Source organism: Esox lucius, chromosome 14, assembly GCF_011004845.1.
Source record: "Esox lucius isolate fEsoLuc1 chromosome 14, fEsoLuc1.pri, whole genome shotgun sequence".
Lineage (NCBI taxonomy): Eukaryota > Metazoa > Chordata > Actinopteri > Esociformes > Esocidae > Esox > Esox lucius.
Genome location: NC_047582.1, coordinates 2203254 through 2491611, shown reverse-complemented (window position 1 = coordinate 2491611; position 288358 = coordinate 2203254). Strand labels below are relative to the sequence as shown.

The 288358-nt window shown below is 41.4% G+C and overlaps 1 protein-coding gene across 5 annotated transcripts; it reads right to left on the bottom strand.

The window, feature by feature from the left end:
- Positions 1 to 80363: 80363 nt before the first annotated feature.
- On the bottom strand, positions 80364 to 266399 carry LOC105029281 (probable E3 ubiquitin-protein ligase HERC1). 5 transcript variants are annotated; one of them, XM_020044405.2, is made up of 82 exons: positions 266054 to 266399; positions 251729 to 251914; positions 250690 to 251502; positions 249302 to 249397; positions 248910 to 249095; positions 248102 to 248257; positions 247751 to 247906; positions 244221 to 244317; positions 243923 to 244066; positions 242694 to 242821; positions 241289 to 241433; positions 240863 to 241034; positions 240156 to 240290; positions 233441 to 233606; positions 233197 to 233322; positions 232499 to 232732; positions 223295 to 223447; positions 222947 to 223079; positions 212335 to 212535; positions 211823 to 212035; positions 203182 to 203355; positions 202792 to 202909; positions 190980 to 191106; positions 189888 to 190086; positions 189391 to 189688; positions 189207 to 189285; positions 188935 to 188974; positions 188541 to 188797; positions 184418 to 184621; positions 183204 to 183324; positions 182615 to 182855; positions 182169 to 182329; positions 181728 to 181889; positions 178390 to 178487; positions 178180 to 178278; positions 176648 to 176815; positions 175833 to 176072; positions 172174 to 172257; positions 171638 to 171866; positions 170543 to 170846; positions 169457 to 170167; positions 164215 to 164375; positions 161249 to 161462; positions 160485 to 160663; positions 158996 to 159079; positions 158126 to 158312; positions 156055 to 156182; positions 155637 to 155845; positions 155075 to 155343; positions 151754 to 151806; positions 151282 to 151479; positions 150847 to 151027; positions 149185 to 149449; positions 148400 to 148625; positions 140634 to 140893; positions 140408 to 140535; positions 139747 to 139871; positions 139262 to 139486; positions 133178 to 133305; positions 128821 to 129020; positions 128482 to 128596; positions 127917 to 128048; positions 127635 to 127736; positions 126801 to 126974; positions 126182 to 126475; positions 125952 to 126017; positions 125152 to 125277; positions 124896 to 125034; positions 124475 to 124656; positions 123426 to 123581; positions 121394 to 121516; positions 121185 to 121287; positions 120688 to 120857; positions 119076 to 119211; positions 87598 to 87767; positions 87085 to 87254; positions 86457 to 86622; positions 86246 to 86322; positions 85260 to 85512; positions 84811 to 84963; positions 83951 to 84256; positions 80364 to 83707 (listed from the first exon to the last, which is right to left on the bottom strand). In XM_020044405.2, the coding sequence occupies exons 2-82, from the start codon at positions 251891 to 251893 to the stop codon at positions 83522 to 83524; spliced, it is 14652 nt and encodes a 4883-aa protein (XP_019899964.2). In that variant the 5' UTR covers positions 251894 to 251914; positions 266054 to 266399; the 3' UTR covers positions 80364 to 83521. The 5 variants fall into 5 exon arrangements, with proteins under 5 accessions (XP_019899964.2, XP_019899967.2, XP_019899966.2 ...); XM_020044408.2 differs by having other exon boundaries at positions 169457 to 170143; XM_020044407.2 differs by having other exon boundaries at positions 202792 to 202906.
- Positions 266400 to 288358: the final 21959 nt, after the last annotated feature.

The following is a 288358-nucleotide window of genomic DNA, read 5'->3' as shown; positions in this document are numbered from 1 at the left end:
CTGATTTTCTCTGGGAAGCCATGTCTGGGAATGTACTGGTTCACTAAACACTGAACACATCCACGCACACTAACATGTAACGGCACCCCCGTACAGTTTCCCCCATGTCCGTGTAGTCTATCACTATTTCTTGTCCAGGTCTCGTCGTCATGGGGAATGCCTCCATCTCAGGTTTAATCGTTAATTTTGGATTGTGGTCAGTGCAGATGGTGCATGTCCTAGTGTAGTTGCGTACCATGTCTACCATAAACGGGTGCCACCAGTGGCACAAGTTTCTTAACATTTGAGCTGGCCCTACATGGCCCAGCCCATGGGCTTCTGCAAATTTATCTCCTTGCATGACTGGTGGAAGTATTACTCTACCGTCTGGCCCCCTCTAGAGCCCTCTCGTCTCTGTTGCTCTTCTCTGTCGCCAAATTGTTTTCTCTTGTGGGGATGCCCCCTTTTGATGCCTCACTAGCTCGTCTCTCTCAGGGCTTTCTCCCCACCACACTTCCTCTTCTGCTCTTACCACCATCACTCGCGGAGTGTACCCTGCTGCCTGTTTTGCTGCTGTATCTGCCGCTTGATTTCCCTGGGCCACTGCACTATTTGAGTTATCGTGTCCATTGCATTTTATGATTGCTACCTTTTCGAGCAGGTCCAGGGCCTTGGCTAGTTCTCTCATCTCTGCCTCGTGTTTAATCGGTTTGTCTCCTACTGTTCTAAACGCAGCTTTTAACCACTGTTCTAGCTCCACGTGCGCTGCGCCTACCGCATATGCCGAATCTATGTATATGTTTACTCTCTTCCCCTTGGCCTGCCTGAGTGTCTCTATCACTGCTCTCACTTCTGCTCTCTGGGCTGACTGCAGCCCCTGGAGCCTCTCTGCTTTCACTGTGACTAAACCCTCTGGTGTTAGTTTCACTACTGCAAACGCCGCCCTCAGCCCATCTTGTTCGTGTCTGAAACAGCACCCATCTGTGAAGAAGTCCTCTGCCCCTTGGAGGGGTTCTGCCTCCAGATCAGTTTGTGTCTTACTCTCCCTCACTACCTCTTGCGCGCACTCATGTGGCAGCCCCGTCCCCATCCGGTCTGCCATATTTATCCCCTCGTGGGTGAAAGTCAAATTTGGAGCCCCGAGAATTTTACTTAGGTGTTGTTGCCTGAGGGAAGTCATGGTGAACATCTGTGAGTTTACATACGCCACTACACTGTGTGTTGTGAGTATCTGAAGTTGATATCCCATCACTATGTGTGCGCATTTTTGAATGAGTCTCGCTACCCCCGCGGCGTGCTGTGTACAGGTGGGGTGCCTTTTTTCAGTTTTGTCAAATCCTACGCTTATGTACATGAGGATGTTCCTATCTCCCCCTTTTTTCTGAAACAGGACCCCGTTCATGACTTGTCCTGTTTCAGAAACATCTAGAAAAAAGGGTTTTGTGTAGTCGGGACTTGCCAGATCAGCTGCGGTGGCTAGTTGTGGTTTCAGCAAAATGAAGGCCTGGTCGGCCGGGCAAGTCCAATTGAGTGTGGCTTTAAGTTCACGCATTCCCTGCTCTATAACTAGCGCTCTAAGTGGCTCTGTGAGCCCTGAATAGTTAGGGATGTAATTGCGTCTGTACCCCGTGAGCCCCAGGAATGATAGCATTTCCTGAACTGTAGCGGGTTTGGGATGGTGGAGAATGGTTGTGCGGTCCATCCATCCATCATTTTCCGCTTATCCGGGGCCGGGTCCCGGGGGCAGCAGTCTAAGCAGGGATGCCCAGACTTCCCTCTCCCCAGACACTTCCTCTAGCTCTTCCGGGGGGACACCGAGGCGTTCCCAGGCCAGCCGGGAGACATAGTCCCTCCAGCGTGTCCTAGGTCTTCCCCGGGGTCTCCTCCCGGTGGGACGGGACCGGAACACCTTCCCAGGAGCTTCCCAAAGCTCATGACCATAAGTGAGAGTAGGAACGTAGATTGACCGGTAAATTGAGAGCTTCGCCTTGCGGCTCAGCTCTTTCTTCACCACGACAGACCGATACATCGACTGCATTACTGCAGAAGCTGCACGCTAGCTCCTCTTGTATAAAACAACTGTCCACGGATTACATTTACAAGAAAAGGATAATCTTGGCAGTTATGATAGCGACAATGAAACGCATAGATTATTGGAGTATTGAACGTCTTGAGTGTGAACCGGAGTCAAAAGACGCGCTGTAAACAACGTCAACAGATTAAACACAAATAATAAAGGACTTTGTATCAGAGGGTAGATCATTGTTTCTGTCTGCCGTGAAACACTCCTGCATGTACAGTGGGGAGAACAAGTATTTGATACACTGACGATTTTGCAGGTTTTCCTACTTACAAAGCATGTATAGGTCTGTAATTTCTATCATAGGTATAAAAATACAGAAAATCACATTGTATGATTTTTAAATAATTAATTAGCATTTTATTGCATGACATAAGTATTCGCTCACCAACTAACCAGTAAGAATTCCGGCTCTCACAGACCTGTTAGCTTTTCTTTAAGAAGCCCTCCTGTTCTCCACTCATTACCTGTATTAACTGCACCTGTTTGAACTCGTTACCTGTATAAAAGACACCTGTCCACACAATCAAACAGCTGTGTAAGGACATCAGGGATAAAAATGTAGACCTGCACAAGGCTGGGATGGGCTACAGGACAATAGGCAAGCAGCTTGGTGAGAAGGCAAAAATTGTTGGCGCATTTATTAGAAAATGGAAGAGGTTCAAGATGACGGTCAATCTCCCTCGGTCTGGGGCTCCATGCAAGATCTCACCTCGTGGGGCATCAATGATCATGAGGAAGGTGAGGGATCAGCCCAGAACTACACGGCAGGACCTGAAGAGAGCTGGGACCACGGTCTCAAAGAAAACCATTAGTAACACACTACGCCGTCATGGATTAAAATCCTGCAGCGCACGCAAGGTCCCCCTGCTCAAGCATGTATCGCGAGATCTTGGCCAACAACCTCCTTCCCTCAGTAAGAGCATTGTTGCTGGGTTTTACAGCATGACAACGACCCGAAACACACAGCCAGGGCAACTAAGGAGTGGCTCCGTAAGATGCATCTCAAGGTCCTGGAGTGGCTTGGCCAGTCTCCAGACCTGAACCCAATAGAAAATCTGTGGAGGGAGCTGAAAGTCTGTATTGCCCAGCGACAGCCCTGGAGAAGGTCTGTATGGAGGAGTGCGCCAAAATCCCTGCTGCAGTGTGTGCAAACCTGGTCAAGAACTACAGGAAACATATGATCTCTGTAATTGCAAACAAAGGTTTCTGTACCAAATATTAAGTTCTGTTTTCTGATGCATCAAATACTTATGTAATGCAATAAAATGCAAAATAATTACTTAAAAATCATACAAAGTGATTTTCAGGATTTTTGTTTTAGATTCCGTCACTCACAGTTGAAGAGTTCCTATGATAAAAATTACAGACTTTTAAATGCTTTGTAAGTATCAAAACTGTTTAAACTGTTTGACCATGGGTGCGGTGCCCCATAAAGGATAGACCTTTTTGAGCGGCAACCTGGACTTTAGGGAGCAACTAAATGTTTTGCACTGTATGGTCATTTTTTGCATATATTACATTCTACTGTATGCACAATATGCACTCATTCAGGCCTATTTATCTATGAGAATAAATTTGACCGCTGATTCATAACAAACGCGTCAGTGAAAATGTGTCAGTGAGTGAACTTGTTCTTTCTTCCATTATTTTCGACAGTGTGTAACTGGTTATGGAAGCATTTTGCCCAGCTGCTATAGATAAGTGCCCAACAGCCTGTACAAATGATGCCTGTGGTTGTAGGTGTTCTTTTCCGGAAACTAATGAATTCTAATTCATGTTATTGAAGACTGATATCAGCCTGCATGGTCGGGCCTTAATACTTTTAAACTACAACAACTTTGCCTGTTTTTTGCCAAATGTCACTTTTGTTTTGCTGTTTTGAACACCCCTTGATTACCTGCTAGAAATTAACATTTAATTCAATGGATTTGTTTATTTTCTGTGAAGTTTCTCCCGTCTCTCTCTAAGTTGTGCATTAAATGCATTACGCATTGTGAATATGAAAGAGCATTGTAGGTCCATGACATCATGTCACATTGCCATACCTTGGCTTTTGCTGGAAAAATGGCCCTGACTGTATGTACGAATCGTAATTCTCGTAAACATTTTATATATATGGGTGCATATAATAATCGGGTTTGTATACATATAAAGCTATAAAATGAATGGTGCGGTTTACACAGTGAGATACTTTTTTCTTGATCCCCTGCTGATTTTGTACGTTTTTCCACTGACAAAGAAATTATCAGTCTATCATTTTAATGGTAGGTTTATTTGAACAGTGAGATGCAGAATAACAACAAAAAAATCCAGAAAAACACATGTCAAAAATATATAAATTGATTTGTATTGAGTGTATTTGCTTTGACTACATTTTGAAAAAGCACTTTAGTATTTTCCAATACCATTTAATTGTATTTTGTTTCAGGATTTAAATTTATAACATACAACTGAAATATATTAATTTGAAGACTGAAGTGCCTCTAAAAATAGTTTTAAATGTTTTGGTTACAGTCACTGAGACACTGGTGGTTTAGAACACTGCTGAGTGCAGTTATAATACAGACACACGCACAGTCATATTCACTATGCCTGCCATGGTCAGTTTTTCTTTGAGTAGCCATTGCTTGGTTATATGTGATAGTAGAGGGCCATCTTTAGGAGGTTGATTGTTGAGAATGCGGCTTATTGCAGTTACAATATATTTTATCTGAGCTCTTCATGTTACAAAGTGAAACAGGCCTCCCTTTTGCACAAGTTTATACAGGATTACCATTTATGCATTTTCCATAGATTCAACATATTACACAAATGTGAACATGCTATGTAAGTTACATTGTGCGGTGGACCTGTGAGCAACAATTTCAGTGTCAGCTAAACTGTTGTGAAGGTCCTTTGCTGAGATCTGTGGGTTCTGCTGTGTAGATCTCACCAGTTTTCATACAAATCATTGTAATGGTTTCTACTTCCTTTCACTTGCACTGTTCAATTTAACAGCATTTTTCTAGAAAGTTGAAATTGGCAACTGGAAATGCTGAATTTTCTATAGCCTCTTGCAGAATGGTGGCACGTTTCAATTTGCATCATGTAGAGGTCAGGTCAACATCTGTTTACAGAACAAGCACATTTTTAATTCTATAGTAATGATGGGGTTATGGACTTAAAACATTGTGGGGAGGAATATAAGTGTTACATTTATTTATCTGAGTTCTAATTTAACCCTTATCCTAAAGGTTGATTCAATAACATCAATTACAAGTAGAACAGGTCCAAAAGAGAACAACAGACATTACTGAAAGTCAATTAATGTAGTCCAAAAGCCTGAAGTTAATGGCATAACCTAAAAATACAAAATGTTATGATATGCCAGTTAGACAATTAAACATTTAGTCACCCGATTAAATATTCAAAACAATACATTCCAACACTGACAAAACTAAACTGTTTCTTTATGTACTGTGTATTCAGCTTTGCCCAGATTCTGTAGACTTTGGTTTCATCCTATCATGTTGTATGGCCAGGTGAACACTTCCAAAATACTGAAGCAGTTTACTCTTGCCAAAGAACTGATGTTTCGTGTCTCTGCCTCATCAAACTATTTTGTGTATTCTGGATCTTGTAATTTTTGTTGTGTGGAAGACAGCTAATAGGTATCCTCATCAACAAAATTAATTAACAGACAAGCTCAAAATTATCACTAAGTTCTCTTTTGTCTATTTCATCCATGAATGTTTCAGTGTCTTCAAAAAAATTAAACAAAAACATGAATGGGGAGAGAGCTTCTTGTTCTTCCTCTAGGGTTGAGGCCTCTCTGAGCATCTGTACAGCACCCTGTATTTCCTCATCATTCAGGGGTGAGGACCCAGTCTCAGAAGAGGCCTGTGTTGGCATTTACCCAGGCAACAGCATCCCCCAGGTCAACAACGCATCTTGGCAACTGAAAATAAAGATTACAACAAATCACATAGAAGTAGTGGTGTACAAAATATCAAGTAAAAGTACTCAACTGGGTTCGGCTGTGTTCACCATTTTAGGGAAGTATCTAATTAACATCCAAGTAACCAAGTTAAGGGAGTTCAAAACTAACCAGTGATCAATAAAATAAAAAGGAAGAGTGTAAATGATCAATTAAGGTCATTGGTTAGTCATTTTACACCACTGCATAGAAGGCCATGACAAATTATTATTATTATTATTTCTAAATAATGACAACATAGAGTAAATAAAGCTAAAAAATACATGGATCTTGCCTGCTTGCATATAGTGACAGGTGCATTGTGCATCTTTAGCTAGTTATAACATATACTAATTGACTAGAGCTGGCTTACAAGTAGCCTACCTCATCGCATAGCTAGCTATCTTTAAACTTAGATATAAGGGTTATCAAGTTTTCTGTGTTCCGTCATTGGCAAGCTATTCGAATCTCAGATTCAAAGAATTTAGTAGATAAGGGATCTTAGTGAACACGTTAACTGTCCCTAAATATATAGCTAGAGGTTGTCATATGGAAGCACTTACCGAAATCTTTGTCATTGACCCTGTAATTCTTCCTTCATAAACGCATGCACTAAATCAAAACACTACACCAATGGAAAACATCAATGGGCTTTAACTTCATATAAAGTGTAGATGTAGTGATTGTATGAGTTAGTGAACTGTTGTAAGCTGTTGTAACCAATGTAGATGTAGTGATTGTATGAGTTAGTGAACTTTTATAAGCTGTTGTAACTAATGAAACAAAATATTAAACGTTTGTAGTATGTGCTGAAACTGAAGGAGCAAGCAGGAGAATAGGAAACCCTGTTCAAGCGGTTGCCGGGAAGAGAAAGATTTAGTATGTCTGTCTTTTGAGAAACAGGACACAGGTTAGAGACACACACACATAGTCTGACAGGCCAGACAGAAATCAGGAGGGGACAAGAAGAGGTTTGCGTTTATCCTTATAAGGAATAGAACTGGAACTGGACCAATAGCACACTTGTTTTGTGAATTTAACGACTCTATCTTTTGGGCGTAGTAGAAGTATAAAATGATCTGTTGAATGTTGATCCTTAGACATTGTGCGGCGACACGTGTCTCCAGAAGCTTTTGTAATAAATGGACATATGATACGGTAATTGACCTGACTCCTGGTGTTTTATTCTCCTTTCCAACAAACCAACTCGGGGAAGTGTTAGACTTCAACAATTTTGGGGGCTCGTCCGGGATTGGAAGAAGGAGAAGGAATTCGACCTGGTCCAGACAACCTACGCGAGATTCACAGGTTCAGAGCCGGCTCATGATAAAGGTAAGCAGAGCCTGTTATATCTAAATCTGCATATTGGCTATGAACTAAATTTTGAACCTGTGGAAAACGTATTGGTATACTGGTTTAAATTCAGGAGGGCGAGGCAATTGGTATTGGTTCTGGGGTTGACTACCCTACGCCACTTCCCAACGGGGACGGTGGAGAGTTGCGAGTTAGAGTCTTGGCAACCAGTCGGGTTAGAGGCCCGAGGACTTAGGGGCACATCGAAATACTTATTGTGTGTAAAGGTTCAGCTGGGTTAGAGGCCCAGGGAGTTTGGAACTCCCCAAATTTTTTATAAGAGAACTGGGTTCAAGTCCCAAAAGTGTTGGGTCAGGGACCCGTTCAGCTGGGTTAGAGGCCCAGGGAGTTTGGAACTCCCCAAATTTTTTATAAGAGAACTGGGTTCAAGTCCCAAAAGTGTTGGGTCAGGGACCCGTTCAGCTGGGTTAAAGGCCCAGGGAGTTTGGAACTCCCCGAATTTTTTATAAGAGAACTGGGTTTAAGTCCCAAAAAGTGTTGGGTCAGGGACCCGTCAATCATTTGTTAATCATTCTGAGTCTGGGACTCACAGTAACGTAAGTCAGGTTGAAATGGACGGGGAGTTTGAGAGAGAAGTTGATGACGATGGGTGGGGTCCAGGCACGGGAAAGTGGAAACAATTGGGGATACAGGTGGCAAATGTAATGACTGTTATAGGCAGGATGGACCCAATTCAGAAAGAAAAAGAGAAATTTCAGAAAGAAAAAGAGAAATTGCGACAAGTGGTGAGTGAGGCAGGATTAAGGATGGAGGAAAGGAGACCATTACATGTTTTTTTTGTGGAATAAGGAGAAGGAGTGTTCCAAAAATCGAGATAGAGTTAGAGACAAGAAGGAAACAGCAAATTTGGTCAAGAGAGGGAGATATAGAGAAAAGGAGAAGGAATGGGAAAAGCACAGAAAAGAATGGTGTAAATTAGCAGTGTGGTGTCAGGGCGTAGACCATTTGAACAAAGAGAAAAAGGGACAGAAAATTAAGGAGGAGAAAAAGGGAGGAGAGATAGAACCCCCAGCATATGAAGATGACCCGGCGGTGCTTGGTACAGACCGGGCACCATTATATCCAGTGTTACGTTTACAGAGCGGTATATTGTCTTTGGACACACAAAACAGCAAGCCCATAACTCAAGTCACAGGAAAGCAAGATAAGAGAAAGTTGAGTAGGAAGGCGGAGTCAGAGAGCGAGACAGACACTGAGGGGGAGGTGAAACCGTTCAAGGCAAGGGCAGTAAGAGAGTACGGGATATACGATGAGAGGAGACGACTAGGAAAGAATAAGCAGGATGGGATTACAGGGGCCATAAAGAGAAGGTCAGGCCGTATTAAAGGCAGGTTAGGTGTGGACTCAAAGTCGGGGTCGGACGATAGTGACACAGTGAGAAGGACCAGAACTAGGCAGAACAAAGGAAATTCATATAGAGGACGGGTGGTACTCACGGACAATGCAGTAGGGAGATGGACTGACTCAGACGAAGACCCCGACGCAGACAGTATTGGAGAGGGGAGTAAGGGAGACGTAGACGTATACCCTCTGCCGCGTACGCCCCCACCAGAACATAAACTACAACATGACGCAGTAGAATCAATTCAAAAGACTCAAAATAAAATGTATACGCGGTCACAAGCAGGGGAAGCTGGGTGAGCTGGGTTTCAGCTGCCTCTCTTTAGAGTGGGAGGCGGCGAACCGCGATATAAACCATTGGGGCTGGGAGACGTACAGGCATTGGTAGATAAATTACCCCTGATGGGAGAGGGAGGTGGACTGTGGTTGTCACAATTTGATAAACTCACAGCTGGTCAAATGTTGGCACTGGGGGGCAGTAGCCGCCCTGATAACACCCCTTTCAGTCAGGTGGTCGGGCGCATAGCCACGGCCCTCAGGGAACGATTTCCCTTGCCCGCTGGGGCCCCGATGCCCAAGTTACCTTGGGAAAAAGAGCAACACCCTAGACAGTATCTAGAAGCATGTAAAGACACATGGGCCAAACACACAGGGCACCACCCGGGGAAGGGGGGTCTGCAGCAGGAGTGGTTTAGAAGGGCTGTCTTAGAGGGACTTCCAGAGAAAATAAAAGAGGCAATGATGGCAAATCCTGACTTGCCGGGCAGTGAATCACACGTATGGGAAAGACACATAGTGCATCTTTTACAGGGGGCTAAAGATGAGGAGACAGAGAAAGACAAACAGATACAGGAACTGAAAGAGAACCTGTTGCGCTTACAGCTGGGAGAGGCCAAAGTGAGGTTCAATGAAGGGAAAAAGAAACACAGACAGATGGCAGCCCTAGGCTCAGGAGAACCTGACACACCCGATTTATACCCTGTTCCCACATGGGCACCCCAACCTCACAGTGGCCGGGGGACATTCACCGCACCCTATCAATCAGGGAGGGGAGGTTATGGTAGGGGGAGGGGGCGGGGTAGAGGCAGAGGGGCTCCAGGAGCCCAAGTCCCATACGGAGCCTGCTTTACGTGTGGTGACCCGAACCACTGGTCCAGAGACTGCCCACAGAACACTGCAAGGGGCAGAGGATACCCAAACCAGGGGGCAGCTCCAGTTCCCAACCCACACGCCGTCCCACCACCTAGTGCACCTGTACAATACCCACTCTCTTATGAGGGAGGGTGGGACCAGGCCTGGTGGTCTACAGGGAGGGGAGGGGACAGCGGGGGAAGGGCAGACCCTATGCTGTCCCTGAATGTCGACGGGAAGGACTTCCACTTTCTGGTTGACACAGGTGCCAATTTTTCCACCATCACCGCCCCTCCCGTCACAGGACTACTATCCTCCAAGACAGTGGAAGTTGTGGGGTTTGAAGGAGTGGGACAGACTTTGCCAGTGACATTTCCTCTTAAAACGATACTGGGTAAACAGGCCCTCAGCCATCCGTATGTGGTGTCAACAAACACACCAGTGAACTTATTGGGGAGAGACTTGTTGATAAAACTGGGGGCTAATATCTTATGTTCTCCAGATGGACCAACTGTCACGTTACCAGATGGGACATCGGCGGTGTGCGGACCTGAAACCACACGCAAAGGGCAGTACCTGATACAACCGGTGAAGGGTGAAATAGCAGAGATATACTGGGGACTATTGACACCGGAAAAGCCGGACAAACAGGGTATTTTGTCCCAGTACTTCAAATGGAGGCCGTGGATCTCCCTCCTTGAGCCGTACTTTCCTCCGCCAGACCCCCCACATGAAACCCTATTTTATGATCGGCAGGGCGATGAGGTGTATAGAGAGGGGTTTGGGGATGTAGTGTGTGGGGACACGTGGCAGGTCGGATCTAAATTCATATATGTAGACCCTGAAGGGGTAGTGGCAGATGTACAGTTGACAGAGGAGCAGGATCAGTGGTACATGATGGCGGAGGAGTCGGTCCCGCATGTGTCACTGGCCCTGCATCCTAAACACCAAGCAAAAGACCTGGGGCCCATGGTTAAAAGGGCGGTCGAATGCACTGATTGGACTCTCACTCAGGCGCCAAACGTATGGTACTCACCCAGCTGTAAGACGTATCGGTTAGAAACATCAGGGACGGATTGGGTATATTTACAGCGAAGGGAGATAACTCGGGATCATGGGAGGGAAAAGATGGATCACCCTGTAGCCACAGCCAGACTTAATGAGTTACCTGACTCACTGTGGTCCAAGGGCCCCACAGACGTGGAGCTCACCGATTGCCCACCAGTCACCTTTAAAATCAGCCCGGGAGAACCCATATGGCTGCCCCAATACCCACACAAACCAGAGGCAGAGGAAGGGTTGGATGTGACATTGAATGGTTTGTGGCCCACAGGGGTGTTAGAGGAGTCAGGTTCCGCGTGGAACACGCCTATCCTCCCGGTAGAAAAGAAAGGGACAGGGAAATACCGTATGGCCCATGATCTCAGAGCTATTAACAACATTTTACTCACACCCACTATACCGGTACCTAACCCGTATGTAGCACTCACTAATTTGACCCCGGATCAAAAATGGTTCGCCTGCATTGACCTGGCTAACGCTTTTTTCTGTCTCCCACTAGCAGAGGAACTTTGTGATATTTTTTCATTCACACATAGGGGGCAGCAATGGCGATACACGAGACTACCACAGGGGTTCGCGCTTTCCCCTGGTATATTCAACCAGGTACTGAGAGAAGTGCTGCAGGGATGCTGCCTGCCGACAAGGGTAACTTTGGTCCAGTACGTAGATGACCTGCTGCTGGCGGCCCCGACGGTGGCCGCCTGCATCCAAGCTACAATGACGGTCCTCACCAGACTGGCAGAGAAAGGGTTCAAGGTATCAAAAGAAAAGCTACAGCTGGTAAGGACGCAGGTCTCCTTTCTGGGCAGAGTAATCTCGCAGAAGGGAGCGGGGCTTTCCCCAGCTCACCGCACAACCATCCTCCACCATCCTAAACCCACTACTGTTCAGGAAATGCTATCATTCCTGGGGCTCACGGGGTACAGCCGCAATTACATCCCTAACTATTCAGGGCTCACAGAGCCACTTAGAGCGCTAGTTAGGGAGCAGGGAATGCGTAAACTTAAAGCCACTCTCAGTTGGACTTGCCCGGCCGACCAGGCCTTCATTTTGCTGAAACAACAACTAGCCACCGTAGCTGATCTGGCAATTCCCGACTACACAAAACCCTTTTTTCTAGATGTTTCTGAAACAGGACAAGTCATGAACGGGGTCCTGTTTCAGAAAAAAGGGGGAGATAGGAACATCCTTATGTACATAAGCGTAGGATTTGACAAAACCGAAAAAAGGCACCCCACCTGCACACAGCATGCAGCGGGGGTAGCGAGACTCATTCAAAAATGCGCACACATAGTGATGGGGCATCACCTTCAGATACTCACAACACACAGTGTAGTGGCGTATGTAAATTCACAGATGTTCACTATGACTTCCCTCAGGCAACAACACCTAAGCAAAATTCTCGGGGCTCCAAATTTGATTTTCACACATGAAGGGATAAATATTGCAGAACGAATGGGGACGGGGCTACCACATGAGTGCGCACAAGAGGTAGTGAGGGAGAGTAAGACCCGAACCGATCTGGAGGCAGAACCCCTCCCAGGGGTAGAGGACCTCTTCACTGATGGGTGCTGTTTCAGACACGAACAAGACGGGCTGAGGGCGGCCTTTGCGGTAGTGAAACTAACACCAGAGGGTTTAGTCACGCTGAAAGCAGAGAGGCTCCAGGGGATGCAATCAGCCCAGAGAGCAGAAGTGAGAGCACTAATAGAGGCCTTCAGACTGGCCCAGGGAACGAGAGTAAACATTTACACAGATTCGGCATACGCAGTAGGCGCAGCGCACGTGGAGCTAGGACAGTGGTTAAAAGCGGGGTTTAGAACAGCAGGAGACAAACCGATTAAACACGAGGCAGAGATGAGAGAACTAGCTGAGGCCCTAGACCTGCCCGAAAAGGTAGCCATCATAAAATGCAAAGGACACGATAATTCAAATAGTGTAGTAGCTCAGGGAAACCAAGCGGCAGACACAGCAGCAAAACAGGCAGCAGGGTACACTCCGCGAGTGATGGTGGTAAGAGCAGAAGAGGAAGTGGGGTGGGGAGAAGGCCCTGAGAGAGACGGGCTAGTGAGACATCAAAAGGGGGCGTCCCCACAAGAGAAAACAATTTGGCAACAGAGAGGAGCAACAGAGACGAGCGGGCTCTGGAGAGGGCCAGACGGTAGAGTAATACTTCCACCATCAATCAATCAATCAATCAAAATTTATTTATAAAGCGCTTTTTACAACAGCAGTTGTCACAAAGTGCTTTACAGAGACACCCGGCCTTAAACCCCAAGGAGTAAACAACAGTAGTGTTGAATTTCACCAGCCATGCGGGGAGATAAATTTGCTGAAGCCCATGGGTTGGGCCATGTAGGGCCAGCACAGATGTTGAGGAACTTGTGCCATTGGTGGGACCCGTTTATGGTAGACATGGTACGTAACTACACTAGGACATGCACCATCTGCGCACACCACAATCCAAAACCGACGATCAAACCTGAGATGGGGGCGTTCCCCATGCTGACGAGACCTGGACAAGAGATAGTGATAGACTATACGGACATGGGGGAAACTGTACGGGGGTGCCGCTACATGTTTCTGTGTGTGGACATGTTCACAGGGTGGCCAGAAGCCTGGCCGGCAAGAAGGGAGGACAGTCAGACAGTGATCAAGTGTTTAGTGAACCAGTACATTCCCAGACACGGCTTCCCAGAGAAAATCAGGTCAGACAATGGGACTCACTTTAAGAACGGTGATTTACAGAAAGTAGAGAGCTTATTGGGCCTAAAACATGCTTTTGGCACTGTGTACCATCCACAGTCCCAGGGAAAGGTAGAAAGGATTAACCAAAACGTAAAAAACAAGTTGGCTAAGATATGTGCACAGTCTAAATTGAACTGGGTAGATGCACTGCCACTGGCACTCATGAGGATTCGATGCTCGTTAAATCAGACCACTGGGTTCAGTTTCCAGGACCAGCCGCGGGGCCTGCGGTCCCGGAAGGGGAAAAGTGGCCCAAAGACCATAAAGTGTATTTTGATGAATTGCGAGCTCTTGTTTCAAGCTGTTGTAACCAATGTAGATGTATTGATTGTATAAGTTAGTGAACTGTTATAAGCTGTTTTAACCAATGAAACAAAATATTAAACGTTTGTAGTATGTGCTGAAACTGAAGGAGCAAGTAGGAGAATAGGAAACCCTGTTCAAGCGGTTGCCGGGAAGAGAAAGATTTAGTATGTCTGTCTTTTGAGAAACAGGACACAGGTTAGAGACACACACACATAGTCTGACAGGCCAGACAGAAACCAGGAGGGGACAAGAAGAGGTTTGCGTTTATCCTTATAAGGAATAGAACTGGAACTGGACCAATAGCACACTTGTTTTGTGAATTTAACGACTCTATCTTTTGGGCGTAGTAGAAGTATAAAATGATCTGTTGAATGTTGATCCTAAGACATTGTGCGGCGACACGTGTCTCCAGAAGCTTCTGTAATAAATGGACATATGATACGGTAATTGACCTGACTCCTGGTGTTTTATTCTCCTTTCCAACAAACCAACTCGGGGAAGTGTTAGACTTCAACAAAAGGAACCCCCATATTAAGTTATGCCCCCGACCAGTGTTGCCAACTTAGCGACTTTGTCGCTAGATTTAGCGACTTTTCAGACCCCCTTAGCAACTTTTTTTCAAAAAAGCGACTAGTGACAAATCTAGTGACTTTTTGTGGTGTTATTGGAGACTTGTTCTTACTCTCCTCAACGAGCAGCGTGAGTGCCGCCGTGGGCCCCTCCCCCATCTGAAAGCACTCACAGGCAGCCCAGTCCTCGCACAGCAGTTCCTCAGAGCTACAGTCAGAGCAGGAGATGTTAACTCCTCCGCGTCCAGACTGAAAATGAATCGCGCATGCGGGAAGCCCCTGCTGGCTTTTCCCGGCGGTAATGTATAGTGTAAATGTTCTTTGTCTAAAATAAATCACTGCACAAAAATAAATCACTGTCTGCATGATTCGACTCACACAGCCTCAGTCACTTACTCACCTCGGCTCATCCACTGTGTGTGTGCCTCTCTGTGATAAACCTCTAGCTGGCTAGCTCATGATTGATGAATAGACTCACTCTTTGTCTCTCCTACAACGTTTTTAGGACAGCCAATAGTGACTTTCCTTACTGAGGAGTTGGCAACACTGCCGCCGACTTACGGTCTGCAGATATACGCTCCTCAGACGGTCAGAATGAATGTGTGTGTGCTTGAGCCTTCAGGCCTATATTATATTATTATTATTTTTTTTCTATTAATTTAAATATCTTGTTTTTTTGGGGGTTTTTTGTTATAGATTTGGCTCTTCTGATATGTGAGTCAGCTCCCAACGTTTAACTACAAGAGCCAGCTCATAGAGCCAACTCGTTCACGAATGACCCATCATTAGCATATGTCACGATCCGAGGAGGTTGCAGGACACAGGAGGCACAGAGGTGGTGGAACCATAGATAATAGAACAGTAGTTGGGCTGATGTCATAGAGCCCCTATGAATCAGAATGGAGCGATTTAGGATGTAGGAAGACACAGGATAGTATTTTAAATACAGTACAAACGCATTTTTCTTTCTTTCTTTCTTTAAGATAATTTTGAGCGTGGCATGGTTGTTGGTGCCAGACGGGCCGGTCTGAGTGTTTCACAATCTGCTCAGTTACTGGGATTTTCACGCACATGGTGTGGTGTGAAAAGGGAAAAACATCCAGTATGCGGCAGTCCTGTGGGCGAAAATGCCTTGTTGATGCTAGAGGTCAGAGGAGAATGGGCCGACTGATTCAAGCCATAGACTGTAAAAATAATGGACGACGCCCTTTCGCTCTTTTCCATTGGTGAAAAATGAAGCCACCAGTGTCCTGATACGGCGCTGACATCTTGGACTTGCGTCTGCGCAGATAGCGATCTTGGGACCAGTTCTGCGCAGTAGTTATGCGCAGTAGCGAGAAGGAAGTAAAGCCGTAAAGCCGCGAAATCAACGGCCCCACCCCTGTGCCCCGCCCTCACTCTCCCTCGCAGAATGCGCATACCGTAATCAATCGCAAGTCCAAGTACAGTACAACCTTTGCTTGTTAAACCTAGACGATATGTTATAGCCTAACTTACATCATGTTTAACCTTAATTTAGAATAGGCCTAATACAAAAATAATTGGTAATTTCTAGCTAACGATCACCTGCTAGCTATTAACAAGGCTATTAACGAGGCTTGTTGTCTTTTAGCTAACGTTAGCTAGCCCATTACATTTATTTACTAATTAAATAGCTTATAAATTTAACTTACCGAAAAAAATTCAAAGATCGATTGGAAATGCCAGATCGGTTAGCACAATGTACAGCAGAACAACCCATTATGTCCGTGTGAATTTATATCAATTATAGAAATTTAGAGATTAAATGTAAAGTTCCAATCTCCTCAGTCCTCCGAAGATTCAGTGGCTCCTCGGCTCAGATAGCTGTCAATGACAGCTGTGAATCACGACGTCACACCACCGTTTTTAGAGCATTAAATAACTTACTAAAAACAAACTTATTTTAAAAACAAACTCTTGAATTTACATTAGCGTGATACAAACTACAGTAAATGACAGAAACCAGCTTCGGAAAAAACATATTTGAAGGGTAATTTAATTGTTTAGTTGGTCTCGCGTCCCATTGAATAACATGGGGAGGGCGGGGTTTATGACCTATACTGGGACCACTCACCAGGGGGCGATCGAGACGTTTTGGCTTCACTTTTCAGGGCTTGTGCGGCTCGCTTGATTCAAGCTGATAGAAGAACAACTTTGACTGAAATAACCACTCGTTACAGCCGAGGTATGCAGCAAAGCATTTGTGAAGCCACAACACGCCCAACCTTGAGGCGGATGGGCTACAACAGCAGAAGACTGGAAGAATGTTGCCTGGTCTGATGAGTCTCGATTTCTGTTGAGACATTCAGATGGTAGAGTCAGAATTTGGCGTAAACAGAATGAGAACATGGATCCATCATGCCTTGTTACCACTGTGCAGGCTGGTGGTGGTGGTGTAATGGTGTGGGGGATGTTTTCTTGGCACACTTTAGGCCCCTGAGTGCCAATTGTGCATCGTTTAAATGCTACGGCCTACCTGAGCATTGTTTCTGACCATGTCCATCCCTTTATGACCACCATGTACACATCCTCTGATGGCTACTTCCAGCAGGATAATGCGCCATGTCACAAAGCTCGAATCATTTCAAAGTGGTTTCTTGAACATGACAATGAGTTCACTGTACAGAAATGGCCCCCACAGTCACCAGATCTCAACCCAATCGAGCATCTTTGGGATGTGGTGGAACGGGAGCTTCGTGCCCTGGATGTGCATCCCACAAATCTCCATCAACTGCAAGATGCTAACCTATCAATATGGGATAGCATCTTGCCAACATTTCTGAAGAATACTTTCAGCACCTTGTTGAATCAATGCCACGTAGAATTAAGGCAGTTCTGAAGGCAAAAGGGGGTCAAACACAGTATTAGTATAGTGTTCCTAATAATCCTTTAGGTGAGTGTATATGTCCCATCTATGCTTTATATCTATGGGTGGTATTATTCTTTTTTTAAACATGACACAACAATGACTGACAAAACACACTAGGAACTAAAATAGGGAAATAACGAGGGTGCAAACAATACAGGTGAAACTGATAAGGACAAGGACAGGCTGCATTTAAGAACAAAAGCAACATCCAAACCGAACAAAACATAAACTCACAGCATACTTTGCATGCCTTGAGCAATGCTGGAAACGCAGTAATAAGTAGGTAAACGATAATGAATTAAATGAAAATGTGAGTAAACACTAGTTCACAAATAAAAAGGTGTGTAAATAGTGCTTATGTGCGTTTATCCTCCACTACAACCCTTGTTCTAACCCAGGAAATTGCAAACAGGAGTATGTGGTAATTATTCAGAGATCATAAGTTTGCATAAAACAGCCATGTCATCATGTTAGTCATATAATTTGAAATAAAATCTAAAGATAATCATATTTGCAACTAGCTTATGTCAGTAGGGGACAACATGGTCGATGTAGTCAACATGGGCAGGCACTCCAACCTACAACACTACAACACAATGCAGAACCAAATCTAATAGCACAAAAGCACAGTAGCCTATATAAATCTTGAGAAAGGGAATGGTAGTTTGATCCATTCCTTGCCAAAACCGAAGTACTCTAGGCTGCCTTTCCTGCAATGACAGGTGTGCAACACAACTGTCCTGGCATCATTACATACGTACCAATTCAATCACTGTGACGTATGCATTACGGATGATAGTGGAATCCCTACGTGTAAATAAGAATGTACACAAAAATAATTACTCATGATAATTCATATTCACGTGCTAATTGGTCAATAGGCTGTGTGTTAAATAATGTTGGTTTTGGGACACAAAGACCCAATGGCATTCTGTAATGGTGAATTTGAGCTTTTTCTGCATTTTAAAGGCATATAAACAGGACCACAGTTGTTGTGAAGTTTATGCCTCTGCTGACAGTTCATCCGATGGAGCTTTGTTTTCCATTTGGCTTGGGTTACTGTAGCTACTTGATGCTCACACATTCCGGCAAAAACAATGAACCGGTGTCAAAACACTCTTTTCTTTCCATAGCACTTCAGTGGGCCGTCTCTGTATCTCTCTAAGAAAGATTTTCTTGACCCTCACCAGAAATACTTCAGGTCATCAGGTCAACAAACTGAAAAAAAGTTTCCTTTTATGTGTATAGCAAGTAACTTGGTTATGTCATATCCTCACAGTCTCTCCTATCAACCCCCCCATCCCCGAATTTCGAGACATACAATTCATAATTAAGGCCCTGCTTAACTGCAGGAACTACCAATGACCAGTCATTGTTGAGATTTGTGTCTTCTGAAACACATCTAATGTCATTCTGGTTCTTATTACACTGCTCGTTCAACCAAGAAGTTTAGACTGGAATCCTTATATGCCGGAAAAAACCCTCTCCATACCTCTACCTTGATTGAACTTGATTGAACAGGTGCCCAAGCTGACCATCTGGAGTTCTACCTTTCAAAGTTTTACAATATTTCCAGCTCCATACTACACTGGCTTCCTGTCTTAAATCATATCCACTACTGCCCCTGCCTACCTTCAGGCTATGGTAAAACCTTACGTACCAACCCAAGCGATCGGCTCAGATAAACACACCTTTGGCTAGTTAAAGGGGTCTTGAAGGAACCTTTGATTGTTCAATGTAGCGTAGGTTTCCTGGACAATCCCTGGTGTGGAAGTGTGGCTTAGTAGGTGCAATGCTTAAAGATGGATATGTTTTGCTACAGGTTATAAAACACGTTAATATAGTAGAATATATCATGCAGAAGTATGGAAGAAAACTTTTAAGTTGCAAGAAACAAACACAGCATACTTAACATAAATGAGATTAATGCTAACAAGTGGTTAAGAAGTTCTTTCATTCTTCCAGACACCTTTACTTCTAAGAATTGAGTAAATATATTCCCCATCATGGCCCCCAAATGTTGAACAGCCTTCCATTGACGATAGGACAATAAAATCATCATCAACATCTGAGGCAGACTGATCATTTTATAAGCAAAATGGGGCTAATGGAAATACAGTTAAAGTTATTTTGATTAAATTATTAAAATAATAAATTACACATTTCTTAAGAAATATTTGTATATTTTCCCTGGATGAAAATTCTTAGTTACTAGTTACTGGTCAGTTCAGGACAAAGTAATCATAATGTCTCCTCTTTCCTCTGACATCAGGCTCTGTCCGAGTCCAGCCATGTCTGTACATGTGACACCTAACCTAACCCCTACTGACTGCATAACAGTTCATAATCCAGACGAGATTGACAAACCCAGATTAAACAAATCCCATGAAGATCAGCCAGCCAGCCAGGGCTTCGTTTGGTTTCCATAACCATATTATTAATGATCATCACCCCCTACTCTCCCTCAAAGCAAATAACACGAATGCCATTTCTGTTCTTTCCATCAGTTAAAAGATGAGGGGAGATTATCCAGTTGTGCTTACCGATAGACAGATTGTTAATAATGGGCCGCTCAATTATGAATGAAAATGAACAATATCCGGTTCTAACCAGAACCGTTGTGGTATTCAAAATATCTTTACACATTACCATTGTTTATTATTATTGTAGGTTAAAAAGAACAGACAGTAGTCAGTTTTTGATTCAACATAATAAATAATTCCATAATTAATTATGCTGGCTGACAATACATGCCACCTTATTTTCTCAATGTGGCACATTTGTCAGACTCAATGTAGTAATAATAATAATAATACTAATGTATTACTTTTCATCATGCAATAATTATCTTACAGGGCATAATCTGATAATTGGTGCACTGTGGAAGGGAATCTTGTGGCTATTAAATTACTTCATAAACACTATATGATGCAAATAGTTTCATACTGCATGAATCTGATACTCCATTATCTAAAAGATGCAAATAAATAAGACAGAACAGGCTCTGCATTTCCGATAAACCTGAACTCTGACTCCCTAGTTATTGAAACAGATGGATTTTTTTTGCTAGCAGACATGGTTCCCAAAACGCCAGATGTCTGATGCAAAAATAATCTGGTATTAAGAATGACTGTGCAGGGAACTAGTGAATTCCTTTGCTCAAATGGCAAAATTAATGATACAGTCTGCAATATGTATTGCTTGTTATTCATGGTAAATCATATTATTTAATTACTATTTCATTGTATCATATGTCAAAAGAAAAAAAGATATGATGTTTAAAAAATATTATTATTATTCAGAGAATATGTAAAGGAGACAAAACAATGTACGGGGTAATGTTAAATCTTGCTTTTATCTTATGAAAGTGGGAAACATATACATCATAAACAGTCAGGTGAAAATGTATTGGCTACTTTTGTCCCAAGATCATCCTTCTGAAATCTCATTCCAGCGGAAAAGTAAAAAAATATATTTAGCAATGAGCTCTAAATAGCCAAACTAGTTATCAAAAATACTCTGTCAAAATTATTGATACCCCTATTTTCAATATTCCAGCTTCCCCTTAGAGGATAACCTTTTTAAAATGTTTTATATGATTGGGAAACATTTTGAGATCTTATCTTAAACCATTCCTCCATGGCAAATCTTTTCAGATACTTAATATCCTTCATCTGCCCTCTTCAGTTTAACCATAGGTTTTCAGTGGGATTTACTGAAAATCCATGGACTGATGGTTCTTATTGAGTCTGTTTTGCTGAAGTGTTACCAATTGCATGGTCACCATTTAAAGATAAGTTCAGATGCAACAAGAGAATAAATTCAGAAATTGTAAATATTGATTCTGTGGTCAATTACCCATTTCATGTAATTTTTTATGTTTACTTGTGCTTATTGTCCTGCTGAATGCACATTTTATTTGATACATAAGAACCTTTACAGGGGCTAATCCTTATAACTCAATATTTCTATTATTTGTATTAAACTAGGGTGTCAAAAAATAAATATGTGGGCATACATTCTAGGATTTTGGATTTGAGATCAAATGTTTTATCATTCCAGTTATGCAATTGTAAGTATCCCAATGAGAACTAAGTCTGGGTTCATCCAGTAGGACTAAAAGGCTAAAGTTGCTCATCACGAACAGGCATTTAGAAGAAAAGGATTAGGAGATTAGGAGGAATAATGAATTGCTGCCAGCTCCAATTTGAGCCAGAAGGTTGGCCGCATCTCTCTGTTCAGAACAGCAAAATACATATGATATGATTAACGAATTCCTCTCTCAACATAGAGAAAATATTGTTACATCATCATTTGTTCAGGGAAGGGTTTGACTTTAATCAGCTAGTTAACTGCTAGCACCAATGTGCAACAAAAACAATGTGAATAGTAAAGGCACAACTAATACACATGTGGAAATTATATGTTCAAATCCTCGGACACTGCATCTGGGTCTTATTTTACAGGTACTGAATGCATTGAACTAATTCAGATTTTCAATCTGATTGGTCAAGAAATGTACACAAACAAAACAATCCTGTTACTCTACATACAGGTTATTGTATGTTATTATTATTATGTTTTTTTGTGTTTTTCCCCCTCAAAGATTTCAGTTTGTTTTTCAATTGAATTGTTCACATTATAGGTCATATTAAAGGTGGAAAAAGTTCTGACATGATTTATCTTTGTCTCATTCTTTTACATCACAAGAACCTGGCATTTTAACAGGGGTATGTAGACTTTTTATATCCACTGTATTAAATAATGGATTTATTTACTTTAGACATTTTATTTTATTTTACCCTAAGGAGGGCGGGGCAGTTGGTCAGGGGTTGAGGGGTGGGTTGGTTTGCCTTGCGTGGCAATCTAGCGATGCCTTGTGGCATCACATGTACTGTTTGAGACTGGAGCCCACTGGGGGAGGCTGCAATGAAGCAGCAGCTTAATTAGGAATTGGAAATCATAAAATCTGTGAGAAAAGTAAAAAACATATATAATTTATGCAATAATAATATAATGTATTTCAAGTATTTTCATTGAAGAAAATCCCAACTGAATACCCACATTAATTAATATGATGTTATATAATACTATACGTGCAGATGAGTGTGAGACCAATACTTTGACCGAGTCCTGATGCCAAGAACTCAGCTTGTATGTGATTGCAACATGCAATTATAAAGTAACCAGGATCTAGAGTTGGCCACAATTATATAGAGAAAAAAAAAATCTATTGCATCCAATGGCAGTACAATTGTTAAATCTACATCCATGCAATTTCATTAAGCAACCTTACATCATATTGGAGCTGGTTGACTTGCAATTAATTACTAATTGAACTTCAATGCTCACTAGCAAAGTGATGTGCAAAAGAATCGAAAAGGAAGGTTTTGAGTGAGGAACAGAAGTGTTCAATTTGCAGTGGTCTCTTAATTTCAACCCTTCTGTTCCTCACTCAAAACCTTCCTTTTCACATTTTTTGGAAAGGAAAGAAGAAGGGGCAGTGGTTTCAATTCTTTCTGGAGCTGTATGTCTGTATTCATGTCAATATTGTGCCAGGTTCAGTAACCAATGTACATGCAAAAACACAGGTATTGAAAAATCCACCATACACGATGGGCTTGTCTTAAGCATACATAAGGTACAGTAGGGCAAAAAAGTATCTAGTCAACCACCAATTGTGCAAGTTCTCCCACTTTTGGATTTGTAATGAATTTATTGGTAAATTATGGTGGAAAATATATATTTGGTCAATAACAAAAGTTCATCTCAATACTGTGTTATATATCCTTTGTTGGCAATGACAGAGGTCAAATGTTTTCTGTAAGTCTTCACAAGGTTTTCACTCCCTGTTGCTGGTATTTTGGCCCATTCCTTGTTGTGGAAATTCTGAAACCTGATGCATTCTTACTGTTTAAAGGACTGAGTCTCATTGTTTGTATGTGAGAATGAATGAGTTACTAGTTAAAGATGCCGAGAGGGATCTGTATTTGTCCTAGGGGGACATCCTTGACCGGCACCAGTGGATTAGATGGTTACTCGTAAATCAGTAAATCTGTATAACCCTTTAGTGTCTCTGTTGATTATCCAGACATTGTGTCTCCTCAGGAGTTGAGAAGGATTAGGTGGGGGGACAGCCGCCCTTTGGGTAAATGTTACACAAGACAGATGGGCAACAACTTACCACACCCCTTTTCTATGTGTTATATACTGTTGAATGAGCTATATTGAGTTAGAGACTTCTCGGACGATTATGTTGGTAAGCGTTTGACGCGTCTCTCTTATTTGCAAATAATAAATAAACTGTTAATTTGTGCCAAGAGTATTTCGTCTCTGTACTTCCTTCTTAAAGAGTTCTGATCGATAAAATTACCACCACATCCTCCATGCAGATCTCCTCTAGAGCAGGGATGTTTTGGGGCTGTCACTGGGCAACACAGACTTTCAACTCCCTCCAAAGATTTTCTATGGGGTTGAGATCTGGTGACTGGCTAAGCCACTCCAGGACCTTAAAATGCTTCTTACGAAGCCACTCCTTCGTTGCCCGGGTGGTGTGTTTGGGATCATTGTCATGCTGAAAGACCCAGCCATGTTTCATCTTCAATGCCCTTGCTGAAGTTCAGGAGGTTTTCACTCTAAATATAACAATACATGGCCCCATTCATTCTTTCCTTTACACGGATCAGTCGTCCTGGTCCCTTTGCAGAAAAACAGCCCCAAAGCATGATGTTTCCACCCCCATGTTTCACAGTAGGTATGGTGTTCTTTGGATGCAACTCACCATTCTTTCTCCTCCAAACACGACGAGTTGAGTTTTTACCAAAAAGTTACATTTTGGTTTCATCTGACCATATGACATTCTCCCAATCCACTTCTGGACCATCCAAATGCTCTCTAGCAAACCTCAGATGGGCCTGGACATGTACTGGCTTAAGCAGGGGGACACGTCTGGCACTGCAGGATTTGAGTCCCTGGCGGCGTAGTGTGTTACTGATGGTAGCCTTTGTTACTTTGGTCCCAGCTCTCTGCAGGTCATTCATTAGGTCCCCCTGTGTGGTTCTGGGATTTTTGCTCACCGTTCTTGTGATCATTTTGACCCCACGGGCTGAGATCTTGCATGGAGCCCCAGATCGAGGGAGATTATCAGTGGTCTTGTATGTCTTAAATTTTCTTATAATTGCTATTGCAGATTCAGTCTTCCCAGCCTGGTGCAGGTCTATAATTTTGTTTCTGGTGTCCTTTGACAGCTCTTTGGTCTTGGCCATAGTGGAGTTTGGAGTGTGACTGTTTGAGGTTGTGGACAGGTGTCTTTTATACTGATAACAAGTTCAAACAGGTGCCATTAATACAGGTAACGAGTGGAGGACAGAGAAGCTTCTTAAAGAAGATGTTACAGGTCTGTGAGAGCCAGAAATCTTGCTTGACCAAATACTTATTTTACAGAGGAATTTACCAATAAATTCATTAAAAATCCTACAATGTGATTTTTAAGTAATTAATTTGCATTAACTGCATGACATAAGTATTTGATACATCAGAAAAGCAGAACTTAATATTTGGTACAGAAACCTTTGTTTGCAATTACAGAGATCATACGTTTCCTGTAGTTCTTGACCAGGTTTGCACACACTGCAGCAGGGATTTTGGCCCACTCCTCTCCAGATCCTTCAGGTTTCAGGGCTGTCGCTGGGCAATACGGACTTTCAGCTCCCTCCAAAGATTTTCTATTGGGTTCAGGTCTGGAGACTGTCTAGGCCACTCCAGGACCTTGAGATGCTTCTTACGGAGCCACTCCTTAGTTTGCCTGGCTTTGTGTTTCGGGTCGTTGTTATGCTGGAAGACCCAGCCACGACCCATCTTCAATCCTCTTACTGAGGGAAGGAGGTTGTTAGTGTGTTACTAATGGTTTTCTTTGAGACTGTGGTCCCAGCTCTCTTCAGGTCATTGACCAGGTCCTGCTGTGTAGTTCTGGGCTGCTCCCTCACCTTCCTCATGATCATTGATGCCCCACGAGGTGAGATCTTGCATGGAGCCCCAGACTGAGGGAGATTGACCGTCATCTTGAACTTCCATTTTGTTATAATTGCACAAACAGCTGTTGCCTTCTCACCAAGCTGCTTGGCTATTGTCCTGTAGCCCATCCCAGCCTTGTGCAGGACTACAATTTTATCCCTGATGTCCTTACACAGCTCTCTGGTCTTGGCCATTGTGGACAGGTATCTTTTGTTACAGATAACAAGTTCAAACAGGTGCAGTTAATACAGGTAATGAGTGGAGAATGTGGATACACTGAATGTATAAGCTGTCGATCTGTTGTGAGCTTTAAAGCAAGATATTGAATGTATGTGGCATAAGCTGAAACTGAAAGTTGCAAGTAGAAAACAGGAAATCTTATTTTGGTTGTTGCTGGGGTCGAAGAGCAGACTAAGCCTGTGTGTCAGACTAACAGGAAACAGAGGGGGACAGATTAATAACACATACACATAGTATGGGCATGGTTGGATTTAGAATAGACACAAGACAGAAACAACAAAGGGCAAGATGATGGTTGGGCTGCACATACACACAGGAGACACAGAACCTAACAGGTCGAAGGACGCACATGCTTGGCTGCTCCGCCCTCCGCTTTCTAGGTGTATTCGTAGTATAAATAGTACTTGTGTTACGGCTGATATTCAGACATTGTGGGGCGACACTCTGTCTCCAAAAGCTTTTGTAATAAACGGATGATACGGAATTGGTAATTGACCAGACTCCTGGTGTGTTTGTTCTCCTTTCCATCAAACCAACTCGGGGAAGTGTTAGACTTCAACAATTTTGGGGGCTCATCTAGGATGGAAGAAGAAGGAATTCGACTCGGTCCTGTTGACCTATACGGGACTCACAGGTTCCAGCACCGGTGCATCATAAAGGTAAGCAGAGCCTGTTATATTTAAATCTGCGTATTGGCTGTGAACTAAATTGGGAATCTGTGGAGAACATAGTGGGGTACTGGTTTAAATTCAGGAAGTCAAGCCAGCGGGTTGTGAGTTAGACTCACACTGTTAGTCGGGTTAAAGGCCCGGGAATTGTTCTGGGGTTGACGTCCCCCACCACTTCTCGACGGGGAGGTGGAGATTGTGAGTTAGAGTCTCGACAATCAGTCGGGTGAAAGGCCCGAGGGGATAGGGACACCTCGAATATAAGGAGTGAGTTAGAGTCTCACATGACAGATAAACACTATTATGGAAATGGACGGCGAGTTTGGGAGAGAATTAGATGACGATGGGTGGGGTCCAGGTACGGGAGGATGGAAGAAATTGGAGATACAGGTGGCAAATGTACTAACAGCCGTAGGCTTACCACCTGCGACAGGTGGTAAGCGAGGCAGGGTAAAGGATGGATGAAAGGAGACCATTGCATGTAATTTTGTGGGATGAAGAAAATGAGTGTGCCAAGAATCGAGACAGGGTAAGGGAGAAGAAGGAAACAGCAAATTTGGTCAAGAGAGGGAAATATAGCGATGAGGAGAAGGCATGGGAAAAGGACAGAAAAGAGTGGTGTAAGTTAGCAGTGAGAAGGAGGGGAAGCTTAGAGCACAGGATGCGGAGGATAGGAAGGAGGGAGAGAGAGACCCCCCGCCGTATGAGAACAACTCGGTGTCACCTAGTGCACTGCCAGTACCTCTGTATCCAGTGCTGCGCTTAGAAGAGGGAACGTTGTGCCTAGATGCAGAGAACAGCGAGCCTGTAGCCTAGTTGACAGGAAAGAAAGAAAAGAGGAAGTTAAGTAGAAAGGCAAAGTCAGAGAGCGAGACAGACACTGAGGAGGAAGTGAGGCCATTTAAGGCAAGAGCAGAGAGAGAGTACGGGAGGTATGAGGAGAGAAGTAAGAAAGCGAAGAACACGGGTCGGGGTCTGATGGGGGTGACACAGCGAGAAAGACCAAAAACAAGGGAAAAGGGAAATTCACACAAGGGACGGGTGGTACTCACGGGGAAAGCAGTAGGGAGATGGACTGACTCAGATGAAGACACAGACTCAGACAGTAGTAGAGACTGGGGGGAGGGAGACGTAGATGTAGAACGCCCCCACCAGAACAAAAACTACACCACGACGCAGTAGAAAAAACTAAAATGTACACGCGATCACAAGCAGAAAAAGGGGAAGTTAGCAGCGCTGGGTTACAGCTGCCTATCTTTAGAGTGGGAGGCAGCGAGGCACATTATAAACCACTGGGGCTGGGAGACGTACAGGCGCTGGTAGATAAATTACCCCCGATGGGAGAGGGAGGTGGACTATGGTTGGCACAATTTGACAAACTCAGAGCCGGTCAAACATTGGCATTGGGGGACTGGAGGGCAGTAGCCGCCCGAGCCATGTCCGCCCAGGCTATGACTGAGATAGAAAAAGGGGCCGCCACTAAGCGGAACCCTGACGACACCCCTTTCGGTCAGGTGGTCGACCAGGGATGCCATGGGGGGGTTATGGTAGGGGGAGAGGGCGGGGTAGAGGCAGAGGGGCTCCCATACGGAGCCTGCTTTACGTGTGGGGACCCGAACCACTGGTCCAGGGAGTGCCCACAGAATGCCGGAAGAGGCAGAGGATACCCAAACCAAGGGGCAGCGCCAGTCCCCAACCCACACGCCGTCCCACCACCTGGTGCGACTGGCCAGTACACACTCTCCTATGAGGGAGCCAGGGGAATAGACTTTTAGGGGAAGGAACTGAAGAATACTGTAACAAAAGGGGGTATAGGACACTGAGTGGATCCTACCACTCGTACTAAGATGACAAGGTTACAGAGAAGGTCTGGGGAGATGATGATAGAATGAAGTGGTACATGGGCATTGGTGGAATAATGATATGTGTGTTGTATGTTGCTACAGGTTTCCCAGATTGGGATCGGGTCTCCATTCCCCCAGCGAAGAGATTCGCGACCCCACCTGAGGACACCTGCTTGAGGAAATTTGGGGGCATTGAATTGGACTATGTCAAGGAGTCGCATACAGCATTCTGGGGTAAACAACCCGCTGCAAGAATGCATGACCTGTTCGGCCAGTGGAAAGGTTTGATAATGTCTGTTCTTTTATCTCTTGCTACATTTTGTGCTATACTGGTGACTTGTGGTTGTTGTTGTATCCCATGCATAAGAGGGCTCGCCATGAGAGTGATCTCTCCAGCCAACGAGAAGGCTCCAGGACCGCCACCAGGGATGCTGATGCCTCTACTGGAACAGCACGACCCGGGGGAACTGGAGCTAGGAGAATTGGGGTGATCTCTCTGGGGAGAATTGGGGTGATCATTCTGGGGATTGAAAATAAAATGGTTATTAAAATCAGTTTTATGAAAACGTCATTTTAACTCAAATGTTACTTCCGTTTTCAGATTCTCTGAGGCTTCAAAAACACATCCTGTCAAATAACTCTCAAAAATGAAACTTTTTCAGAGAATAGCTATTTTCTCATACAAGCACAAGGTAACAATTTGCTTACCATGACATACAGTAATATACCAACATCATACAAAAACATATTTGTTACACTGTAAGAAAGACTGGCAGAAAGGAGGGGGGGGCATCCAAAAAGGCATTAAACATTGAAACATTAAACAGGAACTTTGACCCCTGTGGAAAATCATAGGAAACCAACTTTATATTTTGGTTTCATGTTACCTAAAGTTAACTTAGCTGTAAAAAAATGTATATGCTCACATGCCCGGCATACTTTCAAAAAAAATGTTTTCATTAGCAGTACTACATAAAGCACTTTCAAAGTGAGAAAACAAAAAGACACATATGCTGCTTCTTTGTGCTCAGCATTTAATCCCAACCAAGGAAGAGGAGATAGGGATGGAGGAATGTATTGGATGTACAGTTAAGAGATTAGAAGAGAACATTTTGAATTTTCCCTTTCCTTCCTTACATTGGTCTGATTAATTTATACAGACCTACCAAACAACGTAAAAAGGTGGAGCCTGTAACAAAGAAAGAAATGCAAATTAATTATTTAAAAATCATACAATGTGATTTTCTGGCACTCACATTTGAAGTGTACCTATGATAAACAATGACAGACCTCTACATGCTTTGTAAGTCGGAAAACCTCAAAAATCGGCAGTGTATCAAATACTTGTTCTCCCCACTGTATATCAGAGTTTATGTTAGCCTTTTTTCACTGCCTATATGGCCATTTAATTTCCAGATATCCGGCCATATAGAACAGCTCAATAAATCAATCAAATGTATTTATAAAGCCTTTTTACATCGGCAGATGTACAAAACACCTGGCCTTAAACCCCAAGGAGCAAACAACAGTAGTGTTTAATTTCAGTGGCTAGGTAAAACTCCCTAAGAATGTCAACATTTAGGAAGAAATCTAGAAAGGACCCAGCTTCAGAGGGGTGACCAGTCCTCTTCAGCTACCGGACATCATTTTAAATAGCCATATAAAGCTTACATTTAAACAGCGATAAAACACAAAGGCTATGACCCAACAAATGCTTATTTATTTAAATTAGTCAGCAGAATAAACTTTTCAAATTTTTTGTGAATTGTGCATATAGGCTCCAACTAGAGCTGCCGCAAATGTTATGTAATTGCTTGATCACAATAATTTGACCAAGAGCGCAATTATTTTATAGACAACTATCTTTTTGCACAATACTTGGATTACAAAATCATGTTTCTAATCTGAATAAGGGATTTTGAAGTCAATATTAGAAACCTCTGAACAAATACCATGCGAATTAGGTCAGTTTCCATAGGATGTCTACGCCATGGGTGCAGAAGAGCATTTGACATTTATAGGCATAGATCAATTACTGAAACTCTTTTGTTTGTACATTTCAGTATGTTTAAACCTAGTTTAGAATTATTTTGCAAAGCGCTTAATTTCTCAACATTATTATTTCATAGAAAACGCATGTCAGTCGCTTATTTGTCAGATCAGCTCTGATTGACTAAAGAAAAAAAAAATTAAGCATGTGTCCAAAACACGCAGTTTCCTCACTTTGTTGATGATCCCACTGCAATCCACCACAGAGAAATGTAAAGGTACAATCAACAATCCTTTAATATCACAATATAAACATACAAATATTTTTGTTAAAAAACAACACATGTATATGCACAAAAACACGGAACAAGACTAATTATACTCATCAAACACAAATTGTAAAACAATTAAACGTTCCTCTTTTGATAGTTACGCCAATAATTCCCCCAAAACCCATTATAGGACCATACCCACATAACGCACAATGTCCTGAAATAAATCCATAAAAAAGAGTAGGAGCCGCTGAATCATAGCCCTTACGTTACCACATGGGGTTGGGTACAACAGTACATGAACTTGTGCCAGTCCCTTCTTGTTGGCTCTGTGCGGACTAAAGTCCTCTCCGGTCACGGTCCTTCCAAATACTGACACCACAGCGCAGGCCCGGCACCAGGACGAAGTGACTGAGGAGGCAGAAAATAATGCTGATTTTTCTATAGAGTATTTATCGTGCCCCCTCGTGGCGGCCTGCCGGCCGCAGTGTCGTCCATATGGCCAAGGGCGTAGGAACCGGGGTGGGGGGACACATGTCCCTCCCAATATTAGAAACCGATGGATAAAAGTGCCCCCCACAATAATGTTGTTTTGTGTAATTCTTTATGCTTTGGAACTTGTCACATCTCTGTTGAGGCCGAATCCAAAATTCTCCCACAACAGCTGGCTTTTTCCCCCTTCAGTTTAGATGTTTTGAATCATCTAAATATAGCTAGTGTGTCCATATTTAAAACATTTGGTTTATGCTATCATGGCAGTAAAGTGATACACATGAATAAACAGGCACTAACCAACAGGTAAGTAATTGATAAGTGCCTCGGCAAGATAGACAGTTGATCTGTTATCATGTAAATCAATCATTGAATAGGATCTCTGATAAATGGAGAGCAGCGAAATTTAGGATTGTACGGTGTGTTTATGCAGAAGAGAGGCTGTCATTACAATAATACTGGTCAGAAAGGTAGGCAGAGCATGGGAGAGAGAGAGAGACCACAAACCAACCAGTAATATAGTGAGAAGTATTAATTCAAGCCGGTCTATAGGAGCGGATTGGAAAACTTAAAGCTGTACTAACATGCCTGACTGTGATGTTACCAACATCAATGTAGTATTAGTCATTTAAAAAGATGTGCTATGTTTACATTATCATCTATCTGCATGGGTGTAGGTTTCATTATACATGAGTGGGACATACACACCCCCCCCCCCCCCCCCCCCCCCACACACACACTTTTTGAAAATGGCATTTTGTCCCCACCCACTTTTTGTCAATACAACTCTTATTATAAGAAAATCGCAAGCTCTACAATGTTGCAGTGGCAGTACAGTAAGCAATTGCATAATTCGAATCAGACTGGCTTTAGGACCACACACAGGCACTTTGCTTGAGGTACAGTAATTGCTGGATTGGTCTGGTTACACAGTAGTAGAGTAGAGGCTACGGTTGCAACTAGCAAATGTGATCTCTGACTCATGAAAGTTTGGTAACCTAGCTGCCATTACCTCTAGCTAATTACCTCAAGTAACTTATGAATGAGGTAGATATTTATCTTATCAGAGTGTTTTTCTCAAACCGGTAAGGTGTAGCTACGCTAACGTCATTTATGAATGATATTGATATTTGCAAAATATATATTAGCTTGCCAGCTAACATTATTTTGCTAGTTAGCAGACAGTCTACATTACAGTAGGTTCACCTCACTCACAGCTAGCACCGCATTACACCAGCCAAGAAAAGACTGAAGCTAGACAAACGGGCGTTTTTTTATGCAAAGACAGAGTGGTACAGCTAGCTAGCTTTTAGACATTAGAAGATATAGCTAACTACTTTAGGGTGACCAGACGTCGGATTGTCCCGGTTTCAGGCTGGGTGTCCCGGGTCCCGAGAAATATAAAAAATATACTCTAAAATGTCCCGGTATCCAAAATTCACTAACAAATTGTCCTGGTATTCACTACAAAAACGTCACCAAAATACTGTAATGTTTCCACGTACGCGTCCCAGCCAAACCAACAAATGTGTAGAACTGCATAGCAAAGCAACAGGTCTCATCAAAGCTCAAAGTGTCTCCCCGCTCCACCAACATGCGTGAGTAAGTGTGTTACACAAAGGTCCCGGTTTGGGGGTTTGAAAATGAGGTCATCCTAAACTAACTAGCTTAATAGTTGATCTCTTAAAAAGTTGGCTAACGTTGTAGTTCCCTACATAAGTAGCTGCATTTGACATTTCAACCTAATGTGGGTCTTATAGATCAAATATTGCCATCTGGTTCTGCAGGTGTCAATGTAGCTGAAGTTGTTCATGTCATATTATGTCCTGCATTTTAGCCGGATCAGATGGTGACAGTGAGAAGGTCCTTGTCATAGCAGGATCAGACAGCCAGGGATGAAAGGTCAACTGTGGAGCTGAAGTGAAATGTTGTCTATAAAGGTGGATAACTTAAATAAAATTAGTTATGTTATGCATAGCCCATATGTTGAATGTTCATATTTATTAGCAGAACCAGAAGGATTTTGAGTCAATTAGCGTAGTCATGCAAGAGAGTGGTGGAGCTTGGGAGGTGAGGTTGTGAAATTCAAGTAAAAGAAAATATGTTAACTAAGTAATATTAAATTAAATGGCTGATGGCTGTATTTTGCGTGTTTGTTGAAGCAGAATCAATGAGATGCACATACAGCATATGGCTAAAAGTATGTGGACACCCAAACATTTTTGTTGCAGCTATTCTCCACAAAGCATGCATCGAAAGTGAGGTGGACCATGCGAGCCAGAGAAGACATTCTTGTCTCAATCCACCTGATTCTTTTTTTGGACCCATTATGATAACATTGTGGAGACAGTTTTAACACTGCGGCTGAAACATGTGTTGGTCAAGGCGTTGAACGCATCAGGGTTTCATGCATCGCTGACCGATGTTCACGTGGACGCTGAGAACTTTCTGCATGAGCTCAAGTTGGAGCCGAACATCACACAGATACTGATTGAGATGAATTTAATGAAGAAGCTGTATGCGACACCGTTGCGTCTTGGTGTGACGAAAGCAAAGAGTCTGTTGTCTAAGGATGGGTAACTTCAGTTGTCGTGTTTACATGTATATTAACAAATCCTATGTGTGTTTAGTGATTATAAACAGTTGATGCACAAAGCTATCAAGAGCAGTGTTGATGGTTGTAGACCTTTTAATAACCGAGACCATGTCAGTATAATAATATAATAACATTTAATAATCTGAACAAGCATATGGAAACGGTCAGGAACACACCTGATGATTGGCAGCAATTTTTGTCAAATGGTGATGAATCAACGGCTCTAAACAACTTCATGTATAACATTTTCAAATATTGACAACAAAGACTTTAAAATTGGTCACCTGTAATGTTTGTTTACGTATGTAACAGATATTTGTGTGATAAAATTGTTGAGAAATGATGCTGTGGATTGTATTTCTAAATTGTTTACAGATTTTCTAATCAGCAGAAATCTGAATGTTTGTGTAACTTTTCTTGAATTTCTTGGATGATGTGTAATTTCAAAAACTCAAATAAAACGATGTTAAACATGTATTACTTCTCATTATTGCCCAAATGTCTGAATAGGTTTTGAAAAGTATTTACTACGACCCAGCAAACCCAGGTGCTTATATGGGTAGAGAGGGATTGAAAAGAGCTTACTTGGAGAAAACCATGGAGATCCTCAAAAATGGCGAGGCAGATGACTAGCTACTTGCCCAGGATATAAACACACTACACAGGCCTGTAGCTATACGTTTTCAAAGAAATAGAGTCATTGTTCATGATATAAATTCACAATTTCAGCTGGATTTGGTTGACATGAGTCCTTATAGTGTGGAAAATGATAACATTAAATAAATGTTAACATGCATAGATGTATTAAGCAAATACATGGATTCGTGTGCTTACAAATAAAGGCGCTATCGAGGTAAAGCGAGCATTTGAAGACATTAAAAGGTAGAACACCACAAAAAGTCCAAACAGACTTGGGGATACTGTGAGAGTGTCAGAATTGAGAGGAGCGTTTACAAAAGGCTATGAAAAAGGGTACACAGATGAATATTTTACAATAACATAATGCATTTCTTGGGTACCTTCTGTATACAGAATAAAAGATTACTATGGTGATGTGATAGTTGGGACCTTTTATGAACAGGAATTGCTGAAAATATTCGTGGCTAAAGATAAAACTTTTAAAGTGGAAGCAGTTCTGGATGAGAAAGTACAGAAAGGGAAGAAAATTAGTCTGGTGAAATGGCTTGGTTGGCCTGAGAAATTCAACAGCTGGATACCATCGGAAAAAGTGCTTGACCTAGAAACTGGATAAAACGTCATTTACATTGACTGCGATCAGCATGGGTGATGGTGGTTTCTACATAACGCTGCCCAGTAACCCGTCAAGACATGTCTATCCAAACAATTCAAATTTCGAGCTATACCACAAAATTTGCCAAAGGTATAGATTTGAAAGGTGATTGGGAAGTATCTTTCATAGAATTACAATACCCGCATATGTGGAAGACTTTTACATGGGGTGAAAACCCATTTGAACAACATGACTCGAAACACGACAAAACTTGGAAGTATGAACTCAACACCGGTTATTACAACGGCATAGGAAAACTAGTGGCAGAGCTCAACATTTATATAAAACCACATGGTGTATGGGCGGGGTATGATGAATTTAAAAATAGAATGTTTCTAAAAGGCGTGCCCCATTTTAGTTTGAAATTTTGTGCAAAACTGGAACAGATATTAAGCTTAAAACCAGGCAATCTGTGTTACGCCCCATGGTATGGACCATTCCCCACAGATATTCTGGCAGGGTTTAAGACCCTATACATCTACAAAGATATAATTGATTATCAATGAGAACTGTACATATTGCAGGGAAAAAGAACAAAGTTGTCAAAGTGACGTACGACAAGCCACACTACGTACCTCTTAGTAAGAGTCAGTTTGATGAGATCTGTATTGAAATAAAATTTGATCAGAATCAGCTGGTTTCATTCATAGTGGGGAAGGTGATTGCAAAATTACACTTCAGACCCATCAAACAATCTTTTAGACTATAAGATGCAGCCTCAGAAACTCAACAATGATCCTCAAAGGTATGTTAAACACTACACAACACCGGTAACAGGCCGGTAACGGTTTACCGGGGTATTATGGTAGCGCTGCACTGTATGGGGCTGGTCTAGGGGACCTTTTCCGGATGGCAATACCTTTGTTGAAGCGTGAGTTCTCAATAGCAAAACCACATCTGAAAAATGCAGCAAGGAATATAGTTGGTGAAGTTGTCAGCAGTGTTATGTCACGACAAACAAAACAGCATGACGGACCTCGTTATGACTCGAGGTGTTAGAAAGAGACCACCTGAGCCTACCAAAGAGTAAAAAACACTAGATTGAAACAAAACAAGAGCCACGGTTAAAAGAAGACATACAGCTCGGAGGACACTCAAAGGGAACACCGCAAAGATTGATTAAGAATATATTTTAGCAAGATGGCACTCCTACTCCATATGTCTGGTGAATGTATAAAAACAGAGTTGGATTTATTCACAGTTCCCTTCACACAGACGTCTATTGAGAAAAATACATATATTGAAATACCAACCCTATCAGCAATATCAGACGCAGCTCCTCTGGAGTTCTTTATTGCAGGAAATGCCAAAGACTACGTTAATCTAAACAATAATTTGTTGTACCTATGTGTAAAAGTCACTAAACCGGACAGAACTAATATTGATGCCGGAGCATGTGTTGGCGTTATCAACTACCCGATAGCTACCCTATTTTCACAAATGGATGTCTCCATGGGTGAACGTTTAATTAGCCAGAGTAGCAAAACATACCCCTACAGAGCCGTTATAGAGAGCATTCTGAATTACGTATGTTATATATTAAAGACACAGTTTTCGGCTGGTTTGTTTAACAAGGACGCCGCAGGTCACATGGATGTTACGGACCCTGCAGGCGAGAACGATGGACTCACGAAAAGGGCTGCCTATTGAGTAGATAGAACAACATTTCAAATGATGGCCCTGTTCAAAGCGATATCTTCTTTCAAGAGAAACTCATGTTAAACGGTGTTGACATAAAGGTTAGGATGGTGTGCAGTAAAGACGAGTTCTGTCTTATGGGGGCAGGGGATGTGTGTTATCGTTTGCATATATTATCTCACTATTTGTCAAGAAAGCGTCTGTTTCACCAGCCGTGAATCTTGGACACGCTCAAGCGCTACTCTCAACCAATGCCAAGTACACAATTGAAAGAGTGTATACGAAGACATTTAGTTTACTGGTGGGGGGGTCGCGTTTGCAATCAGGAAAACCTATTTTTAGGACCTCTGCCAAAATGTAGTGTTACTGGATTGGTGGACAATGACAGTTTTACAGGAAGTTACACAAAGAACCCATTCAATTTCAAACATTATAATTTGGAGTTCATGGCTATGTATGTAGATGCAATTTCCTAGCATACTATTCCAACAAAATTACACAACGGGGTCAGCAGTGCGTGAATTTTACCAATTGGCCTTAGCTTCAGGAAATCACCTAAAGGACAAAGCCTTGGCTATTGACAGGTCTGACTTCTTACATGGTTATGCCCTTTATGCATTCCACTGCGTGCCGGATGAGGAATGTGGTCAGCCCCTATCCTTGATCAAGTCAGGGAATGTATGACTTGAGATGAGGTTCAGACAACCACTACCCCACACAATTAATTTGGTTGTTTATTCAAACTTTGACTCCATTATCGAAGTGTCAAACTAGCAACAAGTCCTGGTTGACTACTATTAGGAAAACCGTGAGGAAATGAATACCGTAAAGTTGACCGGTGTGGTGAACCAATTTTCATCTAGGACTCATTTCTATGGTGTGCTGGCATGCGACCAACTACCTAGTTGACCAGTCCGAGATGTTGCCTCAATGATGATTTTTAATACACACCCAAGCAATCACCCCGGGGAGCACTGTCTGGCTATTTACATAACAGACGATGGCATTGGAAGGTTTTATAACAGTTTTGGAAACCCCCCAGATTTTACATATTTTCCCAAGTCATTGCCTTTCTGCAAACCTGAGAGTATGTGGAATACAGTTCAAAACAAGTACAGGACATTATTTCAACCACGTGTGGACAACATTGGGTGTTCTTTCTCTATCTAATGACAAGAGGTATGAGTTATAAAGATGGTATCTCTTTTTATATTGATGATTTATGAGAAAATGATGCGCTAATCTCAAAGTTTGGAGCTAAGATGTACCAGAGTAAGCGATAGTGATAAGCAAATGTTTAATTGCATACAACATGCTCAATCATTTAATTTGCGTAATGATTGTGGAAGAAAAAGAAAAGTAAAACATAAGACTTTGACAATGGAAACCATTTTGGGGTGTAAAAAGAAAGCTTTGGTTGGTTGATAAGTTGCTGGGGCAGTGGCTAAATCATCCGTTGTGTCGCCAGAGATTTCTTTATACAAATTGATTTTACGCCTTACTAGCACATTTGGAATAGTTGTAAAAGGCATGTTGGGACATGCCATGGCCTCTAAAAACACCCCCCATTGGTTGCTGTCACACTGTTAACCAGATCCAACAGGTGCGAACCCTTGATTATCTTTCCTTTGAAAATGAATTCACCATTTGAAGTCCAGGAAGTCAAATCTTTAGACCTGTGCATTCTATTAAGAATATATTCAACATTCTTCCTACACCTCGCAAGCACACTACCCAAAATTTCATCAACAAGGTTAATCAATCAAATTTCAATCAAATGTATTTATAAAGCCCTTTTTACAACAGCAGTTGTCACAAAGTGCTTTACAGAGACACCCGGCCTTAAACCCCAAGGAGCAAACAACAGTAGTGTTGAATTTCAGTGACTAGGAAAAACTCCCTAAGAAGGCCGAATTTTAGGAAGAAACCTAGAGAGGACCCAGGCTCAGAGAGGTGACCAGTCCTCTTCTGGCTGTGCCGGGTGAGATATTAAGAGTCCAATTGGAATAATTAATACATTTCTCTGGGCTAAATCCAGAGGCTATTTGATTTTTTGACTAGGTCAGAAGTATGACCAGGTGGACAAGGACAGGGACAGCAACGGGCCCCCCAAACCAGGTAATCCGTATCATTATTTCTATGCACATTTTCGAACTCCAAACCATATAAACTTGAATGCTCATTGGATTGAATAATTTTCAGGTCACATTTATTGGCGGAATGAGGGAGGGTGTGGCAACAGTGAATAACATCTAATAACAAGGTGTGCATAATTATTAGGCAGCTTCATGACCTCAGGTAAAATGGGCCAAAAAAAGAGATTTAACTGACACTGAAAAGTTAAACATTTTAAAATGTTTTTTCAGACAGATGCAACACTCTTGAAATAGCTAAACTATTGAGGCGTGACAACCAGACAATCAATGGTTTTTTTGCGAAAAGTCGACTGGAGGGCAAAAATCGCATTGAGAAGAAAAGACGCAAATTAACTGCAAGAGACTTGAGAATAATTAAACTTGAAGCTACCAGGAACCCATTATCAAGTGCCATCATATTCCAGAACTGCAACCTACCTGGAGTGTCTGGAATTACATGGTGTCAAGTGCTCAGAGACATGGCCAAGGTCAAGAAAGCTGAAACACGACCACCAATAAATTATATTTGAAATGTACTGTATAGATTGGGCAAAGAAATACCTGAAGGCTGATTTTTCAAAGGTTTTATGGACATATGAAATGAGAGTGACTCTTGATGGACCAGATGAATGGGCCCGTGGCTGGATCACTAATGGACACACGGCACCACTTCAATCAAGCGCCAGCCAGGTGAAGGAGGGGTACTGGTATGGGCTGCTATCATTAACGATTAGGTAGTTGGACCTTTTCGGCTTGAAGATAGACTGAAACTCAACTCCCAAACCTCCTAAGCATTCCAGACGGCCATGATCTTCATGCTGGTAGATAGCAGGAACCACGTTATAAGAAAATATGGCGTTTGAAAGAAACATTTGCCAAAACAATGGGAGTAGTGGTGTGGTTGAATTTATTCCACCACACCACTACTCACATTGTTTTAAGACCACGGACAGTATATGCTGTCAAAGAGAAGAAAGTTGTGCTGTATTCGATGTCCAGCATTCAACAATAAAAAACTGCATCACAACAACATTTTTAACTAATTAACAAGCCCTTACCTGTTGAATCAGGTGAGCTATTTCAGAGTAAATCTAAACAATGAGATGGCTGGGGGGTCCCCAGGAGAGGGTTTAAGACCTATGTGTTATGGAGTTTCTATGTTGAATCTCACTGGTCTCAAATTGCAAGTGTAATTTGTTCAGTGTTGTCAAAAAATAATCAAATATTTAAGAAGAAGACAGTAGTTTTCAGTGAAGATGAGGCTCTATGGGCATAGAATACAGTGGAAATTGAGTACCAGCTATAACTAATAATTGCCTTTGGAAAGACATCTTAGTTATCCAGTTTTCTCCCCTATTAATTTTGTGAAGTCCATTTTGCACTATGTGAGGCAAAACCTGGCTGGCTGGGAAGAGTCAAAGTTTGTGAAGTGTTTTTATATTAAATACATCCATGTTCTTTATTGCATAATTTGTAACATAATCAAACACAATCATAATTCTGAAGAAACCTCTCTACACACATTTTAAAATGCCTGCCCACCATTGCCAGCCCTAATCTTTTGGAGGCTGTAAGAAATTTTTATTTCCCCTAGTGGTCCGGGGCTCACTAGCGGTCAGGGGCCCTAAGCGACCACCTATGTTGCTTGAGACTAGGGCCAGCCCTGCTGCCCACATCTGATATCAACCCTTTCAGGTATCGAGCCAATTTTAACCACCTCATGGAAAACCTCGGTCTAGGTCAGTAGGCCACAACAAGATTTGAAGTCCTTTGTCACGTTTTAGCAATTGGCTTTGTCTTGAGATGGAAAGGGTCCTCAACCATGTTGTGTGCATCACCAGTGTGGCTCCCAAGGTTTACTTGCCTGCAGTCCTTCAGATAAATAAATAAACACGCACTGTCTGCCATCACGCCCAGTCCAGATCTGGAAACCCCACCTAGATTGGTGCCCTGCCCTCCCTTCCCTTTGGACTTTTGCTGTGCGTCCAGGTGCCTGTGTACTGTGAGGTTTGATTTTGCTTAGTTTTTGCCTTTGTCCTTGAATGTAGCTTGTCCTGTCATTATTGTTTACACCTGTAGCTCCTTAGCTCCCAATTTTGTCCAGTTCTGTTCAGCCATTGACAAGTCATTGTGTGTGTCTTGCCTACAGTTGTGTGTGTTTCTGCCTGCCTGCCTTTTTCCTGACGTTTGTTGTTTTTTGCCTGTCAAAGTATAGTTATTAAACCCGTCATTGAGGGAGGGCACTTATGCCACTTCCTCTGTCAGTTTTTATAAGCTGAACAAAATTGTAAATGCAACACTTTTGTTTTTGCCCCCATTTATCATGAGCTGAACTCAAAGATCTAAGACTTTATCTATGTACACAAAAGGCCTATTTCTCTCAAATATTGTTCACAAATCTGTCTAAATCTGTGTTAGTGAGCACTGTTCCTTTGCCAAGATAATCCATCTCACAGGTGTGGCATATCTAGATGCTGATTAGACAGCATGATTATTGCACAGGTGTGCCTTAGGCTGGCCACAATAAAAGGCCACTCTAAAATGTGCAGTTCTATCACACAGCATTTGCAACATCAATAAAAACTAAACATAATGCAATAGAAACAAAATAGTAAAGTAGACGATAATTGGGAATGAGGTTGTATTTTTTTAAACTATGTCGGACATTTCAGAAATTATAATGACATGCTTTTTATGTCTCTAATAATTACAAAACATTGACGACCTGATAGAGTTATTATTTGGTAAACAAGAAGATATTTTTCTGAACTGCTGCTGACCCAAGGCGTTTTTTGCTGGCCTAGTGATATCAGAATAAGAAAATTATATTTTTATAATTTAATATATATTTTCATTAAAGCTAGATGTATTTTACAAAGTTTGTTCCCAACAGTCTACTGACGTAGTTTCATTGCTTTTCTCTCCCTCGGTTGCGCTGTTTCCGGTGCAGCTCAGATAAATCCAAGCTTTTATCCAATCAGATTATTCACTTGTGCTGTCTCCGGGTGAAAATCTATCCTGAGGCTTATAGAATTTCGTGTGAATCCCATCTTCTGTTGAAGGTTAAAAGGTTATAAAAATTATAAATGAAACAAAATTACAATTTCAATAAAACTTTACATAGGTTAAAGAATATTATAAGGTGGAGATCCGAAGAAATGGTTAGAGCTTATGTTAGCTAATTAAGAGAACATCTATTTTGATGTTATTGTGTTTTATTTGCTTTTGCTCATTTGCTTTGGAGATGGATTGTGCAATACATCCAACCACACTAGATGTGTTTACACTGCACCTTAGCCTAGGGGCTCCTAAGCCCAGGGCTAAGCAGGTGTTCACACTTGCATATTTTGAATAGGGAAAGCACCACCCTTAGCCTAGGGCTAGCTGGCAATGCTCTGGAGCAGTGTTAGCACCGACTTTTCAGGGCTAGCTCCAGAAAAATTGTGACAAAAGGGTCAAGAACAAACCATAGAACGTTTATTGTCGAATCACAAAAGCTGCCCTTTCACTTAATTTACAAACGCTTGTGACGCGCACCGTTACCAACAGCTTAGTCTGTTTTGGTCCTTTAACTCTGCAAAGATTTGTTGTTTCATTATACCTGCTCTATCTTTGTGCTGTAGTTATTGCAGCTTGCTTTGGATGTAAATCCAGCAAATATGTCGAAATAATTAAGGTCGACTAACGTTTTTCACTTTCTTTGTGTGGTTATGACAAATTTATTCAAGCAAATACCAACATGGTGGGCATCTTGATCAGTTGATGTCATGAAGTCGTCAATTGAATCGTGGTAGTGTAACATTGATCATGTGTCAGTGATGTAGGCTACTGTAACATTACTTGCATGTCAGAGAGAACGCAACATTTGCAGCTTCTCATAGAATGTAAAATGGTATTGTGTTGTATTTGTCCGTTAGCCCAGGGCTTAGGAACACAATTGTGAATCCTTAGGCCAGGGTTGACAAACTCTTGTGTGAACACAAGCTGAGCTAACCCGAAAAGCTATATATTTTTGTCCCTCTTTATCCCCAAATGCCAAACACTATACCATAAATGGAATTCATATTGCCTCATTAGTTAGCACCTAGTAGTCACCCCTCTGAGCCTGGGTCCTCTTTTGGTTTCTTCCTAAATTTCAGCCTTCTTAGGGAGTTTTTCTTACCCACTGAAATTCAACACTACTGTTGTTAGCTCCCTGGGGTTTAAGGCTGGCTGTTGTAAAAAGGGCTTTATAAATACATTTGATTGATTGATAGTGACTTTCATTAGGACTTTGGCTTGTTACTGCATCTAAAATTATTCTGATGATGTTAACATTTTAACAGACAGTTTAGCTATTAATAATTTGTCTTTTAGATAATCGCCATTACACAATATCTGTTGTTCTTTGTCATTCAGTGAGATTACATTTGGTATACATGATCAGGGTTATTATTTTACAAACCCGAAATAGTTGGGACACTGTACAAATTGTGAGTAAAAAAGGAATGGAATAATTTACAAATCTCATAAACTTATATTTAATTCACAATAGAATATAGATAACATATTGAATGTTGAAAGTGAGACATTTTGTAATGTCATGCCAAATATTGGCTCATTTTGGATTTCATGAGAACTACATATTCCAAAAAAATTTGGGACAGGTAGCAATAAGAGGCCGGAAAAGTTAAATGTACAGATAAGGAACAGCTGGAGGACCAATTTGCAGCTTATTATGTCAATTGGCATCATGATTGGGTATAAAAACAGCCTCTCAGAGTGGCAGTGTCTCTCAGAAGTCAAGATGGGCAGAGGATCACCAATTCCCCCAATGCTGCAGCGAAAAATAGTGGCGCAATATCAGAATGGAGTTTCTCAGAGAAAAATAGCAAAGAGTTTGAAGTTATCATCATCTACAGTGCATAATATCATCCAAAGATTCAGAGAATCTGGAACAATCTCTGTGCGTAAGGGTCAAGGCCGGGAAACCATACTGGATGCCCGTGATCTTCGGGCCCTCAGACGGCACCGCATCACATACAGGAATGATACTGTAATGGAAATCACAACATGGGCTCAGGAATACTTCCAGAAAACTTTGTCGGTGAACACAATCTACCCTGCCATTCGCAGTTACCGGCTAAAACTCTATAGGTCAAAAAAGAAGCCGTATCTAAACAGGATTCAAAAGCGCAGGCGTTTTCTCTGGGCCAAGGATCATTTAAAATGGACTGTGGCAAAGTGGAAAAGTGTTTTGTGGTCAGACAAATCTAAATTTGAAGTTCTTTTTGAAAAACTGGGACGCCATGTCATCCGGACTAAAGAGGACAAGGACAACCCAAGTTGTTATCAGCGCTCAGTTCAGAAGCCTGCATCTCTGATGGTATGGGGTTGCATGAGTGCGTGTGGCATGGGCAGCCTACACATCTGGAAAGGCACTATCAATGCTGACAGTCATATCCAAGTTCTAGAACAATATATGCTCCCATCCAGACGTTGTCTCTTTCAGGGAAGACCTTGCATTTTCCAACATGACAATGCCAGACCACATACTGCATCAATTACCATGTCATGGCTGCATAGAAGAAGGATCCGGGTACTGAAATGGCCAGCCTGCAATCCAGATCTTTCACCCATAGAAAACATTTGGCGCATCATAAAGAGGAAGGTGCGACAAAGAAGACCTAAGACAGTTGAGCAACTAGAAGCCTGTATTAGACAACATTCCCATTCATAAACTTGAGCAACTTGTCTCCTCAGTCCCCAGACGTTTGCAGTCTTTTATAAAAAGAAGAGGAGATGCCACACAGTGGTAAACATGGCCTTGTCCCAACTTTTTTGAGATGTGTTGATGCCATGAAATATAAAATCACCTTATTTTTCCCTTAAAGTGATACATTTTCTCAGTTTAAACATTTGATATGTCATCTATGTTGTATTCTGAATAAAATATTGAAATTTAAAACTTCCACATCATTGCATTCTGTTTTTATTCACAATTGTACAGTGTCCCAACTTTTTTGGAATCGGGTTTGTACTTTGTGTGACTGATGTTTCAAGTTGGCCACATTGGGGCACTATAGGAAAGGAAAAACCATAGATGTCGTATTGCTTGCAACTATAGATGTAAGTTGCAGCTTCAATTATTATTATACTTCTGGCAAAAAAGGGTGTGTTTTGCTAATTCCCGTGAGATAAAATGTCTTAAAGATGCCCACATTTTTATAGTCGTAAAGGGCCAAGGGCCGCAACTTGCACTGTCACAAGCCTCCAAAGTCGCACTTTTTGCAAGCTCACCACGCCCACCCATTGTAACCTAGAGTACGTAGGTGTAGCTCCTCATGATGAACATTTTTACCTCTGGGACCCATAAAGTCCGCCATGATGTATTTTCCGGCATTTTAGATTTTTTTTTAAACACACAAAATATACTTCTCTGCCTCCAAATGTCCAATCTTCACATACTTTGATATTTGGCATTTAGGGACCAAGTTCCTCAAAAGTTATATCTGCCAGGCCAGTATTCCAAAAAACATGGATGCTATTGACCAAAGAAAATGTGAGGGGGTGTGGTTTTGCACATATATAGACATCTCCAACAAGGATAATGGTAAAGTAATTATATTTGGTACGTATGTTGACAAGGACCCATACAGAAAAAATTATTGCAATACATTTTTTATCAACCACACTGTGGTGCTATTGATTTTTCACATTAGCATGGTCACTATACTCACTTCGTTTGAGATACAGCCATGAAAAGAGGTACATAAGTCCACCTTCTCACAAGGAACATATTTGCCCTTGGGACTGATTAACTTCGCTTTAATGGTTTGACAGCCATTTAGAATTTGTGAAAAACACTAAGAAATGTACTCCTCTGGCACCAAATGTCCAATCTTCACGTAATTTGACATTTGGCATCTAGGGACCATGGTCTTCAAAAGTTATATCAATGAGGCCAGTATGTTGAAAAACATGCCTGCCATTGACAGAAGAACATGTGCAGGGGCGTGGTTTTGCGCATACATAGACATCTCCTATAAGGATAATGATATAATAATTATACTTAAAATTACCTTAGCAAGGTCACTATACTCACTTCGTTTGAGATACAGCCTTGAAAAGAGATAGATAAGTCCATCTCCTCATAAGGAACATAATTGCAATTGGGACCCACTAAATCGGGGCATTATATTTTTTCATTTTGAATCTGTGAAAAATGCTTTAAACACTACATCTATTGCATCAAACGACCAATGTTAAGTGTGAGTACATTTGGTACACATGATCAGGGTTTTGAGTTTAGTTTTTATATATGAAAGATGTTTCCATTTGGCCACATGGGGATACGAGTGATAAGGAACCACTGGACCATTGTCTTTAAAAGTTATATAAGAAAACTTGATATCTCAAACAAATGGCCTCCATTTTACTTTTGTGAAGAACTCGTTAACGACATCTCCTCGGAAACAGCTGAACGGATTTGCATGCCGTTTGGTGTGAAGGACCTTCGAACCATTATCGTTAAAAGTTTTATAAGGAAAGTTGATATCTCAAATAGTTTGGCCGAAATCGGCGAATGAAATTGAGCAGGGTGGGTCTGACTTTAGAAGTCCATTAATCCCAAATGGATTATCAAACAGCTACGAAACGAAACATACTCGTAAATATGTCTGTCAAGAATGGAAAGAAAAAGTCCCATACAGAAATACCTCTTGGGGGCACTATAAACAACACAGATGTTTCTCATGATTTTGTCATTAATAAAAACGTAATAGGCAAATTACTTTTACATGGGTGTGGCACTTTGTCAGGCTATATATCCTGTCAGGAATATCAGAGACTTACGCCCTTTAACATAGCACTAAGTCTATGTATCCAGTGAAGTTAGTTTCTTGTTAAATGTTACACAAATCATATATTATTGTACACATAGATATATGTTTTTAGCAGATCTTTTTTCTAATTTCCCTTGGTAAGACTTTACTTTTGCAGCTGGTCAGGTTTCTTGCCATGTGACTTCCTGTCAATTAATAATCAATGACCTTGTCACGTCCAATCCCATCGACAGTTTAAATTATTCGTTAGGTCACACCTGCTCTCTTTTACAAGGTGGTAGTGTTTCGGAAGATTATGAGCTTTCCGAGAGTACCCAACAGTGTATTCAATCGTAAGTAGGCCTGTTGGATTTGTGGGTAAGTTTCAAATGAAGCTATAGGTATTGTAATGGGGATATTAGCCTATTTGATAAATTGTTGTGTTATATTTTGGAAACGTTGATAGATATAATAGGCCTAACTGTTGCAAAATTTCCTGTCAAAAGTGATCTAATGTAGCCTGTACACTGGAAATGGAAACTGTTAAACAAGCTATTGGAAAGTGTAGATGTATTGATTGTATAAGTTAGTGAACTGTTGTAAGAAATTTAAACAAAATATTAATTGTTTGTAACTGTTGAAACTGAAGGTGCAAGTAGGAGAATAGGAAACCCTGTTCAACGGTTGCCGGGGAGAGAAAGATTTAGTATGTCTGTCTTTTGAGAAACAGGACACAGGTTAGAGACACACACATAGTCTGACAGACAAGACAGAAACCAGAAGGGGGGCAAGGGGATACTTGCAGTTATCCTTATAAGGAATAGAACTGGAACTGGACCAATAGCACACTTGCTTTGTGAACTTAACGACTCTATCTTTTGGGCGTAGTTGAAGTATAAAATGTATGTGTTTTGACTGTTGATCCTTAGACATTGTGCGGCGACCCTTGTTGACCTGACTCCTGGTGTTTTATTCTCCTTTCCAACAAACCAACTCGGGGAAGTGTTGACTTCAACAAAAGCCACATTTTTTAAAATGGTATCTTACAGGGACAATTGGTCCCTTGTGATCAAATTTCACTTGGGACTCGAAATTGCATTACTGTCCGCCTCTTCCAAATTAGGACGACGTGCTTCAGTACCTGGCAGTAATTTCAGAGTGGCAGGCAGGCCAATTAAGGCAACAAAAAAATACTCCAGACGGTATCAAACTCTGACATCTTGCCTCTTTGTTTTTATACTCGTTTCTGGTACTGGTATGTGCAGCTAGACTTCTTTGAAACAAACGCTGCTTGCGCGTGTGTTTTCCTGAAGCGAAGCATTATATCGCATAATAAGATGAGTTTGATTGAGCTAGTTAGCAACCTGATTTCTCACAATGTTGTGCACAAGCAGGTAAAGCGTACATTGCCCGCTCTCTCATTGATATAGTGAGCTAGTTCCTGTTTCAAACAAGGTTGATGGCAGATAACGACCAAATATCTTACTACTATTTTGTATGCGTTATTGTAGCTAGCTAATTTACTAATTGAGCTACATGAAGTTTGCTAGCTAGTTGATTAGTGCTGTGCAAATTATATTAACAAACTTCTACAGGTAGTAACTGTTAAAAATGTATATTGAATAATTATGAACCAATCTTAAAAATGCTGTCCTATTTCTAAAGATCGCGGCGAGAAAGATACTGAAACGCTTCACTTGTTGTATCAATAAAACATACGCAATCTATCAGGCAATAGGTGGTGTGTAAATAGTTTTACGTAATTATTCAGAAGCTCTCAAAATTATAGATTCCGATTCTTGCATTTAGTAATGGACAAATGCGATCAGTGAAAAGGTAGATTTTTTGAAGATTACGAGCTTTTTTCTCAACAAAAGTAGTGCTGTAATACGGTTTTAGTTTGCGCCATCGGTTTGCTACTAGATCTGCCAATTGAACTATTGTGCGTGAACCTTACCAAAACAAACTGACTGGATTAACCCCACGTTAGCTACATGCATTGAGTGGCGTTCAGACGGTTGACATGAAGTCACTTTGCCAGGTAAGGAACACTAAATACACTGCATTGCAAGCTTCTCTTTTTGACTCAAATTCAAAGAGCTGCAAAGAGCTGGTTTGTGTAACTGTAGCTAGCTAGCAAACATCAGCTAACCGCTAGCAAACGTCAGCTAACCGCTAGCTAACAAAGTTTGACCTGTAATGCAGTGCAGCTAAAATGAAGATCATAGTTTTCCCAGGATGGCAAATGTAAATGACCATCAGGTCTTAGAGTTACTCACCTTTCTTTATCTTTGATTGATAAAAAGCATAGCAGCACCCTCAACAGGTAACGTAACTTGAAAGTTTTTACACAATGATTTTGACAGGTTGTCAGCTCTTTCAGGAAATGGTTAGATGCTCTATAGTAGTCGCTAATATAATTCGTTTTTGCGTATTATGTTTATTGTAGAAAATCTAACTTCTAGTGTTGGCTACCTGTTGGTACGTAAGTAACACTTTTTTTATGCTTGCTACCTGGTTAATAACATGGTGTGGTCTTGAAACAATTACAATCAGGAAATGGTGTGATCGTACGCGTCAAAGGGTTAATATAGTAAAGCGTCAAGAAACACAACTTCTGGTGCAGTGGACATGCCAATCAGATGAAGTTGGACTTTTTGAAAGGTCACCACACTCATCCCTTTTGACCTGGTCTTGGAAATCAGTCCATAGGTGTATCTCCTCACTATGAAAATGTTTGCCGTTAAGACCCAGAAAATCGCCATCATGTATTTTCAGCCATCTTAGTTGTTTTGAAAAACACCTAAAACACTACTCATTTGGCAGCAAATGACCAATCTTGATGTAGTTTTACATTTGGCATCTATTTATGAAGATCTTCAAGTGTTGTATGAACCAGACCAGTATGTAAAAAACTGCATGGGGTAACCATTGGACAGGAAAAAACATCCTTACAACATTGGGTTTGTACATGTGTACAGCTTGTCTTTTACCCTACATACCATATTGCATAATTTTCATGCAAACTAAATGCTGAAACCCACTAAATGCTGCTTGTAGCTTTAATTGAAGTTGGAAATGTAAAGACCGTTGCTTAGTTACAGTAACATATACATTCCAAGGGGCTTCAAAATTGTATTTTGGTCCCCTTAATGGCTGCTTACAGCAATATTTTTGGGCATTGTTTTTTTTTGACAGATACCGAGGGGAAAAATAGATGAGAGTAGGGACGGGTACAGAATTTTGTCCAGGTCATGTTGAGACCTATTACTATTGAAATGCTTTTAAAAATATGGTTCCATTTCTGTTACAAGAGGAATGGATGATGTTAAATATTAAACAGAAATTGAGTGCTTTCGTATAAGCTATTTAACTTTTAATTTGATGGTGAAAAATGTAATCATTAGAATTTGGTAACCAAAACAAGGAACTGGTACCAAAACCAAAACATTTCAAATGGTACTCATCCCTAGGTGGGAGTGACATGAGGCCATCATAAAATAAATTCTACACTTAAAAGTTAGCCAATATTGGTCCGTGACATAAGGTCAAATGCTCACCTGATAGTTGTTTATTCCGAGTTTATTGTTATATGAATAACAGAGTGCGCAGGGATGGAAAAAAAGCACCCTGTACCCTTGCTCAGTTTTGGCACATTGGCCTACCATCTGTCATCAGTGCTATAGAACATATGCTGAACCAGGCCTAGGCCTATGGAGAGGAGTAGACCTAGATTCATATACTGTTTGAAATCTTTCTAACATTTTACATTTTCTCTTGTAACAGAGAATGGCTTATCCAGTGATGTCTTCGGTGTGTGGAGGCACCAATCAGAAGGAGATTCTGATGTATAAGATGGTTGGTTTTGAGTGTTGCGTAGATGCTTACATACATTTTCAAAATTTATTTTAGTCAATTGAAGAATTAGAAAAATGTGAAAACCAAGTCTCTTTGTAACAAAACTAAAATGAAAAACTATTAGGAAGATAAGCTACAAGCAGAAAAAAGCATGAAAAGAAAGGCTATGTAAATTGTCCTTTGTATTAGAATTTGATACCATGTCTGAGTGCTGAACTTGCTCTTATCAAGGAGCTGCATATGCACAGTCTCTTACTAACTGGAATTATGGCCTTTTATATTCTGTAGGAACTAATCATACCAAGCTTGGTCTCTGTCAGAGTGCTGATCAGGGCCACACACACGAATATACACACGTATACATACACAAAGACCAATGTTTTCCCTGCCCACACACCCTGTGGCTGACTGTACTTGGTACTAGGGGACACAGACCAATGGATGACCATGGCACAGAGACACTACAGTCTAATTGGAGGAGGGAAGAAGTGGCCAGCGACAGAGGAGAAGCCGGCTGTCTTCAGGAAAAGAGGGAGGGCAGAGAGGAATTGGAGCGTCAAGTATGGGAGCTTTTTTGTCGGTCTGACTGTTTGTCTGTCTGTGCCTGTATTTCGTTCAACGGCCTTGTGTGTGTTTGTAAGTAGCTAACTTTTATTTATCCTACCCCAGTGAGAGACACATGCTTAGTGATAATAGCAGTTGAGGGATTCCAATCTGTTCTTCATTTTTCTTTCTGTATTGGAGTATAGAGGAACATTTGAGTTTAATATTACTTTCTGGTCCATGCTTACAATTAAATTGAACTCCATGCCCAAGAGGGTTAAGGCAGTGCTGGAAAATAATGGTGGCCACACAAAATATTGACACTTTGGGCCCAGTTTAGACATTAATGGCTTTGTGTTGAGTTATTTTGAAGGGACAGCAAATGTACACTGTTATACAAGCTGTACACTCACTACTTCACATTGTAGCATAGTGTCATTTCTTCAGTGTTGTCACATAAAAAGACATAATCAAATATTAGCAAAAATGTGATGTATTGTGGGTAAATGTGGGTATTGTGATGGCAATTCTATCGATGAGAACTCTTTAATGAGGAAGTACAGAGACGAAATTCTCTTGGCACAATGTAACAGTTTTATTATTATTTGCAAATTAGAGAGACACTTCAAACGATAACAAACATAATCGTCCGAGGAGTCTCTAACTTAATACATCAACAGTGTGGGGTGTGGTAAGTTGTTGCCCATCTGTCCTATGTCAATTAAACACATTCCCTTTTTTATGTTACTACCTAGTCTTCACAAAAGGGGAAAACTGTCCTCCCCCCACATGGGTAACCTATAGAACTCTAAAGAGCTCTTACAGCATCTGGACAGACAATAGATGCCCTGATGAGTTATACAGATGCGCAGATAAAGAGTAACCATTTCATCTGCTGATACCAGTCAATGATGCCCCCTAGGCAAATACCAGATCACCCATATTCCTTTTCTAATTTGAACAAGGGTACTCAGTCCTTCAATCAGTGAGAATACATTGGTTAGAGAAATGTCAGTATATTTACTTTTGTGAGATACTGTAACCCTAACAATTAGAGAACGGAACGGACGTTTTTAAATATTTGGATCCTTATTTACATGCTTCTGGACCATAGTTTTCTTTATCAGCCAGCCAGGTCAACAGTTTACACTAAGCAAGCAACCTAAAGTTAAAAAGCAGTATACTTACAGTGTTGTACTTTAGGACAAAACGTAGTACAGAAACAGTTCATTGAGTGACAATGGACCCAGTTATTAAAAAATTTTGTATACTTGTGTCATGGTGCGGTGAGCAGCAGCGCCACCGTGCCATAGTTTCTCAGTTTCCATTTCTCACGAACACATCCCAGACTGTCACATGTTTTCAATCCTCCACACCAGGTCCCAATTTGAATCGTTTGTATGTGTATATATGTTTCCCCTCTGCTCCCCACATTGTGGCTCATTGTGCTTGTAATGTTTGGATGTTGTGTGTGTTGCCGTTTATTGTAAGTACTTGTACCATTTCTTATAGTCGTTTTTGCTGCTTTAGTCAGCCCTTTGCTTTTGTGTGTTTTGTGCTCGGTGTTTGTTTATTTCTTATAAATTAAAGACTCAACACCGACTACACCTGCCTGCACCTGGTTCCTTGCTCTTGCAACACTGCACTACACCACCTGTTGTGACAACTTGGATATAATTTAAATCCAATTACTGTATACATTTTAACATACTGAAATATATTTAGTACTTTATATGGTTTTAAACAAAACTCATTATCATGCTACTCATTAATTATATGGTAAATATAACTGAATGGAAGTTTGTCAGTCGTCGTCAGCGCAGAGCATGTTAATGAATTCAACTATCAGCTTGTTGTATGATATTAATGGGGTCAGAAGGGAAAAATTATCATTTTCAAAAAGTATTTTTACTTAAGTAGGTCTATTAAAATGAATGATTAAGCGAACTATTGCTCTTAGAATTGTTTAATTTTGATGATCAAAAGACTACTACAGATGGCAACAATAATACCAATACCTTTCCAGATTTTCATTTATTTGGAAATGCCCTCCCTATTCTTACTGTAAAAATATGTTGACTTTGGAAGGGTATGGGCATATAGTCAATGTACCCATGTGTTGTTGTTAAATTACAACTCAGATTTCATATTAATTGAACTGCCATATCTACAATTTATAGGTACAATTGATAAGTTTAGCCCTCAGAAGTGGAGCTGTAGAAACCAACGAAAACAGAGAAATTACTTTAGTGAGAATGGATTATCTACTGAGGTTTAAACACAACACCCTCTCTACCAAAGGCACATTTTTAATAGCTAAATCATTGGTTATAATGTTTGTCACCAGAAGGATACAAAGTGAACTAATGCTAGTTTAGACAGACTCTTAGCATTTATTTTTGATGAAATAAACATGGCAGCATTGCATTCCACTAAACATCTGCTTATATTAGCAAGTCATTGTACAAATGAAAACAGAGAATTAGCTTAGCTACATGAGCATAGATTAGCTAGTAAGGCTTGAAAGCATGACACCATCTCTAAATGGTCAAATTATTATTAGCTAAACCGTATGATATATTGTTCATGTCACCAGAATGATTTTTGAAGGACAAAAGTTATATTTAACTAAACTCAGTTTAATCTATTTCCGTTAGCTAATGTCACTAGGTTTTTTTTTTATGAAATCATCATGGCCACGTTGCATTCCACTAAATATTTGCCTATAGTAGCAAGTCATTATACAAATGAAAGCTGTGGATTAATTAGCTACTGAGGCTGGAATTCATAACACCATATCTAAAATGCAAATTATTAATAGCTAAACTGTCTGTTATAATGTTCATGTCATCAGAATAATTATAGATGGAGTAACTAGCCAGACTCCTAAAAAAAGCCACTAGCTGCTAACTAATGAGGCAATATGAATTCCATGTACAGTATAGTGTGTGGCATTGGGGGTTAAAGAGGGACAACAATATATATTTTTGCTGGATGTAGCACATTGTCCCATGATTTCATATTATATTTATAATTTTACAAAGTCTCCTGAGTATTTCGTACAATACATTCACAGCGGTACTGAAGAGTTTTTCAGCAAAAAGGATCCCTTGTACATTACAGTGGGGGAATGGTAAATAAGGCCTTTACACAATGCATTGTTCCAGGCTAAGACTGGCCCCGGGATAACTTAGCCTGTGTTCACACAAGAGTTTATTAACCCTAGGCTAATGCTTAACCCGAGGCTAAGGATTGACACTTGTGTCCCTAAGCCCTGGGTAAACAGACAAAGATGACACAATACCATTTTACATTCTATAACAAGCTGCAAATGTTACGTTCTCTCTGGCATGCGAATAATGTTACAGTAGCCTACATCACTGACACATGATCATTGTTACACTACCACGATTCAATTGACGACTTCATGACATCGACTGATCAAAATGCCCACCCTGTCGGTATTTGCTCGAACAACTTTGTCAAAACTACGCTAAGAAAGCGAAAAACATTAGTCAACCTTAATTATTTCGACATATTTGCTGGATTTACTTACAAAGCACGCTGCAATAACTACTTTTCTAAGATTTAGAAGGTATAATGAAATGACAAAATTTTGCAGAATGAAAGGACCAAAACAGTTGTAACGGTGCATGTCACAAGTGTATGTAAATTAAGTGAAAAGGGGCAGCTTTTTTGATTGGACCATAAACATTCTATGGTTTTGTTCTTAACCCTGTTTCACACTTGTTATCTTTTCACTGTTTTTCTGGGGCTAGCCCTGAAAAGTCGGTGCTAACCCTGCTCCAGGCATGGCCAGCTATCCCTAGGCTAAGGGTGGTGCTTTCCCACTTCAAAATATGCAAGTGTGAACACTTGCTTAGCCCTGGGCTTAGAAGGGCCCTTAGGCCAGGGCTTATGATGGTCTTAGCCCTAGGCTAAGGTGCAGTGTAAACACATCTAGTGTGGTTGGATGTATTACACAATCAACCTCCAAAGCAAATAAAAAAACAATAACAATAACAGGATTCTTTTATATTAGATCATGTTCTCTACATTAGCTTACATAAGCGCTAACCATTTCTGTGTGCTCCACCTTAAAATGTTCTTTAACCTATGTAAAATTTGAGTGAAATCGTAATTTGGTTCCATTCATCATTTTCCCCAAATAGTTTTTCCTTTGAAAATGTCGCCTACACAACAAAATTACAGACACACCACAGACCTTTATTTTGATGGCAACATATGAAAATCGTAAGTCTTATTGTTGCTGACTAATCTCTAATGTAGAGTCTTACTGTTGCTACCAAAGTTAAATAATAGCCTTGCATGTATAGAGTGGTATAGTTGTTTTTAATGGTTTAATGAGTGCAATATGTTTAATGCCAACTCCTTTACATGAACCATACACAATCAGTTGCATGGATATCGTGGAGGTAGTAACCGCTGGCCACGATCAATGACATGCAGTTACGTTATCACAGATCTCCTCTTCAACTTCGCAGTTCAAAATCAAATGTAGAATCCAAATTGGTACACCACTATATCTGCATGTCAATGTATTTTCTAAGCCCATATAGCGTAATTTAAATGACAAAGTAATCATACCCTCTTGAAAGTCATTAGCCCCTGGACAACTTTTGTACAAGGCAGCTACATTTATCTACTACCTTGCTGATTAAAATGAACTATTAGCTGGTCCTAACCTGCTTACCAGTCAAGTAGATATAGGTCAGTAACCAAAACAAACGTGTTGGACGGGCATTTGATTTACAAAGTAGGGCACTTTATCCTTACCAATTACGATGAGTAACTTCAGCACGATGGACGCAAAGCTAATATTCCTAGCAAGTATGGCGGCCTAATCCTATGGGCTATTAGGCTATTGTCATGCAATTTAACCATCCCATATTCACAGTGACAGTGGAATGAAGCGATTTAACAAGAGTATTACAACAGAAGTACAGAAACATGAATACATGGCAAATGAAACCATCAAGGATGTACAGTACCATTATGCAGTACGACAGGACGCAGCAACACAAATAGACATCGCAAAGCCCAAATCAATGACATTACAGGTACCAAAGAAATAAGAACGAACTCACAACAACAATGTTCCTTCAACGCAATAAGCCGGGTGTACTTTTCATAGTTGATTTATTGAAAGTGCAACACAAATCATTTCCCTTTCTGGGACAGGGCTGTAAGGTTCATCACAATTTCAATGCTTTCTTGAAAAAGACTTTGCCAATAAATCTGCCCCCAAATTCTTCTCCTCCATTCTGCATTAAGAAACAACAGGGCACAATACAAATCTTAATTTTTTTTTAACAGAAAGCACCGCATCTAGTACATCCTTACCATGAATGGTTGCTAGCTGGGGGTTGACAACACTTTCTCACAGTTTTTTAGATGTAACGCAAAACACTACATCTAAAAATCTAAACCTCACTAAAGAAAGTTAAATTACATCTTAAACTTGTTTTATCTCAGTTAGGTAGTTGGTTTTTTGATCCCAAACCTGAAAAATGCGCACATAGGCAAGCTAGAAGACTGCTAAAGAACACGCTCATTATGCTCATTATCTGATTGGTTGAGGAATATGACAATCAACAACCTCCTCCCCATTTGCTTCAACAGAAGATGAGATTAACTCAAAATTCTATAGGTCTCAGGATAGATTTTCACCCGGAGACAGCAAATGTGAATAATCTGATTGGATAAAAGCTCTGATTTATCTGAGCTGCACTGGAAACAGCACAACCGAATGAGAGAAAGCAATGCAACTCCACTAGTAAACTGATGGGAACGAACTTTGTAAAATACATCTAGCGTTAATGAAAATATATATTACATTTTATATATAAATATCTGATTCTGACATTACTAGGCCAGCAAAAAAGGCCTCTGGTCAGCAGCAGTTTCGAAAAGTATCTTCTTGTGTACCAAATAATAATTTTATCAATTTGTCAATGTTATGTAATTATTAGTGACATAAAATGTTAACTAGCGTGTCATTAATTATCATTTCTGAAATTTTCGATGTAGTTAAAAAATACAACTCCATTCCCAATTATTGTGTACCTTACTATTTTTTTCAAATTCATTATATTTCATTTTTATTGATGTTGCAAATGACAGAGCGTTTTATCTACCTTATTTGCCTTCCGGTAAAGAAGAAAGACTGATCAAATTAACATTATATGATGTCTGGTCTATCGCACATGTGGTATTTCACAATTTGCAACTTGTATGCTAAAGATTGTTCATCAAACAAAGACAGATACAGGTGACTCAAAGACCAGAGCAAGTTTTGAACTTCCGGTCAGATTGGTGAATCGTCTTGATCAACCATCTTTGATCGCAGACATTTGATCCCAGAATTAAGTAGAATGAAAACAAAAATGGCTGCGCACATAACAGTAATTAGCCAAACAAGCTCAACATAACCTTCATAAAGGTGTTTTTCTCTGATGGTATTTGTCCATTACTAAGTATGCAAGAATCAGAATTCATTATCTTTAGTGAAATAGTGAATAATCACGTAAATAAAGGCATTATTAACACAACCATTGTTTGCTGGTCAGCATATGTTTTATTGATAAGTGGAGTGATCCTGAAGAAAATAACATCTAAGAAGGTCGCTCAATAAATATTCAGTATACTCTTTAACAGTATTACTCCCCTAAATAGTTTAAAAATATAATTTTAAACCAGTTGAAATCAGAATACTGCTCCATATCTAATAAGCAACATGGTGTTTATGGGCTGCTGTGGTGGCAATTTTTGCTGTCATAATATAAAATTCTGGAATTGTCAGTGCATACTGAAAAAATATGCATTAAGAAATGATGCCGAGGGGCCTTCAGTGATATTTTAAAATGTACATGTGAAAAGGTTTAAATCTGTCATTTGATGCTACAGAAGTAGCGTTTGAAGCATTTTTCTCATTCAGAATTGCTGAAAAACCATTACGCCTGACTTAATGGGTCCCATTTGCAAATATGCTCCTTGGGAGGAGATGGACTTATATACCCATTTTCAAGATTTTATTTTAAACATGGTGAGCTTGCAAATGTGGGGAACCCCAATAGCGCCTCCACGTGGTTGAGTAATTTTTTCCGTATGGTCCTTGATAACACATGTACCAAGTATAATTATTATATCATTATCCTTATATGAGATGTGTCTAGATATGTGCAAAACCACGACCCTGCACATGTTAATCTGTTAATGGCGGCCATGTTTTTCAACATAATGGCCTGATTGATAACTTTTGAAGACCATTGTCCATAGATGCCAAATAGCAAAGTGCGTAAAGATCGGACATTTGGTGCCAGAGGAGTAATTCAAAATGGCCGTCAAACCATTAAAGCAATGTTAATGAGTCCCAATTGCAAATATGTTCCTTGTCAGATGGACTTACCTACCTGCTTTTTGCCGCTGCTGCCGCCAAGCGTTTCTGCAAAGCGTCCGGACAGACGATTTTTGTTATAGCGCGCGTCGTAGTCGGGTCGCCGGTGGCTAGCCACTTTTATGCAATAAACCCAGCGGGATGCCTCACGCCCCAATATTAGGTTTTATTTATAATAATCCTTTATAATAATTTTTGTCATATCACAAATGACAATGAACTGAATAAAATCTCAACAATTTATTTCAAATAGTACAAGATGCATACAAAAAAAAACATGCATTATACAGCAAGCATACAAAATAAACATGTGCAAATGAATTGAAATAAAAATGTTACAAAATCAAATAGTGCAAGAAAATGTGTCCAGCAACAGATAGTAAAATTACAGTATGTGAAAGTACAAAATAAACATAATACAATACAAAATAAACAAGGGCTAGAATGGCAGTAATATACATATGTCCTAGCAGCAATCGATAGTTATTGAATATCATAGAATATCATAGAATATCATAGATCATAGAATCAGTGCAATAAGCTTATGAATGGTGGCATAACACTACAACTACAGTCAGAATTAAGAACATTCACACAGAGCTATAAATATATTAAGAGGATAATGCAATCATATCCTAAAGGATTATTAGGAACACCATACTAATACTGTGTTTGACCCCCTTTCGCCTTCAGAACTGCGTGGCATTGATTCAACAAGGTGCTGAAAGCATTCATATTGATAGGATAGCATCTTGCAGTTGATGGAGATTTGTGGGATGCACATCCAGGGCACAAAGCTCCCGTTCCACCACATCCCAAAGATGCTCTATTGGGTTGAGATCTGGTGACTGTGGGGGCCATTTCAGTACAGTGAACTCATTGTCATGTTCAAGAAACCAATTTGAAATGATTCAAGCTTTGTGACATGGTGCATTATCCTGCTGGAAGTAGCCATCAGAGGATGGGGACATGGTGGTCATAAAAGGATGGACGTGGTCAGAAACAATGCTCAGGTAGGCCGTGGCATTTAAATGATGCCCAATTGGCACTAAGGGGCCTAAAGTGTGCCATGAGAACATCCCGCACACCATTACACCACCACCACCAGCCTGCACAGTGGTAACAAGGCATGATGGATCCATGTTCTCATTCTGTTTACGCCAAATTCTGACTCTACCATCTGAATGTCTCAACAGAAATCGAGACTCATCAGACCAGGCAACATTCTTCCAGTCTTCAACTGTCCAATTTTGGTGAGCTTGTGTAAATTGTAGCCAATTTTTCCTATTTGTAGTGGAGATGAGTGATACCCAGTGGGGTCTTCTGCTGTTGTAGCCCATCCGCCTCAAGGTTGGGCGTGTTGTGGCTTCACAAATGCTTTGCTGCATACCTCGGTTGTAACGAGTGGTTATTTCAGTCAAAGTTGCTCTTCTATCAGCTTGAATCAGTCGGCCCATTCTCCTCTGACCTCTAGCATCAACAAGGCCACAGGACTGCCGCATACTGGAGGTTTTTCCCTTTTATATATATATAAAACACTGTACATAGCAGCAGTTAAAAAAAAATACAGTACTGCAGCTTAACAGCAATATTGGTTGTGCTGGAGATTCATATTCACTGCAGGTCCCTTGTACCGCCACGACATCTTCTCCCACTTGCACAGTCAGCTGCCCCTTTCTGGTACATGGGGACCTGGTTCTGGACAGCCTCATCAGTGGAAGGATTCTTCCTTATGGCTCCTGAAATACAGTAATCAGTTATTGTACTTAAATGGTCTGACATGATTTTGAGAACTGCATGACATTCAAGACAAATGAAATGTTTCATCAGAAGCTAAAAAGCACTATGAAATGTCAATAGCTTTATAGTGAAATAAACAAAACTGCCATATACATGTAATTTCAGAAAGGCTGTACAGTATTGCATTTTAGTAAAGGGCACACATTCAGACAAATGCAGTTTCATTAAGAAAAGATGCTAGTGTAACTATAGTCTTGTTTATATACCGAAAATCCCTCACGTCTGCTCGATAATCTTATTTCTCCAACCTGATTGAGGTGAACAAAAACAATCAAAAATGTCTCTTTGATACAGTTGCAAAGTTAACAAAAAAGCTAAGCTTAGCAAGTGAAGTGGGTCTTCACTTTAGTTGTAATGAATACATGAACTACTTTGATGAAAAGATCATCACCATTAGAAAACAAATAACTGATTCCTCCTTAAATAGTTATGGTCCTCAAAATCTCAGTTGTCCTAAAAATGTCCTGAACCTCCCTGACCAGGTGTCAATGGGGAAACTTGAATTTTTTGATACCATATCGCTCGACACAATTACTACATTTACTAGAGTTCTAAACCCACAAACTCTCAACTAAATTGCAAGATGCAGGCCTTTTAATTGTACCTAAAATTTCTAAACAAACAGCTGGCGGCAGGGCCTTTTCTCATAGTGCTCCACTACTGTGGAATGATCTGCCAATTAAGGTTAGAAATGCAAACTCTGTGCAAACTTTCAAGTGTCTACTAAAACCTCATCTCTACAGCACGGTTTATAATTAGGTGTAGCCTGGCCCGGGGGCGTGAAAGTGACCAGTAGGCGTGATACTGTCGACCATTGCTGTCTTGCCAGGTGGGCTATCATCGCCACTGGGATGCCCTCCCTCCAATTCCTTTCGGGGGAAGAGTCACTGGCTTGTTGTTGACTCTGTTTGCGCACTTGTGCAATTTGGCTGTACGCTGCTGCCAATACTCTGCCCTCATTCAGGGGGGTTGCTACCACAGTTTAAAATTTTAGGAGGAGATGAGGTCCTGGTCGACACCTGTGGAGTACCTGGTTTGGGGGGCCCGTTGCTGTCCCTGTCCTTGTCCACCTGGTCATACTTTTGACCTAGTCTAGAATCAAATAGACTCTGGATTTAGCCCAGAGAAATTTATTTATTATTCCAATCGGACTCTTAATTTCTCACCCGGCACAGCCAGAAGAGGACTGGTCACCCCTCTGAGCCTGGGTCCTCTCTAGGTTTCTTCCTAAAATTCGGCCTTCTTAGGGAGTTTTTCCTAGCCACTGAAATTCAACACTACTGTTGTTTTCTCCTTGGGGTTTAAGGCCGTTTGTCTCTGTAAAGCACTTTGTGACAACTGCTGTTGTAAAAAGGGCTTTATAAATAAATTGGTTTGATTGATGATTGTTTTTACCTGATTGTAGACCTCAGCTCGACCTTCTCTTCAGTCAGCCACTTTATCTTCTCCAAATGTTCTGAAAGTAAAGACAGACAGTCCTAAATATCTGGTTATTTTACAATCAGAACTCAAATCGCAGTGTCCGCCAAAATGTTCATTCTTAACTTCATGTGCAGAGCTAAAACTTCCCCCTACCTCTGCCTTCTTGCCCTTAAAAATAAATTGAAATTGACAAATAAAATTGGAAGTAACATGCTTTAATAACAAGTTAAGCATTTGGGTTAAGTGAATGAACCCACACTTACCCATGTAGCCATCTTCTACATGGTGGAGTGGAGTACCTCTCTAGTGCCTTGAAGTACTGAGCTTGCTCACTCCTAAAAAAAAGTTGGTGAACAGGTAAATATGGTGAAACCAAATAAACATTGCAGCAATTACAAGATCAACATGTAATTCACATACCTCCAGGGCTGCAATCCACAGGGTGTTGTGGTGTAGATGTACGTCCTTGGGGTGGTAGGGGCCCACGCTGGAATGATTTTCACTCCTCTGGCGATACACACGTCCAGTCTCTCACATGTCTAGGAAGAGTAAAGGTTTTGTAAGCATTTACTCTGCGAAACATATTTTCATTCCAAGTTTCAAATTGTTATGTTTTCAAATTCACCTGCATGCTTGATGAGCTAATAAGGGACAGCCTCCCAGGTGTCTTCAGGTGGTGAACAAGTTCTGGCAAACTTGTCTTGGCTGAAAGAGTTCCTGCTGGTGATGCTGTTTGGTGGCCAGTAGCAAAGTCCTCCTTTGAGCCACAGGTGTGGAACTGCTGCCACACAGTCATCCTCTTCCGGGAAGAAAACTACAGAAAACGTTATCACTTGAAAACCGGCATCAAAAGACACACACAGGCTAGCTGAGAACAATGTGGATACACAGACACCTCAGTAACGGAATTGCAACAAGTCTAGGTTTAGCTAGTCTATCTAAATTGACTGCAAAGAGTAACGTTATCCACATGATGCAAAACGTTACACAAAAAACACAATTTAGCTAATTTTACGTATCAGTTGATAAAAGTTACAAGGAGTAAGCACATATTATAAAATTCTAACTTGGTGATACCCTAAGAAACACGATTTAGACAAGTTAGCTAACAATGTTACCATACCGGTTCAACTGTTGATATGCGAAGAAGCACAAAACATCCGAACTTGAGGATAAACAAAGAAAGAAAATACGGTAAGCAACCAAACTTGTTGGCATATGAATAAACAAGGGTTACATTAGGTATTTCATCTCAGGCCAACCCTGTTTTTTTTCAAGCTCAGTTTCTATAACTTGTTTTCCCGCCAATGGTTTAGAACTTGCGTTCAGCTACCAGTAACTTGACTAAAGAATTCGAATGTAAATAGAATATTGCAAACAGTCATTGTTTAATACAAAACAGTCATTAAGTTCTTACTCAGTAACCTAACAACACTTAATGCTAGTTATTTATAATAGCCCAGAACAGAACTCATCATAGCTATGTAGGTGACTCTGTGTTCAACAATTTTCGGTCTGATTACCAAAGAAATCCTTGATCTTTGTTTGTTTCGGGGGTTCATCAAATTGTAATAAAACAATGTGATAATCCACATGTTGTATTATCCAATTCAGAGCATATAGCTTATACCTCATACACTTTGAACAAGAGTTGACAAGAGAACCAAGTGGCTAAAAGGAATGTTCCTTCTAGTTTTCACGGTACAACACCGTGGGATCCAAATGGCGATTTTCTTGCCTTACACATGTGCAATTCGCTATAGCGCCATCTATGGACACGGCATTGTTTAAACCCAGTAAAGAACTGTCCCCCATGAAGCATTAAAGTTTAGGCTATACACGAGTAGTGGAGCTGGTACCATGCAGTGGAAAATGGCCATTAGTTCGGGAAAATATAATGGTAAGCAATGGCGAGGGTGTGTTTACTGTACATGTCTATACATAGGTCCTTTACACAAGCAATAGTCAAAGTCTATTTTATTTATAAACTACCAATGTTGACCAAAATTCTTCACACTAAGATTTAACAATATTTAAATAAATCAAATAATCAGTATAAGAATAAAAGGGTTACAATAGCATCTCTGCTGGAAGAAAATGGCAACATAAGCAGATTGAAGTGCACGCCCTCTTTTCGGCGGCTAGCCGCCAGCGTAACGGAGTCAGGCCGCTGGTGGAAAGCTGCCTGAGATGCAAATTAGCTAATGCAAATTGAGATCAGGAGAACAGCGGCAAAAGCTGGTGGCCCGCTGGCTGTACGACATTATAGCCGCCGGCGGCCCGCAAGCAGCAAAACGCCAGCCACTCGCCAGCGATTGCTCACTGGGTATCTACCAGTGAACTGCTGAAACCCAAATAATGAACGGAACAAACACTATAGGGTTTCATACATATTTTACAAATAAAAAACATACATTGCTGTTTTACCGTCATAATTATATTTGAATTGATCATAACACCTTTAGCTTCGTAAAATGTGAAGCATAATGACTTGCTGTAAAGTTTGGACTGCTCTAAATTTTTACAGTTTGACATTGTACCATTTTGACTTTGTCAATTTATTGTCTACTGTACTTTCAGCGAAGGTCACTTGAACTGGATTGATTTACACACACAAGTCTCAATTGCTGCTACCAGACACTTTACTTTATAGTTTTTAGTATCTTTATTAAGGTGTAGTTATTTTGTTGTCCGTTACTTAAAATATTTTGCCATTTGTTTTTAGTAACACTTTTTTTGGATAGTCAATCTATAGATGCTCTACAAACTATCAACAGAATATCAATATAATTTCTCAACTACATTGCTACCGCACATTTGTAGCTTATCAGTAGCATCAATATATATTTTCATTATGGTCATCTGTATTAGATCTATGGCTGCTCAACTGCATTGCTAGAGAACATTTGTAGCTTATCAGTAGCATCTTCAATATCATCAATGTTCCTTTTCATTATGGTAATCCATAATATATCTACAGATGGTCAACTGCATTGCTACAGCACATTTGTAGCTTATCAGTACCATCTCAGAAAGTATTTTCCATTTTGGGTCATCTATATTACATCTACAGTAAAGATTAAGGAGTCTATTAGCAGCATCTAATGTATCTGTAACAGTTTCACAAGACGTGATGTCATTCTGTAGATACAATATGCTTTGTGACTATCCAAATAAAGTGAAACACAAGTGAAGCTTAGTTGACTGTTTATGGCTTATCTACTTTAAATTAAAAAAAAATATCAACTGATAAACATGTTCAGTGCATTTACAAACTCTAGTAATAATCTATGGATATTCCTTGTGACTATCCAAATAAAGTGAAACACAAGTGAAGCTTAGATGACTGTGTACTGCTTGTGTCCAATTAAAAACAGTAACAGCAACTGGATCAGGGTAAATACATTAAAATCAAAGCTTTAACATCTTTTGTGGTTGTAATGGGGGGAAAAAAGCATCAGAGGTGCAGTGTTAGATAAGGACATTTTAATTAAATGAAAAACCACAGTATTGCCTGGTATATAGCATTGTTTACATTATACCAAAATGTAAACATCTTATAGAAAAAACAGCCTCTTATACAAATTATTATAACAGTCAGAAATCTGCCGTAACACTGATGGAACATAATAAAAAAGAATTACAGAGCCTAAATCAGAACATCATGTCAAATTATGTAAATATTATGTAACACAACCCTTCTGAACTTCCAGTATAAAATGCAACACTAGTATGTACAGTATATGTGCCCCTAAATGGCGTTCACCTCTACCACTCACATTTGGAGGTCACGTATAATGTAGTTTTGCATGGCAAACTCTAACATCTGTAGTGTCTCAATATCATAATTCTATTGTGTTCTATTAACTTTACAATGTCTCCATTCATGAATATATTGAAGTAATTTTGTACTGTCTGTACAAAAATGAAGTCAAGCTATTTATGAATTCACAAATCCTAGACATTCCCTTTAAGAGGTTTGTTTGTCCTGCAATTAGAAGGCTTATTTTACAAAACCCGATTCCAAAAAAGTTGGGACACTGTACAAATTGTGAGTAAAAAAGGAATGGAATCATTTACAAATCTCAAACTTATATTTAATTCACAATAGTATATAGACAACATATTGAATGTTGAAAGTGAGACATTTTGTATTGTCATGCCAAATATTGGCTCATTTTGGATTTCATGAGAGCTACACATTCCAAAAAAGTTGGGACAGGTAGCAATAAGAGGCCGGAAAAGTTAAATGTACAGATAAGGAACAGCTGGAGGACCAATTTGCAACTTATTATGTCAATTGGCAACATGATGGGGTATAAAAAGAGCCTCTCAGAGTGGCAGTGTCTCTCAGAAGTCAAGATGGGCAGAGGATCACCAATTCCCCCAATGCTGCAGTGAAAAATAGTGGAGCAATATCAGAAAGGAGTTTCTCAGAGAAAAATAGCAAAGAGTTTGAAGTTATCATCATCTACAGTGCATAATATCATCTAAAGATTCAGAGAATCTGGAACAATCTCTGTGCGTAAGGGTCAAGGCCGGGAAACCATACTAGATGCCCGTGATCTTCGGGCCCTCAGACGACACCGCATCACATACAGGAATGATACTGTAATGGAAATCACAACATGGGCTCAGGAATACTTCCAGAAAACTTTGTCGGTGAACACAATCCACCCTGCCATTCACCGTTACCGGCTAAAAAAAAAGCTGTATCTAAACAGGATCCAGAAGCGCAGGCGTTTTCTCTGGGCCAAGGAATGCAGAAGACCATGCATTTTCCAACACGACAATGCCAGACCACATACTGCATCAATTACAATGTCATTGCTGCATAGAAGAAGGATCCGGGTACTGAAATGCCCAGCCTGCAGTCCAGATCTTTCATCCATAGAAAACATTTGGCGCATCATAAAGAGGAAGGTGCGACAAAGAAGACTGAATACAGTTGAGTAACTAGAAGCCTATATTAGACAAGAATGGGACAACATTCTTATTCATAAACTTGAGCAACTTGTCTCCTCAGTCCCCAGACGTTTGCAGTCTGTTATAAAAAGAGGGGATGCCACACAGTGGTAAACATGGCCTTGTCCCAACTTTTTTGAGATGTGTTGATGCCATGAAATTTAAAATCAACTTATTTTTCCCTTAAAGTGATACATTTTCTCAGTTTAAACATTTGATATATCATCTATGTTGTATTCTGAATAAAATATTGAAATTTGAAACTTCCACATCATTGCATTCTGTTTTTATTCACAATTGTACAGTGTCCCAACTTTTTTGGAATCGGGTTTGTAGTTGAAAAGGAAGTAACTCTCGTTTTCTTTTCATCTCAAATACTTTTCCTTGAATTTCTCCCACTATATTTTCTGTGCATAACTTTGCTAGATCTGACAGTTTTCTGCAGAAAGGTAATTGCTCCAACACTTGTCTTTCTGCAATGAAGAGCTCAGCATTCCTGGACACGCCTGCTTTTCGAAAAGCCATGGACATACTGTACCCCTTCTTTGTCAAGTTTAGAAGACGAAGTTATCTGGTGACAACATCTTTGATGTTACCTGCTAAACACATTCAACAGCAGAATATAAATACTGTCAATATACATTCTTAATAAATGTTGTCGTTGCTTATGTACATTGAAGAGAATTCTAAAAGCCTCTACAGAAGGAGAAATCATTAAGACCTACAGCATGATTCATTGGCATGTGAAGTTTAGTGTGTTGAAACGCCAGGTATCTTGTGGCCAAGCAATGTCTTTTTTTGGCTGGTAAAAAAACTGTCTGGCTGGTAATTATTTTTCTTCTACCAGCTGCCTTGGCTGGTAAGACAAAAAGTAAATGTTGTACCCTGGGCCTAGAACATGCACAAGTGCCCAAGACAATATGGTGAATTAAAATCATTAATTTCTTCTACACTTGTTTTTAAACATTTATCTTCTACTATTTAATGGCAATTTTTTATCTAACCTCGACGTCTATTGTAAGGGTCAGAAGACGTCTATTGTAAGGGTCAGAAGAGTCAGGGTCAGAAGACTGCTGGGGTGTCGGCTGGGGCCTCTCTTCACTTTTCTTAGGCTGCCCAGTATCAGTCACTATATAATATATAAAAAAAAAACTAAAATACATTTTATGCAGGACACATCACAGGACATACCCTAAAAGGATCCTGCCTGTCCCCCACCTTAATCTGCCTGTCTGTGTACGAACTGTGCCTGTGCTTGACCTAAGTGGTCCCGTTCCCTTTTCATTAAATACTACTAGTGATTTTAGCGCTGCCTTCTGTCTGCATTTGGGTCTCAAGTGTGATACATTATTATGCAATAAAACAGACATACTGTTTAGAAGCAGAAGAAAAAGGTTTGGCTTTCAATCACAGCGTGAAAAGAAACGTATTATATTCAATCGAATCCCCCAGAGAGACTAATCCTGTGACTGACATTTATCACATAAAGTCATGGTGGTTCCACAATTTTGTGTTTTTTTATTTCAGAAAGTTTTATCCAGCGCATTAGTGGGAAAGAAAAGCCTATGATGTTGCACTTCTGCTAGCTCAACACTGCTCTCCCTGAGTAAGCGAGCTGCCTGATTAAAGAGGCAGTTCATCATGGCTTTGCTATGTATGAACCAAGACAAGAATAGATATACTGTATGCCTATATAAATGTACAGCATTACTATAGACTAGAACAAATATAGGCCTATTTACACCAGACTGTAATTACCTCAAATGCCCAATAATTAACCAGTTGACTAAGCGTGCTTGAGTAAAAAAAAAAAAAAAAGTTCCATTGTTAATTTTTTTGGAAAAATACCACTTGATTTATATATTTCTCCTTTTATGATAATTTGAGTGTGTGGACAATTACATTGTATAATGCTTTACTGAACACTGTGTTCCAGAGCAAATCTGGTCACCTCGCGCTTATGTTTACTTTTAGTTGTGCGACCTCCCACTAAAGGAAACAGTGGTCAGGTTACCTCAATCAATCAATCACATTTATTTATAAAGCCATTTTTACAACAGCAGTTGTCACAAAGTGCTTTACAGAGACACCCGGCCTTAAAATTCAAGGAGCAAACAACAGTAGTGTAGTGGCTAGGACTTCCAATAGGACTTCAAGTGTAGTGGCTAGGACTCCCTAAGAAGGTTGAATTTTAGGAAGAAACCTAGAGAGGACCCAGGCTCAGAGGTGTGACCAGTCCTATTCTGGCTGTGCCGGGTGAGATATTAAGAGTCCAATTGGAATAATACATTTCTCTGGGCTAAATCCAGAGTCTATTTGATTTTAGACTAGGTCAGAAGTATGACCAGGTGGACAAGGACAGGGACAGCAACGGGCCCCCCAAACCAGGTAATCCGCAGGTGTGGACCAGGACCTCATCTCCTCCTAAAATTTAAAACTGGAGGAGACTGAGAAAAGTTAGTAGTGCATTCCTCATATCCCCCAGCACAATACCTACCATCATTTTTAGCAGTCATCTCAGCCAGTTGCTACTCCAGAATTCTACACAGCTCTCTGGTCTTGGCCATTGTGGAGACATTGGAGTCTGTTTGATTGAGTGTGTGGACAGGTGTCTTTTATACAGGTAATGAGTTCAAACAGGTGCAGTTAATACAGGTAATGAGTGGAGAACAGGATGGCTTCTTAAAGAAAAACGAACAGGTCTGTGAGAGCCGGAATTCTTACTGGTTGGTAGGTGATCAAATACTTATGTCATGCAAATTAATTATAAAAAAATCATACAATGTGATTTTCTGGATTTTTGTTTAAAAATTCCATCTCTCACAGTTGAAATGTACCTATGATAAAGATTACAGACCTCTACATGCTTTGTAAGTAGGAAAACCTGCAAAATAAATCGGCAGTGTATCAAATACTTGTTCTCCCCACTGTATTAAACTGTGTGGAAAATTTGAAACCGCACAGCGGGGGCACGACGAGTCGGTGGACTCCCTGAATCCTGGAATATTCAGATGCATTTTTGAGACTGTGTTAGGGCGATTTGAAACTTGAGAGGCACTATGACACTCAGCCCATCTTCAAAGGGACATCTAGCACTGTATAAAACAAACTGTTAGACTGTATGTATGAAGTGTACAGGGAGGAGATAGTCAAGCAAGTGGACGAGACATCATTTGTTTCCATACAGGCAGATGAGACAACTGATGTCTCCTGTAAATCACAAATGGTGGTTGTGTTGCGATACATGTTGCCTGACAATACAATGACAGAGATGTTTTTGGAGTTTGTGGAAGTCAAAGATAAAACTGGACTGGGCCTCTTTAATAGCATCAAGGGTGTTCTGGAACCACTGAAGCTGGGAGAAAAGCTGATCGCTCATTTAACTGCTTTTGCCACCTTTTTCTCTGGTGCTCCAAAACATGTTGTGGCAACACAGAGACGCATTTCAAGGCCACCCACTGTATGATGGAACTTTAAAAGTAGAACAGTCTATTTAGTTTGGGAAAACCGTGCTGCGCTGCTTCTGTGTATGGAGGACATACACACACACACACACACACAACCTGGATGGGATGAGGCCACCATAATTGAGGCGTACGGTCTGTCAAAAGAACTCCGGGACCGAGCCTTTCTGCAGCTGCTGGATTTTTTATAATTCCATATGCCAGAAGTTGATGTTTTATACAACACTCTGCAAAACTGAGCATTGATGCATCTGGGATTAGCAGTGCGCTCACCCGTTTCAAGGAGAATGTCCAGAATATGCGGAGGCAAACTGATGAATGGGCTGCCACCGTTCACGATTTAACAGACGAGCCAGGCCGATGAATAACCAACACAGCGCTGGTGATGAAGGAGGCATGCGACACAGTCATCTCCCAGGTGGAGCAGAGGTTTTCACAAAGTGACCATCTGATCGCTGCCAAGCTGGTTGACAGCTCGCTCTTCCCACAATTTGTCCTATTATTCCTTAAGTCTGAGTTTGACTGTGCAGTGAAACTATGACCTCTAGGAAACAATGAAAAACTGAAGTCTGAGCAGACTACTCTGTACCACCACACTGAGCTTCACACTAGTTAGATGGCCCTGTCTCTGTTAAGATCCATCCATGAGAATAACCTGGATCGATTGATATAGATGGTGACGAGTGTCAGTGTGTCCATGCTTATCTATTAAGGTTGTTGTCATAGAATGTATCTGTATCACTAAAAAGTTGTATTTCTGCTTCGTTATGGCCTTCAGTGATGTTGAGCTCATTGCTGTTCGAGTATGGCCCTGTAGGCACATTGGCTCTGGTTGGTTGCATTCCTAATTTAGGTTTGTAAATGTGACAGTGGTAATTTTACATCTATGTGAGAAAGAAAGTGGGCAATTACACAAGAAGGTACTACAACACCTGGTAGAAGCAAGCCGCTCTGTCGTTTAAAGTGTTTTGTGGAGCCACGCTGTTTGTTGATGTGTTAAATAAACACATCAGTAGCAAGAGGGAGTTTTGTAGCTTTACTGGTATGTATTCTATATTTTGAAATGTTTTGTGCCCCATCAGTTTTTTACATATAAAAATGCCACTGCTAACACGTATAACCAGAACAATCTTTAACCGCAATATGCCCTTACCTCTGTTTCAAGTCTAGCCCTCTCAGGGAGAGGCTGGAGCACCAGGGACCCACTCCTGGCTATGCACGGTTAACTGAGCCGGTAGTGGATGCAAAAACGATTAGTAAGGCTAACCAGATGAGCACACCAAATGTTATGGTAATTCCATTAATAGGAACTTCCATTAAATGGAAGTAAGTATAGAGAAACAAATAATCTTGGCACAATAAGCAGTTTATTATATTAGCAAAAAAAAATATGCATCAAAAGCTTATAATAAGCCTGTGAGGATCTCTCAGGAAACACAGTACAGTCAGAGTATTTATTACAATTGCAAAGGGGTGTGGTATGATACTGCCCAGATGTCTTAAGTCAACAATACATAGGTTTCACCCACAGGGCGGGCTGTGCCCCCACCTTATCCTTCCTGCCCTAGGTGTTTAATGTCAAGATGAATAGTGACCTCTACCCTAACGGCTCATGGTTTACCATAAGGAACTTCTACGCAGATGTCGAGGTCACAAGTGTGGACAGCACAGAAGATGCTATTCAGCTCGCTAAAGAAGCTTGAGAACTTTGCACCATGGGTGGTCTCTGACTGCACAAGTTTGTGTCCAACACAAGCCTTAGAGAGTATATCACCATCTGAATGTGCAGCTGATGTGAAGAATCTCAAACTCACATTTGATTACCAGCCACTAGAGACCTCTAGGGATTCAATGGATGTAGATTCTGACTGGTTCAAGTTCAACATCAGCCTAAAGGAACAGCCGGCGACACGTCGTGGCATTCTGTCCACAGTGGCCTCCTTGTATGATCCTCTCGGGTTTCGAGCGCCATACTTGCTCAAAGGAAAAATTATATTTCAGGAGATGTGTAGGCATGGCACACACTGGGACAACCCACTGACAAATGAGTTTAATCCAAAATGGGAACAATGGAGAAGTGATCGAGCTCATTTGGGCAAGGTCACCATATTACGTGATATAGCTCAATAATACAATGCATCACAAAAATATCTTGCCCTCAATGTATATCTGACACAGTCTCATTCTGTTACCTTTTACTCAAAAAACCATTCCCTCGCATACATACACTTGCAACAATAACCCAAAGACGTAGCACTGCCTTACCACTGCCTCTTTCACTCTCAGTGCTTGTCTGTCTATTGTCTTAGGCAGTAATCTGTTGTCTCAGAGGTCTATATGACCACACACACATGGAAACATGTCCCTTACCTTAATATGTTCTTATAAATATAATTGACACTCTATGGCAGTACTTTGTATATACTCAATATACTTCTATTCTTTCTTTCTTTTTTGCCGATAGGTGTTTACCGTCTGCCAAATATATCTATAAGACTATGGGCCCATTGGAACCCTAGGTGGTGCTGTAATAAGCAATCTAATTCGCTCCAAAAGCTACACTGGCATATCCACCCTATATGAACTAGAGGTCTGAAGTTCGGTCCACAGGTCCCTCTTCACATAAGGAACACCTTTGCCTCAAGAACGCCAAAAGACATCTTGGATTTTCCACCATTTTAAATGTAGTCTAAAACACAGCACATAGCAACAAACCTTAGTATCATTCCCTTAAACATCCTTATGATTTATGCAGGGATGGGAACCTATCCTCAATAACCAGCACAAAATGTAACAGCTTGAGCTAAGTGTGGGTACAGATAGCCTCAATCTCCTGAAGAATTCTAATGATCTTGGAAGGAGTGAAAAATCATTATAAAGGAAATGAGAGTAGGAAGAAAAACCTGGATGTGGTGGCGAGTGTAAGAGAAAGAAAGAAGTATAGGGAGGCAGTGAACAAGAGAGAGGTGAGGAGAAATTAATGTTGATCTGTGTGTGTGTGTTCTCTCCCCAAGCAATAGAACTCCCACCATCTGTTCCACTAACAGGAAGGGTGAAACCAGAAGAAACTGAAATAAAAGAGATTTACTTACTTACTGTTCTTTCAAGTATGTAGACCCCTTCACCTCTTTCAAGATATTGTAATGTTTCATCCTTATTCTAAAATGTAATACTTTTTATTCATCAATATATACACATACTCCATAATGACTAAGGACAAACAAATTCATAAATATCAGAGTATAAGTAATATAATTAGTTTGACCCCATCACTGAATGCTTTAACGTTGCAGTTGAAAGACAGGACACAGCAGGCCTACTGTGCCAGAATGTCTCGATTTGCTCTGAGAAAGTATTCATTAGTTTTAATGTGCTTAGCACCTTTGACTAGTTTTTTCTATATTTGTTCATTAAATCGTTCAAGTCAAGAGCTCATCTTATTTTTTAAACTGTGAAGAAGGGGTGAAAGCTGAAGAAGAAAAGTGAATAAAACAGTTATTTTATCAAATTTAGTTGCCGTAGGATCCACTATATTTTCTTATCCAGCATCTTAATAGAGACCCTACGTAATAATATTCTACTATTGCATCCATGCTTGGATTGCACGGAGGATGCCAGCGGCCTCCAACATTTAGGCTACTTAAGTCAAGTAATTTGTCCTGTGGTTAGAAACATGCATGTACCTTATTTTCCTTTACCAACTCATGTATTGCTGTGTAGGTTCTGGCATAGAACCTGCACTGTGTGTCACCTTTTAGAGAAGTCTTTCGATACAATTGATGATGCTATTCTGAAGCAGAGATTGTCAAGCATACTGTTCATTCTGAGCATACTGTTGCATGGTTTGCCAATAATCTGTTTGACAGAACTCAGTGCCCTCAATTTGATGAACTTGCATGTAATAAATCGTCTGTTTTGAATGTGCCCCTGGCCTTGGTACTTGGTTCCCTCTTATTTACTAGTTATATAAATAATGTAGACAAAAAAAAACCCATTTATACAGAAGACACGTATTTATTGTTTGTGAGTCCTCTCACAAAAGGACTCACAAACTGATTTTAATGTTGTTCAACACACCCTGTGTCAATTGAATCTTGTTCTCAATGCAGGCAAAACCAAACTAATGGTGTTCTTCAAAGCAAGAAATAGACCTATGAACATTCCTCTTATCAGCCTATTATTCAGAGCTATGAGACTGAGGCTGTGACTTCATATAAATATGTTGGAATTTTAACTCATGACAAACCTCCCTTTTACATTTTTTATTCATCAACTTTAAAAACGGTTATCCAAGTCTAGATAATTAGCAGCCAGTACACACATGTTGTGGGTAATTACCATGACTTTATAACACAAGAACGGACAATAATTTTATGATATTACTTTGCTACCACATTCTAGCCATGTGTCATAAAACTTGATTCAGTGGGGGACAACATGGACGATGCAGTCAACATGGGCATGGACATCTTCCTGCAAACCCTTGATCATGCAGAATTTATTTTAATTAATAGCATAACAGCATAGTATATAAAAGAAAATCTCAATATAATTGAATGTGCAAGCTATGTTTGTTCTGGCTTAGTTTATTGTGGTAGGTGGTTATAGACAGCAAGCAGTGGAAGGGGCGGCTCATTCGTTTCCAATGGAACCTTGTCAGATAGCGGAATTCTAGATAGGCAGACATCAGCAGTGCCCACTCGGGGAGCTGGGAAAATATAAAAATGTTCTGGAGGAGAATATGCTAGAGAAGCTAATCCCTGTTTCAGGTAAATATATTGAAAAATGTTTTTCAGGGAGGTGGCTTCACTGGCTACTGCGACCGCCCCCACAGAACACAACTATCTATTTAACAACATATTGCAACTAATTACACACAATATCTACACAAGCTAATTTACACAAACAAATGCAAATAGTTTGAATCAATGTAATTCAAATATGTATTACATATGTATTACACTTTTGCCTTACTAGTTATTTGGTGCAAAAATACATAAATATAATGTTATAGGATCCAACAAAGATGCATTTATTTATTGCCTGGATGGTAGACAATTCATAGCCAATTTAGCAAGAAGTATGCAATTTGAGGTTCTGCTCAGGTATTCAAACTGGCATGATGTTATTGTGCGAGACTACATTTTATGATGAGGTAGTATGTCTCAATCGGTCCCAAATACTGGCATACTACCACTATATACTAAACATTACATACTTCAACATCACCCGTGAAGTACTTGTAGTACACAGTACGCAATTTGAGATTCAGCCCTTAACTCTCTTTTGTTCACCCTAAAAAACAAGAAACCAGGCAAGTCTAGATCAGCCGGCCTGCAATAGAAAGTGTTGATCATGGCAGCCCTCACAAGATTCAAACCCAGGTCGCCCACATGAAACGCTTTCTCTTTAACCGTTACACCACAGAGCCAGGAGTCCAATATGCTATACTGCTGGGTGTCAGTATAGGATATTCACATTAATATTGTCATGCATTAACATCACGTCAAGTTGGAATATTTCGTTGGACGTGCAATGGCAATTTCTAGTCCAAAGTATTTACGAAAATCGTAGGTAAGACAGAGGAAAACTCAATTGCACAATAAACAGTTTTATTCTTGCAAGGAGAGAGTACACAGGTTACCAAGTAATAGTGAATAGTCTCTAAATTAATACAGGACAATCAACAGTAGTTAAAGGGGGAAAAGGGGTGTGGTCAGATGCTGCCCATCTGTCTTATCTCACATAGGTTTTACCCAAAGGGAGGGCTGTCCCCCCACCTTATCCTTCCTGCCATAATGTTTATTGTTGTGTTAACCTAAAGAAGCCAATTGCTCCTACTTCCCCGCAAGGACCACATTCCTGAGGAACAAAAGGACTGATACCCTTCTTGGTCTAGGCAGAAGAACAGATGGTCAATTTTTTTTTCATCCCATCAAATTAGTTCTTTCTTCGCTAAACGAAATCAAATTTGGGAGGTTGTATTCTACTCAACCATAACCATGTTAGATTTTACATCAAACAATCTTTTTAGACTATTTTTAAACAATCCAAATTTAGACTAATACTGTGAATGGACACTAAAGGATGCCAATTTTAACAAATGCCAATTTTCTGTTATAACAATGGAAACAGAAAAATCTAATTCTTCATGTAACTCTTTAAGTACCAATTTCATTTGCTTTGAACTCTAAGTTCAACTCTTTTTCATCATAGATAATCATTTAATACCTTCCCCCCATGCTTTCACGACAGAGTCAACTGAAAATTACTCCATGCGCGAAAGCAGAACCATTACAGGACGGACATGAAAAAGAAAACCAATAGTTGGGATTAATCTAACATACATTCAGGAAAGAGTCGCAAACTGAATATCCATCAAAAACAAAATTTTAAATGATAAAAACTAAAATGATAAAAACAAATTGCATCGTCACAGGCAATGGCCAAACTACATTGTGACAACACAAACAACATGACTCAAAGAACCTCCTGAAGTTTAGGGAATTTTGTCCAACTTTGATGCATGTCTATGTTATTCCAAACAGTGTCAGTCAGACAAAACGCACATTTTCATGCAGATTTCATGCATTGACAGCAAGATTGATTTAGTTATTAACAATGGGGGATGGATGACTTCAGGTCTCTAACCTCACCACAAGTATGTTTCAAAACCATATATTTTGACATGAAAGTGATTGAGAGGAACATAGTTAGCTTGCACTTAACGTTTGATTAACCCAAACCTGAATATACTCATGTTGGGGAAATTACCACAGGTGAAACCAATCAGAACACTTGAATTTAACCCGTAGTACTAAACTACTGTGATTTAATGGGAAAGGTTGGTAGAGGCCAACCCAGGGGGTCTGCCCCCCTTCCTGGAGCCCAGGAGTGTTCCCACTTCTGGTAGGCCATAAAGGCCCAAAGGATTGTTTAAAATGTTAATGAAACGTACATGAAAGAGTCCACACAAAAACATGACATGGTCTTCAGACTGTCTGTAGTAAAATAATTAATGCTGTCAACTTACCCGATATCCTACCTTAACTGAAGGTTCAGAGTTATTAGCCCACTCACCTAATATTGTTGCTGTTTGTAAAAAAATGCTTATATTATCAACACAGCAACAGCAGGGAGAAGAAAACTCCCAAGAAAAGCCAAGTTAACAGAAAACAGATGCATGAAGTCACGAAAATCAAGGAACAATCAGAAAGTGATCCCCAGGATACTCCAACTTCGAACTCTAAACACTGTCACATCAAACAACCCCATTTGTCTATTTGTCAATTTACCAGGTTAGAATTTACACTCCAATAACGAGTATCAGGCACTGGGTTTAAAACACAAGCATTATCCCAGTTATCACTGTATATACAAACAAAGTGAAACGATATCATTTAACCAAACCCAATTCAACATGTAAAATAGGACATCTAATTTTACGGGCTTCGACTATTTGGGGAACAAACGGGCCATGGCTATTTTACCCTCTGTTGCAGGCTATCAAGTTGCAATGATGGGATGTTTATATCTCCTTATTTCTATGCTTGTGGATTTCAAAATGAAATACTGCCGCATACTCTGTAGTTACAGGAGAAATTCGGAATCAGCGTGGAAGACTGCAATACGCAATAACCAAGTCGGTGTGCAACTCAACCTCCACCCCTGAATGTTTGTGTTTTCATTGGGTTCCAGGAGCAGATGGAGCAAGATGTTGAGGAGGAGGGCACAGATGAAGAACCAGCACCTGAATAAATGTTATCCTATGTTATCCTACAAACTTTAGTGTGGTAGGATAAGGTGTTTTAGGTATTGTTTAAATAAAACTGCTCAAACAGTACCAACAAGTTCAATGATTCAAGTCTTTATTCACTGAGGTCAAGGGAGGTTCCAATACATTGTATACCAAACGATACATGCATAGTACTCCAAAGCAGTAGCAATAGTTTAACATCCATTCTCATACGATTTCAAAATGTTTTGTATACTATGATGATTCTGACACCAAAAGAGAAAAAGATTAGGAATAGAATTTCCATCATCGCAGTACTAACTTTTAGCATTTTAAACATTTAGCATTTTTTCTCTGCTTATTTCTAAGATTTGTTTTAGGTCTACAGTAAAAGTATATTTTAACATGTAAAGATGTATTCCATGTAAAGACAGATGTGGCAGGTAATATAAACACTGAGTTTGAGATGTTTGATGCTTCTTTTGTTTAACTTTCAAACCAATCTTCAGGTAATAATTTTCTATGGCTGATATATATTTATTTTTTTTGCAGCAGAAGTACCAGTAACATTTCTAATCCTGAACAGGCTGTTGACCTTCAGTACCTTTGTAAAACCTTAAAGGAATGTTAAAAATGTCTCAGTAACGTTTCAGGTACTTCATGAAAACGTCGTTTTAGGTCATCCTCATAACGTTACTTACAGTACCAATTGCGGACGTTATCGTGTGTATGTTCAGGCAACTATTATAACGTTACTAAATAACGTCATTAGGCCTTTCAGAGGCCCCCACATTTCTACGTCCTGAATAGACTTGGGACGTAACTTTTGTCAGCTGACTCCACAAGTACATACAGACGACTTTTCACAAGTACATAACCATGACTTCATGGAGACTTAAATAACGTTGAGGTCACATCCTGGAACATAATTTTGTTAGCTGGGTAATTACGGAAACATGAATAAATGGCGAATGAAACCATCAAGGATGTACAATACTATGCAGGACAGGACGCAGTAACACAAATAGACAACGCAACGCACAAATCAACTACATTACAGGTACCAAAGAAATAAGAACATACTCACAACAACAATGTTCCTTTCGACGTTGCAAGCCAGGTGTACTTTTCGTAGTTGATCGATTGAAAGTGCCAACAGAAATCCTTTCCCTGACTGGGACAGGCCTGTAAGGTGATGGGGTTGGTTCCTCACAATTTCCATGTTTTCTTGAAAAAGAATTTGCCAGTAAATCTGGCAACAAATCAATTTCTTCTTTATTGTGCCTTAAAAAACAACAGAGCTCAGTACAAATCTGAACAAGAAATCTAACGTAAAGCACTACATCTAAAAATCTAAACCTCACTAAAGAAAGTTAAAAATACATCTTAGATGTTCCTTCATTATGTCCTAACTAGTTTTATCTCAGGTAGGTAGCTGGCTCTCCGATCACACCACCTGAAAGATTTGCACGTAGGCAACTAGGCAAGCTAGAAGGCTGCTATGTGCCAAAGAATAGGCTCACTATGACGAACTCGAAATCTGATTGGTTGAAGAATATGACAATCAACAACCTCCTCCCCATTTGCTTCAACAGAAGATGGGATTCACTCGAAATTCTTTAGGTCTCAGGATAGATTTTCACCCGGAGACAGCACATGTGGAAAATCTGAATGGATAAAAGCTCTGATTTATCTGAGCTGCACTGGAAACAGCACAACTAAGGGAGAGAAAAGCAATGAAACTACATCAGTAGACTGATGGGAACAAACAATTCAGTTTGCTTGTTAATAGCGATCCCCAAAAAACGTCATACAAAGACGACAGCAATATATAGAGAATCAGGTGAAGGTAGAGAGCAAGGTACACCCTTTGGTTTGTTGGTTTCGTTTCGTTGTCAAAAATATTTTACATTACATCCAATGGAGGGATAATACGCGGATAAGGCTAAGGGACGTTTAAAAAGTGCATGTTCTTTCTTGTGCCTACTATTTTTTGCCAGACTGTGTAAGCGGAGCGAGCTAAGAAGAGCAAATGTCTCTTATTGAGTCAGTGAGTGAGTGAGTGCATGAGTAAGTGACTGACCCTTGTTAAATGGCGTAGTGGTTAGAGAACCAGACTTGTGAACTATAGGTCCCGAGTTCGTATTTCCCTGCAGGCAAAGCGAAGTACGCGTTATGAATTATTTTGTATAGACGAAAACGTCGCTGTCTAAAACCGTACGTTTCTGCATTATAGTAAGCCAGAAATAAAACAGTTTACGGTTATACTGCGACTGTTTTTGGTGGATTTTCCAAGTATGCATCCGTGCATGTGTTTTGGGTCAGGATAGACAAACATATTTGCTGGCTTAACAACGCTGTTACGTTATAGTAAGCCCTAACTGAAACTGTATACGGTTATACTGTGACTGTTTCTGGCATGGAATAGTTCATCTTCAGTCTTGCTAGCAATTGCTCAATTCTTATGATTATTTCTAGGAAGTTAGTAGATACTAGTAAGCCTATTACTGGCTAATAAGCTGTTAAAACGGCCAGTGGCAAAAGCAAAAGTTCATAGACGCTGTGGTGAAGGTAAACTTAATAAGAAACGTTAGTCAGTTTAACACAATCCTCAATGGAGTCTAGCGACTGCTGAAACTTGTAATGCAGTAGTGTAGTGGTTAACGACAGTGTCTCTCATATGGAAGACCTACGTTCGAATCTATTAAGAGCAATGACATTTATTAATTATTTCTGGTAGATTCCACGATTCTCTCGTCCTTTCACTTGATGATAAAGTTACTTATCGTCGCCTTTATTGATAGTTATTGTATAAATGTAATTCACAAATGAAAGAAAAAAGTATGTTGTTTTGCCATGAAAGGATAGAGACAAGAGGCTATACTGACACCAGGCAAATGTATAGCACCATGGTGCAATGGTTAATTACACAGCCTTTCACGTGCGTTTATTGCGGGCCGGCTGAACTAGGCTTGCCTGGTGTCTTGTTTTCTCACAGGAGTCTCACAGTCATGAAATAATTGAAACTGAAAGTAACTGATACCAAAGTCCTCATTTAAACACAAGGTTTAATTTACATAATACTGCCGTTTCATAAATGGGACAGTCCAACAGAAAATATATTTGTATACCATTCCTCCCCAACTTTAATATTCAGGACAACAAAATGCTGTATTTATTTAATCAAAATAAACTACATCACTGCACATCAAAAATATTTTTTTATTTTTATTTGAGCACATCTTTTTAATGGAAGATTGTTATTGCAAACATGTTACTGTAAGTATTAATTAGAATACTTGTTTTTATTGTACAGTACATAATCATCCCTGAAAGAAGGGTATTTAAGTTTCTTATCTACATTTGGGCTGAAAGACTTGATGTGGCATGACAAAAGGATATTAATCGGAGTGAGGAACAGAATAGCAAACTAATTTCTGCCAGAAATCCCTTTTAATACATTTTTTTCCCCCTTTGCTTAAGCAACACTGTATACAGGTCTACAAAGTGTGAACACATCACAACAACCAACCATGACACCATTTCATTCTAAGTTTAAATCCTGTTATAATTCTCCAGAAGCTCTTCTTATTGTAGTAATTCGCTTCACAAACAAAAGTTGCTCCTTGAGTAAAAAAAAAGGGCAAAAACACTTGATAACACTTCATTTAAAAAGTAAAATAATGTAGCTATATGCTACTAACATTTCAGCACAGAGTCAGTAGACGACGCAAAGTCAACAAGGTCTTCTTGTCTCCTAAGAATCCATGCTGTAGTGTTTTGTGCCAAGCAAAATAAATAAAAAGTAATTGCATACAAAAGCATGAAATTCAGAAATCTACTACCAGTGGTCTATAGCTTATTGTGATCTATAGCGTGATCTATAGCTTGACCTATGCATTCCAAGCAGCCTCCTTTCGCTTGGGTCCAGGGGAAAAAAGCACTGCATGTTAAACACTACACTTTTCACAAACTGCAAAACCACAAGCCCACTGATCAATATGCAGCAACATAGAGTACAGTACGGTTTTGGCAACAAAAATCTGTCGAGTGCATCATATGTGCATGGCATTAATGGACATACATTCATCCAAAAAGATACTGTATATTGTAATGTAAAGGTACTCTCTAATTTACTATTAACTATATTAATGGTTTGGGGCAAGGTGAACTCCGATAATCCGGAAAAAAAAGTTTTACTGTAATGTTTGAGCCCTGTCCATCTCCTGGTAAAATTACACATTTTGTCATAAAGAAAATATTGTACTTAACGCATGAATTACAATAAATGTATTTGAAGAAAACAAACTGTCATCATGTTAAAAATAAACTTGATTGGCGGAATGCAGTGGACGTTTCTGTCAATAAACACAACTACATTGTGTTGTCTTAAATACTTATTCCAGAAATCCCTTGGCCAAAATTTGTGAAAACATTTGTTGTGGTTAGTAATAACACAACATTTCAAAGGTTTTTAAATGTTCTAGTCACAAACACACTGCCGTAGCCCATTTGAGAATTACCGGTCTAGTGACAAATTCAGCAACCTTAAGGCTGCTCCAAAGACTGCTGGTAGACTTCCCTGTTTGTGTGTGTGGCTCCTAAATGAGAAATGTAAACAATTCAAATGAAGAATAATTTTCAGGAAAGCTCAAGAACCACAGCTTCACACATATGGAGACAGATTGAGGCTTGTTATAGCACTTCACCATTGTTTCTGTTCCCTACACAGCTCTGCCAGTAACATTATGGTTGCATTGGTTGCCTACTCCTTGTAGTGCACAACTTTTGACCAGCTGTATATGGGCCCGGTATAAAGTGGCACACCATAAGGGAATAGACTGCATTGGACACATACTACGACTGCACATTAACTGACCCATAGAGCATAAGCTAGCTTACATCTTTAAATATACTGCCAAAAAACTAAAAGCGCTCTTCGGCTGTCCCAGCAGGGGAATCCCTTTGAAAAAAAATGTTGGATTTCCATTTGGCAGCTATGTTGAACTGTTTTGGGTTTCATGTAAAACCCATTTTAATGAAGATTCTACAGAGTTTACATAGAACACAGTTTTACATGGAACCTCCAAAAAGGTTCTTTAAGCAATAGTATAGAATAACTTCAGAAATTTAAACCAGCTACCACTTCGAATTTTGTCCAACATGCCTTTATTTAAGTGGTATGCTAGTAAGAGCATTTGAACAGAGCGGTAATAGCTAGGCATACCACTTCTGGAGTAATAAAGGCCAAAGGGTAAAAATCCCTGCTAGCGCACCAATGGTATTTTTAGAGCAAACCAGAAAAGCAAAGTAAAGCCAGTTAGATGGTACAGTACCAGGCCTTAATTATGGTGGAAAGCCAGAATGCCAATAAAGGACCTGGTATTTAATAATATTATTCACAGCGTTTTTCTTTGTAGGAAGTAGTCTTATTGACAATCATATTTCCTTTAGGAAGGATATTCAGCCTTCTGAAGACACTGGGTTATTCCACATTATTAAGTATCAGTAGTGTATGCACTGTTTCATAAAAAATAAAACCCTGACAATAAATACTCTGTACTTTGCAGTAACTGAATATTAATATAAATGCTTACAAACTAAAATAATGTACCTCAGAGAGAGACAGAGAGAGAGAGCCTCTCTTGCAAACAGTGCACGCTGACTGAGCAAGTCGTTTATTCAGCCCCGGGGTAACCTCTCAATGAGCACCACATAAAGCCCAGGGCCAGAAGCTAGCACTCGAATATTGCACATAAAATAAAATTGTAAAAATATGAAGCAAAAGAGGAGATACGACAAATGCTTTGTGCTTTCAAGTATTGTCGAGCCATTGTTGTTGAGCAGCAAATTATCAGTCTCTTTAGGGCTTCATTACTATGCATTCTTTTCTCCAGGATTAGTACTCCGTGTCGGATTCGTCAGCAGCATCTGTGTTTCGAGACAGCATGTAGTTGTCCATGTCGATGGAGGGACAGTTATGGATTGAGTACCGTAGACGCTCGGCCAGGATGGCCTGGCTGGTGTAGGGAGGCAGGCGCAGCTGGAAAAAACAGGTCTGGGCTGTGGGAAGTCCATTCACAGGCTATGGGGTGAGGGGAAGGGGTGGGTTATTGTTTTGTGAACTTGGCATTGAGAGTGCAGGTGCTGGAGCTGAATACATTGTTAGGTTCATGCATTTAAATTGTGTTAAATTGCTTATAGCTAGCCTGGTTAACCTGGTTAACCTGGTTCCAGAGCCGTCTTAATGCTAAATGGCACAAATGGAAGTTGGACAAGGTTCAGGGGATCAATGTTGTTCATTGAAATAATACAGCACCCAGCTTACCCGGTCAACCTTGATGATCTGGAATTTCTGGGTGATATCTGCTGGGTTGGAGGGAAGCCTTGACCGCCCAGACACGAAGCGCAGGAATAGAACCCTCTCCTCGTTGGCAAACTCCTCCAGGCTCTGCCAGAGCCAGCTAATCAGTTGATGGCTGTCTGTAATGTCACGGTATCGGACTACTTTTTTGAGCATATCCACAGAGACTTCAGGCAGACCGCAGACCAGTTGCTCAAGCTGCCGTGCCGTGAGGAGGGAGAGGAGGGGCACCGGGATGATGGAGGACATGCCCTCACGCACTGCCGCTACCTGGTTAACAGTAACAACAAACAACAGTGTAACAAGCACAGGAATGGTGGAAATGTCCTCCCATTACATTACTATCTGGTAGACAGCAACACTGACTACTAAACAGTAAAAATATAAGTTAACCCAGAACTGAAGAACTGCATAATTGATCTGATGCTGCATTCATTTCCAGGGCCATGTGTGTTACGAGATGAGATAACCAGAACAAAAAACACAAGTCTATGGGCTGAATCTCCCAAAAAGTGAAAGCATGCTAATTCTGGACTTGTCAAAGGCACCAGAGCAAACCTGCTTGCTGACTCACACAAACCGTTTATTTAAGATCTAGGGTGCAATATTGGTTTACATAGTCCGTCCACTGTGATTAGTTGAACAACAATAGGTAAACAACTACCAAGAAAAACAGAAAGATGGCCACTGACAATGCCGCCGCCGGTTAAACAAAGAAACAACAGGTAAACTATGAGGATAACCAGTCTATAAACAGCAACAATAATAATATAATCTAACCACACTTAAAAAAACAGACCTTTACAAGAACTTTACAACAGTACCTGCCGATCCATTTCGTGCAGCCGGTAGTCCAGAGCCCTCTCCACATAGTCATTCCTGTTGGAGAAGGTAAGGGAAATGTTGTGTCCGCCAGGGACAACTGGCACCAGCTTCCCATCTGCACTGTGGGCCACAAACGAGTCCAGAGGAATCATCTAGAGACAGCCCAGAGAAGAAGGGGGTCGATTAAGGGGTGGTTCAGTAATTCCAGCAAGAGCTTCAGTGGAAATCATGAACATCTTTGTGTTGTTACATTAGAGTGCCTCACAGGTACAACTGGCAGCTTCATTAAATAGTACCTGAAAAAAACCCGAAACACCTGATACAAAACACCAGTTTCAGCATCAACAGTGAGCTGGCAACTCCAGGATGCTGACCTAGGCCTCCACCTGTCCCAGCGCCGCATCCTGCTCCTTCCCCGGCCCTAAACTCAACATCTGCCGCCACTCACCACGTGGAAGTTGTCCTCGTTGATGCCGCTGTTGTCCAGATGCAGGATCCCGTGCAGGGAGCGGTAAGTGAGTAGGTCCACCTCCTCCAAATCAGGCCCTCCTAGGGGGATGCAGCACAGCTGCTTCCACACCCAGGGGGCCAGGTGAAGGTCCAGTGGCTTCTTGGTACGGATGGCCACCGCCATTAGGATGCCCAGGAAACGGAACTGGACCATGTGGTCTTCAGAGGCAGCCGCTGGGTTCAGCAGGAACCTGACGGGAAGAGGGGGTGTTTGGATGCAGCCATTCAATCCAACACTGGAACTCAATAGCAGCAGGCAAAGTTGGTTAAAGTCCTGTCAGTACAAACAACTTTGCCTGCTGGCACTGGCTCACTATACCCAAGCTAGGAGTATAGTGAGCCAATCACATATTCAAAGTTTGAATTACATGATTTGGAAAAAAACACTGGTATACGAGACCAAAACTGTTTAAAAGGAAATCAGAACAAATATCTCGAATAGTGTGTTATACACATTTATTTGTGTCAAACGTATCAACTTAGGCCAGGGGTGGGCAAACTAAAGCCTAATCTGGCCCGTGAGGCAATTCCATCCGGCACGCGGTAGGTAATAAAATCATTTTGAGGGAAAGTAAAACATAACTCACTTATACATAAGAATCTGAATAAAAATTATTTAGACATTATAATGGACCTACTGTATAAATGGTTTAATTATTGTCCCTTTCTGGCTTGTAAATCATTTATAATTAACAAATTACAAATGTGTCCCTCCATATAATTTCAAATCCTGATGTGACCTCTGAGCTAATAAGTTTGCCCTACCCTGACATAGTCCCACATGTGTTCTTTGTCAAATTATTATAATGTGACTTTTTTTTTGTCATAATAAAAAAAAGTCAACATAAGGCTTAAAATCAATAACATTACCATCAAAAAGAAAATTAAAACCAAGAACATAAGTGTGGAGAGTGAATGACGCACCTGTCAGTGTTACTGCCCACATCTGTGGAGCTGTTTGGGGTGTGAATGAGTAGGTCAACCACGCCTGACTGCAACTCCTGAAAAGTGAGAGGAGGAGCATGTCATAGGAAGACATGCTTAATTATGTAGAATTTACATTTTGAACATTCAATTAGACTTCAGGAGTTGAACATTTTTTTTACGACTTATCCAGACCTAAGTGAAGGCCTACCTGGCACATCTCAGTGATCGTGTCATCAAACACCCCACCAGCGTCGTCTGCCCCTTCTCCCACTAGCTTGACCTTCCAGGCCCTGGAGGGCAGCCTCAGCTCCAGGGGGTTCAGAGAGACCACCTGCTTGGCGATTTGCACAAAGATGGGCTTGCTTGAGCGTCCCCTGTGGTGCCCAGGACAAAATGAAATGTTAATTTCAATCATCGCAGAAAACTACTAATATACCAGTAAGTGTGGTGGGGAAGAATCCTAAGAGTAATACCAATCAACATAAACAAAAATGCAGCTGGCCATCCATGACGGGCAAACTCAAGCTAAACATTAAGGGCAAATAAAAAAGCTGTTCCCTAGAAAAGGTTAGGGATTCCCGACTAATATGTGTTAGGACAAAGCAAGGTGATTGTTTATCATCTAATGCGGTAGGCCATTGCATAGGGTGAACTGCAAGGGTTTTGCAAATCAAACTGCTAGCTGCTCCTGCGGTACTCCATTGTTTGCCAACCCCTGCTGGGGGCTTCTTTGGGGGGAGGGGGAGGTTCGGTTCAAAGGCAAAAAGACAAATGACTGGGTCGCACAAAAAAGAGAAACATAGTATATTTCTAAACACAATTAGCAGCTCTATAACCTGGTGGAGATCCTTTTGACAGTTATCTGGGGGCCATATGTCTTGCCCTGGGTCATGGTCCTTCCGATGGATCTAACCAGGGGCAAGGTGTTGACCTTGGGGGAAAGGAGGCCCCTTAGCTGGCCTTGCACAATGGCCGCAGTCCCTGAGCTATAGCGAGACGCAGACACCTGTAAGAAAATATGACAGTAGAAAGATCAATTCAACATTTTCATTCGGTTTACAACAAAATGGTACCATACTTCACAAAAGACATCAATCAAACGAGATATAGACATGGATTGTGGATTTGGGAATTCTTTATAGCCCATAAACAGGAGAAAGTGCAGATGACATCTTTAGAAATACTGGCATCTGAACAGAGAACCTAGAGCTATGGCATGCGTATTTGTGAGGGTGTGTGAATGCGTGTGACGGCAAGGCAACAGGTACAAAATGGGATTTGAGTCCCTGACCAACCATCAATTAGGGATTTACATGATAAACTGAGTGCTGGGGGAAGGATTTTGTTACCTGATTTCTTGGGTCGAGGTTCAGTAGCCTCCAGGACTTGTACATGAGGTCAGAGAAGTGGTAGAGCACCCGGAGGCGGAAATTTAGGACATCAGGACTGCAATCTTTCAGAGCATTATACTGTGGGGGAACTGACTGGGGTAGACCTAGCTGGAGGCTAACAGATGATCCTGGAGAAAAGAAGAGGAGATCAAGGAGATGAAAGGAGATTTGCACTGGTTAACAGTTTTGTAGGTGGATTAACAGTTTGCCCACTTTTTTGATCTGGAACACAGGCTCCAACTGCAAGTGATGGTATGTAATTTGTGTGTGTATCTGATGCTTTGATGTAAGGTGAGGGTGTGGTATAGGCTTAGTGGTGTGTGTTTTTGTACTGGTTTAACTATATAACCTGTAACAAACATGTCCTCAAACTGTGGCTAAACAGTGATAGATATTGAGCATGAAAGTAATTGAATTAAGCTTGACACAATGTATGAGATTACTATCTCTGTATGGAGGACACTAGGTAGGAAATGTGATGTCCCATTACTGATGGGTCCCAAACAACCTGTCCATACCACCTGTTAGGAACTGTGTATGTGACTGTCATAGGACTCTCTGAATAGACCCTTGGGTCATAGGTTGGAATACACCATACAAAGGTATTTTGTAGGACAAACTATTTCTTATAATAGTCTGTGTAATGGTTGGCTATGAACACTGACCACCTCCTATGTGTCCTGGTATAAATCACTGTGTTTAAGTTGTAAGCATTTGGAGAGAAAAATTAAAGAACTGTGGAAGGTTATCATCGTAAACCTCATGCTGAATAAAGGCTCTCCCCTGACTTCCGGTTGTATTCATTTTGTTCATGGATCACAAATGGACAGAATCTAACAACTGTAAACATTTGATTAATGAGGACAACTTGGCTTAAGCTTTATTGTTGGCTAGTTTCTCTTAACAAAATGTTCTAGGTTCAGGAACAGTATAATTTCCCATCTCAAAATATGTATGCTATCTCTGACATGAGACTGTCCTCTACCCAGTACAGACTGCCCAACCAGTAGCAGAATATATTGAATAATTTGCATAATAATGGTGGATCTCACAATCTGTCTTAGTTACTAGTACTTATTATAGTTTTGGAAATCAACAGAGTAGTGAAAACTGAGCATTTGTAGAAAACAACAAAATTCCCCCCAAAAAATGTTTTACTCTGTAATTATCAAATGTTCCATTATTTGGATCAAATTGAATATATCATAATGTTGGCCGCGCTTGGTAAATTATAAACTTTTATCACAGTGTAACTGGTGCTAAATCACTACCTACTTCGCCAGGTAGCCAGGTTAAAGCAAGGTTTTTCTACAACAAGTTATTTCCTCTGAACCAAGATATGGAATTGGTAACTTATAAACCAATAATGTCTGACTGAAAAAGCTGGGTTCTCATTAAATAAAGATTTCAACACAAAAATGAATCTATAATTGCACAAGAGGTTCATATATTCTCAAGCGGCACCATACATTTTATATGGGATTTTCTTTTTAACCTCACTAATCAATACATCCAATTTAAATTGCAGTGCTCAGCCTTTTTCTGGACCTCCAAGGAGGTGTTACAGGATTTGCAGGTATGGCCTCATAACTCTTAGGAAAACAATGAGGGAAGCTGAATAATGGTTAAAATTAGGGGGTATGATTTGGAGTGTTAGTTAGGTTAAGATTAGTAAAAATAATGTTTTCACAGGAATTAAATCATAGGGACATTTATGTAGCAAGTGTTATTGTGTATGTGTGTGCAGTGGATATCAAAAGTTTTCACACTTGTACTGAAACAAGAAACCAGGCAAGCCTAGTTCAGCCGGCCCGCAAGAGAAAGATATTCGAACCTGGGTCGCCCACGTGAAAGATGCCCAAGCCACTGACCCCTCTCGATGTGGAGGAGCAGCGGCTCTACTCTGAGCTCCTCCCGGGTGACCGAGCTTCTCACCCTATCTCTAAGGGATCGCCCGGCCACCCTGCGGAGAAAGCTCATTTCGGCCGCCTGTATCCGGGATCTTGTCCTTTCGGTCATGACCCAAAGCTCATGACCATAGGTGAGAGTAGGAACGTAGATTGACTGGTAAATCGAGAGCTTCGCCTTGCGGCTCAGCTCTTTCTTCACCACGACAGACCGATACATCGACTGCATTACTGCAGAAGCTGCACCGATCCGTCTGCTGTACTTTCATACAATAACTATCAATAAAGGCGACAATAACCAACTTCTTCATCAAGTGAAAAGACGAGAGAATCATGGAATCTACCAGAAATAAATGTTGTTGCTCTCAATAGATTGGAACGTAGGTCTTCCATATGAGAGACACTGTCGTTTACAACTACGCCAAGGCATTACAAGTTTCAGCAGTCGCTAGACTCCATTGAGGATTGTGTTAAATAGGCTTACTAGTATCTACTAACTTCCTAAGAATAATCATAAGAATTGAGCAATTTCTAGCGAGACTGAAGATGAACTATTCCATGCCAGAAACAGTTGAAATATAACCGTATACAGTTTCAGTTAAGGCTTAAGATGTCATAACTACATTGTTAAGCCAGCAAATGTGTTTGTCTGTTCTGATCCAAAAAGCATGTACGGATGCATACTTCAAAATTCCACCAGAAAAGGTAGCAAAATAACCAACTGTTTTATTTCAGGCTTACAAAAATGTAGATACAAATGGTTTTAGCCAGCAAAGTACTTTTCTATACTGAATAATTCATAATGCATACTATGCATCACCTGCGAGAAGATATGAACTCGGGACCTATAGTTCACAAGTCCATTTCTCTAACAACTACGCTATTTAACAAGGGGTTAGTCAGTCACTCATTCACTCACTAAGTAAGAGACATTCACTCTTCTTAGCTGGCTCTGCTTATGGTTGATATGGCTATGTGCTTCAGATTGCTGTCTTGTTAAAAGGTGATATTCTTCATTAACTTCAGCATTCTTGCAGAGAAAGGGTTTTGCACCAAAATACAGTTCTGTTTCAAATGTACCATTTGTAAAGAAAACACAAGTGAGCAGGCAAAACACGTCTTTTATTTCTTATGGGATTCACATTCAACTGATGGCACAATCATAAAATGAGTTGATGATCTTCTCGGTCAGTGAAGAATCGTTTCCGCCATCTGCCAGTCTGGTGCTTTGTGGTCCCCAATGTCTGTTGCGTGACCTTGTTCTTATAAACCGGCAATTTTCAGGATGGAAGCAACCTGACGCCCACTGTATCCCTCTGCCAGTAAAGCCAGAATTGAACCCTTCTTTTCCTCACTCAAAGCATTTGTTTTCAACTCTTTTGTCATGCAGAATAGTTATTTTTTTCATTCAAATTACCTTTGAGGTACTACTTGCACTGTTTTAGCCATCCAGCTAGTCCTATTGCAAGAGGATAGAGATGACCACAGCAATGGTTTTTATACTTTTACTCATTAAATTAGATTTGGTTCAATCACCTAATCAGTACCTCATTAAGTAAAATGAGGTGTGCCTGTGTTGGTATTCAAAAGACAATGGAAGGGATGCCAAACATGTAGAGATGCAAATTTTAGATAATTTACAGAGCTATATATACCTTGAATAAAAGTAGCCCACATTTATGAATACCTGTTTCTGTTACACTAATTACAGTGGACAGCATACAGACAATTATAGCACACTTATTATAGCAAACATACAGTGGGGAGAACAAGTATTTGATACACTGCCAATTTTGCAGGTTTTCCCACTTATAAAGCATGTAGAAGTCTATCATTTTTATCATAGGTACTCTTCAACTGTGAGTGACAGAATCTAAAACAAAAATCCAGAAAATCACATTGTATGATTTAAGTAATTAATTAGCATTTTATTGCATGACATAACTATTTGATACATCAGAAAAGCAGAACTTAATAATTGGTACATAAACCATTGTTTCAAATTACAGAGATCATACGTTTCCTCTAGTTCTTGACCAGATTTGCACACACTGCAGCAGGAATTGTGGCCCACTCCTCCATACAGACCTTCTCCAGATCCTTCAGGTTTCGGGTCTGTTGCTGGGCAATACGGACTTTCAGCTCCCTCCAAAGATTTGCGATTGGGTTCAGGTCTGGAGACTGGCTAGGCCACTCCAGGTCCTTGAGTTGCTTGTTACGGAGCTACTCCTTAGTTGCCCTGGCTGTTTGTTTTGGGTCGTTGTCATGCTGGAAGACCCAGCCAAGACCAATCTTCACTGTCCTTACAGAGGGAAGGAGGTTGTAGGCCAAGATCTGGCCTGGACGTGATCTTGGCCTACAACCTTGACGTGCGCTAGCTTGAGCAGGGGGACCTGCCGTGCGCTGCAGAATTTTAATCCACGACGGCGTAGTGTGTTATTAATGGTTTTCTTTGAGACTGTGGTCCCAGCTCTCTTCAGGTCATTGACCAGGTCCTGTTGTGTAGTTCTGGGCTGATCCCTCACCTTCCTCATGATCATTGATGCCTCACGAGGTGAGATCTTGCATGGAGCCCAGACCGAGGGAGATTGACTGTCATTTTGAATTTGTTGTTGCCTTCTCACCAAGCTGCTTGCCTATTGTCCTGTAGCCCATCCCAGCCTTGTGCAGGTCTACAATTGTATCCCTGATGTCCTTACACAGCTCTCTGGTCTTGGCCATTGTGGAGAGGTTGGAGTCTGTTTGATTGAGTGTGTGGACAGGTGTCTTTTATACAGGTAACGAGTTCAAACAGGTGCATTTAATACAGGTAATGAGTGGAGCACAGGAGGGCTTCTTTAAAAAAACAGGTCTATGAGAGCCAGAATTCTTACTGGTTGTCAGGTGATCAAATACTTATGTCATGCAATACAATGCAAATTAATTATTTTAAAATCATACAATGTGATTTTCTGGATTTAGATTCCGTCTCTCAATTGAAGTGTACCTATGATAAAAATTACAGACCTCTACATGCTTTGTAAGTAGGAAACCTGCAAAATCGGCAGTGTATGAAATACTTGTTCTCCCCACTGTACATGTAGAGATAGTGATTTAAGAAAAATTGTGTGGTCTCTTAATTTTTTCCAGTGCTGCATGTATGCAGGGCTCGAAATTAACAGCATCCCATCGTCCAAAGGATGATTAAAATATGTCTGGAACGGTTCTACACAGACTTTGAGACAATTGCAGATCAATAAGTCAGAAAAATAAACAATGCATTCATCAGGGGTTCCATACTAACATATTTAAACAAAAGATCATCGTCATATTTAGCTTAACAGTTCATTAACTATGAATAACTAATTCACATTACAAGCACTGCAATGTGTTCATTAGGTAGATGGCGGGACATCGAGAGAACACCATTCTCAAATGCGCACTTGATGCTCGCCGTTTTTGTAATGTGACAGATGGATATATTGACTAGCTAATGGGGGGAAAAAATTAAAGGAGGTTGCAACTATAGGATTGTGCCTTACTGACTTTGGACAGTGCAATTAACATTTTCTAAACCAACTAGGAAAGAAATGTAAATCATAAAGTATTCAAAATAATCAGTTTTTTGCCAGACCGTGTAAGTGAAGCCGGCTAAGAAGAGCAAATGTCTCTTACTGAGTGAGTGGGTGACTGACGCTTGTTAAATAGCATATTGGTTCAAGAAGTGGACTTGTGAACTATTGGTCCCAAGTTCCTATCTTTTCGCAGGCAAAGCGATATATGCATTATGAATAATTACATATTGATGAAAACTTTGCTGGCTAAAACCATTAATATCTACATTATAGTAAGCCTGAAATAAAACAGTTTACGGTTATATTGTGACTGTTTCTGATGGATTTTCGAAGTAAGCATCAGTGCATGTGTTTGAGCTAAATGTGAGTAAATAACAGCGCGGTCTGACTTGCCATTGTTACGTTACTTGTAGCTAGGCATGCTAATGGTGCGTTCTAAACATGACGTTCTAATCACACCGGTGTGATCGTACGCTCCAGGGACCACTCTAGATTGATCACACCGGTGTGATCGTACGCGCCAAAGGGTTAAAAACATAGTTACGTTATAGTAAGCCTTAACTGAAACTGTATATGGTTATAATGCAACTGTTTCTGGCATTGAATGGTTCATCTTCAGTCTCGCTAGCAAGTGCTCAATTCTTATAACCATTCCAGTAAATTAATAGATACTGGTAAAGTATATTACTGGCTAATACGCTTTTAAAACGGCCAGTGGCAAACACCATTGATAGACGCAATTTTTGGTGGAGATAAACTTAGTAAGAAACCTTAGTCAGTTTAACTGTATCACTTTCACGAATGCCCAATTAACTATTAAAACAGCCAGTGGCAAAAGAGGATTTGTTCAGGATATACAGAAGCCTCATCTATACTGACAGCTGGCAAATGTACAGCTCTGTAGTGTAGTGGTTAATGACAGGTTCAAATACCCAGATGGCAACTCTTTCTATTGCGGGACGGTTGAACTAGGCTTGCCTGGTTTTTTGTTTTCTATAGTGGCTATGGGCTATTAAAAGCAAGCTAACATAGGTAAAACATCAAACATTGATGACTGGCTAGGCATCGTTATGTAATGATTTAGGTTATGTAAATACAGAATCATTATAAAAAAGAAAATCATTATAATGTTGGGCATATAGGCATATTAGAATGCAATTTTCGTCTGCCGACTGAAGCCTCGTTCACACCTGGCATAGCAAAATGTATGCGATCCAACGGAAGTCCATTCATTTCAATAGTAAGTAAACCGCACCGCTCCGGCTAATCTATACCACTCTCGGACAGATTTGGATTCGTACGGCAGGTGTGCCCCATGAGTTGACATTTTCCCTATGGTATCAGAAACTGAAGTATATTTACCCTACATCAAAGTTTGAGACTCATGCTAAATATTTAACCGATTGGTTAAAAATTTGAGGGACATTTTAGTCAAAAATGGTGTTGTTCTCATGTAATATCGGCTTATTGACCGTTCGTGTGGTTGACACGCAAAACTACAGAACTAGTAGACAATATTAATCAACACACAACTTTGAGATTATTGGATGGAAGAGTCGAAAGAAGCTAGTAAACTAAGCTAGCCAGTTATATGCAATTTGCTTAACTCTCAACCACCTTTCGATTTCACAGCTGAACGTTACATTGCGTTTTTTGGCCAAATATTTTTTCCGGAGGTAACATTAATTCAGTAAATATATTCCATGTTCCCTTGAATTAGTTGCCTTTCATCCTCTTGCTAGCAGTAGGCCAATAAGTATATATTGCGTCATTCTGACTGACTGGGCCCGAGCACACTACTACCGCTTTTATTGAGGAATGTAAACAACAAACACATGTGAAGGAGCGCATGTTAAAAAAAATTATATTGCCATTGCTTTGCAGTAACGTTTTGTGAAGAGCAGTCATTAGCAACATTGATTTAGCAGAGGTGGGGGACTCGAATCACATGACTTGACAATTTTCAGGACTTGTGACTTGCTTGATTAAAGTATGAAAATGACTTGACTTTACTTTGACTTGAGAACAAGTTACTTGAGACTTGACTTGACTTGAAGTGGAAGACTCGACCATGACTTGAACTTATAATAAACAAACAGCAATACAATTATTTTATATGCTGTGACATCAGCACCACTAATCAGCCTATGTGCCTTTAACGCTGCACAATTCAAACCGCGCCAAACATGGCAGACAATAACGTTAGTTGAGCTCCATAAATAGTATCGTTTGGATACAAGCACTTTGAACTGGACCGTGTGAATAAAAAAAAGATTTGCCAGATGCAAAATATGCAACACAAGAGTATCTGGCACAACAACTACAACGTCAAATGTCATTCGTCATTTTAAGAACCACAAGGAAAGGTAAGAAAGTAATCTCTTATATTCAGTTTCACTAAGATCTATAACGATAAAGTTACAAATGTAATGAATTAATCTTTTTTGTTTGTCATAATTTAGCCTTGGTTGCATATTATGTTTTTTTTTCTTTCTTGTTAGAAATGTGACCATCATCATTACTGAATACGTCTGGTAAATTGATGTAAGGGAATTTGACTATAACAGTGGCATAGCCTGAATTTTAATGTTGATGGGCATCTTAAAATGAGCGGGCATGTATATTATTACACGTAGAATGTCTGTATTAAATGTGCGCATTTTCAAGTATTTGTGGACTGCGTGTGGAAACTAAAAAGCATTGTGCTTACACCATAACAGTTAACTTTACTGCATGAACGGCTAACATGGAGGCGCCGATGTGATTACTAGCACCTAAAAAATTTTTTTACTCATACAGACAAGAATAATTACAGCGTAATTACATATTAGGCAGTTTTTCAGTCACAATAATTAGTTTATAAGGTTATTATTAGCCCTTATTACATCGATTGGCTGAATTCCAGTACAGAATGCGTGTTATTTCTTGATAACAGACCGTTGCCATGAAAAACAGCGCGTTGCTATGGACGCAGCAGGATTCTAACCAGAGACGGAACGGACTATTTTCTTTAGAGGAAGCAATACAATCGTTTTTAAATCAATAAATTATTTTTGAAATCAATATTTTTCTGTCAAATTAATGATTTATTTGGTCGGTAGCCATGTAATAAGCGGGAGGTATAGCGAGGCGGTTGTTATAGCGAATACAACCCCTTCAGGCTGATTCAAGATCCCTCCGCTTCGTCCCCCCAAAAAATTGTACCACGGGGGAGAAAAATATTTGATTTTGAAATCGAGCTTAGCACCAAGCCCACGTCAGAAACAGAGGACAGTGTGTGTGTGTGTTCATCTATTTAGTACTGTGACTTAGGGTGAACCCTTGACTTGACTTGACTTGCTTGATTTATCTGAACTGTGACTTGAGACTTGACTCGAGACTTGATGGTTAAGACTTGAGACTTGCTTGGACTTGACCATGTGTGACTTGTCCCCATCTCTGTGATTTAGTGGTAGTTCGCCAAACTACCACTTAAACTGAACACAACAGCAGTGCCCTGGGCGCATTTTGGTTTTAAGCTAAATGAAAGAGGTTTTGGTTTTAAACCAATAATTTCAAGGGGGCGAATTGACAGATTTGCATCAGAAAGGTGGCACCCAAAAGCAAAACACCACAAATCTGAAGAACCATTTCCGGATCCATCACGTTTGATTTTAGGCCTACAATATTATTTGGCTCACAATATAATAGTGGCATACAATTTACAATATGAACAATTAAATCGTTATGTCCACTTTATTTATACAAATCCAGCTACAGAAAAGAGAAAGTGTAATGTATTGCTAAAAAATATCATACAAGTTCTTTATTTGATGCTTGTGTTCAAATTTTGTCTTTCCAGCGTGAAAAATCTCTATGAGTGTTGGGAGTTCCCTAAGTATTGCAACTTTAGCATTGAAGGAAAAGAAGTAGCATTTTACTTTGAGACATTGTTTATATTATTCTGCCTAGTGTTTCAAGTTTCAAGGTTTATTTGTCAAATGCACCGAATAACACAGGGCCATCCTGTACAAAGAAATTCTTATGACATGGCACCCGACAAACTACGTAGTTAGAGTATAAGCAAAAACATATCTACATCTATTTAAAAGATTATTGTTAACTACCTGCAATCTGGGTAGTATTTTGATAGAGCAGCAATCTGGGTTGTATTATTGAACTTTTAGATATGGCAAGTATAGCAGTAATATACATAAGTTTGACCTAGCAGCAATTCATAGAGTTATTTACATTTTAAAAACATGAGTGCAATGAGCTTATGAATGGTGGCATAGCACACAACAACTACATACTGAGAATTAAGAAGAACATTTACACACAGCTTTAAATATATCAAGAGGATAATGCCATCATATACATTACACTGTACATAGCAGCAGTTTAAAAAGAGTACTGTAGATTAGCAGCAATATTGGTAGTAGCATTGAATATTGTAGAAATGCATGGCATATGCTGAAAAAGAAAATGTAAACTAGCATCGATTTTAAATATTCTAATGTCCATTGAAGTACCTGAAAAGGCATCAGAGCATCTGGAATGTTCGAGTGTGATCATTATGATCATGGAGCCTTATGGCCTGACGGAAAAAAACTTTTTTGATCTGGATGTGCATGGGCCGATGCTCTGGTAGCATCTACCAGACGAAGCAGCAGTGTGAAGAGACCATAGCTTTGATGATAATCCGTGCTTTCCTGAGGCAATGTGAATGGTAGATGCCTTGCACGGAGGAGAGATGGCAGAAGCTGATGCGCTCCACAGACTTTATCATCCTCTGAAGGGACTACAGCGGAGTAGCTGCTGTACCAGGCAGTAATGCAGGCTGAGAGGATGCTGTTGTGGAAATTTCTTATACAATGTATTCTGACTGTATAAAGGATGGAGTCCCACTGTTAAGATAGGTACAGGAATGTGTGGGATCTGGTATTTGCATAGGGGACATCTATTGTCTGTCCAGATGGAGATCAATGGGTTTTAGGACAGGATAGGAGAAGATACAACAGGGGGCAGTAAGGTCAGTTGGCCCCTTTGGGTAAACATTATGGCAGGAAGGATAAGGTGGGGGAAGATAGCATTTGACGTGTGTGATAGAACAAAGGGAAAGGTGTTTGATTGACATGAAACAGATGGCAGCATCTTACCACACCCCTTTTTCCTATGTAATAAATACTGTCGAAATGATGTTTTTATTTAGAAACTATCCACCGTTACTTTGTAACCTGTATACTTTCTCCTTGCAAGCAAGATTAAAACCGTTTATTGCGTAATTGATTTCTCTTGTCTTACCTACCATTTTCATAGAACTTTGGATTTTAGAAATTGCCATCACAATTTGGGGGCACGTCCGGGATCCTAATCCTGATCGGTTTGAGTCCCTTTCCTAACAGGTTAACCGTGCACGGCCAGAGAAAGCTCTGGAATTCTAGTATCGTCCAGAAAAGGCTTATCCTTTGACGGGCTGAGAAAGAGTGCCTGACGGGAGCTGTGACTCGTGCTTGATCAGTACAGGTTTCCTGCGGAAATTGAATTTGGACTTTATAGTTTAAAATCTGCAGTAAAAGGTTGGACCTTTTAAAATCTCATTTGTGGGCTGACGAGCTTGACTTCGCTTTCTGGTTGGTTGAGTATAAATTAGATTTACTGGGTAAATCTGAAACATGGGGACGTGCGACAGTAAATCTTTGCCGGTCTCTCGTGTTTACGCTGGACCGGCAAAAATTATCACTGACGTATATGGTGTTTGGACATGTGAACAATGTTTCTTGGAGTGTTATTAGGTTTCCCGGCGACTGGCGTTTTCATTCGGTGATGGATGCGCGGCCTGTCGGGCTGATTGGAGGTAGATGGCCGTGGTAACGTATGAAAAGGTGTTTGGAAAGCGTAGGCTACGGTGTGTAGACAGTGTGGAGTATATTGATCTGTGTTGTAGTTTTTTTTTTTTTTGCTCAGGTTAGATGGCTCGTTCTCCTCTGATCGCCCGTCACCCCACCCCGCGGAGTTCAGCTGGACCGATAGGTGGGTCTCCTTGGAGGCCCGCTCGGGACACTGCATCGTTGGAGTCATACAGTTCACGTGACCTAGCTCTGTGGACATTTTCGTTGTGAACGTGGAAATGCTGTGGGCAACTGGAGGCCGTTTTCTGCTCCGCTTTGGAAGTGTTGAGCATGTCTACGAGTTTCAAGAAAAGTTCCAAAAGTGGGGAGTTGTACACACCAGGTGTACACACCCGTAATCTCTTTGGCCTTGCCACGAGTGATTCAACGGGAACACGCAGGAACGCTGAACCGCCTGAGGGAGGGGTGCGGACGGTCAGACAGGGGACCAGAGGGAGCATCAACCGGTGAGATTGTTCCTTAATACAGTTTTCATATGCTTTAGTAAACAATGTGGTTGATGATTTGATGGTTTTGTAGAAATTGATAGATGGATTTGAGTAAGTATGGTGACTAGAAGTTTTTTTGAGTATTGCAGTCAGGGCGGCTGTAGTTAGAAACATGTCGTTTTTGTTCCATGTCCTGACACCAATTCCCGTGCAGCAGTTGGACTGCGTGATGGAGTATAGCGTGCTCCTGTATGTTTGGATGTTGAAGTGTGGTGTTTTGGTTAATAGCGACTGTAGTTAGGCCTGACAACCATTCCTATGCTGCTAACCTATTGCGTTGCGATTAGTGCTGGATTATAAGCGGTTGGACTGCTTGAACATCTGCAATTTAGGTTGGACTTAAATATGCAATTGAGATTGGATCTCATACTTTCAGTGCCTGTAGAAGGCTCCTGTAAAATTGCCGCAATTGTTAGTCAGCTTATGGTTTGGATCAGTATGCTACAGAAGTTGTATATGCACGCGCCACTTGTGTTTGTTATGGCCCGAGTCACGGGCATTTGTCTTTGTCTGGTTGTGGTCGGTCTAGTAAATGCTTTTGTCCATTTTGGTATTCCCTGTGCACGAGGGATCCGATTGGCTGCATTGAGTATTCCTTGATAGAATATTGGATCTCGTTTACCGAGGTTGGTGTTAACTTGGAAGTATTTGTAATCGCAATGTTTCTTCTTGTTTGGTGTGCGTTTGGGCGAACGCTTACATTGCGTTGTTAACATGGTTATTATGCGAGGCCTACTCTTTTGGCTTTTGCCTTTGTGTTGAAATTGAATTTGCCTGATGGCTGGCACACGTGGGAGTGTTAGCCTGCTAACTTAGGAGTCTAAGAAAATAATGGCATAAATATAATTAGAGGGATAGCTTAGAAATTGGTATAATGATGATTCTGTGATTTGGTAAAATGTGGTTTCGTAATGAGGGGTTAAAATAGTGTTTTCTCTCTCCTTGTATGGAGTGGGAAGCAGACGATAGCGAAAGTTTTAGTATTAAGATAACATGCTGTTTCCATTGAAGACTGGATTCAGCAAATATAGTCATAGCCTGCAAAAGAGGGTGAAATGACTACGGCCCGTTTATTCCCCAAATAGCCAAAGCCAGTTTATTCCCCGTTTAAATAAAACCGTAAAATTAGACGTCCTATTTTAAATGCTAAATTGAGTTTGGTTAAATAATGGGTTCTCTTGAGTGTTTTCTAACGATAACTGGGATAATACTTGTGTTTTTAAAACCAGCGCCTGCTACTTGTTCATGGAATGTATATTCTGGAATGGTACATTAGTGAACAAATAGGGTATTGATGTAACGGTGTTTAAGGCCTACATTGAGTTTTCCTTTGGATTACTTATTGTACCTTGATTATAGTGACGTCATAAATCTGTTTTCTGCCTGGAGTGCCATTCTTAAGAGTTTCTTAATTTCCACCATAATGTTGAGTTGTTGTATAGATACTGATAAGCACATTTTTACAAACTGCGAAAATATTAGATAGGTTGGACACTAAATCTAGAATCTTCAGTTAACGAACGATGTAGGTTAAATTGAGAGGATGGTCTGGGGACCATAAACGAACATTTGGCCTTGCTAATGGCTCACCATATATGTGTGGAGCTCAGAGCTTCAGGAAGGGTGGGCAGGTCCACTGGGATGGCTTCCGCCACCCTTAACATTATATCAAGGTAGCATATTACTAAGGGTTAAATTCGAGTGTTCAGCCTGTTCTCACACGTGGTAATTTTACCAACACATGTTCAGTTTTGGGATGATAAAACATTAAGTGAAAGCTGAATAAGTTTTCCTTTTGGTTGCTTTAATGTTTACATTTATGATTTCGAATCAAATTGTAGTAAGGGTGGAGACCTTGAGTCATCCAACATTGTTAATTGCTAGAACAAATTCGATGTCTTTGCATGAGATATACATGGAAGTAGCGATTTTGGCTGACCGCCACTATTTTGAATGACGTAGACTTACATCTAAAATTGAGAAAATTCACTAGAGTTTAGGAGGTAAATTGAGTCATGATGTTTGTTGGTCTCAAATTAGTTTGGCCGTTGCCTGTGTAAATGCAAATTTTGATATGCTAATTCCTTCACACGAGCGACCGTGTGTGGTACAGTTTTTATTTCCTTTGTTTTTCTTATTTTCGGTTGGTTTGGTTGGATATTCAGTTTGCGACGTTTACTGGATGTATGTTAGATTCCTCCCAACTATCGATTTTCTTTTTAATTTCGGTCCTGTAATGGTTCTGCTTTCAAGCTTGAAGTCATTTTCTGTCTTGAAAGCAGGGGGGGTATTGTATGAAATGATTATCTATAGTGGAAAAGAGTTGAACTTAGAGTTCAAATGAAAAAGAGTTGAACTTAGAGTTCAAAGCAAATGAAATAGGTACTTAAAGAAGTTACATGAATAATCTAGTTTGTCAAATTGGGTCTTTGAAATATATGTTTTATGTGAAATCTAACATGGTTAGGGTTGAGTAGAATACATTTTGCCATTTTGAAATGGTTTAGCTAAGCAATAACTAATTTGATGGGTGTGTTACTTTTCAGTTAGTTTAATATTTGATTAGAAGTAATCATATTAATCTCATGCATTATGGAATAAGTGGGTAGAAACGTGCAGGGAGCACATTTAGTTATTTCTTACATGTTTACAAAATGTTGCCATGTTTTAATTGATATTGAGAAAATAATTCTGCATGAAGTTATATTTCTGGAAAACCAAGTTGAGAAGTCTTACATAGTCTAAATTGCATAAAGAGAGGTACAGACCCACTGGAGCACTCCACTCACTGACACAAGAAACCAGTTGAGATGGATTTTAACTTGTTTGGACTCTTTAGAAGAGAAACAGACATTATCAAAATTGGGTATTCTAATTCTAATTTAAGTTCTGTCCTAGCAAGCAATCATTGGAAAGTTAATGGTTAACAGAGGTTTCTTTGAGGTGAATGAAGAGAAAAAAGTTTGTTTTACTATTGTCAATGCCTGGGGTGTTTCAAGATAACAACAGTGTCCCTTAGTGATAAGGTGACAATCCTCCAAGACCAGGGTCTGTTATCCTTAGGTTAGTAGACCACCCCCCACTCCAGGGAGAGCCCTGTGGTGATAAAGGAGTAAAAAGGGGGGGGTCATGATTTATGACAGGATTTCAGAGTGTGTTTGATGTGCTAGGATAATAAGAAGAGATTGAGAAGTTCACACTAAGTTTCATCTTGTAGAGAAATTAGGCTAAATAACAGTTATGTTAGCTGGCCTTCAAGATGGTGTGAAATGTTTGATTTGAAATGAGGTATTTGATCCTATATGTGAAACAATGGGTGAATTTGATTGTAGTTCCGATACAACACAATCAGATGTAAATTATATAGTTGAACTGAGAATTGTTCATGAACTGCTCTTAGAGAGTGGTACTTCAATGCAAGCAAATTATCTTAACTGATGAGTTTTTGGAACAGTAATAAGAAATGTTGAAATTGTGTTCTTCTGTGTCTTTGTGTTGGTTGTTACACCAACTATGGAAAAGAGTGGAATTGTTATTTTGCTACACTAGCAGAACAGAAGCACCAGAGATGTTAATGTTTTAACGATACTGTTATTGATTTCAACCGTTCTAATCTATTTGGAGAAAAGAAGTAGAGAGACATTGGAAATATAGGGTTTGAGTGTTTGGTAGTGTGTGGTTATAATGTATCAGCGAGATGCAACAAGCTAACGTGATGGACATATGTGATGATGTACTGTGCAGTTGGAACTAATCTTCTTGAGGATAATTCACACATTCAGATACAGAACACTTGAAAGCGATTCAACAATAGAGGACTTGCTGGAGCCCAGAGAGAGACTGAGCTTGGCTTAAAAGGACAACTGTGAGGTGGCTGAGGTGAGATGGATCTCACAGACACACAGACAGACTGTCCTACAGCTGAGAGAGGAGTCTACTCTGGCCCGCTGCACGTCTAGGTGCCGCACGTCTACATGATGCTGGTTTCCTGTGAGCTGGACTGATTCGAGTCCTGATGATTCTGCAATGTGATGGAGAAGGCAACCTCCGACCGAGAGGATGGAGGCATAGGAAAGATCTACTGCACAACATCATGCAACGCTGATTGGGTCCATACCAGGTACATCTCATCTGCTGTCCAGGTAGCTGAGAGAGGAACCTGGGGTCGACGACACGCTACACGAGGATTGCAGTGTTTGAAGGTTAGACACAGTGAATTGAAGTCACTGAGGGAAAGTGAATTTTCTGGTGCTCGTAACCAGTCACTTTCTACATGGCCTTTAGCTCTAGAACCTTTAGCTAAAACTGGTCATCTTGGAGTTCACAAGGGAGAACACACAGATTCTCCTGGCCTGGCTGATAAAGCAGCTAGAATGGAGACAACAAGAGCTGTGTCTGCATTTGAGCTGTGAAGGACAACACCTTGGAATACACATCTGACTTTTTCGTTCTGTTACACCGACCTGCCAAAGAAATGGAAGGACATCCAAATGGAACCATGGAGAGGACTTTTCAGTGAATTGAGCAATTGGCATGAGAGAACTTTGTAACAGTGATGAATTGAAGGATGCATTCAGTGATAGGTGTTTATGATGATTTTAACATAAAAGTTTTGCTGTACTATGTTATGATTCTGTATGATGACAATGTGTGATCTTGGAGTTTATACGGAAGGTAATGATCTAGAAGAATGTAAGGGAGGATCCAGACATTTCAGTTTGCTCAGTTCTCTAATCACTAAGGATAATAATATTGACTGGGTCATGTTGTTAAAGAGTACTGTGTTGTTGCAGTCTACATCCTAATGAGTGAACTGTTTAAGGTTTGATACCAAGGTTTGACATGGTATCAAGAGGATGGATTGTTGTGGAAATTTCTTATACAATGTATTCTGACTGTATAAAGGATGGAGTCCCACTGTTAAGATAGGTACAGGAATGTGTGGGATCTGGTATTTGCATAGGGGACATCTATTGTCTGTCCAGATGGAGATCAATGGGTTTTAGGACAGGATAGGAGAAGATACAACAGGGGGCAGTAAGGTCAGTTGGCCCCTTTGGGTAAACATTATGGCAGGAAGGATAAGGTGGGGGAAGATAGCATTTGACGTGTGTGATAGAACAAAGGGAAAGGTGTTTGATTGACATGAAACAGATGGCAGCATCTTACCACACCCCTTTTTCCTATGTAATAAATACTGTCGAAATGATGTTTTTATTTAGAAACTATCCACCGTTACTTTGTAACCTGTATACTTTCTCCTTGCAAGCAAGATTAAAACCGTTTATTGCGTAATTGATTTCTCTTGTCTTACCTACCATTTTCATAGAACTTTGGATTTTAGAAATTGCCATCACAATGCTTTCAATGGTGCACCTGTAGAAGCTGGTGAGAGTTTTTGCAGACAAGCCAAATTTCTTGAGTCTCCTCAGTAAGTATTGTAGTTTTTGGGCAGTTTTCACTGCCAAGTTCGCTTGTCTAGACCAGGTGAGGTCATCCTTGATGAACACACAGAGAAACTTGAATTTGGAGACTCTCTCCACTTCAGCTCCATCGATGTGTATTGGGACATGAACACCCCTCTGCCAATTCCTGAAGTCCACGTTCATCTCTTTAGTCTTGCAGACGTTGAGAGAGGTTGTTGTCCTGGCACATGTAGCCAGGTTCCTTACCTCCTCTCTATAAGCGGTCTCGTCGTCGTTGGAGATGAGACCCAGGATGGTAGTGTCGTATGGAGTTATATCAACATTCGTAAATATATCTAGAAAATCTGTTCCGTATATTCATCACAACTCACAAATAAAAATAGGATTTGTAAATGTGAAAAAATATCTGTAAATGAGTTTCACAAATATAAATAATTTTTTTAATATGTAAAAACATATTTCACAAATAAAAAAAATCTGTAAAACATTTTCATCTGTTGCTTAACATTTACACATGTTGACTTACATTTACAAATCTTAAGTTTATTTACTGGTCTAAATTTTATATTTACACATTTTTGAGACATTTTCCTTCGGTTGACAAGTTCTCGTGTGCGTGGTTTCAGTCAAAGGGCTCGCTTGGTGGGACTTATGGAATATCCGGACTGGATAGGGATGCATGATGATATCGGTATCTGCCGATAAAAGCTTAAAATGAGCATCATCGGCATCGGCAGATATTAATATTTCTGCCGATGAGCCTTGCCGATAATGTGGCGTGTTTACTATGCGCATTGACGATCGTGAACGTAGCATGAGCGCCAGCAACTTAAACTTCCAACATGTCGGCTGTGTTGAATTATTATCTGTAAAACGGATAACAAACTTGCTATTTCCAATACTTGTAAAGCACAAGTGATGCGAGGAGGCGTAAAACAACACTCAACACTACAAATATGATTACACATCTTAAGAGCCATCAACCTGAGCAGCACCAAGACTTTTTGAAAAGTAAGAAGGAAAAAACACAGGCAAAAACCCATCAGCAGCCTCTACTTCAGTCCTTTGACAAAGCTAGAAAATACAGCAGCGACCACCCAAAGGTAAAAGAGCTTAAAGACAAAATAATTGAATTTATTACTCTTGATAACCAGCCGTTCAGCGTGGTGGAAGACGTTGGGTTCAGCAGGATAATGACGTACCTGGAGCCGTGGTGGGTCATTCTATGAAAATGGTGGCTTTTTGAACAGACAGACTTTTTTTTATACCAAAACCTATAGTCAGATAATAGTCAACCTCTTAACATTATAAATCAACTTAAATGACAGCTTAATGTATTTTTATATTTTTACTACATTACATTCAAAAATGCTTGTGCTGCTTTTTTGTCACTGGTGTTACCTATATTTTAGATGACAATTCAGGCTTCCCGGAATCTAATTTGACTATTTAATTTGCATACATAATCAAATAAAGAAAGAGTTAATGTAATATTAAGAAATTGTCTTAATTAGTAATAATTTACTTTAATCAGGCATGTGTAAAGTTCTATTGTGTGACATTTTTCTATTTCTACCATTGTGTTTTTTGTTGTAACATAAAAAATAATTGAGGTTGAGTGATCAAAATTGAATGATCATATGCTTAAAATGCTTACTAATGAATGCAGCAACAGTTAGGTAGATACAAAAAACATATTCTATGAAACTGGGCAACTCTGACGCCAGAAAACCAATATGCCATGCGGTAACACCAGTGACGCAATGTAACACCAGTGACGCAAAGTGAAACCAATGACAAAACATAAGATTATTTCAAACAATTTGATACGTTTATTAGTAATATTTTACATTACAAATAATTTCGTATTCCATAAAATGTGTAAATTTAATATGAACAATAAAATAAAGGTTATTGGTCAGATTAAGACCGAAAGATGAAGCCTTTTGACAAAAATGTGTCTTTCATAACACAACATTGTCATAAACAAAACATGTCCACTAGAACATTAGAAACACTAACATTGAACGCAAAACTAAAACTGTTTTCCCAACAGCACTGATACGAACATTTTGTATGCAGTAAAACATGTTGATGAAGTATTTCCTATACTAACTGTTCTTCACTTTTACTTGAGATATGTTTGCCTTTCCATGTTATTGTGCTGCATCCATCTGTTATCATTTCTGAGTCAGTCTCCATTGAAGCCACTGATGGCTTCTTCTCTAGTAGCCAGTTCACATCTGACACTTTCATACATTCAGGTGCTCCTTCAAGTACTTCCAGATACTGTGGTCAATCTGAACCGATCTTTTGTTCACTGGCAGCGGCTCTGGCATCAGACAAACAATCTGGTCATCTCCATAACAATTGATATCATCTCTTGGGCTTGGCCAGTAGAACTTGTTTACTCCATTCCTGTGCATGCACTTAACTTTCACATTATGTTCTTCGACATCCAGTATAATGCCAGGGTATGGTTGTTCGTCATAGTTCACGATGCACCACTGTCCACTGTGGTGAGACTCGATGAAACCTGACCTTGCAGTACTGGGTTGACTATCTGGAATGGATGGGGGGGTCAACACTGTTTTTCCTGCTCTCAATCTCTCTCTGTGTTTTGCCTGTCTGACACGCCATTTCCTTTGCTCCTGTCTTTTTTCCCTTTCTGTGAGATCCTTCACTCTCTTTCTTTTTTGACCCTCCAAATCTTTTAAGTAAGTCTGGTGTTTCTGTTTAAGGTAGGCTGCTCTGCGGTCTGGGTCAGCATCCCTGCGCTGCCTGTAGAGTCTTTGCTTTTCAGCAGCACTTAATTTCTGTCAAAAGGAAAGCAATTTTATGTGTTTACAATATTAAAACAGTAATGAAATGCTAACAAGTCTTTATTAATATACTTGTTGAGGCTTTTATGAAACCTTATGTTGAGAAAAAAGTTTGTGGCGTTATTGATTGTCACTGGTGTTATCATCATGTCACTGGTGTTACCTGCAGCAACAGTAACACCAGTGACGATAACACCAGTGACAAATCTGCAGACAAAATGGCATATCTAAGATGGCGGCCACAGTAGCTCAAACCACACTTCTTAAATTGTAAATGAATCACTTAATCATGCAATTTGAAAAATTATATTAATACAATTTCCTTTCCCCTTACTATAAACTGTAGAACACCAGTGACACATCCTCGCATGAAATTATCAAATTATTTATCAAATTGCTAAGAGGTGAAGAGAGAGTTCACACTCACCATGTGCTTTTCAAAACAGCCACGCCTACAATGAGCCTTTGACCCAGGAAGAAGTTGGCAAAGATGTAGATTTTTTTCAAAGTGGTGTTTTTTTTAAATTGTAACACCAGTGACATGAAATTGAGGGACAGGTATTCCCTGTAAATTATTTATAATATTTAGTTTATATTTAAGTTTTTTAAGTAGTCCACTAAATAACTATACTATTTCCCTTTGTATTATGACATTTAAAGGGGGAGCAAAATATATTATTTAACTCAAAATATGTCACTAAACCACGACTCCTGACCCGAGGGACAAGCCAATTTCATGGTGCTGACTGTGTTCTACAATATATATAAAAAATAGTTTGCAATATAACTGTCTTACATATGTTTTATTAACAATAAAACACTTCAATTAAAACAAAAAACATATATTTTGTGTCATTATCTGACACTTTTAAGTGTTTTTCCTGCTGATTGAGGCCGGGACAGGAAAGCCACCATTTTCGTAGAATGACCCTGGTATGCTATGCCTAGCCGGCGCTACTTTTCTGATATGGCCTTACCTGAACTCCTGAGTGTTGTCTCCAGTCACATTGAAAGGCTCCTCGCCGGCGCTAGTCACATTAGCTTTTCCACGGACATTTGGACATCAAGCATGGTCCTGTCAGCATGTTGAGCCTCACTGCCCAGTGGATAGACGAAGAATTCACCCTTAAAAAAGCTGTCCTACACTCACAGGAATGCTCAGGTTCTCACACAGCAGCTGCAATTGCATCCGCATTTGATTATATGTTTGGGAAATGGAAAATAGAAAGAGAACGAGTGCATGTCGTGCTACGTGATAATGCCCGTAACATGACTAAAGCTATGGTGGAGTTTGGTGTGGCAAGTCTACCGTGCATGGCACACGCTGCAACTGGCGGTGCATGAAGGTGTCCTGTCTCAGCGCAGCGTGGCAGATGTTGTGGCGGTGGGAACGAGAATAGTTGGACATTTCAAGCACTCCCAGCTAGCATACAGTCAGCTGGAGGATGTACAGAAAGAGCTCGGAATGTTGGTAAAACGACTTCAACAAGATGTCGCTACCAGATGGAATTCGACATTTTATATGATGCGAAGCGTGGTCGAGCAGAAGAGGGCACTAGGTGCTTATGCTGCTGATTTCGAGCATCCAGCAACTTTGACGGCAAATCAGTGGGGAATTCTAGAAAATATTATATTCTCGCCCCCTTTGAGCAGCTGACCAGAGATATAAGTTCTGCAGAGGCCTCTGCAGCTGATGTGATCCCCGCGGTTGTGACACGACTGCTTGGCCGGCGGAGTCACACGGACAGAGGCGTGCAGACCACCAAAACTACCCTGCTGGAAGCCGTCAATCATCGCTTCAACGGTGTGCAGTGTGAAGCACTTTATTGATGCCCGCTACAAAGACCGGTACTTTGATGTGGAAAAAAAGAGGAGTGCTCGTGACCTGTTGCTCAAAGTTTTGGATGACATGAGCGGCAGTGCAGCTGCCAGCACAGAGGATCCCCCAGAGAAGAGAACCCGAACAGGATCACTGGTGGATATGTATGAAGAGATACTGGAGGAGAATGTCATGTTTGAGGAGCAAGACAAGACCGGGGCCGCGTCACAGGTAAGCATCTAAACATGCAGAAATGTATTTAATTCACTTTAGACCAAAAGCATCCTAATTATGTAATGCTACTTTCTCGATCATTATTCTGCAATGTCATAACATAGATAATAGCCTATTTATCATAAGTCGGCCTGTGCATTAATAATACACTAATAAATCATATGATTTCTGGAGAAAGAAAAGGTTAGTGCTAAGTTAATGCCTAAACAGCATAAAGTAAAAATAATCCGTAAGTGATATTTTGGTATTGTGTTATTTAATAGGTAATCTCATACCTGGCCGAACCCACAATACCCAGGAATGATAGTCCATTGGAGTACTGGAAAAGCAACCAGGCCCGTTTCCCTGCCCTCGCTCCTGCTGCACGCAAATACAAGCTTTGACAGTGAACGGATGTTTAGCGTTGCCTCTTATGTGATAGACAAAAAGAGAAATTGAATGGACGGTGAAAAAGCAGAGATGCTCATTTATGTGAAGAAAAACCTACCTCTGTTATTAAAAAAATAGTTGAACAGAAGCCTACCAGTCAGCTAAAGTTGTTACCCAAGTTAGTTGGACTGAAAAGGTTTGCACGACTCAAGTTCAAGTGAAGGATAAAATGTCCTTGTATGTTTTGCAATACAGAGCACACTGTCACTGAGTTGTTACAGGACTGTGTGTGGCTCACAAGACAATATATGGAGCTTGGTTTTAAGTTTGATTATACTTTAAAGTGGGTCCTAAGGACTGAAGTGTAGGTCTGGACTACAGCTGCTTTTTTGTGACCACTGTAAGTTTCAGTACAATGTCAAATACTATGTAAGGGAAGCATTTTGCAGACCCGTTCAAGTAGGAGATGGATGTCAATTTGTTATTTGAAAATGTATTTTCTTTATCTATTTTACTCATAAGGACTGAAGTTTGAAGTCTGAAATAAAATTTTTTATGTGGCACTGTCATTTAATTTATTCTCCTCCAAGTGAAATAATTTACCTATTTTTCAGGGGTGAATGTCTGTTTACATTTGTAAAATGATACATTTATGGTAGAATCAAGCGGCGGGCTGGTGTGGGTTTGCTCATAGCTCCCCAGCTCTGCCGCCATGTGTTGGAGTTTACCCCGGTGAACGAGAGGGTCGTTTCCCTGCGCCTACGGGTCGGGGATAGGTCTCCCACTGTTGTTTGTGCCTACGGGCCGAACGGCAGTGCAGAGTACCCAACCTTCTTGGAGTCTCTGGGAGGGGTGCTGGAAAGTGCTCCGACTGGGGACTCTATTGTTCTACTGGGGGACTTCAACGCCCACGTGGGCAACGACAGTGACACCTGGAGGGGCGTGATTGGGAGGAACGGCCCCCCGGATCTGAACCCGAGTGGTGTTCAATTATTGGACTTCTGTGCTAGTCACAGTTTGTCCATAACGAACACCATGTTCAAGCATAAGGGTGTCCATCAGTGCACGTGGCACCAGGACACCCTAGGCCGCAGGTCGATGATCGACTTTGTTGTCGTCTCATCTGACCTGCGGCCGTATGTCTTGGACACTCGGGTGAAGAGAGGGGCGGAGCTGTCAACTGATCACCACCTGGTGGTGAGTTGGATCCGATGGCGGGGGAGGAAGCTGGACAGACTCGGCAGGCCCAAGCGTACTGTAAGGGTCTGCTGGGAACGTCTGGCCGAGTCTCCTGTCAGAGAGATCTTTAACTCCCACCTCCGGCAGAGTTTCGACTGGATCCCGAGGGAGGTTGGAGATATTGAGTCCGAGTGGACCATGTTCTCCACCGCCATTGTCGAAGCGGCCGCTCGGAGCTGTGGCCGTAAGGTCTCCGGTGCCTGTCGAGGCGGCAATCCCCGAACCCGGTGGTGGACACCGGAAGTAAGGGATGCCGTCAAGCTGAAGAAGGAGTCCTATCAGGCCTGGTTGGCTTGTGGGACTCCTGAGGCAGCTGACGGGTACCGACAGGCCAAGCGGGCTGCAGCCCGGGTGGTTGTGGAGGCAAAAACTCGGGCCTGGGAGGAGTTCGGTGAGGCCATGGAGAAGGACTATCGGCTGGCCTCGAAGAGATTCTGGCAAACCATCCGGCGCCTCAGGAGAGGGAAACAGTGCCCTACCAACGCTGTTTACAGTAGAGGTGGGCAGCTGTTGACCTCAACTGAGGATGTCGTCGGGCGGTGGAAGGAGTACTTCGAGGATCTCCTCAATCCCGCTGACACGTCTTCCATTGAGGAAGCAGAGGATGAGGGCTCAGAGGTGGACTCGTCCATCACCCGGGCTGAAGTCACTGAGGTGGTCAAGAAACTCCTCGGTGGCAAGGCACCGGGGGTGGATGAGATCCGCCCTGAGTACCTCAAGTCTCTGGATGTTGTGGGGCTGTCTTGGTTGACACGCCTGTGCAACATCGCGTGGCGGTCGGGGACAGTGCCTCTGGGATGGCAGACCGGGGTGGTGGTCCCTCTTTTTAAGAAGGGGGACCGGAGGGTGTGTTCCAACTATAGGGGGATCACACTTCTCAGCCTCCCCGGGAAAGTCTATGCCAGGGTTCTGGAGAGGAGAATACGGCCGATAGTAGAACCTCGGATTCAGGAGGAACAGTGTGGTTTTCGTCCGGGCCGTGGAACACTGGACCAGCTCTATACCCTCTACGGGGTGTTGGAGGGTTCATGGGAGTTTGCCCAACCAATCCACATGTGTTTTGTGGATTTGGAGAAAGCATTCGACTGTGTCCCTCGCGGCATCTTGTGGAGGGTGCTTGGGGAATATGGGGTCCTGGGTCCTTTGCTAAGGGCTGTCAGGTCCCTGTACAACCGAAGCAGGAGCTTGGTCCGCATTGCCGGCAGTAAGTCAGACTTGTTCCCAGTGCATGTTGGACTCCGGCAGGGCTGCCCTTTGTCACCGGTTCTGTTCGTAATTTTTATGGACAGAATTTCTAGGCGCAGCCAGGGGCCGGAGGGTGTCAGGTTTGGGGACCACACAATTTCGTCTCTGCTCTTTGCAGATGATGTTGTCGTGTTGGCCCCTTCTAACCAGGACCTTCAGCATGCACTGGGACGGTTTGCAGCCGAGTGTGAAGCGGTGGGGATGAAAATCAGTACCTCCAAATCTGAGGCCATGGTCCTCAGTCGGAAAAGGGTGGCTTGCCCACTTCAGGTTGGTGGAGAGTGCCTGCCTCAAGTGGAGGAGTTTAAGTATCTAGGGGTCTTGTTCACGAGTGAGGGAAGGATGGAACGGGAGGAATTGACAGACGGATCGGTGCAGCTTCTGCAGTAATGCAGTCGATGTATCGGTCTGTCGTGGTGAAGAAAGAGCTGAGCCGCAAGGCGAAGCTCTCGATTTACCAGTCAATCTACGTTCCTACTCTCACCTATGGTCATGAGCTTTGGGTCATGACCGAAAGGACAAGATCCCGGATACAGGCGGCCGAAATGAGCTTTCTCCGCAGGGTGGCCAGGCGATCCCTTAGAGATAGGGTGAGAAGCTCGGTCACCCGGGAGGAGCTCAGAGTAGAGCCGCTGCTCCTCCACATCGAGAGGGGTCAGCTGAGGTGGCTTGGGCATCTTTTTCGGATGCCTCCGGAACGCCTTCCTGGGAAGGTGTTCCGGTCCCGTCCCACCGGGAAGAGACCCCGGGGAAGACCTAGGACACGCTGGAGGGACTATGTCTCCCGGCTGGCCTGGGAACGCCTCGGTGTCCCCCCGGAAGAGCTAGAGGAAGTGTCTGGGGAGAGGGAAGTCTGGGCATCCCTGCTTAGACTGCTGCCCCCGCGACCCGGCCCCGGATAAAGCGGGAGAAGATGGATGGATGGTAGAATCAAATGTCTTGTGTATTGCCATATCTACAACACATGAGTGTAATAAGGTAAAGGTAGTACAGTGTAATAAAGTAAAGGTAGTACAGGAGAGAGAATTGGATTTCTCTTCAGTAAAATTAAAGTGTATATACATCAGGGGAAAAATTTGTATATATATCGGTATCGGCCAAAATGAGTTTGAAACTATCGGCATATCGAATATCGGCCAAAATCCAGGCAACCAACTTAAGCACAGTTAGTTATGTCAGCCTACATCTGGTTTGCTAGCTAGCCAGCTAGTAGGCTACTGTAGCTTAACTAAAGTAATGAAGTTCTCACCCAATGACGCAACTGACTAGATAATGGTATGTTGTTGACTTGCACAGCTGCATTCGATTCAGTCAGTATGAGTCTTGCACATCTTGCTAACGTTGGTGGTTATAAGAGGAAAACTGTATGCATGTGTAAGTCCTTAGAATGTGTGTCAGTACACCAACATCATGGTCCACCTACTATTTTTATCAAGTGTAACCCTTAATATAATGTGTTTGTATTTCTCTTTGTTTCTCTCCTACTGTAGCTTGTGTCAATGTCCCCTCACAATGTCCTTCAATGTCCCTCACACCAAACCTCAAGGAAATAGGTGAACACTCTCCAGTTCCTTTGCAGTATTTATAGAATGACATTCCCTAATATTCAAAGTCTTAAAGTTACTAAATGCATGAACTATACTGTAGTGATCTCTACTGACTTCTACACTTCCTGAATCTCATTGTTTTTACCATTGATTTGATACAGTTACTTAAATGCACAAAAATATCCATGAATCATGTGACATTACCCTGCTTCTCTGTCCAGTTTTTTTCAGCAACGTGTTTTAACGACCATCCTCTTTGCCACCACTGCCAAATTATGGCCCGTCATTGAACTCCTAAATTAATCTGTCTCCAAGTCATCAGGAACTAAGGATTATTTCTCAGAGAGGCGACCATAACATAAAATATACTGTATAATCATTAATATAGCTTTTATTATTATAATTTTTTGCTATGAACCATGTCTTTGTTTTTCACAGTATGAATGTACAGACTACTCTTTATTTATTAAATACCCATGAATGCAAATTAGTAATTACATACTGGAGTATCCTTGTTACAATAAGTATAATGGTATACATTTTATTGTCATAAGATTCACTGTTGTTTTAAGAAATAATGTTTCCTAAAGAAATGTATCCAAAAATATAAACTTTGCTTTGAGAATGCCTGATGTCATCCTCCATTCACTACTGTCTTAAGTGTTTTCCATTTGATTCTTGCCCTCTAATGTATTATATGTGGTATTGTATTATATTATGTATTGTTGCCTTTTCTGTATTATTCCTTTAATCATACAGACCAGGCGGCACAGGGGCATTGCCTCCCAACAATAATTCTTTGCCCCACAAAAATAGGTAATGGGTAGGGGTAAGATGCTTCCCAATACTATTGGGAATGTAGGCTAGCTCTCTTGCCTGCGTCTGCAAATGCGATCGACCTTGTGATTTAAGTGATGTGATCACTAAGCTACAAAAAATTTGTAAGTACTGCAGTTAATAAAGCTTTCAAATTTGATTGACAGCTGCGTATTTTGCTGGTATATAGCCTCAGCAAGCCATGCACGCAAAGATTATTTGCTTTCCGTCCGTATTGCTTTAGCCACAATTCTATGTTGATAAATAGGACAAATGTGACTGTCCATGGCAATGAAAAGCCCGCCCCAAACATTTCTTCTTGTGCCTGCATGTACTGTATACCTGTTTTGAGGCAGATGTTAATCCATCTGCCTCGACTGTAAAGCAATTAGGGTCAAATCCTGTTGTTTTTAAATGTGCTATATAAATAAAAGTGACTTGACATTCCACCAAGTGGGATATTGGTTACATTTCTCTCACACAAACACACACAGCTCGTGCGTGTGGAGGGTCGTATCTTCTGTTTACAGAACTGTCAACGTATATCTAGGAGAACCGCACTGCTGATGTTACAGTGCGTCTGAATCTCCATACCCAGGGCAAGATGACATTCAGTGACAGACAACTCGCCTGTCATTCTGATTAAATACTTTTCTGCTATGTTTCATGAAACTCTTTTTCTTGAAACTCTTAAAGTAGGGTGTGCATGAAACAAATCTCGTCCCGTATTGATTCTGTAAGGGACAGTGCATTTAATTTTTCAATACGGGACGATACTGTATTATACGGGACGGGTGGTAACCCTAGGTTAGATACCTTCATGACTTTAGTTAAGCTACAGTAGCCTACTAGCAGGCTAGCTAGCCAACCAGATGTAGGCTGACAACTAACTGTGCTTAAGTTAGTTGCCTGAAGTCGAAAACACGCTCAGCGTTGTATTACCCATTGGTGATGCAGTCAAATATTGTTATACAAATAAACTTTATACTCACATTTCAGGAAAAACGTGTCCTAGCTACCTATAGACTCCAATCTACCAGGTTCTACCAGTCTGGATATTCCATAAGTCAAACCAAGCGAGCCCTCTGACTGAAACCACACACAGCAGAACTTGTCAACCGAAGGAAAATGTGTCTCAGAAATGTGTAAATATAAAATTCAGATCCATAAATAAACTTAAGATTTGTAAATGTAAGTTAACACTTGTAAATGTTAAGCAACAGTTGCAAATGTTTTACAGATTTGTGTTTTATTTGTGAATATACGCACAGATTTTCTAGATATATTTACGAATATTGAAACATCTAACTCCATAGTGTCGTCCGCGAATTTGAGGATGATGCTGGAGCTGTGTGTGGCCACGCAGTCATGCACGAGCAAAGAGTACAGGAGGGGACTGAGTATGCAACCCTGTGTGGCTCCAGTGCTCAGGATCAGTGTAGAGGTGAGGTTTCCCATTCTCACCACCTGGGGTCTGCTCATCAGGAAGTCCAGGATCCAATTGAAGAGGGAGGTGTTAAGTCCCATTGTCCTGAGCTTAGGAACAAGCTTGGCGGGCACAATAGTGTTGAATGCAGAGCTGTAATACACAAACAGCATCCTCACGTATGTGTTGCCTTTGTACAGGTCGGAAGAGGGTGGTGTGTGTCATCAGGGCGATGGCATCATCCGTAGATCTGGTGGGGCGGTTTGCAAATTGAAAGGGGTCCAAGGTGCCAGGAAGGGTGGAGCAGATGTGAGTTCTGACCAGCCGCTCGAAGCACTTCATGATGGTGGAAGGTCAGTGCTACAGGGTGGTAGTTGTTCAGGCAGGTGATGGAAGTTTTCTTCGGTACAGGGACAATTGTGATCTGTTTGAAGCAGAAGGGGACTACAGACAGAAACAGGGAGAGGTTGAATATGGAGATGAAAACGTCGGCTAGTTGGTCAGTGCACCCCCTGAGGACACCTGGCCCTGGTGACTTCCGAGGGTTCACTTTTTTTAAAACTCTTGGTTAGGCACAGAGTGTACTCGTCCTGGTTCTCAGCAAGCCTCACTCAAGGTTGCCTCAAACAATGCACATAAGGTGTTGAGCTCGTCAGGGAGAAAGGCGGCGGGATGTGCATCATTGCTATTTCTTCCTTTGTATTCTGTGATGTGTCGCAGTCCTCCCCACATGCGTCTGGGGTCAGAGCTGTGGTAATGGATTCCTCATTCCAGCATTGAATTGTCTGAGATTATTTTTTTTCTGTTTTAGAAGTTGTCTGTAGGATGGGTGGAGCAAAATTGAGGTGTGGTCTGCTTTCCCAAATGCAGGGCGGGGGAGGGGTTTGAAACCAATAGTAGCTGCCTCAGGGTGGCTGTCCTCTAGTCCATTTATTACTCCATATAGGACTTCCAGCACACGTTTATCTGCCTGGGGGGGTATATAGACGGCTGGGATAATAGCTGAGGTGGATTCCCGCAGAAGGTAGATGGGCCGTATGTTTACAGACAGTAGCTCTAGGTCTGGTGAACAATGTGTATACAGCACTGCAACATCCGTTCCCCAGTGAGAGTTAACCATAATGCCCTTACTTTTACCTGACTCTGACGTTCTGTCCTGCCGGTGGATAGAAAAGCCAGCAGGAGTGACGCACAAGTCTGGCATGATTCAACAAACGCTAGCATACAGCATTTTGCAATATCCCGTATCATCCGTACGTGTAGTTCGTCCATTTTATTGTCCAGGGATTGAACTTTTGCGGGCAAATTGGTTGATAATGGCAGATTGCAGTATCTCGTCCACGGTCTGCATAGGACACAGGCACATTTGCCCCTCTTCTTTCTCTTCCGTCGGTGTATTGGTAAATAGATCAGTGGCAGAACAAAGAAACTGCAGCAGTCAAATATCCAAAAGTGCTTGTCGATCATACTGTATGAGCGATAGTGCAGCATGAACAAAAATAAAAACAACAGAAACAAGAGTAAGCAAAAAACTACGCAGTAAATGGGGAGCCCTTGTCAGTGCCGAACTTACTCTCCCTGGTGCACAGGAAGTGCAGAAGCATAAATAAATGCATCTTGAAAATGAATGCCTTATTTTGCTTGAAATACACAAACACTGAGGATATAAATAGAGTAGCAATTCAATATCTTACCAACATTTTAATTACAACTGTTTATCACATATGACCACACATCCCATTTTATTGATGTTATAGAGATGTCAAATTACTGTAGATGAACCTTAACTTTCAAGCTACATCAGCATTGTTCAATTGCCCTTTGCTAGCTAGCTATCAGGACAAGCATTACATGACAATGATGGCAGCTAGATACAAGCTACTTCATCTGCAAATTTGCTAGCTAGCTAACTTCAATACTATTGACCATTGCATTACATTAGCTAGTAGATTATAAGATTTTGTATCGTATATTTAGTAAACTTGTGCAGCAGTACCCTCTTTCATTACTGCTAGGCTAGTTTAGTGCGATCCTGACTGCTCCGTCACTTATGTTACTTATCATGGACTGACGGCCAATGTTTTTACTGGAAGGGAGGGGGAGCAGCATGGTGACAGGAGCGGGATTCTGGGACTCAACCATTTTACGGGGAAGGGGGACTCAAGGATATTGGAACGGGTTACCATAGAGATTAACATCTAATGTAGAAAACATATAATACCATTTAAGAAAATTAAATATGAATATATTATAGCAGACACTCCTGACAACTGGGGTGGCAAGACATTTTATTATAGTGGCATCTGCCACCCATTGCCACCCCGGTGATTTCGCCACTGCCACATTTGAGCTATGATCAGGTAATGTTTGCTGGCTGATACTATAGCTACTGTTAGTTACTGTGAAGCAGAAAAAGTGAAGTCATTCTTTTTGTTATATTATGTTATGTTGTTTAACAGTATAGCCAGTGGTGGAACAGAAAATCTCAACATAATCTCCATGGAATATTATGTTGTTTAAGTTAGAGTTCAATTAATAAATTAAATAATTAACAATTAAACAAATTTGGTTCATGTAATGTCAACTGTGTCAGAAATAAATAAATGACTTAAAAAGTGTTGTAAATGACTTTGCAAAAAAAATGTGTGGGTACCTGCTTTGGTGGAGGTTGAAGGGGTGGTCCAAGCAGAGCTGTGGCACCGACCAGCAGAGATCTGTCTAATGTTCTTTCCCTGTAGGACTGTCACCAGGGTGGGCTCCTTCACTGGGCTAGAGTGACCAAGGCCAAGCTGCAGTAGGCCGAAACACACAAAATCCATTAGATGTGCTCTATGAAGACCAACTTCACAGGGGTTTACTCCATTAAAACTGTAATTTGCAGAACTATTTATAGCTTATAACATTGCAAAGAAGACCCCCCCACCCCAAAAAAATGCACTTCAACTTCCAACGCAATCAAATTAGAGAGGTGTATCTGGGAACCACATTGGGCACCTGGGGAGCAATAAGGGTTAACTGTCTTACCAGCTCAGGTATTCAATCCAGCAAACTTTTGGCAACTGGTCAGATGCTTTAACTGCTATGCTACCTGCTATGGTCTATCCCCAAATTATAAATTGATCTCTAACACAAAAAAGGAGCCCTTTACTATGGAGATTTTACTTCAGAGGAAAATCAAATATTATTTCCCAGAGTCACAAGAGGCCAATGAGGAAGTCAATTGAGCATGGAAAATATATGGACAATGACTTTCCCTATCCCAGGAGGCACTGGGACAAGATGTCCCAACCCCAGGGACATTTGGCTATACGTGCAAACAATATGAAAACCTTGGCTATTGTGGATGTCTTGGCACAACTGGCTTAGACAACTGCGCTACTTGGGGGCCCTGACAGTATTTCCTACTAGTATATATGTGATATATGTGTGACATGGAATTTGTTTTTGGCAAATTCCATGTCCACAATCCCTGAGGCACCCTCAGATATATGGGTCACAGCCAGGAGAGCAGTCATTTATCATGGACATACTGGAGGAATTAGGGTTAAATTTCTTACACGCGCAGAATGAACGATTTTTCATATTAGAGATTTAATCAAGCATCCTTTTGGTTATGATACACTATTATAAATATAAATACTATGCTAATGAAACCAAAATAAAAATGATAATGGAACAATTTATAATGCTAATGAAACCAAAACAACAAACTAATTGCAAAGACAGGATATCTAGCTCAGTTACACAAATATTGGTGGTAGGTAGCTACCAACATGTTTGTCTTGTTTGGCAAATTTTGTCATTTACAAGTGCAAGTAAGCAAGAGACATATGCAAATTAAGATTAGATGCCAGAGCGTAGGCCTACTGTAGTTGTCCATGAGAGTGTAAAGCCTAAATTAGCAAAAGAGTGTATGGCTCTTTCTACAGAGGGTAGAAACAGGCATACACACTCACTGTACAGAAGTTATTAAATGCTCTTTTTAAAATAAAACAACATAAAGCAAGGAAAACTTGAAAAAAGCAGGTTAAGCTACATTAAATACTACTAGCTCCATTTATGTCTTATTGGGATTTTCAACTAGAGAAGTATTTGTGTAGTGTGAACAGGTTCAACTGTTCTGGGCAACTTGGCATACTGGATAACAAAATAAAGACAGATGAAAAATGATCTGCTTGTTTCCTAACATATTGCACAAGACGACTGCAGATATAAACTAAAAGATGCAGTCTGGGAAATGTTATACCAATAAAAAGTGTTTATACCTGTCCCTCACAGTTGCAGCCCCAGGCATACAGGTCCCCAGTAGAGCATAGAGCCAGGACATGCTCGCAACCCACAGCGATGTCCTCGACAAACACCCCCTCCAGGGCTGGCACCACTTGGGGTTGGTTGTGGTTCTTCAACAGGGAGTCTGGTAAGCCAATCAACCGCTCTGAGGGTGGAGGATGAATGCAAGACAAAACTGCTTTAAAAGCCAGTAATTGTTGTGATATTGTCTTTGACCACATATTGTATGTTATGGACAAAACTGCAATATTATTTGGGTGCTAGTTTGCTGTATTCGCACCAAAACACAATTGTATTTTTTTTATTTATGTTTTCTCCATCATTTGATGAAATGTAAACTCTTTTTACTGATCTGAACTGTAATTCATGGCTCTTACTCCCATGTAGCAGAAATATTGTGAGAATAAAATCGCAGTATTGAATCCTAATACATATAAAATTGTGAGAATCACAATACATTTCATATCAGTACCTTGTCCAAAGGTGTAGACATGTCCATCTTTGGCCAGGACAACAGAAAACTGGGTCCCACAACCAACTTTTTTTACTCCTTTGTTGCATAGTTGCTCCACTTTCTGTAAAGGAAAAAATATTATTTGTATGTTAATGACGAATATCACAGTAGGAAAACCTTTAACAAATCATTTCAGAATCAAACTAATAATGGAGCAAACAATGTACCTGAGGATAGCACTTTACAGTGCAGGGACCTGTACCCAATTTCCCATAATCTCCGTCACCAAAGGCCCAGACATTCATGCCATCGGAAGACAGCACCAAAGTATGATTGATACCACAGGATACCTAGGAATAAATAGGACAAATTACATTAAAACATATTGCTGCAACTGTGTGAAAAATTGCAAAATGTGGTCTAGGTCTCCCCAGTGGTTTAGTCTGTTGCTAGCCTTGCGAAGACAACTGATCTTCCAAGCTTACATGTAAACATTACACTGATATCCGTGCTTAAAAGTACACAAAGCTAGGCTGCTGCCTTCGGTGCACATGCACAGTTGCATCATGGGATTGAATCCAGCCAACTGCCCTTTTTAGCAAAAACTGACTATTTTTTGCACACAAAAAAAGCAATTGAATAGCTGAAAATATATATTGAAAAAATATGTAGACTACTGTTCGAAAGTTTGGGGTCATTAAGAAATGTCCTTGTTTTGAAAATATTTTTTTGACATATACAATATAGACATTGTTAATGTTGTAAATGACTATTTTACCTGGAAATTGGCAAGTTTTTTATGGAATATCTACATAGGCGTACACAGGCCCAACATCAGAGACCATTGCTAATCCAAGTTTATAATTTTAGTCTAATTAATCATTAGAAAAACATTAGCACAGATGAAAACTGTGGGTTCGATTACAGGCTCAAAATGGCCAGAAACAAAGAACTTTCTTTCGAAACTCATCACTGTATTCTTGTTCAGAGAAATAAAGGTTATCCCACACAAGACATTGCCAAGAAACTGAAGATCTCATACAACGCTGTGTACTCCCTTCACAGAACAGCACTAACTGGCTCTAACCAAGTGGAGTGGGAGGTGCCGATGCACAACTGAGCAAGAGGACAAAACATTAGTGTCTAGTGTCTAGAAACAGTCGCTTCACAAGTACTCAACTGGTAGCTTCACTACCAGTTGGTGACTCCGGGATGTTGGCCTTCTAGGTAGAGTTGCAAAGAAAAAGCCATATCTCAGACTGGCCAATAAAAAGAAAAGATAAACATGGGCAAAAGAACACACACTGGACAGAGGAAATTGAAAAGAAGTGTTAAGGACAGTCTAATCTAAGTTTGAGGTGTTTGGATGACAAAGAACATTTGTGAGATGCAGAAAAAATCGAAAGATGCTGGAGGAGTGCTTGATGCCATCTGTCAGGCATGGTGGAGGCAATATAGTCTGGGGGTGATTTGGTTGTGGAAAAGTGGGAGATTTGTAAAGGGTGAAGGGGATCTTAAAGAAGGAATGCAATCACTCCGTTTTGCAACTCCATTCCATATCCTGTCGACGGCACTTAATTGTAGCGCATTACCTCCTATAACAGGATAATGACCTAAAGCACAGCTCCAAGTTATGCAAGAACTATTTAGAGAAGAAGCAGTTTGATGGTATTCTGTCTATAACAGAGTGGCCAGATCATCGGATCTCAACCCTATTGAGCTCTTGTGGGAGCAGCTTGACCGTATGGTACATAAGAAGTGCCCATCAAGTCAATCCAACTTGTGGTAGGAGCTTCAAGAAGTATGGGGCGAAATCTCTTCAGATTACCTCAACAAATTGACAGTTAGAGACCAAAGGTCTGCAAGGCTGTAATTGCTGCAAATGGAGGATACTTTGACAAAAGTTTGAAGGACACAATTATTAGTTCAATTAAAAATGTCTAACCTTGTCAATGACTATAGTTCCCATTCATCTTGCTATATTTCCTATTCAAACTAAAAACAAGGGTTAGGGTTTGGGTTGGACATTTCCAAGTGACCACAAATGTTTGAGCAGTAGTGTACATATGACCTCAAACCCTTTGGCTCCAAAACTATTCGATACATATATGAAATAATGTAACGTTCTTCCAAATTTCTAATTATTATACATTAAATCTATTTCACACTTTGAAATTCTGTTTTTCTTGAAAACAATCATTGGGCCCTGTGGATAGGCTAGATGCCATACAACGGTAATCTCCTACCAATGTCATTTACCTGACCAATGTGATATCCCTCCAGTGCTGTGACTCTTTCTGGCAGCATCTTGTTGGATGTTGATCTTTGACCCAGACGTCCAGAGTCTCCACTACCGAAGGTGAACAGCTTACCATCTGCTGTTACCACGGCCGAGTGTTTAAACCCACAAGCCAGCTGTTAGATGGGGGGATGGGGTACTTGATGAAATCCAATGAATAGATGATTGGAATATAATTTGACACTACCCAGGATAACTTAAAAACATAAATTGCAGTGGAAAAGGATTTGCCCCTTTCTGATTTTGCATATGTCTGCCATTTATTGTTAAGATCTTTAAACAAAACCAAATATTAGATTGCAAAAATCTAAGTCATCAAATAAAACAACATTTTAATACTTCTCTACTTCAGAATATTATCTAAATATTAAAATATGAGTACCCTATTTTGGTTGTGAGACATTAAGATGCAATAACTTTCACTAAAAGCTTCCTTTATTTTTTATCCATCTCTTACATTAGCACACCGACATGCAGAGTTGCTTTAACCTTGCAATATTTGTTGGTGTTTGAGCATAAACTATTATCGTTAGGTCCTACCACAACATCTTTGACATTGTGTTTAGGACTGAATACTGACTAAGCCATTCAAAAAAATATGTAGAAATGTACACTTGCTCATTTATCATGTCTCTGTTGTGCTTTGTCTCACTGATGGATGACTTCACACTGTAGAATTATCTGATGGATAAGTAAATTACGATTTCTTCAATGGTGGCAAATTGTCCAGCTCATGACGCAGAAAACCATGCTCAAAACCTCAGATTACCACCAATTTTAGGGTTAAATTTCTGACTCAACGGTCCATACAACATTTCAGAATTTTTAAACAGCATGTGTTTTATGTCTGGTAAAAACTAAATACAGTATTTCCTAGCCATTTTTTTATATTTAAAATTAAGTTAGTATAAAAATACCAGGGTGAGTACTCAAATACAACAATGAAAAGCTATTCCAAGAGGAATGTGACCAGTAAGGTTGTGACCTGTAAGGTCCATCTCAATCCTACCTGTACCACTTCCTCTCCCTGCAGCGCCTCAACCTGTTTGGGACGTCGCTGCCTCTCACTGTTACCGTGGCCAAGCTTTCCATAGTCCCCGTCACCCCAGCTGAACACCTCTCCTGTCTCTGTCAGGGCCAGAGTGTGTCCGTCTGATCCGCAGGAAGTGACCAGCTGGGTGACCACGTAGCCTGAGGGTCAACAATGGAAAAGAGAGGTCAAAAGTTAAACTAACTAGGGGGATGAATACAGAAAAAACAAATGACTGTGTAAAAAAATTCAAAATCAAAAGAGGTTATGGATTTTCAGTGGGGATCTCTATTATCAACTCAATTGGACAACCAGGAAAAATCTAGCTGAAGCACATTCGTAAGAATGGTGTTGGCTTTAAACCGTTTTCTCTTCACTAAGGTAACCCGGTCAATATTACCTTGCAAAGCTGAGATGACAGTGGGGGCATAGAGGTCATCCGAGTTACCCTGCCCCAGTCTTCCGTAGCTGCCCTCACCAACAGCCAAGACTGTACCGTTAGCCTGCACTAGGAATGTACAGTTCTGGCCACATACAACCTGAAAACAACAGAGCAAGACAGGTCAACACCAGCAGGTCTGTATTGTGTAAAAAATACATTTAAAAAATGCTGGGTTTAGTTTGAATTACGCATTTCAGTGTTTTCGTGACTGTACCTGTTGGGTCTGTGACAGGGAGGGGGCGAGGGTGGGCACCATCAAGTTGGTCCCCGCGTCCGCCAACTGCCCATGACGCCCATTGCCCCACAGGAAAACCTCACTCTTACCTCCCTGCTGCCAATCCTAGTCAATACAAGTGTGTTAATGGAGCTCTTCAATAGCCTGATTAAAGAACTGTTTATGCTGCCTTGACAACAATGACCACAAAATATGTCATTGCCATGAAGGCATTGTCAACACTTTTCCAGACAGGAAATCTTTACAGAGGCACTACATGGATAAAGGATCTCAAGGCCATTGGACATAGCCACTGAAGAGATCGGGCAGTGTCCTGAAGACCAGTAGTTCTCAAACCTCTCCACCTTGGCCCGCCCAACGTTTCGCAATTTGGTCATCGGCCTGAACCACATCATTGGAATCACTTAATCAGGGGCGACAAAACTTGTTAAGTGTGCTAGTACTGGAATGCATCAAATACATGAAATGGCTAGTGTTTAGCCCGAGGAGAGGTTTGAGAACCACTGGTGTAGATAACTGCAGCCAGGGCCGGTTCTCTCAGGGATAGGCACTGGCTAGGTCACATCAAATACAGTAGTAATAAGATAAGGAGATTAGGAGGTTTGGTTTTACAGTCTGAAATCCAAGCCAAGGTGATTATGATGTTGGCATAAAACGGCAACCTGTTCCCAAAATATTACACTAGGTTTCACCAGAGCCCTATACAGGTCTGGCTAAAAAGTAAATGAACAAGACACCATTAGGGAAGCTGATAATGTAATTGGAGATGGAAATATTACCTCCGGCCTGGTGGTGGCCCAGGACATGAGCTGCTCATCCATCATGAAAGTCCACTTACTGTTGTCCTGAGGAAGGAAAAAGTGAATGGATATGGACATTCCGAGTGATGTGTCATTCACCACGGGAAACAAGAAAAAAGATTAGCAAATAACACCAGAGTTGGGGCCATTTTCGACACTCCCAAGTGTGGAAGATGCACTACGGCAGTATGGTTATGCTCTTTACTCACCAGTGGTTTAGGGATCTCTGTGACTCCTGCTGGCTGGAACTCCGGGACGGAGAAGGATTCTGGGAAGGCAGTTCCCCTAGCGATGGCCTCTGCACTTTTAACAGTGGTGGAGAAGGTCTGGAGCCAGCTCCACTCCATGGGGCAGGAGTGTGTGTGGTCCGAGGTTTCAGGGTGGTGGTGCGGGGGTCGGCAGGCCCGACACAGGTACTGTTCCAGGGACAGGCCGACGGTAAGGGAGGCCAGACTCTGCAGGAATACACTGTGGACCAACTGGTCTCCTGCTGTTACTTGACTCTATGAAGACAGAAAGACAGGAACACACACAGAAAGATTAGTCCTCAGGATCCTATGAGGTGGAAAACTACCGCATTAGCAGATTTCCCTTTGGGCTCATTAACCTTGCATAGTGATGGAGAAGTTTTCTAATAAATTGTCTATGCGTGAACATTTTTCCTTTTTTCTTTTTCTGCAGCATTACATCTGAATTTACATAACTAAGAATTCCCTTAAGCTAAATGTAATGTAACAGAATGTTAGCGACCCGTGTCCGTGATGTTGAAGTCCCTGGCTGTTGAGTAGTCTCTACAGACTACTTCCAGGAGTGGTAATCCAGCCTTACCCTCTCATAGCTGTATTGCTCTTGCAACAGTCTGGGAAGTCTCTCGAGGAAAACGGCCATGCAAGGGGCTCTGTTCAGACCCAGAATGCCCTGTGCTCGGAGGATGGTGCGGCAGGACGCCAACACGTGGTTTTGGGAGATCCAGTCGGGTGTACACCGGATCAACAGAACATCCTGTTGTTTGAAGGGGAAGGGTCAGATATCAGACAACGTTCACTAGGGCTCTGAATGATTAAAGAAAATGTTTGATCTACTTGCTCTCTCTTCCTAATTGTACTTATTAGATTGTTGAGAACATGATTTTGTGGTGTCTCATACCCCCTCATTCTTACAAAAGCCTATTCAAGGGGTATGTCATTTCAACATTGTATACCTTGATTGTTGTCATCATGTATTGCCCAAATTCTGTAAATTATTTCCTATCCATGAATTATCATAATCAACTGTAAGAATTGAATGTGTGCTAACCTAGCCTACATTCAATGAAATGATCAAGGGTGTAATCTTGAATGTACTGTTATTGATATTCTGTTACCAGTAAATGTTCTCCTGGATATCAAGATGTAGTTGAGAAATAGACCAAGAGTTTAGACTTGGGTGAGACTAGCAAGTCAACTAGTGTTGTCTAGCTCCCGTGCAACCGAATAAATCGACATAACCACCTGGTATCTAGGTTTGATGACTTTTGATCGTAAATCGTATTACAGAGAGGGAATCGTTGAGTTTCAACAAGATGCACAGAAAAAGGGTGAAGGCGGGCAGAGTACCAAGTTTAAAAGACAGATCCCCTTGTCTCATTGCCCTGATTGTAAAGAAAAGGCATAATGAACTAACCTTTGACCTCCCGGAGCAGGCCGCCACCCCCACATTTGGTATCCAGGTGGTGCTCACTACTGAGCCCAGACCTGTCACCACTGTCTGTAGGATTGACCCATCCTATAAAAGGGAGTTGTTTCAGGATAGATTAGAACACACTCACACAGATCACTGATAATGTAATCAAGACAGATAGAAATGCCCCATCTGTAAGTAGCTGTTGTATTGATAAGGAGAAAGAAAACTGTGCTTTACACAATGCATTCTTGGGGCTGTAGTCCATTAGGATTCAGCTCTCACCTGTAAAGACCAGATGTTGAGTAGGCCACCTATCCCACCAGAAACGAGGGCCAGTCCGCTGGGACAGAACGACAGGGTCTTCACTGCTGTAATGTGGCCGTTCAGTCTGAACACACATTTGGCACTGCCACGCTAGAGAGGTAAGTATAGTACAGAAATGCAGTGAAAATACAGGCAGTGAATGAATGGAAAACAAGGCAATGGTTAACACGCCTTCCACACCCACAATGGATTCAGCCCTGTGACATTGGGCTCATTTAAATTGACACTTAAATATTGTTTTGATAAAGTGCTGGATCTCTGTCCCATCATTCATTCAGCCAGGTTTTGTTGAAATAAGGGCTGTGTGAATATAAATGCAGGTTTTAATGGACAGAGAAAAATCCATGGCCCCCTCCCTAGTTTCATGGAGGGGAACAAGTGGACAGTACCTTTGTTATAATAACAAAAGATAAGGAAAATAATCATTTTGGTTCTCCATCAAGAAATTGTAGTGTTCTCCCATTTTCAATGTTCTGCTTATCTAGGTCATAGCTTAACGCCAGACAGGAGTACACAGACTGACCTTGATCCCGCTGTTCTTCTCCTGACTGGATGAGCTGCCCAGGAATTTAGGAACTGACACATTGGTACCCCCTTGTGGCAAAGTCCACACATTCAGAAGACCTTCCTGGCTCCCCCTGAATTGGATTTTTGTTTTAAGAATTGACAGACAACATTTTTTAATCTATAATAACACTGCAGGGCCTGTTTATGAACAGCCAGGGAAATGTTTCTTTTTAGACTGGTTATGCAAAATATATTTCAACAGCATAGGACAGTGAGGTAGCTTACATATTTTAGTCAGTTTTGTACTGCTTGCTAGTGAATATAACCCAGGTTCCCAATGGTGATCTGTACTCACACAGCCATCATGAGGTGTGGTTCAGGTCCCCGGCCTGGCAGAGGGCACCACTCGGCTGTGTTGACCATGCCCGTGTGGAACAGGGAGTGCAGGATGATCCAGGTGCCCCCTGCCCTCCCCCAGATCTTCACCACCTCAGAGCGACCAGTTGAGAGGAGGAGGTGGCCCGTAGGGTCCCATTTGAGGATGCTGATACTCTCCTGGAGAGAGGGGGTCAATTGAGGAGAGAAAAGGTTGGACAGCTTAGTTTCCTCTAAGTGAATTGAATGGGTGCACTTGTAACATTATTGCTTTAGTTTTATTTCAGGCATTTCAGTGCTTTATTGACAGAAGCTGCGTTTCCACTGCAGGAACTATACCCAGAAACTAGGAACCTTTCCAGGAACCACCACAGGAACCAGGGTCTAGGACTAGGAACTACATTTTACCCCCAAAAACAGTCCCTGCTAGGGAGGTAGGACTTTCCCAGAGTACCAAAACTTTTGGTGTGGGGCTTGCGGTGCTGAACATTTCCGATGGTCGAGTAGTAAAGTTTACTCACGTAAGATTTCAAACTGCATTTTTAAATGTCTGCAGCCGTCGTCACCGTAGTCAAGGAGTTAATTGTGCTTACAAAAATAATACCTTTTTACGGAGAAGAAATCGAACGACAGATGGACCGACGACAAAAGTCCAGGCTTTATTGTGTTTATGCTGAGAACCAAATACAGCAGGAATTGGAAACGGCAATTCTCAATAATCAAGCATACCCGGCAAGATAAATGAGCTGAACATTTTTCACACCGGGAACAGTGCCGGGAGAAGCTTACAAATTTAAAACAAATTACAAGAAGATCACAATAACAGAAGCGTCTCTGACCGGCGGAGCAAGTGGTTTGACCATCTAGATGCGTTGCTGGGTCAAAGGCCAGCCTTCTCTGGCGCTGTGGCAACGAGTGACTCAGCTGCTGCATTGTTGGAAGCCAGGGTGGAAGACACAGAAACTGGAAAACCAGTCGGTTTAAGGTAAATCACAACGTTTGACATGATGCATGTTAAATGCTATAATGTTAAGTTTTGGAAAAGTCATGATATTTGATTTCTATAATTGTCATGTTATTGATAGTCAAGCTATTGTTCCTCTAGAAAAAAACTAACTTAAGCTACAGGCACATCATGTAAGCCTAGCTTACGTCCCCCTATTATCGGCCACCCTCTATTTTTGCCGGACTGCGTAAGCGGAGCAGGCCAAGAAGAGCGAATGTCTCTTACTGAGAGAGTGACTACCACTTGTTAAATAGTGTAGTGGTTAGAGAAGTAGACTTGTGAACTATAGGCCCTGAGTTTGTATCTCCTTGCAGGCGAAGCTAAGTACGCCTTATGAATTATCCTGTATAGACGAAAACTTTGCTGGCTAAAACCATTAATATCTACATTATGTTCAGCCTGAAATAAAACAGTTTACGGTTATACTGCGACTGTTTCTGGCATGGAATAGTTCATCTTCAGTCTTGCTAGCAATTGCTCAATCCTTATGATTATTACTAGGAAGTTAGTAGATACTAGTAAGCCTATTACTGGCTAATAAGCTGTTAAAACGGCCAGTGGCAAAAGCAATATAGTTCATAGATGCTATGGTAGAGGTAAACTTAATAAGAAACTTTAGTTAGTTTAACACATTCCTCAATGGAGTCTAGCGACTGCTGAAACGTATAATGCTGTGGCGTTGTGGTTAAAGTCAGTGCCTCTCATGTGGAAGATCTAAGTTCGAATCTATTGAGAGTAACGACATTTATTAATTATTTCTGGTAGATTCTGCGATTCGTCTTTTCACTTGATGAAAAAGTTAGTTATCGTCGCCTTTACTGACAGTTATTTATTGACATTATTAAATGTCATTCACGAATGAAAGAAGAAAGTACATTGTTTTCCATGAAATAAAAAAATATGTTCTTATGCCATGAAATGAAATAGCTTTCTATGGCGGGCCGCCTGAACTAGGCTTGCTTGGTTTATATTTATAGTGATGGATGGATATGTAATATAATGTATGTAAATTTAAGTTGCAAATAGTGAAATTCGACTATTATCAGTGATCTGTCTTTTTTTCCTTCTTCACCAGAAGGCATGAAAGGCAGCTAAAACGTTCTAGTAAACACGTAATTGTAACTGTGATCAGGCATTTGTAACACAAATAAAGAGGAAATAAAACGTTATTGAACAAAATAGTAAGGCAGACGATAAGAGGAATGTGGCCGACAATAGGGGTCGTATTTTTTGCCACGTCGCTAACCAATTAGCTGAAAATAGTAATATTTACCCTGAAATTTCTGAAATAATAATTAATGACATGCTAGTTAATATTTGTATGTCTAATAATCACTAAACATTAACAACTTGATCAAATGAATACTGCTGTTGGCTATGCCAACTGTGCTTGTGTATTATACATTTATTGTGGTGTGTTTGTGTTATTTTTCTTCTTAGGAAAGAGGAAAAGAGACGCAGACTTCCTTGCCGCGCTGAGGGACATGGGTGACGCTAATTGGGCCGTCCTGCACCGAGGACAGGAGCAGCAGGACCAGTATATGCAGCTGCTATACTGAGGAAAGAGTTAGGCTGAGGAGATCCGCGTAAAGAGCGATAAGGAGGCGAGAGTTGGCGTTCCTCGAGTCTCAGGCGGAAGAAAGCATGTTATGTACATTGACCATGTACATTATAGCTTTATCTTCTTGATATATTTTTTTTATTCTCACTACGTAGTTGAAGTTTGCTATGCCACCATTCATAAGCATATTACACTCATGTATCTCTAATATTCAATAATAATTCTACAAATTGCTGCTATTTTACACTTATGTTACTGCCATATCTAAAAGCTCAATAATACTAACCAGATTGCTGCTGGTTTACAGTTTTGTATCTACATTTTTGCAGATAAATAGTTGTGGAACCAGATACGTGGGTATAGTGGCTGTTTGTGTAAATCTGAAAACAAAAGAACTCCCACACACTGTCTTGCTCACTGCTGAAACATTTATTAATTCACAACAGAAAAAGAACAAACGTAAAACCAGGTGTACTGTAGAGGACGGAGGCCAAGGGTCTACACGCACGTACAGGTCTAATGATGTATTTCAGACCTGTACGTGTGTCTTGTCCATTGGCCTCTACAGTGGATGGCAGTGTCCTGTCAGGCTGGTTTAATGTAGTGACACCCCATTTTTCTCTGTACTCATCACCATTCATTTCACAAGAGGTTATGCAGAACTCAACTTGCTATCACCATGGATTTGACCATGGTGCCGTCATTTCGGTTTAACAAGAATGTCCATCTGCCCTTCAGTCTGCCAAAAGCGTTCTCAATGTCTGCAGAAATTGGTGCAGAAATTGTGTACAGAGACACACTTCTAGTAATGCCGACTCCAAATGAGAAATGCTCCCCTTTACTCTTAGTTGGTCGCAGGTTTCCACAGTGCAATGTCAATCCTTTTTTGGAATGGGTACACAACATCAGTGTAGTTATGGTTGCAATTGACAGCACAGGTATAGAAACGTGTCCTTAGACATTCTTTATCCACTGGGCCTCGGTGAAAGTTGGAATCACGGTTTCCCACAACTCCGTTGTTATATTGTGTACCCAAATGGATGGAGAAACATGACGCATTCTGTAGTACTCACATGTCTGAAAAACAAACAAAAAGGTGCCAATAATAAGTTGATGTAGTTTACAATAACATTATTCCCAATTGTGATAAATTTTTACGTATATAGGCCTACAAAAATCTTACCATTCTTGTTCTTTGTGCGTGATGGCACGAATCCGTCTCAGTCATCTCATGGTCAATCTCTGCGATAAGTCGTAAAATCCGTTCATTTGCTGTATGTCTACCATTTCAGGCATTTTGAATCCGCTTTGCTCTTACTGCTCGTCTTTTCTACCGTTGACTCAATGACCACATTTGCAAACCAATAAATATGATCATCAGCAACACAACTTGAAACCAGTGTCGCATAAATAATAAAGATGTCTGTCCGTCGCGTGCATACGTCTGTAGACTAATTTGCCTAATCTTCGCGGGTCTTTAGACCTCAGTGGAAACGCACACAACAATGGGCTGAAGGAACCCTTAGTTCCTTGAATAGCAGTTCCTGGGACTCAAAGTTCCAGGTACTTTTGGTGGAAACGCAGCTAGAGACAGTTGGGAAAGACAGATGAGAATTTTGCTCAAAGGGCAATGGGCCAGATGCTGCAGTGGTACAAGTGAACCAGGGGCAGAGGCTTACACCACCCTAGCTCAGAGATGGCAGTCTTTGTTAATATTGGCCTGCAATTGACTAAACATTTACATTGACTTAAAAGTGTGTATTGACTTACAGAGAAGGCCGACAACAGTATTGGCGGCTCCGTCTCATAGGAGCCAGCAGTACCCAGTAGGATCTTCCCATCAGGATAACCAACAGCAAAGGGCTTGTCCGGACTGTGCCATGCCAGGCACTGCGGTGCTATGAGCAAAGAGATTACAGTGAACCACACATTGACCGTGAGTTACACTACATCCATGAGAACACTTACCTGTCAAACTGAAAGAGACATAACCACAAATAAAAAGCAACACAAAGGCAACGACTGAAAATGCAAAGTAGCTTTGCTCCATGTTAGGGTGATCAGACGTCCACACTTTTCGGGGACAGACCCTGTTTTTGGTGGCATGTCCCCAGCTGGAGTTGTCCCCAGAAATGTCTCAGTTTTTAACTGTGCGTTAAAAAAAAAGACTGCAGACCAAAGTTAATTAATAATTTACGTGGCAAAAAAGACTGGGCAGCACAGCCTACTGGTTGACGTCTCAATGTCTTTGGCCTGCTCGCTATAGTATAAGTAACATCATTCCCTCTTCTGCTAATTACTTGCTCATGCTCATTTTAGAGAGAACTGCTGTGGGAAACTCGGCCAGAAGCTAGCAAGTGTCAAATGAATCCACAACATCACCACAAAAATATTTTCGAGACAGGTTTCAGTCAATTTAAATACTAGCTAGTGATGTTACAATGTCACACTTTATTGTTATTAAATAGATAAATTATCTGCACTATGGTTTAAAATAGGTTATTCTAGCTAATGTTAGCTTGAGGTTACCTAGCTACTACTGTCCCAAAAACTTTTGCATATAACACATGCAGTGGACTGGCTATTTTGAAAATATGATCATATTATATGAATGCACAATTAATTTTGAGAATATTTATTTATTTGTAAATTACAATTTTAATGATTTTACATAATAAGTATTTTGAAAATATATTTAGAAATCTTCATGGATAACATAGCATAATATTTTCTGTTAGAGAGTCGAGAGGAAGGACAGGAGGAAAACTTGATAGTAAGATTGAAGGAGATTGAGGAGGAAAGGTAAATATATGATTACAGAGCCAATTTATTATTACAAACAATGTTTTTGAGATAAAATACAATAATTAGGCAAGCAATGGGAATCTGTTAAACAAAGTATTTTATCTAATAGTGAACTATTTATTATTAAAGATTGGAGAGGATGGAAAAGGTGAGAAGGAAAATTAAGGGAGTAAAATTAGTTGAACAAGGAGAGTGTAGAAGATGAGGTTGAAAGGTAAAGAGAAGGAAAGGAAGAAAGAGAAGTTGAGTGAACAAAAGAGGAGAAAGAAAAAGTCTGTCTCATGTCATCATCTTCCGCTTATCCAGGGCCGGGTCGCGGGGGCAGCAGTCTAAGCAGGGATGCCCAGACTTCCCTCTCCCCAGACACTTCCTCTAGCTCTTTCGGGGGGACACCGAGGCGTTCCCAGGCCAGCCGGGAGACATAGTCCCTCCAGCGTGTCCTAGGTCTTCCCCGGGGTCTCCTCCCGGTGGGACGGGACCGGAACACCTTCCCAGGAAGGCGTTCCGGAGGCATCCGAAACAGATGCCCAAGCCACCTCAGCTGACCCCTCTCGATGTGGAGGAGCAGCGGCTCTACTCTGAGCTCCTCCCGGGTGACCGAGCTTCTCACCCTATCTCTAAGGGATCGCCCGGCCACCCTGCGGAGAAAGCTCATTTCGGCCGCCTGTATCCGGGATCTTGTCCTTTCGGTCATGACCCAAAGCTCATGACCATAGGTGAGAGTAGGAACGTAGATTGACTGGTAAATCGAGAGCTTCGCCTTGCGGCTCAGCTCTTTCTTCACCACGACAGACCGATACATCGACTGCATTACTGCAGAAGCTGCACCGATCCGTCTGTCAATCTCCCGTTCCATCCTTCCCTCACTCGTGAACAGGACCCCTAGATACTTAAACTCCTCCACTTGAGGCAGGCACTCTCTACCAACCTGAAGTGGGCAAGCCACCCTTTTCCGACTGAGGACCATGGCCTCAGATTTGGAGGTACTGATTTTCATCCCCACCGCTTCATACTCGGCTGCAAACCGTCCCAGTGCATGCTGAAGGTCCTGGTTAGAAGGGGCCAACACGACAACATCATCTGCAAAGAGCAGAGACGAAATCGTGTGGTCCCCAAACCTGACAACCTCCGGCCCCTGGCTGCGCCTAGAAATTCTGTCCATAAAAATTACGAACAGAACCGGTGACAAAGGGCAGCCCTGCCGGAGTCCAACATGCACTGGGAACAAGTCTGACTTACTGCCGGCAATGCGGACCAAGCTCCTGCTTCGGTTGTACAGGGACCTGACAGCCCTTAGCAAAGGACCCAGGACCCCATATTCCCGAAGCACCCTCCACAAGATGCCGCGAGGGACACAGTCGAATGCCTTCTCCAAATCCACAAAACACATGTGGATTGGTTGGGCATACTCCCATGAACCCTCCAACACCCCGTAGAGGGTATCGAGCTGGTCCAGTGTTCCACGGCCCGGACGAAAACCACACTGTTCCTCCTGAATCCGAGGTTCTACTATCGGCCGTATTCTCCTCTCCAGAACCCTGGCATAGACTTTCCCGGGGAGGCTGAGAAGTGTGATCCCCCTATAGTTGGAACACACCCTCCGGTCCCCCTTCTTAAAAAGAGGGACCACCACCCCGGTCTGCCATCCCAGAGGCACTGTCCCCGACCGCCACGCGATGTTGCACAGGCGTGTCAACCAAGACAGCCCCACAACATCCAGAGACTTGAGGTACTCAGGGCGGATCTCATCCACCCCCGGTGCCTTGTCACCGAGGAGTTTCTTGACCACCTCTGTGACTTCAGCCCGGGTGATGGACGAGTCCACCTCTGAGCCCTCATCCTCTGCTTCCTCAATGGAAGACGTGACGGCGGGATTGAGGAGATCCTCGAAGTACTCCTTCCACCGCCCGACGACATCCTCAGTTGAGGTCAACAGCTGCCCACCTCTACTGTAAACAGCGTTGGTAGGGCACTGTTTCCCTCTCCTGAGGCGCCGGATGGTTTGCCAGAATCTCTTCGAGGCCAGCCGATAGTCCTTCTCCATGGCCTCACCGAACTCCTCCCAGGCCCAAGTTTTTGCCTCCACAACCACCCCGGCTGCAGCCCGCTTTTTTCTTTTTTGTCTCTCTTTTTCAATTTTGCTCATATTCTCTTCTGCTCTTATTCTGCCCAGACAAGCAGGACCACTGAATGGCTGTTCAGATTGGACAGTTCAGACTTGTCTGTGATAATATAGTTGTTTTCTCTCTCTATCACAATTTGCCAGGTAACCTAAATAAATAAAGCGGAACTGTCCCCATTTTTATTTCATAGATAATATCAGATACTTTTATGATATATTGACCGCCAAACTGGAAATATCCCCGGTTTCCATTTCAGACATCTGGTCACCTCCATGTGCACAACTGCCTCTCAACCATTTCATTCAACATTACTGGTTGAGCATAAGGGTGAACAGTAAGGATGGTAGAAACAGTATGCCTGTATAAATGTGTCACGTTATGGAATTCAGCATACTGTGTACAGTGGGGAGATACACTGCCGATTTGATACACTGCCGATTTTGCAGGTTTTCCTACTTACAAAGCATGTAGAGGTCTGCAATTTTTATCATAGATACACTTCAACAAATGTCCAGAAAATCATATTATATGATTTTTAAATAATTAATTTGCATTTTATTGCATGACATAAGTATTTGATCACCTACCAACCAGTAAGAATTCCGTCTCTCACAGCCTGTTCTCCCCTCATTACCTGTATTAACTGCACCTGTTTGAACTTGTTACCTGTATAAAAGACACCTGTCCACACAATCAAACAGACTCCAACGTCTCCACAATGGCCAAGACCAGAGAGCTGTGTAAGGACATCAGAGATACAACTGTAGACCTACACAAGGCTGGGATGGGCTACAGGACAATAGGCAAGCAGCTTGGTGAGAAGGCAACAACTGTTGGCGCAATTATTAGAAAATGGAATTAGTTCAAGATGACGGTCAATATCCCTCGGTCTGGGGCTCCATGCAATATCTCAACTTGTGGGGCATCAATGATGGTGAGGAAGGTGAGGCATCAGCCCAGAACTACACGGCAGGACCTGGTCAATGACCTGAAGTGAGCTGAGACCACAGTCTCAAAGAAAACCATTAGTAACACTACGCCGTCATAGATCAAAATGCTGCTCAATCCCCTGCTCAAGCCAGCGCATGTCCAGGCCCGTCTGAAGTTTGCCAGTGACCATCTGGATGATCCAGAGGATGAATGGGAGAAGGTCATGTGGTCTGATGATACAAAAATAGAGCTTTTTGGTCTAAACTCCACTCACCGTGTTTGGAGGAAGAAGAAGGATGAGTACAAAACCAAGAACACAATCCCAACCGTGAAGCATGGAGGTGGAACAATCATTCTTTGGGATGCTTTTCTGCAAAGGGAACAGGACGACGGCTCCGTATTGAGGGGAGGATGGATGGGGCCATGTATCGCGAGATCTTGGCAAACAACCTCCTTCCCTCAGTAAGAGAACTGAAGATGGGTGGTGGCTGGGTCTTCCAGCATGACAACCACCCGAAACACACAGCCAGGGCAACTAAGGAGTGGCTCCATAAGAAGCATCTCAAGGTCCTGGAGTGGCCTAGCCAGTCTCCAGACCTAAACCCAATAGAAAATCTTTGCAAGGAGCTTAAATTCCGTATTGCCCAGCGACAGCCCCGAAACCTGAAGGATCTGGAGAAGGTCTGTATGGAGGAGTGGTCCAAAATCCCTGCTGCAGTGTGCGCAAACCTGGTCAAAAACTACAGGAAACGTATATGATCTCTGTAATTGCAAACAAAGGTTTCTATACCAAATATTAAGTTCTGCTTTTCTGATGTATCAAATATTTATGTCATGAATAAAATGCTAATTAATTACTTAAAAATCATACAATGTGAATTTCTGGCATTTCTTTTTTTTCTGGATTTTTTTATTCCATCACTCGCAGTTGAAGAGTATGATAAAAATTACAGACTTCTACATGCTTTGTTAGTGGGAAAACCTGCAAAATCGGCAGTGTATCAAATACTTGTTCTCCCCACTGTATTTTGTTTGTTTTTAATGTGCTACATGGATCAGCACCTTCCTATATTTCTGATCTAATTACCCACCACTGTCCTCCAATTTTTATTTTTTTACATGCCTCACAGTTAAAGTTTAAAGGAGACCATGCCTTTTCTGTTGCCGCCCCAAGGTTGTGGAATAGGTTACCTTTATATATCAGGTCCTCCACAAGTAGCGATTCCTTTAATTCCCTACTTAAAACCCATTTTTATTCTTTAGCGTTCAAGTCTGCAATTGGGTAGGAATTTATATTTATGTCTGCCCTGTCCTATGTTTTTATGGTTGTTAGCTATATGTTTTTGTATGGATTGTTTTCACTGTTTTAGACAGATCATTGTACAGCACTTCGTTTGGCACTTGTTGTTTTTAAATGTGCTTTATAAATAAATGTGACTTGGGCAATGTTCTGCTGGGAAACCTTAGGTCCTGCCATTCATGTGGATGTTACTTTGACACATTCCAACTACCTAAGCATTGTTGCAGACCATGTGCACCCTTTCATGGCAACGGTATTCCCTGATGGCATTGGTCTCTTTCAGCAGGATAAGCGTCCAGCCACAAAGCAAAAATTGTTCAGGAATGGTTTGAGGAACACAACAATGAGTTCAAGGTGTTGACTTGGCCTCCAAATTCCTCAGATCTCAATCCAATCGAACATCTGTGGGATGTGCTGGACAGACAAGTCCGGTCCATGGAGGCCCCACATCACAACTTAAAGGACTTAAAGGATCTGCAGCTAATGTCTTGGTGCCAGATACCACAGCACACCTTCAGAGGTCTAATGGAGTCCATGCTCAACGAGTCAGGGCTGTTTTAGCAGCAAAAGTGTAAAATGTGAAATTTAGATTTTTAGTCCATTTGGTTTAGCCTGAGTTGAGCACTCTTCTATCTCTGTGTGTTCATTTAACATGCTTTGTTTGAGATTATGGTCAGTCACTACAATTTTACTCACATTCTTTCCTGTGGCAGCAGGTGAGCTCTGTGCTCTCTACAATCAAGTCCTCAGTGACCTGTAGCCAGCAGAGAGATCCATCCAGGCGGCCCACCAACAAGCTCTCTGGTTGCACTCTGTTACAGGCACTGCCTTGGCCACCCTGGCTGGGGAAGGGGCAGGAGGTCTGCACCCAGGACAGGGCTGTTACCCAGGATGGCTGAGCCTCCACATGACCCCGGGATCCTGAACCAAGATTCATAAAGGTAATGTGTTACAGAACACAAAGTTACTTATGCAGCCTAACAGTTAAACCAACCAGGCTTTAAAATATTTTATGCACCAAGCTTTCTGTCGCTTACAGTTGGCTAAGGGTATCAAAGGAACATATGAAAACCCTGCTAAACTACAAAGGGGACTTCTTAAAAAACTCCAGATAAGTATTCTGTGTTCGGTCTGAAATTTCATTAATATAAAGTTTAGGTGGGTTGGAAGAGAGAGCTTACCTATGACAGCCCAGATGTTGATGATTTTGTTCTGGAAAGCAGCAAGGAGGGTTCCACCAGAGCTCCAGTGGACTGGGGATAACAGATGAGCCCCACCCACAGCCTCAAAATTCTGCCAGTCATCGCTAAGTGGAGAACATTTAAAAACATTCAAAACAGCCCCTCCATTAGCCCAACTCAGATTAAGACCACATCTACCACGGGTTAGCTGCCTTGCTTTATGACAGAGCTACAGATGGTTTAACCCTGCCGACCCTGGGATTTGACCTAAAACTAGGAGTGTGTTGATCTTGTCATACTTGCTGAGCGTCTTATAACAGGAGGCTTTAAAAATTGTTAAGTTAATGCGCTATTTAAAAATGCACTTGATAAGAATAGTTCATTTCTGTGCCTTGCTCGACTGTATACAAAGTCAGTGTGCACAAATGTTTCACTTCAACTTATGGAATGATGCCAAACTAGGACAGAGCTCAATGAAAAGCAGACACTTGTAGGCTACTTGTTTTGCTGTGTCTTATTTAGACCCAACTAATAAAAAATTATATTAGTTGCCAACAATGTTTTATATTGGTATTCTCTATTTAATCTATTAGTTCCTGCAGACCTACGGTGGACCCAGTTTGATATACAACATCGGTTTGTATGTATCGATCTATCTCACCTGGTGCTACAGAAGTGTGTGCACTGCAGGTCAGGAGTATTCTGATTGACATCCCACAGTCTGACTGTCCCATCCTGAGCCCCAGTGGCCAACAGGCCTTGCTCACTATTCCACAAACAGCTAGTCACCTACAACCATGTAATCAACAACAACAAGCAATGTTAGCATTAGCTAGGTAAATAAACATTTCTTTACACGGGGACACTTATAATATATGAGAACCTACCCTCCCATGGTGTCCTTCAAGCTTCTTCAGAGGACATTTCCTAAGGTCCCCAGCCATGTCGTTGTAGGTCTGAGGCCGGATGGGGTTCTCCCTCTCTGAGGCAGCCAGTGCCTGGACGAGCTGCTGGGTGGCCCACTGACGGTGCTTACTGGTCAGCCTTGCCGACAGAGCACAGGCAGCCAGGGCGTTGGCCAGCTCCAGAGGGCCCACTCTCACCCCCAAATGGGTAGGAGGAACTGCAGCCGGAGAGCTATCTGGGTCTGGACAGAACAATGAGAGAAACAACAGGCTTCAGAGAGGTAGCCAAGCAAATGGTGAGGCAGCAAACCGGTGAAATGCCAGTTCGAGTGAGCCAGTAACCTAAAGGTCTCTGGTGGGAAATCCTCAATGCCACTTTCTGTTGTTGTGTCTTTAAGCAAGGCACTTACGACCAGCCATGGATTCAAAAACATATTTAAGCTTCTGTTTAAAAAAAAAATATAATACTATCTGAATTATACTTACCAAAGCACATTTGAAAATATATTCATATACAGTACATTTCTGAAAAACTATTTGAAACAAACAGTATTTGGTAAATCACCATTAAAGATTACCTTGAATATACAGATAACCCCAACTAAGCCAATTTCTAACAAACCTATAAATATTATTAAGTTAAAAGTCAACATTTGCATAGAATGTCATTGAAAAGTTGCAACTAGCTGATGTCTCAGAACTGATTTGCACAGTTCTGAGTACAGAGAAAGAAAACCTTTAGACAGTACCTGTCACCAAATTATCTATGCCAGAGAAGTACAGTGCACGGAAATCCGCCCTGTCTGCTATTCTACATTTTCAAAGTGATGTGCTAGTTTCATTTGTTTGGTATGCTAGGTAAAACATGCAATACTGAATATTAGAGATCATTAGGGTGACGTGTTTATAAATGTTTCATCAAATTGGAGTTGTCAGCACACAGGTGTGAGCTTATGGGCATGAAAAGTAATTGAATTAAGCCTGACACAATGTAAAGACTGCTATCACTGTACCAAGGACACTAGGTAAGACATATGATGCCCCATTACTGATGGGTCCCAAACACCCTGTCCATACCACCTGCTAGGAACTGTGCATGTGACTTTCATAGGACTCTCTGAATAGACCCTTTGGCCATAGGTTGGAATATACCAAAAAGGGTATTTTGTAGGATAAACCTTTCTTATAATAGTTTGTGTAATGGTTGGCTATGAACACTGACCGCCTCCTATGTGTCCTGGCTTAAAAGACTGTGTTCATTTTGTAATCATTGGAGAACATGGAAGAGTTATGGAAGATCAACATCTTTGACTCATGCAAATAAAGATTCTCCCCTGACTTCAGTTCAATCAATGACTCTGTTCATGGATCAAAATTAGACAGAAGCTAACACAGGTGACAACTTCAAGTGAAATTCCTTAACACCAGAACTGTTGTTAATGTATGTCAGCCTGAAAGATTCAGCCTAAAAATCTATATATAAGGCTCTGTGTCCAATAGAGAAAGTTTAGGAAAGTAGTCAATCTTCCCAGGTGTCCATGCAGCCAAAGTGTCTCCATGAGCAAGGTGAAAAATAATTCAAGAAATAACAAAGAACACAAGAACAGCATCCAGAGATCTGCATTTTTCTCTTGCCCCAACCACTTTCAGTGTTCATTATCATAAATCACTGCTCATCTCAAGTTGGCCAAAAATGAGCTGGATTGACCTCAAAAGTTCTAGACCAATGTTCCATGATATGTCAGTAGAAACTGTCAGAAACATACTCCATGAGGGTGGCATGAGGGCCCGATGTCGTCTAGTTGGACAGCTCAATCGGCATTTGCCAGAAAACACCAGAATTGGCAGGTCCACCATTGGCGCTCCATTCTCTTCACAGATGAGAGCAGGTACACACTGAGCACGTGAAAGACGTGAAACAGTCTGAAGATACCGTGGTGAACGTTATGCTGCCTGCAACATCATCCAGCATGACTGGTTAACAGTGTCTGTGAGCTCTAAACGCACAAGGAATCTTGCAAAAATGTATGACAAGATGAATGCAGCATGTTATCAGAAAATACTGGCAGACAATTTGCATTTTTCTACACAAAAGCTGCACATGGGATGCTATTGGACTTTCCAGCCCGACAATGACAATAACAGTCTCCTGACCTTAATATCATAGAGCCACTCTGGAGAGATCTCAAACATACAGTTCATGCAAGACAAACAAAGACTTTGCATGACCTGGAGGCTTGTAAAATAGTCAATGTTGTGCACCAACAAACGTTGGGCTAGTTTTCAGGCATTTTGCGCTGGTTTTGAGCAGCCATTGTTCTGGAAATATATGCTTAACCTGGCAACACTGGCTGTAAGTGCTGTTGGTAGGTAAAATCACTGGCGAACATGGTACAGTCTCTCTATCTCATCACTGTCAAATGTTTTTAAAAAGTAGAAAACTAGAATGTAATATGAGTGTTACGCAGGCTATCTTCCTGTCCATTGTAATAGTTTAACATGAACATGTCATTTTGCGCTGGAATAGTAATTGTGGAAATAATAGTTTGCTAAAAATTTCAGTAATTGCATGGAGCATAAACAAAAGGTTTTGGTGAATAAGGGCCGATTTGCGAGTGCTAATCTATCAACCGTCACTAACGTTATATATGATAGCTAAGTTACCTTGAAAGCTAATTAGCTAATCATTCCCCCAGTGATCAGCAATGGTGCTCATGTGTGTATTCAACTAACGTTAATGTCTTACGTTAATGATAATGTTAGATTTGTCAGAATGCCCACGTAAATTCTGAGTAAAGTCTCAATCATTTATGTTGTGCTAGATGTGTCATTTATGTAGACAGTGGTCGTTTTCATAGATTGCATATTCGTATAGTATACTGTATAGTTGTATTTGCTTACTGTATGATAAATAGCATTATTAGTGTTTGTTTGATTAAAGTGCAAGTGGTTTTATTAGTCAACTTTCCTTCACAGTGAGTGTCATCATGAGCACGAGGAAGGGTGGCAGTGGCATTCATTAGTTTTTTGGGGAGCCTCAGAAAAGAAAAGTAAGTTGAGAGCAGTGAGAAAATGAGTACCAGTCAGATGACAGAAGTATAGAGTAGCACAAGAGGTGAGTCAATGCTTATTGATACAAAAATCATTGCAATTCAGAACTGAAATGATTAGTAATCCTTTCCTGAACATCATGGCAAGAAACACAACTTATTTACAGTATTTATTTCATGTTCACCCTGGTGCGTTCAGAGTAAAGAAAGAGAGGGAGAGAGAGAGCATGTGGAAGCCAACAGGGCAGGGAGAGTAGGTGACATGAGAAAATAAGCAAATATTGATGACCGATCTGATATCGCCATGTTGGTGTTGTTCCAACAACATCATACTTAATATTGGCCCAAATGAGGTTAGGCTTAGGCACAGGTCCCACTGAGGTTAGGTTTAGGCACAGCCCCCCCCACTGAGATTAGGTTTAAGTACAGGCCCTACTGAGGTTATGTTCAGGCACAGGTGTCTCTGAGGTTATGGTTAGGTCAAAGGGAGGGGAGCAGGGTAATATTCTGTCTTTGGACTATAGGACAGTTGCAATGATGGTCCTGGAGCAACATTATGATGTTGTAGGAGCAACACCAACATAGGGATATGAGATTGTGTGAAAACTGAAGGTTATGAATCTTATAAATGTTGTAATTTTTTTGAATGTTTTACTTTGGGGGACCCCCAGCTGATTTGGTCCCCCCCCAATGTTGACTCCATGGCTACGGCCTTGCTTCAACCAAACTAAGTATCGTAACGTTTGAATGATAGGCGAGATCTGTGTATTCTGACTCAGATTCTTCTAACAGTGTAACAAATTGTCGGTGGTTTAGTGCCTTTCCTCAGATAAAATTCACCACTTTTATAACTGTATCTAGAACATGAGTGAGTTTGAAAACAGTCTTGCAGAGAACCTCTTGGTGAATACTGCAGTGCAGAAAAATTATTTCCTGCTCTAGGTTTGCAGATTGAACTCTGTCTTTTATGCGCTTTAGCAGCCCCACATTTTGGCCGGTCAAGTTAGGGCACCCATCCATTGTCACACTCGCCAACTTCCTGTTGTGCTCTTCATTGTCTGCACTGAAGCCTGTTCTTCAGTGATAGTAAAATGTGTCAATCCCTCTTAAAAAAAAAAAAACTCATGTTGGTATGGTTACTCCAGTCTCAGCATCTTAAGTTTGGTTAAAGATATTTTTGTAATCTTTCCAGATTTAAATAGCTGAGAAGTTGAGAAATATATGAACTACTTGTACTTTTTTGTCTATCTGGCTGGGAAAGAGGGTTAAAAGGCAGTTTTGGGGAATGACTGCTAAAAATTATGTTGTTATGGATACTTTGGTTGCAATATCTCAAGCATGGTATGAGATATTTTTTTATTTTTTTCTGATTGGAATAGTTGAGAAGTAGAGGAATATATTAAATATTCATGATTTATGTTTATTTTAGTGAAAAAGTGAGTTAAACAGCATTTGTTTGGGAAATAATGCTAAAAAACTCATTGCTATGGTTACTACAGTTGCAATATCTTAATTTTGGTAAAAGTGACTTTTGTAATTGTTTCTGATTTAAACAGCAGGGAAGTAGAAGAATATAGAAAACACTTGTACTTTTTGTCTATCTTGCTGGGAAAGTGGGTTAAACGGCAGCTGTTTAGAAAAAGAATACTAAAAAACACATTCCTACTGCGGTTTTAGTATCGAGAGATTAGTAAGAAATATTTTCAAATAGTTTTCTGATTTGAATAGGTGAAAGGTACATTGAAGTAAATCCATGTTGGTGTATCTGGTTCAAAAAGAAATTTCCATTGGAGTTGTTTTTGAAATGTAGGGAGAAATCCTGCTGCTATGGTTACTGCGATTTCAGTATCTCAAGTTTGGTAAGAGATATTTGTGTAATTGTTTCTGATTTAAATATCTGAGAAGCAGAGGAATATATGCTAATTCTGTTGTCATGGTTACTCCAGTAGAAGTAGCATGAGTTTGGTAAGAGATATTTTCAAAATTATTTTTTATATACAGTCATGGCCAAAAAGTGTTGGCACTCCTGAAATTATTCCAGTTCCTGAAAGCAGATAAAAAGGAGAGAAGTTGACTTAGTCTGTGCTTTGTGTGTCTGTGTGTACCACACAAAGCATGGACAACAGAAAAAGGAGAAGAGAACTGTCTGAGGACTTGAGAACCAAAATTGTGGAAAAACATCAACAATCTCAAGGTTACAAGTCCATCTCCAGAGATCTAGATGTTCCTTTGTCCACAGTGCGCAGCATTATCAAGAAGTTTGCAACCCATGGCACTGTAGCTAATCTCCCTGGACGTGGACGGAAGAGAAAAATTTAGGAAAGGTTGCAACGCAGGATAGTCCGGATGGTGGATAAGCAGCCCCAAACAAGTTCCAAAGAAATTCAAGCTGTCCTGCAGGCTCAGGGTGCATCAGTGTCAGCACGAACTATCCGTCGACATTTGAATGAAATGAAATGCTATGGCAGGAGACCAGGGAGGACCCCACTGCTGACACATAGGTATAAAAAAGCAAGACTACAGTTTGGCAAAATGTACTTGAGTAAGCCAAAATCCTTCTGGGAAAACGTCTTGTGGACAGATGAGACCAAGACAGAGCTTTTTGGTAAAGCACATCATTCTACTGTTTACCGAAAACGGAATGAGGCCTACAAAGAAAGGAACACAGTACCTACAGTCAAATATGGTGGAGGTTCAAAGATGTTTTGTGGTTATTTTGCTGCCTCTGGCACTGGGTGTCTTGACTGTGTGCAAGGCATCATGAAATATGAGGATTACTAAAGGATTTTAGGTCGCAATGTAGGACCCAGTGTCAAAAAGCCGGGTTTGCGTCCGAGATTGTGGGTCTTCCAGCAGGACAATGACCCCAAACATACTTCAAAAAGCACACAGAAATGGATGGCAACAAAGCGCTGGAGAGTTCTGAAGTGGCCAGCAATGAGTCCAGATCTAAATCCCATTGAACACCTTTGGAGAGATCTTAAAATTGCTGTTGGGAAAAGGCGCCCTTCCAATATGAGAGACCTGGAGCAGTTGGCAAAGGAAGAGTGGTCCAAAATTCCGGGTGAGTGGTGTAAGAAGCTTATTGATTGTTATTGGAAAGGATTGATTTCAGTTATTTTTTCCAAAGGGTGTGCAAACAAATATTAAGTTAGTAAAACCTCGGATTCAGAAGGAACAGTGTGGTTTTCGTCCGGGCCGTGGAACACTGGACCAGCTCTATACCCTCTACGGGGTGTTGGAGGGTTCATGGGAGTTTGCCCAACCAATCCACATGTGTTTTGTGGATTTGGAGAAGGCATTCGACTGTGTCCCTCGCGGCATCCTGTGGAGAGTGCTTCGGGAATATGGGGTCCTGGGTCCTTTGCTAAGGGCTGTCAGGTCCCTGTACGACCGAAGCAGGAGCTTGGTCCGCATTGCCGGCAGTAAGTCAGGCTTGTTCCCAGTGCATGTTGGACTCCGGCAGGGCTGCCCTTTGTCACCGGTTCTGTTCGTAATTTTTATGGACAGAATTTCTAGGCGCAGCCAGGGGCCGGAGGGTGTCAGGTTTGGGGACCACAGGATTTCGTCTCTGCTCTTTGCGGATGATGTTGTCGTGTTGGCCCCTTCAAACCAGGACCTTCAGCATGCACTGGGACGGTTTGCAGCAGAGTGTGAAGCGGTGGGGATGAGAATCAGTACCTCCAAATCCGAGGCCATGGTTCTCAGTCGGTAAAGGGTGGCTTGCCCACTTCAGGTTGGTGGAGAGTGCCTGCCTCAAGTGGAGGAGTTTAAGTATCTAGGGGTCTTGTTCACGAGTGAGGGAAGGATGGAACGGGAGATTGACAGACGGATCGGTGCAGCTTCTGCAGTAATGCGGTCGATGTATCGGTCTGTCGTGGTGAAGAAAGAGCTGAGCCGCAAGGTGAAGCTCTCGATTTACCGGTCAATCTACATTCCTACTCTCACCTATGGTCATGAGCTTTGGGTCATGACCGAAAGGACAAGATCCCGGATACAGGCGGCCGAAATGAGCTTTCTCCGCAGGGTGAGAAGCTCGGTCACCCGGGAGGAGCTCAGAGTAGAGCCGCTGCTCCTCCACATCGAGAGGGGTCAGCTGAGGTGGCTTGGGCATCTGTTTCGGATGCCTCCGGAACACCTTCCCGGGAAGGTGTTCCGGTCCCGTCCCACCGGGAGGAGACCCCGGGGAAGACCTAGGACACGGTGGAGGGACTATGTCTCCCGGCTGGCCTGGGAACGCCTCTGTGTCCCCCCGGAAGAGCTGGAGGAAGTGTCTGGGGAGAGGGAAGTCTGGGCATCTCTGCTTAGACTGCTGCCCCCGCGACCTGCCCCCGGATAAGCGGATGATGATGGATGGATGGATGGGTGCCAAGAATTTCGTCCAGCCCATTTTTGGAGTTTTGTGTGCAATTATGTCCAATTTGCTTTTTTTCCTTCTTTTTTTTTGTTTTGTTCCAATACACACAAGGGGAATAAACATGTGTATAGCAAAACATGTGTTAATGCAATACTTTACTGTGAGAAATTCTTGATTTTCTGGAATAATTTCAGGGGTGCCAACACTTTTGGCCATGACTGTAAATAGCAGAGAATTATATCTACACTTATGTTCCTCCATGTATCTTGCCCAGGTTTGGTATAAGTGTACCATACCAAACCGTATTCAATGACCCTGGCACAAATGTAATTCCCTCTCACCTTTTGCTTCATGCGGCTCTGTCACGGTTCTCTCTGGAGTGTAACGATAGCGGATGCCCTTCTCTGTGAGCAGAGACACCAGGCTCTGAGTGACCAGGAAAGTGGGGGGTGTGAGGGGTGTCACGTCTTGGTGCGGGGCTGCCTTCATGGTGGAAGTCAGACGGCCTCTCTGCCCTGGGTCGCTGATTGCAGCGAGGTTCATCCCTGTGGCAGCAGCCATTAAATCCTACAAAGCACAGGGGGCGGATATTAATGTGAGTGACAATACACTGCAAAACAAATTGCCAATGGAACAAGACGATTTAACTATATTTCAGGAGATATTTGCTTGGAATAAGCGAAATAATATGCAAATGGAACAAGAAAAATTACACAATATTCAAGGCATATTTTCTAAATACTAATAATCTAGCTTGTTAAGAAAAATATACTACATTTTATGGACGGTAGGGTTTTTAACCTGAAAATAAGATAAATATACTTGATAAGCCATATTTTTTGCAGTGTAGGTTTGTGTGAGATCGCTATTGTGAGAGCTTCACATTTTCAGTACACCTTTGTAAATTGAAGTTGATGGAAATATGAAGCAACAACAAATTTAGGGCCAATTTAATGAAAATGAATTAAATTCAGTGATACACTTCCAATGAAAATTGAGGAGAATACCAACTGGCATTTCGGTTTACCAGACTAAAAATACAATGTACATCAAAATGATCACAATAATCAAACAGTATAGACATTCAAACTCAGACATAGTTGAAAGCAGATTGTCAGTTTCTGACCTGCGTGCAGATGTCCACCAGCTCCCTATATGCTGTGGGGCTGTGCGAAACTAGACTACCTATGGCAGAGCTAAGGAAGGACAGGAAGGCAGAGCTGCTTCTCTCTGTGGCGCTGCCACAGCCCATACTGCCTCCTGCTACCCCCTGCTGGTAAACGCTGGTATGGACACGGCCCGCCGCAGCCAGACACATCAGGCGCACCAGGATACGGATGTCAGCCACACCCAGGGCCTCCAGGCCACTAGAGGCACTGCACATTGAGGCACTGGGACAGAGAGAGGAGGAAGACAGTGCTACATATGTGGGAGACATGAACAGATAGAGTAGGGGGAGGCTGATGCCTGTTTACTCTTCATAACAGCTGCGTCAACAAGACAGAGCTGCTCTTTTTTTCACGTTTTTGTCTTTTTCCTGTAGTTAAACAATCTGAATTTTCATGTCCTGTTCTCATAAAAATCACTTCCGTCCTACGCTCTTTTCCATTTGCTAAAAAAGTAATATGTATTTTGGGTGTTAACATAAACAGTGAGATCACTTAAGAAAAAATCCCTCAGTACAAATAATCTTTCTTCACAAAATACAATCATAGTAGTTTTAATCCTTTTTCAATAAAAAAAAAAAAGCACAACAGGTCCTAATCATTATAAATGTTGTACAAAACCCGGGTAATGCAACAATGTTGTAGGAGAAAAAGAAATATGAAGATGTGACTGGACAATAATTTACACCAGTCAATTAATTCATGAAAAACAGCCCATCTAAATGTTACGGAAATTTGTGACATCCCTAATTTGTATGTAAAATCTGCTATTCAGTTATAACACTGCCATGTACTGTACTAATAACAGAAACCAATTAAAACTTTTTTTTATGCATCTCTACAATTTCCATCTGCCAATCATCGTTCCTGTTTAAAAGACTGTAAAAACAGCTGGTGCAGCTTGAGTGGGATATTTACAAACTATAATAAGGTATAATATGCAGTACCAGTCAAAAGTCTGGACACACCTACAGTGGATATAAAAAGTCTACACACCCCTGTGTAAATGACAGGTTTTTGTGATGTAAAAGAATGTGACAAAGATAAATCATGTCAGAACTTTTTCCACTCTTAATGTGACCTATAATATGAACAATTCAATTGAAAAACAAACAGAAATCTTTGACGGGGAAAAATGAAAAACCTTACAATAACCTGGTTGCATAAGTGTGCACACCCTTAAAATAATACTTAGTTGAAGCACCTTTTGAGTCCAAATACTGAGGAATTAACTTTTGCATGTGATCAAAAACATTAGAAAACATAATCATTACGGAATATATGGTACGGGAATCACTTGAAGAATAGACTAACATTTGGTTGGTCAGAAAAACAATAACAAGCACACAGCTCAGTGGTTTAAGACAAATGTAAGAGGTTTGGTGGGAAAAAACTGACTTCAAAGAAATTGTACTAATAAAAAAAACAAGTTATTACAAATAAAGAAAAATGTCGGGTAAAGCAACAGGCTAATATGAAGTGACAATGTGGAAATATATTAGCTTGCAATCGGGAAAAGCAAGGTATCTGTTCTAGTCAATTAAATGTCTACTCTTTCTGAGTATTTCAACGTATATATTATACAATATAATATACAATAAAAGAGAGCCAAACAAACCAACCTGGATAATGTCTGCGATAACACTCTCATGACCATGCTGTAGGCTAGCAGGATCTGGGCGGTTGAGGTTACCCTTCTCAGAGCCTGTAGTCTGTCCTGTGGGTCTCTAAGCAAAGCAGCTTGCTCCCCCAGACTCAGAGGGCCAGAGGAACCTGAACTATTTTTGTCTGTGCTGACCACCCCTATATTCATATTAAACAAAACATTTGAAAGATGTGTTAGCAATTGTTTCAGAATTCATAGAATTGGTACCATAAGGTCTCTATAGAATTTCACAATTGAAACTAAATGAATAAGAGATTGTACAGGTTGAATGATTGCCCATTGGCTTATTTCCTGTGGATTCCAGATCATTAAACAAGTGATTTTGGGGACATTTGGAATTTCTGAAATGTATTTTTTTCCTATATGTTGCTTCTGGTACTATATGCTGTACCTTTTTGGACAATGGTCCTGTCAGGATTGCTGGTGCAATTTACCAGCGCTCCTAGAGGGTCATTCTCTGTGAAGGGGATGGGTTCTGGGACCAGCTTCTTTTCACTCAAACCCAGGGGCCTCAGCAACAACGCAAAGTCCTCCAGGCCAGTAAGACGGTCTGGGTCACAGCCATCCAACTGCCCCAACTCCCAGTCATCTGAGTAGAAGATGCAAGTATTTTTTACTTTATCTTCATTTAACCAACTAAGACCATTATGGCTAGACCAATCTTTCACTAGGGGGACCTGGATTTGATTCACACAATGATTCACTGACACAAAGTCAAAGACAAAAATATCAGAGGTACACCTTGGTCAAACGAGTCAGTTAAACCTCTAAGGATAAGATTCTGACATCATGCAGAGGGAACAGTAACATTCAATACCACAAATACATTTATGGGAAAGTGATAGGGAAGTTAGGTCCTTTACCATCTGAGGTGCTGTCCAATCGTCCAATCAAATCGGATGCCAGACCTTTCATTCTGAGAAGAGAAAGGAGATTGACTGCACATAAACTAAGACAATAATAAATACGTATTTATATACACCGATCAGCCATAACATTATGACCACTGACAGGTGAAGTGAATAAGACTGATAATCTCGTTATCATGGCACCTGTCAGTGGGTGGATATATTAGGCAGAAAGTCAACATTCTGTCCTCAAAGTTCAAGGTGTTGACTTGGCCTCCAAATTCCCCCAGATCTCAATCCATCGAGCATCAATGGGACGTGCTGGACAAACATGTCCGATCCATGGAGGCCCCACATTGCAACTTACAGGACTTAAAGAATCTGCTGCTAACGTTTTTGTGCCAGATACCACAGCACACTTTCAGAGGTCTAGAGGAGTCCATGCCTCGAAAGGTCTGGGCTGTCTTGGCGGCAAAAGGGGGACCTACACATTATTAGGCAGGTGGTCATAATGTAATGGCTGATCGGTGTATATACAGTGATAAGTGTATTTCATACACTGCCGATTTTGCAGGTTTTCCTACTTCCAAAGCATGTAGAGGTATGTATTGTTTTATCATAGGTACACTTCAACTGTGATAGATGGAATTATCCAGAAAATCACATCGTATGATTTTTTTAATAATTAATTTGCATTTTATTGCATGACATAACTATTTGATTACCTACCAACCAGTAAGAATTCCGGCTCTCACAGACCTGTTAGTTGTTCTTTAAGAAGCCCTCCTGTTCTTCACTCATTACAGTATTAACTGCACCTGTTTGAACTCGTTACCTGTATAAAAGACACCTGTCCACACACTCAACCAAACAGACTCCAACCTTTCCACAATGGCCAAGACCAGAGAGCTGTGTAAGGACATCAGGGATAAAATTGTAGACACAAGACTGGGATGGGCTACAGGACAATAGGCAAGCAGCTTGGTGAGAAGGCAACAACTGTTGGTGCAATTATTAGAAAATGGAAGAAGTTCAAAATGACGGTCAATCTCCCTCGGCCTGGGGCTCCATGCAAGATCTCACCTCGTGGGGCATCAGTGATCATGAGGAAGGTGAGGTATCAGCCCAGAACTACACGGCAGGACCTGGTCAATGACCTGAAGAGAGCTGAGTCTCAAAGAAAACCATTAGTAACACACTACGCCGTCATGGATTAAAAATCCTGCAGCGCACGCAAGGTCCCCCTGCTCAAGCCAGCGCATGTCCAGGCCCGTCTGAAGTTTGCCAATGACCATCGGGATGATCCAGAGGAGGAATGGGAAAAGGTAATGTGGTCTGATGAGACAAAAATAGAGCTTTTTGGTCTGAACTCCACTCGCCGTGTTTGGAGGAAGAAGAAGGAAGAGTACAACCCCAAGAACACCATCCCAACCGTGAAGCATGGAGGTGGAAACATCATTAAAGGGGAAGACAACTGCACCGTATTGAGGGGAGGATGGATGGGGCCATGTATCGCGAGATCTTGGCCAACAACCTCCTTCCCTCAGTAAGAGCATTGAAGATGGGTCGTGGCTGGATCTTCCAGCATGACAAGGACCCGAAACACACAGCCAGGTCAACTAAGGAGTGGCTCCGTAAGAAGCATCTCAAGGTTCTGGTGTGGCCTAGCCCGTCTCCAGACGTCAACCCAATAGAAAATCTTTGGAGGGAGCTGAAAGTCTGTATTGCCCAGCGACAGCCCGAAACCTGAAGGATCTGGAGAAGGTCTGTATGGAGGAGTGGGCCAAAATCCCTGCTGCAGTGTGTGCAAACCTGTTCAAGAACTAAAGGAAAAGTAATATGATCTCTGTAATTGCAAACAAAGGTTTCTGTACCAAATATTGGTCATGCAATAAAATGCTAATTAATTACTTAAAAATCATACAATATGATTTTCTGGATTTTTGTTTTAGATTCCGTCACTCATAGTTGAAGAATACCTATGATAAAAATTACAGACTTCTACATGCTTTGTAAGTGGGAAAACCTGCAAAGTCGGCAGTGTATGAAATACTTGTTCTCCCCACTGTACACATAGTAACCCAAAAACAGAAATATCACATACTCAGACCACTTCACTCATTACTTTGTTGAAGCACATTTGGCTGCGTTTACAGCCTCAAGTCTTCATTGATATTATGCCTCTAAGCTTGACACACCGGTATTTGAGGTATTTCTCTTCAGAACCTCTCAAGCTCTGTCAGTTTGGACAAGGAATGTTGCTGCACAGCCATTTTCAGGTCTCTCCGGAGATGTTCGATTAGATTAAAGTCTGAGCTATGGCTAGGCCACTCAAAAACATTTACAGAAATTTCCTGCAGCTATTCTTGCATTGTCTTGACTGTGTGCTTAGGATTGCTTTCCTCTTGGAAGGTGAACCTTTGCCCTGGTCTGAGGTCCTGAGCATTCAGGAGCAGGTTTTCATCATTGCATTGATCTTTCCCTTGATCCTGACTAGTCTCCCAGTCCCTAAAAAACATGCCCACAGCATTGTGCTGCCATGCTTCACAATGAGCGGTACCTGGTTTCCTCCAGACTTGCCACATGGCATTCAGGCCAAAGAGTTCAATCCGGCTACTGTTTCCCGAAAAGGAATTATTGGTAGAGAGCTGGAGAGATGATTGTCCTTCTGGAAGATTCTTCCATCTCCACACAGGAACTCTGGAGTTCTGTCAGACTGACCATTGGGTTCTTGGCCATCTCCCTGACCAAGGCCCTTCTCTCCCTCAGTTTGGTCAGGCGGTCAGCTCTAGGAAGTGTGTCTGTGGTTCTAGGACACTTCAAAGCTACAGAAAATGTTTGGTACCTTTACCCAGATGTGTGCATTGGCACAATCCTGTCTCTGAACTTCACAGACAATTTCTTCAACCTCATGGCTAGGCTTTTGCCCATACATGCACTGTCAACTGTGGGATCCCATATAGAAAGGTGTGTGCCATTCTAGATTATGTCCAATCAATTGAATTTACCTGGAAATTCTGATTGATTCCAAGCTGTAAAAACATCTCATGGATGATTAATGAAAACATGATGCACCTGAGCTCAAATTCGAGTGTCTTAGCAAACGGTCTAAATACTTGTGAATTGTGTTAAAAATATATATTGGGTATTGTGTACAGGCTGACTGAATGCAATCCATTTTCGAATAAGGCTGTAAAATAACTTTCCGCATGCACTGCAATTGAGCGCTCATTAGCGCAAAATCTCATTAGCTATTCAGTTCCGTTCCATGCAGCCAAAACGTTTGAGTGACAATTGTGTGACATTAGCACATTAAGGCTTTAAACTATAACTTACCGGTCGTGTTGGGATCCTATCTCTCCCAGGTTAGCTGCCAGATACTTCTCTCTACAGTTGCTACAAAGCAAGTAGTAGGGGCTACCAGACCCACACTCCCCACCGAACCACCCATCCACATAGGCCCCTGTAGATCGGTACCCCCGACGCCCGGCACTTTGCCCACAGCCTGGGTGGTGCCGCTTCATGTGGTTGTTGAACTGGAGGGTCAGAGTGCTGCACAACTCGCACTCCACCATCTCGTTGGGCTCATGGTGCTCCTCACCACCCTGAAGGGGAAAATAATAAATAGAATGGGTCTGAACAAAAATACAATCACACTAACCAATTCTTACATTTCCTACTGTGTTACACATTCCAATAAAAGCAAGGAGTCAGCAACTAGAAATGCCATGTTTTTAAGCCTAAATTGGTAAAAGAATGCCATGTTTTTCAGTATGCAAGTTAGAATTTGCATTGTGAACGAGCCTCTTAATTCCAGTTTAGTCAAGTATGTCAACCATAAGGACTTATTTCCATGCCCTAGAGTACAAATCTGAATATTAATAAGATGATGCAGTACCTCCACCATCCAGAGGGTGTCTCTCTCTGAGGTGATGAACTCTCTTAGCTGTAGCTCCTCATAGGGCTCTTCATGGTATGGATCATCCATGTAGCCCAGCTCTGACTCCTCCTCTGCTGCGAACGGGTGAGTCTCTGCCCGTTCCGGCCACTCCGTCACCCCTGGATCCTGCCTATACAGTGGAGGGATAGGATTTGGGGAAGGAGAGTCTGAAGGAGGAAATGACGGTGGTGGAAATAATAGACAAGGTTAGCAAGAGCACCAGGGAATGAGGCATAATGAACAGCAACACCATCTGTGATTGTAGTCTCTTATTTCTTCAGTTTAAAAAAATATCCTGCAATAGAATGCCATCAAAATTCCAGCCCAGGAGATTCAAGTTGCTATACAAATATATCCTGTTGAAGGTTGTGCTGACCTGCTCTCCTGAAAGAAGCCCTGTGCCCCAAGTTGGTGCGCTGGCGTCGAGCTGGGGGAGGTCTGTTCCTGGTCAGATGGACATCCAGAAAGTTCTCCCTCTCCACCAGGTCCAAACCAGCCAGGAGACTGTTAACATAACATATTGGCACCTGTTGGTTAATATTCAGACATAGCTACTCTCCCAATGCAACTCTCCCCGGCACATATTTCATACGCAGAAACCATTGTGATCTCTGCCCGAACATTGTTAAAAGTGTAAATGATTATTAGTCATCATTCTTTTATGAAAGTAAATTCCCAATAAAAGTCTCACTTCTAATTACAGGGTTCATAATGGACATGAGAAAAATCAAATTCAAGGACTTTCAACTACTATAAGCACCAATATATTTATTTGAAGACTCTGAACCAAGTAATTAGAACCATATTAACTTTAAACAATTGATATTAATACTTATGAAGAATTATCTCTGTATGTAACAAGAATCCAGAAAGTAAACCAGCCAATGTATATACACTCATGTATTTATATTCTCTTTTCTCATTTCTTTTACTTCCATAAAATGACCCATTAATTTAAAGTTAATAAGTATAGACCAATTAAATCAGAAAAAAACGCAGTCCAAATCCGGTGTCCATGGTTCAAAACCTACAGACAATTTACTATGATAATTTTGAAGGGCCTGGACTGAAATTTACAATGTCTGGTTAAATTAGGACCCAACTACATTTTTCTTGTCACTCTGCTTAAATTACCTGATACACTGACAGAAAATAGTTAAATAGTTTTGTGCAATGTTACTTCTGAAACTGTGAAATATATTTAGGTAAAAATTATATATAGTGTGGATAGTTTAACAGGCCTAGTGCAGTGGTGAGTGCAGTGTGTTGGGAATCACATACTGTATTGGTCAAGAGATTTAAGTGGGTCTTTGTAGAAAAAAGTATTTGAGGAATTACCTATGTAACATCATCTTCCCTATGCCAAGTAAATGTCATTTGAAATATAGGCTATTATTTTGGGCTGAATATTTACCTGCGTTGATTTTGAGCCTAGCTTGTTGGGAATCTTTTAGGTACTTAGAATTCAAGAAAACCTGTTTTGGCTAGAAACTAGAAAAAACAACATCCTGTTGTTCTTTGTAAACAGATCAGAATAATAGCATTGTTTTAAGTAAAAGTTTAGTCCCAGATGTGCTTTTGGCAATATGACTTGCTAATATTATCAGAATAAAGAGAGAAAGCAAGTTGGCTAACAATTATTTGCTGTGAAAGATAATGGTAAATAAACTAGTTACTGGTAAGAAAACAAATACCAACGTGTGCAGTACAGTTGCACTCATGAAATTCCAAAGTATGTGCACAATAATGACATTGTTAACGTTCGACTTCAGTCTCTTCGCCTTCAATCTGAAGTAGGAAGACAACAAACTAAGGTTCCTATTCAATCTTTTTAACACACAACTCGGTCAACATTAATACTATATACATCTAGTAGAGTCCAGGACCTGTAAAGATTCATTTCCAAACTTACTGGATAAATTTACCTTTTCCCAGCATTTTTTCCAGTAAAATTGCTGCAGTGAAAGAGAGAGATCACTACAATCGTAGACAAGTGACTGTTTCTGAAGAAAACAACTTGTAAGTGATACACAGTCAGTTCAGGGTTCAAGAAGCTAACGAAGAAGCTCCAGCAATTGAATCATTTTGAGACTTAGATAAACGGGGGAAATTCTACTCAGATATGAGAGATATATTACGTTTAAATTACTTTTCAAGCACTTTGTCTACGAACAGGTGATTTCCAGGTATTCCAGTACTGAAATTACTGAGACACAAATTCAATACTTCAATCATTTCAAGCACCTAGTGAGAACCTTGTAATTATTACTTATTCTGTAAACTCCTACCAAGATAATGTTATTGACCTGTCCTACCACTATGTAGACAAAATATACATTGGAGAAAACACACTCCAGAAAGCTGGAGAACTATTACTTCAGAAACACTATCTGCAAACAATAGGCGATAATCAATTTAAATGTTCACATCAGTGTCGGTATTCTTACCTTTCGTTGGGTTCACTAGTGGGGGCCTCAGGGCATTGAACAGTCTCTGGTCCATCTGGAGAGGGGGTATCTGTGGTAGAGCCCCCTGCTGGCTGGCCCTCAGTCTGCAGCTCTTCAGTCAGTGGGTGTTCTAGCATCCAGCTGGCCAGAACCTCAATGGTCCTTGAGTCTACCTCACCTGTCACACCTGGTTTCAAAAGTCAAGAAAGGCCAAGGAGATGAAAAGTAGTTACCATTTCAGTGGGTGGATCTATACAACTCATTCAGCTGTAAGGATAACTGTTGCTGGGCTGAGCAGTTATTTTGATGGAGGTAAATAATGTCAGTGGGGAAGGCAGGGAATCGAGCAAAAGTGGAAGTGACACAGAGGGTAAGAGAGGTTCCTATTCAAATGAATCCATTAACTAGGTTTATAGGATACATAGCAATGTTGTAGGTACTGAGAACATGCATGTGAGGTATGTAAACAGTGGTGTGACAGTGGGCTGTTCATCAATTCATATAAATGCTTTCTTACTATAAGAATTTGGAGCCCGAGGGATTTTACAGTATGCCAAAGAATTACATAATCGGACTACAATTTCACATAATCTGCCTGTTTCAAATTGTTCCATCAAGGAGTAAAATCTTTCCCTGTTTTAATCTAAAGAAGGAGATATCTATTGCCTGAGATATTTTATCCAAACAGAACCTCTTGAATAATTTTTTGGGGGAAATTCTTACACAGGCATAGAGAACAGCAATACCGTACTAAAAGAAACGACATATCAGAAACGGCTTTGGAAAAGCAGTAACTAGTCCACAAAACAGAAAGCAGATGGAACACCATACACACCACACGAAACAAGCAGAACGCAGCAACAGCAATACCTGCTGCCTCCATGGCCTTGTAGATATGTCTCATAGAGAAGCCCATTTCTAGTAATCGGACTGGGACAAACATTTGAGGCCGTTCTAGAAATTGAGGAAAAAAGGGAATGAAAAAATAAAATAAAAAAATGCCAACAAACCTTTCAATGACAGTAGAATGTTTTGACACATCAACATACAATGAAGGCAGTGACATTATCCTATCATGCTATAAATGCAAAATTACTGTGCAGTACTGTAGGTACAATTGCATTGAGAATAGTGTTTTAAATGCCCTAGTTACAAATAACGGGTGACACTTCACTTGGATAGTCAATCTGTAGGTTTTACAGACTTTCTACAGACCTTAGCAACAATGTACTGGTTTTGATCGATTGTTTATAGTATGAACATCTCTAGACCAACTAGAGAGGATAATTTTGACAATCCAAATAAAGTGTAACTAACTAACCCGAGGCAAACTTTTTAAAAAGTTCACTTAAAAGGGTCACTGTGTAGAAATCTGTTAAGAATAACACGACTCTTAAGAATAACACGACTCCTAATCATCTTGCCTTACTCAACAAGACCGGTACAGTACAAGCTAGTCAAAGGTGGTTTAGAGTGGGAAGGATAGCAAGGCGATTGTCTAATTTAAGTATAAGGAGATTACAAGTCAATGCAAACTGACAGATGGACCGGTGAAAAAGTTACAATTGGGGAATACTGTATGTCGGTCACTCAGATTAATTGGTTTAAAACATTAATATAAAACATTAACAGCAGCATTAACAGATGTCTACTGGTCATTTTTGCTTGGTTTCACGCAAGTATTACAGTAAAAATCATTAATATTGCCCCTTTCATTTCCCAGAGGCTGGGCCACAACTAAGTCCAAAACTATGGACCAGATCTCAAGCAGAAACCTAAATGACAGACTCATAAAATGACCTGTCAACACATTTTCCCAAAAACATTCTACCGTCCTTAAATCCTTTTGTTTGTACAAACAAAATCAATATACTTTATGTACAGGGCTTTGCGTTGTTCTGTTCATGATGTTGGTTCATTGTTGTTTTTAGTAAGTAACAGAAACACAAGGGGATCTGATGGTTTTTCAAACACGTGAGTAGTTGACAAAAATAATCCATGCATGCATCCATCATATTAAAGTTGACAAATTCATCAATAAGCTTTGTTTGTCAGAACTAAGCACGAAAATAAATAGAACCAGAGCAATGAACATTAACAGGACACGCCCCATGCCATGCAGACAGACATACCATAGAGACAGTCCCACATAAGACATTTATCTAGCCTATCCTCTTGTTGACAGAGCAGAGCTTATCCACAGTCTGGTATCAGATTTGTTTGTGCCATACAGCTACTGCAAACATATCTGGATCCAGATTATGTGACCGGTTGATTTTTATTTTTTTATTACCAAATCACATCAGGAACGCACACCTTAAATCTTCAATAACACAATTTCACAAAGCATTTGTCTTACCCACGCCATGACTTCTGGCCTGTATAGGAGAGCAGGGCTCCATGAAGCTGGTCTGCTGCTCTATGAAGCCCTCGCAGGAAGCTGAGTTGGCCAAGCCAAAGCCAGGGCCTGGGCTATGCAACATGGAGGGGTTATTAACCAGGCCGGCTAGAGTAGGGAACCGTGCCAACACCATCCGCCTAGAGAAAGCCAAGACAACAACACAGCGCTAGTGGACTGCATCAAAAGCTGCGCAAAGAGAGAAAAGGTATTTTGTGTTCCCAAAGACAGAGTCTGCAAACTAAAGCCACCGTTTTCCCTGCATGGTATCAAGATATGGCTAACACCTGAGCTGCCATATGCAAGACTCATAAGTCCTGAACGAAGTACTTTGCATTGTATGTCTGCTCATCTTTGGGAAGCCAGCAGCTGGATCATAGCCAGGCATAGTTGCAGCATTTGGGGGGGAGAAGATAGACAAAACAATGTCTGATCTCACAAACTCACCCTGACTCTGAGTCCTTCGTGTCTCAGAGCTGCCAGACTGGGATCTGGAGCAGGAACATCTCAGGTTTATCAGTGTGTTTTTGAGTGCGCATACGTGTGTATGTGTTTGCAGTTTTTTTGTGGTGGGTTGGGGGGGTGATTTAGCATGGCAACATCTAATTCAATATCTACCTACAACTTTTAATAATGACTAAAACATTTCAGTCTAAATTACATTTTTAACAGAACTGACCTAAAAGAAAAGAGAACAGAGCCCAACCATGACAGGCAGTACTCACTGCAGGAGGTTGATGGGGAGGAAGGGGTTAAAGTTCTCCAGGCCGTCAGCCTGCAACGCTGAGAGCAGAGAAGCTGCCAGATCATTGGTGGATGAAGAGGCAGATGCCCCGTTGGATTGGCCGAAGATGGCAGTGCCTTCTGACCCGGTGCTGTAGAGGGATACGGAACTGGAAGACTTGGACACCGGCTGAGACGAGGAGTGGTGGCTGGCCTCTAAGGGGACAAATGAAAGATTGGATCGTAATTGGCAGCATCAATCTGAATCACAAGTACAACTACAGGGGGTGGACGAAATAATGGAAACACCTAACAACGTATTAATATTAAGGACCTAATATGCATTAGGTACACATTTGCCTTCAGAACGGCTCCAATCCTTCTTGGAATGCTGTAATTCCAGACATGAACTGTGAACAGTTGGGCTCAAAAGTTTGCATACCTTTGGAGAATTGGTAATATACAGCTCTGGAAAAAATGATGAGACCACTGCACCTTTTTCTTTCCTTTACAAAAAAGTTGAAAAGGAAAGTTTTGAGTGAGGAACATAAGATTTCAATTTGCAGTGGTCTCTTAATTTTAACCCTTCTGTTCATCACTCAAACGCTTCCTTTCCAACTTTTTTGGAAAGGAAAGAAAAAGGGGCAGTGGTCTCATCATTTTTTCCAGAGCTTTATGTACCATTTGTAAAGAAAACATGAGTGAGCAGGTAAAACACATGTCTTTTATTTCTTATGGGATTTACATTCAACTGAAGGTCATAACAGAATGGCACAATCATAAAACAAAATAGGGCAACAAAGAAAATAATGAACTAACACTTAGTTCTTTATACTGTGTATTGCCCACTTTAACATCAATGACAGCGTGCAGTCTTTCATAATAGTTGTCTGAGGCCAAGAATTCTTGTAGGTGGTAAAGCTGCCCATTCATATTGGTAACCATGTTACTTTTTATGATTCCATTGCTCAGGTGTCCGGGTTTTGCGCTCCATACACCAAGTCTTAGACAAACGTTTTTCCCAAATGACAGACCTGCCATTAATTCTGGCTCTGCAAAGCTCACAGTTTTATTTGGGACCGTGTCAGAGAGGTATTAAATTCTGTGGCCCAGGGTTTGGGGCTCGTACGCAAGCGCCTGGTGGCTGGGCCAGGCTCAGCCCTACCGAGCGACGTGGGGCCGCCTTCCCGTCGGCTCACCACCTGCGGGAGGGACCATAAGGAGGCCGGTGCGAAGAGGATCGGGCGGCAGTCGAAGGCGGGGGCCTAGACAGCCCGATCCCTGGACACGGAAACTGGCTCTACGGACGTGGAATGTCACCTCGCTGGCGGGGAAGGAGCCTGAGATCGTGCGTGAGGATGAGAGGTTCCGACTAGAGGCACAGCTTGGGCTCTGGAACCACAGTCCTTGAGAGAGGATGGACTCTTCACCACTCTGGAGTTGCCCGTGGTGAGAGGCGGCGGGCTGGTATGGGTTTGCTTATAGCTCCCCAGCTCTGCCGCCATGTGCTGGAGAGGGTCGTTTCCCTGCGCCTACGGGTCGGGGATAGGTTCTGGAGAGGAGAATACGGCCGATAGTAGAACCTCGGATTCAGAAGGAACAGTGTGGTTTTCGTCCGGGCCGTGGAACACTGGACCAGCTCTATACCCTCTACGGGGTGTTGGAGGGTTCATGGGAGTTTGCCCAACCAATCCACATGTGTTTTGTGGATTTGGAGAAGACATTCGACTGTGTCCCTCGCGGCATCCTGTGGAGAGTGCTTCGGGAATATGGGGTCCTGGGTCCTTTGCTAAGGGCTGTCAGGTCCCTGTACGACCGAAGCAGGAGCTTGGTCCGCATTGCCGGCAGTAAGTCAGACTTGTTCCCAGTGCATGTTGGACTCCGGCAGGGCTGCCCTTTGTCACCGGTTCTGTTTGTAATTTTTATGGACAGAATTTCTAGGCCCAGCCAGGGGCCGGAGGGTGTCAGGTTTGGGGACCACACGATTTCGTCTCTGCTCTTTGCGGATGATGTTGTCGTGTTGGCCCCTTCAAACCAGGACCTTCAGCATGCACTGGGACGGTTTGCAGCAGAGTGTGAAGCGGTGGGGATGAGAATCAGTACCTCCAAATCCGAGGCCATGGTCCTCAGTCGGAAAAGGGTGGCTTGCCCACTTCAGGTTGGTGGAGAGAGCCTCCCTCAACTGGAGGAGTTTAAGTATCTAGGGGTCTTGTTCACGAGTGAGGGAAGGATGGAACGGGAGATTGACAGATGGATCGGTGCAGCTTCTGCAGTAATGCGGTCGATGTATCAGTCTGTCGTGGTGAAGAAAGAGCTGAGCCACAAGGCGAAGCTCTCGATTTACCGGTCAATCTACGTTCCTACTGAGCTTTGGGTCATGACCGAAAGGACAAGATCCCGGATACAGGCGGCCGAAATTAGCTTTCTCCGCAGGGTGGCTGGGCGATCCCTTAGAGATAGGGTGAGAAGCTCGGTCCCCCGGGAGGAGCTCAGAATAGAGCCGCTGCTCCTCCACATCGAGAGGGGTCAGCTGAGGTGGCTTGGGCATCTGTTTCGGATGCCTCCGGAACGCCTTCCTGGGAAGGTGTTCCGGTCCCGTCCCACCGGGAGGAGACCCCGGGGAAGACCTAGGACACGCTGGAGGAACTAGGTCTCCCGGCTGGCCTGGGAACGCCTCGGTGTCCCCCCGGAAGAGCTGGAGGAAGTGTCTGGGGAGAGGGAAGTCTGGGCATCTCTGCTTAGACTGCTGCCCCTGCGACCCGGCCCCGGATAAGCGGAAGATGATGGATGGATGGAGTTCCCATTATTTTGTCCACCCCCAATAAATTGATGTTCAAATATTACAATTGAGAAATGCAATACATACACACTAAAACTCAACAACGAAAAAAGGTGTTGGCTGGTATTATAATTATGCTGTTAAGACAAGCTGATCTAGTGACTCAAACATTCAGAAACACAACCGTACCCTTTCGGTCCGTTGGTCCTTTGTCTTGCAGCCTGTTGAGAGCTCCTTTGAAAATCATGATCTGAGCTCTCTCCAGGTCCGTCAGGGAAACACTCTGCTTGATGGGGCAGGGTCGAACGGCCCACTTCACCATGCTCCGCATCACAAACTGCAGCACAGACCTGAGGATAACCACAATGGAAATCCTGTAACTCATTGGCTTTGTGCTAGATGTGCCTTTTCTTAGCCTTCTCAGCTATGTACAGTGCCTCGCAAAAGCACTCAAACCCCTGCCCAATTCTGTTGCTTTACTGCATTACAAATAATAGGTTAACATTTTGCGCTGTTGGATATTGTATTTTACTGACACTGACAGTCAAAATCCATGATTGAAAGGTGACAATGGCTGTGTGTATTTGTAAGGAAAAAAAACGGAAATATGTTAGGTATTAGGGGTGGAGCCGAACTCGCATACGGTATTCGGAAAGGCACATATAACGTGGTTTTTACAAATACTTATCTCAAACAAATACTTAAAAAAAATATTTGTATTCGGGAACAAGAAAACCGTTATATCAAAAAGCTGCGTTTTCTCATGAGACCGCAGTACATGCCCGGATGAGTGAGTGACTGAGTGACGTTCAGTCGGGGGAGGGGAAAAGAATAAAAGCGGTAACTGACACAGGCTACTCCACACATCTCCATTCTCCACATAGCAACTTAACTGCGTCACAATTTTGTTTAATAGATTTTTGTACCTTAACTGGGTTACAAAGGCAATTTATAACTTACAGGAAGCAGAGTTTGATCGGGATATTATTTCATTACGCTGCAATCGGGTGAACCAGCCCTAACGCAAAAAAAAAAACAACAGAATTTTTATGCCTATTTTGAATTTTACTCGAATACAAATACTTTTTCCCCCTTAACAAATACAGATACAAATACTGGCTGCTTTGCACACCCCTATTAGGTATTCAATCTCTGTCCTGTGGAAGCTCCAAGTAGGTACATATAAAAGTCATTGCCCAAATGAGGACACCGTTACATTACCATTTGGTAGTAACCAAGATGGCAGCACATGTGCATCGCACGGCTCAGTGTCTACCCACTTGTTGCAAATAAGCAGTAATTTACTTATTAGTTTTTAGCTTATTCACTCAGTACAGCCTAGCAAACACTCTATATACCCCACAAGAACTCCTGGACATCGGAGCACAATGCACAGGAAGTGTTTTTGACAACGTTCACCTCCCACGCAATTCGCATTGTTGACTGGTGGTGCCCGGAGGCAGAGTAGTAAACAAAGGCGTGGGAAGCGTGGCGCTTTCTGGGCTAGGCTAATGCTAGCCCCCAATCAGCTTTCACTGCCTAGCCTTTTCCTCGCTAACGTACGGTCACTGGCAAAGACGATGGAAGAAATACAACTGAGAATCATCTCATAAATATGGATTGCAGTGTCATGATTTTCACGGAAACGTGACTTAACAACAACATACCCGACAACACCATTGAGTTGGATGGCCGAGATGTCTTCAGAGTGGATTGGATTGAAATTGATTATGTTAAGACTAGAGGTGGTGCACTGTGTATTTATGTAAACAAAACATGTACAAACAATAACTTACCCGGGAGTCTCTGCTCAACCAATCTGGAATACCTGATGATTAGATGCAGGCCTTTTTATTTGCCTCTGGAGTTTACATCTATTGTTCTTATGGCAGTCTACATACCTCCGGGTGCTAATGCTAAACTAGGAATGAAAGAACTGCAGGCTGCCATTAGCAAACAACAGACAGAACACCCAGATTATGTTTTGGTGATTGCACCAAACTGTTTTTCCCAAATTCCACCAAAATATCTCTTGCCCCACCAGAGGAGACAATACACTGAACCATGTGTACACAAATATTCCAGAGGCTTAAAAAGCTATCCCCCTCCCCTACCAAGAGCTATCAGACCATCTCTCACTATTTCTACTCTCCAAGTATTTTCCCCTCATCAAATGTGTGAAATCGTCAGTGAGGATAGTCAAAGTGTGGCCAAAAGGGTCAGACTCACTTCTACAGCACCGATATCAACACACAGACTGGAGTTTGTTTGCCACCCAAGCCACCCTTGACTCCCATAAGGACATTGAAACATGCTTCCTCCATTCTGGATTACGTCAACATCTGCACCAACAATGTCACCACCCATAAACTAATAAAGACCTTCCCCAACCAGAAGACGTGGATGAACAGAGAGTTCCGACAACTGCTTAAAGCGCGCGTCGCTGCTTTCAGATCCGGCGATGCGGGGGGATACAGCTTATCCAGGGCCAATCTGAAAAGGGACATCAAGATTGCTAAAAATTACCACAAACTGCGAATTGAGGAACATTTCCACAACAACTCCAAACCCCGACGCATGTGGCAGGACATCCAAGCCATCACTGACTACCGGACAAAGAACCTTACCCCCACACCCAGAGATGTCTCCTTCACCGATGAGTTAAACAGGTTCTATGCCCGCTTCGACAGGGACAACAAAGAGCCAGTCATTAAAGCTGAACTCCCCCAAGACGTCCCCCACTCCTCAGATTATCCACTGCAGAAGAGCTGGGTGAATGCATGCAAGGCCACTGGTCCCAATGGCGTCCCTGGGTGTGTGCTCAGAACATGTGCTGCGCAGCTGCCCGAGGTCTTTACTGACATCTTTAACATGTCACTGGCCCAGGCGGTTGTCCCAACGTGCTTCAAGACCGCAACCATATTACCAGTGCCGAAGCAGTCGACCGCGTCTAGCGTAGTTCTTGCCCACCTCAAGTCCTGCCTCCCCCAACACAGGATCCCTAGCAGTTTGCCTACCAGTCGAACAGGTCTACACAGGACGCCATCTTCATGGCTCTACACTCTGCCTTGACTCACGTGGACAAAACCAAAACCTATGTGAGAATGCTATTCATAGACAACATGGTCATACCCACTAGGCTGGTCAACAAACTCCATGACCTAGGGATCAGCCCCTCTCACAGCAACTGGACATCCTAACCAACAAACCCCAGTATGTCAGGTTAGATGACCTCACCTCCTCCACCCTCATCCTAAACACTGGTTCCTGTACACAGTTCCAACACCATCGTCACGTACGCATACGACACCATGGTGGTAGGCCTGATTAATGACAACAACTAGTCAGCCTACAGGGAAGAGGTCATGCGCCTAGCGGCATGGTGTGCTGACAACAACCTGGCCCTCAACGCAAAGAAAACCAAGGAGCTCATTGTGGATTACAGGAAGTCTAAAGGCTACACATGCATATTACACACAAATGTGTACCTCAGGACCTCATTGCTGCTATCTCTGCATCTCGAGTGCACATGCTACCTTGAAACATTACTCCTTAACTTTCCTTGTTTGCACATCTTGAACAACATTTTGAAATTGCCATTTGTACCCAAACTACTATTATCCCACTTGTAATATATACTATACCTAATACTTGTAAAGCCATATTGCACATTGAGGATTGCTCATCAACACATTCCACTGGTATACAGCTCCAGAAAGATTTTAGAGACCACTGCACTTTTTCTTTCCTTTCTAAAAATTTCTAAAAGGGAGGTTTTGAGGAACAGAAACATAAAATTTGCAGTGGTCTCTTAATTTTTTCCAGAGCTGTGTATACATATACTTAATGCCTTCCTCTATTTGCCTTACTGCACATTTGGTATTGCCATTTGTACTGCATTTGCCATTCCACTGGTAATATACTCATATATAATATACACATATACTCAATACTCAATGTACATTTTCTGCCCTCCTCTATTTGCACTTCTGGTTAGATGCTAACTGCATTTCGTTGTACTGTACTTGTACTGTTCTGTTCAATGACAAAGTTGAATCCAATCTAATATGCCTCCACTTGTGAAACATTAAAGTTGCTGTCACATTTTCAGGATACAATGTGGAGGGATCATTGGTAAGGGTGTGAATTTCAAGGAAAATGAAGACCAAAGAGCATTCAACTGAATTTAGAGATACATTAATAGAAGTGATTAGATTAGAAAAAGTGTGCAAAACACTATCAATATCAAAGCGTTTGGATATTCCAGTGAGCACAGTTCAATGATCAGGAAGTGGAAGCTGCATCACACAACCTAGGTACTGGCAAGAAAAGGCTGTCCCTCAAAACTCAGCTCAAACCGAAAGACTTGTGAATGAAGGCACAGAGAGGCCAATAATCACTTTTGAAAGGACTCAGAGTTCAGTGGCTCGGAGCGTAATGGTGCACCGGTCAACCATATCAACAGCTCTGCATAACACTGGCATGCGCTGAAGGTAGCTAGAAAGAAGCCGTTACTCAAAAAGTACCATTTGAAAGCATGGGTGTCCAAGTCACGAAGTGGAAAATGGTTTTGTTGTTAAAAAAAAAAACATAGTGCTATGTGGCGTAAACCTAACACTGCCCATGCCTCAAGATACACAAACCCTTACGGGAAAGTATGGCGGTGGCAGCATCATGCCGTGGGGATGCTTGTTATCAGTACAGACTAGGTATTAGAAAAAGTCAGGGAAATACTGCAAGAAAATCTGCATCATATAAAATGAAGCTTGGGAGGAAACTCGCCTCTCAGCAGGACAATGATCTCTAGCACAAGCCCAATGTGAAATGGTATCCCAGTCCTAATCTCACACCCATTGGCAATCTGTGGCACTATTAGAAAATAGTCATGCATAAGCATCATCATCATCATCATCATCCTGAACAACCGGGAGCAGATACATCAAGAACAATGTGCCAAAGTCATTCTGACACGTGAAAAGCTAGTACATACATACCAAAAGACTTATTGCAGGAGATGTGCCTCTACCAAATATAACTGTATAGGGGTTGACTACTTATCCAAGCAACACATTTCAGTTTTTTATTTGAGATATTTCCCAACATTAAATCCAACGTCATTATTATAAGGGGTCTGAATACTTTTGCAAGGTACTGTATGTATCTACTGATTATGCATTATATGAGTATAATTGAGTAATAAGGAATAGGGGGTGGGGTTCATTTTCAAAGGCTAAGGGTTGTTCACAGACAACTAAGAACAGAGAGTACCTGGATTAGAGCCCTGGAAAAATTGCCTTATAGTGAAGAAAACCTAGAGGCTAACATACAACAGTATTAAAGGCTCCACTAACCCAGTATATAATATAACACATGTATGATTGTGCAAAATAGGTGAATAATGTAAAATAATCACTAAAACCATTCAATCAACCTCAGTTCAGCAGCGTTACAGTCCTCTCCGGCCAGTGCGTGTGTCGAACCAGAGCCCCCCAGCTTTGCCCAGTCAGGGCTTGTAGTACGCAGGCTGGTAGAAGACAGGTCTTGATGCTTTGGCACCAGCAGCATGTCAGTGAACTTCCCACAGCTAAGGATGACAGCCAGGGATTTCAATGCCCCCAGCAGAAGGTAGGAGACTCTAACAGCACGGAGCTCCAGGGAAAAGATATCTGGCTGGGGCTTGGTCTGCTGAGAGCTGGGGGTCTGTGGGGCTGGGGATGGTGGACAGTAGGAGGAAGTACTGCCCTCCTCTGGATCATCACAGGACTCTGAGAGTGCTCTGGCTGGGGATGGATGATGGCCCCTCTCCATCTCCCCTTCTCCCTCCCTCATCAACCCCGGGCCTTCCTCGATGTCGTTGTCCATCATCACTCGGGTGATGTCTTCATCCAGCCTGCGCTCCAACTCGCTTCTGGGGAAGCTCCTTCCCTCTGAGGAGCAACGCTTCCTGATTCTCCCTGTGCCTTTTCCTGCCGCTCCATACCAACGGCTCTCCTCCTGCTCCTCTAGGAGACCGGTCAGGAAGATCAAGTCTAAGAGGACAGATGGTTTGAGGCCTCGGAATTGGCTGACGTCATACTGGGGCACATCACAGGGCTCCAGGGAGGACAGCAGGATGTCGCTGGGTGACCAAGAATTCAGGAAGCTTTTGTTAGCGGTGAGAACCAGGACATGCAACAGATGGATGGATTGAACGAAGACAAGGGAACAAAAACAAAGAAAGGGAATAGAATCAAGAAAAGGAAATAAAGAAAAGGAAATTAAAAAAGAAAAGGTCAGGAGGGTGACTTAGGTGAAGAAAAGAACAATGGTTAAGACTGAACAGAAATTAACAGAAAAGAAACGACTAACATGCAATACTGAAGAGAGGGCTAAGGACAAAAGCAGGAAAACAGATCTTATAGAGGATAGTATGATGAAAGTCTACAGTACAATCGAAGTGTGCACTATGCATTAGAATATTATCAAACATTTGTGTGCGCGCATCTGCAATAAATGGCTTAAATGTGTGTGGCAATACCTGACAGAGAGGTCAGCCTCCTCCCACTGGAGCTTGGCCATGGGACTTCCTTCCTTCAGCACCCCCAGCAGAGTGGCCCTTCTCCCGCTAGGTTTGTGCAGGCACAGCCCCCCTGCCCGGAGCCCGCTGTCCACTCCTCCAATCAGAGCAAGCACTGGCCACACCTCAGTGCACAGAGAAACGAGCTGGGTCTCGGAGAGGCCAGATGGTCCCTTCACCAAGTTCCCCGAGCCTGGAGACTCCTCTACAACCCCACTACCAATCTGCTCCTTATCCTTCTCATCAACTCCTTTAGGGCTCAAACCTGCCATTTAAAGAGCGATGGAGGTGTAAAAATCTGTCAAACAGGTTACACAGCCTTCCAGAAGTTGCTGAATAGCTACAGTTGTCTAATTTAAATCCTTAATCTATATTCAGACCAAATGATCTGGAGATTCCAGAAGCTTCTGCACACATGCTCATTCTCTACGCACAATCTATGCCATTCTGACTACAACAGAATACAGAACATATAATGATCACAGTACAGTACATAAGCCTAACAACAGAATACAATAGCATAGCATAACTTCATGTTTATTATCTTCCTGAGAAGTTGTTTTGCTGTGACCTAATGGAACTTAAAAAAGCTGAACTGTGTATTTTACCTACTGAAGCACCCTCCTGAAAGTGCACAAGCTTTAGGAAGAAATCAACACCCACTTCACTTGATAGTTCATATGCCACAGTTGAAAAAGTAAGTAAAGCTAGCTAAAGTAAAACTGGGTGCTGAACTTTCTATAAGGGGATGTGTTTTACCAAAAGTAAAAAGTCTGTATAGGATAGGGGGAGATTAACTGGAATAAAATATTAAGTTGTTGTATTTCACCTATCTTCCACATGGGGCAAGTGTAGAACATTTAAGTGCCCAGTGTTTTATTGCGTTCAAAAAGTATCCAACCCTTTCCTTAGGGACCCCTATTATGTTACACAACTTTGCTGTAGCACTGAAAAGGCACACCTGATTCACTAATCAAGGGCTGATCAAGTCTAAACAGATGTCACACCACAACAGAATACAATAGCATAAATAAATATAAAATATCAGCAGCTGACCTTGTCTGAACGTTCCCAGGCCTCCATCCTTCATGAGTGGTCCAATGAGTTCCAGCCGTGTCTGCATGTGCTGGTTGATATACAGCGTCCACTGGCCATCGCGCTGGTGCAGCTTGCGTAAGAGCTGAACTGTGGCCTCGATCAGCACGGTGGTGCGGGGGGAACACATGGGCTCACCGGGGAGGAGGTCAGAAGGCATGCCTCTCATCTGGAGGTCACACAGCGTCACCTAGAGGTAGTGCAAGGAGTCAAGTCTTTCATTCTAAATCATTTTCCCTTTTTACATTGTCATTTAAGCAGATATTTTCATATCTTTTTCGTATTATTTCCCATGGGAATTAAACCTACAACCATGGCCTTTAAAGTGCCATGATCTACCAACTGAGTTACACTGATGTCCTAATTATAAAAATCTGTACCGCAGTCAAGCGTCAGACTGTCTTGAAAGCACTATATACATAAAAAAACATCTTAAAATCCCTTCACAGTTAACAGTTGAGAACTAGCATCTCAGATAAGAGAAAACCATGACCCACCTTTTCCCCAGGGTTGCTGCTGTAGAATAAGACACAAGGGTACACCTCCGTGGCATCAACCCCTTCAAAAGCCAGTTTCGGCTCCTGCCAAATAAATACAGAAATGATAATATACCATGCCAAAGAGGTTTTTGCCATGGCATATTGGCCATATGCCACAGACCAAGATCCCAGAAGATGCATTCTGAGGGCTTAGTCACGCCAAATTCCAAATGGATTTGTAATATGCACTGTTTAAGAACACCCCCAATCTTTCAAGTTGAAATATAAATACAAACAATTCAAGTCCAGTGAATAACCTGAAATGGTACAAAGGTAAGTGTTAAACTGACAGAGCATAAACAAAATGGGTTAACAACATAGCTGTTCCACTGCAATGGAAGTAAATTAAGCCTTGAAAGTTAATGCTAACAATTCCTACAGTACAGGTGTGCCAACCTTGAGTACTTGCAAACCCTCTCTCTGTATAAAAAAGGTGTTGGAGGAGACTGTGTTATTAAACCCTTAAAAAAATTGTATGGACAATTCTGTACTGTATGAAGTAATATATTGCTATCATAATGCCTAGAAAAGGGAAATTAACAAAAGAAGACAGACAAAGCACTATAACCTTCAAAAGTTTAGGTCCTCCCATTAGAGAAATTGCAAAGAAAGCCAATGTGTCAGTGAGTACAGTTTCATATACCATCAAAAGGCACTTGTAAACTGGAGCAAAATCTAACAGGAAGAGATCTGGCAGACCCAAAACCACAACTGAATCAGAAGAAACAACTTGCGTGATTGGCGGCTCACAGGACAACAGCTTCAAGCACAGCTTAACACTGGTGGAAGTAAGCAAATCTCACTTTCAACTGCGAAGAGAAGACTTTGAGCTGCAGGTTTGACATGACGTGCTGCAGTAAGAAAGCCACTGATACCATGGCAAAATAACGAAAAGAGGCTTTCCATGAAGCACCACCATGAAGCACTACTGGACTACTGAAAACTAGGTATTGGACCAATGAATCAAAATATTGACCAATTAATCAAAATGTGCAATCTTCGGTTCATCATGCAGGGCTTTGTACGCCGTTGAGTAGGTGAAAGGATACTTCCTCAGTGTGAAGCCAACTGTAAAACATGGAGTAGGAAGTGTGACGGTCAAACTAATAATGACCCAAAATATACCAGACTGTCAGAATTCCCTTAGAAGAAAGGAAGAAGACGGTAGACAATCTCCAGACTTAAACACCAACAAGCTGGATTGGGATTAACTGGGCAGAAGAGTGAAAGCAAAGCAACCAACAAGTGCAACACATTTGTGAAGAATTCTGCAACAGTGTTTGGAAGAACAATATATGATTTCTATTGCAGAAAGAATGCCACAAATGTGTTCGGCTGTTATGTCTGCAAAAGGCGATTTGATGAAATCTGAAACAAAAGGTTTATATAAATAAATGTTGTTTATTTGTTCTCTCTCATCTCTCATCTTCATCTGCTTATCCGGTATCGGGTCGCTGGGGCAGCTGCTCCAGCAGGGGACCCCAAACTTCCCTTTCCCGAGCCACATTTGCCAGCTCTGACTGGGGGATCCCGAGGCGTTTCCAGGCCAGTGTCGAAATAAAATATCTCCACCTAGTCCTGGGCCTACCCCGAGGTCTCCTCCCAGCTGGATGTGCCTGGAACACCTCCCTAGGGAGCAGCAGCTCTACTCCGAGTTCCTCACGGATGGCTGAGCTTCTCATCCTATCCCTAAGGGAGAAGCCAGCCACCCTTCTGAGAAAACCCATTTCAGCCGCTTGTACTCGTGATCGTGTTCTTTCGGTCATGACCCAGCCTTCATGACCATAGGTGAGGGTAGGAAGGAAAATTGACCGGTATATCAAGAGCTTTGCCTTCCGGCTCAGCTCTCTTTTCGTCACAACGGTGCGGTAAAGTGAATGCAATACTGCCCCTGCTGCTCCGATTCTCAGGCCAATCTCCTGCTCCATTGTCCCCTCACTCGCGAACAAGACCCCGAGATACTTGAACTCTTTTACTTGGGGTAACGCCTCATTCCCTACCCGGAGGAGGCACTCCATCAGTTTCCTGCTGAGAACCATGGCCTGTGAGTGCTGAAGGTCACAGACCGTTGATGCCATCAGGACCACATCATCCTCAAAAAGCAGCGATGAGATCCCCAGCCCACCGAACTGCAACCCTTCCCCACCCCGACTACGCCTCGATATCCTGTCCATAAAAGTTACAAACAGGATTGGTGACAAAGCGCAGCCCTGGCGGAGGCCAACCCCCACCTGGAACGAGTCCGACATACTACCGAGAACCCAAACACAGCTCTCACTTTGGACATACAGGGATTGGATAGCCCTCAGAAGGGACCTCCTCACCACATACTCCCGCAGCACCTCCCACAGTATCTCCCGGGGTCCCGGTCAAAAGCCTTCTCCAGATCCACAAAACACATGTAGACAGGATGGGCATATTCCCAGGCCCCCTCCAGGATCCTTGCAAGAGTAAAGAGCTGGTCGGTTGTTCCGCGACCAGGATGGAATCCGCATTGTTCCTCTTCAATCTTAGGTTTGACTATCTGCCGAGCCCTCCTTTCCAGTACCTTTGAGTAGACTTTCCCAGGGAGGCTGAGAAGTGTGATACCCCTGTAATTGGCACACACCCTCTGTTCCCCCTTTTTGAACAGGGGAACCACCACCCCGGTCCGCCACTCCTTAGGCACTTTCCCTGACTCCCACGCAATATTGAAGAGGCGTGTCATCCAAGACATCCCCTCCACACCCAAAGCTTTCAACATTTCTGGACGGATCTCTTCAATCCCCGGAGCTTTGCCACTGTGGAGTTGTTTGACTACCTCAGTGTCTTCTGCCATGGAGATTGACGATGCTTCCCCATCAGCCTCCAGCTCTGCCTCCACTATAGAGGGTGTGTTAGTGGGATTTAGGAGTTCCTCAAAGTGTTCCTTCCAACGCCCAATTACCACCTCAGTTGAGGTCAACAGTGTCCCCTCCTTACTGTACACAGCTTGGATAGTTCCCCGTTTTCCCCTCCTGAGGTGGCGGACGGTTTTCCAGAAACACCTTGGTGCTGACCGAATGTCCTTAAACTCCTCCCACACCCGCTGTTTTGCCTCTTTCACAGCAGAGGTCACAGCCCTTTGGGTCTGTCGGTACACTGCAACCATCTCCGGAGTCCTCCAGGATAACTTATCCCGGAAGGCCTCCTTCTTCAGTCGGATGGCTTCCCTGACCACTGGTGTCCACCAGGGTGTTCGAGGGTAGACCTTTAGACCACAGCTCCCCGCCGTTTATTTGTTCTATGCTTTAATTTCAGAGTAAATTAAGACATGAAAACTGGATGAATTTCAATAAAACAGGAAAAAAATTGGTGTTTTGAAACTTTTGACCAGCAATGTATCAAAGAAGCACAAAACAAATCAATTAAAAGAATAAATATAGATAATTTTCTTGTTCATAACATTAATATAAATTAAAAAACCAGGATCCGTTTTGGTTCTTGAACACCACATACACAACTACTGGCTTAAATTATACAAAAACTGTAGTGCATTTTGAAAATAGACAGCTCCTAATGAATAACTTTTTATTACAAGGCTCATTTAAAATGAATGAAACTGAAGTTTCATTCACAACAGCTGGTCAGGGTCAAACCTTGTTGTTCTTGGCAAAGGAGATTGTCCTGGCCTCCATGTCCAGGATGCAAGTGATGGTGTCCCCCTGAGTGAAGGACGGCAGCGCTCGTCCAAGCTCCCCTCCGTGGTATAGGCTGCCGCTATAGGCCCGGTATAGCCACATGTCTGTTGTGGTGCGGTGGTTGTAGTCCCGGATGGGCCATCGTGACACCCCGATACAAGTGCCTTCATTGCCTTTGTTTTCTTTGGTGATGTAGAACTGGAGTGCAAAGGGGAGAGGGCGACTAGATACTGAATTGTCAACCAATGGAATTTGGATACTATTATGTAGCCCAATAATAAATCAGTAATTTGCTGAACAAATGCAAACTTTCAAATGATTTAGAACGCCTAGGATCATCATTGACTGCATTGTAACTGATCTGCGTCAAATAACTTACTGGAAAAATCTCTTTTAATAGCTGTTCATCATGTGATTGCGATAAGAAAATCTGCCTCTGACTTCGCTCACTCCCACAAATACAGATCTGCTTCGCCCCTCCATTAAACTTCTTGTCATTTAGTGTTATACAGGCGCAATAAGGCTAAACTGTCTTTCTGAAGGGCAGAACTACAAATTTTCCCTTAAAGGCTATAAATCTAGCAACCTTTTAGCTCAGATGCTCTTAACGCTAAGCTATCTACCTCTCAAAGTGAAGCCTGAGGTTAATGAGGCAACAGTTAGGTGGGAGTCATCTCTTCCAGATGTATTTTATATGTTCCTGGACATTAACGTCCCAGACACTTCAGTCAATATCCCCCAACAAACACAGACATTCCACAACCTGATCTTACCTTCCATATGAAGCATCCAGATGTGATGGCGGTAGTCGCAAGGCCATAGCCTTTTCCTCCTGACCCGTGAGACAGGATGTTACCACTCTCCAATGAACAACAGATAAGCTTGTAGGGATCAAAAGAGAAATCCCCAATCGGAATGCACTCATCATCACTTCCTGGGTCCTGGAATACATTACAAATGCCATCAGCATAGCTTTTATATTGAAACTTGCTATACAGTATATATATTATGTGTTTTTGTAACAATATGTATGATTATGTATGGCAAACACATAACCATGGCCATACGATGGACTTGGTTTTTACCACATATCCTCTGTGGAATTATTGGATATGACTATATCCAGGGGTCGTTCTCTGGACCTATTTTATTATCCTTATATATGCTTCTACTTCTACTATTCAGAAACACAGTCTCTCTTTTCATATTTTCGCTGATGACACACAGATGTAGCTCCCTGTCAGATGCACAGACCCTGGAATGCTGAGTTCACTTACCGACTGCTTTTGTGATGTCAAAAATTTGATGTAAAATAATTTCCTCCAGCTGAACTAAACCGATATCCTGGTCATTGGGTGCCACCAAATGGCAAACCAAATACTGCCATCTGCTGGTTCCCTAGTGGCTCTTATCAAGCCTGTTGCAAAGAATCTTGGCATCTGGTTTGACAGTAACTTATGTTTCGAAGAGCACACCACAAACCTTGCGCAATAGTGTTTGTACCATCTTAACAATATATCAAAATTAACTTTTAAGGACACTGAGACCATTTTACATGCTTTTATCTCATCACGTCTGAACTCCTGCAACAGCCATTTTACTTGTTTGACTCCAGACTGTACAGAACGCAGCTGCCAGACTTTTAATCAGAACCAAGAAACATGGTTTTGGCTTCATTACTACAAAAACATACTGGCTCCCAGTATGTTTTAGAATAGACTAACATTTTATTGATTACTTTTAAGGCTCTTCATGGCCTCCCTCCATGTTGTGTCTCTGACCTTTTAGTCCCATATGCACCGGCACGTACCTTGAGGTCCTCGGGCAGAGGTCTGTTGTCTGTTCCAGAGTCTCGACTGAAAACTAAAGGGGACAGAACATTTGCAGTCAGGGCCCCGAGGCTCTGGAACAGCCTGCCCGAGGACATCAGGTCAGCTGAGTCAATTAATTCCTTTAAGTCCCTTTTTAAAACATACTTTTATAGAAGAGCATTTCCTGATTTTAACTGTATTTTAATTTCTTATCAAGTATCTTTTTATTTTATTATGTGTTTTATTGTCTTTGCTATGTAAAGCACTTTGTAACATGATTTTGAAAAGTGCTCTATAAATAAAGATTATTATTATTATTAATACAGGGATCAGTTGTAAGAGAGAACATAGTCACAGTTGATTTCTCTGTATAAATAAAACAAAGGTCATACATTGCCAATGTGTGGGAACCAAACCCATGAACTTCGGCTCTTACCTGCCAACTAGAACTTAGTCAACAAAATGTCTGTGGAACTTATTGTATGTCTAGATACCCTTTTTGAGTTCATTGATGTCTTCTCTGGGTTATTCATCACAGCCAAAGTTTCCTCCCACATAAATACAGATAAAAGGCCGAACAACTGATCACCAATCTGCAGAGAAAAATGAATGAGAAAATGTATTTTTTATAAAGTACATGTATAAATAGGTTCATACCGATACAGGCAGAAATTAAGATACAGTACTCTGTTGGTCTCACTCACCTGCTGAATCTGTGTTGGATCAGAACAGGCAGGTAGCAGACCCTCCAATATTTGGAAGGCCAGCAGTTTGGTTCTTAAGTTGCGGAACCACGGAGAACCTTAGGGAAACAATACTTTATTCTCTCTGAGGATCAATAATTATATTCTGCTCATACTTATTCTATGTATTACAACCAGTGGCTAATAATAATTTTCAATGACACACAAAATACCCAGTATCTGTAAACCAGAAAAGGAACAAGGCAAGCCTAGTTCAGCCAGCCCGCAATTAGAAAGGATGAATGTCGTCCCTGGCTGGTTTCGCTACGTGGTTTTCTGTGGCAGACAGCGTCTTTAACCAATACGCTATATAAACAGTGGGAATGTTACTTTTACCTCAGCCGTAAAATTTTTGCTGAAATAACGTGGCTAACAGAACGTTTATTAAAGGGACTAAAGTTTAGTATTGTACAAAGATTACTGTAGATGGCTAGCTACAGTCAGGGATTATTTTTTTTGATCGCCTGCTGATTTTGTTCGTTTGCTCACTGGCAAAGAAATGATCAGTCTATAATTTTAATGGTAGGTTTATTTGAATTGTGAGAGACAGAATAACAACAACAAAATCCAGAAAAACGCATGCCCAAACTTTTATAAATTGATTTGCATTATAATGAGTGAAATAAGTATTTGATCCCCTCTCAATCAGAAAGATTTCTGGCTCCCAGGTGTCTTTTACACAGGTAATGAGCTGAGATTAGGAGCACACTCTTAAAGGGACTGCTCCTAATCTCAGTTTGTTACCTGTATAAAAGAAGCAATCAATCAATTAGATTCCAAACTCTCCACCACGGCCAAGACCAAAGAGCTGTCCAAGGATGTCAGGAACAAGATTGTAGACCTATACAAGGCTGGAATGGGCTACAAGACCATCGCCAAGCAGCTTGGTGAGAAGGTGACAACAGTTGGTGCGATTATTCGCAAATGGAAGAAACACAAAAGAACTGTCAATCTCCCTCAGTCTAGGGCTCCATGCAAAATCTCACCTTGTGGAGTTGCAATGATCATGAGAATGTTGAGGAATCAGCCCAGAACTACAAGGGAGGATATTGTCAATGATCTCAAGGCAGCTGGGACCATAGTCACCAAGAAAACAATTGGTAACACACTACGCCGTGAAGGACTGAAATCCTGCAGCGCCAGCAAGGTCCCCCTACTCAAGAAAGCACATGTACAGGCCCGTCTGAAGTTTGCCAATGAACATCTGAATGATTCAGAGGAGAACTGGGTGAAAGTGTTGTGGTCAGATGAGACCAAAATCAAGCTCTTTGGCATCAACTCAACTTGTTGTGTTTCGAGGAGGAGTAATGCTGCCTATGACCCAAAGAAAACCATCCCCATCTTCAAACATGGAGGTGGAATCTTTATGCTTTGGGGGTGTTTTTCTGCTAAGGGGACAGGACAACTTCACCGCATAAAAGGGACGATGGACGGGGCCATGTACCGTCAAATCTTGGGTGAGAACCTCCTTCCCTCAGCCAGGGCATTGAAAATGGGTCGTGGATGGGTATTTAACATGACAATGACCCAAAACACACGGCCAAGGCAACAAAGGAATGCCTCAAGAAGAAGTACATTAAGGTCCTGGAGTGGCCTAGCCAGTGTCCAGACCTTAATCCCATAGCAAATCTGCAGAGGGAGCTGAAGGTTCGAGTTGCCAAACGTCAGCCTCAAAACCTTAATGACTTGGAAAAGATCTGCAAAGAGGAGTGGGACAAAATCCCTCCTGAGATGTGTGAAAACCTGGTGGCCAACTACAAGAAACGTCTGACCTCTGTGATTGCCAACAAGGGTTTTGCCACCAAGTACTAAGTCATGTTTTGCAGAGGGGTCGAATACTTATTTCACTCATTCAAATGCAATTCAATTTATAACTAATAAATATGAGATTAATGGTATTACAGAGTGTATATATACAGTTGTGCTCATAACTTTGCATACCCTGGCAGAAATCGTGAAATCTTGGTAATAATTCTGAAAATATGACTGATCATGCAAAAAAACATGCATTTCATTTAAGGATAGTGATCATATGAAGCCATTTATTATCACATAGTTGTTTGGCTCTTTTTAAAATCATAATGATAACAGAAATCACCCAAATGGCCCTGATCAAAAGTTTACATACCCTTGAATGTTTGGCCTTGTTACAGACACACAAGGTGACACACACAGGTTAAAATGGCAATTAAAGGTCAATTTCCCACACATGTGGCTTTTAAATTGCAATTAGTGTCTGTGTATAAATAGTCAATCAGTTTTGTCATGTGGATGCACTGGGCAGGCTAAATACTGAGCCATGGGGAGCAGAAAAGAACTGTCAAAAGACCTGCGTAACAAGGTAATGGAACATCATAAAGATGGAAAAGAATATCAAAAAATGCCAGTCAGTACTGTTCAATCACTTATTATAAAGTGGAAAATCTGGGAACTCTTGATACCATGCCAAGGTCAGGTAGACCAAGAAATTTCAGCCAAAACTGCCAGAAGAATTGTTTGGGATGCAAAGAAAAACCCACAGGTATCCTCAGGAGAAATACAGGCTGCTATGGAAAAAGGCGGTGTGGTTGTTTCGAGGAACACAATAGAACGATACTTGAACAAAAACTGAGCTGCATGGTCTAGTTGCCAGAAAGAAGCCTTTACTGTGCCAGTGCCACAAAAAAGGCCAGTTACAATATGCCCAACAACACCTTGACACGCCTAGCGTGGTCACAACCATAAGCGCTAAGTTTGCAGATGGGTCAACAAGGCCTATAGTGAAAAGAATACCATCCACTGAAAATACAGGCAGACAATTTGCATTCTTCTGCACGAAAGATGTGCCACAAAAATAGTCGCAATAAAACCATAAACAGTCTTATTTTAGGTTTACTGTAACGTAACTGAAGGTTGTAGCCAGCAAAGCTTTTGTCTGCGGTGAGCCTCGAACACCGGTCACTTGTGACCACTACTCTATTTAACAAAGGGTGGTCAGTCAGTCACTCACTCACTCAATCAATAAGAGACATTCGCTCTTCTGGGCCGGCTCCGCTTACACAGTCAGGCAGAAAAATATTTGTTTCACAGTTGTAACCTTTTTTTTCTTTTTTTTTTTTTTTTTTACCTATTATAGACTGAAGTCATTTAGCATATGCTCTTATCCAGAGTAAATTACATTTTCATACTTTTATTGAATTTAGTATTTTCATACTGGTTCCCTTTGTGGGATTCAAACCCACAACACCATTCTCTCCCATAAGAGCAACACTTAAAGAACACACCAGGAAAGGTCACTGTTTGCTGTGTTAGCTCCATACCTGGACAGCACTTGTGTGAGATGATGGTCATTAGTGGATCGACCCACTTGAGGAAGGTAGAAAACCTCTTGGTAACCCTTAGGGACAGGATTCGTCTCAGAAATACCAGGAAGTCAGCGAGTTGAGACTCCACAACCCTACTGCCCAGTACCAGCTCCATACCTACATTACAGAAATGGATGTCCAATTTTACTTTAAAAAAAGTGCTTTTAAATATCAGAATGATACACTTCATAATTTTTTTTAAATTCATTGTCAAGCTGTCAACACATTCCAATCACTAGAGGACACCTATCAGAACCTTTTTGGTTGTTTCCAATGGTAATCTTGTGGAAACAGTCAACAGGTCCAATTAATCTGATGGTTTGCAAATGCTTAAGCATGTAATAATAGCATTGTCTTAAAGTTGTATTATTGAAGCTAGCCCTAATCCCTTCTCACCCTCTATCTTGGTCCTCTTGTTGGAGGTGTCCTGGTCTGGTTCTTTACTCCTCTCCAGGGCCTCCTGCTGGTGGATCATGTGTAACAAGGACTGAAGTTGCTCACACATCACATCCATCAGGGCCTGGGACACGTCCAGAGGCAGAGAGTCTTCACACGAACTGGGCAATTCAGACAAAAAAATCACGGCAAACAGACTAAATGATCTAGATAAAGATGATAAACTTGAATGATACATGCATGTACCCACACCACATGTTTTATATTACCCTTCAAACAACTACTGTACTAGTTTCATTCAAGGTTATAGATGGTAGAATAAACTGTCCATTTTAGACACAGACCAATCAGATCGGTTAACTTTGCCTATGCAGTTCATTACAATAAAAAATGTATCGAAACCCTCATGCAGTTGTGCCTTTGAGAAAGGCACTTTCAAAACTTACCTAGCAGCTATGGCCAATATCTGCAGCAAACGGGCACAGGCCAGCTTTACAGCTCCACTCAACAGCATGTGTCCCGATACGGAGGCAGCCAGCCAACGTTGGTTCATCAGTACACAAGTGTTATCTGTCAGCGATGAAAGGATCTCCAGGACGCCACACTTAATGATCACCACCAGATCCACCGGCTGATAGTGGAAGTTAAGAGCAAACACCGTGGCCAGGAGGAGGTGCTGGTAGGATCCTAAGAGGTGGGAAATGAAAGGGATTAGAAAACTGAAGTGTTTGACAGAGGTGGCAACTCATAGGGGCCAGTCAGACAGAGTAGAAAGAGTGTGAGAGCTGAATAGGTGAAAGTCGGAATGGAGCGCACCGAGAACTGAACACTGCTATCTGGAAGGGAATCACATGCATGCATGGTGCCAGTAGTGTAAGCACAGGAACATGGCTCCGCACCAAAAACACAATTTTAATAGAGATTTCCTAATGAGTGTTTTTTTCCCAAAGATCAGTCTTCTTGTCACTGTCTGGGAAAACATCTGGCCTACGAGTCATGTTGCATTCTGGCGTACTGTACTAAAGGCTCATCTACCTGTCTGTTCCCTGTCCAAGAGGACTTTCTGTCTTAGGACCCGCACAACCTGCTGGTAGAGTGTGTGGGCAGCCGACTGCAGTTCTCTCTGGACACCCATAGACGCTGACTGGGTACCAGTCTGGGGGGAAAAAAACACATTGATCTGCTTAACAAATTGCATAGCTGATTTTATGAACGCTTTGTGTTGAGCTCAGTTTATTTCCCCCAAGAAAAAAGTATTGCATTAGACATTTATAAACAAAAAAGACATTCAACTGACAATATAAATTGTGAACATGCTGAAAAATGCATTGACAATGTAGTGTAATGTGATTAAACTACATTGTAATACACACAAAGATGTGTTTTTCAAAGTCAGTGAAAGTGCAATTTTATGTGGCATCTCAAGTCCTCTTTCCTCTTTCTAATCTCACACCAATGAGCCCATTCACTTCCGGATGTATAAGGTTGGTAGTCAAAATAGCACGACCCACTCAGACATACCAGGTATGAAGACGAACAAATCATCTAAGTAGTAAAATTACATTTGTTGGATTAATTTTAAAGTTGTTTGGTCTTTTAATGTGTATCCCATAAAAGGACAAACTCTCCAATATGTTTCAATGCTGTACATGTTATGTATCGTTTGTTACAGGTAAATGTTTGCTGTTTGTTGTAGTCAAGAGTAGGTAATCCTATTGTTAATGCAATGGAGGAGTTTGGAATTTTTTACTTTGATCTTGGAGTCTATCATAACCAATGCTCCTAGCATGCGTTCCATGCTACAGTGTTTTAGACACTTAATTTCAGATGACGGAGGAGGACATTAAATATTGCTGTTATGTAACTATGTAATGTGTTATAACACTGTTACTTGACTGGAATCAATTGTATTACTTTTAAGTATAGATCCCTATGGCATTCCTTGTTCTTCTCAATTAAAAATCACTTATCTACTTGACTAACAAAATGCACTCTTTTGAGGCATTGTTGTAGGCCCTAAGCACACAATGTCATTATATTGTATGAGGCTACATGAAGGCTAGATACCTTTAATAGTCTGAACTGGAATCTTATGGTTGCTTACGATAAAGTATGTATTCACAAAAAACAGAGTCAAATTGGAGATAATAAATTATCGTTCTCCAGCACTAATTTCCTAATTTGTGTCCTAAATTGTGTGGTAAAAACATCTACTCCTAAATTACAATAGGAAATGGGACTGAACTTACAGTGTAATGGGTCATCTTGTCATTGTTTCCAGACAGACAGCCCGTGATGGGCGTTCCTAGCGCAAAGCAGCCTGAGAGGAACTGCAGCTGAACAGACTGCAGTAGGCCTGGGAACCGCGGGGGTGGAGAGGAACCTGAGCCAATGCTCTTCTCCTCCATCTCAGACAGGAAGGAAGAGATCTGGCACAATGCTTCCAAACGAACCTGAGAATAGCAGCCACATGATAGAACAAAATTTTTTCAGCAATATTATTTTGGGGAAATTGTCCCATGAGTATTATGAAACAAATTGTTCAACATAATGCAATTGCCCAAGCTACAGTATACACATATAATATATAGTTACAACTTTCAAAGAGTGTGATTTTTCAAGCAATGCTGCTGACACACAAAGCAACTCAAAAGCAACTAAAATAATGGTATGCACAACAGCCCATAAAAATGCAAGCTGCTATTGTCAAATCATTACATGTGGGTTGAGATTCTAGAGTCTTATATTTAGTTTTGTGGTGTCTGAACTTTGTTTTTTGATGTCCTTATTCTAGGTCTGTCTTCTTTAGTTTAAAAACAATTAAGTACAAAAAACGCTTACACATTTCATAGCTTCTAATGAAACAAAAATTAAACATTTCTAACCAATGCACAACATCAATAGGTCACAGCAAAAAACATACCGAGACAAAATGCTAACTCTACAGCCAGAAAAAAAATTTTTTATTGCAAGGAGCACTGTCCCGTCAATATAACAAGTTATATTGTGTAATTGTTTGGATTGCTTAAAGACTAAAGGACCATGCGGATAACCGCAGCCTGGCTGGTGAGTATGGGCAGAGGACAATTACATAAAAGTGCTGGTCATAAAATTAGAATATCATCAAAAAGTTGATTTATTTCAGTAATTCCATTCAAAAAGTGAAACTTGTATATTATATTCATCTATTATACACAGACTGATATACTTCAAATGTTTATTTCATTTAATTGTGATGATTATAACTGACAACTAAGGAAAATCCCAAATTCAGTATCTCAGAAAATTTGAATATTACTTAAGACCAATACAAAAAAATAATTTGTATAAATGTTGGCCAACTGAAAAGTATGAACATGAAAAGTATGAGTATGTACAGCACTCAATACTTAGTTGGGGCTCCTTTTGCCTGAATTACTGCAGCAATGCGCCGTGGCATGGAGTCGATCAGTCTGTGGCACTGCTCAGGTGTTATGAGAGCCCAGGTTGCTCTGATAGTGGCCTTCAGCTCTTCTGCATTGTTGGGTCTGGCGTATCGCATCTTCCTCTTCACAATACCCCATAGATTTTCTATAGGGTTAAGATCAGGCGAGTTTGCTGGCCAATTAAGAACAGGGATACCATGGTCCTTAAACCAGGTACTGGTAGCTTTGGCACTGTGTGCAGGTGCCAAGTCCTTTTGGAAAATGAAATCTGCATCTCCATAAAGTTGGTCAGCAGCATGAAGTGCTCTAAAACTTCCTGGTAGATGGCTGCGTTGACCTTGTACCTCAGAAAACACAGTGGACCAACACCAGCAGATGACATGGCACCCCAAACCATCACTGACTGTGGAAACTTTACACTGGACTTCAAGCAACGTGGATTCTGTGCCTCTCCTCTCTTCCTCCAGACTCTGGGACCTTGATTTCCAAAGGAAATGCTAAATGTACTTTCATCAGAGAACATAACTCAGCAGCAGTCCAGTCCTTTTTGTCTATAGCCCAGGCGAGACACTTCTGACGCTGTGTCTTGTTCAAGAGTGGCTTGACACAAGGAATGTGACAGCTGAAACCCATGTCTTGCATACGTGGTGGTTCTTGAAGCACTGCAGTTCACTCTTTGTGAATCTCCCCCACATTTTTGAATGGGTTTTGTTTCACAATCCTCTTCAGGGTGCAGTTATCCCTATTGCTTGTACACTTTTTTCTACCACATATTTTCCTTCCCTTTGCCTCTCTATTAATGTGCTTGGACACAGAGCTGCATGTTGCATTTCTGTGCTTGGTTTGCTTCCCGTTACTCTTGATTGTTTCCACCTGCCGGCCCTTTAGCACTCCCTATTAGTTCTGTTCAGTATGTATTTTACATTATGAGGTATTGTTTGTTTCACACACATTACTGAGACAGTTTTTCTCCGTACTTAATATTGATACTGATCGTAGTTTTTGATTCTGCTTCTTGAACTTGATTCTTGTCTACTCCTTTTGGTACTTTTGCCTTTCTTTCTGGGTTTTTTGGATTAAGTGGACGTACTGCTTGCCTTTTAGATTCAGCCTGACCCGATTGTACCTCAGCCATTCAATAAGCCTACTGTGCTCTGTGCTTGAACCATTTCCCTCACCTGGAGTGCATTCTTTTGTTTCTGTAAATCGTGCTTATTGCTCTGCATTGAAAACCAGGCTAGGCTGGGCGTAGAGGAACACTGCAACCAGTCATACCCTCCCCGATTCATGGAGCTACGGGTGTTCAGAGACGCTTGCTGACCAGAGAAGACAGATTCATTAAGAGGGCTGCACAATATGGACAACAAACCGTTTTTTGCTAGATATTGCGATTTGATTTGCGATATGATAAAAATGAACATGTCTTTTTGATGTGGTTAAGAGCATGTCTCTAGCGAAATTATTTAGCGAAAATAATGTGATTGGCTCTGTTATTTCTTTATGTCTCTGGGAGTTCTAATATCGGGTTAGGCTGGCAAAACTAGGGATGTGTGTGGTGCAACAGTACCCCTGCCTCAGCTCCTCCAAAATAAAAATATTGAATAAAATATTCCAAGTAATGTATTGTTAGAAGTATTTTGTCTGAACATGTAAACCAAAAAACTACATACGATCCACTGTTGGGAATTTTTACATATTCAATTCATTCACCGATTGGGATATACTAAATTGGCAGAAAATGGCACCTCGACATTAGATCATTTTGTCACACATTAACATCACACCAAGTTTGAATATTTAGCTAGACACCATTAATCAGTATCTTAAACTGACTAACATTTCTTATTAAGTTTACTTCCACCACAAATTGCATCTATGAACTGTATGGCCGTTATTAGCCAGTAATAGGCCTACTAGTATCTACTCACTACTTGGAATAGTAGCAAGAATTGACAATTGCTAGCGAGAATGAAGATGAACTTTACACTGCCAAAGCTAATTCATTTCATGGCACAATAACGTTAGTACAATAACTATCAATATAGGTGACAATAACTGAATATTTCGTCAAGTGAAAAGGCGAGAGAATCGTGGAAACCCCTCCCTCTTTTACTGCACAAGGGGTTGTGATCTATATTACCCAAAAAGCATGCATGGATGCATACTTTAAAAATCCACCAGAAATAGTCACAATATAACCATAAATAGTTTAATTTCAGGCTCACTATAACGTACCTACTGGAGGTTGTAGCCAACAAAGTTTTTGTCTATCCTGAACAAATCCTAATGCATAATTTGTTTTGTCTGCGAAGATGCATGAACACCGGTCGGCTGCATGCCAGGCCATGTCTCTAACCAGTACACTATCTAACAAGGGGTAGTTAGTCAGTGAATCACTCACTCACTAAGAGACATATTCACTCTTCTTAGCCGGCTCCGGCAAAAATATACAGAGCCCTCCTTAATTTTTGGACTTTCAAGCCTTGTGTCTAAGTTTGGCTTTACATTCCAACAGGTTGTATTGTCAATAGCTATTAGGTAAACGTAGATTCCAATCTTGAGTAAGTTTTTGTCTCACAGTTTAGAAATAACACTGATACGCTGATATGGACATATATGGATACCAGTTGGACATATTTCTCCTCTAATGTTAGCTATAAATCCTATAAAGTTGCATTGGAGACTTATTTTGAATGCCAGCTTCCAATAGGAACTACAAATAAATCAGGTACCACTAGCCAAGGACATGTTTACAAAAGCAACATGAGCTATACAAACGGGAATTCTAAAACTGAAGTTGCTTTGTATAAGGCCAGCCTATCCATTTAACCTTACCGTAAACTATAACTGCACAAATGTTCAGTAAGACCATTTTGATGTTGATGCAGCATAACCCAATATTATCTTAAGAAAAGAAAGATCTGAATCCAGTTAGAAAACTATGTACCTCGGCCCTTTGCTGTTGCTGGTACATGGCCAGTGTGATGGCCTTGGGGTCTGCCTGGCCGCCTGCCTCTCTCTCCAATAATGACGATGTAGGGGTTGACCTCAGGAGGCTCCCACACAAGAAGTGAAAAACCTGACTGAGGACAGTGGACGAGCTGCCTGCCTCGCCATTGCACATGTAGTCGGTAGTGGGGCTGATGCACTGTCGCAAACGCTTCCACGCGTCCTTCATGATTCCCAGGGAACACAACGGCAGACCTGGGAGACAAGTGGAGAGATCAAGGGTTAAAAAAAACACAGTCATGCCATTTCTAGTAGTATGATACACCAAGGACTGACAAAAACACAAGATATAACATGAGTTCTAACCATAACATGACTCAGTATCCACTTACCCATTTTATTCTTGAAGGAGTTTCTGGATTGGTCAGCGGACTAAAATAAATAAAAAATTGGCAACTTTTAGAAATACATGAAGTGGACTACATGGGCTAATCACGTCTAATACATGGTTACGGTACTTTTTAATAGCTGATGTGTGGTGAAGCTCAGCTACAAATTGAGATTATTTTAGTGCACGTCACACTGACGTTAGGAATGTAAAAATGTGCATTATGGTGGCAGAAAGACTGACCAATCAATTATAATGATTATGAAAATGACTAACTTGTTTTCTGCCCTCCATCATGAACCTGTTTTGATCGGTTTTTGGGCTGGGTAGAGAATCTGCAGATGATGTGGATTTTCTGTAGAGTACATGGAAAAAACAATGATTTCTAGGTGTAACATTTCGAAAGCAACAAGTGAGTGCTAAAACCCTCCTCAGCAACACAAAAAGCCCCGCTACATACCTGACTCCAGCACTTTCTGCCTGCCCTGTCTCTTCGCTCATTTCCTGCCAAGCAGGCCTCACACCTAGTAAAAGGAATGCACAGCGAGAGACCACCAGGTGACAGGCCGCAGGGAACGACAAGCCATCTTCAGACCCCCTCTGCCACTCCCATTCCTGACTGTGAGGGGGCTCTCTCTCTGGGGTACCAGGGCTCTCTGTGCTGCTAGGGAGGGTGGAGGTCCCGGACGACTCGTAGACTGTCTCATTCTGCTGTAACTGCATGGCCTCCCGTGTGGCCAGGAAACACTGGAGGACCTCTTTAGGCACAGGGAGGTTGGGTCTGAGTAAATGCATCCCAAATGGCACCCTATTCCCTATATAGTGCACTACATTTGACTAGAGAAGTATGGGCCCACATATAAAGGGAATAAAGTGCCATTGGGATGCCTAATTTGTGTGTGTGTGTGTGTGTGTGTGTATCGTTCAAAAGGCCCAGTTTACCCAGCGGGTACATACTGCTGATGCTGGGCGTGTCCTCCTCTGGTCCCTCTTCCTGGTTGTGCTCTGCAGCCGAGGGCAGTGCCTGCAAACCCTCGCTTCCGTGACCCCTGGCCTCAAGGTCCCGGTCCTTCCTCCGGTCCGTCTGCTGTTCTACTCCAGAGGGACCCGGTTCCTGCCGGTCATCACCACCAGAAATCTGTGAGCCCTGAGAACTCTGAAAGGGACAGAGGAACAGAAAGAAATGAGACCTCTTCTGGTTTAAAGGTTGCCAGATGACGAATAGAATCTCAAGAATACAGTTTGAAACAGTTGAATGAAAGAGCTAAAGGTCAAAGAATGATAGTTAGTTCAAGATTTCATACAGGAAATTGTCTCAGCATTATTTCCAGTAGCTAATGTGTAAGTAGGGCTGCATGATTTATATAAAATATTGAATTGTGATTTCTTAGAAAATTTTTGCAATTACGGTTATGATCTGCGATTTTCAAACATGGGTGTAAACAGTGTAGATAATCACACATAAAAATAGAAATCATAGCCTACATAATGTACTATTAAACTGAATACTTAATCAAGTTTAATAGTTATTACCAATTGGGATGGTGCAGCCTGTGTAAAACTATTTATTTAACTGCTTATTTAATGCAATGGTGTTTGCAGCATTTGCTATGTTTGTGCCGTTGCCACAGATGGTTAGGCAAAATGTCTCAACCCTTGAGGTATATTTTCTCCCATATTAACTTTTTTGTAGGCACCGACATTGAAGCCGAAACTTTTAATAACCACGCTGTTGTGTATGTGGGACAATATCTTGGTGCCACGTCTTCGCTAGCAGTTGCAGTGTTAACTCAAACTAACAATGAAAAACCATCAAGAATTTAAACAAAATGAGTCCAGGTACTTAAGTAATCTATAAAAACTTTGACAGCACCCATAAGAAAAACATTTACGGACGTATGATGCATGCCCGTTGCCTTGTGTGACGGGCACATCATTCACCTTTTTGGGAGATGAAAATAGCTTGCGAAGTTCGTGAATTTGATATTTCAACTTCAGTTATATTTCACTTAGTTGTACAGCCCTAGGTAAAAGGGATACATGCTCTACCTGTTTAACGTTAGACAGGCCCTGTGTGTTGGTTGAAGTCACTGGAGTATCTTTGTGTGCCAACAGAGTGCTTCTGATCTTGTACACCACCTCATAGATCTCTATTAGCATCTTACATGGTTCGTACCTGCCACACAAAAACATAATACATCATAACTGTGTAATCCTAGTCAACAATTGCCATTTGAAATGCACTATAGACCGATACTGGATACATCTAAAACATAATAAAGTCACAGGTTAAAAATCACACATGGGTAAAATATCCGTACCTAGGAATAAATAATAACTTGTATATTCAATACAATAATTCAAATCACTTAAAATGTATTCATGACACCTGTGGGTCATGCTTTATGAAATCACCTCACTCATAATACATAGCGTTGTTATCGGGCGGAAAACTCATCTCCAAAATCGCAACTTTTCAGGAAATGAAAAAAAAACTGTTTCAAAGTTGGTATTGTGTCTTTATACATGGCAAGATACTTGCATACGTCATCATTCAATTCATATTTTACCAAAATCAAGCTCAAATGGAGTTGCAAGGGTTTTGAATAGCAATGGGGAGATACGCGTTTTGTCCATCGACTTTCTGAAAAAGGACAAAATAATTATAATAAGCAGGCAAAACTGCTCTTAAATATTTTTATGTTTGATAACATGCATTGCCATATTGTTATGATGAGTTGGGGAGAAGGTTGCTGTTCCAAACGCAGTGCGTTGGAGAATTTATTTAAAAAATGAATTCAAGGTTCCAGTAAGGATTAGACAGGAAAAATTGCTAAAGTACAAAACAACAAAGGCTAGGAAAAATCTTTTACATGGTGAAATATAGGTACTGTGTTTTCATTGGAAAATGGCAAGATACTTGAGAATGGCCACTCAATAAATAGGTGCGCTAAACGAGGAACCGGTGGATGGAATAACACAAATTAAACCAAAACTATGGAGGACCAAACCTATTATAAATAAATAAATAAATGTATAATTAAATATATTATAATAAATGTATTAATCAAATAATATTTCCCGATTTATTTAATTACGTGATCATTAATTTCTGTTTTTATTAAAAAAAAAAATATTATTCATTTCCAATATAATATATTTGTGTGTATATTTTTTCCTGTATTTATACATTTAAATATTATTTTATTTTTGTATTTATTTATTTCCATATTATTTTATTTCTGCGTGAATAACAGTTTATTATTCTGTTTAAATGTACACATTTAGCCCAGCTTATACAATTCTTAAACTTAACTCCAAAGATTGCATTGGGAAAGCAGTGCATGGAAAGGCTATGACTTTCACCTTATAATGGTGTCATTCATGGCTAATCGGTTGCGAGAATTCAATGGCCAGATAAACCCCGCCTCCACGCATATAGAGGCTCAAAACCTGGTTTTGAGAAAACATGATTTGAACGAGGTGGGAAGAATTTGTAATTGTAAAAAGAAGCGAACGTGGAAAAAACGGTTTTGAACAAAGACATTTTAAGATCGGACGCAAAATTCTATTTAATGATTTTAGCATACACTTTTTCCCAGGCTTGAAACTATTTTTTTTTATACGATTGAATTTAGTTTTTTCATACTATGAAATGTTTCAGTTATGTTTTTCTTTTCTTGCAGTCAAAACATTTGAGCTCAATTTGTCTCCATAGTAATTTTTCCATAGTTTTACTATGGCATTCTAGGTTTTGTATGTTTGTTTTTTATGAAGGACCAAACCTGCAAAAATTAGAAATAAATCAATAAATAAACATATCAATAAATATATTTATGCATAAAAATATAATAAATGTATTCATCAAATATTATTTCCCCATATATTTCATTCCTTGATCATTAATTTATGTTTTTATTGTTTTAAAATGATTCATGTCCATTATCATATATTTGTGTATATATTTATTTCTGTATTTAAATATACTTTTATTTCTGTAATTATTTAGTTCCATATTTTATTTCTGTATTTGTTTATTTCCATATCCTTTTATTTCTATATTTATTTGTTTCTGTGTTTTTTTTAGTTCTGCATGTATTTATTTCTGTAATTCCTTGTCCTTAAGCTAATGAGGGGAAGGGACTAACAGTCAGACGTACCAATCAAGCCCAGAGCAGCAGATAGAATCGGACCGTGAAGACAGTGATTGCTGTTTTACAGTAGATCCTTGGCGTATCGCCATGTTTCCAATCACTATTCCTCGCACTTGCATCGTGTAAGCAGAGGTGACATGATTAAGGTATTGAAAAATCGAGAGGAGTTTTCAGGAATACACTATCATTTTCGCGAAGTGAATAGGCTACGAGAACGGCGTGTCTTTGCGGGTCTGTCCCAGCAGTCCTTGCATTGAAATTGGTTCATTTCAGTGCCAGTGTATAGGACCAGACCAAACGTGCCGCACAAACCCTGAAAAGTGAAGCCAAAACGTCTCGATCGCCCCCTGGTGAGTGGTCCCAGTATAGGTCATAAATCCCGCCCTCCCCATGTTATTCAATGGGACGCGAGACCAACTAAACAATTAAATTACCCTTCAAATATCTTTTTTCCGAAGCTGGTTTCTGTCATTTACTGTAGTTTGTATCACGCTAATGTAAATTCAAGAGTTTGTTTTTAAAATAAGTTGGTTTTTAGTTAGTTATTTAATGCTCTAAAAACGGTGGTGTGACGTCGTGATTCACAGCTGTGATTGACAGCTATCTGAGCCGAGGAGCCACTGAGGAGATTGGAACTTTGCATTTAATCTCTAAATTTCTATAATTGATATAATTTCACACGGACATAATGGGTTGTTCTGCAGTACATTGTGCTAACCGATCTGGCAATTCCAATCGATCTTTGAATTTTTTTCGGTAAGTAAAATTTATAAGCTATTTAATTAGTAAATAAATGTAATGGGCTAGCTAACGTTAGCTAAAAGACAACAAGCCTCGTTAATAGCCATGTTAATAGCTAGCAGGTGATCGTTAGCTAGAAGTTACCAATTATTTTTGTATTAAGCCTATTCTAAATTAAGGTTAAACATGATGTAAGTTAGGCTATAACATATCGTCTAGGTTTAACAAGCAAAGGATGTACTGTACTTGGACTTGTGATTGATTACGGTATGCGCATTGTGCGAGGGACAGTGAGGGCGGGGCACAGGGGTGGGGCCGTTGATTTCGCGGCTTTACGGCTTTACTTCCTGCTTGCTACTGCGCATAACTACTGCGCAGAACTGGTCCCAAGATCACTGCACTGCTGTTGAAATCAAGACTATATTCCCATCAGATGCCTGCAATGTAAGACAAAATTCGCTACTGCTCATCCGTGCTTCCTCGCTACTACGCTTAAATGCTGAATGTGTACAGTAGGCTACTCTTGAGTCAGTCCGTGTGGTATTATAAACAGAAGTTAATAAACCAATTATTTATACAATTTAATAGGGATGGAAGGGTTATGAAAGTTGTTTAAAATTTGTTGGTGTTGAGTTATTGAGATAGAATCAGCGTCCCCATGTTGCTAATCACTATTCCTTGTTAAGCACATGCATCGTTTGAGCATAGCTGACATTAAGGTATCGAAAAACTGAGAGGAGTTTTCGGGAAAAGGGCAACGCCATTTTCGCAAAGGGAATAGGCTACGAGAAGTCGTTGCATTGAAATTGGTTTATTTCAGTGCCAGTGCATAGGACTCGCAAGCGATCTTATTTTCCCCAAACTCCACTGTGTTTGGACCTATGCACTGGCTTTGAAATCAACATATTAGCCCATCAGATCCCCTGTGAGAGATGCGCCGTTTTTGTTGCCTATATTGACTTTCCAAAAGCCCCTCTCATTTTTCTATAGGCTAACTGGCATACATTTGCATTGGTCAAAGTAATAGGCTACTTTTATCAGTGTTAATTGCTATCTGGGATTGTTGTTATTTAATAATTCAATTCTAAATATGCCTACTGTATAAACTATGCATCAGTCCGCACTACGCGTTTGGGTTTTTCCGGTCTGTCCAGAGTCTTCCCCCACCCCCTGACCCAACTCACCACCAGAAGGTGATCGGTTGACAGCTCCGACCCTCTCTTTACCCGAGTGTCCAAAACATGTGGTCTCAGGTCTGATGACACGATCACAAAATCAATCATCGACCTTTGGCCTAGGGTGCTCTGGTACCACGTACACTTATGAGCACTCTTATGTTCGAACATGGTGTTCGTTATAGATAATCCATGACTAGCACAGAACTCTAACAACAAACGACCACTCGAGTTCAGATCAGGGAGGCCGTTCCTCCCTATCACGCCTCTTCAGGTGTCTCAATCATTGCCCACGTGTGCTTTGAAGTCCCCCAGCAGAATTATGGTGTCCCCTACTGGAGCCCCATACAGGACTCCATTTAGGGTCTCCAAGAAGGCCAAATACTCCGAACTGCTGTTGCTCAAACAACAGTCAGAGACCCCCCCCCCCCCACAACCCGTAGGGAGGCGACCCTCTCATCCACTTGTGTAAACTCCAACCCCCGCCCGGCGCCTCACACCCTGGGCAACTCCAGAGAAAAATAAAGTCCATCCCCTATCCAGGAGTACGGTTCCAGAACGGACACTGTGAGTGGATGTAAGCCCCACCAGATCTAACTGATAGCGCTCCACCTCCCTCACAAGTTCCGGCTCCTTCCCCCATAGAGAGGTCCCCAGAGCCAGCCCCTGCCGCCCAGGTCTGGTCCGTCGAGGCCCCTGGCCTTCACTGCCACCCATATGGCAGCGCACCCGACCCCAGCGGTTCCTCCCATGAGTGGTGGGCCCATAGGATGGAGAGGGGGGTGCCACGTTGCTTTTTCGGGCTATGCCCGACCGGGCTCCGTGGCAAACCCGGCCACCAGGGCCTGGTTCCAGACGGGGGCCCCGGGCTTCCTCCGGATAGGGTAACTCCTCCTCTTCCTCGTTTATACATAGGGTTGTTTTGAACCACTCTTAGTCTGGCTCCTCCCCTGAGACCACTTTGCCATGGGAAACCCTACCAGGAGCACTAAGGCCCGGACAACACAGCCCTCAGGTTCATAGGAACACACAAACCTCTCCACCACGATAAGGTGATGGCTCCCGGAACATTCCAATATTTTTTTTAAAATTTAAATTAGTCAGCAGAATGGAGTCTTCGCAATCTTAGCCAACTGAGCTTAGGCTAGGACTGGGCTTACCATAACTGCCTGATCGTAATTATTTGAGCCAAATCGCCATTATTTTATAGACAATAACGATCTTCTTGCACAATATTTTGACTCCAAAATCCTGTTTCCAATCTGAATAAGGGATTTTAGGCCAATGTTAGAAAAGTCTCAACAAATACCAAGCAAATTATCTCCTTTCCATAGGAGGTCTACTTTTCTGCTCTCCACAAAGTTATAGGCTCTGATCATCTGAAACTTGTTTGGTTTTTATTTTCAGTATGTGTAAACCTACAAGGCTTATAGAATTGTTTTGCAATGCACCGTAATGTAGCCTAATTACGGATGTTTATTATTGGACACCTTTGAGTCGCTCATTTGTTGCATAAACTCTGATGACACAAGAAAAACACTCAAGCATGTCTAAAATACTTTAGGCTAATGGTCGTCAGTCAAATTAAGTAATTTCCAACCATACTTTCTAATTAGATAATGCCTATTAAAATGTATAGATAGCATATAAATAAGTTGTCCCACTGCATATTACGTTTTGCTTAGTCACGCCACCAAACACTCAATAATGTCTTACTGTAAGTGAGCGGAGGCTCTATGTTTTCTTGGCAACATATCATATACAGTGGACATAAGTCTACACACCCCTGTTAAAATGCCAGGTTTTTGTGATGTAAAAGAATGAGACAAAGAAAAATCATGTCAGAACTTTTTCCACTTTTAATGTGACCGATAATGTGAATAATTCAATTGAAAAACATACTTAAATCTTTGAGGGGGAAAAATTAAAAATAAAAACCTTACAATGACCTGACTGCATAAGTGTGCACACCTTCTTATAACTGGGGATGTGGCTGCGTTCAGAATTAACCAACACATTCAAACGCATGTTAAATAGAAGTCATTACACACCTGCCATCATGTGACTCTGATTAATCACAAATAAAGTTCAGCTGTTCTAGTAGGATTTTCCTGACCTTTTCTTAGTTGCATCGCAGAGCAAAAGCCATGGTCAGCAGAGAGCTTCCAAAGCATCAGAGGGATCTCACTGTTGAAAGATATCAGTCAGGAGAAGGGTACAAAAGGGTTCCAAAGCATTAGATATACCATGAAACACAGTGGAGACAATATGGGAAAAACAGAGACATTACCAAGAACTGGACGTCCCTCCAAAATTTATGAAAAGACTAGAAGAAAACTGGTCAGGGTGGCTTCCAAGAGGCCTACAGCAATATTAAAGGAACTGCAGGAATTCCTGGCAAGTATTGTCTGTGTGCTATATGTGACAACAATCTCCCATATTCTTCATATGAATGGGCTATGGGGTAGGGTGGCAAGACTGAAGCATTTTCTTACAAAGAAAATCATCCAAGCCAGGCTGAAGTTTGCAAAAACAAACATCAAGTCCCCTCAAGCACGTGGGAAAATGTGTTATGGTCCAGAGCACATGAGCGGAGTGGAGCTGTGAGAATCTCAGCTCATCGCTCACAGAACTGTTCACCCCTCCGCTTCCCCGCTCAAAGCCACATCAGGCCACTCCGCTCATTATCCCTCAGCGCTCAACGCATCTGCGTCGCGCTCCACTCAAATCGCCCCCCGCTCGCTTCAAAAAAGGAAATAAATCTACATGTAGATTTCACTCTTAGCTCAGACCACAACCTTAGGCTACTTCCCAAAGAACTGATGAGCAAGAACAAAAAAAAAATAGAAATGTTTTATTTTAAATTATAAATTAGGCCTAGAAGAAACATAGCCTCCACAAAGAGTCATATAAAATTAAATGCAAAAATTGGCCTAATAATATAAATAATTATATAAACAAAAATATACATAAATGTTTTAAAAGAAAATTAACTTTTAGGCCAGATTGGAACTTACAATTTAAAATGGCTTAGCCGCTATAAAATGAAACGGATAAATGGGCCCAATAGTATAAATAAAATGTATATAAACAAAAATATAGCCTAGCAAAAATATAAAATATTCTTAAAGCCTAACTGAACATTGGATACATTTAAAAAAAAAAAAAAAAAAAAAAACCTGCTGTAAATTTAAACGAATTAATTGGCCTAATTATATAAATAAAAATATACAGGCTATAGGCCTACATAAAAGTTTTAAAATTAACTATTAGGCAAAATTCTTAACTGAACTTTTGCACAGAGTGCACGTGGATTAGGCAACTACAATTTATACCGGCTTATGTTATCAAAAAATTTAAATAAAAAGAGGTGGATTTTTCCTTATCTACAGTTCTTTTGAATTAATCTTCAAGAACACAAGTTTGGACAATGTATGAGGCTTCAGACTCAGACTGGTTTCTTGACAGCAGGCCAGCAGCGGAGAAAACCCACTCTGCGTTCGCAGACCCGCTTGGGATGCTGAACACAATGCGAGCCACTTTAGACAGACGGGGAAAATACGTTGAGTTTTCTTTCCAAAATCGAATAACATCTGCGTCCGGGTTCTGTCTCGGGGATGAGAGGTAATTTTCAACTTCACCTTTGGCGTCTCCGGTTATGCGTTGCTGCTCGCTGAAGTATGAACCGAACAAGACAGATCATTTTGGTTCAGGCCTGGGATTCAGGTCAGCGGCGGGTGATGTGTCGGTCTCGGCCTCGGGTGTCCCGCTGGGAGCGTTAATTTCCTCCACTTCTTTTATGAGGAGGTCGCGGATCTCCCCGAGTATGTTGCATACAGACTCATCTCGAATTATCCATTCTGTCTTGAAACGGGGATCTAACACTGATGCTTAGATGTTTATCAGTATAGTATATTCCATAGCGAGTTGACACGTTGTTTGCCAATGTTTCTGCAAAAGCAGCGATGCCCATTGGAAGTGCAGCGTGTCATCGGTGAGCAGGGATTTTATTTCTGTGACAGCAGGTAGGATCATCCCCAGGTTCCCCAGCTCCTTCTGCATTTTTTCTGTGAGGTCTGCCAGAGGTGTCAGCACACTGACAAGGTGCGTCAGCTGGCAAACTTGATTCAGGGTGATGTTAGCAACATTAGACTTGAGTTTGTTTTGCCATAACGGGTCTTTTTGAAACAACCAGATGACCGACTGAATCATCCGAAGCTGGCTGCTCCATCGAGTGGCGCAGGCAATTGTGGGATGGACACCCAACTGGTCTGTTTCCTCTGTGTTCAAGGTGCTCTTGCGTACACTTTTCACCAGCTGCCCGACTTTCACTTCAACAGCCTATTAATGTTGTCGTGCTCGTTAATGGCATCTTTGATCGCCAGCTGAAGCATGTGAATAGGGCATCTCAGATGTAAATTTGACACAGTAAAGTACTGATTTATCATAGTTTCTACATTCGTGATTATCACTTCCACATGGACTTGCGAGGGCGCAGGTGGTCCCTCATCCTCTTCTTCATGTTCTGCACTGCTGGTGCTGGCATCCGCGGTCACTTCACCCTCTGCCTCCTCTTCAGTGCCAGGGAGGAGGTTAAACACCTGGATCATGTTGCTGGCACTGTCAGTGACAACCCGAATCACAAGTCGTTGCACGTTCCAATATTTCAGTACTTTTGATGAATACGATCTGCGGTGTGGTGCCCTTGTATGTGCTCACAGCCCAACAAAACTGTGTGCCCCGGAACGTCCCATCAATGAAACTGGCCACGATGCCAAAGAAGCTGTGCCCTCTTCTATTGGTTCAAATGTCAGCTGACAGAACGAACCCATCACCATTTTGCAGTAGGTCTTGCAGTTCGGCTTCCATCTCTTCCAGGGCATGTGGCTTGAGCATGTCCCTTACGGTGTTGTAACATGGGGGTGTGTAGCCCGGTTGAGCTGCGCTGGCGATGTGTTGCATCCCTTCGCGTTCTCCTTTACTCAACGGTTCATAGTCCATATAAATCATTTAAAAAAATGCTATATCCAGCTCTCTTTTTCTCTCCTTTGTTATTGTTGGGTCTTTGCGTATAGTGAAGAAACTTTTTCTTTTTTTTCTGCTGCTCCTCCTCTCGCTCTATTAAATACAAATTCACGGACGACACAAATTAAATAAAACGAACCATTAGGCCTACTTGAATGACAAAACAAATTTGTTTGAATATTACACTATATTTAATTTAAACTTTGTTACAAGTTAAGTATTCACATTATCATTGTTAGTTAGTTTTATTTTAATACTACACCCGTACGACTTGTCATTTTCTTTTTTAAAGTACTTTTTGAACTCCATTATGTCTACTGTCTACTGTCTGTTGTACTGTGTGTTGATGACTTTGCAAGACACAGATGGATTCTGTGTCAGGCCCGACTGAGCACGCTTAGACTCGCGTCTGAGCGGAGCAAAATTGGAGCGGGAAATAGGGCGCTCGCTCCGTCCTTTTAAAAATGCCGCTCTGCGCTCCGCCCACTCCCGCTCCCCACTCACTCCCGCTCAACTCCGATCACATGCTCTGTTATGGTCTGACGAAACCAAGGTTGAACTTTTTGGCCATAATTCCAAAAGGTACGTTTGGCACAAAAACAACACTGCACAACACCCAAAGAACACCATACCCGCAGTGAAGCATGGTGGTGGCAGCATCATGCTTTGGGGCTGTTTCTTGTCAGCTGTCAGGGGGGAGGGAATTATGTACAGTTCCAAAGACAGTATTCCCCCAGCTATCCGCGGTTCCACATTCGCAAACTGAAGTATCCGCGATTTTCCACAACCACGAGGGTTCACAGAACCAATCCCTTGCCGATACGGGGGATGTACTGTACCTGGCAATTTTGACACAAAACCTTCAGGCGTCCGTTAGAAAGCTGAAGATGAAGTTCACCTTTCAGCACGACAACGACCCAAAGCACACATCCAAATCCACAAAAGCATGGCTTCACTAGAAGAAGATTACTGTTTTGGAATGGCCCAGCCAGAGCCCAGACCTGAATCCAATTGAACATCTGTGGGGAGATCTGAAGAGGGCTATGCACAGGAGATGTTCTCGCAATCTGACAGATTTGGAGTACTTTTGCAAAGAAGAGTGGGGAAATATTGCCACATCAAGATGCGCCATGCCAATAGACTCCTACTCAAAAAGACTGAGTGCTGTAATAAAATCAAAAAGTGCTTCAACAAAGTATTAGTTTAAGGGTTAATCACAATAACACTTATGCAACCAGGTTATTGTGATTTTTTTTTTTCTTTTCCTCCAAGATTTCAGTTTGCTATTCAATTGAATTCTTCACATTATAGGTCACATTTAGGGTGGAAAAAGTTCTGACATTATTTATCTTTGTCTCATTCTTTTATATGACAAGAACCTGTCATTTTAACAGGGGTGTGTAGACTTTCGATCCACTGTATGCTTAAACAATCTATGTGCGAGGAATAGTAATTGGCAACATGGGGATGCGCCAAGGATCTACTGTAAAACAGCACTCACCGTCTTCACAGTCAGATTCTATCTGCTGCACTGGGCTTGATTGCTAGTCCCATCCCCTCATTAGCAAGGAATTACAGAAATAAAATAATATGGAAATAAATACAGAAATAAAAGTATATTTAAATAAATACAGAAATAAATATATACAGAAATATATGATAATGGAAATTAATCATTTTAAAACAATAAAAACAGAAATGAATGATCAAGGAATGAAATGAATAGGGAAATAATATTTGATAAATACATTTATTATATTTTTATGCATGAATATATTCATTGAAATGTTTATTTATTCATTTATTTCAATTTATTTTGGCAGGTTTGGTCCTTCATACAAAACAAGCATACAAAACCTAGAATGCCATAGTAAAACTATGGAAAAATAACTATGGAGACAAATTGAGCTCAAATGTTTTGACTGCAAGAAAAGAAAAACATAACTGAAACATTTCATAGTATGAAAAAACTAAATTCAATCGTATGAAAAAAATTGTTTCAAGCATGGAAAAAGTGTATGCTAAAATCATTAAATGGATTTTTACGTCTGATCTTAAAATGTCTTCGTTCAAACCCGTTTTTTCCACGTTCACTTCTTTTTACAATTACAAATTGCAGTGCATGGAAAGGCTATGATTTTCACCTTATAATGGTGTGATTCTGTAAACTGAAACTGTAATCTTAAGAAGAAGCGAACGTGGAAAACACGTGTTTGAACTAAGACATTTTAAGATTGGACGCAAAATACATAATGATTTTAGCATACACTTTTTCCAAGCTTGAATCTATTTTTTTCATAGGATTTAATTTAGTTTTTTCATTATATGAAATATTTCAGTTATGTTTTTCTTTTCTTACAGTCAATACATTTGAGCTCAATTTGGCTCCATAAATAACCAACCCCTAAAGATCTTTGAACAAACAAAAACAAAACGACACCCAATGAATAAACAAATCCCCAAAAGAACGTGTACAAACAAGACGAAGACAATCCCATTCAAAAACTCACACACATAAATAAAAATGTATTCATAAATAATACATACATATAAAAACAAGGAGTCCATCATAAAATAAAAGTACGATTGTACCTCAGGTGAAGTCAGGCATGGTGGAGTTAGGAGGTTTTGCCAACAGTTTAGGATCCAATGGAGTTACAAGGTTTAGGTTTAGACAGATGTGAAGGGGTGACCAATAGTGTTGATTTATGGAAGAAAATGAAAATGACAAAATATCGCCGACAGCGACAACAGTATAAAACTTACTTATCCAGCCAGCAGGTCTCATCCTGAAGCCCTGTGTGTTTGAGCAGAGCGGCCAGGCTACAGCGACATGCTGTATCTAGAAGTGAATCATCTGAGGGACCACTGTTATCCCAGTCTGCTAACAGAAATACAGAACAGATGGTTCTAAACACGTTATTGTGGTTATGGTTTGATGGCCATAATCATTAAAATATTACTCTAAAAAAGTTGTGACACTGACTGGAATCTCTGTATGGCACAAGAGATGCTTCTTTTATGATATCATAGCATTGATGTTTTAAATTAACGTGAATTCTCTCTGAAACAATACACTTCCTGAATATCGTGTCTCAGTGAATTTATTATCACCCACACAGGCGGTTTGAGAGCGTGGTCTGCATCATAACCTACCTCTGCTGATGGCGTACTCCTTCATCTTCCTCCAAAGTCCTCCAATAGGCTCTCTTGATGACCCCAGAGCCAGCTCAATCAGCATGCCCTTTTCTTCATTCATTCTCAGGTCGGCCTTCTTGGCATCAGAACAGCCCAGTAGCACCGCCTCAGTCAACCATGCCGTGCTAGAGCCTGCAGGGAGGCATCCAAACAGAAACAATGAAAAGCCTGAAGAAAAATTATTACTTTAAGGTATTAATACAATGCCAGAGGTGAGAAGTATTAAACTATCAATGCTTGGGTTGCTAAGGGTGAACACCTTCATGGAAGAAACTTTTCCCTGTATTTGAGCATTTAGTCTATTTGGATAGGCCTCTATCCACCTAGCTCACACAGATTTGACAATGTTATCGTACTACTTAGCACAAGGCTGTAATCAAAATATATATTGAGGGGGACACATCCCCCCCCCAATATTCAAATATGCTCAAAATATTCCCCCCAATAAACTGATAAATTACAAATAAAATAAAAATGCGCTATGCTACGACAGGCAATCATGCACTGCCGTCCAAAATAAACATCAGCAAATGTTCTAGTTTTATGGTTTACTGCAGTTCTGCGTGTAGTTTGTCCAGGTGCTGTACCCCAGCAGAAGCCGTTGCCATATCCATGGTTTTCACGGAATTGGACTGCTTTTCAAACAATGTCATGGGTGAAAATGAATTGGTCGCAGGTGGTGGGTTTTTGGGCTACTTCTGAACTTCACCGCGGTCGCACCATTTATATGCTATATTGTGTGTTCGAATGCGATTTTCACTGTCAGACGTCTAGCTACAGCTTCACAAGCGATTGTGTGAATATTGATGGTTATGAGTCTTAAAAATATTTTAAACATTTTTGAATGTTTTACTTTGGGAGACCCCCAGACCCCTGGCTGATTTGGTCCCCCCCAGTGTTGCTACGGCCTTGACTTAGCAGAAGAGTTCAAGCTCAGTCAAACAGCAAGAGGCTCTCCTGTGCACAGCCTTCTTTAGGTCCAGATTTAACAGGATTGAGTTCCCTGACTGGGCGATTCCAGGACACGGACCTTCCAATTTACAAGCCATTTGTTTGTTGATTGGGTTGTGTGCTTGGGATCGTTGTGTTGAAATGTGAGATTCTTTAACTTCCGCTTTCTGGCAGAGGGCAGCAGGTTTGCACTAAAAAATATCAATATTTGCAGTTATTCACTTTCCCCTCTATCCACATAAAAGCTGTTGTGCCCACTGAAGAGTAACAAAACCATAGCATGATGCTGCCACCACCATGCTTGAAAGTAAGTATTGTGTACTTTCGGTGATGTGCTGTGTTGGCTATTGTAAAACTAAATATTTTGGAACAAAAGCCTAAATGATGGCCTTGTTTCTATCAGACCATAATATATTCTCCCACAATTTTTTTTACGTTACAGACTTATTCTAAAATGGATGACGTATTTCTTTCCTCATCAATCAACACACAATACACCAAAATGGTGTACTAGGCAAGCCTAGTTTGGCCAGGCCGTGAATAGAAGTGATTTTGGTGAACAAGGCAGTTGGTTTGAAGAGCAGATATTTATAGGCCAATGCCAGATTTGTTATTAGAAATGGTCAATACTCTGTTGCTGTGCTAATCTGAAACCTAGTGTATGGTATGTAATTTGTGAATAAAAAATGTTCATTTACAACTTTAAATTAGAAAACCTTTACTGTAGATGGGTAGCTACAGTTATAGTTGTACCGTACCTATAATGAAAACAATGACCGTTAACTACTTATTTTCATAATGACCACTTTCCATAATGATATGGTTTCAAGTGGTTTCTATTCAATATGGTTTCTATTAAAACAGTTGAAATTAAAAACAGACAGAGGAACAGAAATATATTAATAGTCTCAAAGAACATCGCTGGTGGGGAAAATAAGTACGTTACTTGATTTTTCGATCAATATAATATATATTTTTTTTGTTTTTCATGTAGTTAAGATATATCTTCACAAAATCCTATCAAGCACATTAGTTCGAAGAGAGCAATTGCCCACACTCTAAGCTGCTTTTCCTGAGTGAGAGAGCAGCGTTTCAAGACACAGTCTAACAATTCAAGACAGTTATGCTTAAATTAGATTCAACTTTATTGTAATTGAACAAGTGGAATGTATAGATGTGGAATGTATAGATGTGCAATTAATGCAAATGTATTACATACAGCAATTCTAAGTGTGCAGAGGAAAATTTACAAATGTACAGGTACTAAAGTATAATGTATGTACAAGTGGGATAAATAGTTGTGTAAGTGGCAGTTCTCAATGGCATCTCAATTTGCAATCGAGGCAAATTCTAGGAATAGGCAAAACTGAAATGCAGGGATAGCAGCAATGAGGTTCCCGAGGTAGACTTGTGTATGCAACAAAAGCAGATGCAAATACAGCGGCAGTTCTAAATGTGCAGTGGGGGCAAGACGGCATGTGCAAATGAAGTACAGGAATAGCAACAATAACACATACCTGTAGACAACGTTCACGTCGTAGTTTCTGCTTATTTCTGTATATATTGTTTATATTCTCATACAGTACGGTCGACTAGCACTTTTGAAAATTCAATGGCTTTTATATGATCACTATCCTTAAAAATAAAATAAAAACCAATGCCAAAATTTCACAATTTCTGCCAGGGTATGCAAACTTATGAGCACAACTGTATATCCAAATGCATTGATGATTTTGTCTTGAGTGTCAGTGTCAGGACTTTCCACAACCAAAAGCCCTGAGTTAATGGTAATGACCGTGCTGAAATCAGAACACAGTCCCCTGCCTATATCTCTGGGTACTTGGAGGTTTTAAGGAGATCCAGATATGACCTATGGATGGCCATCAGAGATGGAAAAAAAAAACTACAGAGATAAGTTGGAGTCTATCTACCACAGCCCTGACCTCAGACACAAGTGGTGTGGACTGCGTCACATCACAAACTACAAAGGGAGGAAAAGCAGTGATGCACGTCCCGCCGCCTTGGTCCCTGACAAGCTCAACACCTATGTACTGTTTGAGGTGACCAACACAATTCCTTCGGTGAGGCTTGCTCAAAAAAGTGAAAACTTGGAAGTCACCAAGGCCAGAGGGCATTCCAGGCCTTCCTCGGGGGGTGTGCCTACCAGCTAGCAGAGGTTTTCATCTCCATATTCAACCGCTCTGTCCCTGTATGCAGTGCCTTGGGACTTAACTCCTCCCTTCACAATTGGATCCTGTACATCCTTACGGGCAGGCCACTGGTGGTGAGAATGGGGAACCTCATCTCCTCTGCACTGACCCTGAGCACCGGAGGCCCGCATGGTTGCGTTCTCAGTCCCCTGCTTTACTCCCTGCTCATGGATGAATGCGTGGCCACACAGCTCCAACATCATCCTCAAATTGTGGACGACACAACCATACTGGGTCTCATCTCCAACAATGATGAGAGCGCTTATAGAGAGGAGGTAAAGAACCTGGCTATATGGTGCCAGGAGAACAACCACTCTCTCACCATCTGCAAGACTAAGGAGATGGACTTCAGGAAGCGGCAGAGAGTGGGGGTCATACCCCCATACACATCAATAGAGATGAAGTGGAGTCAGTCTCAGTTTTCTTTAAAGATGACCTCACTTGGTCTAGGCAAGCCAACTCGGCAGTGGAAACTGCCCAAAAACGACTTTACTCCCTGAGCTGACTGAAGAAATCTCACCAACTTCTATGGGTGAACCATTGAAACCATCCTCTCAGGCTGCATTACTGCAACTGCTCCACTGCAGACCATAAGTACCTCCAGAGCGAAGTAAAGTCTGGGGGCGTGTCATCAGCTGCCATCTCTCCTCCACGCAATGCATCTACAATACACGATGCCGGAGGAAAGCACGGAACGTCATCAAAGACCACAGCCACCCAGGCTTTGGTCTGTTCACACTGCTGCCTTCTGGTAGACACTACCGCAGCATTGGGGCAAAGCACCTCCAGAATCACAAACAGTTTTTCCCCTCTTGTAATAAGGCTTCTCAACCAACAACACTGATTCATGATCAAACTATTCACACATGAACATTTATTTTCAGGTACTTTCAATGTACACTAGAATATCCCCTCTCATGTGTCATTCATAGGCATATTACACTCATATGGATCTATAATAATCAATACTTCTACCCATATTGTGCTGCTAGATTAATTTATGTATATTATTGCCATTCTTGTATATTATTGCCATACATGCCATATCTATAATAATTAATACTAATACCCTTTTGCTAGTTTTTCAGTACTCTTAAAATGTCTTAACATTTTACAGTTATGTATACTATTGCTTTGTTTAAATATTTTGCTAGGTTGTTTTTTTTTTTAAAGAAAAATTTGCTTTACATACTTTTCTTAATTCTTACCACGTAGAAGTCAGGTGCCATTTCACAAGAATTTCATTGTGTAGGATGACGTGTTATTCAGTGCATTTGACAAATTAGACATTAGAAATTAGACATGCAGGTTGCAGTTCGTACATCGAAACATAACCATAATCTGCTTTAATTTTGGACTATATGTACCCACTGAAGCTTGAAAGCTAGTAAAGTTTTAGTTTATTCCTAACAAATGCTAATTTGTTTTGTCCCTGTATACCTAGTCTTCTGTGTGGGAGACTGCATCTCTAACCACTATGCTATTAACAATGGGCAGTCAGTCAGAGACATTCGCTCACCTTGGCCGGCTCCGCTTACATGGTCTGGCAAAAAAAAGTATTCAGACGCCTCACTCAGTACTTTCTTGAAGCAACCTTTGGCAGTGATTACAGCCTTGAGTGTTCTTAGGTATGATGCTACAAGCTGGACACTCATGTATTTGTTGACTTTCTCCCTCTCTTCTCTGCAGATCCCCAATGCTCTTTCAGGTTGGATGGAGAACGTCACTGTACAGGCATTTTAATGTCTTGCTAGAGATGTTGTTTGGATTTGAAGTTCAGGCTCTGGTTGGGCCACTAAAGGACACTCAAAGCCATTCTCGCATTGTCTTGGCTGTGTGCTTAGGGTCACTGTCATGTGTTGTGGAAATTCTTGAACTGATGTATTCTTGGTTAAAGTACTGAGTACCCATGTTTAGATAGGTAGAGGAGCATGAGAGAGGGGTTCTGGTATTTGTCCTGGGGGGGCATCCTTGACCGGCACCAGTAGATTATAGGGTTAATCGTAAATCTGCCTATCATGTTGTTTGTCCAGATGCTGTGAGTCTTCTCCTACAGTTGAAAAGGTTACCCATGTGGGGAAGGATAGCTTGCCCCTTTAGGTAAACACAACAGTAAACATTATGGCAGGAAGGATAAAGTGGGGGGACAGCCCATCCTTTGGGTAAAGCCTTTGTGACACAAGACAGATGGCTAACAACTTACCACACCCCTTTTTGTATGTGATATATACTGTTGAATGAGCTATATTGAGTTAGAGACTCCTCGGACGATTATGTTTGTAAGCGGTTGACGCGTCTCTCTTATTTGCAAATTATATTAAAATGGTGCCTAGAGAGTTTTGTCTCTGTTTCTTACTTCTTTAAGAGCGTCGATCAATGGAATTACCATCACACATGTTCAAAGATGATAGTGATCCTAAGTCTCATGGGCTGAAAGATCTGAAGCACGTTTTCGGCAAGGATCAGTCTTTACTTCGCTTCATTCCACTTCCTCTTCTAGTCTTTGCCACATAAAAACATCCCCACATAATTATGCTGCCACCACTATGCTTCACCGTAGGGATGGTATTGGCCAGTTGATGAGCGGTGCCTGGTTCACTCCAGATGTGACGCTTGGCATTCAGGCCAAAGAGTTCAATCTTGGTTTCATCAGACCAGAGAATATTTTTTTATTTCTTCTCTCAATGCTTTTGGCAAACTCCTTTGCCATTCACTGATGGTGCTACAGAGATGGTTGTTATTCTGTAAGGTAATCCCATTTCCATACCAAAACTCTGGAGCTATGTCGGAAAATAGGGCTCTTGGTCACCTCCCTGAACAAGGCCCTTCTCCCTTGATTGGTCAGGTTTGCTCAAGTGGCCAGCTTTAGGAACAGTGGTTGTTCCAAACCTGTGCCATTTAAGAGTGAAGGCTAGTGTACCTTTCCCCAGAAAGGTACCTTTCCCCAGATATTTTTGTACTTTTCCCTAGATCTGTGCCTCGACACAATCCTGTCTGTGAACCTCATAGCCAGGTTTTTTCTCTAACATGCACTGTCAACTAACGGACCTAATATAGACAATTTGTAAAAATTGGAATGTGGATTCCAATCAAGTGGTAGAAATATCTCAAGGATGGTCAATGGAAATTGGATGCACCTGAGCTTAGTTTCATAGCAAAGGGTCTAAATACTTTACATCCTGTTTTTCAATTTCAGAATGAGGCTGTAAAGCAGACCTGGGCAAGATAAGGCCCCCGGGCCGGATCCGGCCCGTTGAGTCATTCTATCCGGGATACATCCAAAACTTTTAAAATAATACAAAATAAAAAATACCTGACGAGGTCCGCAGATTACGTTATTTTATTTACTGTTGCATATTTATTTATTTTCAAATTAAAAGTCCTGTGGCACTCCCAGTAATAAGTACAGCAGTATCATACTGTCTGTTTAAAATACCTTTAAGTTGAAACAAGGTATTTGCGTTGCTATGATACGTAGAAGACCAGCACGACAATCCACGCGCGGAATTATCATTTGTACGTACTATACGCAATTGATGGCTAGCGATCTCTGGAAATGAGCCTAAGAAAAGTTGATAACGAAAATATTTATTTGCAGATGTCGCAGGTAAAGCAACTTGCTTAATATGTTAAGCTAACGTCACAGAGTACAATTTGCAGAGGCACTTCCAGAGCAAGCCGGGAGCGAAATACAAAAACTGTCAACCGATGCTACAATTCGACAAGTCCAAGCGCAGATGCAGCCTCACTGATGAACATCTTGCAGCAGTACCGCACACTGCTTCAACAGTACCGCACACTCCTTCAACAGAAATGACTCCTGACTTCACCTAACTTGTCAACGCCCATATGAGGCTCTCCTGTTCATATTGAGTGAGTAGCCCTAAAAGTTGATTTCTTGGGTCTGGGCTGCTGGAATCGCCGTCGTTAAAAGCACGTAGTGCAAAACAAAGTTAGATGACGGCAAAAATCTTCAGAAGTGATTTCATAGACTTATGTCTGCCCTAATAACTATTATACCTATATAACTGTTATACACTATACCTTATGTAATGTAGCTTACTCTGTTGAGTTGAAAGTTAAGTTTTAAGACAAATATGTGTTGCAACATTTCTGTTGAGTAATAACCCTTAAAAGGGATTTTTTTAGGCCTTTGCCAATAACAGTTGTTAACAGAAAATAAAATAAAAAGCATTGTTAAAGTAAATTCAATTCAATTATGAAAACGGTGTTGCATGGAAAATAAATATGCATAAATATTATATGCAAGTTAACAGAGTTAGCTATGTTGTGTGTTTTTTAGGCATGTCTGTTAAAAAAGTAATCTGGCCCACGATGCTCTCTGGCATTTTCAGTGTGGCCCCCCAGTGAAAAATATTGCCCACCCCTGCTGTAAAGTAACAAAATGTATCCCATCAGGCAAATAGGTGAATCAAATTAAAAAAATGCCAGTAAATGCAAACAAATCAGATCAAAGATCAATTGCTTATTTTTATTTTATAATGCTGTTGATTTTGTTTTATTACATCATGTGTGCATTTACTATATGAGTCACTTGTAAATCCTGCAATTGAGAGCATGCACAGCAAATTTCAAAAACCTGAATGCTGATATAACTTTTAATGTGGATGTCAATGAACAGCAAGCAAATGCTATTCAGTGCCAATGTAACACGTTTAGACTATGTTCTCCTGTTATACAATCTCATTCGCCTATGTGGGATGTTCATTTTATAGATTCTAGTTTGTCAGTTACAGAGTATCTTGTCATTTTGAACATTTGTGTGGTAGCAAATTTAAAAACTATTGTTTTTAATCTTGGGAAATATCTTAATGGGGGGATGTTGTCTTGATGTTCTCTGAATAGATGCTTGCTGTCTCAGAGTTTGAAAACACCTGATATTGTTTATATTCGTTTGCACATTTATCAATGGTGGACTTTTATTTTAAAGGCAAAACGCAAATTCCACTATTGTGCTTATATTCTTGTTCAGACATGTCAATTTCACATGGGGCCTGGTTTATAAAGAGGGGTTGCCATCCCATAAATGGAAAAGCTAAGACATGACTTGCTGACATAGCTGTAATTGAAACCCAACCCAGTATTACACTGTGACACAAGGGAGGCTTCTTGTATTCAATGAGAGTGAAAGGTTGGTTCTTGCTGCAGTAGCCTTTAACTGTAAAAAGTCAGACATGATTTGTCTTTGTTTCAGCCTTTACATAAACAAACGCTGCTTTTGGATTTTTGAAATGTATTGTAGTTATATCCAGGAATATGACTAAAGTTTAAATGAATGAATGTATGCCAGTGGTCACTGACATACGGTACCTAGCTGTTTGAAGTCCATTTCTGCTTCATTTCCCAATCCTTGTACTAACACTACAATATTGAAAAAAAAACTGAATGACAGTGGTCCGTGTCTGTGAGTGTCATACCCAGTGTTTCAAAATCCATCTCCAGTCCGTTTCTGAGCAGAGGGTTACACAGCCAGTACTCTGAGGTCCTCTCCTGGACAGAGGGGGGTGGGCCCTGTAGCATGCTGCCCAGACATCGTCCAATTGCCAGCGCCACAGATCTCTCCAGGTCCAGAAGCCACACACACCCATCCTCTGCTTCTCCACGACCAGGCCTTGCACCTTCTGCTGTATCTGAAACCCCAGAAACAACTCATTTGTCAGATTAACATGAAGTTTGACACACTTAAGCTCAATAGTGACAACCAAACTATCAGAAATTACAGCTACAACAATGCAACAATCAGGGATATCTATTTATCTATGGGGACCTATGACCAAACAGAATAAGTAAAATATATATATATTTGCCTAAGTCCGAGTCATGTCAGGGGCATGAATGTAGTGTAATCACAGACCTTTATATGAACCTACATTAGCTTCGAAGTGAGCGAGCGAATCAAGTCAGTCAAATCCCTCCAGTGAACACGTACCCAGCAGGTCCGAACATGCTCCTTCCAGTTCCATGTCCTCAAGCAGGCCTGTGTCTGGCAGCAGACAGTTGAACTCATTAAGGTGCTCCAGCAGGCAAAGCAGGTGGGTGAGCAGTGGGCGCACCACCCCTAGAGGCAACAGCAACAGGGAATACATGACCTGGCACAGCAGGCTGCCCGCTACCGAACTCAGCAGCACCGCTGTGGGAAGCAGACGAACCAGGTGATTAGGCAATCCTCTTGTTTATGCCCAATGTCTTTTGTTATTACATATAAGGAGGAAAAACTACACACACATTAAAAAAAGTTAATCAGTATAGAACCTGCGATCCTGTAGCTAGGGAAATAACAATTTCCATTGTCCCATTTATTGGTGATGTGCAAAATCTAATAATTATTCAGTGCAGAGCGACAGTGACAACTGGCTTTTCAAAACATTATTAAATAACAATGTGCTGGAGTCACTCATTCATCATCCTTACTGGAAGAGCATGCTGTGACCGAGTAAGTGGAACAACAGCGTGGTGTCAAGTCTGCAAATTGTGTGTTGTGGGAATGAGAATGTGTATACATTTCTGAAAGTGGTGAAACATTACTCTTGCAAAAAGCTTGCTTTAAACACAGCTTCTATGTTATGCAGTAAGAGATAATGAATAAAAATATGATTGCCAAATGCAAGATTTTGCTGAGTTACATTATATTTAGGGAAATTAAGTCAATTGAAATCAAGTCATTGCAATCTAATCTATGGATTTCACAATACTGGAAATAAAGATATGCACCTGTTTGACCTGGGACATTTTAAGCTTCCAGGAATTGTGTATAGGACCTTGCAACACAGGCCTGCACTGTATCAGGCTGAAACATGAGATTATGGCAGCAGCCATGGCCCAATAACGGGCCTTAGGATTTCATCATAGTATGTGCATATTGAAACTGCCATAAGAAATGCAATTGGGTTTGTTGTTCATAGCATATGCCTGCCCATACCATAACTCCACCGCCACCATGCAGCTCGCCCACACAAAGCCATAATGCCATCTGCCTGGTAGAGTGAAAACCAAGGTATAATCATAGATGCTTATTCAGCGTCCCAATGGCTATCAAAGATAACATTTGCCCAGAGAAGTCACTAACTATGCCAAATTTGTTAAACAGGTCAAAACCCAGGCGAAGATGACAAGTGTACAGATCATCTTACCTCAGACAATTTTTGACAGTTTGGCTGCACATTCTATTCTTTGGCAACAGGGTTGCTGGACATTCCTGCAGTCAGCTTGCCAACTGTAGGCTTTTCAAAACTTGAGACATCTGTGGCATTGTGCTGTGACAAAACTTTACATTTTACACTGGCCTTTTACTGAACAGTGAAATAATCATTCTGTTTAAGAAGCTTTGTGCAATGTCACAACTGTGAGGTGGATGGATTGACTTTGCAAAAGGGAAATGCTCACTAACAGGGATGTAACAACTTTGTATACACAACTTGAAACAAATAAGGTTTATATATATAGAACATTTTTAGGGTGTTTCTCATGAAACAAGGGGCAAACACTTTACACCTGGCAATCATTCAGAGGTTTTTCCAAAATTATTTATTTATTGTATTACAACATGAAAGGAGATTTGGCCACTCATCAACAGAAGAAAGTCCATAATGTTGGAGTGAAATAAATACAAATAAAATAATAATTGTTGGCATAAGTATTCACTACCTTTGGAATTTGGAAGAAGCATCTTTGGCAGCAATTACAGCCAAAAGATCATTTGGATAACTTTCTATCAGCTTAATACACCTGGGCACAGCATTGCCCTTTCCTCTTTGCTAAATTGCTAAAGGCCCATCAAAATAATAGGCCTGGGTAAAAAGACACATTTTCCAGTTAATTGGAATTCTTGTTTAGACGATCTGAAATCAGTCAGGATCTGCCTTTACACAAGCAGCTGATTGACATGTTAACCTGATGGAATAGTGTGCTGACCCTAGAAACGTTCAAGGAGAAGCAGGCAGGAATCTCCACACCTCTTATGAAACCACTGATGTGCAGTTCACAAACAATTTTTTTTTTTTTAACACCTTTAAATGACTTGAGAGTAACGATTCAGGTTGCAATAAGGAATGAATGATTGTGATTATACAAACATACAGTCAGGTCTGGAAACATTTTAAAAAGCCAGCCCAGTTCTGGAAGGAGCATTCCTTGAACAGATAAAATTAAGATCAACCTGTACCAGAATGATGGTAAGAGAAAAGTATGGAGAAGGCTTGGAACGGCTCATCACTCACTGTGCTTCACTTTACAGATGGACAATGACCCAAAACATACTGCAAAAACAACCCAGGAGTTTAAGGCAAAGAAGTGGAATTTTCTGCAATGGCTGAGTCAATCACCTGATCTCAACCCGATCGAGCATGCATTTCACTTGCTGAAGACAACATTTAAGGCAGAAAGACCCACAAACAAACAGAAAACAGATGCAGTAAAGGCCCGGCAAAGCATCACATAGAAGAATATCCAGCATTTGGTGATGTCAATGCGTTCCAGACTTCAAGCAGTCATTGCCTGCAAGGGGATTGTCGACAAAGTATTAAAAATGAACATATACCCAGCTCAACTGCAGAAGGACCGTTGGTGAACAGCACCGTTCAACTCTTCACATACAGCTCCGGGAAAAAAAAAAGAGACCACTGCACCTTTTCTTTCCTTTCCAAAAAGTTGAATAGGGAACGTTTTGAATGAGGAACAAGAAGCATTCAATTTGCAGTGATCTCTCTAATTTTAAACCTTCTGTTCCTCACTCAACAACCTTCCTTTTTCAACTTTTTGGAAAGGAAGAAAAAGGTGCAGTGGTCTCTAAATTTTTTCCTGAGCTGTATTCTCAAATGGATTGAGGTCCAGACTTTGACTGGGCCATTCCAGGTCATTGAACTTTTTGTTTTTAAAACTACTCCAGTAGGTCATTGTGCAACTGTAAGATTGATCTTATCCCAGGTCCCATGGAACCTTAAGTGGAATTTCTTTCAGGATTTCTGCTGCCACCAAAGATCTCAAGAAGATGTGCAGGGTTAGATGTATCAAACAAGACAAGTTTTGATATAATTATTTTTAACAAAGGTTTTCACTTTCCCACTCCCATTAAGGCCACTTTTGTGAAGAACCCAACTTTAGTTGCCGTATGCAAACTATAGTCCAGCGCAGCAATTTTAACCATTTTGTAATAATGGACTTGGGGATAAAGCTCTGGGGATATTCAAAGCCTAGAAATGAGCATAAAATGTTCATTTGCCTCTATGATGTAGCTTTTGTTAGGAATTGTACTAACCAACTGTGGGACCTCCCAGAGACCAGTGTATCTAACCTGAAATTAGGGATAGGCATTAGAAAGGATTTCACCATTCGAATAACATCCACAAAAAATCTAATATCCGGATAGTGAATATTATTTTAATGCTGTTACCATTCCGTTAAGTAATTTGCCTGACAAGACGCAAAGCATACAGTAAACACATGAACCACTGCACATTCTGGCAAGAATTGACTGTTAAGCAATTAGAATACATAAGGGTTAAATAGAGAAAACAACTGCAAGATAAATTTATTGAATGTGATGAAAAGATAATGAATAAAAAAAAATGCTTCAGGCTTATGCTCTTAAACTGAGTGCAATAATGCTTAGCCTATTATTGTGTGAATTAAAAAGCAAAAATATACATTGGATGAAATAAAACACATTAGGTTGGCTATCCTTGATAAAAACATAAGACATATGTGCATAGTGCATATTAACTTGAAAAATTATTCATCCTTGGAACTGGAATCTATAGGATACAACCCCAGAAATGCAAAAAATAAATAAATAGACGATTATGTTACATGGCTATTGGTAACAAAAAGCCACAACTGCATTAGCCAACTTCACTTTGTTGTTCATCATTATTGTTGCAGTAGCCCTCACCAAAAAGTGTGTTTAGGGTTGCAGCACTGGCGATGTGGGTGCGGGAATGCGTTGGCTGCTCATTATAGGCATCTGTGGCATCATGCTTGGCATTATCATTGTGGCTGGTGCAGGGATCGGGAGGTATGACTCTGCTACACATTTCTGTCAACTATTCCCTGATGTACAGGTGGAGAGGCTGTTGCACTAAGTGCAGGTGTTTGTGTCGAGGATTGAGCACACTGGCCGCTTTAAAGCCATCATTGATGGCCAGCTGGAACATATGGGCAAAGCAGGGGACCGACACCCACTCCAAAATGCTCCGGATGGCCAGCACCATGTTACGGGCATTGTCGTGGACACAGGCTGTCACTTTGTGCGCTATGCCCCCACTCTTCTACTGCTGTGTGCCTTTTGTTTGAGGTACGCGCCTGTAGCATAGCGCTTCTTATTTCCCAGTCCTGAGAGATGTAGTAACATGTAATAGTTGTCAGAGCAGTCCACACATCTGGTGATAGCTACATTTTCTGTGTGTTCAAGCAGCGCTTTCAGATTTTCACACTCTTTATACCTCATTGCTGCTATCTCTGCACCCCTGTTGCACATGCTAACTTACTCCTTCAATTTAACTCGTTTGCACATCTAGAATGGCAGAGAATTTGCCATTTTTACCCCCACAACCACTGGTAACATACACTATACTAAATTCTTGTAAATTTTCTGCCCTCCTCTATTTTCCTTAATTGCACATTTAATATTGCCATTTGTACTGAACTTGCCTTCACTGCACTTCTATACATTCCACTTCTAATACACATACACTGATCAGCCATTACATTATGACCACTGATAGGTGAAGTGAATAACAATAGTAATCTTGTTATCATGGCAACTGTCAGTGGGTGGGATATATCAGACAGCAAGTGAACATGCTGTCCTTAAAGTTGGTGTGATGGAGGCAGGAAAAAGGGGGAAGCGGGAACCGATGCAACAGATGAGCTAAAGTAGCTCAAACTGCTGAAAGTTAATGATGGTACTGATAGAAAGGTGTCAGGACACAGTGCATCGCAGTTTGTTGCGTAAGGGGCTGCGTAGATGCAGACTAGTCAGGGTGCCCATACTGACCCGGGTCCCCTGCCGAACATGCCTACAATGGGAATGTGAGCATCAGAACTTGACCATGGAGCAATGGAAGAAGGTGGCTTTGTCTGATGTGCCACATTTCCTTTTACAACACGGGGATGGCCAGGAGAACGTGCGTTGGTTACCTGGAGAACACATGGCACCAGGATGCACTCTGGGAAGGAAGCAGGACTGTGGAGGCAGTGTGATGCTTTGGGTAATGTTCTACTGGGAAACCTTGGGTCCTGCCATTCATTTGGATTTTATTTTGACACATACCACCTACCTGAGCACTGTTGCAGACCATGTGCACTCTTTCATGGCAACGGTATTCCCTGAGGGCACTGGCCTCTTTTTCAGCAGGATAATGCGCCCAGCCACGAAGCAAAAATGGTTCAGAAATGGTTTGAGAAACACAACAACAAGGTGTTGACTTGGCCTCCAAATTCCCCAGATCTCAATCCAATCAAGCATCTGTGGGATCTGCTAGACAAACAAGTCCGATCCATGGAGGCCCCACATCACAACGTACAGGACTTGAAGGATCTGCTGTTAACGTCTTGGTGCCAGATACCACAGCACACCTTCAGAGGACTAGTGGACTCAATGCCTCAACGGGTCACGTCTGTTTTCGCGGCAAATGGGGACCTACACAATATTAAGCAGGTGGTCATAAATGTTATGGCTGATCGGTGTATACTTAATATTTCTCTTAATAATTTTCTGCCCTCCTCTATTTGCAATTTGTTTTAGAAATGTGTTGAAATAATGTATTAGTGACTTCTACAGGTGTGTAGGGGAGTATATAATTACTGTTTTAGTACTGGTTTTGGGCTAATTAGGAAGGGACTGAACCTGTATTTTGCCAAGTAGGAAGGATATGTTAATAGTGTCCTAAGTAAGAGGGGGACAAGACATGGGTGGACAATTGAAAACAAGAGTTATCTGTATAATGCAGGTGGGCAACCAGCATGTGGTTGAAACATTGGGTGGAGTGCGAAACTCATAAGTGGAATAAACCTAACTGGTTTAGACCAGACAAACATATTGATGAAATGTCACTTATTTTGTGAGATGTTGTAACACTTTCTTACCTATAAAAAAATGAGGTTTTCTGAAGTTTCTTGAGACAGACTCTCAATGATCTTGTGTTAGTCTTTGTCTCTATTATATAATAAACTGTAAAAGGGCATTTTTTATCTCTGTCTTACCTACTGTTGAGGTGTATGCTTGTTATGTTAAGAAAACAAAAGAACATCTGTTTATCTGTACACAGGAAGTCACGTTCATTCAAAGCGACAGTAATTAGCCAATGGGCTTACAGTACCGGGATGTGTATTGCAGGTTGGGATGTCTATAAATCTGAGGTATGACCGGACGTTTCTTTAAGATTGAGTGAGATGAGATTGAGTTCATAAGACATCATGTATGAAGACCAAGTCTGTAACATCATGAACAATTGACTACTATATGCTGCAGTAAATAATTGAATTACTCTCTCCACTGACAGCCGGGTACGCGATCATTATTTCAACCACTATACCAACGGCTGATTTCTAACACTACCTATAAAATAGTTATATTCAATGGAATTGACAACTTCGAGTTAAATAGTCATGAGATTACTCTCCAAAAAACTGGTCAGAAACGTTTTGTTTAATGTTTTAATTCATGACTAGGCCACATTCAAATCCCTTTGTTTTCAACATTAATTATGACACATCTTTCCAATTCATAAGCTACTCGGTCACAATCAGCCTTACTTAACCGCTACAAATATTGACATTCTCTTTTAGATACATCCTTCAAAGTATGTGCTCCTAGTTTTGGTTTCATGGTAGCAATGTTTTAGCCAGATAGCTACCGTAGTTAGACAACATTTTAATACCTAGGAAGGATTTCTTCAGTAAAAAGAAATATTACAGAATTTTGCAATTACCAGTCAGAAAGCGGTTCCGCACCAATGCCGATAATGATGTTCCGAATAAAAAAAACGAATGTAATTACCTGTTCCAAAAAAAGCACTAACTCAGAGTTTGATGTTCTTCTTAGCCTTGCTAACATTATCTTAGGCTTCCTGGTAGCTAGCTATAGACATTTCGTCTAAGTCTTCTTTCACTTCTTTGCCGTTTTCATAGTTTATGCTATAGTAGACAAGGGAGGAATTGACAGTTTGTTATCCTGGTCTCTAGCTGCCATTATAGTTTCCTACAGTAAGTGAACTTCGTTTCCTATTGCTTATGCTATTCATATCATCCAGGTAAAATGCACATTCACAAAATAAGCCAAGGAAGAAAGCCTGCCTCTCAGAAGGCGACTGGCTGGAATGAGATGGCTGGAACAGAACTGGTTGGGAAGTTGCGGCATGCTCTAAAAATTGACATTCCACTGAACTTTAGAATTTTACTGAAGAAATCCTACTTAGTGCACCTTTAACACAGTTGTTTTGACGCTGGTGTTAGAGTATCACACTGATTGGCTGTAGGTGTTAGGGTATCACTGATTGGTAGAACAAACAATTTTTACAGAAAAGGGTTGAATCCTAACGCAGTTTAAAACAAGAAACCAGGCAAGCCTAGTTCAGCCGGCCCGCAATAGAAAGTGTTGCACTCTTGAGATTCAAACCTGAGTCGCCCAAGTGAAAGGCTATCTTGTTAACCACAATACGACAGAGCTGTACATTTGGGGTGTCAGTATAGTCTCTTGTGTCTATCCTGAACAAATCCCCTTCTGTGACTGGCTGTTTTAACAGCTAATTGGCCATTCGTGAATGACATTGATAAAGTTAAACTGACTAACGTTCCTTACTAAGTTTACCTCCACCACATATAGGATCTGTTAACTGTATGGCGTTTGCCACTGGCTGTTTTAACAGCGTATTAGCCAGTAATAGGCTTTACCAGTATCTACTAACTTACTGGAATTGTCATAAGAATTGAGCAATTGCGAGCGAGTCTGAAGATTACACTGCCAAAGCTATTTCCTTTCAAGGGATAACAACATATTTTTTTCTTTCATTCATGAATGAAATTGATACAATAACTATCAATAAAGGTGATGATAACTAACTTTTTCATCAAGTGAAAAGACGAGAGATTTGTGGAATCTACCAGAAATACTCGCAATATTGTATAACCGTAAGCAGTTTTATTGCGGCCGACAAATAAATAAATCAATGTCTTCACTCTTAATAGATTCAAACTCAGGTCTTCCACATGAGAGGTGCTGTCTTTAACCACTACGCCACGGCATTATACATTTCATTAGTCGCTAGACACCATTGAGCATTGTGTTAAACTGACTAACGTTTCTTATTACATTTACCTGCACCACAAATGGCGTCTATGAACTGTATGGCTTTTGCCACTGGCCATTTTAACAGCTTATTAGCAAGTAATAGACTTACTAGTATCTAACTTCCTAGGAATAGTCATAAGAATTGAGCAACTGCTAGCTAGACTGAAGACAAACTTTTCCATGCCAGAAACAGTCGCAATATAACCTTATACAGTATTAGTTTAGGCTTACCATAACGTAACTACTGAATTTTGTAGCCAGCTAAGTGTTTGTCTATCCTGACACAAAACACGGATGCATATTTTGAAAATCCACCAGAAACAGTCGCAATATAACTGTAAAATGTTTTATTTCAGGCTCACTATAATGTAGATACTGAAGGTTTTAGCCAGCAAAGTTTTTGTCTATACAGAATAATTCATACTTCGTTTTGACTGAGAGGAGATACGAACGCGGGACCTATAGTTTGCAGGGCCGCTTCTCTAACCACTACGCAATTTAACAAGGGGTAGTCAGTCAGTCACTTAGTAAGAGAAATTGGCTCTTCTTTGCCAGTTCCACTCATGCAGTCTGGCAAAAACAACAAAGAGAAAAAACATGAATCCCTTCATCAATGCAATTCTTCCTTTTAATGATTGTAACTTTTGCGATAGTACCGAATACTAACATTGATTTACTAATATTGATTTACTAATTAACGTTGTACCAGACCCCAGGCCTGGGACAACGTTCCTGGTTATCCCCCCCGTTTGTGTCACTGCCGGCAACAAAGTTGTATTTCTATGCTTTAAAACCTCATGTGGTTCTGCACTGAGCAAGTGGACATGTGGTACACTAGGTTGATATTGCATATTTTACATTTAACATGATTTTGGTCATTAACTTGATCGAAGACCTCCACACCACACTCCGCTTGCTGGAAATGTTTCTGGTTTTGAGGACCAAATGAAAGGAGACTGAAGAAGAATGCAGGGTCACATGGCCTACCTTTTTTGCTTCTTTTTTTATCATTTCAAACATCACAACTATTAGACTTCATGACACATGGAAAGCTTAGTTTGATATACTGTTTTTTATATATATATAAAATAATTTTCTAAATATATATATACACATATATATATTTAGAAAACGTTTTTTTCATTATTTTCTTTACATCCAACTATTGTCATAAGTATTAGAAAAAAGTATTTCAATACTAACTTCAGGATATTCAGATTTGACCACACCCATCTCTACAGGAAATCATGTGAAAAACCGACATTGGGCACAACTGGATATTCAACTAATTATACAACTATGTAATGAAATGTTTTTATTGTATAAATTATAATAATACGACTGAAGACAATTGGTTGCATCACAGAACACTCAGGTATGTAATCGCATAGTGGGTAAATACTTATGCAATCACTTTAGATTAGATTCAGCTTTGTCATTGAACAGTACGAGTACTGTACAATGAAATGCTGTTAGCATCTAACCAGAAGTGCAAATAGAGGAGGGTAGAACAAGTTTTCTTTCTGTTTTATATTTGTATAATAATTTTACGATTTATGATGGACATTGTTGTGTTGATCATTGGGGGAAAACACCTGATTAGGTTACAGTGGCAATACAACAGCAATTTAGGTAAGCGGCCTTAAAGGACAGAATGACATACCTTGCAGATGAAGTGGAAAGTATTTATTTGGTTTAGCAACATTTTGATTACTTGTCAGACACAAAAGGTCAGGCTACCTCCTCATCATATGCATGTTGCTACATTACTGGTCAAAGGTTTTAGAACACCCCTATTTTCCCATTTTTTAGGAAACTGTGAAAGGATGAGGTCTGGCAGGCCAAAAGCCACAACAGAATCAGAAGACAAACATCTGAGTCAACAGTTCGCAAGATAGGCGGCTCAACATCTTCAAGCACAACTCAACACTGGTCGAAGTAAGCAAGTCTCAGATTCAATGATGAAGGGAAGACTTCGAACTGCAGGGCTGTCAGAAAGAATGCCACAAATGTGTTCGACTGCAAAAGGCGGCTACTTTAATGAGTCAAAAATGTCAATTACATAATAATAAACAAAACAGTTCCATGATTTATTTTTTGTCTGAAATAGTTTTTGCTCTATGCTTTAATTTCAGAGTACATTAACACATTAAACTGTGTGAATTTCATTAAAAACTAATTAAGGTTTTTAAAACTTTTGACCAGTAGTGTATATGGGTTGAATGAATAAGACAAGTAGTATTAGGCATTTTCTTACTGTAAAGCCTATGGATGACGTGTTTGTCCAGAGAGCTCTCCTCCAGTAAGATGGTGGACCTCCTAAAGGTTTCAGCAGCGTAGGGAAGAAGCAGACAGAGGTGCTTGTGGAGCAACGTCACACTGCTGTCATCCTAGCGCCGAGACAACAAAATAATTAAGACTTTAGCTTCTCATGTTGGGATTGAAAGTTTTTCCCAAAATGGCATTGCTATCACTTGTCTCTATTCTTTCCAGCTCATGCACTCAACGTATGACTCACTAATGTACGCAGAGACTGTACAAAATCAAAACTGAAGAAAATGGAACAACAGCGTACAATAGTGGCTAAATAGAATTCATACTGCACCTCTGTGCTGGTGTAGATGTAACAGTGGGCCAGCAGGTGTTTGTGCAAGGCTGAGAGAAGATGGTGGAAATGAGAGGGAGGGTCAGTCTGCTTCTGGGACTGACTGGACTGCTGCTTGTCACTGTTCTTCTCCAGCTCACCAAATGCCCGCTCCTGCAGGACAGACATGCGTAGTCAATCAGAGGTAATGTTTAGCATTCGTTAATGGGCTTCAGTGAAAAGGAACTTGGGCTGACACATTATGTGAAGAAGACAAAAAGGTATAACATTTCACATGGGCACACTGACACACAGGCTGACTCAAAAGCACATTTTTCTGTCTATTCTGACGGTCTTCGTCCAACTGCTCAAAAAAGTTTAACACTAGAACCGCCCAATGCCTACGCCAATTAGCGTTTGAGTTTGTAATTAAAATAAAACCGCCATTTTGAAAGCAACACCTTCCTTCCATGACATATCCTAAATACGCGTATATTACATTGTTCCGACAAAAATTATTTAGAGACTATTAACCTGTTTTTTTAACCCTGTTTTCCGACTTAATCTGCCAACAGCCCACCCCACTTTGGTACCCAAATGGTACCTAGGCGCTCATAACCCCTCACTGAATGCATGACGTCAATGTATGAATGCACAATACTCCTAGATGAATAATCAGACCCTGGTTGAATTTGAATTAACTTATAAATAAAATACAAAATTTCAATGATCATTCAAAAACTTTATTAGGCTATTATTTAAACATAATAAAAACAATATAGGCTACTTATCACACGTTACAGTTTGTCAATAGGGGATTCAGCTGATTGTGTAGGCTAATTAACCAAAGGTAAATATAAAATATAAATCTACAAATTATTATGCTAAAAAATTATTCACGAAACACCAAGGATATTGTTTACCAGTCACCAATTCAACAAATATATTAAAAGTTACTGCGAAAAGGTAGAGAATCTGGAGATTAAATTCCAGATATCAACAAATTCGCTCAGTTTTCACTAATGAACAAGCTATAATTTCCGGACAGAATCCGGGGTTTGGGAACGTGGACTTGTCGAACTGTGGACACATTTGTTAAGGTCTTTCCGTTGTTTCAGGGATTGTTATATTTTGTATATATGGCCCATCGCCATATCTGAAAATAACATATCTGACTTTTCTGTACTCAAGATAGAGGATATGGGTCAAAACTGCTGGTGCTCATATCTGGTAAGAATTTGAAAGTCCTATCCGCTATCAAGATATTTGGTAGATATGCCACATATTTGCAAGTATCTTTTGAGGTTAGGTATCACAATACTTGGTTGACAGCAGACAATTCAGGGTTTAGGGCACAAAAGGTTCTACAAAGTAACAGACACTCCCGAATTTATACAGACTTGATGTTTGTTTCACATGCCAGTAATAAAAATGTGGTTGTATATTTACACACTTATCTCAATTACTCATAAAAAAAATATCAATTATAAAATCTAAGAGATGTATTTGTCACTCTCTTTTTCAAATACAAATTAGGAATTCAATCACAAGTAGTGTGTACAACTATACACATACCTAACAAAAATAGGTAGAGATGTCTTTGACCCATAAATTGCTGGCAGAAATACATAGGCCAAGCCATTAAGCATGCGTCTAAACAAAAGACACCCAAAAAATGTAAATAAGACTCTCAAACGTGACTCCTCTCCTAGCACTAATTCTAACTGATTGTCCTTAACTAAAACAAACATACATCGATCAACCATAACATTATGACCACCTGCCTAATATTGTGTAGGTCCCCCTTTTGCCACCAAAACAGCCCTGACCCGTAGAGGCATGGACTCCACATGACCTCTGAAGGAGTGCTGTTGTCTCTGGCAAAGACATTAGCAGCAAATCCTTTAAGTCCTGTAAGTTGCGAGATGGGGCCTCCATGGATCGGACTTGTTTGTCCAGCACATCCCACAGATCAATCACCACTTTTCCTTCCTTAAACCACTTTTGATAGGTACTGACCACTGCAGACCGGGAACACCCCACAACGGCTGCAGTTTTGGAGATGCTCTGACAGTCGTCTAGCCATCCCAATTTGGCCCTTGTCAAAGTCACTCAGAACCATTTTTCATGCTTCACATCAGAATGTTCACTTGTTGCCTAATATATCCCACCCAGATATATCCCACCCACTGGCAGGTGCCATGATAATGAGATTAACAGTGTTATTCACTTCACCTGTCAGTAGTCATAATGTTATGGCTGATCGTGTATATTAAATAAGACCTATTTAGGAAAAAATATATGCTACATGCATAAATTTTTTAAATGTTACTTAATTACAGTTCAGAAGAAGAAAATATTTCATCTCTCATGCAATTTGCATCTGCCCATTCAAGTAAGCAAAGTCCTCTAGGCTGAGGGGCATCTCCCCGACTTTTACCCTATTTGAAGAGCTGGAATCTGGATACTACCACACACACACCCACACACAGTTTATCGTCTCTATTCCAGAACTGTCCTTAATCACTGCATTTTTCCACTGCTCACAAAATCTTTCGTTAGTATTTCATGTTACCGTGACAGCCCACAACTGGGAGTACCAACCAAAAATTTTGACAGCAATGAGGAGTGCAGTGCCGGTAAAACAACACAATACTGTGCATGCACAGCAACAATATATTTTATTTTTTGCCATTTTGGTGCTTGAATCAGATTGGGCGTGTTCTGCTTTGATGCTTCTGCCATTAATTATATTCTCACTAATCTACCTTTATGTGCTATCTAAAACAGGTATCACATCAGAAGAATTTACATCTAAATGTCAGGGCCTTTCACCATTAGCTTATAGGCGATAATCAAAGACTTGCTAGAACACAATGAAGAAAGGCAACTATATTTAATTATTAACCCCTAAAATTTGGACGGTGCTGGTCCTCTGCGAATCTGTGAATATGCTGCTCTGCTTTACAGGGTTCCCGCTCTTCCATTGCCTGACAGATTATGAACTCAATAATAAAAAGGGACATTAAATAATATTTTATAATAGTTTATATATATTAATAAATTCATTTGACAGACATCAGCAGTGCCAATTAAATTAAACACTAAAACTTGGTATAACAAAGATTTTGTCCCAATCAAGAATGGCTATGAAGAAATTGTGTCTGGATGATTCAATTTCGACATTGTCCAACCGTATTAGAAAGCACACTATTAAAGAGCACAGAAATATTTCTGATTGAGAGGGGATCAAATACTTATTAAAAAGCAAATAAATTTATAACATTGTTGACATGCATTTTTCTGTATTTCTTTGTTGTGTCACTGTTCAAATAAACCTGATAATTAAGACTGATAATTTCTTTGTCAGTGGGCAAACATACAAAATCAGCAGGGGATAAAAAAATAAAAAATCCCTCACTGTATTGCCAAAGCCCATGTTTGGACATCATATATGACATGTATATAACTTTGCCGATATCCAAACTTGATACATGTCCTTAAGTCGTATATTGACTCAATATTCTTACACGCAGCATGTATATTAACAAAACTCTGGATGTGTATTGGAAATTACACAGATTTATAGGGAATCAGGGAAATATCCATTTGGGATACAACATGAAGAACAACATTATGAGTACCGTGACGTCGCCCGGTATGGCGCAGCTGGGGCCCCACCCTGGAGCCAGGCCCGGGGTTGGGGCTCGTATGCGAGCGCCTGGTGGCCGGGCCTTCCCCCATGGGGCCCGGCCGGGCAGGGGCCTAGACAACCCGATCTCTGGACACAGAAACTAGCTCTAGGGACGTGGAATGTCACCTCGCTGGCGGGGAAGGAGCCTGAGCTAGTGCGTGAGGTTGAGAGGTTCGATTAGAGGTAGTCGGGATCACCTCTACGCACGGCTTGGGCTCTGGAACCACACTCCTTGAGAGAGATGGACTCTTCACCACTCTGGAGTTGCCCATGGTGAGAGGCGGCGGGCTGGTGTGGGTTTGCTTATAGCTCCCCAGCTCTGCCGCCATGTGTTGGAGTTTACCCCGGTGAACGAGAGGGTCGTTTCCCTGCGCCTACGGGTCGGGGATAGGTCTCTCACTGTTGTTTGTGCCTACGGGCCGAACGGCAGTGCAGAGTACCCGACCTTCTTGGAGTCTCTGGGAGGGGTGCTGGAAAGTGCTCTCGACTGGGGACTCTATTGTTCTACTGGGGGACTTCAACGCCCACGTGGGCAACGACAGTGACACCTGGAGGGGCGTGATTGGGAGGAACGGCCCCCTGATCTGAACCCGAGTGGTGTTCAGTTATTGGACTTCTGTGCTAGTCACAGTTTGTCCATAACGAACACCATGTTCAAGCATAAGGGTGTCCATCAGTGCACGTGGCACCAGGACACCCTAGGCCGCAGGTCGATGATCGACTTTGTTGTCGTCTCATCTGACCTGCGGCCGTATGTCTTGGACACTCGGGTGAAGAGAGGGGCGGAGCTGTCAACTGATCACCACCTGGTGGTGAGTTGGATCCGATGGCGGGGGAGAAAGCTGGACAGACTCGGCAGGGCCCAAGCGAACTGTAAGGGTCTGCTGGGAACGTCTGGCCGAGTCTCCTGTCAGAGAGATCTTTAACTCCCACCTCCGGCAGAGCTTCGACTGGATCCCGAGGGAGGTTGGAGATATTGAGTCCGAGTGGACCATGTTCTCCACCGCCATTGTCGAAGCGGCCGCTCGGAGCTGTGGCCGTAAGGTCTCCGGTGCCTGTCGAGGCGGCAATCCCCGAACCCGGTGGTGGACACCGGAAGTAAGGGATGCCGTCAAGTCTGAAGAAGGAGTCCTATCAGGCCTGGTTGGCTTGTGGGACTCCTGACGCAGCTGACGGGTACCGACAGGCCAAGCGGGCTGCAGCGCGGGTGGTTGTGGAGGCAAAAACTCGGGCCTGGGAGGAGTTCGGTGAGGCCATGGAGAAGGGACTATCGGGCTGGCCTCGAAGAGATTCTGGCAAACCATCCGGCGGCCTCAGGAGAGGGAAACAGTGCCCTACCAACGCTGTTTACAGTAGAGGTGGGCAGCTGTTGACCTCAACTGAGGATGTCGTCGGGCGGTGGAAGGAATACTTCGAGGATCTCCTCAATCCCGCTGTCACTTCTTTCCATTGAGGAAGCAGAGGATGAGGGCTCAGAGGTGGACTCGTCCATCCACCCAGGCTGAAGTCACTGAGGTGGTCAAGAAACTCCTCGGTGGCAAGGCACCGGGGGTGGATGAGATCCGCCCTGAGTACCTCAAGTCTCTGGATGTTGTGGGGCTGTCTGGTTGACACGCCTGTGCAACATCGCGTGGCGGTCGGGGACAGTGCCTCTGGGATGGCAGACCGGGGTGGTGGTCCCTCTTTTTAAGAAGGGGGACCGGAGGGGTGTGTTCCAACTATAGGGGGATCACACTTCTCAGCCTCCCCGGGAAAGTCTATGCCAGGGTACTGGAGAGGAGAATACGGCCGATAGTAGAACCTCGGATTCAGGAGGAACAGTGTGGTTTTCGTCCGGGCCGTGGAACACTGGACCAGCTCTATACCCTCTACGGGGTGTTGGAGGGTTCATGGAGTTTGCCCAACCAATCCACATGTGTTTTGTGGATTTGGAGAAGGCATTCGACTGTGTCCCTCGCGGCATCTTGTGGAGGGTGCTTGGGGAATATGGGGTCCTGGGTCCTTTGCTAAGGGCTGTCAGGTCCCTGTACAACCGAAGCAGGAGCTTGGTCCGCATTGCCGGCAGTAAGTCAGACTTGTTCCCAGTGCATGTTGGACTCCGGCAGGGCTGCCCTTTGTCACCGGTTCTGTTCGTAATTTTTATGGACAGAATTTCTAGGCGCAGCCAGGGGCCGGAGGGTGTCAGGTTTGGGGACCACACAATTTCGTCTCTGCTTTTTGCAGATGATGTTGTCGTGTTGGCCCCTTCTAACCAGGACCTTCAGCATGCGCTGGGACGGTTTGCAGCCGAGTGTGAAGCGGTGGGGATGAAAATCAGTACCTCCAAATCCGAGGCCATGGTCCTCAGTCGGAAAGGGTGGCTTGCCCGCTTCAGGTTGGTGGAGAGTGCCTGCCTCAAGTGAGGAGTTTAAGTATCTAGGGGTCTTGTTCACGAGTGAGGGAAGGATGGAACGGGAGATTGACAGACGGATCGGTGCAGCTTCTGCAGTAATGCAGTCGATGTATCGGTCTGTCGTGGTGAAGAAAGAGCTGAGCCGCAAGGCGAAGCTCTCGATTTACCAGTCAATCTACGTTCCTACTCTCACCTATGGTCATGAGCTTTGGGTCATGACCGAAAGGACAAGATCCCGGATACAGGCGGTCGAAATGAGCTTTCTCCGCAGGGTGGCCGGGCGATCCCTTAGAGATAGGGTGAGAAGCTCGGTCACCCGGGAGGAGCTCAGAGTAGAGCCCCTGCTCCTCCACATCGAGAGGGGTCAGCTGAGGTGGCTTGGGCATCTTTTTCGGATGCCTCCGGAACGCCTTCCTGGGAAGGTGTTCCGGTCCCCGTCCCACCGGGAGGAGACCCCGGGGAAGACCTAGGACTCGCTGGAGGGACTATGTCTCCCGGCTGGCCTGGGAACGCCTCGGTGTCCCCCCGGAAGAGCTAGAGGAAGTGTCTGGGGAGAGGGAAGTCTGGGCATCCCTGCTTAGACTGCTGCCCCCGCGACCCGGCCCCGGATAAGCGGAAGAAGATGGTATGGTATGGATAACCTGGATTCTGGCACTTTTCGCCCAGTGCTGTTTATATTTTAGGAGGGAAAGAGAAACTAAATCGCACACACATCCTATCGTCTCTCTTTGAATTTTCTCTGCTTATTTTACTGGAGACTAATAATAAACAAATGTATTAGGCTAAATAATTCACAAAACGGAATTCCAACTAAATCTTTTTCGATAACTTATTCATGTCACCTATAGACAAACCTTATATGGCAGAAATGTAGGAGAGTGGCCCGCAACCTTTTTCTGTTACTATACCATCCCAAAATATTTTGCACTGCTTGGAGTACCCCTGAAGTACCCCCTCATGTTAATTTCACTAGTAAGCCTATGGTGTCATGAGTGATTTTTAGTACCCCATATGGAGAGGCCAAGTACCCCCAGGCGCCCTAGTACCTCTGGTTGGAAACCACTGATTTAGGAGACTAGAGCTACACATTGGCGTTGAAATCAACACCCAGGAGAGACCTGAAAATATGCGCCGTACATTTAACCTATTTTACTGAAGATTAAGATTCTGCAAATGTATTAGGTTAAATTAGTATTCACAAAACGAAATACCAACGATATCGTATACCAGTCACCAATTCAACAAAGGTATTACAAGTTAGTTTTAACATCAACACGTCATTTTGCCCTGGAACTGTAATTGTGGAAATAATAGTTTGCTAAAAAGTGACATTAATTGCATGGAGTGTAAACAAAAAATATTTGTGAAAAAGGGCCGATTTGCAGCTGCTAATCAATCAACCATCACTAACGTTATCATCTATCATAGCTAAGTAACCTGGAAAGCTAATTAGCCACACCGAGATACATTTGGTTTTATGTTCGATATTCAGACTTTGCTTGAAGGTAGAGAGCAAGGTACACCCTTTGGTTTGTCGGTTTCATTCCATTTCAAAAAAACTATTTTACGTTACTTTCAATGTAGTTGAAAGTAACATAAAAGTAACGAGGGATATTACGCGGATAAGGCTAAGGGACCGTCTTAAAAGTGCATTCGGCAGAAATCATAATTTCAAAATTTTCTTTCTTACAGAAAAGTTTATGTTCCTTTACCTGTCCTTACAAAGGTTCACCTTTCATTTTCCCCATTATTTGTCTTCATTTTTGTAAAACATTTTACCGTATTACAACTCTAACATATAGATGTGTTTTACAATAAGTTTATATCCAGGTGACATATGCCTCTAAAAACAATTGTATATCCATTTATGCACTACCTTTTTAATAGCTCATTATCCATATTGCATGGAGATCTACAAACAAGTGTGGTGTGTTCCTGTACCTATGCTCTCAAAGGTACACCAATATTCAAAAGTAAATTCTCTGTATTTTATATTAAAATATATGTATCAATACAACTATTACCAAATATGGAGAACTTTTAACGTAACCTTTTTAATAATTTTCCTATCTGAAACCACATATATATTGGTCACTTCCTTCTCTAGAGTACAGTCTGTGGATTTGCCATTTAGTAGCTTTTGTCCTTCTGCAATTGGTTTTAGAGGTCCAAGTCATCTGGATTGGAAGCTATTAAAAATAGTTCATGTGAATTAGGTAATAGAGTTGTAACAATGCATGACATTTTAAAATGAAATACAAATAATTAATTTGGAAAAAAGAAAAGGTGTACCTTTCAGAAGAGAGGTAACGGAACACTAGTTTTTGGATCTCTAACTCTTATGGATAGTGATCTATTAAAATATATTAAAATATTTCAAGGTCCTGGAGTGGCCTAGCCAGTCACCAGATCTCAACGCCATAGAAAATCTTTAGAGGGAGTTGAAAGTCCGTGTTGCCCAGCTCACTGCTCTAGAGGAGATCTGCATGGAGGAATGGGCTAAAATACCAGCAACAGTGTGTGAAAACCTTGTGAAGACTTACAGAAAACGTTTGACCTCTGTCATTGTCAACGAAGGGTATATAACAAAGTATTGAGATGAACTTTTGTTATTGACCAAATACTGGTGCATTGAGAGGGAGAGAGCGAGCATGAGGATGCCAACAGAACAGGGAGAGCGGGTGCCATGCAGGGGAGTGAAGAAAAGGAGCAAATATTCATATATTTGGCACAACAGAGGTTAGGTTTAGGCACAGGTGTTTCTGATGTTAGGGTTTGGTCAAAGGGTGGGGAGCAGTCTTTTTACTGGGGTAACCAACTAAAAATGTTGGTTTTACATGGGGGGACCCCCAGACCCCCGGCTTATTTGGTCCCCCCCAATGTTGACTCCATGGCTATGGCCTTGACCCAGTAGCTGAACTGCTCTGGCTGGATGGTGATGCTGCGGAGGAGAATGCCCATGCCAATAGGGATGATTCGTATGCTCATGACGTCAAACCGCGTTCGCCTCTGGCGGATACTGGGGGTCTGAAATGCCTGGCAGTTCTAGTGTTAAAGGACAACATTTGGTGGACATGGCCCTCTGATAAGATACAAAAAAGCGCAATAATAGAAAGTCTTTAGGAGATTATTTTTGTACCGTATAGAATCCGATGCTAAGCAGCAGGGTCTTCAGGAGCACCTCAGCTAGGTGGATGTGGTCGTAAAGGGCCTCTGGACTTGGGCTGGGCTGATCAGGGCTGGAGGTCAGAGCCATGGGAGGACCCACTGAGCCTGGACCAGCCGTCAACTCCCCAGGAGAGTAGAACCCCAGCAGGCTGGCCACGTGGGACTGCTCTTGGAGGCTGTTCAGAACCATGTCCAACTGTAACCGCTGATGGAACGGAGAAAATAAGTTAAAAGTACTTGGCTTCCAGACAATGTGACATTCATTCACTGATTAACATAGGTATCTTGTCATTTTTGCTATTCTAAACTAAATGCAGACTTTTGAAGCTATATCTCTCCAGATATCATTGATATGCATCCCTTTTCCAAGCAATCAAGAACACTGAACACTCAGGTATGATACTTGATATGGCACCATACCAAGTACCATACACTCAGGTTCTGAATATTTCCTTCAATAGCAATACGGGGAGGTGATACAGGTGAATATGGGTAGCAAAGTTCTGTCAGCTTGAAGAAAAGCTTTCCCAGCTGTCCAGATAATTGACAGTGTTAGATGGGTTAACTAGACAAACATTTTACTTTTAAATACTTTTGCAGATGCTCTTATCCAGAGTAACTTATTGTATTAAGTGCATACATTTACATACACATGGTGGGTTCATTTACCTGTCCTTTAGAGAGGCTCTCCCAACTCTCTGGGCCCTGAGGTAGTAGGGAGTGGAGCAGTTCAGTTCTCTCCCTAAGGGGTGGCAAAAGCAGAGACGCTCCAACGGACAGAGTGTTCATCACTGCCTGGAGAAAGAGAACGACAATCCTAAATTAAAGCACTGGAAGTTTCAACAAGGTGTTTACGACAAGGTGTTTACATTTGTTATATTTAGATTTTTGATGTGGTGAAAGAGTGTGGTACCTGTTGTATTGATTCAGGTACACTGGTGTCTATAAGCCTGAAGAGCAGGTTTCGGAGGGGCCTCCCTTGGGCCCCTAGTACTGTGGCCCCTGTGCCACCAGCATGGGCTAAAGACAAGTGAATGGACAGCAGCTTCATACACAGCAGGATGAACTGGTGGTGCTCCCTAGAGCGGGTGAGAGAACAATAATTTCCCTCAGATTGCTAAGACTGATAAAGAATTTGAATCTATTTTTACTACATAAATTGTAGTGAATACAATTTTATTTAATTAATATAAAAATACGGTTCATATTTTGATTCACACTAGCAGATCCTCTATGTCCTGTAAGTTTCAAGGTGGGGCCTCCATGGATTGGACCTGTTTGTACAGCACATCCTATTGATGCTCGACTGGATTGAGATCTGGGGAACTTGGAGGTCAACACCTTGAACTCATTATGTTCCGCAAACCATTCCTGAACTATTTTTGCTTTGTGGCAGAGCAGATTATTCTGCTGAAAGAGGCCAATGCCATCAGGGAATACCGTTGCCATGAAGGGGTGCACGTGGTCTGCAACAATGCTTAGGTAGGTGGTACGTGTCAAAGTAACATCCACATGAATGGCAGGACCCAAGGTTTCCCAGCAGAAAAAGCCCAAATCATCACTGCCTTCGCCAGCTTGCCTCCTTCCCATAGTGCATCCTGGTGCCATTTGTTCTCCAGGTAAGCGACACACACACCCGGCCATCCACATGATGTAAAAGGAAACGGGATTCATCAGACCAGGCCACCTACTTCCATTGCTCCGCGGTCCAGTACTGATGTTCCCGTGCCCATTGTAGGCGCTTTCGGCAGTGGTAAGAGGGTTCAGCATGGGCACCCTGACTGGTCTGCGACTACGCAGCCCCATACTCAACAAACTGCGATGCACTGTGTTCTGACACCTTTCTGTCAGTACTAGCATTGCCTTTTTCAGCAATTTGAGCTCCAGTAGCTCGTCTGTTGGATTAGCTTTCACTCCCCACGTGCATCAATGAGCCTTGGCCGCTCTTGACCCTGTCGCCGGTTCACCGCTGTTCCTTCCTTGACCACTGCAGAACACCCGCAAGGGTTGCAGTTTTGGAGATGCTCTGACCCAGTGGTCACAATTTGGCTCTTGTCAAAGTCACTCGGATCCCTACGCTAGCCCTTTTTTCCTGCTTCTAACATATCAACTTTGAGGACAGAATGTTCACTTGCCTAATATATCCCACCCACTGACAGGTGCCGTGATAATGAGATTACCGGTGTTATTCACTTCACCTGTCAGTGGTCATAATGTTTTGGCTGATCGGTATATGTAGATACACAACATACATACTCTGGCATGGGGGCACTGTAGTGGAGCTTCAGCGTCGTGCCACCGTACCTCTAAAGCACCGCACAGGAGAACAGTAGGGTTGCTGAACGCAGCCCAAACAAGGACCCCTGACAAGCCACACCTGGAGTCCATCAGGACTCGTCAGAGCAAGAACAAAAGGGAGTCTCAGACAGGTATTTCGAGGAGAGTCTGGAAATGCTGACCGTGGATATTTGTTCCCTATGCTCCAGAGAGTGAAGGTGAAGCAGACTGAGCCAACTGCCCAGAACATAGCTGCCCTGGCCGAGGCCTGGTACAAATGGCAGTTTCTAAATTGCATTCTAGATGTGCAAACGAGGCAAATAAAGGAGTAATGTATTAGGGTAGCATGAACAACCGGGATGCAAAGATAGTAGCACGAAGGTCCTTGAGTTAGACGTGTGTATAACTGTTAAAAAATAAAGTAAATTAAGCACAATGGCAATTCTAAATGTGCAAAAAGGCAAAATGAATGTACAAGGTGCATGTGCCACTGAAATGCAGAGGTAGTAGTGGTGAGGTTCCTGAGGTAGACACGGCAGTGTCAGAGTAGTACAAGGGAGTAGTGCAACAAGGACCTGAGGGGGGGGGGGGGTGTAGTAAGTGATGGGTCACAGAGTTCAGCAGGGTTACAGTGGAAGGGAAGAAACTGTTCCTGAGCCTGCTGGTGCTGGGACCAAAGAGACCTGTACCGCCTGCCTGATAGGAGGAGGGCAAACAGTTTGTGGCATAGGTGTGACAGGTCCCTGATGATCCTGCGTGCCCTGACACCACTTGCGGTGGAGGTCAGGAAGCTATGCACCAGTGATGTGCTGGGCGGTTTTCACAACCCATTGCAGGGCCTTCTGGTCGGCTATGGAGCTGATGCTAAATCACAATGTGGAGCAGTTTGTCAGAATGCTCTCGATAGTGAAGCGGTAAAAGTTCACAAGGATCCTGGAAGACAGACGGGCCTCCTTTCGATAGGTTGGGTCAGTGATGGTCACCATGCACCTCGATTTACATATACATCTACATGTCCACAAATATATTCCACATTCAGTACATAAACCCACATATACACTGCTCAAAAAAATTAAGGGAAGAGCTAATCATCACAGTATAACACCAAGTCAATTAAATTCCAGGGACATCAATCTGTCCAGTTAGGAAGCATATGTGATTGTGAATCAATGTCACCTGTTTTGATGCAAATGAAAGTGATAACAGGTGCACTGGACAGGCAACATCAAGAAAACCTGCAAAAAGGTAGGGTTTTGCAGGTGGTGGCCACAGACAATTGCTCTCTCCTTATCCTTCCTGACTGATTCTTCTCCAATTTTGTGTATTGCTTGTGTCCTTGTCATTACTGGTAGCATGAGGCGGTACCTGCAGCCCATTCACATTGCACAGGTAGTCCAGCTCTTCCAGGATGGTACATTCATACGTAACATCGCAAGAAGGTTTGCTGTGTCACCCAGTACAGTCTCAAGAGCATGAAGGAGATACCAGGAGACAGGCCGTTACACAAGGAGTGCTGGAGAGAGCAGTAGAATGGCATCAACCCAGCAGCAGGACCGGTATCTGCTCTTTTGTGCGAGGAGGAAAAGGAGGAGCACAGCCAGAGCCCTACAAAATAACCTTCAACGGGGTACTGGTCAGTCAGAAACAGACTCCATGAGGGTAGCATGAGGCCCCAATGTCCTCTAGAGGGACCTGCACTCACAATCCTGCGCCATGCAGCTCGACTGGCATTTGCCAGAGAACTCCAGAATTGGCAGGTCTGCCACTGGTGCCCCGTTCTCTTACAGATGAGAGCAGGTTCACAGTGAGTACATGTGACAGACATGAAAGAGTCTGGAGATACCGTGGTGAATGTTATGCTGCCTGCAACATCATCCAGCATGACTGGTGGTGGGTCTGCAATCGTCTGGGGAGGCATATCATTGGAGGGTCGCATAGACCTCCACGTGCTAGCCTACAGTACCCTGACTGCTGTTAGATACCGAGATGAAATCCTCAGGCCCATCATCAGACCTTACGCTGGTGCAGTGGGCCCTGGGTTCCTCCTGGTGCAGGGCAATGCCCGGCCTCAAGTGGCCAGAGTGTGTAGGCATTTCCTGGATGACAAAGGCATTGATACCATTGACTGGCCCTCACGTTCCCCAGGCCTGAATCCAATTGAGAACCTCAAGGACGTTATGTACCGGCGCATCCGATGCTCCCAAGTAGCACAACAGACTGTCCAGGAGCTTACTCTGATCCAGGTCTGGGAGGAGATCCCCCAGGACACCATCCGCCCTCTCATCAGGAGCATGCCCAGTTGTTCTCAGGAATGCTTACAGGCATATGGGGGCCATACACACTACTGAGTCACATTATGAGTTGCCATGATGAAATTCACACAAGTTGGAACAGCCTGTGATTTTTATTGTTTACATTGCTTTTCAGTGTAATTAAGTATACATACAGCTCCGGAAGAAATTAAGAGACCACTGCACGTTTTTCTTTCCTTTCCAAAAAAGTTGAAATGGAAGGTTTTGAGTAAGGAACAGAAGGGTTCAAATTAAGAGGCCACTGCAAATTGAACGCTTCTGTTCCTCACTGAAAATCTTCCTTTTCCAACTATTTTTGTGCAATGGTCTCTTCATTTTTTCCAGAGTTATATATATATATATATATATATAATTATAAGCCTCCCCATACCACCCCGGTATTTGAGGAACAAAATAAACAAATTCATACATTTTATTAAAGATACAATTTTATTTCTCTTGCAACTTTGGGCGTTGTTTTTTTCCCCTACATTTCAAGCTTTAACTAATAGTATTCTTTACAGATTCAATAATCATTGTCCAAGATCCTTGACTTAATTGATCTTTAACTAGCAGAATTAGTTCTTGCTGTTGATAATTCCAGTGATATAACCTCTAATAGAATCCACATTGAATCTCTGGTCCATTGTAATTGTAATTATTAAGCAACAATAGATGCAAAGCATTGCATATTTCTATTCAAGCATCTTGAAATGTGTGACTTTCCCCCAGAAACATTTAACTGTAGGACATTCCCACATCATATGAATAAATGTATGCAACTGATTTATTGAGCATAGTGAACAATCTGGAGATTAATCATAAAATGCTTCTTAGGTATGAAATAGAACTTATGAATATGTAAAATGAATAAGCTAATGATTTGGATTGTGAGATGCCAAGGTTACATTATTGCATATTAAAATCCAATGTAAATAATGTTCGGCTACATAAATCTGTAGACCATATTTTCTTAATGGCTAGTTCAGAATATGAGTTTTCCAGAAGCAGTTTGTACATGACAGAAATGTGCCATTTCTGTTGCCCAATTACTATATTTATAAAACCAATTACGGAATATCTGTGAACACTACTTCTTACCAAGCAATATGAAACACCATGTGTCTTTCCATACATATCCATTGAGTAACTGATTCATGTTTAAACCAATTTAAAATTGGGCGAAATAAAGTCCTGAAAATGTCATTTAAAATTAGGTATTCATAGTCCTCCTAAATCTATTCCTCTTTATAAATTAACACATTTTATTCAGGATTATTTACCTGCCCATATAAATTTAGATATCGCACAATGAAATAGTCTCAATAAGCAGAAGGCGGATACATTGGCAGCATAGAATTACAGAAATTCAATCATGGCAAAATATTAATTATTGAAATAGATATTCTACCCATTAAAGCAATTGGGATATTAGTTAATCTGTTCAAATCAGATTCAATAAATGTAAACAATGAGTCTCAAACTCTACTTACGGCTTTGAAGATTATTGATAATTTTAGTTCCAACTCAAGTTATAAAATTAATTAATCAAAATCTGCTTTATAGTCTCTGAATACTCCAATGGGCGATTCAATGTTTACTTAAGGTATAACCACTTTTTTTTTAATTTGAAATATTTGGGAATAGATATTTTACCTTCTTTGGAGTAGACTGCTACCAGGAATTATATTGCAACACTTAAATAGAGAATTATTTCATATGCATACAATGAAATGTAATGACCAGCAGATTGGTGAATTGCCTGGGCCAAGGATTCCACAGACAACAGAAATAACAAAGAAATTGGATCCCCTTGTCGACTTCTGCTTATTCAAATGCCAGTCAGTACTGTTCAATCACTTATTAAGAAGTGGAAAATTCGGGGTTCTCTTGGTACCAAGCCAAGGTCAGGTAGACCAAGAAAGATTTCAGCCAAAACTGCCAGAATAATTAATCGGGATACAAAGAAAAACCCACAGGTAACCTCTAGAGAAATACAGGCTGCTCTGGGAAAAGAGGGAGTGGTTGTTTCAAGGAGCACAATACGACGATACTTAAACAAAAATTAGCCGCATGGTCGAGTTGCCAGAAAGAAGGCTTAACTGCGCCAATGCTACAAAAAAGCCTGGTTACAATATGCCCAACAACTCCTTGACACGCCTCAGCTTCTGGCACACTGTAATTTGGAGTGTAGAGACCAAAACAGAGCTTTATGGTCACAACCATAACCACTATGTTTGGAGAAGGCCTATAGTGAACAGAATACCATCCCCACTGTGACGCATGGTGGTGTCTCACTGATGTTTTGGGGGTGTGTGAGCTCTAAAGGCACAGGGAATCTTCTGAAAATTGAAGTCAAGATGAATGCAGCATGTTATCAGAAAATACTGGCAGACAATTTGCATTCTTCTGCACGAAAGCTGCGCATGGGACACTTGGAATTTCCAGCACGACAATGACCCTAAGCACAAAGATAAGTGTGGAGGCAAAGACAGAGGAAATAGGTGTGAGGGGAAAAGAGAATTTAAATGAAGGGAAAGAGAGAGAAATTATGTATGAATCTTAAGAATGGAAAAACAGTGAAGGGGAAAATTGAGCCAGAGACAAGGAGAATGTTAAGAAAAAGAGAGAGTGAATGAAACTGATAAAAGGGAAAGAGAATTTGTGGGAAGGGAAAAAGACAGAAAAATACAGTGTGGTTGTCTTTAAAAGTCAGCAGCAAGAACTGTCCTTCAAATGAAGCCATACGTCCTCCAGCTCCCACTGCATGACTCGTGCCAGATTCCCCTCCAGGGGGAGGCCTTCATAATCACATAAAGTGATCGCACCTCTCATGAGAAGCATCTGTGCTAATGCATTGTCGGGAAGAACATTGGCCTCTATCTCAAAAGTGAATACTACAACAAGGCACACTGTGTAGTTTTCTTAAGATTATTTGTAATAATGGCATAGCCAAACACAGCATTTTTGATCCCTGCAGTAACTGAACTCATGACATTGGTCTTACAAAAATAACCTCCTACAGAGCCCTATAGAACAACCGATATTAGGTTATTTTACCTCTTAGATGGGAAGGGGGCAGCAGGCACTTCTTCCCCTATCCTATCGCAGTAGCGCTCCAGGAAGCTGCGGAGGTAGGTGAAAGTACTCTCCTCCAGGTCCACGCAGAATGGCCTATGCCACGCAACTAACTGCCTGTTTGAGGAGATAAATATATTGTGATCAACACAACCACCAATCGATGCAACCACAGATACATTTTTTTAATAAAATAAATAATTGAATAATGCAACACGGGGCTGGGCTGCGACAAAGCTGAAAGCAACACAGCAAGACAAGTAGGGGACACATTTCCAGGCATCATGCTGTCGCCACACATGAAAGGAATACAAATTGAAGCATGATCTACAGACTTGCTTATCTGAACAGTTCTCAGTAGTAACAGGGACGATTTTATGATAGACATCTATCTCCAGTCCAACAAACTATCATCATCGACATTTAAGTTTGATCAGGCTTTAAATACAGATATCAAGCTTAAATGTATTCAAAGTCAAATTCAGAAAAAAGTCCCAAAAAAAGTCTAACATATTCATTCTCCACTGTCCCATGCATTAGGCTAGGTAGTGTGCTGAGGGACCAGGTGTTGTGGTTTGTTTCTGGACAGAGCTTAGCAGCTGGTCTAGGTGAGGTCCTCGTACACTCAGTAATATTCCATCCTATGCTAATCATCAGCAGCCTAAGACAGTGTAATAGTAGGTCCCTACCTGTCGGAGGGGACAGCAGTCCAGGCCAGACTGTGGGAGGTGCCAGCTGTGATTTGTTGGATTGACACTCCCTCTAGACCAATCACCTTCTTAGGCTTGGTGACGGGGGTGGAGGTGTGTCCCTGCCCACACTGCCCCATTGCGTTGTTCCCCCAAGCATACACCTCGTTTTCTGAGGGAAAACAAAATGGCAAAATAAATAACAGGAATACATGTTTAAGTTCTCCATAACATCTTCATGTCTTTACATTCATAAGAATGTCAGAAAATGTATTATATTTTAATTATTTAATTACTTTTAAATTAAACTAAACTAAATTGCAGTAATTCCAATGAAGCTGGGCTAAATGTAATGACTTACTGTCAATTAAGCAATAAGATGCGAGCGGGGGTGGTAAAAAGCCAACAAACCACAGGCCAACATACCATGTGAGAGAGCCAGACAGTGGCTATCCCCACAGGATATGTCAATGATCTTGGTCACACTGAGCTCCTCGATGAACCTGGGCCTAAGGGACGTACTTTCAGAGGACCCACAGCCTAAACATGAACCACAGCCCCACGCAAACACCTAGAGGAAAGGAGAAGCAATAATCAAACCAGATTCAGAAACAATACTAAAAAATATATATATAAATTTTGCATGAAAAAATAAGTGTTTATCCATGTTCCCAAAGTGAGTCTTTATTTAGCTGACTTAAAGCAGGCATTGTGCTGCAGAACGAGCAACAATATAAAACTTGTATATTTTTTTTACTGACCCCTGTTCAAAAGTCTGAATACCCTTAGTTCTTAATCCTGTGTATTGTCCCCTTTAGCATAAATGACAGTGTGCAGTCTGTTGTAATAGTCGTCTACGAGGCCCTGAATTCCTGCACGTGGTATGGCTGCCTGTGGCACAATGCCTCGGGGTCATGCAAAGTCTTTGGTCATCTTGCATGAACCGAACATTTGAGATCTCCCCAGAGTGGCTAGATGATATTAAGGTCAGGAGACTGCGATGGCCCCTCCAGAACCTCCACCTTTCTCTGCTGTAACCACTGGAGGGGCAACTAGGCCTTGGGCTTAGGGTCACTGTCATGGAGGAAAGTCCAAGAGCGTCCCATGTATTTTCTGATAACATGCTGCATTCGTCTTGCATTACATTTTTAGAAGATTTTTGGGCTGAAATCTTTCTTGGTCTACCTGACCTTGGCGTGGTTTTAAGAGATCCCCGAATTTTCGGGGTGACAGAACAGTACTGACTGGCATTTGCAATATCTTTTTATATGTTTTCCATCTTTATAAAGTTCCATTACCTTGTTACACGTCTTTTGACAGTTCCTTTCTGCACCCCATGAATCAGTATCTAGCCTGCTCAGTGCATCCACGTGAGAGCTAACAAACTCATTGACTATTTATACAGACACTAATTGCAATTTAAAAAGCCACAGATGTGGGAAACCTGCCTTTAATAGAAATTTTCACTAGCTGTGTGTGTCACCTTGTGTGTCTGTAACAAGGCCAAACATTCAAGGGTATGTAAACTTTTGATCAGGGACATTTGGGCGATTTCTATTATCATTACGATTCAAAAAGGAGCCAAACAACTGTGATAATAAATGGTTTCATATGATCACTATCCTGTTTTTTTGCATGATCAGTCATATTTTCTAAATCAATGCCAAAATATCACAATTTCCGCCAGGGTATGCAAACTTATGAGCACAACTGCATACAAGAGAACAATGATTTCTTCAATTTCCCATACAGTCACCAGTTTGTGACATGGGCTAAGGCATTTGATTTTTTTTCTCTGCGGGGCAGTGAGTGTGTGTGTGTAATATTCTACCTGTCCAGCAGAGGTCAGAGCCAAAGACGATTGGCTTCCAGCACAGACTTTCCTGATGATGAACCCATGTAGTGCTTCTATCACCTTGGGCCGGTAAACACGGTTAGTGTCTCCATGTCCCAGTTTACCTAACATACAAAACAAGATCAAAATCAGTCACAACAAAACCATGTGCACACATCTGCTGTACCCGCCAGATGAAAACAAGTAGGTCCTACCTTGCCCATACATGGGATGGAGAATTTGGAGAATGGAGAATTTGTGATTCTCCATTGAAATAAATGTTCACTATAGGAAGACATGCTTACAGATATAAACAATGGAATCACACGACATTTGGACAAGATAATGTGTAACAATGAGGGAATATTGATAGAAAAGGCATAATTTAATACAATTATTTTGAAATAATTATTTTTTTCATTAAAATGTGGAGAACAGAACTGAAACTATAAATGGTAAAGTGGTGTTACATGCCTTGTTTGTGGTGTTACATGCATGTCCTTGTTTTAGATAATCTGTTGTTTGAATCTAATCCAAAAAAAATATGAAGCCGGTTAGACCATGTTGTTGTGGAGTCCAGCAAAATAATACACCTATGTTGGTGACCATAGCCTTTTTCCATTTTCAGAAATGCGATTTCTAAAATGTTTCTTAGAAAGACACTTCTTCCAGCATTGTCTTTTAGGATGCAGCATTCAATGTTTTGTTCAGGCTTTCTGTTCTTGGGTTGGACATCGAGGACTTCAAGAATTTTCAATAACCATACAATATTCCTCTAATAAAAGAGCATGAAGCGAGTTTGTCTCACCCAGTACTCCCAGATTAATTTGAAAAACAGATTTTTACTCAAAATAATGAGGACTGGCCCGTCCAATGATGTTGCAGGGCAAGCCTAACGGCTCACATATTAAACACATTTCAGGTACCGGTTTTTGCTAGACAGCACCACTTTTACAACTAGAGGTTGAAGATTTTGGAAAATTGAACACATCTTTAAGGTGATTGGCTAAGGTGAAAGCAAGCACTGCTTTCTGCACTTCAGACATGATAGGTGAGGGTGGAATGGGATAAAGAAAAAACTTAATGAAATGTACAAATATTTTAAGTGAGGCCCTAGAATATACTCCCCAAGAATATACTGGTAGTGTCTGGTATTTATACTAGTAATGATGAAAAATGCCATAATTTTGATGACCAGCCATTGGTCACCATCTCTGTACAATTACCGTTATCTCCCCCTCCAAATGACCAGACGACACGTCCGTCCTGAGCCACAGCGATGGTGTGAGAGCTCCCACATGCTGCCTGACCTACCCCACTGATGTCCTTCACCAGTGTAGGCACATTACGACTATGACTGTCACTGTGCCCTGAAGATAGAAATAGCATAATTGTCCATCACTTTTCCTTTACATTTCACTGTCTAATGATCATAATGTTTTTTTAAAAAGAAATTTTTACAGAGACATTGTCTGGTATTATGTATTGAGTAGTTGTGTCATTTAAAAGGGGAAACAGGTGTACCCAGCCTGCCGAAGTCTCCTTCTCCCCAGGTGTATAGCTCTCCGTCATTTGTAACAGCAGCACTGTGTCTGTAGCCAGCAGACACACACACCACAACCTGAAAATCAAAGTGATGCAGAATATATATATATATATACACACACACACACAGTATCTCACAAAAGTGAGTACACCCCTCACATTTTTGTAAATATTTGATTATATCTTTTCATGTGACAATGCTGAAGAAATGACACTTTGCTACAATGTAAAGTAGTGAGTGTACAGTTGGTATAACAGTGTAAATTTGCTGCCCCCTCAAAATAACACAACACACAGCCATTAATGTCTAACCCGCTGGCAACAAAAGTGCAAATGTCCAAATTGGGCAATTTCCCCTCCCCGGTGTCATGTGACTCGTTAGTGTTACAAGGTCTCAGGTGTGAATGGGGAAAAGGTGTGTTAAATTTGGTGTTATCGCTCACACACTCCTTCCTACTGGTCACTGGAAGTGGTGGAATCTGAGCATTAATAATTACTATATGAATGCACGTTTCATTGGGAGTGAATGTGCCTAGAGAATGAGAACAACAGAAACAACTCTGTTTAGATTACCTCTTGGTAGGTTTCGCTCTGATAACCACAGGAATGTTTACAGTGACCATCTGGCATGGGGGGTTAACTTCTAGAAACATGATCTGTGCTAGGTAGAAATACCTTTAATGTATAGGTTAGCTGGCAACTATCTGTACAGTGAGAAGACAATGGAACGTTCACTGAATGACATCTGTGCTGCAAATTTCCAATAAACTTGGGCAAACGTCTCCCTCGATTTGATACGGCTTCTACATTATTTGACCACTATACATAACCACCGATTTCTAAAAGTTCAACATGGCAACTCATGGCAAAGAACTCTCTGAGGAGCTGGGATTTTTTTGTTGCTCTGCATAAAGATGGCCTAGGCTATAAGAAGATTGCCAAGACCCTGAAACTGAGCTGAGGCACATTGGCCAAGACCATACAGCGGTTTAACAGGACAGGTTCCACTCAGAACAGGCCTCGCCATGGACGACCAAAGAAGTTGAGTGCACATGCTCAGCGTCATATCCAGAGGTTGTCTTTGGGAAATAAACGTATGGGTGCTGCCAGCATTATTGCAGAGGTTGAAGGGGAGGGGGATCAGCCTGTCAGTGATCAGACCATACGCAGTACACTGCATCAAATTGGTCTGCATGGCTGTCATCCCAGTCTCTTCTAAAGATAATGCACAAGAAAGCCCACAAACAGTTTGCTGAAGACAAGCAGACTAAGGACATGGATTACTGGAACAAGGTGAGGAGAACAAAGACAAGTGTGTCTTGCCTACAGTCAAGCATGGTGGTGGGAGTGTCATGCACGAGTGCTGCCGGTACTGGGGAGCTACAGTGCATTGAGGGAACCATGAATGCAAAAATGTACGGTGACATATTGAAGAGCATGATCCCTTCCCTTCGGAGACAGGGCCGCAGGGCAGTATTCCAACATGATAACGACCCCAAACACACCTCCAAGACGACCACTATCTTGCTAAACAAGCTGAGGGTAAAGGGGATGGATTGGCCAAGCATGACTCAAGACCTAAACCCTATTGAGCATCTGTGGGGCATCCTCAAACAGAAGGTGGAGGAGCGCAAAGTCTCCAACATCCACAAAATAAGCGTGATATTGAATTCTAGCATATCGAAACAGAGAGAGCAGTGCCTCCCCCTCCCTTAATTTCCTGTTGCACACCAGAAGGTCATTTTGGGCTTGAGATTGCCGGTCATATGTCTGAGACACACTGCCGATTTGTGTGTGTGTGTGTGTGTGTGTGTGTGTGTATCAAATACTTGTTCTCCCCACTGTACATACATACACATATACACGCATATGCCAATTTTGCAGGTTTTTCTACTTACTAAGCATGTAGAGGTCTGTAATTTTTATCATAGGTACACTTCAACTGTGAGAGACCAAATCTAAAACAAAAATTCAGAAAATCACATTGTATGATCAATTAGCATTTTATTGCATGACATAAGTATTTTATCACCTACCAACCAGTAAGAATTCTGTCTCTCACAGACCTGTTTGTTTTTCTTTAAGAAGCCCTCCTGTTCTCCACTCATTACCTGTATTAACTGCACCTGTTTGAAATCGTTACCTGTATGATAGACACCTGTCCACACACTCAATCAAACAGACTCCAACCTCTCCACAATGGCCAAGACCAGAGAGCTGTGTAAGGACATCAGGGATACAATTGTAGACCTGCACAAGGCTGGGATGGGCTACAGGACAATAGGCAAGCAGCTTGGTGTGAAGGCAACAACTGTTGGCGCAATTATTAGAAAACGGAAGAAGTTCAAGATGACGGTCAATCTCCCTCGGTCTAGGGCTCCATGCAAGATCTCACCTCGTGGGGCATCAAGGATCATGAGGTACGTGAGGGATCAGCCCAGAACTAAACGGCAGGACCTGGTCAATGACCTGAAGAGAGCTGGGACCACAGTCTCAAAGAAAACCTTTAGTAACACACTATCAAAATCCTGCAGCGCAGGTCCCCCTGCTCAAGCCAGCACATGTCCAGGCCCGTCTGAAGTTTGCCAATGACCATCTGGATGATCCAGAGGAGGAATGGGAGAAGGTCATGTGGTCTGATGAGACAAAAATAGAGCTTTTTGGTCTAAACTCCACTCGCTGTATTTGGAGGAAGATGAAGGATGAGTACAACCCCAAGAACACCCTCCCAACCGTGAAGTATGGAGGTGGAAACATCATTCTTTGGGGATGCTTTTCTGCAAAGGGGACAGAACGACTGCACCGTATTGAGGGGAGGATGGATGGGACCATGTATCGCAAGATCTTGGCCAACAACCTCCTTCCCTGAGTATGAGCATTGAAGATGGGTTGTGGCTGGGTCTTCCAGCATGACAACGACCCAAAACACACAGCCAGGGCAACTAAGGAGTGGCTCCGTAAGAAGCATCCTAGAGTGGCCTAGCCAGTCTCCAGACCTGAACCCAATTGAAAATCTTGGGAAGGAGCTGAAAGTCTGTATTGCCCAGCGACAGCCCCGAAACCTGAAGGATCTGGAGAAGGTCTGTATGGAGGAGTGATTCAAAATCCCTGCTGCAGTGTGAGCAAACCTGGTCAAGAACTACAGGAAACGTATGATCTCTGTAATTGCAAACCAAGGTTTTTGTACCAAATATTAAGTTCTGCTTTTCTGATGTATCAAATACTTATGTTAAAATGCAAATTGATTACTTTTTTGTTTTAGATTCCATCACTCACAGTTGAGGAGTACCTATGATAAAAATTACAGACTTCTACATGCTTTGTAAGTGGGAAAACCTGCAAAATCGGCAGCGTATCAAATACTTGTTCTCCCCACTGTGTGTATGTGTGTGTGTATGTATATATATATATAGATTCTGGTTGAAATGGAACAAGTATGTGATGTTGTGTGCGATACCCCAGATACTACTTCAATCTAACCACACAATCAGTCTTCACTACAAGTTTACCTTGCCAAGCAGAGGACCCTGTATTATCTTGGGATATTTCTGAGTGGCACTGTTTCCGTGGCCCAGCTTCCCATAGTCACCATCGCCCCACGAAAAGACCTCTCCCTCCCCCGTGACAGCAAGGGTGTGGCCGTCAGAGCCTTTGGACGAGGACACCTAAAGTGCAAAAAAGAACATCTGGATGAAAAGTTGAAATCAGCAGTGGACCCTCCTGTTGCTCATGACCATTCTAACGTTGGCTGTCTCGTTTTGTACGTTTTGAAACAATTCTACACACTGAGCAGTAACACAATGACAATCAGCAGGGGAACTACTGCATGCAGCTGAAAGGAGACATGGTGAGTCTTGTACCTTGCGCATGTTTCTTGGAGGCTCCAAGACGAGCTTCTTGGGCATGGACTGGTTGTTGGAGTCCCCAAGACCCAGGCGGCCATAGCTCCCCTTCCCACAAGCCTTTACCGAGCCATCGGCAGACACAGAAAAAGTGCAGTACTGGCCTGCTTCAATCTGCAATGGAATAAAGAAGACGCAGACGTAGAGAAAAATGTCACCCGTGGCAAAGACATAGAATTTGACATTCGATAGAACCAATCATCTCAAACTGGAAATTACATTAATGGCATTATTTCAGATGAATGCAAATAGATTTTGCAAGCCACAATCAACGCATGTTGAGCTGGTTAAGAAAACAAATAAAGCAGTGTTCACGAAGGCGCACTGTGGTCACAATTACTCCATTTAAATTGCAGAGCTCCTCTAACAAGACATAGTTTAAACATTTTGAAAAAAGTTACCTCACTCAGTCTCAGACATATGACCACCAATCACAAGCCCAAAATGACATTCAGGTGTCTAACAGGACATTTTGGGTGGGGGAGGCACTGCTCTCTCTGTTTCGATATGCTGGAATTAAATGTCACGCTTATTTCATCCTCAAAACAAATGCTTTCTTTTCAGCTGCAGAGAGATCTTTGACCAGAGAAAACTTTATTACATGTTTTGGTTATGTGACCCGTACTGTAGTCTGCTGGTTGAAATATTTTCTCCTCAAAAAGAATTGTCAGCAAGGTCCCAGCAGCTTGGGTGGACGGTAACCAGGCTAGAAAGACACAGTTCCTCTTGGCCCTACAAGGAAAATGAAGTCAGCATGACGGCGTACCATTTGAGCGTCGCTGAATCCCTGTGCTAGTTTGGGTTGGAGGATCTTCTCTAGAGTGCCCTCGGCCAGCTGGTGGGAGCTGTTGCTGCCCCAGACATACACCATGATCGCATCGTTCTCTGTTCCACCAGTGGTGGCTGAGCCCGCGCTGCATGAACACAGGCAGTTGGACGCTAGGTTACAGATCTGAGGAGGAGAGAGGTAAGAAGGACGATTACACACAGCGTGAAAGTGCCTTTATTCAGTCCACTGTCATTCGTTGAGTAGAAAAACGTCAGCAATTATTGCACTTCAGGGACATTTGGGGTTAACTGAACTGATTGGAGTGCTGCCCAGTTCTATCAATAAGATCTATGAAATAGAAAGTCCTAATTGATTTTGTGCAAACCAACCTCTTCAAATAGGCAGAGGGCAACATGGGAGAGGCTACAGAATCCATCAGCATCCTTCTTTAGGGCCTGTGTATTGAGAGAATCCCCACGAAAACCCTGGAAGAATAAAAAGGCACAACTAATTAATTAAAGGGTACAGGACCAGTAGTTCCCAACCTACTTGAATGACCTTGAAAAGAAGGTACTCAGTGTACTTTGTTACACTTAAGGAAAACCTCAACAAGTAACCCACTTTAACCAAGCAGTAGAATACAATAAAAAAAACAGCCCTAAAAACATACTACCAATCAATGTTGTATCTATAACTTGCATTTTAGGCCCTGGTCAAAATTAGTGCATTAAATAGGGAATGAGGTTACATTTAGGACTTCACAATATACTAAGTTCAGCTAGACATCTCTTAAGTTCAACCAGAGGAATTCTTTATCAAATCACACAGAACATAAAAGCTTTCTACTAGATTTCCTATTGATTAAGTGACTAGCAAATCAAAAGAACAAACAGGTAGACATGGTTGGCCAACCACACTGAAGAATGAACAGGCTTTTAACTGCAGGCATCAAGCCCAAAATCAAATCAAGACAAAATTTAAAAAGTTAACGTGATTAATGACAAAATACTATCGCCAGTTCCACCCCAACACAAAAAGCTACACTTTGGAAAGACATGAAAGTAATTGTATGAATTATTATATTGAAAGGATGTCCATGGCACCAAACACTGGTTAAATAGCCAGTGGATGAGTGAGTGAATGGTTAACTGGCTAGGGAAAATAAAGACAGTTACTTATAAGTAAATGTTAATATCCAGCTCTATGTACCACTTATGCACCAAAAGACCACTACTAACCAGTGTGGCTGCAGGGTAGCTTAAAGGTTAGAGCATCAGACCAGCAACCACTTTATCAAAAAAATGCTGCTCTATAAAATTCCTGGGCCGGCAAGTTAAGAAATCAGGCGTTCTGTCTCTGGGAGTCTCTCTATTTACCAGGCCACTGCTTTTTCTAAAAACTTGTTCACGGTCAACAGCAACAAAAATATAAAAAATAAACAGAAACATATTACACCAGTGCAACCACAAAGGCTTAGAGAAAGCATTTTAAATCAACACTTCCGCCTGGCCAGAGGTAGTGTAGCTAGAATCCTCTACCAAATGGGTACACATCACTGCGGTCTCAAAAATGGCACCCTTTTACCAAAAAATGACCATAAGCCCTAGTTCAAAGTAAAACACTGTAAAGGAAATAGGGTGCCATTTGGGAAGCTGGTCTCTCCTATAAATAGCATAACATGAGAACCAATATTATTGATGACACCCATACCAGGTAGAACAGCAGTTTAAAACGAAAGGACACACCGATGCTGGAGACTAGGAGGTGGGGCACTTACAGAGTATTGCCTCATTTGTAGGAGTGTCTGACAGATGAGGTCGTAGCCTACTCCTCCCTCTGACTTTAAGCAGGAAGATGTATCAGACAGGGTAGAGGAAGAAGGTATTGAGGAGGTGGAGGCAGCAGAGGCGGCCAGAGCCACCTCCACCCACTCTAGCAGGAATCTCAGGGAGCCCCTCTGCACAGCCAGGCCCAGAAGCAGCTCCAGAGCCAGCCTGCGCCCTGCCCGGTCAGCCCCGCCATTCCCTGAGCTTATAGACGTCTTCTTCAGGAAGTCTGCCACCTGACCCAGGCAGTCCAGCCCCACTGCCGGGATCTTGTTCTCATTGGCCAGTGACAGGGGCGGCAGTGAAGCCAGAACAGAGGATGCAGTGGCCAACACATCGTTACAGAGTGCTGCTCCCGGGTCCTCCCGGGAGTACCGCCAGTTCTGCTGCAGCAAGGCGAAGAGAAGACTCAGCCCTGTCCGTACACCCATCTCTATCAGAACCTCTGTCCCCGATTTAGCCCTGGACGCCCCTCCAGGCACCCAGGGCTCGGAGGCAGGCTCCAGGGCACAGCTGCCCTGGCTAGCCGTGGCCTGTGGGGGAGAAGGCGCCCGGAAGCGGTTGTGGTATTTGTTGTGGATGGCATAGTAGATCCGCTGGAGGACCACGAGGCGATGGTGAAGACCCAGGGCGTAGGGGGTCCTGGACAGCACACGGTGGGCCAGGCAGCGCTGGCTGTGGAGTAAGGCCGAGAGGTACTCCTCCTTCTCCTCTGCAGCACTGGACTCATACTGGAAGTCTGGCAGGCGGGGGCCGATCAGGTCCTAAAATTACAACAAAGTAAAAGATGCAGCTTTAACTCATATTTTGAGCTTAAAGCACTATTATGTTTACCCTGATCCCAGTTCAGTTTGTGCTGCAACCTACTTGTTCCACTTATTCCCCAGCCAAATAGGCTTGACAGCTGGATAGTACAACATCCCAAACAGACAATCAGGCTGAATCTTAGAGTACAAAAGCAGAGAACATTTTATCCCTTCTTTTGTTTACCTGCACAGGCTGGGCCAGTCCCATCACCTCCTTATTGTGCAGCAACTTGGCATAGAGGCCTGCAGCACCCTGGCGTGTTGCCGTCTGGACACTGTCTTCCGCCGCCCAGGAGCTGTTTAGATGTTCCTGCCACTTTAACATCACGTGGGTCTGGCAAGGCACCATTTCTCCTGATCATTATCCACACTGTGGAGTTGTGCAAGTAGGAGAAGGGGAGAAAAGAAACAGCATTTGTAATAGTTGAGGTAATAGAATTATGGTATATGCCAGGAGTAGGCAACTTAAATCCTGCTGGTATAAGTGTCAATTGTCTGAGGTCTGAATGAATCGCTGATTAAACGACAATTAAAACCAGAAGCATTTTGGCCTGGAAGAACCAGATTTGCCTACCCCTGTAATAAAGTTACATTTGGACCAACAGCACGGATTTTCTACAGCAGGCCTGAAGGACTAAAATAAATAAAATGCTATTTAATTATTTAAAAATCATACATTGTGATTTTCTGGAGTTTGGATTTTAGATTCCGTCTCTCACAGTTGAAGTGTACCTATGATAAAAATTACAGACCTGTACATGCTTTGTAAGTAGGAAAACCTGCAAAATCGGCAGTGTATCAAATACTTGTAGGTAGATGTTGAGTGAGAGAATGAAAACATTTGTGTGTGTGTGTCTTTGCATGCACATGCTTCTGCGTTTTCCTATACAAGTGCCAGCCCTGAACCCAGTGGATAAAAAATTGGGTCAGGCATGCAGATCCAGGAATTGTGATGCTAGCGATAAGAAGCGGGACTGATTCTAATCTAGTATAGTAGCTATGTGCCTCAATGACTCAACACCCCTAAAGACTACTTCTATACATTGACCTGTGATTTACAGACTGGTTCAACAGTGCAGTGTCATATGTTTTGGCGCTGTGCCATTTCCAGTCGAGGACTTGCAAATAACTTATTCTGGATGAATGTGTAACATACTGTTCATATACAGCTCTGGTAAAAATTAAGAAACCACTGCACCTTTTCTTTCCTTTCCAAAAAAGTCAAAAAGGAAGGTTTTGAGTAAGGAACAGAAGGGTTAAAATTAAGAGACCAATGCAAATTGAACGCTTCTGTTCCTCAAACTAGTATACAGTGGGGAGAACAAGTATTTGATATACTGCCGATTTTGTAAGTTTTCCTACTTACAAAGCATGTAGAGGTCTGTCATTTTTATCATAGGTACACTTCTACTGTAAGAGACGGAATCTAAAACAAAAATCCAGAAAATCACATTGTAAGATTAAGTAATTAATTAGCATTTTATAGCATTACATATGTATTTGATCATCTACCAACCAGTAAGAATTCCGGCTCTCACAGAATTTCAGCTCTCTTTCTTTAAGAAGCCCTCCTGTTCTCCACTCATTACCTGTATGATAGACACCTGTCCACACACTCAATCAAACAGACTCCAACCTCTCCACAATGGCCAAGACCAGAGAGCTGTGTAAGGACATCTGGGATACAATTGTAGACCTGCACAAGGCTGGGATGGGCTACAGGACAATAGGCAAGCAGCTTGGTGAGAAGGCAACAACTGTTGGTGCAATTATTAGAAAATGGAAGAAGTTCAAGATGACGGTCAATCTCCCTCGGTCTGGGGCTCCATGCAAGATCTCACCTCGTGGGACATCAAGGATCATGAGGAAGGTGAGGGATCAGCCCAGAACTACACGGCAGGACCTGGTCAATGACCTGAAGAGAGCTGGGACCACAGTCTCAAAGAAAACCTTTAGTAACACACCATCAAAATCCTGCAGCGCACGCAAGGTCCCCCTGCTCAAGCCAGCACATGTCCAGGCCCGTCTGAAGTTTGCCAATGACCATCTGGATGATGCAGAGGAGGAATGGGAGAAGGTCATGTGGTCTGATGAGACAAAAATAGAGCTTTTTGGTCTAAACTCCACTCGCTGTGTTTGGAGGAAGAAGAAGGATGAGTACAACCCCAAGAACACACTCCCAACCGTGAAGCATGGAGGTGGAAACATCATTCTTTAGGGATGCTTTTCTGCAAAGGGGACAGGACGACTGCACCGTATTGAGGGGAGGATGGATGGGGCCATGTATCGCGAGATCTTGGCCAACAACCTCCTTACCTCAGTAAGAGTATCGAAGATGGGTCGTGGCTGGGTCTTCCAGCATGACGACAACCCGAAACACACAGCCAGGGCAACTGAGTGGCTCCGTAAGGAGCATCTCAACGTCCTGGAGTGGCCAAGACAGTCTCCAGACCTGAACCCAATAGAAAATCTGTGGAGGGAGCTGAAAGTCTGTATTGCCCAGCGACAGCCCGGAAACCTGAAGGATCTGGAGAAGGTCTGTATGAAGGAGTGGGCAAAAATCCCTGCTGCAGTGTGTGCAAACCTGGTCAAGAACTATAGGAAACGTATGATCTCTGTAATTGCAAAAAAAGGTTTCTGTACCAAATATTAAGTTCTGCTTTTCTGATGTATCAAATACTTATGTCGTACAATAAAATGCAAATTAGTTACTTAAAAATCATATAATGTGATTTTCTGGATTATTTTTTTTGATTCCGTCACTCACAGTTGAAGAGTACCTATGATAAAAAATTACAGACTTCTACATGCTTTGTAAGTGGGAAAACCTGCAAAATCGGCAGCGTATCAAATACTTGTTCTCCCCACTGTATACTACTTTCTGCAAACTATATTTGATTTCCATTATAGCAAAAATGCCACCTGTGTGTTTGGCTGTTTTGTCTGCAAAAGGTGGCTACTTTGATATGTCAAAAATGTAGATTACATTTAGTTGAACAAAACAATTCCATTATCTATTTTTTGTCTCCAATCTTTAATTAGTTCTCTGCTTTCAATTCAGAGTACATTAAGACATTAAACTATGTGAATATCAATAAAAACTGGGAAAATTGAGGTTTTCAAAAATTATTTTACCAGTACAGTGTGTGTGTGTGTATAGGAATACTTTAATATTAGACCTTCAGTGTAAAACTGTTGCGTACATTTTGCACATTTAAGTACCATTAATAAAACCTGGATAGTTTTAGCAATGATTGACAGTTTTAATGCAATAGTTTTATATTATATCTCATATGTCCATAACTGTTTTTCTTGCAGGTGCTGTAGGTATTTAGGTACTTAAATACCTGGACTAATTTTGCTTAAATACTTGATGGTTTTTCAATGTTAGTTTGAGTTAACACTACAACTGCTAGCGAAGACGTCTGCTTCCAGTTAGCGAGTGGCACCAATATATATTGTCCCAGCATGGTTATTAAGTTTCGGTGTCAGTGCCTACAAACAAACTTATTATGGAAGAAAATGTATCTCAAGGGTTGAGAAATGTTGCCTAACCAGCTAAGGCAAGGGCAAAAACATAGCAAACGCTGCAAACGCCATTGCATTAAATGAGCAGATAAATGGAATAGTGCGACACAGGCTGCAACTTTAAATTGGTAATATGTATAAAATAGAGAACACTGAACTTTAACTCGATTATTATTCAGTTTAATAGCACATTATGTAGGCTATTATGTCTATTTTTAAGTGAGATTATCTACACTGTTTATACCCATGTTTGAAAATCACAAATCATAACCGGAATTGCAGTATTTGTCAAAATAATTTTTATCCAATATTTTATCCAAATCATGCAGCCTTGGTTTTCTAGACAGAGAACTTGCCTGATTAGACATGGCACGGTTCTCAATTAGTAGCCTTTTGGACATACCGTATGCTTAGGCTGCTCTAGATATGCATTGACAACTAAACAGGTTGCTTTGTAATGAAAATCACCTGAACAATCCATTCCATATTTTACTCTTTAAAATTACTTGTATCTTTACAGATGTTTTGATCAGCATATTTCAACAATTACTTGGCCTAATGCTAGAGATCAACTCATCCATCTACTTATCAGGAAGTCGCTCTGGATAGGAGCATCTGCTAAATGACTTCGCTTAAACGTAAAATATTTTAGAGGTCTTGAACATCTGTATTCAAAAATATTCAAAACAGTATGACACGAAATGTTGCTGATGGGGTACCATCAAAACATTTTGTTTCACCAATCAATACATAAGAAACTAAATGGTGCACGGGTGAGCAATGTTTGCAATGCCACTGTTCTCAGCTACATGGAAATTGTTCAGAGTTGCAGACAATTTGCTTTATTATTACAAAGATTTTTATCAGCTCCTGGGAGAAATGTGTAGAATTTTAAGAAATTGTCTTACATTATCAAGACAGGGAGGAGCCTCTAAAATAAATAAAAATCTGTGAGGTGACAAGCCATCTTCACTAATGGCTACTCCCTTGGCACTCCGGTGACAACACCCACCACCTAACGCCCTTATGGATCCTGAAAAAAAACACCCAAGATCTTCATTCTGCAAAAACAGGTGGTTTGCACACCTAGTCTGCCCAGTCAAAGCTTTTCTTCGTCCCTTGACCCCAATAGTGAAACCAGCATTCTCTTGAAGTAGGTGTACCTGCTATGTCGATTGAGAAGTAATGTGTTTAAGTAATTAGGCTTGAATCAAAAAGGATTCTGTCAAAATGTGAATTCCAAATTATTTACCCCAATGTTGCAGTGGCCATAGAGGCTATGACTTAATACTGTCTATGCTTTGACAAAAGTTGTTTCTGACCAAAGCCTTAGCATTTAAAACTAAAACTTGAATCTGATTGCAAGTTTTTTACACATTTTCTTTTCATTGGATGACATTAAATTAAAATGACTAATTATTGTCCAAGGGATGATGTCCTTTCTGTAACAAAACCTTTTGATCAAAATTGACATATGGCTGTGGCTAGTGAATAACTGATTCACATAATAGTTTGCAGCGATCACCTGGTAAGTGGCAGCAGAGTATCAAGAGAATCAGTAGGAATAAAGTAACATGAACCATCTGTGATTTAATTTATAAATACATTCTCTTCAAGTCTGTTACAACACAGCACAGGGAGGCTACACATTGCAGCTGAGCAGTAGGCATATGACCAGTTAAACGTTTGACACACTATCCCTATGGACACAGTCTTTTCTTTTTTTACCCTCAATGTCTAGCCAACCAACCTTCCAGACGTCTAGTTCTAGTCTAGACTAATTCATTGTGAAGTTGCGTACACCACCACCCTGACTGCCAACCCAAACTCCTTTTCCAAATAAAGCATGTCAACAAGCAACCAAATAGTACGTCTGATATGAGTTGGCTCATAAAAGAGGCCTAATGGCTTTTTTTTTTATTAGCCTTGGATTTACTTTAAGCTGCAAACACCCATCCTATCCTAACAGCAGCAAACTTCACCTTCAACAGGTCAATAGCAAGAGCCTTTACATTTCCCATTTAGATAGCTTGGACAAGACTGTACAGTAGCCTTTTTGGACTACTGAAATGGTCTGGTATTCCTTACCAAACACTTGAACTTAATGCACAGTCAGTGTCCTTTGACAGATCAACCTTCATATAACTTGAGTGTACAGTAATTGGAACTGTAATACAAGAACATGATACAGCATCAATGCAGTGAGGGATATTTATGGGTAGACTGTGATTGTAAAATAAATTTCCCAGACACAACCAAGTGTACAAGTGAGTGAGACCGCCTTAAAGCTTTACAGTCAAATTCTGCATTCCAAAAGGCATGCCATTTGCTAGTACTACAAAGGGAATGTTAATTGGAGAAAGATCCAATTTTGTTACGTTTGTATGTTATTTCTTAAAGAAACTGAATTGTTTTTACTAAATCAAAATTAGGTTTGCGCAATATTGACAGAATATGATATTGCAATATTGATCATGAATATAAAGAGAATAGCTTGGGTAAATTAATTTTGAAATCCCTTCTGATTTTGACAATAGGTTACGTCCTAAAATAGTTAAGTCTCTTGCTAACCAATTATTTAAGTTTCTCTTTATTTCTTCAAATTTCTCTGTGATATTTTTGGATTCTCTTATTGCCACATTTTTTGATAGATGAATGCCTAAGTATTTTACATCATTTTTAACTGGAATCATCTCCAAGTTAGTCTCAATGCAATTAAACAAAGGTAGTATTTCACATTTTTTAAGATTAAGGCAAAGGCCTGATGCCCTGGAAAAAACAGAAATCACATTTAAAGCCTTCTGAAGAATTGATTTGTCCTTTAGAAATATCACTGTATCATCAGCAAATTGGCTTATTTTCAATTCGGTGTCACAAACTTTTATCCCTTTAAGGTCTTTATTATTTACTACAAAATAGGCCAAAAGCTGCATACAGATAATGAATAATTCTTATTCCACAAGAGACTTTGATTCTTGGAGTGAAGTCTGATTGAAGTGAAATATAACTATATATTTGGTCATAAAACATTTTTATAACCTTACAAAAGTTATTCCCAAACCCAAAAAGTTGAAGCGATTTCAGTAAAAAATCATGTTCGATGGAATCAAATGCCTTGAAAAAAATCAATAAACAATATTAGGCTTTCTGTATTAATAAGGCTCTGGTAATCCAACATGTCCATAATCAGTCTCACATTGTAATGAATATGTCTTCCTTTAATAAAGGCGGACTGAAATTCGTCTATTAACATTCAAGAAATGTTTTACTCTGTTAGCATATCAAAGCTAGTCATTTATAATCATTGCAAAGTAGAGTAATAGGTCTCCAATTATCTAACAATAATAAGTCTTTATTGGGTTTGGGCAACAAAGTTATCAGACCAGTTTTCATCGTTGGGGATAACTGACAATTTTTTATGCAATCGAGATACGCGTTAAATAATAAAGTTTTAATATCTGTCCAAAAAGTCTTAAAAAATTCTATAGATAAACCATCAATGCCCGGTGATTTACCGTTTTTCATTTGTTTTAAAGCCGTTTCAATTTCTGCTAATGTTATATCTTTTTCTAGTAAAAATGTGTCTTCATCTGTTAGTTTAGTTACATTTTCGTTAACACTTTTCATAAAAGGTATCACAATCGTCACTCTTAAATTTTTTCTTATATAAATTACCATAAAATTTACAAACTTCCTCTGTTATCTTTTTTTTGTCTTGAATAATATTTCCATTTTGTTATACATTCTTTGGTCTGTCTCCGTTTTTCAAGGCTAAAAAAATATGATGTTTTTTTTTTCCCCTGCTCAATCCATTTGGCTTTTGATCTTACAAAGGCGCCTTTTGCCTTCTCCAAGTATATATCATCTAATCCGTTCTGAAGCGTGTGTAACTCATGTGTCTCTTCTACAGTCATGTTAGGTTTTTCACATAATAAACTATTTTCTTACCAGCTTCAATAGCTTGTTGCTTAACTCGAAATTTAAACCACTCCCATTTACTTATATCTGACAAATCCATGTCATTAGTTTCAAGACATATTATTCTAATCTGGTTACAGAATTTTTCAGAGAGTTTTTGCCATCTGCATTCCTTCTTCAACACATTCATCAAGACATGTCTCACGTATTCCGTCCATGCTATAGTCATGTTCAATGAGGCTATAGTGTGTATTATTTTGAAGAGAGAGTAGACCCCTTTTTCAAACAATCCCCCAATTCCAGTCTTTAAACATGAAGGAAATTGTTTTCTGTATCTATCAAAGGCATATAACAAAGTCAGTGTAGTTTGTTATAACGCATGTATTTATCTGGGATAATTAAGCTGTTGAATTGACAACTTTAAAGACTACTACGAACGCTTCTGGCTCACACCAGTCATATCTGACAAGTTTATATGCTCTTTTCTCATCATATAAATAGCTAAATAACAACGTACAGGCGAAACTGATGTTATGAAAGACACGCAAAAAAAAAAACTGGGTGTATCTGTCACCATCACTACTAACTCAAATACCTCAGACACCGCCTCCGTGGATATCCCTCCTACACCAGACTCACCGTCTAAGTCCCCGGCCTCCAAAAGAGGCAAAACGGGGGATGACTTAGTTCAAAGTACAATTTCCGCCTTGTCAGCAACAATTAACAATCGAGCCGATATTCTGGAAAAAAACATAGAAGATTTAAAAGGCACAGTTGAGTTTTTGGCTGCCGAATTAGCTGACGTAAAATGTAAAACAACGCAAGTGGAAAAATAATTTGTAACGCTGAGAAGAACTTCACGGAACTAGATGTCAAAGTGGCAGAATTGGTGCGATATAGGAGAAAATGGAATTTGCGGCTAACAGGTGTCACAGAGGAACAAAATGAGAACATAAGAAAAAAAGCCATCGAAATCTGCCATAACACCTGCCCAGATCACAATGGCAAAATCGAGTTGCTGATTCTGTGCACAGGCTTGGTAAGATGCAACATCCTAATATGAACTCTCCCTGCTCAGTGATAATTTAGTTTATCACTGATAAGAGCGAAGCTCTCGATTTACCGGGCAATCTACGTTCCTACTCTCACCTATGGTCATGAGCTTTGGGTCATGACCGAAAGGACAAGATCCCGGATACAGGTGGCCGAAATTAGCTTTCTCTGCAAGGTGGCTGGGCGATCCCTTAGAGATACGAGAAGCTCAGTCACCCGGGAGGAGCTCAGAGTAGAGCCGCTGCTCCTCCACATCGAGAGGGGTCAGCTGAGGTGGCCTGGGCATCTGTTCCGGATGCCTCCTGAACGCCTTCCCGGGAAGGTGTTCCGGGCCCGTCCAACCGGGGGGAGACCCCGGGGAAGACCTAGGACACGCTGGAGGGACTATGTCTCCCGGCTGGCCTGGGAACGCCTCAGTGTCCCCCCGGAAGAGCTGAAGGAAGTGTCTAGGGAGAGGGCAGTCTGGGCATCTCTGCTTAGACTGCTGCCCCTGCGAACCGGCCCCGGATAAGCAGAAGAAGATGGATGGATGGCGTTTCTACCGAGACGCAGTTTGGAAAGCGGCCAAGAACTCGCTCTTCATACCGGAAAACCACAGGACCGCGAAAGAAGAATCCGGCTCTGGCTAATAATAGAAAGGACTCGGAAAGAAGGCAGATCTGCATACTATGTATGCCCCCGGGCATTTGTTGACGGGAAGGAGATCTTTATATAACTATTTACTGTGAGGTATTGTACTGTTTCATTTTGGAGGAGTATTAGTTTATTTAAGACTGTACTTTATTGGTAACTCTTACTAAATTAATTGACAATGTAATGTTTCCTTACCTCCTGAACTAACAAAAGGTTCCAACTTTTTCAGGGTTATTAATGTTTCTTTTTTCTTTTTCTTTTCTGGCTGAAAAGGATTTACTAATAGTTATGATCTGACTATACGACAAGATCTACAATTTTCCTTTAAATTATTAAGAGGTTACCCACGGGGATAGTTCTGCTGTAATAGCATTTTCCTAAGGTTCATAAACGGAGCTCATCTCCTTTATCTATTCCTGATTCTATACTTTAATGGTTCATACTGTTTCAATTCTTTCTTTTAATGCAAGGGGTTTAAGAGACAACGTAAAATGCAAAGCTTTATTTTGCCAATGGCTTCAATACCGACTTTGTTTTTATTCAAGAGTCACATTCCACTTTAAAATTATGAAAACTTTTGGAAATCCCAATGGGGAGACAGCATTTGGTTTGCCAATGGCTCAAACTGAGCAGCTGTTGTGCTTACTTTAAAGAACAAATTAAATGGTAAGGTGTTATCCTCCTTTTTGGATCCTGATGGTCATTATCCTTGAACATTGGGAAGAGGCTTATCATGAGAAGTATTGGTTAGAAAATGTATGATGCACTTTGGAGCCAACATTTCTAAACAGCAGAAATCAGAACAAACAAGTATTATAAACAGACTTATTTCTCTGGCCAGTAAAGAGAATGAAAACATATCAAATAATGACAGGCTCAAACTGACAGAATTACAAAACAAAATGGTTGGAGGACGGTGATCAAAACTCAAGTTCCTTCTCCAAATTAGAGAAACAGAACTCAAAAAGAAAATTCACTCAGTAAACTTAAAATAAACGATACCATTGTTAAAAATACCAAGATTGTGTCTGACCACTGTAAAGGTTTTCGTGAAAAATTACATGAATGAAAATTCTCACAGCCAGATAAGATTATATATTTTTTTAATTCAAAGCCAATGTGAATGTCATTCTCCCCTCAAGCTACAAGAAATGTTGGAAGCTATTGGTGCACTTAAAAACAATATGTCTCCTGGAACTGATGGCTTGTCAGCAGTATTCTATAAAGAGGATGCCCCTTTTTTACTAGAAGTTTTCAAAGAAAGCATCAGGCTAGGCGACCTTCCTCCAACCTTCACACAAGGCCTTATTACTCTAATCATTAAGCCCCAAAAAGATAATCTTTTAGATAACTGGCGCCCCATTTGTCTTTTGAATAATGACTACAAGGTTATGGCTATATTATTTGCAAGAAGAATAAAAAAATTGCTTGATAATATTATTGATAAAACTCAATCAGGCTTTATGAAGGGAAGACTGATCAGTAACAATGTGCGATTGGTACTTGACATTATAGATTATTCCGACCTTATTGCAGACAATAGCTTCCTCCTTTTCTTGGAATTTTATAAGGCCTTTGACACACTAGAACATCCCTTCATTATGAAAGTCTTAGAGGTCTTTGGGTTTGGACAATTTTTCATTTCTGCTATAAAAACTTTATACCACGATAGCAATGCCTCTATAAAAAAGCAACATGGCACCTCAGCAATGCATTGAAGGAATAACTTTAGGGGATAGGATAATCACAATCTGTCAGTTAGCAGATGATACCACCTTGTTTTTAAAAAAGAGAGAACAAATTGCTAAATCAATTGACTATATCAAAATGTTTTCACATGCATCTGGTCTCTGTCTTAATATCTATAAATGTGAATTATTTCCCATTGGTTCATGTTTAAATTCTGAAAAATATTTTATCCCAGCAAATAAAGAGGTCAAGTATCTTGGTATTACCATAATGAAAGACCACATTTTAAGGGGGGAAAAAAATTCAAATATCCAGACTAAACTAAATTCTTGGTTGCAGGGAGATCTCTCGAATAAAGGGAAAATGTTGGTAACAAAGTCAGATGGACAATCAAGGGGTAATCTACTCCGCACTAGCTTTGTCTGGAAAAACAAAATTAATTTACTTAAGAAATCTGTGATTATGCAGGATAGTAAGGATGGAGGCCTAAACTTTATAGACTTCACATCTTTAAATAATAGCTTCAAGGTCAAATGGATAAAAACAAGATTTGAAAACCCTACTTCAATTTGGAACTTTGTACCTAACCATATATTTAATACTCTGGGAGGCTTGGGCTTCCTTCTCTTCTGTAATTACGATATTAATAAGATTCCAACTAAACTTTCTAATTTTCATAAGCAAATGCTCTCCTCTTGGCTGCTGATATACAAACAACTTTTCCCCTCACAGATACATAATTTGGAATAACAAAGACATAAAATACAAAAATAATTATTCTTCAAGTCTGGGGTTAACAGAAATATTCTACTGGTTAGTCAACTTTTGAATGAAAATGATTCTTTATTCTCCTACACAGAGTTCCTTAATTAATATGGATTTCCTATTACAGACAAAGAGTTTGCCATTGTTTTCGATGCAATTCCTAATGGTGTATTGATGTTGCTTAGGTCGAGTCCTAAAGGGAAAAATTGTCTTCCTCCATCATTTGGCCCACAAAACATTTGTATAGGGGATAGCTGTCTATTAAATGATAGTTCAACAGTCAATTACAAAATCAGATCTATCTTCATTGAAAATATGGTGTCTACACTAGCTATTATCCCTTACTGGAACAATCTCTATAGCAACATTAATTGGGACAAAACCTGGAAATTGTATAAGGATTACTTTTTACCCAACAAAGTGCTTGAAGTGTCATTTAAGGTAATTCATAAATGTTATCCTGTGAAAAGCAAACTTGTATTATACAATTCTACTGTTAAACCAGAATGTTCTTTCTGTAACATACATGATGAAACAATAAGCCATCGTTTTTGGGACTGCTCCTATACCAAGACCCTCTGGACGGTTTTGTCTAACTATATAAAGTTAAATATCTTTAAGGACTTTGTTCTCTCCATGAATTTGTTTATTTAGGCTTTACAAAATGTAATGACAATGGTATTTCCTTTGTTTTAAACGTACTCTTGTTTCTTGCCAAGCACCATATCCACCTATGTACATTTTCAAATGCTAAGCCTATCTTTTGTACATTCAAAAATAAGTTTGATCTGTATTTGTAAACTATTGTCGACTCTACAAAGCCTAAAGCCATGAAAACTATTTCTAAATGCTCAATGTTTAACATGCCGTAATGTCTCTCTTTACATCTCCCCCCTGTATACTGTATGTGTATTGTATTTATGATGTGAATGCTAAATAAATAAATACAAATATATAAAAATGCAAATTGATAAACAGCCTCTGTCTTCACACGCTGTCGAAGCATGCAAACACGTCACGTGGCATGCTCCATAGGGTATGTTCGTGTAGCTGTAACGGTATTGAGTCAATGTATCGTGCACCCCTAATCACAATATTAACGTTTTGTGTTAGTTTGCTTTAACTGCACTAAATCTCCAGTGTAATTTCCTAATTGCTCTCCATCTTCAAAAATTTGTTTTCAGCAATTACAATTCCATGACTTCCCTCTTCAGAAGACATATGGTGAACAATATATTAGAACCACAAAATCACAAATAAACACAGTATATAACTGTGAGGAGCCTTATCCATAGTATAGGCACCAAATTAGGGGCAGCAGATTATGTCACTGTCAAATTTAAGATTTGATAGGGAGTAAAGAGCCACATTCGGGGCCTAATCACACAAAGCCAGAGATCTGGCAGTTTGCCTAGAGGCCAGCCCTAGACTAGGCCTAACCTATTTAGTTTCCAGTGGATAAAAATAGCGAGGACCTTCTTTAAGACAGTAACATTAGGAAACCGTTTAGGAATTGAGTTGGCAGTCAGCTAGTAAGACCTACTAACTCCCTGAATATGCAACCTCCCTGACCTGAACTAGAACTTAAGCCAGCTAACAGATCATCTGGATCAACAGAAATACCTATTTGGACAATAAGGGGCTATCAGTATGAGAATGAATGTCACTCTAGAGGCCTCACTCTTGTTCTAGTATCAGGTTTAAGTGCAGATATTGCAGGCTGTCTTTATTATTTGCTATACACAAGAGCAAAAGGGAAGATTGATGCTAAGTTTGCTATACAAAGTATTGAAGTAACAGAAATATTGGCCTTTTCACCCCAGACAAACAAGTGCTATATTCCTGGCCTACAAAACATGTTCAATGTAAATTCTAAATGTAATCCAAGTGTTTGGTAGTCTAGAACATAGCTTAATCGTGGTCTGGGAAAACCATCTAATGCAGTTAGTGATCAGGATTGCAGCATAATAGCGAGAGTCAGATTTCAACTATCACATTGGAATAACCTGTATTTGCTGAGCTGAGATTCAAATATAAGATACTAATGTAGAGCTAAATTCTGCTTAAATTAGCCTCATGTCAATGCTTGGAACAAGATCAACGGCATGTTTCCTCCTTGTCAACAAACCAGCAACAACCTTTGACAGAGGTTTGTGTAAAGGAAATCCTATTTCTCAGAATGATCTTCTGTCATGGTATGTGTGCATGCCAAACATTCACACCACAAGGATGCAACTTTGGCTTAAACATCCCCACCCAAATCGAAGATCCAACACATAGTTAGGTTTGCAGAAAACAAACTAAGAGATTTGTGAAAACTAATACTTTGGGGGGTTTGTAATGCATTCATGAAAACAGCGTATTTTATAAAGCCATCTACAGTACGGACTACAGCACAAACTATATATCTAATTTCCCTACCGTTAGGTAAAGCACAGTACAATATCCACCAAAGGCTGTACATCTTGATCTGACAGTATAAATTACAGCTGTCATATTCAGCACCAGCTTGAATCTTTATCTTTGTTAGTTAGCTTGCTAGCTAGTACACTATTGAACAATACAATAATACACCTAAATCGTTAACTGTTAATTAGCCCGTTACTACTGCTCTTTAACAATTCAGTAGCTTAACAGGTTTGTTATTCCAATCTTGTCAAACATGACTATTAACCAACGGGACTGTGTCATAATGTCATTAACGTTTAACCAACTTACAAGCATCTACCTAACTTAGCTAGACAGCAAAATAACGATACGCTAGCTGAAACAAGACTAGCTTGAAATAGAATAGTAGCAAAGCTGTACAGTGTATTGATTTAGCTTGTTTCGTAGCGCAACATTACATAACTACAACTACATGTAGCGGTAATTTGTTAATTTAAAATACACATACACAAATTCCTACAAGATAAACCCTTACCTCTCCTTTCAGTGTCATTCACACCCGGTCTCTGCTTTCTTCGTAAAACGCTAGCCTGTTACAATATCCTTCCTAGCAAACGTAAGCTAACGTTACAGTTGGCAACCACTGCACTGCAGTTGACAAATACTGTCGCTAACGTTAGTGGACGGCAAACAAGTTTTGCAAATAACTCTGAATCGAAAATAAATGAATTCAGCTGAATGTCCGGTCAGGCCACACACATCTGCAATTAGCCAATTTCCAAAAAGGTACCTAAATGTTTTCCGAAATGCCTGGATGATAACGTTGCAACAATCATGTAGCCTACTCTCCCTGTTTGCCATGAAAAACAGCACAGCCAGTCAGTCAGTCACGCTTGGGCGTCAGCTTGAACGCATGAAACGTAACCGGAGACCAATGAAATTGGATTTGACCGAAAACAAGTTGGGCAAGATATTAGAAAACCCAAATATCTTGCCCAACATTTTATTTACGTGGACATGTGGTTCATTTGTCACTAATATTAATAATAAAACATGTGATTTTAATCGCCTTCCTAACACACTAAATATATATATATAAAGTATTAAACAGTTAATGTATTTAAGGTGACAGTGACACAACGTGTTCCAGGGGTTTTTCATAACAGTATTTTGGGGCCTCCATGGTGCACAATCTTGCATTTGAAATGGTGAGTAGTCCAGAGTTAGAATCAGCAATCAACTATATGATACTGCCATCTACTGTCTAGTGTGTTTGTGTGTGTGTATGCACCAGGGCTTCCGTAACTAGCTTTTGGCCGATAAAAAAAAGTTAAAAGACGCTAAAATCGTTGGCTGCCGGTCAAGACTCCGGAAGAATTGTTAATTCCCCAAACAATCTAAACCGCTAGCTAAATCCTCATTAGGAACTTCAGTGAAGTGTACCCTAACTGTAAAAAACTGTCAATAATTGCCTATCATCCCAATTTACAGTGTGACCAAGGAGAGGGGATTCTCAACAAAAACAGAATAAAGACCTGTCTTCAGGAAAACAACGTAGGCAGGCTAATGCGCATCGCAAGCTGCTTGAATAAGTAGAGCAATTAAAATGTCCCACAAGCAGCTCAAGAATCGCAGCAAACGCGGACTCTTGGGGATGATACACCTATCGCGGCCACGCCCAGTGGAAGCGCCGCTCCTATACATTTTCAAGCATCTGTGCAGACTGCAGCTATACGCCTTGATAACACCTCTGCAGCGTTAAAGCAGAAAGCTTGCAGAACATTTTGTGCAGCTACGCTATAACTCAGAACGCGTTGATTCTCCACAGATGTTACATGCTGTTTTTTTATAAAATGGAGAGAATCTTTTTGCTGTACATATTGTGTTAAGTATATGGGGCGCCGTTTGTAAAATGTTGCACGCTCTGTAATCTTGCTCAGTTTGTAAAAAATGCACTACAATTTTCAACTATCATTTAGAGATTTTAGATAGAAATTCATGTAAATTCATGCAATAACTTTTCCAAGAGTAGTGGTCTGCAGTAACGCAAAATTATGAAACAATATCTTAAATGTAAATGTTAAGGTTAAATGTTAAATATAAATGTTACATCTAAATGTAAATCCTAAATATAAATGTTAAATATAAATGTTGAACGTTAAATCTAAATGTTAAATCTTCAAAACGGAATATTACTGCCATTATGGTATTTGCCTCAAAACGGCTACTGATGGGCATTCCGAATCATTAAAGTGCACTGATCCATTCAGTACAGTTCTTTGAAAATTTGGATCATTTCATTCATTCATTCAATCTTTGGTCCAAGTCCAAGCTCTTAATTCCATGTCTATATCATGGTGGGACCTTGTTTGTTTACTATAATATCTCGGTTTAGTGACTCACAAAAATAGTAATGTTAACGAATTCACCTTGATATTTTTTTCAATAATTACCAAATGATTCAGTCTACAGAAAATATTATCACAAGCAAATGTAGTAGGCACCCGTGAAAAACAGCAATAACAAATGTATCTAATTCATCGTGCACATTTGGTTTTTGTAGTTAAAGAGCATGCACATGTTTAAAAAAAACCTGTGCTATCATTTTTTTCATAATTGTTTCCTGTAGCAAGGCCGTAGCCATGGAGTCAACACTGGGGGGACCAAATCAACCGGAGGTCTGGGGGTCCCCCAAAGTAAAACATTCAAAAATGTTAAAAATATTTATAAGACTCATAACCATCAATATTCACACAATCTGATATCATGTTGGTGTTGCTCCTACAACATCATAATTAATGTTGCTCCAGGACCATCATTGCAACTGACCTGTAGTTAGTTGGTTACCCCAGTCCAAAGACAGAATATTCCCCTGCTCCCCACCCTTTGACCTAACCATAACCTCAGAGACACCTGTGCCTGAACCTAACCTCAGTGGGGCCTGTGCCTAAACCTAACCTCAGTTGTGCCAACATTAAGTATGATGTTGTCGGAAACAACATCAACATGCAATATCAGATCAGTCATCAATATTTGCTCCTTTTCTTACTCACCTCCACGTCACCTGCTCTCCCTGCCCTGTTGGCATCCTCATGCTCTCTCTCTCCCCCTCTCTTTCTTTACTCTGAACGCACCAGAGTGAACATAAAATAAATACTATCAGTAAACAAGTTGTATTTCTTGCTATGATGTTCAGGAATGAATTACTAACCACTTCTATCATCTGATTGGTACTCATTTTCTAACAGTTCTCAACTTTTCTTTTCTGCGGCTGCCCAAAAAACGTATGAATGTCACTGCCACCCTTCCTTGTGCTCATGATGATACGGTGAATGAAAGTTGACTAATAAAATTGCTTGCACTTTAATCAAACAAACACTAATAATGCTATTTATCATACAATAAGCAAATAAGCAACTATACAGTATACTATATGAATATGCAATCAATGAAAACGACTACTGTCTGCATAAATGACTGTTATGTCTATGTTTTTGTTCAAATGGTCGATGTTGCTGTGCATGTCGTCTGCATTGTCGTCTGTTTTGTCTTAACAATGTGCATTTGGTATTGCATTTCCTGTCAGTTTATGTCATTGGAGTTGTTGACTACTTAGGATTTGTGGTCGTTACGATTTGTTTAAATCGTTGTCGACTGCTAAATAGTCAATCACCCGACCTCCCTCACTTTTTGATCACGTGAAGTGCGCTACACATCCTTGGATTTACTGAAAGCGGTTTTTTACAGTTTAAAAGATTTCTTACAGTATGCTCTTAACTTTTGTTGATTATACTTAATTTTTACTAGTATTAACTAGTTTAGTCATTTTGCATTAATGATCGCAACAAACACACACACACACACACACACTCCCCTTCCCACTTCATAAGTATTCTAAACCTAGAAAAAGCATTCTACACTGATAAATCATTTATAAAAGTTCTCAAATTCTGTAGTGTAAAAAAAAATGTAGTCAGGCTGGCTAAAATTCTATAACTGGAAAAAACGTGTTTTAGTTGGCAATGATTAACTGAAATAACTTGCTGAACCATCATGCAATACTAAATGTGGCTGGTTAACTAGACCAATAAAGAGACAGATCAATATTGAAGTTTCAATTAAAACAATGTCAGTCTTTTAATATATGCAAGTCAATTTAAGTCAAAACAATTGTTACAAGAGATGACATTGCCTAAAATGGTAATTTTGTCATTCAAGTAGCTCAGCGAAAGGTTGCACATTTTTAATATATATATGTACCTACATTTTAATTCAGAAAAATGATTTAAACACCACACAATGGTAGCTAAAATGGTGATACCCAATCCTCCTGTAAGGAATGTGTGACAATGAGGTGACGGACAGCCCAGTCATCTCCTGCTTTTCCCGGTTTACTTTTCCTTCATGAACACATCCCAGACTTGTCTTGCGTCTTTGATTATCACTCACACCTGGTCCCAATCTGGTCATTTGGTTTGTACCTTTTATTTCGTTTGGTGTTTCAAGTGCTCAGTGTTTCTTTCATTTAATTGCAACATTGACTGCCACTCTGCCTGTGCCTGGTTCCTTCAATCTCCACCACTACACCATTCGTGACAGAAGGACCTACCCAAAAGGAACCTGCAGGCAAGCCACCAAAACCCGCCATGGCCACAGTGATAACTACCTGTGGCCGTGGGAGAAGCCGGAGACGCTGGAGGAGGAAGCTCGACATCTCTGCACTTTTTCCGGTTACTCCCCTCCGATTTGTTCGACGAGAGGGGAGTACCCCTGGAAGAGGGACTGGGGATCGGCCTCCCTCTCGTCGGACGATTCGGAAGTGGAGTATGAACACTGGGATGACGACGAGACGGAATGGGTTCTGGCGTGGGACCCAGTGCAGTGCCAGCTGGTTCCAGCCTTTCCGGAGGCTGGCGGGGGCTACGAGATGCAAGCACGGTCCCCAACCCTGGGTCCGTGGCCCTGAAGGAGATGACGACGCAGGCAGCATCACCGACCCACCGTGAGTCAGCTCCAGTGGGGGCCATCCCAGAGGCAAAGCAGCCAGCGCCAGCTTTTATCGCTGCCCAGTGGTCCCCGCTGCCAGCACCTCTTGCTGCCCAGTGGCCGCCGCCGCCAGCACCTCTCGCCGTCCAGCACCTCTCGCTGCCGCCGTCCAAGTCCTGAGCCGCCACCTCCTCGGCCTGTCCAGTCCGCTCCGCCTCCCCGTCCTGTCCCGGCGGCTCCGCCACCCTCTCCTGTCTCTGCGGCTCCGTCGCCCTCTTCTGTCCCGGTGGTTCCGCTGTTCCTGTCCTTGTCCACCTGGTCATACTTCTGACCTAGTCTAAAATCAAATATACTCTGGATTTAGCCAAGAGAAATTTATTTATTATTCCAATTGGACTCTTAATATCTCACCTGGCACAGCCAGAAGAGGACTGGTCACCCCTCTGAGCCTGGGTCCTCTCTAGGTTTCTTCCTAAAATTCGACCTTCTTAGGGAGTTTTTCCTAGCCACTGAAATTCAACACTACTGTTGTTTGCTCCTTGGGGTTTAAGGCCGGGTGTCTCTGTAAAGCACTTTGTGACAACTGCTGTTGTAAAAAGCGCTTTATAAATAAATTTTGATTGATTGATTGATTGACTCACGATCCGGTCATTTGTATGTGTTTAAATGTTGCTCCTCTGCTCCCTTCATTTGTCGGTCATTGTTCCATGTCTTGGTTTGTTACTGTACGTGGTGAGTGTTCCGTTTTGGTTTGTACCTTTTATTTCGTTTAGTGTTTCAAGTGCTCTGTGTTTCTTTCATTAAATTGCAACATCGACTGCCACTCTACTTGCGCCTGGTTCCTTCATTCTCCACCACTACACCATTCGTGATAGAATGGGTATCAAGAATAAATTAAAAGAGAGAGACAACAGACATTGTTGCCTCTCCTTAGCAGTGGTTTCCTAGCAGCTACTTCACCATAAAATTACAGGATATTCTCATAAGAAAGAACATCAGAGATAAACTGTAAAAATATGATTATTCGATCCAAAAATCCAATCTATTTAAGTGGTATTGACCGTAAAAAAAAAAGTGAAACTCATTAACAGAAAACAAATCATCACTAAAATAAAGACATTTAGCATGAATTTATAAAGGAAAATGTTTAATTAATGTTTATTTACTTTAAATTAATGTACTTAAACTGTCACATAACAGAAATTTTGTAGGACAACACTGGAAAACTGTATTTTCTTTAATTTAGGACTGTATTGTTACAGACTAATTGATATACTATTAAAGAAATCCAACTTAAGTGGTATTGAATGGCAAAAACTGTGAATTGTCCTCTTAAAACATAGATGGCAAATCAATGCTAAAATGAGGATGTTAGCCATTGATTTACAAAGGATAAAGATTAATTCATTTTTATTTACTGTAGGGTGCAGGTCAGGCTGCAGGCTGTTAGCCAGCCTGCTAGCATAGTGGAGTCTGTCGATAGCATAGCCAGAGTAGTTAGTACAGCTTTACCTATTGCCACTGTGACTCGTTCCAGGCTAAGAAAAGTTAAACAAGGTAGTGCTAACAAAAACATCTCAAAATGGGACTCCTAAATGTTAGATCCCTTGCGCCAAAGGCAGTTGCAGTAAATGAATTAATCTCTGATCATAAACTAGATGTTATTGGTTTATGTGAAACTTGGCTAAAGCCTAATTCATTCACTGCCTTAAATGAGGCCTCTCCTCCTGGTTATACTAGTGATCATATCCCTCGTGCATCCCGAAAAGGAGGGGGTGTTGCTAATATTTATGACAGTAAATATAAATTTACTCTCAAACATATCACTGAGTTTCATTCTTTTGAAGTTTTACTCATGAAAGTTAACCAGGCCGATAAATCGTTTTACATAGCTATACACACTGTTCCTCAATGAGTTTCCAGAATTCTTGTCTAACCTTGTAGTCATAGCAGATAGTATTCTAATTTTTGGCGATTTCAATATTCATATGGAAAAGTCCAATGATCCTCTTCAAAAAGCCTTTGAAGCCATAATTGACTCAATGGGTTTTATCCAACATGTCTCAGGTCCAACACATTGCTACAATCACACCTTAGATTTAGTCCTGTCACGAGAAATAGATATTGTAGATCATATAATTTCCCCCCAAAATCCTGGATTATCTGGGGGGTTTTTCCGTCTCTCACAGTTGAAGTGTACCTATGATACAAATTACAGACCTGTACATGCTTTGTAAGTAGGAAAACCTGCAGAATCTGCAGTGTGTCAAATACTTGTTCTCCCCACTGTATATGTAATGACAGATCATGTGACACTTAGATTGCAGACAGGTGGACATCATTTCACTAATTATGTGACTTCTGAAGGTAAATGGTAGCACCAGAGCTTTTTATGGGCTTCGTAACAAAGGGGGTGAATACATACGCACATGCCAATTTTCAGTTTTTTATTTAAAAAAAATGGTTTTATGTATATATTTTTCTCATTTCACTTCACCAACTTAGACTATTGTGTTCTGATCCATCACATAAAATTTAGATTAAGAAACATTGAACTAAAGGCTGTAATGTAACAAAATGGGTAAACAGCCAAGGGGGGTGAATACTTTTGCAAGGTACCGTAACTGTAAGCAAAAAGTACTTCAGGTAGAAATGTATTTCACTTTTATTTGCAAATTAATAATTAGGTTGTTACTTGATTAGCATCAGAAAAGGAAATAATCCAAGGAAAACCTTAAAAAATCCCAAAGGCAATGGCAGACAATATCACAGTGAAAATGTCCTCAAACTCGGAACATCAGAGAATCTATGACAAGAAGAACTACTGCCTTTACTGTGAGAAGCCTTATGCAAAAATCACAATACATCTGAAGCAGAAGCATTCTACCAAAGTGGCTGAGGCAGTTGCAATGAGGAAAGGAACACACTATCAAAATCTTGCTTTCAGCAAAATAAGAAACTTGGGGAACTACAACCATAACAGTTCTGTCTTGTCCTCTGGGAAAGGACAAATCACACCAAAAAGGCAAGCAACCTTTCCAACAACAGCAACAGACTATCTGCCTTGCAAGTTTTGCTTTGCTATGTATGTCAAAACAGACCAAAAGCGTTGCATACAACAAGTCCACAAGGATGGACCAGTAAAAAGATGAGTTCAGGCAAGTTGTTCCTTGTTGTTGCCCACGGACAATGCATTTTCCAGTGGACTTAAGAAAGTTATTGAAGACATGACATACGACACCGTAACTCAAGTGGTGAAGTCTGACATGCTTATCATTTCACTGGGAGAGAGAATGTTCCTCAAAAACTGAGAAGTTAAACGACATCAGGCAGACATCAGGAATAAGATGAGAGAACTGGCAAGATTTCTTATTGTGGTAAGGAAAATCGACAAAGACATTGTCTTTTTGAAGGATTTGATCAACCCAGGAAAGTTCAACACAGTACTTGAGGCTGTAAAACAGAAGACTGGGTTTGATCACTCAACAAACTGATTTTCAATACCCTCAACTGCACTCAAACTACGTCATTCCCTTGTGAAGGTGTCATTATTTTGCAAGGAGATGCTCTACGTCAAGAGGACATTTTCTTAAAGGGAAGAGCAGAGCAATTCATTTAATTAATTGAAATGGAATGGACAACACGTGTCATCCAATGCACTGAAAACACTGTATCAAAAAAAATGGAACAGCCCCCAAATCCTTCCTCTATCAGAGGACATCAAGAAGCTCCAGGATCATCTAAAATACCTTGAGCAAGTCAACAAAAAAGCTCTCACTGACCATCCTTCACAAAGGCCATGGAGGGAGCTCTCTAAAGTCATGCTGACATAGCTGATTTTATTCAATCGCCGTTGTGAAGGAGAAGTTTCTAGAATGGAAGTCAACACATCTGCAGAGAAACAGAGTATGCAGGATGACATTCTGGAGAGTCTGTCACATTTTGAAAAAGAGTTGTGTCAGAAACTCACCAGGTGTAACCGGTGTAGTAGGTGCGTGAAATAAGGAGCCAACGCAGGGGCCGACCCGGAGGACGCCGCGCAGGACGATCAGGGCGCCGACGATGGAAGTCGGCGAGGAGTTCCGGATCAAGAACATCCACCGCCGGCACCCAGCAACGCTCCTCCGGGCCGTACCCCTCCCACTCCACCAGGTACTGCAGGCCCCCCCCCCGGCGCCTCGAGTCGAGGATGGAACGGACAGAGTACGCCGGGCCCCCCTCGATGTCCAGAGGGGGCGGAGGGACCTCCCGCACCTCAGGTTGCTGGAGGGGACCAGCCACCACCGGCCTGAGGAGAGACACATGGAACGAGGCATTAATCCTGTAATCAGGGGGAAGTTGTAACTTGTAGGTTACCTCGTTCACTCTCCTCAGGACTTTGAACGGCCCCACAAACCGCGGGCCCAGCTTCCGGCAGGGCAGGCGGAGAGGGAGGTTCCGGGTCGAGAGCCAGACCCGGTCGCCCACTGTGTAGACCGGGGCGTCGCTGCGCCGGCGGTCGGCAGCAGACTTCTGGCGAGCACCGGCGCGCCGGATGTGCCGATGAGCTACGGACCAGGTGTCCTCGGCGCGCCGGAACCAGTCGTCCACCGCCGGAGCCCCGGTCTCGGGCTGGCTCTGCCATGGTGCCAAGACCGGCTGGTACCCCAGGACGCACTGGAAAGGGGTCAAGGAAGTGGAGGAGTGGCGGAGTGAATTCTGAGCATACTCTGCCCAGGGCAGGAACTCCGCCCACTCCCCCGGCCGGTCCTGGCAATAGGACCGCAGGAACCTCCCCAGGTCTTGGTTCACACGCTCCACCTGCCCATTGGCTTGGCGTTTTTCGTACCCGGCACGTATGACAGCGTGAAATCAAACCGGGTGAAAAACAACGCCCACCTGGCCTGACGAGGGTTCAGTCTCCTCGCCGCCCGGATATACTCCAGGTTTCAGTGGTCGGTCCAGACTACAAACGGGTGTCTCGCTCCTTCGAGCCAATGTCTCCAAACAGTCAAGGCGCTAAACACAGCCAACAGCTCCCTATCACCGACACCATAGTTGCGCTGTGCCTCACTGAGCTTCCGCGAGTAAAAAGCGCAGGGGCGACGCTTAGGAGGGGTACCTGATAGTTGGGACAACACAGCACCTATCCCAACCTCAGAGGCATCCACCTCCACTATGAACGGCAGTGACGGGTCGGGGTGAGCCAAAACCGGGGCAGAGGTGAACATTCTCTTAAGGGTGCGAAATGCCTCGTCTGCCTCGGCCGTCCAGGTGATCTGGCTCGGCCCACCCTTCAATAAGGAAGTGATAGGAGCTGCTACCTTGCCGAAGCCCCGTATAAACCTACGGTAGAAATTGGCAAACCCAATAAACCGCTGTACCGCCTTAACCGTGGTAGGAACGGGCCAATTACGCACGGCTGACACACGATCGACTTCCATTTCCACCCCATCGGCGGAAATTCGAAACCCGAGGAAGGAGACGGCTCGCTGGAAGAACGCGTACTTCTCTGCTTTAGCGTACAAGCCATGCTCCAACAGCCGCCTCAGCACCCTGCGAACGAGAGACACATGCTCAGCACGCGTAGCGGAATACACGAGGATGTCGTCAATGTAAACCACAACTCCGCGCCCCAGCATGTCCCTAAACACATCGTTCACAAAGGACTGAAACACTGCCGGGGCATTCATTAACCCATACGGCATCACCAGGTATTCGTAGTGACCCGTGGTGGTGCTGAAGGCGGTTTTCCACTCGTCTCCCTCTCGGATTCTCACCAAATTGTACGCACTCCGGAGGTCCAGTTTCGTGAAGAAGCGCGCCCCATGCATTGACTCAATATATTGGGAAATCAGGGGGATAGGATATGAGTACCGGATCGTCAGTTTGTTTAACGCCCTGTAGTCAATGCACGGACGCAAACCCCCATCCTTCTTCCTCACGAAAAAGAAACTCGAGGAGGCGGGCGAGGTGGAACGGCGGATCTGCCCCTGCCGCAGGGATTCGGCTACATAGGTGTCCATCGCTGCCGTCTCAGCCTGCGACAGGGGATACACATGACAATAAGGCGGCACAGCGTCCCCCTTTAGATTTATAGCACAATCCCCGGGCCGATGTGGTGGCAAACGACTTGCCATGGCCTTAGAAAAGACCAGCGCTAAATCGGCATATTCCGGGGGTATGCGCATTGTGGAGACATTGTCTGGACTTTCCACCGAGGTTGCACCTACGGAAACACCTAGGCACCTCTCCTGACACCCCTGAGACCACCCCGTCAATACTCTCTGCGACCAGGAAATAGTCGGGTTGTGTACCAACAACCAGGGAAGACCCAGCACCACAGGGAAAGCAGGTGAGTGGATAACATGGAATTCGATGAGTTCAGTGTGGGCGTGCTGTACGGTCATCGTGATAGGGACTGTGACGTGCTTAACGAGACCAGTGCCTAGTGGTTTGCTGTCTAAGCCCGTAATGGACCTAGGTTGAGACAATGGCACCAGCGGAATGCGCAGTTTCCGTGCGTAACCGCTGTCCATAAAATTCCCAGCTGCGCCTGAGTCTACGAGCGCCTTACACTGAGAGTTAGCAGGAAAATCAGGGAAGGCCACCAAAAGTGTCATGTGCTTCGCAGAGAGCCCTGACAGTGTGTGTGGTCTACTCACCTGACTCAGTGTAGGGGTGTCAGGCTTCCTCCGCTCGACCCTCTCTCGTTGGAAACAGTAGGAGGCAGAGTGTCCCTTCCTCCCACAAAAGGAACACTCCCTAGACCGCACCGTCTCCCTACGTGCGGCGCCTCCCACTTCCATGGGTTCAGGTCCGGCGACGGGGTGTACCGGAGGAGGCTGATCATTCCCGGTGTGTCCGCGGGTGGCTAGCAGATTGTCTAGCCGGATCGCCATGTCGACGAGCTGGTCGAATGTCAACATGGCGTCCCGGCATGCCAGCTCCCTACGGACATCAGACCGTAAGTGGCACCGGAAATGATCAATAAGTGCCCTGTCGTTCCAGCCCGACCCCGCCGCCAGGGTCCTGAACTCCAGGGCGAAGGCCTGTACGCTCCTTGTCCCCTGCCTCAGGTGCACAAGACGCTCGCCGACCTCCCTGCCGTCGGGCGGGTGATCGAACACGGCCCGGAAGAGGCAGACGAACGCCCCATAATGGGCCAACTCCGGCCCGTTAGTGGACCAAACGGAGTTGGCCCAGTCCAACGCCTTGCCCCTCAGGCAGGAGACAAGGGCCGAGACCTTCTCCCTATCCCCCGGGTGAGGGCTGAGGGAGGCAAAGTAGAGCTCCAACTGGAGCAGGAACCCGGAGCACTGGGCAGCGTCCCCGCCGAATCCCTGGGGAAGGCTCAGCTGTATGGTCCTCCTCGGCGACGGTGGAGACGATGGCAGGGGCACTCCAGCCGGGTCTTGTGTCGGGGGTTGCTGCTCAGATGGCAGTCTCGCCTCCAACCGCCGCATAGCGTGGACCATCTCCGTCACGGCCTCCCCCAGGGACGCGATCATGGTCCCATGCTGCAGAATCAGGTCGCTCCCCGCTGACTCCATTCGACGGTGTGGTATTCTGTTACCGGTGTAGTAGGTGCGTGAAATAAGGAGCCAACGCAGGGAGGTAGTTTCAAATAGCAATAGATATATTAACAAAAGCACGCGTAACCCTCAGGCGCACAGGCGCAAAACAAGCGTGCAGACAGCTCAAATACAAACGTACACCGCACATAGAACAATACCACACAAAGACAGCCAGAAACACAGGAACTTATATAAGCGATCTAATGAGGGAATGGACACCAGGTGTGTGCAATAACAAGACAGGACAGTGCCGTGGGAGGAGGAGCGGCGTGGCTAGAAGGCCGGCGATGACGCGCGCCGAACACCATGTCGGGAGGGGTGGCGCGCGTCCTCCATGCGCGTCCTCGTTACACCAGGGTAGAGATACGGGGCAAAAGGGGCCGCAAAGTCCCAGTGCTGTTCCCAACAAATGTAAAAGAGTCGGTGGAACTCTTGATTAAAACCAGGGAAGAGGTTGGGATTTCTCCTAGCAATCCCTACATTTTTGCCTGTCCATTTTTTGGATCACAGGCGAACATTCGAGGATGTGACAGCTTAAAGCATTATGCAGAAGACTGCGGAGCCAAACAACCAAAAAACATCACATCCACAAAATTAAGAAAACATGTTTCGCCACAGTTTCTCAGCTCCTTAACCTGCAAACGCATGAACTAGACCAACTGGCAACTTTCATGGGACATGATATCCAGGTCCACAGGGAGTTTTACAGACTTCCTGAAGAAACCCTCCAAATGGCAAAAGTGAGCAGACTTTTTTTTGCCCTGCAAGATGGAATGGGCAAATTCAAAGGAAAATCCCTGGAAGAAATAACACCCAACATCAACTGTAAGTAAAAGATTTAAAGAATCCCTCTACATCTTTTAAAATACTTAATCTCATAATGAAAAAAAAAAATCATTTTCACTTTTAAGTATTCATTTTAAACGTTGTGTTGCAGCTGAGCAGAACCTGAGTCACTCAGATGCAGAGGATGTCCAATCTGAGCAGACTGCTACCACAAGTCAAGAACGTAAGATTTTCTTCAGCATGTAGTGTTTTAATGGCAAGAAAAAAAAATCCACTAAATGCAGCTTGACTTTCAATTATTCAATCACTTATTGAAAGCGTAAACATTTAATTGCATCAATGTGGTTTCAGGAAACTCAGAGGATAGACATTCAGATCAAAGCGGTGCTACCTCAAGGAAGAAAACTGGGGTCATAAAAAACTCTTTGCCATCAAGTCAAAAGGGTGAGTTTTTCCAATGACTCCAAAGAATATTTTATACATGGAGAACTCCTGACATTTGTTGACCAAAACTGATGGTTAGTCATTTTCATTCATCCAGTTATTCACTTGCTTTCTTTCTTTTATGTACAGAGAAATCAAGAAGGCCCTGGTCACAGTCTGAGAGAGAAATCGTGTTACACCATTTCAAGGACTTTCTGAAGGAAATGAAGATCCCTAGAAAAGTAGACTGTCAAAGATGCTTAAGTGAAAATCAGAATCTAAGGGACAATGGAAGAGACTGGAAAGCCATAAAATACTTTGTGCACAACAGAATAATATATATCAAGAGAAATGTGTGCGAAGGGCGTTAAGACCAATAAAATAAAATAAAATGTTTTGGTTGCGTGCCTTTTACTTCATGCAAACAACATTTTAACAATGGTGTACTTTTTGACAGCCCGAAATCTGCCTTCTCTATTCACCAGTTAATGTATAACTTCATGTGACACAGATTATAATTATCAGCGGGAAAAAAAGTTTAACTCTTATACGCAAGTACCCCAGATACCCAGACCTTTTAATATTGCTGCAGTAGTAGCTTTACTTCTCTCTCCGGCAGAGTAGAACATCTCTGCTATTGGTCTTATGCCGTCCACTAAAGCTGAGCCTTTGTATTTTACAAAAACATAATAACAAATCATGTTACAAGAATTATTATCATTATTTAGGTGAGATTCTTTTTTATTGTGAATTGTGCTTATTTCTTTTTTATACATGTTACTCCTGCACCATACAGTAGTGCAGATTGTGTAAACAATTACATTGAAAAGGTCTAGTCCTTTCTGATCTCAAAATCAGCTTGGGTGATTAATTAAAACCAAAATGAAATGATCTTACTGCTGACCATTTCAAATTTTATCGTGGTTGTTTTTAAATTTTTCTTCCTTTTTTAGATTCTAAAATACTACTCTTGCCTTCTCTGTAGCCTTTTATTTTATTACAATGAGAAGCTTGAAACTTCCACTAAACATCCGCTAAAGTTGTGCTTTTATATTTTGTTACAAAAACATCATATTTCAAGAAACTAGTTCCTTTTTTAAGTAGCCTGTTAGACCCTCTACAGTCTGACAGGCTGTCTAGGGCTGCCATTCAGACCTTGGAGGAGTGTTAAAAACGACGTGTGTGAGTAAGTGGTTAAAATCCCTGCTCCAACCAGCAGGGGCAGTGCTGAATATGGATTTAACACAAACATAAATGTCCCCACTTGGCTAAAATTAGGGTTAGGGTTTGATTGATTGATTGATACTGTACAATTATGTACTTAAAATCCAGTACAAATATGGTAAAAGTCTGGCAGCACAGTTGCCAGTTCAAAGCTGTAGGAAAATATTGTTAGAACAAGCACATTGTCATTCTCCTAAAATAATATAATTTCTGGTGATGATTGTCAACGTTTTGAATTGTTCTGCACTGAAAGAATATGAGTCTCTCTGCATACTAGTCAACAGGGGACTTCAGTCATTCAGTACAATCCAAGTGGGGACAATCTGTTCTGCCTTAGAGCACAAAGTTAAAACACCATTGCCAGATAGTTTTCTTTAGAGGTGTGCATATTGCTGTTCAAACAAAGAGGGGATTATTGAAACACAAATGTGCAGTCCCCTCATATATGTGAAAAGATCATCCGACCATCTCAAAGTGCTTAAAGCTATTGCTGTGGAAAAAGGGTGAGCCCAGGTAAATCTGTCTTTACATATGTTAATCACAGTTGGACAACATGAATGGTGATTCAGTGCAGGTTTACCAGATTCTTTTTCATTTCACTGAGGTTAATAAGCAGTGGAATACTCACAGTTGAAAAATGAAGAAAGAAAAATAGTTATTTAAGTTTAAGATGTTTTCTTAATGCTGCAGACAAAGTATTTAAATTAAATTAATGTTTTTAGATGTAAGGCTTTCAGGAAATATTACCTAAGCATACACCAACTTTTTGGTGTGTGTACTAAATAACATTATCAAGTGGGTATAATTTCACTTCAGCTTAACCACCATGTCTGATATGTGCTGATTAACCTTTTCCAAGAGCCAGCCAGAACATATACAATAACCCTTTTCATTCCTACTAATGTCCTAATATTTACCCAAAAACCTTTGGTCACTGTGTTTGATAAAATAAAATGAGGAATTATATTCATAGTTCTAATTTAGTTGTAGCTGAGGTATTAATTCAAAAGGGCTGGCTTTAAACAAAGGTATTGGTAGAAACAGAAAGGTACCAGTCAAACGTTACACTTTAACTCAAGACATGCAGTTATAACTCAATCAGTGCATTAACATAGACATAATGATTTCCTTTTTTAATTATTAGGCTCGTGAGTAGCCAAATAATGTGGTCAAACATTATGAAATATGAGATATGCATTTTTGAATACATTCTCCATCTCAATAGTGACATTTTGTTGTGTGTGCACAAACTAGGGAGGTGTTATGTGAAGATGACTTCACAAACCCCACATTAACTTTAAACCTACATGTACAGTATGCAGAGGGCTTTGACTGACAGTGTTTCACTCAGTAAGACTGCTTGACAAGCAGACTGTGGATCAGATTAATAGACATAGAAGTTGTATATACAGTGGGGAGAACAAGTATTTGATACACTGCCGATTTTGCAGGTTTTCCTACTTACAAAGCATGTAGAAGTCTATAATTTTTATCATAGGTACTCTTCAACTGTGAGAGACGCAACCAATACTTTTGCAAGGCACTGTATCATAGACATTTTTCACCACCTCTGGTTACGTAATTTAACCCTAATTACCATTTCACACAAAGATGATTCCTCTTCATTGGGAGATCAAGTGCCTGACACATCAAGTGCTTGATTTGATTCATTGTGTTAATGTTTATGTTGCCATCATTCCTCATTCTATTTATCACTATTTTAAAGTATTTTCAATTCTTTGAGTCCTCCAGAAATATTTTAAAATAAGGTCAAAACAAGCAGGTGTCAAATATTATACAATGGAAAGTAGGGGTGGGCAATATGGATATAATCTTGTTAATCTTGTAATATAAAACTATTTCTGGAAATTCCATAGCGGTAAACATATTTATTAATTCACAATGACATAAAGACATTGTATTTTAATTAGATGTAGGGTATATATTTCCTCTCTGCATTATCAATGTTTTTTTATTTTTTATGTTAGTGCACAATATTGAGATTACTTTCTTTATTTCTATTCTCATTGACAGATACGTTTGTGGATCCAGTATAATCAGGCTGATGTGTGAAACCTGTAAATACATTAAAATAGCTTGCAACATTTCCATAGAAGTGATTTGAGTATAACACTTTTCCAATCCATAAAACTTTACATTAACTTGAAAAAAAATATGTAGCCTTATGTATCTATGATGTGAAGAGTGTGTTATTCTTGGCACTTACATGTGAGAGCCTGAAGGCATTCTTCAATGTTGAGGCATTCTTCAATGTTGGGACGTTCTTCAAAAGATTTACTCAGCATTCTGGTAATAATATCGGTTTGAGTCATCCATCTTTCTTCACATTGATTGGTGAAGTTGCTTGTTCTGATATTTTGAGCTAGCCCAACTGGATCATTGGAGTATGGCGTCATGGTTTGATAGGGATGTTGCCCATCGGTCAGGATGTAATGCACCAAGCACCCAGCTACCTAAAATGTAATGGATAATTTAAAATGATGTTCACTCACAGTCACTAAAAAGCTCATTGTGGGAACCCACTGTTCATTACCTAACTAGCAAAACTGTACAGAATTTTTTTTTTTTGTTGAGAAATTCAAACTCATAGTAGTTATGTACTAAAATACTATAACAATGTACATTTAAATAAACACTTTCAAGCTCAACTTACTTGGATATCAGATTCCTTCCTGTACTTGTGTTTTAGGCCTCCAACATCCTCATAACAGGACCAAGACAAAGATCCAGCCATTTGAGAAAGAAAGTGCTTTGTGCCAGATCCAGTTTTCTGCTTGCTCCAAAGTCGGCGATGTTCAGTTTATAGTTCATATCTGTAGAATAATAAAAAAAATGCTCCTCAATCATACATATCAATTAAAACAACATCAACACAATTACATGAAAACTATCAAAATGCATATTACAGGCTGTGTCATGCATAGTTTCTTACCAAACAAAATATTTTCAGGCATCAGGTCTCTGTGCAAAATTCCATGTGAGTGAAGTTCTTTAAGTCCCAGCAATAACTCCTGGCATATCCCCAGCCTTCAATGCTCGGTCAGGTTTTGTCTCTGAGGAAAATCCTTGTTTTCAATCAGTTCGCTCAGACTGTATTCACAGAGAGGGGTGACGAAATAGGCAAAGTAGGTGTCTACCAACACGGCAAGTGGTTGCAAAAGATGCTCTGCTTGTAAAGTTTCTGAACACAAGTAATGAGCCATTTCCAACTGGCTTTTGGAAATATGCTTGGCAACTCGTTTCACATTGTGGCAAAATCTCTGCGCCATTGGATCCATTTGCAATCTTCATATTTGTGTTGAAAACAAGGTCATCAATCTTCATAACGCCGGGTTTGCCGTCAAGATTTTCAAAAGAGTTCTTCCCAGAGGTGGGGGACTCGAGTCACATGAGTCACAATTTTCAGGACTTGTGACTTGCTTGATTAAAGTATGAAAATTACTTGACTTGACTTTGACTTGAGAACAAGTTACTTGGGACTTGCCTTGACTTGAAGTGGAAGACTCGACAATGACTTGAACTAATAATAAACAAACAGCAATAAAATTATTTTATATGTTGTGAAATCAGCACCACTAATCAGCGTATGTGCCTTTAACGCTGCACAATTCAAACCGCGCCAAACATGGCAGACAGTAACGTTAGTCGAGCTCCACAAATAGTATCGTTTGGATACAAGAACTTTGAACTGGACCCTGTGAATAAAAAAAGATTTGCCAGATGCAAAATATGCAACAACGTCAAATTTCATTCGTCATTTTAAGAACCACAAGGGAAGGTAAGAAAGTAATCTCTTTATATTCAGTTTCACTAATATATATAACGATTAAGTTACTAATGTAATTAATTAATCTTTTGTTTCTCATAATTTGGCCTTGGTTGCATATTATGTTTGTTTGTTTTTCTTGTTAGAAATGTGACCATTATCATTACTGAATATGTCTGGTAAATGGATGTAAGGGCATTTGACTATAACAGTGGCATAGTTTTAATTTTAATATTGATGGGCATCTTAAAATGAGCGGGCATGTATATTATTACACGTAGGCTATAATGTCTGTATTAAATGTGCGCATTTTCAAGTGTTTGTGGACTGCGTGTGGAAACGATAAAGCATTGTGCTTACACCATAACAGTTAACTTTACTGCATGAGAGGCTAACATGGAGGCGCCGATGTGATTAGCACCTAATCATTAAAAAACAGCGCGTTGCTATGGACGCAGCAGGATTCTAACCAGAGACGGAACGGACTATTTTCTTTAGAGGAAGCAATACAATCGTTTTTAAATCAATAAATTCCTTTTGAAATCAATATTTTGTGTCAAATTATTGATTTATTTGGTAGGTAGCCATGTAATAAGCGGGATAAGGTATAGCGAATAGAACCCCTTCAGGCTGATTCAAGATCCCTCCGCTTCGTCCCGCCAAAAAATTGTACCAAGGAGGAGAAAAATATTTGATTTTGAAATCGAGCTTCGCACCGAGCGCACGTCAGAAACAGAGGACAGTGTGTGTGTGTATTCATGTCTTTAGTACTGTGACTTGACTTGACTTGAAACTTATAAGGACTCGACTTGACTTGCTTATGGTGAACCCTTGACTTGACTTGCTTGATTTATCTCAACTGTGACTTGAGACTTGACTCGAGACTTGATGGTTAAGACTTGAGACTTGCTTGGATTTGACCATGTGTGACTTGTCCCCATCTCTGGTTCTTCCATCGGGATTCCTTAAATGCAAAATTCAATACGATTATATACGTAAATACAAAATGAAACATACAAAACATGAAGCAGTATACAAAACAAAACCTGTAAAAATTACTATAGTGATACAGATAAAAGAAGACACGGCCATATATTTACCTTTTTTTTCGTGTTGTTGTCGCAAGAGGAACCAGTGGTTTTCTAAAACAAATGACATTTACAACATGAAATCAATTAATTCAAATGTGTACCATAGACAGTATTTAAAATATAAGGTTCCATTGACGTGATATATATTAACTCAAACTGCAGCAAGTGTAAACCTTGACTGATGGTTAGATTAGTCATCCCATAACCCTTTGAGTGTACAGGCAGGCATGCCTAATTTCCTATCTCTCTGTTTCTATTGTTTATTGTATTTTATTATATTTATTGCCAACGTTGGGGTCAAACAACTAGTGTGCCTTAACAGTTTTCCTTCAAGGGTGGACTTTACATTATCACATTCTCTCTACCTGCTTTCATCCCCACCCTTATTTAATGCGGCACCATAGATATATATACCAGTTTAGAAATATTATTAAACACAGTTAAATTATCTATAATAAGAGTATTCATTCAACTGTTCTTACCAGAAAGTCTGTTCCTGAAAGGAGTAGAAATAAAGAAATGCGGCATCTGCCTCTGAGTACTCTTTAAACAGGGCCTCTCCTTCCAAGCCAGTGATGTGTCTTCCAACATACTCAAGCAAGAAATCTCCCTGCTCAATGTTTATGGTGGCGATTACTCAATGACCTGAAAAATAGATTATGAAACTGAATAAGTCAATTATATTTATTTATTAATTACATTATACATACCTGTTGCAACTGTCACCACAATGAACAACAAATACTATCCCAGCAATTATAGCACTGATGATATGCATTGTCACTTTTAGAGAAAGTGAAAATGCTTGATATATAATTGCACATAACTCAAACTGTCCTGCTTAAAATGCTTTCTTGCTGTTGGTTCAAATGGGAAGATCAATACCAAATACCAAAAACCTTGTGCCTGCATGCAGTATTGAAAAGAGAATCGTATATTGTAATGTAATAACATACCTTTTTCCTCATTGATGTGTTTTTTCTGAAATATGTCTTAATCTTTCCCAGAAGCAATGAAGTGCAAGGCTCCTTTTTCAGGGCAAACCCTTCATGGTCTCATTTTTCTGTGAAATATTTAAGGGGAAAAACAATTAAATATACATTCACCTAAAGGATTATTAGGAACACCTGTTCAATTTCTCATTAATGCAATTATCTAATCAACCAATCACATGGCAGTTTCTTCAATGCATTTAGGGGTGTGGTTCTGGTCAAGACAATCTCCTGAACTCCAAACTGAATGTCAGAATTGGAAAGAAAGGTGATTTAAGCAATCACTGTGGCGGCTGGTGGTGGTGGTGTAATGGTGTGGGGGAAGTTTTTCTTGGCACACTTTAGGCCCCTTAGTGCCAATTGGGCATGGTTTAAATGCCACGGCCTACCTGAACATTGTTTCTGACCATGTCCATCCCTTTATGACCACCATGTACCCATCCTCTGATGGCTACTTCCAGCAGGATAATGCACCATGTCACAAAGCTCGAATTATTTCAAATTGGTTTCTTGAACATGACAATGAGTTCACTGTACTGAAATGGCCCCCACAGTCACCAGATCTCAACCCAATAGAGCATCTTTGGGATGTGGTGGAACGGGAGCTTCGTGCCCTGGATGTACATCCCACAAATCTCCATCAACTGCAAGATGCTATACTATCAATATGGGCCAACATTTCTAAAGAATGCTTTCAGCACCTTGTTGAATCAATGTCACGTAGAATTAAGGCAGTTCTGAAGGCGAAAGGGGGTCAAACACAGTATTAGTATGGTGTTCCTAATAATCCTTTAGGTGAGTGTATATATATATACACAGTTAGGTCCGGAAATATTTGGAATTTTGTCTCTGTATGCCACCATACTGGATTTGAAGATCTGAGATGCAATTGAAGTGCAGACTTTCAGGTTTAACAAACTAATTGTATGAAACGTTTAGGAATTACAACCATTTTCATACACAGTCCCCCAAGGACTCAAATGTTATTGGACAAATTAACACAATCATAAATAAAATGTTCATTTTAAATACTTTGTCGACAATCCTTTAGGATGATTTGCCAGGCCTTTACTGCAGCTGTCTTCAGTTGTTGTTTGTTAATGGGTCATTCTGCCTTAACTTTTGTCTACAGCAACTAAAATGCATGCTTGATCGGGTTGAGATCAGGTGATTGACTCAGCCACTTCTTTGCCTTGAAAAACTCGAGTTGCTTTTGCCGTATGTTTTGAGTCATTGTCCATCTGTAAATTGAAACGCTGTTCAATAAAATTTGCTGAATTTGGCTGAACCTGAGTTGACAATATATCCCTATACACTTCAGAATTCCTCCGGCTGCTTTTGTCTTCTGTCACATCATCAATAAACACTAGTGACCCAGTGCCATTGGAAGCCATGCATACCCATGTCATCACACTGCCTCCACCATGTTTTACAGATGATGTGCTATGCTTTGGATCATGAGCAATTCTTTCTTCCCATCATAATGGTACAAGTTGATCTTAGTTTCATCTGTTCAAAGAATTCTGTTCCAGAACAGGGCTGGCTTTTTAGATGGTTTTGGAAAAGTCTTATCTGGCCTTTCTATTCTTGAGGCTTATGAATGGTTTGCACCTTGTGGTGAACTCTCTGTACTTGCACTTCTCAAGTCATCTCTTCATGGTAGACTTGGAGAATTATATGCCTACCTCCTGGAACGTGTTCTTCACGTGGCTGGATGTTGTGAATGTGTTTTTCTTTACCCTAGAAAAGATCCTATGATCATCCACCACTGTTGTCTTCCGTGGAGGTTCATGCCTTTTCGCGTTGCAGAACTCACCAGTGTGTTCTTTTTTTCTCAGTTTTTTTGCCTAATAGGTCCCTTTTTTGCCGCCAAACAGCCCCGACCCGTTGAGATATGGACTAGACCTCTGAAGGTGTGCTGGCAACAAGACGTTAGTAACAGATCCTTTATGTCCTGTAAGTTGCAAGGTGGGGCCTCCATGGATCGGACTTGTT

What these genes read in the sequence shown, in the direction of transcription:
- LOC105029281 (XM_020044405.2), bottom strand. Translation starts at nt 251,893, where the DNA reads ATGGTGCCTTGCCAGACCCACGTGATGTTAAAGTGGCAGGAACATCTA. An exon ending in AGCATGTTCGGACCTGCTGG is followed by an intron (nt 212,036 to 212,334) that starts GTACGTGTTCAC and finishes CTGGGGTTTCAG; the next exon opens with ATACAGCAGAAGGTGCAAGG. An exon ending in GTGGGCAGTAACACTGACAG is followed by an intron (nt 85,513 to 86,245) that starts GTGCGTCATTCA and finishes TCTTCCCGTCAG; the next exon opens with GTTCCTGCTGAACCCAGCGG.